General features: G+C 44.2%; 1 protein-coding gene across 1 annotated transcript; it reads left to right on the forward strand.

Annotated features, from left to right (window-relative positions):
* Window positions 1-72,512: 72,512 nt before the first annotated feature.
* Window positions 72,513-205,595, forward strand: CASTOR2 (cytosolic arginine sensor for mTORC1 subunit 2). Its single transcript, XM_054847675.1, has 9 exons — window positions 72,513-72,943; window positions 137,034-137,104; window positions 183,702-183,895; window positions 184,610-184,742; window positions 186,064-186,187; window positions 186,757-186,867; window positions 188,253-188,335; window positions 189,805-189,899; window positions 193,954-205,595. Exons 1-9 carry the CDS (start codon window positions 72,831-72,833, stop codon window positions 194,017-194,019), a joined length of 990 nt encoding a protein of 329 aa, XP_054703650.1. The 5' UTR covers window positions 72,513-72,830; the 3' UTR covers window positions 194,020-205,595.
* The last annotated feature ends 4,064 nt before the right edge of the window (window positions 205,596-209,659 follow it).

Here is a 209,659-nt window from a genome sequence, read left to right on the forward strand (position 1 = left end):
CTTTACATAGTCACCTGAAATGTAGACCTTCCTGGTTACTGCTGGGTATGGGGAAGAACAGAGTTTTCTCAACTCAAGAGCTACATTTTCAAGGCCAGGGATGTTACAAAACTGAACTCTAGACAGCTCTCCTCCAAAACACCCATTTTCCTTTTACCACAAAAGTTTCACGAGCAGGTAGTTTAGATACACGAACAGAACTTCTGAATGAGGAACAACTTAAGCAGATGAGGACTTCTCTGGTATGAAAGGAGATAGCAGGGGAGGGTGGGAGATTTGAAATCACATGAAGCATAAAGGGAATGGTCAGCTCCTGTGAATTCCACAGTGTAAGAACTAGGGAGCATCAAGTGAAACTTCAGGGGAAGCACTAAGCTCAACATAAAAATTATAATTAACTATACACATGTAATTGACCTCTAGAACTTCTTGCTGCAAGGCCCTGTGAGTGCTTGTAGCTTATGTAGGTTCAAAAAACAAGTAGATAAATTCATATGGCTCAGGAAGGCGCTGAGCCACAGCCAGCCAATAAAGATGATTCTGAAGAATGTCACTATGTGCTTGCCCTGTTCCTATACTCACCTCAGGTACCCATCAGTGGCCTGTGCTGGAAACAGAGCACAAGCTCAAGGGACCTTTCATCTCTCCTAATACAGTCCCATGTTGATGGTTCTCCTTCAGGGAAAACCACTGGAAAGTGCAGAGAGCTGAAGATATTCAGGATAAAATATGTATTTCTTTGCTGACTTTTCAGACTAACAGCAACGGACTGAGACAAAAATTTTATTTTTTAATTAGTTTGGTCAAAAGAAAACGGCTTGTCACAGTTAACCTTACTGCTGCACAATGCATGTCTGTGAGAGCAAACACTAACCAGAATATCCAAGTGACTTTAAAAGTCTTTTATGGATATTCCACTCTCAAAGGATGCTGGACGAGATCAATGGACGCCAACAGAGATCATTATGTATGACTTACCTTGCCCATTTCCTTCCCTTTCTGCCTTTGAGGCTCTTTTAGTGCACTGCATGTCTTTCTGGGGAATTTCATTTAATATCTTGGCAGCATACTCAATTCCTCCTGTCAGATCCTTGAGGCAGTCCTATAAATAAAGGGCAGAATGCTTTATTACTAGAGTCAGCAAAAGAATTGTGCACAATGATGTCCTTACTCATACCACAACGTTATTAAAATGTGCACACTGTTTCTGTTGTTCAGAGGCAAAGGGAGTCAAGCAATTGTAACTTAATGGCTTCAGTTGTCTCTTCTCCTAGATATGTGTGTAACACTTTGTATTTTGAATTCTGCTCACATGAGTTGCCATCTCTGCCTCCCCTACTTCTGTTCACCAACACAGGCCCACATCTCACTACTCTTGCATGCACACATACTTCATTTGTGTTTAATACTGATATGTAATTAGTATCAACTGCAAACTGTGCACTTCAAGTTTTAGCAAATGGCAGCCTGCTAGGACAGGCAGTGCTATGTCACAGTTAGAGCTCAGGACTCGTAATCAACCTTTGTATTTCCAGCTGCCCCTAGCAGGCAAAAGACCTGGAAGAAGTCACATAGGGTCCCCATTCCACATCCACTGAAACCTTCTACAGCCTGTTGCTGCAGAACAGTGGCCTCAAAACTTCGACAGAAAGTAAAATAGGAAGCAGGTCATTGCTAGATGTACTAATTTAAAACTGGCCTACTTCAAAAAGACTTCAAAGTACTTGCTATTGTTACAGAACAACCTATTCAGGGATGACTTACAAACACACATTGCAGCCAGACTCGTGATTTTATCATGATACTCATCCTATTTGCGTGCACTATACCTGTGGGCTTACACAATAAGGAAGAATTTTAGCACTTTAAAAAAGAAGATATTTCTTCTTATATTTAGAAGCACTAAAATAGGACCAAACACCACCATTTCGCCATTCAGGAATTGTAGTCCTACAAACACTAACATCAAAACTTAACCAGTTTTGAAGTGGGCAAAGTTGCTCAATGTATTTCCAGCATGATTCTCCCTGAGCATTAAAAATACTTTCATTTTCCTATTTTAAGGGATTAAATAGTGTTTATTAAAAACTTAAAACTTGATGTTGTCTGGTAACCGATCTGCAAAACAAAGTTCAAAAAGTATCAGCAGCATCTTACTCAGGTTCAGCAGTTTTAGGGTAAATGTATCTGCCTTATGACCAGCTATTCACCTTTTTAAGTAGACAGTATATAGTTATCTACCGGGGGGAAAGCTAGAAGCAAGAGTATCCTCACTCTGAGGAGAGGCATTACATTAAGAAATTAATTTCAAAGTAGTTTAAGGCATATAAAAATTTAGCAAAACATTATGTCTTGACAGTAATACAATGGAGCAAATGCTCCACAGCAATCATTAGCAGCGTCTTCTGGGATAGAAAAGGAAAATAGACATGCTCCACCCAAATGAAGTTTTGTGAAGTTAATCCTTACTACAGGGGAATGCACCAATTGTCAAGTTTGGTATTCTATGACAGAGCTGTATACATTTTACCCAAAGTGCTGCCTTCTCATCTGGGCAGAAATTCCACTAGGCCACCCCCTTATGGAAAATACCCACAAAGGAATGAATTATCACTATATACAAAAAGACAGCCTGCACGAACCTCTCCCTTTCTCTCCCATTCCAGTTTTTGTGGCAAGTAAGCTGCACAGGGCAAGAAAGTTCCTCTTCCCCTTACTGCTGTCCTCTTGACCTTGCCTCCTCACCAAAATTGTTACACTGATGCTCTACAGCAGAATTTTATGGGAGAAAAACAAGATTCAACTGGCAGTAAGTCCCACATCACTAACTGGAATATCTATATTTCTGAATGTGGACTTTGGGAAGACCCATTTAATTAACTGCTGGGCTCATTTCTTGGCATGTGAGGGGGACTGGATATCAATGCTTGCAACTGGTGTTCTGCAGTCACTGCCTGATCAGCTTCTGCTCACAGTGACTCTTGACCATGGAGCAGTAGAGAGATGTTATAAATGTTATTGCTATGATTCCTGCTGGCATGGCAGGTGGGTGGTGGGAGGAGATTAAAAAAAATAAAAATAGGAGAAAAAAAAAAAGGTGTTGGAGGAGACAGACCTTCCAAAAGTCCAAAACATTTTAGAGCTACCCTGCATTGCTGTAGCAGCACTTCTGCTTGAAAGGAAAAGGAATGAGCTATTTTCCATTTACACCTGGTATCCTTCCAGATTTTAGTATAGTTGTACCTCTTAGGCTGAGATGACTCAGTTCCACATACCTTGCACACAGTGAGGCCATGAAAGGCAAAATATTAGTATGACTTTCACTTTGGTCCACCTCCAGCAATACAGTTACCTGTCATCTTTTATTGCATGTCTAACAAATAAAACTTATTTCTCAAATCCAATATTAAAGCAGACTTCCTCTCTTATTAAAATGCTCATGTAAGGAAGAACGAAGGTGTCAAGTAGTAAAAATATTGCTGGTCTAGGGTCTTAGCTGATGCAAATCAGTATGACTCCACTAGGCCTTATTCACTGTTTACTCAATAAAACTCATTCTGTTGAGATCAGCCATCTACTTTCTCAGTATACACCACAACATTCAAATCCTGAATTTTTAATAGTAGGTTTCCATGAGAACTTCAATTTTAACAGAATTTCATTAAAGTGCAGTAATTCAGTTCAAGTAGACTTCACTTACACACATGGGCAGTTTTTGTGACATAAAGCCATGGGGAACACTAACAGTAGTAAGCACTGTGACCAGTAACATGATTTCATCCATACTAACGCCAGAATCAAAAGAATTTGTGATTATTTCAGTAATACAAATAGCAGCTGCCATCCATTAACACAAATCAAAATGTGGGAAAATAAAAAGCACCATTACACATGGTTTCTAATTATTACAAGCCACACAGTAAACCTGCATGAAGTGACATCATTATTTGAACTCCATCCAGATTAGTTTCACATCTCTTATGTAGCTCTGCGGCAAAAAAAGCCATGAACTGTACACTTCAGAGCAAAAAGAAAGATCTTTTCACTGGACATCTGGCACATGGAAACTCTGATTTCCATTTATCTTGACAACAGCTACAGAGAGAGTGTCTAAGGTCTCAGGAAAAAGAAAGTTTGTAAAATGACTTCTTTAGATTTGTCTGAAAAGTCAAAAAATAACATAGATGCATCAAAATAAATTAGGCAACAAAAACAATTCAAAGATTCATTCAGCAACTGACAAATGCAAATACTAACCACAAAAAAGTAGGATGTTTGCACAGTTCTAACATATATTTTTTCTTATATACACACAAAATTCATATAAATATATCTGGTTTCATAGACAAGAATTAAACCAGCAGTGTAGGGTGGGCTGCCTTTCAGACATATTAAGTCAAAAAGAAAACCCTTTAAAATCATATGCATGTATTTTTAAACACACGCATGCAATAATACTCCTCGCTGCCTTTGGAACAGGCATCAATGTCAAACTCAGGGCTGGAATGTCACCACTGCTGGCAGGGCACTGCTGTGAGGACACTCATGTATGCAGTGGTCCCACTGACACCATCAGGTGTTGTTTATGCATGATCCAAGTCTAGAAGTCAAGGCAAAACAGAAGGAGCCAGCAGGGAATATACCACAGAAGAAAGTGGTAAGAAGAGAGGATTAGCTACATAGATATCAATGAAAACAAAAAACATTTTTTCCCCTTCTCTTTCAAAGGTGAAGTTAAACACAAAACTAGATTTTACTGATATGAAAGACTTGACATTTAGGCCTTAAACACAATTATGAGAAACTTAAGAGTAGACACACTTTCCCTACAACATTCATATTTAGAATCTTAAAAAAAAAAAAAAAATGTATCTTGACCCCTGTGTTTAAACCAAGTTTTTCTATATTCCTATATTCTACTAAAACATGGGCCCTTTTTGCAAGAAAAAGCCAACAGAACATACATTTAAATACTTCCCATTTTTTAAAATGAGCTTACCTATGCATCACTTACTTTCAAAGTCTGTATCCACTTTTGATTTGAACAACAGAACAGCTGTAAGGAGAAGAGTAACTCATTAAAAGACTAGCTATCTCCGAAACCGTTCTCACAAAGCATTCATGTACATTCCCAGAGGCTTATTCTTTCACTGCACAAAGCAGCTAACCCCACAGTACTGAAACACACTCTGCTTTTTGGACATCAATGTGCAAAGTAGTTCCACTGCTGGGGAATCAGGCCACATTTCAGGAGATCTGGATTCCAACTTCTTATTTCCCCTAGACTTGCTCTCCCAAGGGAGCTACAGTAAGTTAGTTGATATCTCCTGGACTTCGGTTCCCATATGTAGATAACAAATGTATTTCTTTGCTTCCCCTCTGTACCTGCTGATTTGGATTTCAAGGTGTGAAGATTTTAAAACTACATTAGTGCAACAGTCTAGGATCCTGATCCTGTTTGATTCCCATTGGTATATGCTAATAACAAAGTGCATAAAAAACCCTACCAGATAAAATAAAACTGTTAGGCACACATCTGGGTTTACACCTGCAACAGAACCAGCACTGTCTAGATCTGGATGCAAAACCAGAGAGCTTGGGGTGGTGTGAAATAGCATGCTATAGCTACAGCAACAGATCATACTGCAGGCACAGCTTTCCTCTCCTCCGAATTTGTAGGATATAGAACAAGGAAGCAGAGTGCTAGACCTTTGCAAAAAGGTTACAAAATTGTTTAATCATAAAAGTTGTTCCACTAGATTACCCCAAACAATAAATACACATTCACTGATCTAGTGGAGTATACCACATCAAATTTCCAAGAAGATTCAAGTCACAAGATTGCTGTGAACATCTTTCACTCTTAGGTAAAACACTGCAATACATTAACTTGACTAATTTCCCCTTATCAAGACCACATTAACCTTCTATAATTACAAGACATACATTGACAAACATAAGAGACAAAACTAGCCTCAGTGCAGGGTGCATGTTCATAGGAATCAAAGTAGATACAGTACTACCAGCCATTAAATCTGGTTGAATTATTTGTGCAAAACCAGTGCCATCTTGGGACACTTTCAGCTCCCCCTTTGTTAAAATTCACAAGAGTCCTCATTAAAGAGATGAGGGTGCATTAAATGAAGGCAGAAATTAGAGCTAATTTTAAATATGCACTGGTTTAACAGAACCTTGTAATCTGCTCAGGTGCATTACACTTGTGATTTCCTTAATGTTTCTTTAATGATTTTGGAAGGTAATTCTCTCTGCATTGCAAACCAGTTTTGTTCAGACACATTCAAGTTTTCCCACAGTAGAGTAAGCAAGTTATCAAGAGAACTAATTAGCTTGACCTTCTGTTTGCCCAGTAATGAGAAATGCATCAAACAGGTCTCTCTTTTCATGCCTGAGTCTGTCAATTAAAGCTCTGGCTTTCTATTCATTGCATTGTCCTCAGGAATATTTACCACAAGCACAGCCAATATAAGCAATGCCCTATCCACTCACCTCTTCGCACTATCAGGTAATAGCTTTGAATTTTCTTCGGTGGAGGAAAACAGCCGCCATAAATGAAATTTCCTTTGCAGAAGCCAGATAAAATCCTTCTGAATTCAGAGTTCCTTAGGCAAATTAAAAGCTACAGACTCAGACACTAATGGACCATACAAGCAAGAATCACTCTCAAAAGACTAACCATATCCTGATTTGTTGAAATTCAGGAATTGCCACATTTGAATAAACTATAGATCCCAATTTCTCTAGCACTCTAATAGCACATTTTTTGCACACATAAGCCCTTAACTCATACATCCAACCTCCTTTTACAAATAAAGTAAGAAGATAAACCGTCAAAATCAAATTCAAAGACCTGAGGACTAACAGGAGCAGGGACTCTGATGTAAATCATCCCTCATGTTACTCAGACAAGCTCATAACAGTCAAGCTTAAAGAGGAATGACAGGGGATTGATTAAGGAAGTTTATTTTGGAGAGGAAATAAGGTGGTGTTTGCCTTTCTTCTACTTTAAGATAATCCAGAAGTCACATATGTGAAATTCCAGCAATTTTTGCAAGACCCCTATATGATCACAGAAAACATATTTTAAGACCTAATAAAAGGCCTTAGCTTTCCATTCCACAGCCTCAGATCTACATTCATGACATCTTCCAGACATACTTTTACCCAAAAAGCCTTGTAACATAAAAGACCTTGACAGTTCCTCTGCTTAACAAAACTTCTAGGTCTGCTAGATTCAAAACTCTCTTCCCATTTCATACTGGGCATGCAAAACACTCCAGTTTTGCAGCCCTGATTACTGTCTTCATAAGCATGGAATCGAACTGCAGAGAAGACAAGGACCAGCTCTGCAAAGAGACTTGTTTCTTGTCATGAAGAGCACCAGATACCTAACCTGTTTTCACCAGTGCCATCCATCACTGTGAATAAGGCTCTTAAGCTCACCAAGTCCTCCATGGAGAAAGCAAGCACATCCAAGTGGTGGTCACATTCATAGAATCATAGAATCATTTAGGTTGAAAAAGACCTTTTAAGATCATCAAGTCCAACTTTAAGCTAACACTGCCAAGCCCACCGCTAAACCACATCCCTAAGCATCGCATCTATACAGCTTTTAAATACCTCCAGGGATGGTGACTCCACCACTGGAACAGGGCAGCCTGTTCCAGTGCTTGACAACCCTTTCAGTGAAGATGTTTTTCCTAATATCCAATCTAAATCTCCCCTGGTGCAGCTTGAGGCCATTTCCTCCCGTTCTATCACTAGTTACTTGGGAGAGGAGACCAACCCCCACCTGGCTACACCCTCCTTTCAGGTAGTCAGAGAGAGAGATCAGGTCTCCCCTCAGCCTCCTTTTCTCCAGCCTAAACAACCCCAGTTCCCTCAGCTGCTCCTCAGAAGACCTGTGCTCCAGACCCTTCAGAACCAGCTCCATTGCCCTTCTCTGGACACGCTCCAGCAGCTCAATGTCTGTCTTGTAGTGAGGGGCCCACACCTGAACACAGTTCTCAAGGTGCAGCCTCATCAGTGTTGAGTACGGGGGCACAATAACTGCCCTAGTCCTGCTGGCTACACTATTTCTGATACAAGCCAGGATGCTGTTGGCCGCCTTGGCCACCTGGGCATGCTGCTGGCTCATATTCAGCTGCCTGTCGACCAACACCCCCACATCCTTTTCTGCCCAGCAGCTTTCCAGCCACTCTTCCACAAGCCTCTAGTATTGCCTGGGGTTGTTGTGACCCAAGTGCAGGACCCGGCACTTGGCCTTGTTGAACCTCATACAGCTGGCCCCAGCCCATCCATCCAGCCTGTCCAGATCCCTCTGTGGAGCCTTCCTACCCCCAAGCAGATTCAGCACTCTCACCCAGCTTGGTGTCATCTTCAACCTTACTGAGGGTGCACTCGATCCCCTCATCCAGATCACTGGTAAAGATGTTAAACAGAACTGGTCCCAATTCCTAACAGATATAAGAGACTAAAACCCAATGTTCCGAGTCCCAACCTCGATCCTATTCTACCAGACAAAACTAGCCCACTTCTGTAAATCTGCACCTATATTACTTTCTGAAAAAAAAAAAAAAAAAGTTGATCATAAATTGCTTCAGTTTCCAGCAGCTTTTGGCAGCAGTGTTATTTGCTGTGCAGTAAGAATGCACTAAACTTTGGACGGGTATATCAAGTATGAGAATTCAACTGGAGTTCAACCAACTGAATGAGGAGTGATGTTGTGTGGGTAGAGCACTGCCTGCAAACTGAGTCTCTTTCCTAATTCTGCCTTAAGAAGATGCTTTTACACCACAGGGAGGCCATGGAGATAAATATAATCTCTGTTATAGCATGCTTTGAGAACTACATAATAGATTACGTTAGTACTAAAGGGTAATCAGCACCTCATAGTAGATGACACTCCTTCAAAGCATTGGCAAAAAATGACTGCACCTCAGTTTTAAAACAAAACAAACCAAGGTAATTAGCAAAGAGAGTAGCTGCCAGTCAGGCATCTTGTTTTCTCAGTCAGTTTTATATAACCGTCATGAAACCTGTTGGTCCAAGTCCCCTGTTCTCTTAGTTTTCAAAATGAGAGCAGACTCTATCATTTGCTCTCTTGGGCATCATGCCACCCAAGATCTTATGCTGACTGCTCAGGGTCCACTGCAGAACACACTACAAAGTCAGAAGCAAGCTCTTAAACTTTTTATTTTTTGCTTGTGTCAAAATATGAAAACCAAAAGTCCTTTACCTTACAAAAGCAAAAAGTCACTAGATGGGGAAAACACGACATAGAAGAGTGTTCTAGTTTTATAATTAGAAGGTAATATCTTAGAGAAACATGTTACAAGGGCACCTGTCAACATGAAGCAGCCTTCTCCCTCATGGACATTATCCACATCATCTAATGAGAAACGACAACCAGGATGGCTAGGTCAGCTGGCATGTGTTTGATAAGCAACTGCATTCACATGGCATTGTGAAAGTTAACTTGAGAGAGACCAAAGGGAAGCATTCCTTTCACAGTACTCACCCATTTTAAACTAGAAACTACCTTGCAGTATTTATATAATGTAGGAAGGTAACTAAATAGAAACTGGAAACAACTTTAAGATTATAGTACCCATAACGTTAGCTGCATAGTCAAATGGCAAAACTAACTCATATATTACATCAGTATTTCTTTCTTAGTGTCATAAATTAAGCATATATTTTGGCAGTTCTCCCTTGCCAGGAACAATTCTTTTATTCATGAACCTGCTCATTTTAAGGGCTGAGTCTTTAGAGCCCATTAGAAAAACATCATCAACACATTTTAGTTTTTTAATGCAAGGAAAGAAACGTTAAGCAAGCTGCTGTTCCCATTTTTCAAAATAAATCTGTTCTTCTCTCCCACAGTTATATACCAGTACATAAAACATTGATTTCAGCAGAGTTACTACTGATTTACATGGCTGTGGAAGCAGAGTCACAAACCCATAGCATACGTAAAGATATTTCTGTAGCATCTCCTTATGTTGCTGAGTCGGCACGCATCTAACCTAGGACAGCAGAGGAATTTAAAGTGCTATTATGCTGCAAAGGGAAAACGTGCCTTGCTTCCTAGACTAAGGATTATTATTCATATTGCCACAGTGCCCTGAGAGCAAGACCCTGTGTGCTAGTTGCTGTACATATCTCAAGACAGCATTTTCTGAATATTTACCACCTAAAAAGATAACTGCAAAACCAGAGCTAGGAAGCTGAGACAGAAACCTCCACCAGGGCTTCCTCAAGGTCTCCTAGAGCGCTTGTGACAGGCGTAAGTGCAGCTCAGGGCCACAGCACCATATTTCCTCTCCACTTGGGCTCTCTCTGAACAAGACGGTGCTCTCTGCTACAACTTGGTATCATCCCTCTGAACTACAACACAGATACAGCCTTAATTTTTTAGCATGATACATTAAAACATCTCATACTTTAATCATTTCACATATTTGTGGGGAAATGGCCTTAAAAATTCTTTACCTTTGGAAGTGCATACATATGAGTACTTGCTGGTATTTTATCTCTCTCCTTTTAACAACAAATAGGGAAGGGTGGTAGAAATCAAAGACACACAAGCTATCATTCGAAAGCCTGGATTAAAAAGTGGTGGGTGGGTTGTGGGTTTCTCCATGGTGATTTCACAATCTTTGTGTATGTAGGTGGCTTTCCTGTAGGCAGGAAGTATTCCTCTGAAAGTCCTTGGGTCAAATGGATTCAATAAGGCATTGCCATTTGTCAGGTACTTTTAAAAAGCAATTTTCTAGGTATTCACAGAGCTCCTGCCTAAAAAACACACACACTCCAGTTGGTTAGGCACATTATTAAAACATCTAGCTCCAGTGCTTCAGTCAGTTATTGACTTTACACCAACCAAAATTTATTATCACTATTTGTTCATGACTTGACACGTCTTTACCAGAAAAAATACAAGTATAAATAATTCAGTTCTCATTTCATGCTAACAGTAATTTATTCATCAATTAGTCACAGATGAAAAGCAGAAGAAAAATATTCCTTAGCACTCCCAGTGCCAGATTTCAACCTGAAATAAAACAGTTCTCAGCCATCTCAGAGGCTACATATTTTAACAGATGCCATCATTTTTGCCAGCAGCCTTAGCATCAAAGGTGGCACACGCATTCATACTATCCTCCAATGTACCAGCACAATCCAAATTCTGTACTTTTATCTCCAACAATACAGTAAAGAGATATCCTCTCACCTCCTCCTCTTTCCCTCTTTACTGTGCAGGCAGGGTCTGGTTTGTGTTGCATAAATCTAGGAGCAAAATGCGTGTGGAAATGCCAGCTGGCTTAGTACTTGCACCAAGAACACAGGTTGCTTAAAAACAGTCCTTTCCTTCAAGTCTTGTAAATATGTAGCATCAGGACACTGGCAACCTATTTTCTATTGCATTCTTTTTATATGACAGATTCTTCATGGATCAATGGCTGTATTAAACACAAATATTTCAATTAGGAGGTAACACACTCCACTCCGTGGGATGTTGGAGTTGGGGGTCTGTGTCCAGCTGGACATCCAACCACCTACGGGCTCCAGTACTTTGCTTATCTTGGACATTGGACTGCAGTTCTTTAGTGGCAGTGTATCTCTGTGTATATTCTGTGCAGTGCCCAGAGTAATGAATGTTCAAGTTCCACTGGAATCTCAAAGTCCCAGTGTCACACAAATAACAAGCTAGAGTTTAAAATGGGAACAGTCTACTAAACTATGAATTTTATGTAGCAGCTTCTAGCTCAGACTGCCTTTTCTAATAGTTAGCTGATACATAAAACACTTTAGCTTTGTGTTCCACAACTTTTATTCTTAACAAAAAAAAAAGTCAATATGAAGAGTTTGCAGCTGATTTATTGGTATCCCTCCACCCCAAAACAGGTATGTCCTAAGAACTCAGTTAAATCAGACTGAAAAATAGTTCTTAAAGCTGGATGACTATAGCCTCTTCTTCCATGTGAGCAGTACCGACATAGCTAATATCTGCCACTGCATTTTTCCTTCTAATAGGGGAATGGTAACCAAAAAGGATCTGCTAGAACAGATCCTTAAAAGCACTAGCTGAACAGACACATGAGAGAGGAGAGTGTAATTCACACCTCTGTCTACCTCCTGATTCAGTTCATAGGAGGCAGGTTTGATTTTTTCCACATCTGATGCAAGCAGCTCAACAGACAAATGTGCCATAGCTCCCAAGGAGACACCCAGCAAAATTAGTGTAAAAGTTCAGTAAAGTTATTGCCATCTAGTTCTCCTTCCTGTTCTGCTGCCCAACTGGGACAAAGAATATTTTTTCATTATCTCCTGCCTGATTTATGTTTACATATATGTACAACAGAAATCCATGTTACCCTTTTGTAATTAGATACTGTGCAGCCACCTGCCAGACTGTCTGTGCTCCAACAACTCAGCATGTGTTTGTATAACTGAGGTACAGAAATCACTGGAATGCTGCATGGGGTGACAAACTGCAGTAAATATCTTACAGGGAGGCAGTCTGTTTACTTACATCTAGGATATAAAACTCTACATGCAACTCAAAAAACAATACCTAGTGGCATAGAAGAGGAGATGAACAGACGGGCAATGTTGCTCTTGCTTGGTATTTTCTAGACTTGTTTTCTACTTTATTTTACCTAAGATATAACATTTTTAAAAATGTATTTTTCAGTCTGTGGGCATTCTGAATGTATTATTACTTTGTGTAGGTGTTTACATCCATATCTTCTAAATAATAAGTAGTGAAACAAAATACAATTTTCTAAACCGATCCTTGATACAGAAGTGCTCACCTTCAGGAGTACGCAAGGTCTTCTTTTCTGCATACATAGGGGAAAGGGGAAAAAAGATCAGTCTCTCTCATAAGCATGTTCAGAAAGCCCTAGAAATCACTAACTGTCTGTTCGGAAAGCAGGCTTGCACATTATGTCCACCAAAGCATTACTGGAACATCAGTAAGAACACATGAATGCTTAACTAGGCATTTTCTGATCTGGAGCAAGAGCCAGAACTGCTGAAACCAACTCACTCCCACTGAAATCAATGAATCCCTAGGAAATCAAGAGGATTTGAGCACCTGAACAACATTAAGACTTTAGCTCTGTGCAAAATTGTGGACTTGAGGCCAAGGTGGCAGCCTGTGCAAGTGTTTCATAATCAAATAACCTGTATTTTTTTAAAAAGCATATGGGGGGGCACAACCACACAAAAAACCACACACTCCACCAAAACCAAACCCACACCACTCTAAAGCTTTAACATGCATACTCACACCCCAAATCTCTCATCAGACTGGAGACCATTAAAGTTACCACCATGTTCAAGTAACAGTCACACCCCATATGCAAACACATACTCACTACACCCCTCCAACTACGGCACTTCCACATGAGGGATCTTATCAGCTCTGTAGCAAAAAGTGCATTGTCCTTTGTCACACCCATTTTCATCCTGCATCTGTCTATCGATCCATTCAAAGACTGAGTTCCTTCTACAGATGAAAATAGCCTCTTTTTTCTGGCTGAAGAGTAGATAGATTAGTTGAAGTTTTTCTGTTAGTGTCCTAGGTAGGCTATTATATGCAAGTGGTTTGTCTTCATAAAACAGACCTATTGCAATGGATTGCCCCAACATTCATTTTCTCTGTACTGCTTCTAACTAGTCAAGTCAGAGAGCGTGAAACACATATGAATGTAGCAAGTAACAACAAATAAAGCCCAAAGAAGAGAGGAGGCTAAGATAGATTGCATAATCACAAGAAAAATAAAGAACAAAGAGCTATTTACAATACCTTCTGTACAATAATTGCAGCTACAGTGCATTTGACTAAAAAAAAAAAAAAAAGGGAACCTGCAACAACTGCCAGTCACATACATATTCCTATAAGTACTTGCTGTTTCCCAATGCAGCTTCAACAACTTTCAGTACTAGTTCATAGCTCCTAGCATCTCTTTCCATAACTAAGGCAAACCGTAACCCAAATAGCACTTCAGCTCTCCTGTGTGGATCTAATGTTTTCCCCTCATCACCAATATTTCCATATTCTTTAGCACAAAAAATATGGATAAATATTGAATTCAAAAAGAAAGATTTGTTACAGAAGAGAGACAGGCCTGTACCTAACCTCACTGACAAGTGCTTGGATCATGCATGATTGTAATGATGCGCCACTCCAAGACACTCTTTGTAATAAAATACATACATGACAAAAACAAAAGCTCTCTCTTGTGACAAGGTTCATGAAGGCTCTCATCCACTCCTTTGAAAAAAAAAAAAAAAAACCAAACCAAAACAAACCAACAACTAAACAGGCATGGAAGAAAGTGATCAGCACTTCATCCAGCACATGTGAAGACTCAGTTTGCTCATATAAACCCTGAAGGACTGCAAGTACTTGCATTGTCACCACAGGCAATGGAAAGTTTACAGGTTTTAAAAGACAACCATGCAGGCAGGACATCAGTTATGGGATACTGTTAAAACTTGAGTAATAAGCTCCAGGAAGATGACAAGCTCAAAGGCATTAAGATGACAGTTTTAGACATAGTCATTATTCAAATAGCTTTCTGCCACTGAGGGAAATTTATTAGAACTTTCAGTGTGATCGTAGCAATATGTAAATTGGACTGCTCAAATGAGGATATATGGTGTTAATGTGTGGTATGAGTCACCAACTAAGAACTGGAAGTAGGGATGAAAAAATGATGCAAGTACTGTGGTCAGGCGATCTGAAGGCCTCAGTTTAACAGATTGAGCAATATGTACTACATCAAAAAACCCTCTAGAATATAGTTGCTCAATAACAACAACAACAAAGTGTCTGTCTTAAGTACTGAACAATGGAATATAGTATATCAAAGCCAGGTTATTATATACAGGAAAAATAGATGAGTCTTACGGTCAACAAAATACAGGTTCTGAAAGTAGTAAAATTTAGCCAGAAAAATTTATGAAACTAGCAGATTCATGGTCTTAAATGGTCACTGTTTCAACATTATTGCTGCTCAGATGTGAAGAGCCATTTTAAAAGAGCAAGTGATTATACATTGGAGAAAAATAGGCAGATGATGTTAGCCAGCATTACACAGACAGATCATTGGGCTCCATTTACTAATTCTTTTAAAACACTTTTTTAAAATTTTCCATGAGGAAAAAGAGCAAAGTTCTCTTGCAAAGCAAGTCCACTTTCGCATTACTAAAAGTTAAGATCTACAGCATGAGAAAATATGTTTAGTGTCCTTCAAATTTCAATGGGATGAAATGGAGTCATACCCATTCAGGGACTATCAGATCCTCTCCTGTTATTAGTCAGATGCCTTAACAAACCTCTATTTTCATGAAGTGCCAAGTACTCTCGTCTTCAGAACAGCCTCAAAATCACCTCTGATTTCTCATCCCTGTATCAGCATCTGACCTTACACACAAGATGAGTGCTGACCACCACTGTTGTACCTGTATATGAACAGGAATCACACTGAACATGAGCTGCCATGAAGCTACATGCTGAACTGTACAGATACTTAACTGCATAGGTACTTAAAGACACCCAACAGCAGGCAACGAATACCACAAGGAAAATACACTGCAAAAATCCAGTGGGAGTTGCAAAAGAGATACTGTACAGATTACAAAACCCAGTTTATATCTTGCAGAAACATTCACTTTACAGGCAAGAATAAATCTTTTAAAAGTGGAAGAGACATGCTGGAGTACTGTTCAAGTCACCTCAGTCAACAAAAGAATCACCAGATATTAAGTTACAGTGAGAAAATACAGACGCATCTCACCAGTTACTCCACAACTATGGCCATTTCTGCTGGATGCTTCCCTCAACATGTAGGTCACATTTCAGCTGGCCACTTGCAACCCATGTATATGCATCAACAGCACATGAATCAAGCAAAACAAGTCAAGGGGAGTTTTACAGCATCCAAATACACTGCTGCTCAGATCACTTCATAGCCTTGAACAACAGGGATGCCAACACAGGTTTCTATCCCACCACTGGGGAGTTAACCCTCAAGGCAGATGAGCAATCACATAGAAATTTTCAGGTTCTCAAAGCACACACACTTGAGGGCATCTAACCTATCCTTGCCAGGGTCCAACAGACATATCACTTTCCTGTCACTAGCACTGAGATCAAGGCTGCAGGCTGAGAATCAGCATTGACACCTGGTCTGTGTCCACAGCAGACAAGGGGATATGCACCACAAACCTCTCTGGCAAGCTTAGCAATCCACCTGGATCCACTACAGACAGGGAGGAGCTTGAATAATCTACCTGCAGTGGCTCACTAAACAGCTATTCGTGATAACTAGAAGTGACAATGACAGTTGTGCAGTAAATAACAGGGATCTTTCCTTAAGATGAGAGGGACTAGATATCTTTTGGAGTAAAGCTGGCACGTTTTAAACATAGAAAGCTATTGAGACTTTTGAATGATTGTGCCATAAAAAAAATCCTACGTAACAGGGATGCATGCATTTCAGTCTAACATTTTAAGCTGGAAAATCAGGGATATAGTTATAGCATCTGTATATTCTTTGAACTGCAACTAGCAAATTCTTGTATCTAGTTGTACCTTCCAGTAAGAGCAGAGGGTTTATTCTGGATGTGTACCAGATTCAGTCCTCAATGGCTTTACACTCACAGAGGCACGAAAGAGCAGAAATAATATGGAAGGGCTCCCAGAAAAGATCAGGCAGGATCTGATATGGCCCAGAAAGAGAAGCTGCTGTCTTGGGAGAAAAAGTTATCAACCACAGTATCTGTTGGTATACCCGCAAAAAGACAAAGACTTCTAGTTCTAAATAACCACATTTTTGCAAATGGCTTGCAACTCTGGTTTCCTGCCTTAACAAAAAGGGTCCTTTTAAGGTACCTCACACAAAGGTGACTAAAAGAGAGGAAACTTTTCAGTACCTATTACTGAAAACTGAGAGTAAACTATATGCCCTGGTGACTGGCATAAGTCATAATAAATCAATTACAGTAGTGAACTATCTTCCAGCTCTTCTTCAGACAGACATAAGAGAATTTAATTCAGACTAGGATACTGTAATATAAGAAAGCTTTTCTTGGATTTGATATTTTATAGTGACACTTGGCATAACCAACCTCAGCACAGTGCAGATTAAGTAACTTGTTCTATGGACAGGTTCCTCTGGTGGGCACATTCACACAGCCTAAATTACACTCAAGTCCCTGTACTTTGTATCTTCTAAAAGTGGACTGTGGTTTAACAACATATTTCAGTCCTTTGAGTTGTTTTTTTCAGTGGTTGCTCCATCAGTGGCTTTGTCACCACTGACAAATCACAAGGAACTGAAGTGATTTTAATCCATAGCTTAATGAAGTCACATGATGGGACTTCCAGGATCATGTTCTAAACATGAATGACTACTACTGCACTACTGCCTACCTGCCTTTCTACAGTCTTCAACAAATGCCATTTTTTAAAATGATTTCTCTGAATCCCTGTCATAAAAGAGATAGGTGCATAAATGCATATTCCCTTTAGAACACAATTAAGCAGCGTCTGTACCCTCTCAATGCTGAGATATCAGCAGTGAATCTCCAGAAATATCACAGCAGAGTTATCTGTTGCATCCTAGGGCTGAAGCAGGGGGGGAAGGGGGAATATAATAATAATAAGCAGCACCTTCAGCTTCAATCAGCAGCACGTTCCAAGATTGCAATTTGCTACTGTGCTTGAAGAAGGATCTGAAATGCAAATGATCAAGAGGCCATTAGAGACATTAAAGATTTAGCAGATGTATGTTCATCCTGTTTTTATTGGGGGGTGGAGAATGGAGGCATTAATTCCAAAGAAATAGATAATGAAATACAGTTACCATATTCATCCTTTCACAGAATGGTTATGTGTCTCATTAAAAGCATACTTACTGTCCAATCTTTAATGTTTCATGTGGGCAAAAAATATTAAAAATAAATATTCCCCATTCAGCTCTAACTTTAATGACTGTTATTTACATTAATAATTTTGCTCATAGGATAGAAAGCTACCCCAGAGTTGTCTCACTATAGACTAACCTTCAGATGACCTTCCATTCAACTTGGACTGGTCATACACTCCTCAGAGGGAAAGAGTTTCTAAGATTCTTCTGCTGCCTACACTGGCACAGCATCAGAATTGAACAGGGTGATCTTGCAATGCAGACTTTGCAATGTGAATTCTCCAAAGCAAAAAGAGGATCTAAACCTATTCCTCGTCAAAGGGCATTCCTGACATTTACTGCTGCAAAGACGTAAAAATAATCCATATTCATAAAGTCATCCAACAAATACCTATGCATATGTGTGAACAACTGGAAGAACTTGCTTGGATTCCTTTAATGTCCATATCTGGTCATCTTTATGATCAGTGTCATAAAGGTTAAAAACCCTACTTTTCAACTAAAATTGGACATACAAGCTTCTATTTTCAGTTTGCAGGCTTTGGGACTGTATTATTGTCACAGTCACATCATGTTATTTCCACCAAAACAGCTGGAGGTTTCCAGCGTAGGAAACAATTATTATGAAAAGTGTCAATGTGTCATTCTCCCCAAGTCAAATGCTTAACTTCACGTTATAGCATTTGACAAGTATCCAGCTCTTAGTCTCCACCAAGAAAAAGGAAAAAGAAGAGAGCACGTGTGCGAGTCACAAGAGAAAAGAACAGTCTACCCACTGCTATGCAAGCAGATTTTGACATTGCTGGCTGATGCCACAGTTGTGGTGCATTTCTAGAGTTTAATTGCTTTGGCAGAAGGCAGGCTTAGGTCTATATGCATGAATGAACACACTGTTTGCCTTGACCCAACAATGCATATACAAAAGGTGTCAGTCTAAAATAACATGCTAAATTACATGTTCAATAAGCAGTGCAAGAATTTTAGGAGGCAATAGTCACAATTCATGGCAGGGACAAGAGAAAAATGTCCTGCCTGTCAAACGCACAGCAAGGAAACAGAGTTACTCCGTGATACTTTTCAGGCCTAAAAGGCTCAACCACAGTGCGAGGTACAAAGGACCACACATATGCCTGAAGCTTCCTGGCACGGTGCCTTCCCAGGATATGTCCACACAGAGACAAAGGTGTGGTTGTAACCTCAAGCAAGTACATCCATTAGCACGTGGTACATCTACTAGCTTAACCCATGTAGTCTCAGTTGCATTAGTAAACAACAAAGCACAAAACTAGAGAATAACAATCCAGCAACGTGGCTACACGTTCCCAAGAGCAAGAAGAATTGCCCTCCTCTACATCCTCCCCACGTTTGCTAGCTAGTAGGCACACTCAGTTCCCCCCAGCACGCTAGAGCACGCTGCAGTCTGACCCTCCTTCGAAGGCACAAATATAACCATGGTGTCTTTGCCTCCAGAAGAAGTGGGGCCAGCCAGCTTTGTGTGACCAGGGAAGCCTTGGCTCATGCCAAAGTCAGTACATCCCAATGAACAGTTCTCTGGTTCACAGTCTCAAGCTATTGACTCAGGCTGTCTGCACAGGTCCTGGCCCAAAACACAAGTCTCTGTGGATGGCCTTCCTTTCAGGAACCCACACAAGTCAGACTGCATGCCAAAGAATGAAGCCCATAGGTAGCAAAAAATCACTCCAACAGCTTGGAGTGCCAATATCTTTCTCCCATTACACTTTTGCACCATGAGAACCATGCTATTAATTTTGAAGCTAATAATTTATGAAAGTATTTGGAGGGGAGACCGAAAAAAAAGGGGGGGGGGGAGGTAGGGGGAACTTTACCAAAAAAGCACTTCAATACTTTTAAGCTGGAGTCAAGACAAGGAAGTGATACAAAACATATGAGATGTCAAATCCCAATTCTGCTTAGAACAGGAATCTCCTGTTTAATACAGTATATTCTCCAGCAACGTATGGTATATTAAATTAATGGAAACTCTGAGCTTTCGCATATGCTTAATAGCTACAGTCTGCTTTTTTGAGCAATGATACCACTTTCTTACTGTATACAGAAACACACATATGGATGCATTCATGTATGTCAAAAATATCCATGCAGGCTTTGATATTACTCAACAACACACATTGTCCGTGGTCAAACAGTACTTTAGGCTGTATTAAGCAATGCAGAAGTAAGCTAATAAAAGGTGTCCTAGTTCCTCAGAACCTAGCAAAATCTTAAAAAAAAATCTCAATCATCAGTCAAGAGAAAGATGTTCTTCCACAATTAGCCTGAGTCCAATAAGCCTTTACTTCTCCAACAGTAGAGCTAAAACATCATCCTATAACCCAGACCTCTCACACACTCACACAGCTGTAAAGGGCTGTGTGACACAGCAGGACAAGGGGCAATTTTTCAGCTGTGGTACAGTCTACAAACTAAGCGTCACTAACTAGATTAGGCATGTTTGGCTAACCCTTGGTGACAAGGCCCAAGACAAGAAACCCAAGGTCTAATCTTCAATATGTGCCATCCAGAAGGATGAGGGTGACGTGATTTGTACATTTGGAAGGTGGTACATACTGAAATACAGCAAGAATTAAATGTTGTTGCAGTGCACCAAAATAACTGTGGAAATATAATTGCTTACTCAAAGTTAATCAGACATACAGGGAAATCACAGATGCTTTTTAAGTCACAGCATGCTGTTGCACAGACACTGCATGGATGCCTCTAAAACAACTACCTCCATAAACTGTACTAAATTTGTGTTGCCAAAAGCCAGTAAACGTTGGGCAGTTACACACTGCACACTCAACCACAGGAATATCATCCTGTTTTCCTCCTATGATACATACAGTTGAAGCAAAACTGTACCAGAACACAAGACAACCACACCAAGGTAGCGTCACAGCAGCACGCAAAGGGAAAAGCAGTTCTGCAGACAGAATGGGGGGTTTCTCAACACACAGCTTTCTCCTGCGAGCCAAGAGTGACATCTGCCGGGACTCACACTGTTGCACATGGGGCTTTCTTCATCTAAAAGAATTGAGAGGGGCCCACCCCAGAGACCTCTCACTGCACTGACTGCCAACACATCAAAGGCTTTGATCTGGACAGCCCTTTGTGCAAACACTGCAAACACACACAAGTACCAACACTTCAGTGGGATCCACACACACTCAAGAGACATCTAGACAAATTGTTGGCACACTATATCAAAACTGTGCAGCAGAAAAAGCAGCAATTATGCATCAGGAAGAAAGGATAACTGTGTCCAATTCAGGCAGGTGAAGGAGACAAAAAGCAGGGATGTGAAAGGGCAAAAGCACTGTAATCCTTTCCAGCCCTGTCCCACAAGACTTACACGGACAGTGATATCACCTTAGAAGTGGAACACAGAACATGGCCACAAGGAAAAAAACCAAAACACTCTCAAACCATAATACCTTCAAACATTTTTATCTTAGCAATACAAACGAAGAAAGATGCCTCATATCTGAGCTTTCGACCCAGTATTGGATCACAGCTTGGAAGGAAAACAATAGACAATGTTGTTGCAATCAGATGCATGCCATCTACTTGCCCAAATTTACCAAAAGGACATAAAATTGTCCCAAGATAGGGGCTTTTATCACAGAGTCTAATGGCTGACTGTGAACAAATTTCATCGCTTTAGTACCTCTTCTCTGTTTGCACATAATATGCAGATATTTTTAAAGTAATCCCAGATCTGCTCGTAAGAAGACTGCAGATACTATCTTTGAATGAATAAAAGCCTATTTTCTGTGAAATTATAATTTAGAACAGATATTTTACAGTATTAACAAATTCAGGAAGGGAGTCATAATGGAAATAATTAATGAGTCGTTAGCAGAAAAGGCCAATGCAAGGCATCAGGGCAGGACAGCAACTCCACAATGACACAGACCTGGCATTCACACACCAAGTCTAAAATTCTGCACCCATCAGCTGAAAACAATGGTAAGTGTTCATGGCCAACATAGTGCCACTCCTGAGCAAAGGCTAAAGGTCAATATCCAGATCTGTTCTGAAGAAGGTCTCTAGAAAGCTCAGCAAAGAAAAACAACCCTATGGGCAGTAACAGAACTAGATCTACATAATCATGTGACTGATTATTCCTTACACTTAGATCTCAGACCATGCTATCTCTACAGTGTCGCACCTGTGCGGCTCTATGGGCTCTGTAGGTAGCACAGGTTTTGCAGTGACAGTAGAGTTGGTAAGCATGTTTTAATGAGCCCTAGGAACTCACTCCCAGCCATTTTTCTACAGCACCAGCCTCAAATGGATTCAGGTCTCTGTGTCTTCGAGGTAGAAGACTCAGGACAGACTTAGGTCACAAGCATTTCCCACTCTGTCCCACCCCACCCATTCCTGGGCCTCAGAGAAAAGTTGGAAGAACGAGTAGGGGGCCAACGGAGAGATGAAGTAATCTCCAAAGGAAAAAAAAGTCTCAGCTCTGCACTCTGCAGTTCTAACTCCACGTCTGTTCAACTGCAGAAGGGTGAATGCAAAACAGTAGAGCATTACTGCCACCTTGTGCTACATGAAATCTCTACAATCAAAGGTTTTCTTTTTGCCTTCCTATTTTTTAAAATCACAAAACCAGAACCAATACTTGTATTAACCTGTTCAGAAAAGAGAGCGAGCAAAACTGCTCCCGTCTCACCCTGCAAAGGGCCTGCCATTGCCTTTCAGCCGAGCGGCAGCTGGCTCTGCTGTCTTCCAAGGCCTGGGGCACAGCTCCCCACAAGCTCCCAGCCAGGGCAGAGGGGCACAGGGCTCCCAGGGGCTCTTCAGCCAAGCATGGCTGCAGACACAGCAGCTCAAGGTGCCAACTCTCCCCACTCCACTTTAACCAAAGGGCACCAATGATTTGGCACCTTTATCATCACTATTAAGCAGTGTAAGTCGCCCATACCTTCTATTTATGAAGCGCATCACAAATACTTAAACATGGCATGACTTTCATTGTCCTGTCCCATGGGAGGCAAACAGCCTATATAATCACTTTTCATTGACAGTAATCAGAGGTTTTGATTCCAGCTAAAACTAAACACCAGCGCTTACTTTATAAGGACCGCTGGTCTGGCGAGATTTGTGTTTGTTTCCATATGCAAGCACAGTTTGAATAAAGTCATATACTCATAGAGAGATTTTTGCTACATTGATTTCTCAGAAAAGTGTTTAAAAGGGGCTGCATGATACTCTAGATCTCCGGCAGTCACATACAGATCCTTTATGGAGCAGATCCATACAATTTATTACAGACAAAATTGAAGAGTTTCCTCATAAATGACATACAAAAGCCTATAAAATGGTAATAGAAAATGATAGATAATCTACAGCATGTTTGAACAATCCCTGAAAGCTTAATAGAGGAAGATTAGAAAATTCTGAAGGAGAGAACAGTTTTTCACACAATCACAGTCCTGAAGAAATGATATCTGAACACAACATTAATGCTTTTTAACTGAACCATTTGTCTCCTTGATATTTTTGACAGTTCTTTTTTTAAATTGTGTTTGTTATCTACTTTTATCCCTTGCTTCTAGGATCAACTTCAATTAAAAACTGATTTAAAAATACATAGTTGTGATTGTTCTCCCACAGCAGCTTAGCATTAACACAAAAGTTATACTTTTGTCCAAAAATGCCTAAATGTTTTCACATATTTTAAATCTTGGTTTAAACAAATGCCATCCGTGAGCTAGAAAGGCAGGGAACCAGTGAACCAGAAAATAAAAGAGACTTTCTCAGAAAGAGATGGGCCTTCATTTCCAAACCACCCCAGAGGCCTGCCACAGGAGGGTCTCCAGATTGTCTTGACACCAAGCAGGTATTGGAAAGCACCTTCAAAAGCTAGCTTTATGGCTATCCTCTACGGTTCTTGCATCAGAAAATCTTCACTATCAGAAAAGAAACCCTGAATGCTCCTCTCCCTATTGCCACAGGAAGCTTCACAGAGTCTCCTCATATAAAATTCTGTTTGTCTTATCTGACCAAAGAACTGGCTTTAGCCAGATTTGTTCCTTATCCAAACCAGATCCTGGGCTGCTCTGCTGCTTCCTCTTTCATAATACTATGAAAAAACCCTAAATCTAGAAACTGTTACAGAATTAATTGTTTGATGTTTTCCTTTCCTCCATTCTCCTTCCTTGTTCTGTGCTAGACACTGACATTCAGCAAGATTTCATGTACATAACAAAGACGTGTACAGATCAGTAGTTTTACCTCAGTTTTGTTACTTCTAACTTTTTACCTGTTCTGTTATTTCACCATTATTCCTATCCACCACCACCCCACATCAGCACTGTCTTTTCTGTTTTCCTCACCCATATGCTGATTCTATGCTTCAGAAAAAACAGCATTTAGGCATGTGAAGTTGGGCAAAATGAACTGCAGTATACTGACCAGGGAGATTCTCAATCTAGTCCCTGCTCAACCTCATTTGAAATGAGACAGAATGAAAAAAAACTCGACTCTGAATCACTGAGAACAGAAACTAAAACACAGAGCCTCCTACACCTCAGTCAGCTATGCTGTGGCTACAAACTACAACCAAAGGAACACACATATGCATGCCTCTCCCCAGTGCAAATCCATTTTCATAAAATCCTTTCCAAAGCAGCATGAGAAAAAACTTCATTCTGCTCCAGCAAGACTGCCTCAAATGACCACGGTACCCAAAGGTTGTTAAAATGTTTCCAGTCATAGAAAACCTTTAATACTTTGTTAACAAGTATCTTTTTTTATTATTATTATTGCTAATTGGGACTAGCAATAGGATAAGGTTAGAGTTCGGGCAAGTGAGTTGTGCGAGGTAAGTGCATCACTGCTGTGCCTTTCTTTTCTCTGTACAATGCCACAGCCCTGCTGTAGAGACAGGCAGCCATTTTGCATTCACTTCAATTAGAGGCAGTCACCAGCGTGACTCTTCCATAGCATGCTCACTGACAAAGATCCTGCGGTTGTTTCCAATCCAGAAGAAGTAATCCTGACAGAGCCTACAGACAGCCTTTGTGTGTGGAGAAAAACACAGCATTACTGTTCATGTCCATCCTCTAGTGAACACACAAAGCATATGTGTTGTGACAGCCACCCATGACAGGAGCTTGGCTCTTTCACCGAAGCTGTCGGCACTCATTGTTTTAGCTTTGGAGTCCTCCAGTTCAGTCCTGGAGCATGAGCCAAAACTGTGGCGGCAACACAGACATTGTGGAAATACCAGCAGAGTGTCAATGGTCTGAAAAACTAATGCCTAACTCAGACACATCCAGAGAAGACACAGTGGTTGGACCTCTCCAACATATACCACAGTGCAACTTTTAAAGAAAGGAATTACCATTTTATTATCCTTGCCAGCTGCAGAGGAGCAACTCTGACAAAGTGGTGACACCACTGACACAGCTGTCTCCTATCTGACACATAATTTTGCTGTATTACAAGCTCCAGCTAATCTTTCTCATTATGAACTTCAATTTTATAATGTAACTACATAGGTCCTATTCAGAAAGGTCATTCTCAGCTTAAATAAAACATTTGTCTCCTAAAACAGGATAGGAGTAATGAATATTATTTTAGTTATGGATTAAATGCGTTAATAGAATACTTCACCCTAATCCTGTTTTCTGAGTAGCATCACTACTTACAATCTCGAACTGTGTGATGAGAGACATTTCATACAGTGTCAGGCTCCTACAAGTTTTATGCAAACATCACAGATGTTGCGGTTAACATCCACAACTGATGATCTAAGCCTGCACTGAGTAGTACTAGAACATCCTATGAATTAATTACTATCAGAAGGGTGAAGGGTTGAAGGTGACTAGAATTTAAATTTGTCATGTTTATACAAATAAATCAAATACATCTAATGAGTGTTTAAAAACCAATTTGTTTCTGTGGAAAAGAAATCAAATTCTAGATTCAAAGCAGTAAGCTCTAACAGACATGATGCAGATTTTCATTACAAGGACAACTTCCACTTTCCAGTTATTGTCGTAAATTCACGAACGACTACTTGAATACAATCCTTAACTCCTGTTCAGTGGTATCATGGGATACAGGAGCACACACTTTACCAGCTAGTGTTACTGGGTACAACTGGGGAAAGGTGCTCAAGTCTGCAAAGCCTTCCTTTGTATGAATTGCCACCAAATGACATGAGTCATACTGTGATCCTTGTAACTGTAACGTACCACTGCAATCATTTCTGTTACAGAGAAATGGTGAAAAATTGTCCATCCCAAAGCATGAAGAGAGAGATACGAATAAACTGTAACCACTTAAGTGATACCAGTTGACATAGGGATGACAGAAGCAAATGTGACTGCCCTGAGTTTCAGAGCCAGCAACGTGGAGTTAAAGCCACTCTCATGCAGTGAAGGCGCAGAGGCAGTTTAGTGTGAGGATGCATCTTAGCCCTAGGCCCTGGAAGTCCTATCAGAACCAAAAAACCAAGTCCAGATCTTCTAACAGAACTGCATTAAGAGGCCACTGTGCTCTTCCAGCAAATCTACTTCCTCTCATCATCAAACTTGGAACTGAAGAGACCATGAAGAAACTATGATTTTCTGGACCATTTTCTTTCTTGCATCTTGTAGTTCGGGGAGAGGATCCAAAAAGATCCCAGTAACTCATACCTGCCAGGTTGCACTTTCTACACAGAATAAAACATGTGAATGAAGCTGGTCAGGGCACCTGAGGTGGCTACACTTCTAATGTTATTTCACCAGCTGATCCAATGGTTTTCCAGTATGCTCCATCCTCAGCAGAGGAGGGAACTGCTAAACTCTAGGATATTGGACAACTCCAAAAAGGCATATTCAAACATAAACCATTTCTAAAGCTCTGATTCCTGGTAGTCTGGTACTGGCTTAGCTCACCTTTATTGTTTAAACGTGCTGAGGTTAGCCTACATTATGTACTGTAACACTACCTGAAAGCCCTAAAGTTACAACAGGTACTCAGGTCAGGGCAGTCCCACTCAGATACCAGCTCTGCTGAAGCCATTACAGTGTGATCCAACACACGCTGATAAGCTATGCTTCCTGCCCTGGAACCAGTACAGATACCACCAAGGAACAGCTCTGCACTGGCTAGGCACAGCATGGTTGTTGAGAATACTGCAGTTATACAAGAGCTTTTTAGGCAAAGTTTTCTGAAGGCATTGCTTGACCTAGCCTTCCATCATCTGTGCTGTACTCCACTGCAAGTCCCCTGCTATTTAATTCAGAGCAAAGAGAACCAGCTGCAGATAGATAACAATGAGGAATGATTTACTGTTCCCCTTTTATATTTGGCCTAAGTTAACAGAGAATACACAAACACAGCAGGATCACACACTCAGGTGCCATTCTTCCATGGGCAACCTCTTCATTTCATAACTGGATTAATGTCCCACTGACCTCATCTAAACACCCAGAAACAGCCAACAAGAGAGCTACAGTTTCTATACAGTCTTAGCCCTACACTGAGGATATCAAACAACCTGCTAGAAGAGGACAGAACCTGCAGAAAAATAAATTACATTCCAAGAGGAGAAACACAAATACAACACACTCTGGAGCTGCTCCTTGCAGCACCAGCATGTATTTGCTTCAGCCAGAGCTTAAAAGCCTCACCCCAAAAGCTATTTTAATCTTTCAGAAAATACATCAAAAAAAAAATCACACCAATAAAGCCTACATAGCACTGTCCAGCACTTCTTGCATTCCACAACCCCACACATAGGCTTTAAACCCCTGCTCCCCATCCCCCACACTGTCCCACAGCCTGTTTTCCTTTAAAACCCACACAGTACTTGCCAGGCAGCTTTCTGTCAGTACTTCCACTGGGGTGATAATCCTAGCAACAGCCAAGCTTGCTAAAGCCATCCCCAAACATAAGCTACAAACCACTACTGAAGTACCAGGACACAAAGGGAATGTCTGCCTGATACCATATAAGTTCCTCCCAGTTTTGACTCCTGCAACAAACACAGCTGCTTCACATGAAGACCCCCATCCCTGCCCCAACCTGCCTCACCTGTGGTCACACAGGTGGCATCCACAAACAAAAGCTCAAAACCTTCCATTTCTGACCTACCCTAAAGTCTGACATACACAAAAACAGAATTTCACTTAAGCTTTTCCTCCAGCTGCAGCTATCTGAGGAGCAAAGTAGAACATTAATCTAGCAAGTTCAGACTTGATTTCAAACACATTTTCCTTCACACTTCAGTCCTTACAACCTTGGCTAATAACACTCCTACACCAGCATTTTCATCCTGTGGTTCACACTCCTCTGGGGGGCAGGGAGGTTGACCACAAATTATTCAGGAGAAATCCACAAAAGACATCTAAGGAAACCAGGTCTATGCACACCATATAGCAGCCTGCAGATGGACCCATAAAAAATTTCACACAGTCCCTTTGGAGGGGAAGTTCCAAGAGCTGAGACTGAAAACTGTCCACCATGATATTCTGATGTCATTAGAGAAATCATTGATTTAAGACTCAGAAAATCCATGTTATTTTACCAGCTCTGTCCCTCCAGCATAGTGATAGACAGGACTTACCACTGTTCTGTGCCTCAGTTTCTTCACCTGTAAAATAAGGGGGAAATTATTGCATCTGTTTTTTAAGACCCACCCATTTAAATTTTATTTAAATGGTACATGTTACTACTGTTCTGCCTCTTAAGTTCACCTCCATAAACCTCTGCTCAGTACATCAGGTAGTCACCTTGAATTCCTGAGTCTCCTGTAATCAAACCCTGGGATTCAGAGCTGGATGCCACAGATCTATAAACCATTCTGTTCAACTACATATAAATAATGGTTGTTGAGTTGCTTTGGTGTTTACACATTGGAGGGGAACATCACAATATATTGTAAATATTAATGTAGCTGGTGACAATTACACCCTTTGAGTCATATGTTTGCAAACAGTTGACACACAAATCCAAGCAAACGGGATCACATAAAACCAGAGCAGGAACAGAATGCAAAAGGTATTGGTCAAAGAAGCAGGATAAGCCTTGCTACCATTATAACGCCATTAAGACAAAACTTTCCTAGCAGAACTACCCAGTCAACACAGGGACAGAAAGAGAAGATTTCATATAACCTGCACATTAACAGAAATATTTCTCTTGCTCCCAGCTGATAGGCTGAGCTGGGTAATGATCTAAACCCTGCACATCTTCAAAGACACCCTGTTAGTTCAAACCTTGAATAATGTTGTTTCTTCATGTAAATTTGCTAATTTGTTATTAATCATGCATAAGGTCTTGTATAACCAACAAGGACCAACAAGCCTTTGTGCTAGCTACTGTCCAAACACAAATTCTTTAAGGTTACCCCTGTTCCAGCAAGCATACAATCACTGGTTTAATAATTATTATGTGTATTTGAGATCTCATACACAATTCTCCCATGTTACATGGCCTTCACATGGCTTTGTTTTAAAAGCTTCATCTGTATTCCTACTGTTTTCTGGAGGAATCCCAAGGAAGAGCTTTTGTACATGCTTATCACTTTTAAAAATGCATGACTTCATTAGAAACAGTCTCAGTTCTTCTCTGTAGAAGCATAACCCAAAAACAGTTAAAAATCAGTGGGAGATTCCCATTAGTTAGTGTCCTGGTTTCAGCTGGGATAGAGTTAATTTTCTTCCTAGTAGCTGGTATAGTGTAGTGTTTTGGATTTAGGATGAGAATAATGTTGATAACACACTGATATTTTGGTTGTTGCTAGACAATGTTTACACCAAGTCAAGGAGGCTGGGGGTGCACAGGAAGCCAAGAGGGAACATGCCCAGGACAGCTGCCCCAAACTGGGCAAAGGGATATTCCATACCATAAGATGCCATGCTCAGTATATAACTTGGGGAAGCTAGCCAGGGGCTGGGACCACTAGCATGGGAACTGCATCAGCAGCCTGCAGGTGGTGAGCAATTCTGCCATGCATCGCTTGTATATTCTTTCATCATTATTATTCTTTTCCTTTTGTCATATTAAACCGTCTTTATCTTAATCCACAAGTTTTACCTTTTTCTCCACCCCGATTCTTTCCCCCATCCCAATGGGGGGAGTAGCGAGCAAATGGCTATGTAGTTGTTCTAGCTGCCTGCCAGGTTAAACCACAACAGGTAGCCTGGGCCTTGAAAAGCCCTTATACCACCCTGATGAGTCATCTAATCTTCCTTATGTTATACACTAATTTGTACAGCAAATGAATCCTCCTGCTGCTCTCCATCCCTTGTATTATGTTTCTTCAATTTCTACCTTTCCGGAAGCTTCTGTTGCTTTTAAAATATAAATGTAAAAATCTGTTTTGACCTCATTCTCCCTTACTAACATCACAGAAGTCAAGGAAACTGGATAGGCTGTCAGCACTAATCAGGACTACGTCCCTCCTCTACCCACTGCCTCAGCTGCTACTTCCCACACTGCAAGCAGTTCATTCCCAGGCTTGCTTGAACATGCATGGTTTCAACGTAGAAAGCTCTAGCTGAGCCTCTGAGAGGAAACAGGACACAGGTCACAAGTTGCCTCAGCTAGGAAGAGCCCAACTCACAGGTATCACTCATTCTGCAGAGACTGTCTGCCCAAGTCTACTGGGCCTATCTCTACAGAGACAAACCCAGCAGGATTTGTTCAGACAGAAATACACATCCTTAGCAAAATACTGAACAATGGAGGAAAAAGAGGAAGAGCATCAGGAAAAAACTTTCAGTGAGTGAGACTACAACTCTCATCCTAAACATTTAGGTTAACTTTGGCATGCTGAGCAAGATCTACAGTGGTACAGTGTTCCAGCTTTAGAAATAATACAACACAGCTGTGCCACACCTCCCACAGCTGTGAACAGGGCTCCAAAGGTGCTTATGCTGTTCTAACTAGTCTCTTAAGGGAAACAATTAGGAAAAATTTTACTATTTGAAAAACAGCAGGCCTGTTATACTGTTCCCAGGGAATGTTTGCACTTAAGTCTCACATTTGTTTTCATCCTGCAGCAGAATGAGTACTTAAGTTTTCAAACACTTCATTCTGCACAGCAATTATAAGCCAACTTCTTTCAAATGCATAATAGTCTGAAGGCCTTTGCATGGCCCAGCATTGCAAAACCTACCGCATTATGCGAAACCCACTCTAGCTTTAGGCAAAAGGGGTTAACGTCTGGGCAGCGTGCTGTTACCTCTGAACATCATTTCCCCCACAAGTGATGTAGCCAGGTTTTCAGGGTCAGCATATTTGAAACATAAGGCATTAACGTCACCCTAGGAAAACGCTCAGATCATGGTGTCCCCTCTGCCTGAGCCAGAACTTGGAAAGCTATATCGACTAAACTCAGGAGTTGACCTGCAAGCACATCTCTCTTCTCCTCAGACTACCACCTTCCTAGGAATTCTGTGTGTATACTCTACCAACAAATACAAACACCAAGTTAAGCTATTGCTCAGTCAACCAGATAGGTCCCCTTGCCATTAATAAGAATCGTTTTCATAAACAAATGCCTTGAGGATGAAATCCTAATGCTAACTTGTGGGTGAAGTAACTACTATAGACTGCTTAGAACCATATATAAATCTTCAATTTAAAAAACAAATTACTAAAGTGCACAATGTTATCTTTTTGCCTCTGGACAAAGGAAAGAGAAGCAAGAAAGAAAGCGGCAAAATTGCCCCATCCTTGCATTTTACTCATTTTGATCATTGGCACTTCATGGTAAATCAATTTGTGCTGCTCCCGTGAGGGTTTAGGAGTTCACATTTCCTTTCATCTAGCGACCAAATTCTTATCTAATTGTCCTATATTGCCATCTATCTCTGAAGCAGTGTTCCTCAGGGACAGCTTCAGGATTCTCAGGCTTTAACTATCTAGCACAAGAGGTTTGATTTGGGTTTGATTTTTTTTAAATATCTCTTTGAAGGATTAAAGCTGGATGTTTCACACACAACACCAATATGAACTCTATTATAACCCCAATGAGTTAAACTTGGGCGGCCAAACATTCATATTCAGCAAGCTTTCACCACGGGTTGGTAGGAAGCCAGAAACAGGGAATGGATATCTGTGTTAGTAGCAAAATGACAACTGAGTTTGCTAAATCAACATGAGTTCTACACAGCAATTAGCAGGATCAGCAACACCATGCTGCTAGAAACATTTACAGGACTGCCAACAGAAAACTTGAGCAGGATTACAAAAAAAATACAGAAACTAAAAAATGCTTTTAAAGATCACATTGTTCTAACTTAATACCAAAAAGGCAAAAAAATAATACTGCTTTGCTTTTGAATTACAGCACAAAGGTCACAAAACAAATATTATGGTAACCTAAGGCTAATGAGGTACAGCCCATATGCAGCACTCCTGCCATACCGATGATCTTACAAAATATTCCTTGATTTCATGCATTTGCTGATTTTGCCAGAGAAAGAGGTATTTTTTTCTTAGAGGTTTCTCTATTGCTCCCCATTCAGTTGCTATATAGCGTATGCTATTCCATTTATAGATACCAGAACATACTGCTTCATTAATGCAGAAAAATCCTTGATCAGGGAAAAGACTTTTAAAGAAAAAAATCAATTCCAACCAGGAAAGCCTAATAAAGCACTGGAAATCTGTCAGATAAGCACAGAAATAAAGGTGAGCTAGGCCTTAAGGGGAATGTAATATGCTGCAAAATTCAGCATTACTAACTGATGCTACATGGCAAAGAAATAAATGTATTTGGGATTAATTTTCCAAACTTTTTTAAGTCCCACTCTGTTGGGAAAGGTGATTTTTTTTTTTCCATGTGTATTTTAAACATCCATTCTCATTTACCTCAGGTCAAAACCTTTCTTACTTTGACTGGCACAACAGATTTCAGAGAAGTCTCTTAAAACACAGCAAGAAGTCGGTAAAGAGACTCCCACTGAGAGACTCCAGAACCAAATCCTCTGAAGGAGCAGCTGCCAACATCCCTGAGGTAAAATGGGCCCCAAGCCCCAACCCTCCCCACCTACCTTTGCACAGCTTGAGGAGAATACCAGGGTTGACACAGGCTGGAGCCATTAGCACTTTGGACACAGCTGTAATTGCACTGGGCTGCCCAAAAGGTTTTCGGACTCAAGAAACAGCAACAAGTATAACACAACAGAGCTGAGAGCACTCAGACTCCAAACGCACAACACCCTGGAGGCTGCTCTCCCTCATGAGCCATTGCAGCAACCACATCAAGCACAGCCCTCACCATAGGAGTGACCTGTTAACTCATGGTACCTGAGCTTTCGCGAGGTAATTTAACGAGAAGTCACTGCAAACACATCTTCTTCGTATCACGTTAAGCATCTGGGTGGGGCAGGTGGGAGCTACAAGTCATTCCTGCCACTGCCACCCTCCTTAGGGTGCTGTAGAGGTGAGGCGGAACAAAGAGTTGAGGAGGAAAAACAAAATGGTACCCGGTGCCGCGGGGTGAAGCCGTCTGCCTCGTTCCCTGAGGGGAAATGGAGGAAGAGAGGAACGGCCTCAGCTGAGGAACCTACCTCATAATCTCCCAACTACTTAGAGCACTAAATCCTTAAAATGAGTGTTTCTGGCACTTTTAGAAAGTCTTTTAAGGAAGTAGGTTGTATTGTCTCCTTGTTTGCTGTCAGCAGAAGCATAGCAGTAGATGCTGGGATGGCAGGACTGGTGTGCTTCAGCAGGTGAGTCAGCTTTTAATACCAACAAGGAAACATGAATCTCTAGCTAGAAAATCATTGTTAGCTCAGGATGATGCTGGCTATATAGATAGTGTGTTGTTTTGTTTTTTTTTTATTTTAATGCTGTGAGTGGCTTTGTGTTAATAAACTCTTAAGTAAGCCTGCCTCAATAACCCAAATAAACCAAAATGGCTGTCAGGGGAGGGAAAAGGTATAAAGCTGCTGTTGTTGGGCAGGAGTTTGCAAACAGTCAGAGATTAAAGCCTCACTCCATTCAGAAGCCTGAGGCAAACTAATTCCCTCCCCTGCCAGTGCATAGGCCTGGCTTGCAGGGCTGGGGCGCTGGGAGTTGTAGATTGAGGATGCTGAGCTTGCAGCTTATGATCAGAAATGTTCTGTCCCTGAATCAAAGGGTTCCTGGATAAGCCTAACTTGTGATAGTTTCAGCCCAAATTCATCTAGCTCAAGGGAGTTTTAATTTTCTCTTAGTAATCTTATTCAATAAAATAGCACAGGCACTTTCTAAAATAAACAGCTTGGTTGCTTGATAGTGCTTAGATGCAAATAAGGAAGAAATGAACTGAGGCTGATACTATTACTATTTTTCCTCTCTAATTTTGTTACTTGAAATCCAATTATGTATAAAATTCTTACATTGGGTGTTTTTTTAAAAAATACTCAGTATTACAGGCAGTGTATGAAACCAATCAACGCTGTTGTTTCTAGTGCAACAATTTTTTTTCACGTGTGCCTGCTGCTAGCCCTGATACAACTCATAAGCTGTACAGAGAGCTCTAGTCTGAGGCCTAGAGCTTGCAGAGAAATCTTCAGCACCAATTAGACTGGTTTTCCTGAGGCTAGAAGCTGAAGGTCAGCTATTCCTTTCACCATGGCCAGTGGTGCTTCTATTGTACACAGAGGAAGTACTCTAAATAGTGATGGTATTTTCCTGGTGTTTTTCCATAGTAAGTATTAGGGAGAAGCAACACTGAGCACAGCTCCCAAAATTACTCCAGATCTCTGGTGTTATTTCTTTATGTGGTGGTTTTTGGGGTTTTTTTGATCTTCCTGTGCTGCCGTCTCCTGTGCCAATCACCTGATCTAATTCTACAGGGAAAACATACCTATCTATGTCTATAATCCTTATGGTTATTTGCACAGCCCTGGAAGGGATTTTTTCATTGCCCCTTAGTTATTGTCAAAGCACCAGGCATTAAAGTTATTTTTCTGTGTTAAAATGCAAAATTAAAGTTAAAATAAATTGTTGGTTTACACTAGTAGGCACCACCAAGAAAATTGTTTGTCTAGTATTTCAGTTATTTTAGGAACACTTACGTAATAGGGAAGGAGGTGCTGTGAAAATTACCTATTTTTCCAGTTGAGACTTCTGCTCCTACGTAATCTCGCTAATGTGCTGATTTTTTCCATGCCTCCCATGACTCCTACAGTCTCTAGGCAGAAAATGCTGAACTGTGAATGACTTTCCGCCCCTTTAGGAATTCTGGCAAGTCTGAGTAATGATCACTTCCATTCTGAAAACAGCTGCAGCAAGGAATGTATTGGATTGCTAAAGATTTTCCTGACTAATAATCCCTCTGCATTTCTTCTATGTATGGCGGAGTGATGCTGTCATTTGTATAGTATATAATGTTCGAGATCTCAATAGCCCAGCGAAGATATAAAGCAGGGTAGATTTTTATTGTCTGCATATGAAACACCTGTATTTAACTTACAGAATTTAAAAGATAGTCGTGGGATTTCATACCAGCTATTAAAATAACTTTCAGTGGGGAAGCAACGTAAATCAGTGCTGCTCACATTGGTTGGCAACTTGCTTATTTGTTCTAAACCAAGCACTAATATTTCACTGTACTTGTGAAGCTCTGTGAAAATGTCTTTTTAAAGCTGGGAGAAGACAGTGTATCAGTAGGTGGCCAATCCCCAGTGTGCTTGTCTCTGTAATTAGCTGTCTGTACACCAGTTAAACTGTGCAGCTGTTTCATAAGGGTATTGGGAAAGGCTCATGTATTATTTGCTTAACCTAGGAGCAAGGTGTTTAACTCCATTTTCAGGCATGCTTTTGAAAGAAGTTTCATAGCGCTTATTAATGTGATGCAGGCTACAACACACAGCATGAGAACAGTTGTCCCGTTAAGAAAAACAGTAAAAATTCTTTAGATTAGAATTAAACCTAGAAAAATGTATTGCATAAGGCACTTTCAGAAGTATACAGCTTTTAACAGTAAAGCTTGTTCCTCTGTTGCTGTTCTATATCAGTTGAGAAAATTGTTCATCTTTTTCAATAAATTCTGCCAAATAAAACTGTCAGCATAATTCACCTACTTGAGAATAATTCAACTTTCTCCCATGGATGTAGTATGAACTACTGAGGTGACCTTTTATGAGCTAAGACGTTACATACCTCTGATGCTCTGATGCTACCTAGGTAATCTTCGTGTGTCTAAGAGCAGCTATCATGTTTTAAATTGTTAGACTGAAACTCTCGTCTCTAAAGCCAGACAACTGAATACAGTAAAGTTTTTTTGCTGGCCCAATACAAAATGTTGGTCACTTCAGCATTATACACCTTTAAAAATATTTCTAAATGCCTCCTTGATGTCATTTCCAGGGAACATTAATTCATTTCACTGATTTGATGCTTGCTTTTTTTCTTCATCAATTAGCAAGGCATTCTAGGTCCTTGCTTCCATAGACATAGGAGTGCCAGTCAAGAAGCTTTAACCTTGCTTTCCTTTGTTAAAAGGATTTTACATTCTATTATCTTGTTTTCAGAGTGCAAGTGATACTTGTGTAAAGTTGCCATGAGTCATGTTTTGTCATCCTTAGGCAGGCTAGGGTGATACTCTTCTCCAGGAATAGTCCTGGTGGCATCGATAACGTAACTGAAATGCTGATTACCTTCCTTATCAGTAGAGGAATCTGAACTTTTGTTTGAGTTCACTGTTCTACTCTTCATCCATGTTGAGCAGTAAAACTTTAGCCCTCCTTTCCATGCATTATGTAGCCACTGAAAACTAAAAGTAGCATATATCAAACCATATACAGGCTAGGAAAGAGCTTGCAGGGTCATCTGATGTGTCATCACTTCCAGAGAAGAATCATTGCTATTCTAATTGCAGAACATGGAACATGATCCAGGCTCTGCAAATATCTTTGGGGTATCTATCAGAGGCAATTCTCTGAGATGGTTGCAGTATTTCTAGTTATCAATTCTCTGTTTGTTTTGCCCCAGTTTACTGTCGCATATACTATGGCAATCGGTTCACGTTTCTTAAGATGAAAATATCTCTGGTATTCTGAGATGAAGCTGTGAATCCTCTGGCAAGCAGTTACCCATTGACTCAGTGAACTGGAAGTAAGGAGACTGCTTACCAGTACGAGTAGAGGGTTTGCAGTCTGGACATTTTACAAGTTGCACTGTTTGACCTTCAGCTTGGGTGGTCTGACCAGTCTGCCTGACTCCTCTTTAGTGTGTGGGAGTCATGCAGAGCAGGATTATGCATATGTTTATCCCTGAAACGGAGGGTGTACATTATTGAAACTGCATGCACAGCATTGGCTAATAATGCCACTTCTGCTGGTGATGGAGTCAATGACTCGAAAGGGATTATGTTTGTTGACAGAGAGCACATCTGGCTGCCATACAGCCGTGCACTCTAGAGGTCTAATTCTGTCCTGATTTACTTCCCATCCGGTTCATGGCTGTAACTCTTCCAGATGTGCCACATGTTGATAAATATAATTCTTTATCAGTGACTAAATCAGGAGAGGACTTGGTCTTCTGTTTGTGCCTGTAGATTTTAATTCAGCTTTAGTGATGCATTTGGATTTAAGAGGCTGAATATAAGCACTTGCTGCATGCTTAGATCTGTAATGTCAGTGCTTCTTGACCAGAATGCATAACTATTGGAATAAGGCTGTCCAAGTCCCTTGCTTTATTTAAAGGAGTGTTTTTCTCTTTAAACATTGAATTTCTAGGATAGAACAGTTGCACTGTAAAAACAACAACAAAAAAAAAAAGTGTATGTCTCTATAAAGAATTATAATAGCGATAACCTTTTGGCCACCCAAAAACTTCATGCTTTTCACCAGTGTCAAATGTCAGAATTGCTCAGTGTTGCAGCAAGAACAGAACCAGAGTCTGGAAATTTCTCTCTTTTGTAAAGAGGGCTTTTTGGAGGATTTGCCAGTATCTGTACTTGTTCTTAGGCATGATGCTACCCATTTGAGACTTATCATAAAGGGCAGCAGTATAAACTGTACTTTAAAAAAAAAAAAAAAAAAGTCACAGGGTGATGTCTTATAAATGTGCATAAAATCCCTTTTTCCACCCTCAGATGGCTCAGCTAAGTATGGGCAGTTCTAGTACTAAATTTCTATTTAAATATATAGTTAATCTATGTCATCATTCATTCTAGTTTTATCTTTTATGACTACTTAAATTGTTTCTTCTTTGTATAGGTACTTGTCCAAGATAAAGAAGGAAATGTATCTAGCACATATTAAAGGAGCTACGATTAAAGTTGCATATCTACTTTTTACCTTACTATGACTAATTTCTCTGTGCTTACTTATTTCCTTTAGTATATTTATTCTCAAGGAAGCTTTTGTTAAATCTTGTTTTGCATATATGAATTCACAGCTTTTATCCCACTACTTTTAGCCCAGGAAGTCAGGTGAAAATCTGATGGACTTCTTCCAGGACAGCGAGAGTGCTTTCAGCTAGATGCAGAAAATCTAGTGGCTGCTGAATTTAGGAAAAATATTTTGGTAAATGTGTTATATGTTTTCTGTGGCAATGCTACTTTGGTACCCTTTTTGGCCCTCTGGTGAAGTAGAGCAGTGTAGCTATCCTTCTTACAGATGGGGAAGGTATTTTTGACAAACTGGTGAACTTAGTTAATTGAGTTTCAGGCTTCCCTGCTCATTGATGCACTTTTAATCCTTCATATTGTATTTTGATAGAATTCCTATTTACTTCACTTTAGTAACCACAGGGTGATTTGTGTACCAACTGTACAGAGTTAGGTAGCTTGCATACTCACTGCCCTTCTGTGTGTGTCACAAATGTAGAATAAATGTAATGGAACTGATTTAGTTAGTAATCATGATTCAAAGAAATGAGAATGAAACTTGGAGTCACATACTTCTGAGTTTATATTTAGGTGGTGATGATGATGAACTTTCCTACTCCTTTCCTGATAGCCATCTAGGGATGGCTATGTTTATACTTTGTAACAAAAGCTTTGAGTTGCTTAATTACTACATTGAATATGACAGCTGCTAGTATGGGTGTCGCATCATTAATTCTCTAATCACAGTTTTCTTTAGAATTTCATAGGGATCCCAAGTTTGATAAATCACCTTTTTATTTCTCCTGGGGAATATTCCAGTAAGTCTGCAATGTTTGCTTTCTGTTTCTTTTGTTTTGTTTTGTAAAATATCAGCAATTTACAAGTATGTTGTAACTAATTTCTCCACTGTAATTTCCCTATACTGAACAGACTCATTCTTCAAATACCAGGCTTAGCAAACTCATGAAGTAGTTTAAAATACATAGTTTGAATGAAACATAGTTTCCTGGTATCTTAAGAAAAGCAATAAGGACACATTGGAAGACTCAGAGCTTGTTGTTTTACTTAATTTGTTCCAGTGGCACTTTCCTGCCCTTTGTTGGTTTTCTCCCTTTAACCATCTTGTTGTAGAATCACAGAATATCTCAAGTTGGAAGGGACTCATCTTGTCATGCACACTTCTTACTTTCTGAAATTGTGTAGGGAGGAAAATGACTCACACTGTATCACCTTTGAGCCACCAAGGAGCCTTCAAACCAAGTTGTGTTGCAGAAGATGCAAGGACATTCATTTGGTGGTATTCTAGATGATCCACTTTTTGCTCAGCCACACAGAGGCAAACTCTCCGTTTAAAGAAAGCATAGCATAAAGATCTTGATTCAAATGAGAACCTAATGCCTTCAAATATCTTTCTTATCTGTTCAGTAAGTTGTAAAGGTATGAGCTATGGATGAGTGGTCAGATGGCTGTTCAAAATTATGAAGACAGTGGGTCTAAATTCCCTTTCCACCACTCGAAGTTCAGTTGTTTTAACTCCCCTGACCTCGCTGGAGCTAACTGTATGTGAAGTACTGTAATACAGTAGAGAATCCTGCCTACACCGATTCTGCAGAAGTCTAAATGATGCTTAATTAAATGATAGCTGTGGGCTTCCCCAGTAAGTATGTTGGATATAGGGTAGCACTACTCATTTTAACTCGGATAATTAGAAATCTAACCAACCTTATTTATTTGCAGAGTCATAATTCTGGTCGTAATGACCAGAAACTCTTTCCATGCATTCTGTACTGAGCTTCTTTCAGCTGCCACCATTTCAAGCTCTCCCTTTGCTTCTCCACGTATTTAACCAATACTTTGTTCCCTGCCTGATTCTTAGACATACATTGTTAAAATAATTTTAAGTGCCCTTTGCCATAAGCCGTGATGCATTTTACAAGAGCTGATATACTCAGGGTTACCAGAAAGGATGGATCCTCTTTTAGCTTCGAGATTAATATCTCCTTAAGAAATAGGACTGTTTCCTACAGCTACCTGTTGTGGTAGACCACAGCTGTGTCTCAGCAAGGACAGAAGAGACTAGAGGTTCCTTTCCTGTTTTGCTCTGACCTGCTTGTTTCCTGCTAGTGGTTAATAGTTTCTTAGATCTGAGAACTCCTTCAGAGAATCAAAGTGAATCAGGCAAATAGCTTAAATACTTGATTTCTGATGTCTCGGTTCATCTTAATCAAAAGTGCAGCCCAACCCAATATTTACTTGGTAATAAAAATTGTATGCTTTTTTGCAAAAATGGCAGTTAAATATGCTTATGATTATCTCTATTTGTACTACTTATTGTACCCTCCTGAAATAATACAGACAAATATACCTAATAAAAATTGGTTTGTAAGGAATTTGGTTAATGGCACTTGTACTGTTCAAACAAATGATCATTTGGGCTGCTCTGTGTTTACAATGAGGATAAGCTAGCTTCCATGGATGCTGTTTTGATCTGATCATTTTAGTCTTTGTAGGCAGCAGTGAACTGTGCTACTTCAGTTTGTGCAGGTCAAACTCGCAGTCAAATTCTGGTTGCTGGATACTTTCTATCATTTTTAATAGACAAAAAGACCATTCTACTTAAAGTAAGTGTATGCTCCCTGTAATGCATCTTTTGCCTGGGAATAATATGTTTTCAAGTGTCTTGTGTAATGAAAATGACAGGTTGCTTTCAAGTAAGGCAGTTGGTAGGGGCTCATCAGCTCAGGGCAGTGCAGAAGGTGGTGTATTTTCTGTACAGATAACTGGAAAGGAAAATCAGCTGGGTGCACTGCAGTATGGATCTTTGCTTCCCTGCATAGAGCAAAGATAAGTCTCCTGGCCTCTGCTGTGCCCAAATAAGTTGACAAACCTGATGAATGGAAAAGCCTGGTATCTCAGAGTCACGAAAAGCACAGAGGTGAACTCGGCAAATGTTCTGTTCTGAATGCACTTGAATTATCAGCTGTAGCCTAACAGCAGCTGAGCAAATGGCCCACCCTTCAGAATACAGCCTTGTGAATCAAAGCCAGTGATGTAGCTGTGGATCTGTCAATCAGATGGGTTATCTTGCCTTCGAAAAGGCATGTCAGTGGCAGGATGTATTTGTGATACCTTGGGTTTGCATCTTTTCTTTTTTTTAAGGAGGAAAGCACCAAATGTCTGGCTGTAGCCCTGTTCTCATATAAAGAATTAAACAACAGTGATTCTCCTTAAAGTAACTATACACTCCAGAAAAGTAACCTTGCTGAGTGTCAGTGTTCCTGCCAGCATTTGTGTTCTCAGGAGCACCTCTAGCTACTGCTCATGCAGAAGCAGTAGTTTGGTGAGCAGATACTAATGGGAGAAGAACTTGGAGCTGCAAATGCATCCCCCCACTTGCTCCACAGGATATTCCAACTAGGAGCAGAAGGAGACAGAAGCTTGTGATGAGGATTCAGAGTTAGAGCTGATCAGCAGCAGTACACATTAGGCCTCTGTGTGTGCAGTGTTACAGGTGATATCTGTGACTCTTCCAGAAAGAACAGGGGAAGAAAGTGTAACAGTAATTCATGGGCTTTGCTGTATGTTTGGGGTTGTAACCTGGTGTAACTCTGGAATTTTTTCAACCTGAAAACTAAAGAGGATGGAGGAGGTTGGCTGAGTTAATGCTACCATTAAGAATAAGAAATTAATAGCTGTGCTAAAGACCTCCATAACTTTTATTTCAGGGTCTGTGTATGGTAAAGTAGTCCAAGGCCTTTAAAGAAGACCTGAAAGAAGGAACATTACATTAGTTTTGCAAAGGCTGCAGAAGAGAGGAAAGATGACAGACTGTGCACATTCAGCTCTGAAGCTCACAGCTCTCTTACTTCAGGAGAATTGTATGCATGAAAACAGGATATTGCATTTCTTATCCAGGTGATCAGTATGTTGCATAGAACCTCTTGTCTTCCTCTTTCTGTCCATAAGTCTTATCTTCTGAACACATGTTGAGTTATCCTTAAAAATATTTAGTCACGTTAGTCTTCCCTTTATGGCCTTCTCATCCCTTTTCCTGTCTTGAGTTTGGTGTGTTCCACTGAAACACTTCCCTGTTCACGTCTCCCTGAAGTGTATGCTGCACTGCCCCATGTTTCACTTACTTTCCACAATCTTCTGCCTGTCACCCCCGCATTAATCCTTGTTACTCCTTGCAGTGATGACAGTGTGAGGTATTACTCCAAGTGTGGAAGTGGGAGAATAAAACTGGGAGCTAGAGTTCTGCTTTGTGTTTCTGGATATGCTGCTAGCTGACAGGCAGACTTCAATGTAATCATTTAACTCTTAAGAATAGTGAGGCAAAGAGGGCTAAGCTCTTCAGTGGCTTCACCTCTCTCTGCTTCATTGTTGCTGTCTTTTTAAGGGAGGTGATTATTTTGTAGTTGTTCAGCCTTGTTCAAACAATCTGGAGAACTGACCTCCAGTCTTCATTTGGACTGATTAAAACTTACAGGTGGGAGAGGTTAAGCTGTTCCTGAGAAGGAAAGATGCTTTTTTGACCTTCATTTCAGCTGCATTTGGCAAGAGAAGCTGGCTGATAACACAGGTGCCCAAGAGCATGCCTCTCTCAAAACGAGGATTTTCTTGCTCAGTAAGATTGTCTTCATTTAGTAAATTAAAACCTACCGTCCACAACCCAGAACATGGGAGGAGATGGCCTCTTCTGTTAATGATGTTGTTGATTACAAGAACTTGTATTTAATTGCAATGTGCATGACTGGTATGTTCCAGGCAAACACTGTGTCATCAGAGAAATTGGGGAAAGTGAGTTGTTTGCTCTGCCAACAGGTCAAGCATTTTTTCATCATTCCTCCCTGTGATCTGTTTTGTGTGTTCTATATGCATGCATATTAATCAATGTAGGCAGCCTTTAATTATAGGCAAATGGTACTTACTGCTTCACAAATCAATGTGCCTTGTAAAGCAGGTGCCTGCATACAAGAAAAATTATATGAGCAAAAATGAAAAGCTCTGGCTTTGTACTAGAAGTCATGTTCGCTACCTGGCAAAGTCTCACCTGATCTTTCAAGCAAGAAGCCTTCAAAGGAAAGCAAAAATATTTTCCTAGCTCTGTAAAACAAAGAACTGATTTACAACCAAATGCTTTTTTTTAGTTTGTGGTTTTTTTGTTTGGAGGAGACAAGGACCAAATATATCAGCAAAGTGTCTTTCAGAGGAGTTTTCAATACATGTGTTCAGTGAATGCAATTAACTATATTGCACTTTGGCCAAGTTCCTTTTACACTGAATGTGTGTATGTACAGAGGATCTGTAAATGGAGGCTTGCAAAATGGGTGTTCATGACTCTTAGTTCCACTGCTGTGCTTTGGGCTGCCCTGCAGCAGCTGGCTGTCATCATCCAAAATAGCGTTAGTCTGGTGCAGTTCTCCCAGCTCTACACAAAGCTTGGTGTGTTGGGGGGGTATAGAATGTTGAAGTTGTATGTGCATGCATCCTGTACATTTTAAATGGAAAATTACACCCTAATCACCCTGAAGGAATTAACTTGTTTAGGCTGTAACAATGTCTGCAAGGAATGTGTAGATAATGTGTGTTAATTAATATACAGCTTGCTATTTACAAATATGAAGGGATATGGGGGGGGTTTTGGGAGGTGTTAGTTATGATGTTGTGAACACTCTTTCTAAGTTCTTATTCCTTGGAAATCCTTTCCCATGAGCTGATAGCTATTTTAAAATTCAGAGATGGCTTTCAATGGTTGAGCTGTTTACTTTAGGTGAATGCTTCCTCTGTAAATTGAAGGAGTGTGAGCCTTAACAAATGAAATGCTCATTCTGAAGGACAACTGCTTTCCAGTCTAGGTTTCCCACAGTGCTGTGTATAGGATGCTCTACAACATGAAGATAAACACAATGATAGTTTTGCATATACATACAAATGTGTCTGAACTTGCCTAATAGTTTTCACTTAAAAACTGGCATAGTCCAATATGGAATATTTTTGCAAAAAAGTGGAAAGAAAAATGTCTTATCAGCATGTCTAGTCTAAAAATTCTAAAATATGGAAAAGACATGAAAACCAGCTTATTTAAAACTCTGTATGCCTTATTTGAAATGTTAGGTGATTTTTGAAACACGACTTCTGAATCAAAAGCAGCTAGGTTAAAAAAAGGGGCGAGGGGGGAAGAAGGTTGCCAGCAAATAAAGTTACTATCTGTTTTAGCTTTTAATTTGTTGTTCTGCTTTCAATGATACTGAAAAATCACTGAATTGAAGCCTGGTCCCATGTTTAAGCTCCGTGCAGTACGGTTTGTACTTAAAATCTGTAGTCCAGCTTTCTGTTCCTTTGCACTTTGGGCACTAATGTATACCTAAAGAAACCATAGGTAAGATCTTGCCTTACCAGGTTAATATTTTTCTGATCCCTTTGTTGTGTTTCCCCTTGCAATGGGGAACTGAATATAGACAAAGGTAAAGGATTTTGTTTGTCTTCTGGTGATACCAATAGTATGGCTGTATTCTTTTCATTGTGCATGATTCTACAGTGTTTTCTTGTCCTATGCCAGCTTCTCCAAAATAATTCTAGTTTCAAAGTATAATGTGACATTGCCTAGATTAACAAGGAGCACAGTGTGGGGACATAAATGCATAACCTCTTTCCAAAAATTAATCTATCTCTCTGCATTTTTCCTGACCACCACTTGTTAGAGCATAGAGTGGTATTTGCATGTGAAGCTTTCCTCTAAGGTACTCAGGGCAGTTGCAAATGGTTAAATTACATGATAAAATACATATTTAATTGTGTGTGTGTATGTGCGCATATATATGTATGTATGCATGAAGGCACAGAAAAAAAGGGAAAAGGCGCTGAGGTTTTGACCAAGACACATTAACTGTTCTCCATTGTCCTTGCTGGCTCTAAGATCCTCTCACTCTACGCTGCGCATATACTACATGTGGTCAAGGGGTATCGGATATAGCTCTATACCTTCTTCCCTATTCATCATGTCTGAATCTAGCCCTGAGGCTTCGCTCACCAGTTCTCTTCTTTCTGAGTTAAAGCTACTAAAATGGTTTACCTGGCAAAACATATGGCTATAGTGCTGCCATCAAAATGATGGTCAGCGAGCAGTTAAGGTAACTCACTGTGATGTTTTGCTACACTGACAGCTGATATGGCAATATGATGCATTATAAATGCACACTTTAGAAGTGTACTTAATCCGAGCGTAAAAGTATGTACAAACAGCTCGGCTCAAACATTACAAACAAGTACGTGTTGTGGATTGTAGCAGTGAAGTGTTTTAAGGCTAGTGGTATGATTTTAAGGTGAGTAGTGAGAGGCCTTATAGACTTAATGTATGCAAGGAATTTGGCAAGGGGGCAAAAGGTAGAGAGGTGATTAAGTTGTCCTCCCTGTAAGAAATACTAGCTGACCCCACTAACTGGATCCCAGATACAGATTGATGCAGCTAGCTGTAAACATTAGAGATTTCAGGAAAATCTTTGTCGGGTATAAATGATAGTTGAGCATTTCTCCAAGTCAGTTGTTAAATCATTTGATGCACAACCCAGGGGAGTTTGAGTTGTACCTTTGAAAATGTGCAACCCTATTCTGGACTAACCTACCAGACAACATTTCAGGCAGCAAAGCTGCAAGACTTGCCACTGAATAGACCTTTGTCTATGTGCCAAACTTCCTCTTGCTGCTTTAGAGTGCTGTAGAGGGATTGGGATCTCTGGTCAAGCAGTTGTTTACAACCTTTTGTTCCTGCTACACTGTGTTTTAGCTCACTAGCAGGAGTTCATGATTCATGTTAATGTGAAATACATGCCTGCTAATGTAAGTCATCTAACTTGTACCAAACCCAGGGTCAATACCATGACCATTATCACTAATGCTATGAGGGGAAATGCTGCTAATGTGAATAATCTTATAATGAATAGTCTTTTTAATAGCCTCTGCTTCTGTATCTCATCCAAAAGGCAAGCACATGTTCTGGTAAATTAAAGGACCACTTAGGTCTTGTGAAGGACATATCACAGAAGCTTGTAAATTGCATATCCAACATTAAGCAGGCTTCCTTAAAAATTGTAGCTTAGTAGCCTTTGCTTTTGCAACTTCTGGCTCTTATCTGACTGCACAGGACATTCTTTTCTACTGTACCACTCATCTGTGATGATCTGGTCATGATCTTTGTCACTGAAAGATCTGTAGAATTAAGAGCAAGAACCTATATAGCTTAAAATGAAATAACATGTTCCCTGGCTGGAAGCTAACATGTATTCACATCATCTGTAAATCAAGCACAGAGGGAAGAAGCAGTGCATATTGAACAGTGGGTTATATCACTGCCCTCTCTTTAATGCATTGACAAAGAGGAAATTTAGGCTAAAGAAAGCATCATGTGCCTTATTGCAAATTTTACAGATAATGCTGTGTTTCTATTTGATGAATTTGTTTATTAGCTTGCTTACAAATCTACTATACGTTGATTATTCTGAGAAAGTCCCTCCAGGTAAACCGAGACTTAATCTGCTACAGATAATGCTTAGGCCATTGCTGTCTTATGGTAATTTGCATCTACAAGATACTAAAAATGTTTTCGATGATTCCCACAATAAAAATAATAGTAATAATAGTGCATTACAGCCACTTTCTGAATTTTGCTCCTGGCTGGGGAACAGAAGTGAATTGGAGGTTTGAGGCTGGAATTTAGCTATTCTTTGGCATTTCCTGGGATTGGCATGACCTCCTCATATGAAGACTGTAGGGAAGAGAAAAAAAGATGATCAGTGGCAGGAAGGAACTCATGAGTGAGACTGGCAATTTAAATAGAATAGCTTCGGGTCTATTTGTCTACGTTTATGAACAGACATTTTTGTTCCTTAGTATCACTGGACTTCGTCTTCCCCCCTTCTACAGAGAGAGTCTGTCAGGTTTGAATCTGGAATTCATGATAACTATCAGTGCATCATCCTCAGGCAGAGAGAAGATCTTCTCTAGGTTCCAGGAAGAAGTGAACAAAAACTTTACAAAACAAATCATTTACAGGAATTGTTCCTCAACAGGAAATGGGACAAGTCCTGCTCTAGATTTAAGTAACTTAATAAACCATGAAGCAAACAGCTGGAATGTTATGGACAGAAAAACACTTAAATGGCTTCAAAAAACAGTGGAACAAATTTATTGAGAAAAACTAAGTAAGAGTTATTCAATATGAGGAACCATTGTTAGTTTAGGAAGTTCCCTCAGCTGCAGGTCTGTGAAGGCTGGAAAGGTACTGGGGACGAACAGTTATGTTTTCACTATTCCTATGTTTCCCAGGCTATTGTCTATGTACCAGGCTAGTCATGTAGGTTTTCAGAAGAGGCATGATAGGTAATGTAAAACCTCTAGTCAAAATATTGTCTGACTTACATTGCCTAGCTTTACCTCACCCTATGCAAGCTTGTGTCTTTCCCTTATTGTTAGAATGTGCCAGTATGTTTTGATTTGTGTAACTTCTTGTCTGGGTGGGATTTTTTTTTCAGTTCTCTCAAGATCTGTAAAAGATAGCCAAAGGAAACTTCAGATCTTGCTGTCTGCCCCAGTAGGTCTATTGTTATGTTAGTTAGAAATTAGACTAATTGAAATCTATGTCAATTTAATTCTTAACGAGATGCCCTGTGTGACTGATTATTTTTAATAGTTGCTTTATGATCCTCTGGGAAAATTCAATTTCTTAACTACATTTATAGGAAAAAGTTTCCTTGTGAGCACCAGGAATTTGTAGGATTTAAGTCTTAGATCTGAATTTTTTTTTTAAGTTGAAGTAATTTTATTATGATGGTGATCTCATAGTTAATCTTAGTGGTTGTTTCCTGAACCCACGACAGTGCTTTTCTAAGATTCGGAGGTGGGTCTTACTGAACACTAGTCGTTACACAGCCTCTTTCCTTTTTGTTAGTGCCAAACAAAACCTAGCTCTAAGCTGTAGAGACTCACAGAATCATCAGTCCCTGGGTAGAGAGGCAATACGTCTTTATCTTCTGCTCTGTATATTTCTTAATGTCTGTGCAAGCTTTGGCAAGCTAATTTGCCATGGGAGTTTTCATCTGAATTTTACCTGAGGATCTAACTGAAGTAAACCAAAGTATTGGGAACCAGGTGTATATCCAGGGGAGAGGTACTAACAAATGCACGGCACCTCAATTCAGCAAACTGCCGGAGTCAACCAACACTACTAGAAAACAATTTTCCTCTCCCCCCATGAGACTATGCATGTACCCCATGTCAAAATGGTATCAGAGGCTACCATGGCAATCAATATAAAATCAGATCAGATATAGAACAATATCCAACTTTTTTCCACTCAGTTAAGAAGGATTATGGACTAGGTGTGGATATTTTCCAGATCCCTTGAACTCTACCTTACTTTGTCAAGAGTCTCATTGATTTGAAGGCGAAGAGATTACTCCACTTAATCCCTATGAAATGTGTTCTTTCACCCAAACAGCACATTCCTAGAGAAAGTTCAAGGGGGTCCTTTCCAGGCTAGTTTGCATGACATGCAGGAAATGCATAAAATCTGCATTGATGTGTTTAATGAATCATGATTTTTTTGCATCTCAGCAGTAAAATAGTGGATAATGTACACGATCTTTGCACGTCATCAGAATCTCAGTGTCATGATGGTTGTCAGGACTCTGGGATGCCAATCCAGGATTTCTTTCTGCTGACCATGGTAGTATGGCATTTACACACTCTTGCATAATTGATTTAGAAGCACAGGAAAACTACCTTCTCTACCCATCTCTTTCACCCAGCCTTGCAGCTTGGAACAGCAAACCCTGCCTGACAGGTGGATGTGGTGTGTGTGCCCTGTTTGTTACGCCAGAGGCAGTGGCTGTATGCTTTGTAGGGCTCCTCTGTACACACTGCTTTGTAAGATCTATCCTCAGTTCCAAGACTTAAGACAGACTTTAGTTCTTAGAAAAGACATACAAGAAAATACTTGATCGGCAAATGTGCAAGGATTGGGATCAGCTTCCAATGGAAGCTTTGTTATATGGAGAAAACCTTTGCCTACTGCTTTTTTTATGCAAGTTAGCCAAAAATATTTGCATCTACAGCAAATGTCTATGCACTCCAGACACACAGCTAAGATCATTTTTTTCTGTTATCATGCATGTGGGTAGATCTTGATCTAGATTCCACTTTACCTCATCAACAGAAAATTCATTTTTTCAAAGAAGCATATCTATATGAAAATATTTTTGCATACTCCTATCTTTCTGCAGATACAGCTTTTTATTGTTATTTTGCCTAGTTAGTCATCTTTGAGGTTTTAAAATTTTAAAAAAAATCTAAATTTGATGCAAAACTTGAGTGGTCAGCTGTTCAGTAACTGGTCTCTATTTGTAAGTTGTGCTGACAAAACATTTATTGATGCATTGTGCTTGGACACATGATATTTATATTCCTGATTAAATTAAGAATGTGAATGACTGAAGGATGTCTTCAGCTCTTCTATGAGGAAAAAGCCTGATTCTAAGTTTATATTTATTAGTGCACTGGCATCCCATAAAATATATACTTTGTGTGACAGATTTCGGGGGGGGGGGGAAGGGAGGGGGGGCGGAGAAAATAGGGTGTGGGGGGTTTTTTTTCCTGCCATCTGTTGCTATTCAGGACCATGACATCCATGTGAAGTTTAGTACATCAAGTGTCTTGGAAGCTTATTTCCCTTTCAGAGTTAGAGCTTAAATGCAATTAACTTTCTGTGCATGTTGTTTTCTGAGATTTTTAAGTGGTCACAGGTTGAATGTTACCAATGTTTCATGTGCAGATTGTGGGTTTTTTGGTAGTGACCACTGTGGCAACCTTTATATCTTTTTAAGTGATATATGAGTTCTTTTTTGACAAGCATGTTATACAAATTGGACAAAGGGAAGCACCATCTCAGGGTTGAATATTGTTCAAAGTAGTTTTGTAGCCTGTCCTTTTCATTAAGTGAAAAGGTATTGAAGGACTGTATTGCCCTTTTTGGAGTGGGAGTTAATCAAATTTCCTGTATGTGTGTATTCTGGCAGGAGAACAATTTAAATGTGAAGGTTTAAGTAAGTGTATTCTCAACTGGTTCTTGATTTGTTGGCCTCATACAAGCAGGTGGGGAACTGGAGCTTGGCTTGGTTGTTGCATGTTTGTACACATCTGTGCTGCTTTTTGCTTTCTGATGCAGCATAAGCAGCAGCTTCCCTATCATCTTTTTGCTGTCTGTAAGAACCTGATAAGGAGGAGGAAGAACTAGCAGATAAGAAGATGGAAGCTGCCACATTTTTCAGCCTTGAGCATTTGAAGGGGCAGCTGAGCCTTACACTGAAAATTGAGTGCTATTTTCTTGTAATACCCTTTTGGAGAGGGAGAGCCTTAGGAACATGATGCTTCACTCTTTAGTACAAAATACTAAAGTTAAAATCTTGAGGCTTATTATATGTTATGCTTAGGCCTCTTATGACCCAGTTTATGGACTGAAAACAACATAGTTTCATATAATTTACGAAGAGATGAGGTTGAGTATTTAGCTTATAAAAATTATATTTTAGAATAAGAGAGTACTTGGCCAAGTGGAGAGCGAATGGGTGGTTTCCCATTAGAGTTTTGCTGTGTACAGTCAGGAATAGCAGGTTTGGGCTAAGAAGCCCCAGTGCCTGCTTTGCTGTTAGCATTCCCTGACCACCAGAAGGAGGGGGTTGGGGTGCTCCCTGGTTAAACAAGGTACAGTGCAATGGGACACACACGCACACTGTGCTCCTGCAGTTTGAAAGACAAAGAGCAAAGGAAAGTCAATAAGCAATCTGTCCTCTCACAGTTTGGCATGTTATGGGAGAAATTAATTTGTTTGTTTTCCTTTTTAATTTAGTCTATTGAGGGTTATCCAGTTAAACTTGGTGGAGGCTTCAAGGCCCAAGTTCAGCGTAACAAAATATTAAAATATCAGTGAGGCCTATGAACCTTTTCAGAAATGTTTGCTGGTGTTCTTATTTGTAAACTTCAAAAAAAAATTGTCAGCAGATGTTGGTTATACAGCCTGTTCTTTTTACTGCCGGAGATTACTATCAGTCTATCGATATGAATATGATCTACTCAGAGGTGTAAGAACCTGTACCAGCTCGGGGTAACTGTTTTCCACATGGCTGAGACAGACCACCAAACAGCTTGTTAAACTGCATAGCACAAATAGAAGGATACCGAATATTCTTAGTTCTTCCTTCTGTTTCCTCTGTATTGTCTCCAAACCTCCAGTGGAGGAAGTAGAGGTGTAGGCCTTTCTCAGCCTGAGCTGAGCACTGCCAGTGTAAGACAAGCATTGTAGATGGCAAAAATAGTCTCAGGCTTCCGGAACTATGCCTGACAGGGGTGGATGGGCGGTGATGTGTCTGGCTGAAACTTCTGGGGTACTCCCTGAGCTGAATAAACTTCTGTCGATACACTGATTTCTTTACTCATGTCATGAAGAGAACATGTATCTGAGGTTCTGCTGCAGTTTGCTTAAACCAGAGCAAATGCCCATTTCCTGCTTTTAAATTAAACAAATTGAAAACAAATTGGGGACATGCCCATCAGAGCATATGGTGATGCTATTTTTGTCTAGTAATGTTCCGTCGCTTTAATACATTTAGGTGTGAGCACAGGACTTCTTTCCCTGATTTTGGAGAGGAAACACAGTTTCTGCCTCTTTAAAAATATGTTAATCAGCTTATTGGAGAATATGGTGATGAAGACTGCCGCTAAAGTAGTTAACTGTCATGAACAAGAATTCGTCACCTATTTTGAAACTTTGATATGCATTTCTATTGCACATATTGGGGAAAAAATCAAAGACAAAAAGTATACATAAGTACCTATTAAGAGGTGCCATGAATCATCTTTGCAATGCAATGAGAATGTTGCAATCGCATTATTTTCAAAAGTCAATCTGCCATTTTGCTTCAGGGCCCTGCTCTGTAAGTGCCTAATTCTCTGAGTTTGCTTGTGGAACAAAGTGCAACACTAATGTCACAGATAAATAGTTACATCTATTAAATGGTACAGAAAGCAATAAAAGAAAGAAGTCATTGGTGTTTTGTCCCCAAAGACAAGAGTAGTTTGGCAAAATCAAGGTCAGGCATGAGTGCTGGCTGGAAGATGCGTGACTCGGTCAGTTGAGAAGAGGATGTTTGCTGCAGTGCCCAAGTTCAGACCATGTATTTGGAGTCATCTGTCTTTTGGAGGCCTCCTGAACAACCATAGTGAGGCCAAGGTCACTGAAAGCTGCTTGGATAATAGATGTTTTCTCCATAGTAAAGGGCAGGGAATTCCTGAATAGGACAATTAATGGGTGTTATTTGGAAGCAGGAAGGTGAGAGGGAAGGGTCAGGTGAGCTTTTCTTGACAGAAAGTTTAGCAATGTCCTTTCACAGCAAAGGTACTCTCAATGCTGAATGGCACAAGGCACAAAAATGGAAAAAAGTCTTTCAAACTAAACCAGCTGCACCAGACTAGGTGCAAATTTTCTGCTACGTTGGCCATGTGTGCCCTATTAACATGCTATGTTTTCTCACCTAGCCAGACTTGGAAACCACAAGTTCCATTGAAGCTGATACACACTAGATATATCTGATAAATTTTGAAAATCAAGCCAACACCTCCAAAAATAATACAACTACTAACTTAGCTTCTGTACAATGGAAAACAAAGAGGGTAGTTTCTGTGCATACTTGTAATTACTGCTCTCTTTCACTTCCAATTTATTACATTTTAAAAATGTGTTATCTTAAAGTACTGCTATAAAGAAATTTGGGTATGGGGGAGTGTCCAAATGACAGAAACCAATGAGATCACAGGATGAAAAACTCATTTAAAAAGAATGTTCACTACTGCACCATCATACAAAGTCTAATTTCTAAGAATTACTAATACACTCAAATGAATCCCGAATTTTCTGGGCATTGTGGAAAATATTATGGTTACTGTTTTGCTGAAGCCTGATTCTTCAGTCCCAATATACATCTGAAGGTTCATGCAATGAAATCTGTGGAAAGAGGAAGAGTGTAAAATACACTCTTGCTCTTCCCTAACATTGATTTTTGTGGCCATTTCACAACTGTTCCCTTAAAAAGGGAAGTTACGGAAATGGGCATGCTTTTATGCCAAGGAAAATTCTTTGTGGCTTAGCTGCTGCAGAATTAACTGTTCTAGCATACCTATCCTATTTTCACTCCCTAATCTAAAACTAAAGTGACTTTTATTTTGCAGGAGTATGTTTGGAGCTGCTCTGAATAACTAAGTAACTCTGAAAGGAGTGTTGTGAAATAGTTATTCTGTAGTAACTATGTAGCTCAGTTTCCCCTAGGTATAGGAGGGTCTTAGTGCCTTCAACCATCCAAGCAGCTCTTTAAATAAATCAATATATTTCATTCTTGAAATTCTGCAAAACTGAATTTGAAAATCCACCTGGATTATGTATATAAGAAGTATTTTCCATCTTCAAGGAACTTAAATTAGGAAAAAAACATGTTAAAAAACATTAAAGTAGGGGTAATTATTTAGAAGCGAACTTTAAACAAAAATAAAAAGCAAAAACTTTGGTGAAGCATACAATCTAGAAATAGTTTGTATTAGGTACCAGCAAATATTCTTTAAGTTCTACAAACCCCTTTGCTATCTTTCTTTCCCAGTGTATACACACTGATTTCTAATGAAATATGATCCCAGTAACTCCTGGGTTTATGGTATGTTGGCAGTGACCCCAAGCATCCCATTTTTGAGGGGTTTATGTTAAGCCTTCTGGAAGATATTTGTTGTCTTTCATTACTGCCTTCACAAATAACTCTTCAATCTATTGAGACTGCAGTTCATCTGACTGCTTTTAAGCATGTGCATCAGTTCATGTGTTCAACAGAGCCCTCAAGCGTGTGCTAGGTCCCTTTAAGATCAGGAAGACTTTAAGAAGGGGTTAATGGTAAGCATATGCTTAAGCACTCTGGTAGATGAGTGCAGACGACTATTACTGCCACAATTTTGGACATCACCTCTCATAGTTGTACGTACCACTACTTGGCCAGAAGCCTGTGGTGGGTTGACCCTGGCTGCAGGCCAGGTGCCCACCAGAGCCGCTCTCTCACTCCCCTCATTCACTAAACAGGGGAGAAAAGGCATAACGAAACGCTTGTGGGTTGAGATAAGGACAGGGAGAGATCACTCACTAATTGTTGTCACGAGCAAAACAGACCGAACTTAGAGAGGGAATTCATCTAATTTATTACTAGGCAAACCAGAGTAGAGGAATGAGAAAATAAAATCAACTCTTAAAACACTTCCCCCCACCCCTCCCATCTTCCCAGGCTCGACTTCACTCCCGGCTTCAACCTTCCCCCCCTCAGCGGCACAGGGGGACGGGGAGTGGGGGTTACGGTCAGTTCATCTCACAGTGTTTCTGCCGCTTCTTCCTCCGCAGGGGGAGGACTCCTCTCATCATTCCCCTGCTCCAGCATGGAGTCCCTCTCACGGGGTGCAGACCTTCAGGAGCAAACTGCTCCAGCGTGGGGTCCCCCACGGGGTCACAAGTCCTGCCAGCAAACCTGCCCTGGCGTGGGCTCCCCTCTCCACAGGTCCACCGGTCCGGCCTGGAACTTGCTGCAGCGTGGGCTTCCCACGGGCCACAGCCTCCTTCGGGTGCCTCCACCTGCTCCGGCGTGGGGTCCCCCACGGGCTGCAGGTGGAATCGCTACACCCCCTCATCCTTCCTCCATGGGCTGCAGGGGGACAGCCTGCTTCACCATGGCCTTCACCACGGGCTGCAGGGGGATCTCTGCTGCGGCGCCTGGAGCACCTCCTGCCCCTCCTTCTGCACTGGCCTTGGTGTCTGCAGAGTTTCTTACATCTTCTCACTCCTCTCTCCGGCTGCAAAAGCTCTCTAACTGTTTTTCTTCTTCTTAAATATGTTATCACAGAGGCGCTGATTGGCTTGGCCTTGGCCAGCGGCGGGTCCGTCTTGGAGCCGGCTGGCATTGGCTCTATCAGACACAGGGGAAGCTTCTAGCAGCTTCTCACAGAAGAACCTTGCCACACAAACCCAACACAAAGCCTCTGCTTAGAATGGCAGGAGAACCACTTGTGTGCCGAGTCCTGAGCCATAGCTGGGAGCTAAGCACTTTGTAACAGTAGTTCAAGCTAAGATGTGGTGACGTGCAGCTGCTCTGGAGCCAGCACAGGGGTAATACCCCTGGCAAAGCTGCAGGGAGGACAGCAGGGACAGCCACATCTTCCCTGGCCTTGGGCTGAGGGGCAGTGTTCACCTTCCAAAGCCCTTTGCACTTCTTGGCTTGTGCCTCTGGTGCCTCCTTTCTGGTGCCTCCTTTCTGTTGCCTGCAAGACAGCATGTGATTAACTTTGCCTGCATTGTTGGTTTTGCTAGGTTTGGGGAAGCTCATCCTACATGGAAAAAGCCTATTTGTATAAAAGGGTCTATAATGAACGATGACTGCAATAATTGCTGTTAAATTTGCACATTTGAAGGTTAATTCATGTACCACACTCAGACACAGCCAAATATCCAGGACAGATGATTCTGTTTTTAAAAATAGACTGGTTATTACAAAACAAACAAGTGAATAGAGATGAAACAGCAAAAGTCCACCTGATTCCAGTACTGTAAAAATGTCAATGGCATAGAGTGGGGAACCTCATGCCAATTTAACTACTGCTGCTCTTGTAGAAAGTGACAGAAACAAGTCTGTGCAGCATAAGGCTTAGGCACTAACAGCATGCCGGACATTAAAACAGTGGTCCAAATTAGTTCCCTGTTTGTGAGGGTCCTTTTATCTTCTGGATGTGAAACTTATGTGTCAAAGCCTGATAAAGTAGAATACGGACAAGTCAATTATATCTGTGTCCAGGATGGTTTCCAATAGTACTTCCTCAGGGCTTGCAATCAGAAATCAGAGGGCTGCATGTACAAAACAACATGTAGCACACCAGGGGGAGGGAACAAGTTTCTTGCAAATGTGTATACACACGTGTCTATATGCAGAACATATCTGAGAAATGCTGACCTTTTCATTCCCCCTACAAAGTACTGGCAGTACTAGCTTCTTCATTTTCTGTTTTGCTGTTGGCTGTGTGAGCTGCAGCAGTGTGGCCTGGCTGCTACTTTGTAGTTTATGCTCTGAGAGCCAAATATTGGTCCCAGTGAATTAAGTGAGTTCTGCCCTGCAAGGGAGGGGTAAACTCTCTGAGGAAGATTACAACTTGGCATTGATAGTACCCAGTAGATTTAGCCAGCAACATAAATATAATGCGAGAGCTCTGTATTTCCTTCTAAACATGGCTCTCCTGGGGGTTAGTTGGGGGACATGTATTTATTAGATTATATGATCTTGATAGAGGTTTTTTTAAAACCAGGTACTGCGTTTACACAGATCTTGTGTACATCATTTATAAAGATAATATCACCCTTTGCAGCCAGCTGAATTTGAATACAGAGATAAGGGTATGACCTATGGCTGTTTGCTGAGCAGAGTATTTCCCTGTGAACATTGGCTGTGGCCAACATTGCGTTTCTGTTGATAGAAGTATGTATGCAGGTATATGCTTTCTGCAGCAAGGGAAAGGAAGGATATTTGGGTTTCAGCTTTCCAATTAACCATGTTTCTTTGTGTATGATTTTTTTGTGTGCGTTACCCCCATGGTCTTTTCAACAGTAGAATTCACTCCCTTTGTCTTATCTGGATTATTGCGCTTCAGTGTTTGATGAAAGGAGCCTCAGGCCCAAGGCAAATGAGAGGAGAGGCAAGATTGAAAGCAATGGGATGAGTGATTAGTAAATGGTCTTGGATTTACTGGGCTCCAATCCTGCCTTATCTTTCTGTGGACTGCTTGCAAGTATTCAGCAGCTCCTGCTGGGCTTGGAGAAAACTGCAGTGACCCTCTGCAGGCAAATGCTGTCATCTGTCTTGGAAGAGAGATGTTTATGTATCACTTTTAATATCAAAAAGACACCACACCTGTGGTTCTTTGTCTTACCAAAGTCCTCCAATGCTGCTAACCTCCATTAGAACAAGGCTGAGTGTGTGCCTTGCACGGCTGACCCTTCTATGTCTCTACTCACATCTTTCCAAAATGGATCCACTTCATGGAGTGGTTGGTATGTTTGGATCCACACATAGTGATTTGCATTAGTGTTAGTAGAAAAAAAAAAACACCTGTATAGTTATGCAGGAAAACACTTGTTTTTAATTTTTAACAGTATCTTGTACTGTTAGTTTGTGGCAGAAATTGCCACAAAGTTGGTTTTGGGGTTTTTTTTGTTGGTTTTTGCCCAATAATTTGGGGGGGGGAATTAAACCTGCTCAATTTAAGAGAAACAGACATTTCTTTTACTGTGGTTGAAGAAATGAAATAACTGATTTTCTGTTGCTACTTTATAGAAATTATATTGTCTTCAAGGCCTGACCCTAAGAAATGCTAAACTTCTACATTAAATATGAGTAGGCATGTGACATTTTCTTAATAGTGTATTCCTAACGTGTTTTCTAGGACAAAACATAAGCAGGTCATGGAAGCAAATGTGTTCCTGCTGTTGTCTGTGGCCTTAGGTGTCTAATCTGTCCATTTCATGCACTTGTGCATGCCTTTTCTTCCCTTATTTTTTTAATGAACAGTAAAACAGCAGAATATAACATGTAGCCCCTTGTCTGTTCTGAGGTATAAAGCTGAAAAGAATCTTGTTTGCAAGGTACGCTAGCTATGGAAGAGAGGAGAAAGATGTCTCTTCAGAGATGAATGAAGGTCATCAACACAAGGTTTGAAAGGTATCCTTGATGATACTTTTTGACTTAAATATATAGGTGAATCTTTAAAATATGTTCAGTTCATTGTCATCTCACTGTACAAACTTCTGTTCGACAAAGAACTGCAGAAGTGACCCTTTGGAACCTATATTAGTGTTCATCTGGCAACGTTTTAGAATTTCACAATCATATAGTTGTTACAAACGTGTTTTTCTTTCTCTTCTCTACTCATCTATTAATGGCATCTGTACTCTGTGAAGATTTTTTTCAATATTTGCTGCTGCATAATGAGAAATTATAAAAGTCAGCAAGCCTGTACTGAGAGAGTTTAAGCCATGTAGAAAGACTTCTATCCACCTGCTTGGAGAAGGAACGTATAAGTGCACGAGTAAGTAGTAAGTCCTACATTTGGTGCTGGTTGCAGCATTGTTTCTTGTGGATTTGAAATTTGCAGGGTGGGGAGGGAAGAAACTGCAGTGGTGACACTTGGAGATTGCAGTTAGGTCTGGCTTATTCTCTTGTACAAAATGTCACAATTTTACAATTTTCCAAGTCATTGGCATAAGCATGGAAAATAGGCAGTGTAATGTATTGTTAAATCAGCTTTAGTGGAAACTTCTCATCATGAAAATGTAATTGAAGCTATTGTTTTCATGGCAGCTTAGTGTTATAACGGCAGCATACTCCACTGATGAGTGGAATCTCAAGATTCAGAACATGGTCCCTGCTCACATCCTTGGGAAGAGAACATAACTTCAGATACAGCCACGCTCTAAAGAGTGAATTTAACTCCGCATATATCATCAATACAGATGCAGAACAGGATAATGTGGAATGGGTAAAGCCACTTAATGCACTCTTCTTTTCTTCCTTGTTGAAGAGCATGCAGAAGGATATTGGAGTGACAAGTGAAAATAAAGCAACCTACTTTGTTCTGGCCTGATTCGTCAAGGGCGTGGGGATTGCATTGTTCTGTTGTCATTTTGAGAGGAACACTTTCTCTGTGCTTCCTTTGAGGTTACCAGAGTGAGTCATGAAGGAGAAGTACCCAGGTGGCTTTGAGCACATACCTGTCTCTAGCACTCTTCAGCACACTTGCACAGTAATTCCAGGCTCATAGATAGTAAAAAGATGTTCCTTCTTGAGAGGTTATTGGAAGGAATTAATCAAGAATTTCTTATTGAAATGTCAGTGTAGTAAAATGATAATTCATTAAAATCAAACATTTTTTTTCAGGAGAGGGCTTGTTCTGAGACTATCCTATCATATTTTGTCTTTTAAAATCATTTTTACAGGAAAGGTTTTGACATTGTTTAAACATCTGCTTTGAATGATTTCTTTTATAAACTGTACTGTTTGAAACACATAAATGGAAGTTTAAATTGAAAAAGATAAGACAAAATGAATAGTTTCAATGAAAAAAATGAAGCTGAATTTTTCATTCTAATTTAAATGAGGAAAATATTTTTTTAATTATCACATTCATGTTGGCTTGAAGAGTGTTTCTCATTCTATTCTAAAAAATTAAGGGATGAGAAAATATCTAGTTGTAAATAAATGAACAGAGCAAAATAACAGTTAATTTCTGCTCTTTGTAGAAGGACTTTAACTTCTGGTATCCTACTGGTAGTGTATGATGTTATAGTTTGCCATTCCTGGAGTACTCCGAGGGGTAGGGGGGAGAAGGGGGAAGAACAACCAATTGTAATAATTTCTTATAACTTACAGCAAAGGCAATTGAACAGAAGTTCCTTTTTTCTTTTTTGAGTGACAAGTAAAAAGGAAAAAAACAAGACAAACCAAAACACTGTAGCTTTGCAGTGCTGGTCTAAACATGGTATTTCTCCTCATTATCAAGCCGTTTGTGTTCAGAGAATTTGAATCTCTGGCAAGCTCGCATTACTAGCAAGGTACCTTTCTCATAAAGAATCTTTGCCTCTGTGTTGGACAGTGGTGTAATAGTAATATTCTTCTTGCCTATTAGATGAAGCTTTCTGTGATCAGCTGTTTGATGCATATCTTCTAATTTGTCATGGATATTTCTGTGTTTTCAAGGAAATGTTTAGACTGAAAGTTGGGAAGAAACAGACTTAAAAGGCTGTAAATATGTGTCAATGATTCTAAATACAGAGATGACAAGTGTGCCAAAATCTGATTTTGAAGCGTGACTGAATCAAGCCTTACAGGGTTAACTTATGGATCTTTTTCCTACCGTTAGTCAAAAAGCTACAGCCAAGCCATAACTTCCTACAAAGCTTGTAAGTATTTAGACTGGATTATCTAAGCAAGTGGGACACATATCTTCAGGAAAAAAAAAAATCTTGTGAAGTAAAAGGAAGAAAATATAATTTGTCAGTGATTGGCGTCAATCAGACACTCAGCATCTGCATTTTAGGAACATAATATTTTCACGGTATTTGTTATTCCTTTTCTAGATGTACCTCTTCATGTCTACAATGGTACCGAGGGTGGGTCTGTACAGATTGTTAATTGAATCATGGCCGCCTTGTCAGCCAGATGCAATCATGTGGATGCTGGAAGTCAAAGATACTAATAGAAGCTGTGATGTGGGGGCAATCTTTGTATTACTTACTGTTTTGTTCACAGTAGATTTCCATTGACCCATGCTTTGGCAAATAGCCCCTCTCACCAAGTAGCTCTTGAATTTTCTTGGCCTCTTTTAGCCCTTCAGTTTTACAGCTCAAAAACCTGATGAACCAAAGTGTCTCTGCTAACCATTTTTTTAATAATTGCTTGGGAAGGTTTGATGGCACAGCAACATGCTTTAACTCTTCTTAACCCTCTGTAGATGGCTAATGCATGGGACATTGTTGCTTTCTCCCTGGGCAGTTCCCTCTGGAGTAGTTTATACATCAGCAAAACCTGAAGTGTGAGGCATTATCGCTTGTTGCCACAAGAGTGACTGCATACAGAAAATGAGGGACATAAAAATGTCAATCACAGAATACTGATCCACAAATAAAGCTTATTTTTGACCAGCAAAAGGACTCATCTTGAGATAATGCCATGTATTTTGAAATGGCCGTGGTTCAGCTTTTAATCCTAACTGCAGATTTGTGTCAAGGTGGCTGTGGGCTCACAGCTTGTTTGTGGACTGGTCTTCATTGTTGCTTGGAACCTTAATTAATTTACACTCAACTGTATTCCAGCAACCAGCGTCTGCAAGACTTTGTCTTCATCCTGTTTTCATGGCTTGTGGCTTCCAGAAAAAAACCAAACAAAAACATTTTTTAAATGGCATATTTTATTGTTAGGCATATAAATATATCCGGAAGGTAACTTTTTCATTTGTTTTTGTCCAAGTTTGATAGTGACTGGAAGCTAGTTGATGACGCTGCCTTGGAAACAGAATCAGGAGGAGGCATAGTTCTCTTTGGACTCAGGACAACTACAGTGAAATGTACATCACCTGCCTTTAGCAGAGACACCACAGAGCAGCACACCAAGCTCCTCAACCCTGAGCACATGCAGCAGCAGCCCTCGTGCAGCCATCAGCATGGACAAATGCAGACCCAGGTTGAGCTAACTAAAAATTTGTCAAGTAGCTGAGCTGTTTTAAAAGTCCTTGGCATATATTGAGCCTGATGTGTTTGGGTATGGAGTTAAACAATGCAGTTGCTTGTGATAGCATAGAATGAGATTTGAGAACCAGAAAGCCTTTCTGTTTTCTATCTATCTGGGCTAAAAAAACCCAACTTCCTGCGGTTTGATTCTTTCAAACAAAATCTCACTGCAGCCACATAACTTAAACAGAGGATCTGGCATTTTTAGACAGATTTTTAGGGCTTTTAAACATCATCAGAAGATGCTGTTCCCCTAGTCAGGGGGCCCAGCTTGCACCTTATTCCACTGATTTAGTGAAATGGTGCTGGCAACAAGTATGGAAGTGTGCACGCAAGGAGAGTCAGCCTCAGGCTGAAGGGTAGAGAGCGAGGCATGATTTCTTTCAAGTCTCATGCTTAATCTTTCTAAATGTAGCACTATCACACAGAGTTACAAGGTTTTGTTCTTGTTTGTTTAGTTTTCTTTAGCCAAAATAATTATCAAGTCCCTAGTGTGAGTACGATGATATCATTTGTGTTAAAACTAGAGAGTGGGAACAGAGTGCTGTTTTCATGAAAAGTTTAATGCTTTTGTCTTTTTGTTTGTTCTCTTCATGAAAAAGAAAACCAAAGCGCCTAAGTCTATCTTTTGAAGAAAGATACTGAGACAGGAACCAGCCCCCTTCCCATATGGTAGTAGCCCAGTGGGAAAGGCCATGTTCAAACACCTCTTCTAAATCTGGCCTTCCACACTAAAGAGGTTGCCCTTTGTGGTTTGTGTTTATGTCTGTCTGACCCTGCAGTATGTGGACAGTGCAGAAGAACCCCAGAAGGAATGCTGTGTCTGCCTGCTCTTGCCAAGCAATTGCACTCTGAGTGCAAGAACCTCTTCCCAGCTAATATTTCATTGAAGCTGACATTTTTCCACAGAAAGTTTTGGTTTCAGCAAATCAGCACTTTCCAACAGAGAAGTCTTTCGCCAAAGAAATTCCCCAAATATTTAGTTGTGGTTGTGGTAGCTCCTCAGTAGGGGGAGTTCTGGTATGCTTAGTTATAGGTTCATGTCCAAGAATTTGGAGAACAACAAAAAGTGCTTCCATGAGTGTGGTTGGTATACGAGGAAAGAATAAAAGCCTCTAGGACTTCTGCTCTTCCTTAGGCTTCATTATCTCCTGTTCTTTCTTTTTGCATGTTCCTAAGTTAAACAGATACTGTGTACTAGTTTATTCCATTATCATTTCCCCTTGGGACAAATCATTCCAGTGCAGACACCTTTCTGTCATTCAGCCTATTGGAGCAAAAACAGTGAAATATTCTGGTGAGTATGTTGCCTTACCTTCAACTCATCTATTTGTTCTACAAACACGTAGACCCATTTAGTGCTATCTCTGTCTCAGAAGTTTATCACGTTTCTAGTTCTGCTGAAGAAGCAGATCACAAAAGTACTGCATACTCACTCCACTTAAAGAGTAAGGAATGAATTTGAGTTACATGGGAAGAGAGGTAAGGAAGACTGTAGTTAACACCAAGAACTGAGAAGGCTTAGTCTTCAGGTAACAAGCACATTAGGAAGCAGGCAACTGCCTGGAGTCTCTCTTCGTGGTGTGAATCTTTTTTTTTTTTTTTTCCTTTTCTGCTTTCTGCTAGTCATGAACAGCAGTGCAAAATAACTAAGAGCAATTTATTGTGGGGTTCTTTCTCCAGTACTACATTTTCCCCCTTGTGAAAACAGACCACTACAAAAAAATCAGCTGCCAGTTCATCAAACGGCTTTCACTCTCCATCCACCTGATTGCCAGATCTTGTTCTCTCCTCTCAGCTAGAGCTGTTCTCCTGTTTGTTTGTCAGGCATCGTGTATAGTAAGAAGCATTGGTTTTCTGTGCATGGTATTTATTGCATCTCCACTGCTCCCCACCCATCCCCCTCTGCACTCTCTACCATCCCTCCTTGTTAGACATGATTACATGTTGTTTGGCCTCATTCCATTTAGGTTACTTTGCTGTATCATCCTGAATTTGTGTGTAGCATAACAGCTCCAAAGATCTCCTAGTTTGAACCAAATGATAGAGTAGGCAGAGTTCATTAAAATAAATAACAGCATAGCATGAAACACAGCCCTGAAGTAATCAAAACTGAAATTTGAAAAAGTGACTCTGTGTGTAAAGAAGTCTGTTACATGCTGTCTGATCCAGGCAGAAATGGGGTCTTGGAAACAAGCAGTTTTATATGCTCTATTTAAACCTGTCAGCTCTCCAGACAGGGACATGGGTCGTTACAGCAGGGGGAGAGAAAGCAGTTGGGAGAGGGATATGTATGACCATATTATAGAACCTCGTGCCTGAATTTCTCACTTGATCCCAAAGCTGGAACATTCTTCATGTTGTTGTTGCTGGTTTTTGATTGAGGCTGGTGGCAGAGGAAAGCCATGATTTAAGCCTTGGAGCGGAAATGTTTTATATGAAACAAACTTTCTATGCAGTTAAATGCAGTTGACTCTGCCTCCTTCCACTCATTCCCCTGTGTGTCTTGCTGTCCCATTTCTTTAGTCTGCTTGTTTTCAGTGTTTGTTATGTTCCATTTTAAAATATCTCAGTGATTTTTACCCTGCTGTCTTAAAGACTCTTTATTCCTCAATTCAGTTTTAGATCCTCAGGGCACTCAGATTATTACTACTAAAATTTTACACTTAAAGTAAAGGCTCAAGGTCTACAGAGTGGTTTAGAAGAATGTGAGGTTTTGTACCTGTTAGACACTGGACAGTGTGCAGCAGAAGAGGCTGCAAAAATGTCTTATTCTTACATTCTGCCATCAGCATTTGCTACTGTCAGAAACAGGATTCAAGGCAAGATGGTCCAGTTCTGCAGCTCATTATATTCATCACTGAACTTGTTTCAGCATCTCCTCCCTTGTAGCATCTATGAATCTACAAATATGGTGGATAGACCAAGTAAAACGTGTTCCCTGGTCACCATGGTGGAACACACAATCTGAAGATGTGAAAACATATTTCTAGTTCTCTGCAGAGGTATCCTGTGGATAGAGGTGACATTTCCAGGAATTTTGCACTTGCAAATTGGATGCTGAAACAATTATACATGGCTCCCAAATGTTATAGAAGCAGGCCTTGCGTAGGCAAATGTGCGTACGTTTCTTAATTGTGCAGGGGTTTTTATGTCTCTTTAGTACATACTTCATTTTAGTTTTGGTCTGTCTCTAGTATTAAACTCCATGGAGTGCATGAGAGTAGTTGTGCACGCTGTTGTATCCTGTTTTCAAGGGATAACAATGGGTTAAAAATCTTATCCTAGTATGAGAGGCAAGAGGAGGACAGTATTTTCAAGTATTTGCTGGAATGTGCTGTCTGGAATCAAAAGGGTTGAAATATTTGAAGGAAGACCCCATGTTAGAGACCATGGGCTTTATCTTCTAAATCATTCCAAGAGGGCTCACTTGTATCAAAGTAATCATGTAAAAAAAAAAGACCCTTCTGAAGATGACAAACAGGACGTAATGGATGCTGATAATGTGCTAGAGGAAAGGGAGGTTGTAAGAGAGACCGGGCTGCTTACCTGTAGGAGCTCCTGCCAAGAGAGACCTGGACGTGTCAGCTCAGGCCCTCCACTGCTTACAGACAAATGACCAACAGGCCCAGCTTTGTCTCAGCAAAGCTGCCTTGCCTAACTGGGATTCCTGCCAGCTTGCCTTAGCTTCTCTTAAAGAGGGCAGGCGTTAGAGTGGATTTAAAATATTCAGTTTCATCCTCTTTGCTGAATTTCTGTCACAGGAGCTCCCTGTCGGTCCTGTAGCCAGACAAAAACTTTGACTAGCGCTGCAAATGTGTAGAAATTAGGCCCTTAGGGCAGGCTGCAAATTCTAAAGCCAACTTCAACAACAGTAAATGCATTGCTACAGCCAAAAACTCCCTAGAGAGGAAAGAGCATGGTGTTCACAGGCCCACAAAGTCAAAAAAGCCCCAGGACTTATCTGGAGGTTATACTGACCAAGAAATTCAGGGAGTCCTCAAGTGGAAATGGCAAAACCTTGTGAGTCCAACTTAGCTACACCAGTTGTAAGAGAAGCGTAGCGTGGTCAGAAGTGTGCTGCTTTCTGTACACATAAGGTTACTCTATAAATACATGGGCAAATAAGGACTTCTCACTGTCTAGATATGGGATGTAATTTATTGAGAGGCAATGTGCAGGGAATCTTTCCATCTGGCATTTCATCAGGCATTACATCTTGTGAATACCTTAATCCTGTGGTCCAGCAGAGCATACAGGATTTTGTCCTGTATAATCGGAACTTTTCAGTGTGTAGAAAACTGTTCTGGAAAATGTTAATAGCTTGTACATTGACCTGGTCTTTAGGAGTCCCCAGATTGCTGTAGAGTCCTACCTAGTCTACCATGTGTCTAGGTAAGACTATGTGAGAGATGTGTATGTTCTTCAGTTGGAGGTACAACAAAGGACATTCCACAAGATACTGATCTATGCTTTCTCATGAAATCTTGCCCACACCAGCAGGTACCTTCTTGCAGGAAATGCACCATCCACTGCCTCCTGCACTGGCAGGAATTGGCCTCTTCTATTGCACTAGGTTGTCTATACAGCAGTGACAGCTTTTGTTTGATTCAGTGCAAAACAGTGAGGTTAAGGGGGAGCTGTGGATAAATTTCACACAAGTTTCTAATACTTAATTTGCGGATCATTAACTTTGCACTGTAACCCTTGGGAGACAAGGTCACCTGCTTCATGGACTGGGAAGGTGCTTTTGCAAATAAGGGTGTTTGTTCAACATTGCTGATCCCTGCTGATCCTTTATGAAAGCCACATTAGTTATTGTATCCACTCGTTATGTACAGTCATGTGATGCTTGAGGCCTGAAATACATTTAGCAAGTCAGAAGAGATAAGGCAGGTTACAATCTGGCTTTCTTCCCTTAGGTTTGCAGAATGTGTTTGCAGATGTGTTGATCTTTAGGAGGCTGAGGGGGGAGGAGCGAGTATTTTCTATTTGCCTATTTCAGTATCAGAAGTAAATGAGAAAATGAGGTCATCTTTAACACCTCCTAGTAGCTGCAAAGACATTCTTCCCACATCCTGAGCCCTGCTATCTCAGTTTTGCATCACAATGAGTTTCGCCTTCGTGAAGTGGACATGACTTTAGTCATTTCACCCGGTTTTGCGTAGAGCTAAGGGGCTGAACTGGGTCTGTTTCAATAATGCTTACTGCTGCAAACAGGCTTAAGTAGCTCACCTGATCTGTAAACCAGTGTGATCAGCATCTTGGCTAGGAAACATTCAGCATTCTATCTCATGTGATGTTTTGGTTCAGCAACACATGCACTATTTTTCCTCTTTTTGTTAATAATCACTTTACCTCCCAGACTTTGAATGTTTCCAGTAAAGTCATAGGTGCAACTTATTAATGCATTTAGGTGTTACTGAGAATGAGGGATTCATAGGAGGGACTGTAGCCATTGAATTTCCAAGGATGTAGACAAGATTTGCCAGCCACTAGCTAAGAGAACAAGGAATTGGAGCAGAATACCAAGACCAAACTTTTGTGCTTGGCTCCTCATAGGTCAAGGTTGAGCAAATTTTGCTTGCCTTAGATGGGGACAGTATTAGCCTGCCACTTTGTGGTGTACTGAGTTTTGGTGAGTTATGTGCAGTTGGTTGGTACTGCAGCTGGTAGCTGCTATGTCCAGCTATACATGACAGGTACATGCTGTTTCATCTCTTCTACCCAGAGGCTCTGTAACATTGATTACAACCAAGAGGTGAGGTTGTGTCCTTCCTGACCAAGATATTTAGCTGTACAATCTTCATTTGCAAGCTGGCTTTGTGGATGTTTAATTGGAGCTCTTTGCTGCTATTCAGCTTAGGGGTAACGTGGCTTGTACCCAGAGTGGGAGCTGCCTCTGTGTATCCTTTTACTGGTCCCCCAGTAAAGAGCTCCCCCAGCTCTCCTGCAGGACATCTGGGCCTCTGAGGAGCTGATGCAACAGCAGAGTCTCATCCACACCTCTGCTGCCCTGGGAGCATGAAATGTCTGACCTGCTCAGCCCACTTTGTACTTCAACAGTAAATTAAAGGTCTTCATTAGCTTGTTTGATAGTTGAATAAAATGCTTTGAAACACTGGCACATTAACTGCAATCAAGTTTTGAAAGGTCTCTGGTTGCTAGAAGGAAATTAGCCTGATAAATCGCTCTTTTCAATTAAACAAATGGGTAATTTTTCACAAGCAAGCCCAGAAGCTATCATTTGGGAAGCTTATTTTTTTGTCCTTTTATATTTTGTTGTATTTTACACATGTTTATTCTTAAAGAACTGGGCTTATTTTAGAAAATTGTCACTGAAGGGTAATATAGCATCTTGTAAACCCATCCCGTCTGTCTCAAACAACCTCGTAGAGGTCTCATGATCAAGTAGTGGCCTATGGATTGTACTTCCAAAATGATAATAACTAATGGTGTGACCTTGGTTCATTGCCTGCCTTTCTGTATCTTTGTTTACCTGTTTGTCTAAAGAAGCATTACCCTCCCTGGGTCAAAAAGGCCTATTTAACTTCAGCAAGGAGTTCCAGGATAATTATAGTTACTTAGTAACTTTCATCTCAGAATAAACTGGTTAAGGCTGTTAAGAAATGTGACAGCTTCCCTTTTGGTCAAAACCAGTGACTGACCTGAAGATACCTCCAGTCCTCAAAGCATTAAACACAGTCTGCATTCAAAAATTACTATCTGAGCTTAGAAGCTGGGACAGATTGCTGTGTCCCTTAAGTACTGAGTCTGAAAGGGACCCCAGAAATGCACACTGACCCTGGTTTCACACCAGAGCTATAGACGTGCTAGGAACTTCATATGCTCAGTCTACTGCAGAAAACCAAATGCTAGTATAAACAACTGCGACATGGGATTCATCTTGCCTTGGGCATATTTATCCAGGGTATTGCCATTACATCATTCACATTAGGACTTGTATTATCTGCTATTTTAGATGTTAGAAGCTGTTACAAGCCCTAGTCAGAGGTCAAGATGCTGTTGAACTTCAGATGTTTCTGAAAGAAGAGTGTGATTCTGCCAACAGCAGAGCAATGTTAGATTTGCAGCAGTGCAATGTCATACAAATCACATGAGAGAATTTAATCTAAATTATATTTATTTTTTTGAAAATGAGGTTTTATTGCCAAGAATTTAGATACTGCATGTTAAAATCCATCTGTAAAAGGCTACCATAGCTTCATCTTTGAGAACTAAATAGGGTAATTTGGGACTTTTTTATGGTATCAGAAGAGACCACAAATGATTTAAGAACTTCCTTCCACTGTCTAAATAAAATAATACTGAAATATCCTGCTGCAGTTTGGAGTAACTGCATAAAACATGATGACTCACGTGATTAGAAATTCTCCTTTATTTTTCCTCTGTGTACAGTGCTGATCTTCATGAACTGTTTGTCACAGTGTGTAATTACATTCCTTTCACCTAAACTATTTCTACTTTTTTTTTTTTTAATTTCTTTTTCCTGAAACACTGATTGTTGTGGAGTGTTTCAGTTGGGTCTGGAAGCAATCTGCATGCAGAGACTTGAGTGTTGGACTGCAGTGTGCTTTATGAGAAATTTTGCATTCAGACAAAATTTAGACTCACAAGAGCTAGAGTCTCCCAAAGGAGTGTTGGTGACCTGTACCTGGCTGTACCTTGGTTGCTGCTGAGATAAATGTTCAAAGCAAACATGCAGACCATCTTCTTGAACTCGGGATTTTCATAAAACACTGCTGTTCCTTCTGAGGACCTCATTTCTAGACAAACAATTCCCCGAGGCAAACAGGAGATGGTTCTTGCCCTGCTCACCAGTAAGAAGGTCCTTGTGAACATGAGCAGAAGCTGATATATCTAAAAACTGCCCATCAGTCCAAGTACAGTCTGCATTCTTCTACCAGGGAAACCCCACCAGCCTCAAGGCTTCAAAATCCAAGTTTTGCTTAGCGTTATGGATGGCATCTGACCTAGAGCACATAGAAATCTCATCTACTTATGATGGCTCATAAGTGCTCTGCTCTCCATCCAGGCAGGAGATGACTCATGGTGCCTGGTCCTCGTACTGAAATTTCTTTTGCTGCTATCTCATCTTCCTGTTTTCTTGTCCGTTCTCCCCATTTCTTTGTTCTGTCTGCCTGGCATGTGCTGCGGTAACTGACATTGGAAGCTGTGTGGGCAGGGAATGGCTTTTGGTTTTAATAAAAAAGTGTGGTTACACCATCTTGCACAACAGGTCCCTGCTCTGGGGCTTGGCCAAGTGAGTCCTTTCGAGCTGCAAAAATATGGAAAACTTGGAATTGCAATAATCAAAAGATATTATAGCATGTTATATATAACAACAACGCATTCTAGGCTGCTCCCTGCATGGAATCTCGCAGGTATACCTGGCAACAAGGGAGAGAGAGAGATCTGAATACTAATGACAGCTGGAGGAGGGGGCCCGTAATAGTGTTTTGGCTAATTGCCAGGTTGCCTGCTCTTGAAAAATTTGCCTGTGCTGAGCTAGGCATATTTTTCATGTGTAGAAAATTAGGTTGGGTGTTGGTAGGGCTTTATATTTTCCTAATGCTTCCTACAGTCAACTATGTGAAGGTTCACATAGCCATGAGGTCTGAGTTTCCAGCTCAAAGAAGCCTTCAGGCCTTCTATGAAAGACTTGGAAAACCATAGCAGCTGAACAGACCCAGGAAAGAAATTGCAATTTTGGAGAGCACCAGATGTAAACTTACAAAATGAAGAAGTAGTTTTGTGTTTTGTGGGTTTGGGGGGATTTTTTTTTTTTTTTGCTTGTTTGCTTGATTCTTCTTTTTTTAGTAAATCCAGATGACTAACTCAGGGCCTCTTTTCTCCTTCCCTGCAGGCAGAACAAAGTCTCTGATGATTTGCTTGCTTCAAAAGGTCCCCACTGATTTTACCTTTGGGTCTGTTCTACCATCTCTCATTGTTTCATGTAAGCATTTTCTGTGGTAATTAGACTGGTAATAGCATAATCCCTGGTGGCCTTCCTAGAGTGTCTGGCCTCTCTGGGTTGAGAAAGCTCTGCTTGGGGGCAGCATATTTTTTCTCTAAGTGGGAAGGGGACGAGTTGATGTTGTGAATGTTGTCCTGATTATGATGGAAAAATCTTTTAAGAGAGGAAAGTTTTGCAGCATTTCCTAGAAGTGATTCAGGCTACATTTGTCTGATTTCCTCTGGCAGCTCACAGCAACCTTGACGGTGCATGTTTTGTCCCTGGCTGTTTCCTTCTGGACTCTGTGGTCTGCATTGTCCCAGAGGAACATAGATATCTGTGATTTGTAGATGCAGGTGCAGGCACTTTTTGTAGCTGGGCACAGATACATTCAGAGCTTTGAAGACCAAGACCTTGAACTGGCAGTGGAAGCAGATTAAAAATCCTCTTCAGCTTCCTAAAGTGCAATGCCTACAGTCATCTGAACCTCTGTGTGAGGCAATGAAGGAAAACAACCCCTTGGTTTTTAAAGGCTTTTAAAAAATGAAGTAGAGATTTGATATTTTATCTTTGTTGCCTTTCCTCTGAATGATTTCAAGTTTTTCCTTTTGGGATATAACAAAATTAAGACACAGCTTTTCAGAAGTGTGGCCACAGGCAGAGGAAGAACAGACATGTCCAGGGGAGAAATACAGCCATCCAGTGGGAACTAACAGAATAGAAAGGGTTTGGAAATCCTAGTTTCAGAAGCTTGTCTCCAGAGCTGGATTCAAGGGATTTCTGCCACAAGAACACAGGCCCTAAAAGCTTAGTTTGCAACTGCAGGAGCTCTTCCTTCCGTAGAGGGAAGAGGAATGGCCTGGAGTGGAGCTTGGCTAACTGATCTCTGACTGACGCCTTTGGACACATCCTGTACCTCAGTTTCCCCCTGTGTAGAACAGAAGGATTTGCTAGTGATGGTCTTTATAAAGCCTATTTGAGATCTACTAATGAAAAGTGCCATAGTGATATAGGTGCTGTTGTTACTGTTGTTGTGTTCATGGCAGAATCAGTGTGATCCGAAGTGAGAGGGAGTCCTGCACAGAAGCTAAAATCAGGTTTATGGCCCAAGTCCTGTTTTAAGAACACCCCAAGTCTGAATTTAATTCCAGTTTTAGCCTGTGTGGTGTCAGTGGGGCTCTGTGCAGAGGAGCTGGTGCTCCCAACGGCCGTGGCAAGGGACGGTGTCTTGGTGCCAGCCCTGTGGCATTCCCAGTGGCAGAGCAGCCCTCATTTCAGGGGCGCTGGTTTGAGGGTCCTGGGATGAACAGGCCATTTGCCCTCCCAGCATTACCAACTGTCATATACACAAGGCTAGTTTTATATTGTGATTTTACCATTCTAATACTTTCATGGAAATTGAGGTTTTTTCCACTTTATTTCTGCTGCACAGGGAAATAGATGAGGACTCCCTATCTACCACATAGAAGAATAAACAGGGTAAGATTTGAGTATTTCCCTATTGTAAGTGAAAACTTCTGAAGCTCTTCTTCCTGCTGGCTTTTGGATTGTGATTTTCCAAATGCCCCGTGTGCCGCCTCCTGCCCGAGTCGAACAGTAGCTGCAATGAAAATTAAACAAAACAAAAGGCTGGTGGCTTACAAGTATTTGTTAATAAATTTCCTTTTTTTTTTTTTTTTTTTTTTGAGTGGTCAAAAGCGCACCTGACGACAGAGAGGCGGTGCTGGGGGGTGCTGCCCGGGCCCCCTCCCCAGGGCGGACCGTCCCGTCCCGTCCCGTCCCGTCCCGTCCCGTCCCGTCCCGTCCCGTGGCGGCGGCGCGGACTCCAAGGCCCGGCATGCGGCGGGGCGGCGCGCAGGCGCGCTGGGCCGGGGTTGAGTGGCAAGTTGTTTGTTCCAGCGAGCACCAGCTGCTCGGCACTCCGGGCTCCGCTGCCTCCCTGCCCGGCTCAGCTCCGCGCCCCGCCGGCCTCCCCCCGCCGGTCCAACTTTTGCACCCTCTGCTCCCTCATCCCCCCGCTGCCTGCCCCTCCCCGCCCCCGGAGCCGGGAAGGGGGAGAAGGAGCCAGGGAGGAGGAAAAAAAAAAAAAAAAAAAAGGCACCGACAATAACAGCCCCCCTCCCCCTCCCCATTCAAAAACACAAAATAAACCCCAGGGATAGATGAACTACAAATGAGAAAGAGGAAAAGATGGAACTGCACATCCTAGAGCACAGGCTCAGAGTGGCCAGCATAGCCAAGGAGAGCATCCAGTTGTTTACCTATGGATTAATCAAACTTGCTTTCCTGTCCTCCAAGACGAGGTAGGTGCTGGGGCTGGGGCAGCGCGGGAGCTGGGGGCGCTTCCTTGCGAGGGTGCCGGGCGCCCTCCTTGCAAGGGGACGGGGTGTTGGGGGGGGCGCCTTCCTTGCAAGGGGACAGGGTTTGGGGGGGGGGGGGGCAGTATCCTCCTTGCTACATGGGGGCCGGGTGCTGGGAGGGCACCCTCCTTCCTGCAGAGGGGCAGGCTGCTGGAGTGGGGGGCACCCTGTGTCCCTGCGAAGGGTCTGGGGTGGGGGGTACCTTCCTTGTAAAGGGGGCAGGGCAGCCTCCTCCTTGCAAGGGGTGGGTTGGTGGGGTGGGGGCCTTCTTGAAAAAAAGCAGGGTCCTGGGATGGAGGGCACGCTTCCTGGCAAGGGGGCAGAGTCCTGGGGTGAGGGGCACCCTTCTTGCAAGGGGGCAGGGTGTAGGGGTGAGGGGCACCCTCTTTGCAAGGGGGGTAGGGTGCCCTCCTTCCTACAAAGGGATAGAGTGCTGGAGCGTGGGGACACCCTCGTAAAGGGGCAGGGTGTCGTGGTGGGTGAGGGCACCCTCCTTGCAAGGACTCAGGGTGCTGGGATGAAGGGGTACAGCCTCCTGGCCAGGGGGCAGGGGTTTTTTTTGGGGGGGGGGGGAGAGGATACACCTGGGTCTTCTCTACACACACCCCACCCCATCCCAAGCCTGGGAGATGGTGATGGGAGTCAGCGCTGGAGTTTGGGGTCCCCACGTAAGGTTTAGGGCAGTCCCCAGTGAGGCTCCCGCCTCCTGCTGCCCTCCCCGGGCCGCCTGGCCGGGAGCTGCGCTCCGCGATGAGCGGATGAATGAAAACAGGTGGGGGCCGGGGGGGCCCGGCCGGGGCAGGCTGCAGGCACGGGGCGATCGCCGGACAACAAAGGCAACAACAGCAACCAGAGGAGGAGGAGGAGGAGGAGGAGGAGTGGTTTTTTTTCCTCTCGCTCTTTTTCTTCCCCCCCCCCCCCCCCCCCCCCCTCCTGGTTGTTGTTCCTTGCAGCACTTACTGAAAGAGCGAATCGTCCACACGCGTGTTTGTTTTAAAAGGTGCTTTTTCAGTGCTGCCAAACTGGAGGAGGACGAGGGGAAATGCATGCCTTGCACTTGGTTCTCTTTAAAAATTGTGGTATTGAGTAATATGGATTGTGATAGCTTGGAGGGGGGGAGAAAAACGTAGTGGAAGGCACTGTGAGAAATTTTTTTTTTTTTTTTAACGGGAGGAAAAAAAAATACTCTGGCCGGTTTACTGAATGTGTATAAGCTGCCTAGGCCTTTCACAGCAAAACAACTTGAATTGCAAATGCATATTCTTGTGTCTTCACTTAGCTTGTTGACTTTGTTGCTCTATTCAGAAAGAGGAATGGGAATGTAAATAACACAACTCAAACTCTTCTTGTTTTTCCAGCCTGATAATTAGTATTTCAGTTTTCTTCCCAGATTCATCTTGGATAGTATTCTTGTATGAAGGTGGGAAATTTTCTTTGGCAGTAGGAAAATAATACATAGATAATAAATTTGCTTTTTATTTCTTAAATTGTTTTATTCCAAGCTGTAATTCAATCCTCTCTCTGTGATAATGCCTACAGATGAATGGACCTATTTGTGGTGTAATTTGATTACAGTCCCTTATCTTACAGTTAAACTTCATGCATTGAAATTTCACTCTGATTTGGGGCTCATCCCATTTGGCTCACCACTGCCGTTGTTTGCACTGTAAAGTATATCAGCACCTTGTTTACTGCTGTCCATGAATAGTCAACAGGGCATTAAAGGCTCTTCAATCTTAAACATCTATTTCTAAGGTGTTGTTTCATTATAATTGAAAGTGGTTGCTGATTTTTTTGGAGGGATTGTTGCTCCCTGTCCCATGCTTAAAATGTCACTGTTAACATGAACAGTGAAATCTTTAATCTGTCACTCCTAATGCATAGACTGGGTTCTGGTGGGGGTTTTCTTTCTTTTTTTTATTTTTATTTTTTTAAGTTCAGGGATGGTCCTGTTGTCTTTTTGTTTCACAATACATTTCACATCCTCAACATTCGAGAGCTGTGAAAGGGTTAGGACAGGAAGATAAGCTCTTTGGGGTGCAATACCTTGTCCTGCATTTGGGTGTAGCACTTGACAGTTTGGTATTGCCTCTGGTCGCTGCAGTGTCTGGCCCTTGCCGCGCACAGTGAGTATCGATAATCTTTCCCTAGCTTTCATGGAACCTCACTGGTCAGGAACAAAAACTCTGGAAAGGTTTGTTGGCATGGGAAACTTCTGTTTATTTCCCTTTTGTTTGTTTTGTTGTTTTTGCAGACAGTAGAGATGCAGCAGAGAGAGGAGGGGAAGCTTGTTTGTGTCATTCCTAAGACAACTGATAGCACTGAATCATTGTTTTCTCTTGTGTGCTTTTTACATGCACTGAGGCAAATAAGGTCCCTGCCCCACGGACCTTCTGCTCTGATGAACACCATGTGTATGAAGAAGGTGAGGGTCTCTGGGAGATGTAACTCCATAGATTTATGATCCTGCTGTTTCTTTTTCCTCCTCCTTTAAGAAGTGAATGTGCCCAGGAGACAACAACTTTTTATATGGGTGCAAGACAAATCTCCCCTCCCAACCACCCCATCTGAAAAGGACTGCTTGGGGGATGAGAGGGGAAGGTGGCCTTACATCCCTGCTAATCTTTTCTGATGAGATAACAAAGATGCAGTTACTTACACCGCTTATATTTTTCCCAGTGAGACCTTAAACAGAGTTTTTACCTGTGCTGCAAGGCTGCCAGTAAGAAATAATGATTTGTGGGACAGATGTGATCCAAAGAGGATGGCAATGACATCATCGGTATCCTTATGTTAGTCATGAAGAAACTCTACAGGTTTTACATAGGCTTTTCTGAGAAGTGATCCGGAGGGAGTATTGGAGTCTCTTTCATGTTCTCACACACCAGGGAAAAGGGCTGGAGCAATTTTTTAAATCTTGTACATTTTTCTTAATCCTCTTGGGAAGGAAAAGTAACAAATCTCCCCCTTTTTATTTGGCCTTTTGCCACTTACAGTCTGCCCTTGTTCATGACATGAGTCTTTTAATTTAGCTTCTGTTACAATAGCAGTATTTTTTTGAACAAAGAACAGCAATTTTGGAACTATTCCGATGGCCAGAAGCAAGAAAGCAGTTAACGAGGTGAAGAGGTGAGACCAGTAGTGAATAAAACAGTGGGCTGAGCTGAAAGAAAAACACTATTAATCATAACTTTAAGTTAGGCATGAGGTATTTTATGCAAAGTTGCATTAAGACAAGTAGTCCAGAAATAAATAATAGCGAAACTCCTAAGCAGTTACACTGAGCAATGTGCTCTTGATGCTCTGCTTGTGTAAATAAGTGCAGACCTATTGATTTCAAATGAGCTCTGCCAGGCACCCTAGTGGAGGATAGGATCAGAGCTGTTTAATTTTTAGTTGCATGCTGAAGATTTGCACGTGTCTAATCTTTTTGCTATTGCTGTCATCATTGTGCTAGTGTTGTACTGATTGTGCTGTGTCCGTGTTTGGCTTGAGAGTTCCTAGGTGCTATGAATCTTCACTTATTCAGAAGGCATGCCAGGTGTTTATATATGTAAATATAATGACGGTGCCTGGTTTTAATATTGCATCCTTTTTCTTTTGTATGTGCCTCTGTAAATGTTAGTTCTCTGGGGCAGAGAACTGTGCTCATCTGTAAACTCCCACCTTCAGCTCCCTGTGTGCTGCAAAAAAAAGAGCTTCCCTCCCACCAAGATTAAGTGTCTCGTTTCCGCTTCCTTGGTCAGAGCTAAACTATCTCATGCTATTGAGTCATGTGCCACAAGTAACTTGCTTGAGGACTTGATAGACATACTAATGTGCTGCTACACTCCTGTCTTGTTTTTTTTTGTTTGTTTTTTTTTTTATTCCTAATTGCAAAATATTATTCACTATATCTCTTTTTACTGCATAGGAATTAAATTTGAATGGAGGGGGAGGAAGGACAGTCTCGGATAATGCTTGCATTGAGCCACCAGTGCATGCAATAGGGAGAAGGAAGGTGAGCCTGACCTTGTCTTTCGAGCGTATATAAAAATATATGGAGAGTTTAAGTCCTGGAGAATGAAGTGGGGTCAGGGTTCTTCCAAGCACTGTATCTGTATAATGTAATTAGCCTGATTTCTGGGTAATATGTTAGTAAACCCTTGAACATCTGGAGTGAGCGAGTTAACAAGTAGCCTTGCCTCTCTCTGTTCCGGTACTTAATATGAAGATTTGACAGTAAACAGTGAAATAAAGTAGTTGAGGGAGAAAGGTATTGTTTAAATTCTAATGCTATTAAGTTATAACCAGGATGAAGTTGAGAGGTTAGTTTGTTCACAGGGCTGGTTAAAATAATTGCAGGTCATGTGTCTAGTATCACAAATTTTAAAATCTTAACTGAGAGTTTTCTGATACTGTTTGGTATCAGATGGTCATTAGTACTGATGGTCATTATTTCAGCATGCTGAGAGAAGGAACCAGTTCTGCATGTGTGAAGGATGAGACCTTGGTTGCAGAAGTGTTTAAGGCAGCCATTTCAAAAGCAACCGTCAGTCTGGCTTCTTTTCCAAGATGCTCAGGTCCTCTTCTAGAGGTGCAGTTTGTGTATATTGGTGACTTGAAGCAGAATTACAGGCACTTTGCAAGCCTGCAGGTTTGGCACTAAATACAGAAGGCTGGCTGTGCAAGCGAGATGCTTCCCAGAGAAGCTGGATAGGGTGGAAAAGCCAGGCTAGGCTCTACTATGGGAGGTATTCTTAGAGTGGAGAGGTGCTTAAAAATATTCATTCTAATAAAAATGTAGCAAGAAGTAAACAGTGAAAAAATGTACAGAATAAGCTGGATTTTTGTTGGTCTTTGAATAAAAAATGAAACTAGGTTTGTTATCTTTGCTAAGTTTGTGGCAGTATTGTTGGTAATCTGTCCATTTTGCTTAGTAATAATTGACACCTCTACTTAAGAACAGTGTTGTTGCTATTAATATCAGTGTTTCTCATTCCCTGATCACTTGTTTACTGTCTAGGTGTCCTGAAATTGGAGATACTGTAATAAAAGGTCTGTTTTGGATTTCAGAGCATAATAGGGCAAACAAGTGCTTAAAATGTGTCTATGCATCATTTGATGACATTCAAGAGATCAGTAGTCCGTTTCCTTTGGTATGAACAGACAAACAAATGTCATAGGTACCCTTCTATGAAAATACAGATTGGTCTGCAACACTGGGTGGTCAGCTGGCAAAGGCAAGTTACTCTTGTTATTAAAACCTTTTTCCTTTTTTCCCCCCCTGGCTTCTGCCATCCTGCATGTCCTAGGAAGACCACTGAGTAAAGGCTTTTGCAAGTTCTGAGACAGTGTTTACTCATCTAGAACAGGTTGCTCGTGTTTTCTTTTGGTGTGGCAAAGACTCCCAAATGTCTTGATTTTTTTTTTTTTTCTGAGGGTGTATGTGTTTGTGATATTTGAGGTTTGGGGACTTCTTTTTTAGTCTGACTTGGTGACCATCTGTTACAGAAGGACCGAGCACTGATGTCCAGACACCACAGGAGGCTGGAGCGATGGGAAGGCTCGTGGCTCAAGCCGCCTGCCTGCCCTTCCCCAAAGCACTTTGCCTTCTTGTTTGCATCACCATGTGCATGTATGGTGCTGAACTTGCTGGTGGATATTCAGGATGAGTAAGAGCTAGTGAGAATCAGATAAATGAGAAGTAGAGAGAATAGAAGTTACTCGTTTGGGCTAACGAAGGACATAAGCTCTTTAATTGTGAATGTCATCAACTTGTGTTCAGGGCTGCTGGGTGTTTCAGGTGCTGCTGGGTTGTGGGAACATTCTGCACTGTTTTAATACATTAAACCTTGGAAAGAACAGGTTTCCTTCCTGACGGTCTCTTATTGTTTATCTACAAATGTTGTTATTATTTCCCTTTTCTGCTTCTGGCACATGGCTGGGCAGTGGGGCACTGCCTTACTTTATGCCTTTCTTTGCCCAGCAGTCCTGCCATGCAGTCCTCAGCCTACCATGTGGTCCCATCAGGCTAAGGCTGATGCCAAGTCAGAAGCTGACAGGAGTGCTTAGAAACTAAATGAGATTCAAAAGGTGGAACAGAAGTACTGGATCAAACCTGCAGTACGATGCTGGGGAGCACCATGTGCTAGAAAAGTGTTGGTTTAGATATTGGACGTTTTAACAGGGCTGGGTTTTTTTTAAGATTTTTTTTTTCTTCCTCTTGTCTGAACTTGGACATTTGCCTTTTAAATAAATAAATACCTGGCTGCAGTTTGTGGCGGGTTGGTTGCTTTTCCTTATTTCCCATGCTAAACTGTTTCCATCCATTGGCAGAGCTGTTATGTAGATGGAGTGCATCATCTGGGGATAAGTACATCATCAGTGATGTAAAGGAAACAACACTGGTGCCGACTGATGTTGAGCTGAGAAATAAAAAAGATGAAAAAATATTTATCTTTTGCCATCATTAATGATTCCTTCAGCAGAATATTTGTGTATTACTTTCAGATGAAAGTTAATATTTAAATGAAAAATGTGGCTTTTATTGGTTCCTAGATGGCTCCCCTGCAAGCTGGGTGCTCTTATGCTTCAGCAGTAGAGCAAATGTATTGCAGGTCTGTTAAGGAAAAGTATGACTATTGTGCATTCGTCATCAAGAAGTAACAGCTGAGTTGTTTATTAACACAATAGTTTGAATCCACAGGCTACTCCTTCCATTGAGTTATAACTTAAATTAGGCTCCATTTGATAGCTGGAACTATTTGACAATGCCTTGTTTGTGCTCTATAAATATGTAAATCTTTCCACTTAATTCTTCTCTTTTTTAATCTGTTGAGCACACTACCTCATTTATCTAATACACAACTCCTTAATCATCTTGCATGTTTCAGTGTTTTAATATATTTGGACAAGAGCTACAATTTCTTGTTTCAGAGGAAACAGTGCAGATTTGTTCTTTTGTTTACTGCCAACTCCAGAGTAAACTCCAGCTCTGATCTGATAGCTGAAGGCTGGTAAAGGAAGAATTATACAACAGGAATGTGAGGAAATAACTCCATTCATTGCTGTTCAGAATCAACAGAGCAAAGCCTGTGAGTTGCAGTTATCATTTCAAAGTAAAAAGATCTCTTCTCCCCCCAAGCTCAGCTTGGTTTTGTGTAGCTAACTATAAGATATAGTTGTTATGAGAGAAAACAACAGACAAAAATGTTTTATTATGGCACAAAAGAAATAAAGATTGATTAAGCCTGTTTTGTGACTATACCATCCCCTGTTAGTTTCAGATGTACGGCACAAAGTTTTACTGTGCTGACCATGGAAACAGAGAATCTGATCTCATTTTTGTGGTCTGATGTATAATAAACATTTTGTAGGGGTTGATAAAGTTTTATTTTCACATCCAAAAAAAAGCAGTGAATGCCTAAACTTCTTCACCAACCAGAACTGACTTCCTTACTTTGGTCTGTTGAATGTGCTTTACTAGAGATTAAAATAAAAAGTCTACTTCTGAACTGCAGCCTGCTTTAGAAGGCTCACAGCAGTAATGCTGAGGTATCAGAGCTGCTATTTAGCGCAGAGTTGGCAAGTGGAAAAGTAGTGAGTTTGCTTGGTGGCAGCAAACCATTTGTTAATCTTTTGGGGACTTCTGAGGTAGGCTTTTGTGGGGATGTCTCAGTAGGCAAAGTGATTTTTTCAGACCTTTGCAGTCCAATTAAGTTTCATTAACGTGATGGAATAGAAGTTTTTAAGATACTTGTGCTACTTATTGGCCAGTAATTGGAGGGAGGTGTAGGCTGTTGGTGGTGGTAAGCTGTCCTTGACCCAAATTCTTTCAATACAAATTGTTTATAAAGTAGGATCCCAACCCTTTTCTAAGTGTGAATGTGTGTTTGATCAAGATGTAACTGTAAAGGAAAAGTGCATTGTCTTTGCCTGCAAAGTTTGTTTTCTTACAGAGGATACCAGAGATGTCATAAGGTTTTGCAAGCTACACCACTTAAGTTTAGAGCAAAATGCAACCTTAAAGTATTCAAATAGATTAATTTAAAAAAAAAATATACTGGGGGAATTTCTAAAGCTGGGAGGGGAAAATTTACAAGTTTTGACATGGATAGAACAGTTAAAATGTAGGTGTGACTCTCCCTGTCTTTTTCTGTTCAGGCTTTTTAGAAATGTTATGTGTCAGAGAGTCTGGGTAATGATACGCGCTGGTTTTAGTGATACCTGAATATTTATCCTAGTTCTGTGGTTAAAAGATCAGTATTCAACCCTTTATTATGCCACACACATATCCTGTTTTACAGGGTGAGTTGGTTGAAGTTGACAAGTCAGAGACCCTGATTGAAAGGGCCCATGTTAATCTTGTTTAACATTTGTAGCTTTTATTTATTTTCCTAAAGAAAGATTGACTCTTCACTTTTGATAACCTCTAAGGCACTCACTTGCAAATAAATGTAGTCTTGGCAAAAAGAGAAAAAGGTTGTTCTTAATAAGGAGAAGGATATACTCTGCATGCATCTAAGCAACTGTATACATTTACATAGATTTACTTAGTCTTTATTTTTATGCTTTTTTGAAAATGACGGGTGACTTATTACATGATTAATCTTTCAATTGTTATCTTTTTCAAGCTGCTTTTGGGTAGAAATTGGGGTTTGATTATAACATGGAAACCAAACATTTTCATTTACTGTTTTTAAACTAATAAGCAATATTAAATGTGCTGAGTATTTAGGAAAAAAACCATCTCAGCCTGTGTTATGTTTATAACTGAGCAGTGTAATGTGACCTGTACTAAGCAAACAACTGAACGTGACCTGAGACTCTGCTCGCCAAGGCATTGGAGCTAGTAGATCTCAGCCTCCCACACCTACTTCTTGTTTGCAGACTGGAAGAAAAAAACTGCCAAGTTTACTTGCTTTTTCAGTTCCTAATTTGTTTCTCAACCTGGAATGAACTAGTGATCATTCTGAACTAAACTGAGTAATCTGAAATGAGGAAAATATTCTCTCTTCTTGGAGAAGATGCTGTTGCTGTCAAAATCTGGCTTATTGCATAAATGGACTGGTTCCAGTTGCTTTGTCACCGATTTCTCCTCAATTGACTTGTTTAATTTGCTTTGACGTTTCAGCAGCAAACATACTTCTTTTGATAATTGTTGTTTAAATTACCTTATTTACACCTAAGTTGCCATCACTCAAAAAATGATTTCAGATATCTTTAAATCAGATTAGCTAATGTTAAAATAAAATTGTGCTTTTCATTGTTTCCACGTTCAAACTACTTGGTTGCAAAAGGGAAAATGTTAGAATTAACCTGTCTCTCACCACTGTGGGGATGAATTTAGGACATTTGAGTTGTGTGTTATTACCCATTTTGCATTTTCATAGGCCAAGTGGAGTTTTAATGTGTGTGGCTTGTTTGCATCTGCTGAGCTAGCAAGGTGTGAAACCATATACTTGTGGCTCGTTCTCTCCTGAGCTTACCACAGGTTTTAGACTAGTTTTCTGTGGTGAGTGGTGGGACTGTGTGTTTTGCAATACTTCCCTTTTACAGACTAAGGGGACACAAATTGAGATAGATTATTGATTTTGTTAAGAAGCCTTTTTTCAGACAAAACTCGGCAGTGTAGACAGTCTATAGCAATTTCTGTGCAAATGAAATTAATACATTATTCTGGAAAATGAAATGCATTTGAGTTACCTGCATTGCAGGCAAGGTAATGGTAGTTACAAATGCACAAAATGACTGGATTCCTAAAGAACAGAATTTTTTTTAAAATAGTTGCTTTTTTCAGTATTTCTGGCTTACAGGTGTAACAGTATTTTGATGGCTGCCAGGAACCACTTTGCTAGACCAGTGTAATTTTGACTAAGCACAGAAGAGGTTAGCAAGAATTCAGCTTGACCAAAGCAGGCTTTATGGTTTTCTGGGGGGAGAGGAAGAGGAATAGAAGATGACGAAGCACAGGGTTGGCCTGATGAATGAGCATGGATAATTCCATGAATGATCATCCCATAACTACATGGGAGCCTCACGCAGGACTTTGACGGTTAATGCCATAGCAGAGCCTTGACCTTTCTGTGTCGTTTTCAGCCTAAGCCAGGTACCATGCTGTTGTCACAAAATTAGAAAATGGCAAATCTTCACAGAATGGTTGAGGTCGAGAAGGATCTCTGATGATCACCTAGTGCAACCCCCAGCTCAAGACAGAGTCACCTAGAGCAGGGTGCTCGTAGTTTCGTCCTGTTGGATCTCGTACTTAAAGCCGTGCATGGAGCTTTGCTCTCTTCTGTGTTAATGTGTCGTTGACCTTGTTGACATTGTAATGCTTTGCTCCATTTGGCATTACTTTCCACGTAGTATTATAATGTGTGATTTAATGTCTCCTTTAAATAGGACAAAGTATTTTTGAACTTGAGTGAGATTGTACAACCTCTCAGTTTTGGAGAGAATTGTTGGTATGGAGGAAGAACTGTCTCCTGCAGTAATTCATTGGTTCTTTATGTTTCTTTGTGAGCATTTCATGTGAAGCTGCTTATTGGCTGTAAACTGCGAAAAACTAGCTGAAGTTAGAGCAGCCTCAAGGCTGCTTTAACTTAAACAAACTGGAAGCCAAAAAATTCCACAGTGGGCTAAGAGCAAAGCTTGCCTTGGGAAAGGGCATGTATTCGCTTCTGTACCAAAGCAGACAGCTGAATTACAATTAGTAAGGGTGTTAGATGGATGTACAAGACTAATTAAGCGACTTCTACCCGAGCCCTCTATGCAGGAGTTTTATTTATGTCCTTGATGTAAGGGAAAGTATCAGAATGGCATGAAGTCCAAGTGTTACTTGGTTTGACTTAAATGTACAGTATTGTGTGTTGGATGCCCTACAGTAAAAGTCGTGCTTTGGTTATTGTACAGTTTCTGAAATCCTACTGTAATAGTGGTCATGGGATGAAACCACACTATATGAAAGAGTTTTCTCTGCAGTCTTCATATTGGTATCAAGTTACTCCAAGGCTCTGCATTTCCGAGTGGTTCCATGAGTTCTGTACATACAGTCATTTTCTTGGCTTTATGCCTTGTCACATTTCCCATCGCAGTGCTGTAATCCGGGGGCTGCTGAGGCTTGACCCCAGGACAAGCGCTCTGTGTTTGTGTGTAGGGAAAGCCCTGTGTCTGAGGGAGGATGAAAGTCTCTGAAGGAAGGGTTTGCGCTTATGCTCTGACAGGCCAGAAATACTTTTCGTTTGCACAGGAGTGTGAAATCAGCCTGGAATGACTAAAGTAAAAGGACTTTGTGACTCCTGTATCCATTTGAATGGTTTTGTTCATTCAGATGGTGGTTGAATTGTAATCTTAGGCAATGATTTATATAGTCCCCAAAACAATGTGGTTATATATTAGCTTTTAGTGATTTTGTGAAGCAGTGTATTTTGAATGGATCGCCCATTGTAAAGGTGACAATGACCTCATTAGTGGGAAAAAACCCCAGGAAAAAAGTCAGAAGTGATAAATAGTATGTGCGCGTATGCTTCGTGTAAGATTTGTGTCCTTTTGAGATGTACGTGAGCATATGCTTTAACTTCATTTTCTTCTATGTTTATAGTGTATCACTGAGGCTTTGGCCTGATACATCCTTGGCTGTTAATCCATGTTTGATAGCCTCCCGTGGCATGCTATTGCTAGTTATCTCCTTTTGAGTTCCCACTGACTGGAACATAACCATGCTTTTTTTTTCTTACGGATTTGTAGATGGCCGCTGTACTTGGAACAGTTAATGGCTTTATTTTTCAGTGCAGTCTCCATGTGCTGAGTAACTAGGGTGTAGTCGGAGGATCATAGCAAAGCAGTTGATGAAATTCCTGGCCCTGAGTCAACAGTTCCCACCTTCAGTGTTAGGGAAGTTGTTGTTAACTTGCTGAGTGTGATCCAAGTTCAGGGAAAAGACAAAAAACCAAAAAACCCAAACCAACCCACACCTTTGAAGCCAAATCATTTTGGTTATATTTATGGCACGGGCTCACAGACAGTTGCAGTAGTACAGCTACAGGATGGTTAATTTTGGAGTTGGAGTAGAAATGATTGATGACTTAACCTTTCTTTACTGCCCAGGAGAATGGTCAGATGATTAGATCTTCTTGTAAGGATAGAAATAATTTATTTGTAAAGGTATAAGGTGTACAAATAGCAGTGGTGTTAACCTTTTTTCAAAATTATAGGGCAGGCTTATCCTATATGTATCACTAGTTTCATGTTTTGAATATTACATTTGCTCATTTTGTGTTTTTAATTCTAACAGTTACAGCTTATCCCTTTTACTTGGGTTTGAAAAAACTCAGTGACAGGAATAGAACAGTTCCTGGATTCAAAACAGTGTGGTACTTTTTCTGTGGCTTGTTTAAACATATTACTGATTATATATTCTTTGCAGGATCAGCACAGAGAAAAGGACAATGAAACAATTTCATGGTGCTCCTTAAATGAGTCTTATATAAAACAAAGTTTAAAATGAATTAGGACCTACCTTTAAAGCACTTGTCAAATGTTCTCAGTGTCAGGTTTTCTTCCCACTTAATGTGCATTTTATATCAAATCTAATGTAAGATACATGATAATATTTTCAGAATCACCTAAGTCCCATTTAAAAAAAACGACTTAAGCACTTGGTACCCCAAGGCTCATTGGAAGCCAATGGGGCTTACACTCTGAAATGTCTGTAGCTATTGGAGGGAAGACACTTAGGGGCTTTAAAAATTTTGCCTTTTGGACAGACTAGCTGACAACATTCAGGGCAAGAGCATGGTGAAAATGCACCAAAGGGAGGGGAGGCTTAGTGTGACCGATCACGCAGATGAGAGTGAAGATATATTTCTGAGAATTAGTTTAGGGAATCGAAATGGGTGTCTCTGTTCTTCTCTCTCCACATAACTGTGTGGGTTAGGGACTTTACTCCGTTCCTCCAGCAGTGCAGCAGCAGGCCCTGCACTGCCCGCTCTGCAGCAGTAACCCCTGCAGTCGCCAGGCCCTGTGTGCTCCGGGGATCACCCACTACAGTGTGTAACCTCTGAGAGGTGGGGAGATGCTCCGGGCTTTCTTTGCAGAGGAAGAAAGCGAGGCACGTAGGAGGGCAAGTGGCTTATCCATCTCACAAGGCAGGTCTGCAGTAGGACCTGACTGTATTTTTTTTCCAGTCCCTACATTGTCTCTACCACTAGAACTGCCTCTCTTTGGTAGGACAGGTGAAAGCCATGTTTCCAATCTATGTTTGTATTAGCCTACTCATCCAGCTGCTGTCACCTTTTTCTTTTGCCTCTTCTGTTCGTAGTTTTTCTAGGTTCATTAGTGGAGGTGTGCTCTGTTGTCTTTGCTTATACCTTGAGAGAGAAATATGAGTTGAAAGATATCCATTTGAGCTTCCAGTAATAACAGCAGTCTTCCTGAGAGTCATAAAGAAAACAGCCAGAAATGTACTTGTATATATGTGTGTTTTTAATACACATAAACACACAACGCATATATATATGTGTCATTCCAAAGTCAGAGCAGTCTTGAAATGGAAATTGCCTCAGCCAGAAATGAGAGGTAGTTTGTGCTGACAAACCAACCCACATGTTTTTAGGGGCTCTAATAGCTGTGCTTCAGGATAGAGAATGTCTCTCTTCCCAGTATCCTTCAGATGGCAGCTGCCACAATGAAGGCTGAGGGTGAAGAATACATTTTCACGCGGCTGTATCCTGGGCACTGGGAAGACTCTAGAGCTCAGAACAATAGCAGAATACGGAGCTGCCAGCAGGGAGTCTGAGTGGACAAGTATAATCATGCACCGCTCAGCTTTCAAGGAAATTACAGTTAGTGCACTGACTTGCTCATAATAGTGATGCATTGTTTAGCTTAATAACTTATCAGCTCTCCAGGAACCAGCTAGTGATCACTGTCATCATACACTGCTAATCATTCTGTTCTCAAATTGTCCCAAGATGAACTAAGGACCTGTCACATCACCTATTAAACTGGCAAACTGAGTGCACTGTAATTTTTTTTTTTAAGCTAGAAGGAACAATATTGCCCACCTTTTTTGTTCTCTTGTTTTGTCATTATCTTTATCGTATGTAATTGTGCATGTAGTTTTTTTTAAATGTTAGGTTGAAAGGACAGTGTCAAATTGTGTTGGGTTTTTGGTTTTTTTTTTTTACATTTGCAGAGTCTTTGTTAAATTGCTATTCTTTGTGATAACTACTAGGGAACTGAATCTGAAACCTGCTTTTTAAGGAACATTTGTTTTTCATAAAGCATTTGGGGCAGAGGGGCGATTCTTTGTGGTGCTTGTCTGTAGTACCTAGGCTCCTGTCAATCACTAGTAAATGTAGCCTGACAATGGCCCTCTGTAGTAGGGAAGAGTGATTATCCCTCTTATACAAATGTGGAATTTAGGCACGGGAAGATTGAGTGATTTACCCACAGGCATGCAGGGAGCTGTGGAAGAACAAGGAGAAGCAGCAAGCTGGTTTGAGTCCCGATCCTGGTAGGCCATATATCCTTGCTGAATGCATGCTGGCTTCTTGTCAAAGGGTTATTTGTGAGCTCTGAGCTGCTAGCACTGAAGGAGCCTTGGAGCATTTCTTCTGAAGGGAAAGTGGCCACTGATACACAAATAGATTTTACTAGATAATATATCTGAATCTGTTCTTTAAGAGGTAATGTTTTAAACTCTTCTGACTCTTTTACTGCTGCCACTGCTTAATTTTTCCTTACTAGCTGGAGAACCTGGGGACAAGGCACTGGGATCTTACTTTGTAAGTGCCTGATTTTGTGGCTGTGGCTGGAAAACTAAAACTTCCTACCTCAATCCACACAGCAGTAACATATCTATAACTGAAAACTAGCTTGGATAAATCTGGTGCTGTAACCAGTAAAACACAGAACTTGGCATACACTAAGTGACCAAGTCTTTACGCTGGGTGTAGATGGATTTTTTTTTTTTTGTACTCCATGCTGGTCTGTGCTGCTACATACATGATGAGAGCCCTTTCTTTGTGCCCTTACAATAACAATGGTCAGATGCAAAATAAACCCCATTCTTGTAGGGTACTGCAGAACAGCTTTGCTAACATTTAGATGAAAGATCCTAGAATACTGCAAAATGCCTAGGCTGTGGGCACCTTGTTGTGGTCAGTAGTGCTCAGATATGCAAGTCACGGTGGGGGAGATCTCCAACCTGTGTTCCATACCTGGGGCTGAAATGATGCATTAACTAAAAGGGGAGGGGGAAACATGGATGATCCCCACTGAAACAAGCCTCCTTGCTGTTCTGAATAGTGCTGGCAGCTGTGGGATAGTATCTACTGATCTCAGGAATTGTGCAAACAGTGGGGTGAGCTATTTTTATTAAACCAGAACAAGTACACCAGGATTTAAATGTGAAACCCTGAGCATTTCAGTGTTTTTTCAGTTGTTTGAGGTGTTTGCTTTGGTTTCACCTCTCCTGTGTCTGTCTTGAGAAAGACAATTGTATCTCTTGATCGGTGACGACCAGAATTAAAATAGGAAGGAGGCTTCTGCTGCAAGATTTATTGCCTGGCACATTTATGTTGTCTGATGAAGTGTCATCTTTCGTTATGTTTTGAGAAGATGTTGCCTGTGATATCTCTGAACCGAATGAGGAAACATTTGGCCACGCCTATTCTTGTCAATTATGGCAGTATTCTTCTAGCTCAAATTATATAGAACTTTGTGTGTAGTATTGAAAAATTTAGGTCCAGCCTCTGCTAATAAACAGAAAAGATCAGGTCGTTGCAAAATGATGGTCTCTACGGAGACTTAGCTTTGTGCTTCAAATGCATCACCTATTTCTGGCAGCAAGAAGTGAGAAAAATGCTGAGTAAGTGTGTCTTGCCCCCAAGATCAGGTTTTATAATAAGGAAATACCTGAAGCTTACAGGTGTGGCTTTCTTTTCTGTGGGAATGTTTGCCATTTTTCCAGGAGTTTGCCGTCTTCCTTTGAAAACAGTCGTTCAGGCAGTATCCTGCTGCAGATACAACCTGTTTTATTTGCTCTAGTTGCTGTAAGGCCAACAAATGGCATTTGACCCAAACTTCAAGGTTGTACCAGTTAACTATATTTTACATTGTACTAAGCTGAAAAGCATTGGCAGGTAAAAAAAAAGAATAGGAAAGCCTAAACCCGGGTGAAATAATGCCAATGTGTACTTTAATACAGCAAAACCGCTGCGTAATGATTTACCTTACTGTTTGTATTGAAACATAGCTGACTTGGTAGTTATGCTTGACCAGAGCTTTTTCTTGCAAGAGGTATTTCTTTATCATGCCTACAGATACAAGAGTGGAAATGTCAATATTCAAGCCAATGATTTTATTACAAATCTGCTTGGGATTCCCTGATAACCCACTTCTATGCCTGACAAAGTCAACAAGTTTCTCTTTATTGATGTCAGCGAGTTAGAGCCCAGGCTGAAAAATTCATGTGAGATGGAATGTTTCTGCAACCTCCTGTTCATACTAATTGGACGTCAATATGCTTGAGGTTTCTGGGAAAATAACCCTTTTTTCTGGATGTAGCATGCATTAGGATCCTCGGATTAATTCACGTTATGTTAAAGCCAGGTCGTGATTATCTCTGGGTTAATTTTGTAAATGGTGAAGTTCCTGTACTTGGGGGACAAAACGTCCAGTCTGGATCTAGATGAGCAGGCTGAAAGCAGAACGCTGCCTTCTCCTGGCATTTCGTTACTGATTTCCCAGCTCAGGAAACTCGGCAAGTGACAGGAGTGCTGACGGTTCTTTCCCCAACATCCCATTCCAGATTCATTTGGATGATTTCTGCAACTTAAAGTTTTATTTTGCCAAGGCTCTCCCATCCCTTTGTTCTCCTCGATAACTGATGTTTACAGCACTTCCATCCTGTTGTTCAGCAGCTCCACCATGGTTTGAAGCCATTGTGCGTTGTGGTGAGTGTGAAGACAGTGATAGTGTGTGTGATGGTTGCCTGAGTCTTGCTCTTTGACCTCTTCCCCTTTTATTTTTGCCTTTGTGGCTGTGAGATTCTGTTCAATGCTAATTTGTTGCAGAAAAAAAATCCAAAGCTGTTTCAAAGAACAGCTATTTACCAAGCTCTTGATGGAGAGTTTTAGAAATAAATTATTTTGCTCCTTGGGCAAATGCTGGTTAAGAGTGTAACTTGCATGGCACTACTTTTGCCTGGGAGTCTGGCCAATTAGAATGATTTTATTTCTGTTTAAGACGTGGGTCTGCACCCTCAGGAGTCTTTGTCATATGTGTTTTGTTTACAGCTGTCATTGCTGCTCAGGAGGAAGATGTGGTGCTTTGCACTGAGAATAGCCGGTGACACCTCATAACATCTCTCAAACTGTTAGGCAGTAGTGGGCTGCCCTGCAGGGGGAAGGAGGAAGCAGGGAAGAAGGGATGTTAGTCTTAATCAAGTGTCTAGGAAAACTTGCATATCATTTCTTTTGTGTGTGTTGAGGTTTGGGGTTTTTTAATTTGAGAACATCTCTACACAGCTATTGTGTAAGCTTAGGCAAAGAGATTCATCCGTTGGGTGCAGGTCACGGTAGTGCTGACTTCTCTACACCACCTTTGTTTAGAGCAGGAGAGAGTGAAGCTTGCTAGCACTCAGCTATTTGCAATAAAAATATCCAATAATTTTATCTTTGCCAGGTCTTTGCCTCTAATTTTGGAGGCTCATTTTGTCCTTTCTTCAGGTACCATGTATGGTTGTGTTGCAGCTGGCAGTAATACAGGCTCATTCCAATCAGGGCAGTACTCTTATTCAAGGAAGAAGTTAACAGGAGCATGTCTCAACATTGAATGGTTTTTGGTAGACAATGAGCAAGCTAAGCCTGTGTAACAGGAGAAATCTTTATTTGATCTAAAGCAGTGGCTGTATTGACATTAATGTAGTTGGAAGGGGACAGACTTTGTCCCTATCTCTTGATAGATTTGAGTGTTACTTTCTTTTTCCAGCATACTTATGTTCAGTTCTTCGTGATTCTTTAAGTAGGAGATGCTGCCTGCTGCTCACACAGCTCTAGAATGAAGCCTTATGCACCGATGACAACTCCACAGCAGTTGTAGCTTTGCTTATTGCAGCCTCAGATGAAACTGAAGCTTATTTTACAGAAATCCATTAAATTATGCTTCAGCTTTTCTTTGGACAGGTTGGCAGTGACTGGCTTGGAAACCTTGGTATGCTGTTGGATTTCTGTTGTCTGCTTGTCCGCAATTTAATCTAAAAGATTCCCCTCCATTTATTCATCTGAGCACAAAATTATTACTTTGACATTGTGTGAGCTGATTCCCATGAAGATAACTCCCTTCCCTGCAGAGAGTGTGACCTGGCACTGTAGCTTCCCAGGAAATCTATCAAAACTGCTTCGCCTTGGCCTGCATACCTTTGCTATGTGCAACATTGCTATTAAACTAGTAGTAGACTTCAGTACAGGCTCACACACTGACAGATTTGAAGCAACAAGCTCTGAAAAGCCTTTTTTTTTTGGTTTTTTTACCCGTGCATTTGCGTGGCCACGTGGAGCCTCCTCCTGAAATGTTTGCATCTGTGGAGCAGCCTTCCCATTCTGCAGATGACAGGCTGGGAGCATGTTTCCTTCTCGATGCCATGTAGAAAATCACTGTCATATAGTTACACATCACCAAACTAGTGAATGTCACGGCTACGTCCACCCACAATTGGGAAGTATCATTGTGAGAGTCTGGCTTCAGTGGAATTATCTGCTGTTCTGGTTAGCCGAGTCATCGCTGGCTTTCTCAAAACCCTAATGTCCCCTGGTTGTTTTCTTCCATAATTAACCTGTTTTTCTTGGTCTGGATTGTTAGTCCTTAAATAATGACATCCTTCACGTAAACAATTTCTTCTGCTTAGAAAAGATGCACAGACTGTTCTTCTCTGTGGGCTCATATCAGGATTTGTTCTCTTGGGTTGTGCCTGTGTCTTCGTAAGAGTCTGGAGTGCTTGGGGATTCAGGGACTGTGTTTATTCATTTTCAGAAAAAGATTTTGGTCCCTTCACTGACAGTTTGTCTTCAGCTTGCTGCCTTTTGAAATCGTCTGCAAGTTCTGCACTGACAATCCGTCAATCTGTCGTACAAGACAAGGAATGAGTGACATTACTTGTTTCAACACATCATAACTGTAATGCTTGCTCCCTCAAGCCCTGTAAAGTCTTGTTAGGTCAGGCTGTGTGGCAGAGGGTTGTATGTATTTTCGTTGTTGGGAGATCTCCTTTTGAGTCCTTCATCTTTTACATCTCAGGCCTTCGAGATATTTGGTTCTTCCCAAAATGTGCTCTTTCAAAGAAATGCCACTTGTGCTCAGCTGGCTAAAGCCTTTGCTGCTGAAGCTGTGGGATTTGTCTGACGCAGCTAAGCAAGCTTCTTGGGGCAGAGACTATACGTGCAAGAGGCCTGAATGCAGGCTGGAAGCTGTTGCAATACAGGTGGTAGAATAGTGGGCAGGATAAATGCCATACAGAAGACTTAGACAGAAGTTATGGGCTTGATACAGGAATTACTAAATCAGTTTTTCCAGCCTATGTTTTGCAGAAGGTTAAACTATAATTACAAAGCCTTTCATCTTCTCTCTCACATGCACACACATACACACACAAAATCATCTCTTCCCTTTATCTTTTTCATTCTTCTTTCTCTTTAGTCTGCAGAAAGCAAATTCCTGCAGAATTCCTGGCATAAAGATGGAGGCTGATAACACTGGTGGGGTAATACTGAAGTAGGAGCTGACACTACAGCTGTTTTCATAGTTTCCAGCACAGGGCTCTTGCAGCGTAGCTGATGGAAGATTCCTGAATGAAGCCCCGCAAGGGCAGTGTGTCCTCTTGCTACATCAAAGTCCAGTTGTGTGCCTGAGTGCCCAGTTTGGGAGAAGGCAGCAGTTACAGAGGCTGAGCAGGCAGCACTTGTGCTGCGAGTACAGAACTAGGCACCAGGATTCCCAGCTTCTATTCTTAGCTCAGTAACCAATTCATTGCAAAGCCTTTTGCAAATCATTCAGGCCTAATCCTGCACATATAGCAACCCCCAGTAAAGTCCTTTCAGTTTTTCACTGGGGACATAGGATCAGCTTTGTAACCACTGTTTTTCTCTCACTCGGTAGGACTGGGGGAATGAAAATCAACATCTTTATGCAGAAAGTGTGGTAACTTGTTAATGTTTGTGAAGTGGTAATGTGGGCATCGCTGTGTGATGTGTGTGACCCAGCATCCATAAAGGGGATTGATTGCTGTTATCGGCTGGATCTTCGGAGCATGGGATTTTTGGCCTTTCTCATCAGAACAGTTTTACATGATCATAGAGGATAATGCTGGAAATGCCTCTGCACCGTTCTTGCCACATGTCCAGATGGCAAGGTCGATGTAGCATGGACCTTGCTCAATTGCTTTGTATGCCAGATAAGTGCTGCTGCTTCTGTCTCTCTTTATGCTACTGGCTTAGCCAGAAATTGAGGAGTTCTATGGCTGTCAATAAATTCAGAGAGTTGGAAATTAATACCTACAGTGAACTCTGCTTTTATTGGCCTTTACTTAATTTCCCACTCTTTTGCAAATGTGAATGGGAATGCTTGGTTTTGTATGGTATTTTTGCTTTAAAATAATCTGAACTGCAAGATAAAAAGGAACCTATAATGTGCGAACCCCCTTACCTTTATGTTTGGCTGTGCTGTATTTTACAGCATGTGCAGTTCTGGTATCTGCCGAGTGCAGTATCTTGCTCTGCTGGTTTGTTTGAGGCTTTATTTTCTTGGTGCAGGGACAGAGGAGGATTATTCTACAGAACTGTTAGTAAAAATCTGTTAGCAGGCTTTTCAGTGGGGGATCAGCTTGAAAAAAAACATAACTTGATTTTTGTGTCAGTTCAGTTTTTGGTAAGTGTTGGAGAAAGTATGGTCTCATTGTAAACTTAGTTCTGAAAATACAGAGCCTGGTAGTGGATTTTTTTTTTTTTTTTTTTTTCTTTTAGGAAATGCTTGTTAGTGTAGTGGTACTTCATGCTCTTGCCTGTGTAGGGGCAGGTCTGTCCCGGTGCTTACATGTATTTGACTAGCAGGGCTTTAAAGTGGGCAGGTCTTGCTGAATAAATTATTTAGGTAAAGTAAGAGGCAGACGAGCAGAATTATTACCTTCCATGCCCCTCAAGCTAGGACAGCATCGTCTCTTCCTCTCTCCCCAGCCAATGAAAATATTGTCCGGACTTGTACAGCAAGCCGTTCCTGGGAGCCTGGGGGGCAATGGTGCAAAGAGCATTGGCAGCCCATAGTCACAAGCCTGAAGATGACTTTAGTTTGTTGGGAGCTACATGCCTGTACCTTTAAATACCTGTATAAATCTATTGGTGTCTCTCCAGCTTTACAGTTTATCTAACTGTCTCTGGCTGCATATGAGGCAATGGACTGAAGCTGCCACCAGTGCTGGTGACTCCTGGTCCTCATGGTGCGTCCCAGGGTGGAGTTCCTGCTAGTGTCCGTGTCCCACCCCAGTTCTGGGGAAGCAGTCTGTATCAGAGAGCCTCTGAGATTGATGCACTAGGGCTGGGTCTGTCCCTCTCCAAATAATAATAATAATGATGATGATATCGTACTGCTCCTGGCAGTCACCTTGTGGTTGTGCTTTGGAGCCCTTGTGTGTGCAGCAGGCTCCTGCTCTTTAATGAGGCTCCCCTCATTTTGTTCTAATGCTTATCCAAATGTATTTTCTCATCCTCAAGGTACAGGAGTCTCTTGGTTTCCTGTCTGCTCTCTCTCCCTGTATCAATTGTTAGATCCCTCCTGCCTTGAAGGGGACGCCTGTTTGCTGCTGTTCTGCCTGAGGGCACCAGTAGCCCCTGCGGGTAAAGCGAGGGACGTTTTGGGGTAAGTTGGCTGGTTTGCTTGTCTCAAGATGACTGGGAAGTAGATGCAAGCTTCCAGTTTTCTTCCCCCTTCCTTTGTAGAGAGGTTGGCAGCCCTGAGTGCTTCTCACCCCAGAAAAGCAGGAGGGCTCATCCCCAACAAAATGGGCATCAGAAAAAGGGCCAGGGAAAAAGCCTTTGCTCTGCTTCTCCAAGTACTCCACTAGACAAGCACCTTAAGATGCACTCAAATGTAACCCAGTGTTGACTAAGTTGTGCACTTGATGCTTTTAGTATTTTGACTAAAGCATGTCCAAAAACTAATGGCGACACTTGGGTTCCTTTGCACACTGATGATTTTTTTTCCCACAATTTTTACTGTGTGTTCAGCCATAAAACAATTATTTTTTTTTTCCATTTTATGCTTATTTCCTTTTGCTGACACTAGAGCATCATATGATTTAAAGCTTTGTTTTCAAGCTTGATATGAAGGCTAATTACTTCCTTGCATCCTCTCAGTAAGAAAACATAGGACTTAATCTTTCACAAAAGAGAAAAGCGGGGAAAAATTTTTAAGTGCATGAAATTCTTTGGTAAGTCCCTAGATTTTAATTTATTCTTCATAGTGCAATGACAACAAAACATGAGGAGCTAAGCTCCAAGCTCCATAGCTCTGTCTGGACAGAGTTTTCTGTTCGGTTGTTTGTCTTCACTGGGTCTAATTATGCAGTTACAATTCAGCCTGTGGCAGAGTACTTTTAGTAATTAGGGGTACACTGTGGATATTTATTGTTTATATAAAGTCAGTATGCATTTGTCCTGTTTCAGCCCTGTGAGTTGCTTTGATTATCCATAGTCTTCTAGGTAATTAAGCTGTATATTTTCTCCCTGTCTCTTTGTTCGTATTCTCTCTTGCCTTAATTTGATAAGAGAGGGGAAAACTACAGCAGGAAACTTGGGAGCATTAGTAAATTGTTTCAGTGAGACAGTGTTTTACAGAGATGCCAACATAAGGGCAACCTGCTGTCTGGGCAGTGTGGGAAGAAAAAGGTTATTGCTTCCTCATGGAGTGTTACTTCAGTAAGACCGCGGGAACATCAACTCTTGGGGTCACTTGTGTAACACAAGACTGACAAAGCTGGCAGGAACTGTATTTCTCTTCTGATCAAAGTAGTTGTTGTTAAACTTGTATTGAAAATTTCTGTTAATGGACTAGTCAGTGTGACTGAAGGCATGCATTGGAAAATGCAGTACACTGCAATACAGTGTAAATACCAGATAGTTTGGGGATGGCTTTCTGAAAGAGATGCCCTTAATAGGAAGGTGTGCTTTTATAAAAACTTGGTTTATATTAGATGGGTTGTTTTTTCTGCAGGGTCAGCATGCCTGGTTCCCAATATCCCTGCTTCATCAGGCTGCCTCAGGGCACGCCAAACTTCAAGCGCATGAGTCACTCCATTTAAAATTTATTAGCTGGGTACGTGATTAAGTAACTTGATAAACTGGGAATGCAAGCTGTAAGTAGGGATTGGGGGGCTGTTCCCCAACTTTCTGGCCGTAACCCCTTCTGTGGTGGTGTAATTGCAAGATTTGTTTGCTTCCAAGATTTACTAACGAACTTTTTCAAAGTTTGGCAGAAGAAAAGTCAAGTGATTCTTTTGAAGACAGGCTCCTGGGATTTAAAGATGATAAAACCAGAAAACTTGTTTTAAAAGCAACTAAGTTCTGTGGAGTATCATTAAGAATAACTTTTTGTCCGTGGCTGCCTGAACCATTTTAAGTATTTGATATAAAGGGATTACAATTCCTTAAATGCTTTACAGAGATACTAACTTTCTGTAAGTGCTTATGATATTCCTCAATACTTTTTCAACGAGATACATAAAGGATATGTTAAAAGATAATAAAATCAGTAATGCTGTCTGCCTGCAAGTTTTGTAGCGAGGGAGTTTTTACAACCTGCTCATGCCTGTGGCTATTTTCATTGTTGGATTCTAGAGTTTAAAAAAAAATGCAAGATAGATGATTTTAAACATTTTCACTCAGATCAACTATACATATGTCATCAAAATAATGGAACTTTTTTTTTTTTAAATAAAAATAGAGCTATTCTTATTTATGTGCCAGTCTGAGCCTCTTTACGCATGCATCATGTTTACCTCTTTCTCAGTTCAGGTGCCTAAGATACATATCCTTGAGCTTCATATGATTTATTTTTATAAGCTGGAGTTTTAAGAAAAGCTCATATCACAGGATCAGTGACAGTAAAACCAATCAGCAATGCTGAATTTTATTCCAAGTGAAATCCCAAATAGTGTCATATATGCTTGACAGTTGAAAGTTGGAAAGTAAAGACATGGAAATTACTTTTTTTTTTTTTTTTTTAAAACTTGATGAGTGTCTAACTGTATCTTCAGCTGAAGAATAGGCTCAGGTCTAACTTCAAGTGATTGAGCCTGTTTTGAGCCTGTATAGGGCTTCTCAGATGACTCTCAGCCAAGGTTTTGGGTTTGAGTTGTACTTCTGAAGAGCAAGACTGTTCACACATTCCCAGTAAAGGGCAGCTTTGTTCGACATCCCTTCTTAGCACCACTCTAACAGCTGATACTGGCTTCACAAATGTAATTGTATAGTGTCAGTTGTGTTGGAGACAACATTTAAATGTAGACTTGTGCTTAGGGATCTGGATGGGAAACTGTTCTGGTTTAATGTTTAGCCATCTTTTGCCATCAGGTGAACGTTCAGGTTGTAAAAGCTGGTTTATTCTTTTAAGTAAAAGAAGGGTGGAATAAGAGAAAAAACCAGCACAGCACAATGTGGACAAGTGCTGATGGCATCTGCTCAAACAGGCAGAGACTTGCCAGAGGCCAAATGGAAAGAATGTGATGTAGTGGGCTTGTTGGAGTTGCTTCTCCAGGTTGCTACGGTAAAGGATCTTTTTTTGATTATTGCTGTGTGGAATATGAGCATAAAAGATGTGCAGAAAGCTGACTCTGCTGGCTGGGCTCTTCTGGCTTCTGCTTGGTCGCTTCTGGCCTGGGTGTGAAAGGTGAGTAGCCAGGCAGAATCAGAGAAAACACTGCTCAGAGACCTCTCATAGCTGGCCAGCTATTTTAGGAGTGGTGTGACCACAAACTCTGAATAGAAGTAGCTGTCAAAGAACCAACAGTATTTCATTAAGGGTGGTTAAGCCACAGAACACCTGTGTGAGGTAGGTGTGGGCTGGACATTCCATTTTCAGCATCGACATACCCAGATATCCAAAAAAACCCAGGAGGTTGGGCCCCAAGAAGTAGGAAGGCTGGCTTTAAAAGGTGAGTTTTATTTAAAAGTATTCAATGGGGCTTTCTCTGATTATTATCCAGGCTTTCAGTTTAGATTTGTCTGCAGCAAGCCTGAATCTATTTTTTTGTTTGTTTTTTTAATGTTTGGTCTTGCATAATGATGTTATTCTAGGTAGAAATTTGGAGAAAATATACCTGCTTTCTTAACCATGTCACAATGAACAATGGCTCAGTACTACGCAGGAGGCTAAAGAAGGGGAGTGATGTGCTCCAAAGCTGCAGTACCTCAGCAGTTCCTGACCTCTCTAGGTTTATGGAGATCATTTGTTTGAATGTGATCCCATGCCTTTGCAGAATAAAGTTCTCCCTTATCTCAAGCTGCATCCCACTCCCTTCCCCAGTGCCGAGAAGACCTTGATGTAAACTCTGGGTGTGCATATGTTTCTAAAGAAAACTGATACAGAGGCTTTGGATACCAGAGAAGTGTTGATTAATTGACTTTGAGATAGGAATAATGAGCACGTGGCTCTTGTGATAGAGGTTAAAACTAAATACTCATGGCTGTATAAATGATAGTGCTCAGAAGACTTACGAGATATCTGAACATGAAGAGCTTTTATTTCTTGTCTCAAGCCAGGTTTTGACAAAGCCTAGAATTTCCTGTACAGGAGACTGCACAGAGGTGGCTTCTTGGTATGTGATCGACGTGTTAAGCAATATTCGATGCAGTAATGAAGGGCATCTGTTGGAATCTCTTCCTGGAAGAACAGTGCCAGACCCTGGTTGATGAGCAGAAGGAACTAAAACAAGGAAGTAAATGAAGGAGAAAGAAGGTTCTTTTTTCCTCTTTTACCTTTGAAATAGCCATCCTTGCAAGTTTTGAGGCTCTGCAGTTGAAGGATAGTAACTGCTCTTGTTGTGTTGGCTGGTGCTCGAATGGATAAATGGCTGCACACCTTTGGATTATGAAAGATAACAGTGCTCTCAGCAAGTAACTTCCATGAAATCCCTGTCTGAAGAGCTCCCAAGCTGAGCCTTGCAGATAAACTTTCAGCGCAGTGGATAGGGCTGCCCAGTGCTCAGCTTCTGGAAGTGCTGTCTGCTGGGCTGGCTCTGCTCTTTTGACCAGCACCAGCATCTTGGCCAGCCAGTGGGCACATGCATGCAGGATACATGCACAGTTTTTTTCAGGGGGCCTTTGGAGCTGCTGGGGGAACCTTCACCCTTCTGTAACACTTTCTTCTTCCTGACCTTGATCTACACATTTCCTTCTTCCAGGAGGTTTCGTACTGCTGTCGCAGGAGGCTTGTCCTGCCTCAGCATAGGGAGAGCCATAATTTGCATCTCTTTGTAGCAGAGTGAGTGATCTTTTCACCATGCTTTCCTCCTCCGAGCTGCGGTGCCGCTGTGTTACAGCACTACGAAGCTTGTGTTGGCTCAGTGTTTGCCAGGAGGTGTGTGAGGAAATAGTGAGCAGGGGAAAAAATAGAACCAAAGAGCTTCAGGAGTCAGGGTGGTACTGAGATAAAATAAGCCATGTTATCTAACTTAACACTTGTGGGGGGGAATGTGGGCCATCATCATGTGCCAGTAGTGTTTGATCATTCACGAGGCTTTACTTTGTGGCCAAGTATTACTTGAATGGACTCCCTGTGGGCAGCTGAAGCACAGAGTGTATCTCAGCGTGAAGGCACTGATGATGCCTGCGCAGCCAGGGCAGGCAGGATGGCTGGTTGGTGAAGGCATTTTGTTTTGCAGTTGTTTTCCTTGTGACAGGCATTTATTTTAAAGTCACATTCAGTCCATCTGGCAGCTTCTGCATCACACCCCAGACTTGTTGCCTGGGCCAACACATAGGACCTGAGTTCTCTCCCTTGTATCTCAGGCTTACCTGGTTCCTGTTACAGGTGGGAAGCTCAATACCCTGACTGAGAGGTCTAGCTGAGGCATAGTTCCGGTATCAGAATGGCTCCCTGCCACAATTTCATGCCCTGTAGGAGAAATCTGAAATGCATTTGAATTTTTATTATGTTGTTTGTGAGCATATAAGCCAAATATTTCTTCTTTCCCACATCCTGCACTGTACAAACTCCTTGTTGACCTGTCTGAGGCAGCTTTATGGTGATGCCAGGGACTGAAAGTCCTTGTTTTCTGACATCAAATATTTAAAAAATTCTGCATAGATACAGAGAGCAGCTCTCTCCTCAAAAATGGAGTGTTGTGTGCATGCCCTCTTAGCAGTCAAACCCTACGCAATGAAGCGGTGGCCTTGTAGCACAGAACTGGGCTGTTTACTGAATTGTTACAGTATTTAATCAGCTTTCTATTTTGACGAGTATCTCATTGGCTCATAAGGTATCTTCTTTGCAGACACTTGCACTTGTGCGGTTTTTGTTGTGCCACCCTCAAGTGTGATAAGGAACTTCACAGACCTGCATTGGGAGAGATGGTCCCAGCCGTAAGGTGCCTACACAGATCACCGAGACCTGTTGTAGCATGCACTTTTGATAAGGAGATAAATGTTATTTGGAAAGGCAGTTTCCAAGAAAGTTTGATTTCCCAAAAAAGTGTATTTGGAATATTTTAATGATATGGGCAGATTTTGAGGAAAAATTGTTATTCCTCAAGCTTTTTCTAAGTTTTTACGTATGGAAACAGGCCAGTTCAGAGAGAGGAATAAAATCACTATTGCCCTTTACCTTACTCAGCTGAGCTACAAAAGCAGCTTAAAGAGCATTTTCATGTGCAATAATTTTCTTGTTGTTAATGTCTCAAGGTAAGCTCTCGGTTCCTGACACAGGCACTTCTGACTTCCTGGGCTTGTTTTGAAAGGCTTCTTTTGGGGCCTGGGCACCATTGTGGGTGCAGGCAGGGACATGCACCCAGTGAGTCAGGGCAGCGGAGCCGTGCTTAGCTCTTCGGTGGCTTCCCAGGGGCTGTGTCTGCTCCTCCAGCAGCACAAGTTTGCAATTGGAAAAATCTGCAGACAAACAGCTAGCAGTGGTTAAATCCAGCAAAACTGCAGGAAATACACTGGCAAGCGAGCTTAAACAGAGCCTAACTTCTGTTTTGTTCTTGCTGCTGAAGCTACACAGTTTTATACCAAAGCACTCGCCAGGACATATTGCACACGTCGATGCATCAAGCAAATCCCCTAAATTTTAGGTGTTTTCAGAGTCATGGAAGTCTGTTTTCAGCTTTCAGCAAGCTTTCTTATAGCTCAGTGTGGTGGCTCAGATGAGGAGCGTGGTTAACGCAGGAATGGCCTTCCCCATCCTGCAGTGATCACTCCGCACTTGCAGCGTGATCCTCTGCTGCCTGGATCCATCCCAAGTTGGGGGTGTTACTCTCATGAGCTTATATTTGGGGACAAGAGTGGACTTTACAAGCAGAAAGCCCTGAGATGTTCCCCTAAGCATCGCTGCAGCAGAAGAGGGCTGGGGGAATGGTGGCTGGTCCCCGTCCCTGCCTCGAGTGGGTCAGGTCTCTGCCGCCATTTGATCTGGCCTGAGGCTCCACCGCTCGGTTTGGGAATCCGTGGGTTCAGCCTTTACTGCGATGCCTATGCTGGGTTTTGGGGATAGGGTGGGAAATTTGTCAGTTCCTTTTCTCCACATTGTCAAATCAGAAGAGTTTTGACACCTGCAAACCTTTCACGAAAGGACAGTTTTTAATCAATAAACTTAACCATCTCTCCTTTCCAAAATACTTTTTGGCCAAGGAATTTCCTGCCTACTGTTTTTTCATTGAAAGGGCTTTAAAAGGCCTGATGTCAGTGTGAGCCCTTACTCGTCACGTCTGCGGTCAGGCAGCCCATCCTCTGAAACTGGAGAACCAGGCGGGAAACTCTCTTGTTACCCAGTAGAGCTAATCGATTAATTAGCAGGGGACAAAGTGCACCAAACAATCTGTTATGCCAGATGGATGCTTCAGTGTTAATTTATGTTCTCAAAATAACTGGACATAGATATGCTCGGCACCGCGGCCTAGATCCTGCTTTTGTTGCATTCAACGGTGAAAATGTAGTTGGCTTTAGTGATCCAAGTGCATAATTCTTCAGGAAAAATGTATTTTGGCATCAAATGGTAACAGTAAAAATGAAGTGAATAAAAGCTGTCCAGAGTAATGGACTTTACCTTCTTAAACAGGCATACATGAGTGCAAAACCTGAAGTTTTGCTTTTCTCTCCCTAGAGCATTCCTATTATCTGAATGCCAAGAAATGAGTAATTTGGGGTTTTTTGCTTTTGCATTCTTTTAAATAACTTTTGTTGTATTTTCCTAAGGAAGTCTGAACTAAAGCATAGTGCTGGAAAAATTAAGATGTACGTTGCTTTCTCTTTGAAGGTACCGTGAAGGAGACTGAAAGAAAAAAAACAACAATTAAGCCATGGTGATGGCTTATTCTGCCACACTTAATTTTAAATGAAGGAGGCTTCCTTCTTCCATATTTTTTCTTCCATTTTCCTTTTGTATTTTTTTTTTTCCCCTCCAGCTTTTCATAGCCAAGAATTGGTGTGCCAGACAGATCCATTTCTTAGGAACTGCCTGTTGGAGAACCTCAGAAATCCCTGACAATCTGTGGTCAGGCTTCTGTGGGCAGCGGAGGGCTCTTGCTGCTTGCTGGAGGGGGAACGCGGCCACCATCTCTGTGACACAGGTGGACGTTGCAAGGTAGAGTTTAGAGGAGCTCTGTGTCATATCGATAGTTCATCCATGTTTTGTAAAAGGCGGTGGATTTGTTCTGTCCACCTAATTAGGGTTTTATTTTTAAAGCTTGGTAAAAGACAGGCCCTGGAGGGGGGAAGAAATTTGAATTTTTCTAGTTTTGTGGTTTTTTATTGAAAGTCAAAATATTATTGATACATCTTAGCCCTTTTTAATGCTGAAAAAAAATATCTCTTTCTGTCATGACCTTTACCTGCATCCAGATGATTTTTGATAGTTATTTACAGGATAAGTTGTATGATTAAAAAAACAATTCAAACCCCTTTTCTTTTTGCTCCATTAGTATGCTTAAAAAATAAAGCACTATTTAGTATGCACAGTGTGATCTCACAGACTTCGGTTCTGTTTTCAGTGTTTAACCAAAACATTGAATTACTTTTACCTTTGTGATACTGTTAGGATTATTTTTAATTAAGTGAAGTGTTTTAACATGCTCTAATTTGTTTTTCAGCAAATGTGTCTAACACTTGATAGAGAGGGGCTGGTTCTGGGAACAAGACGTGCTCTGTCTTGCCTCATTTACCTGAGAGTTGGGTAAATACTCCTTGAGGACCTAGGAAGGAGAGGTTATTGATGAATTACCTCCTATTATAGCCATGTACAGATCCCAGAATACTTGTGTGTGGACTGCAGGGAGGAGATGACATGTACAGGTTAAATGCTCTGATACTGAGTTGTGCTGTAGGAGCAGCTTATTCCCTCAGTAAACAGTGCAGAAAGCAGAGGCTGAATCTGAGCAAGTCATTAGCTCAACTTGTTCTTACTCCCTGATGTACTCTCAGCCTACTTTTAAGGTTATACTCAAGCCTGAATATATATTTCCCTGAAAAAACATGCCATAAATAATAAAACTCTTTCTTCACCGAAACGACGTTGCACAAGCAGTTCCGTACTTTTTAAACCAAGGCAATGGATGAACTTGTGAGAGGTCAAACCCACAACATAACCTGTACCTGCCAGGTGTTTGAAGCCTAGGCTGGCAGAGAAGACTGGTGTGGGCCATACAGTGACCGAGTACCCTAAATGGGGTGATGTTCCAGCATAAGAATGTCAGACCAGAGAAAAAGGACTTGACCCTTTCATTAGCAGTCATTTTATGAAAAGTGCACGTGACCCCATAGCGCAGGGAGGAATCCTAAGTTTTGTTAGCAAAATGCAGCTTTAGGGGAATTTAAGGGGGATCTATGACTCTCTGTGGTCTTGGCCAGAGCGTAGAAGATGGGGTAAAACTGTCTGTGGAGAGGCTTAATCCAAGGAGGCTTGGAGGTGCTGGAAGAAAGAGGTGATGCAGCAGTGGACAGGAGTGTGGCAAAATCCAGGAAACTGAGACTGGAGGTGTTAGCCTAACCTGTGCCATTGCGATGGGATTTCCTTCCCCTTCAGAGTGAGAGTTAAGATTTGCAGAGAGCATCACGGTCTGGGGCAGAGCTGAGCCACAGCAAGGCGCTTAGTACTGAGACCTTATTCTTTCTTCATTACTCCCAAAAACCAGAGCTGGCTTTAGCTTAATCCTTCCCCCCTTCCCCCTTATCCTGCTTGCTGCAGGGTTCTCCTTTTCTTCTGTCCTTGTTCCTATTGGCTTTTGTCTGTCCCTCGGTCTGACAGCAGTAAGGGCTGAGATGTGCCTACCATTCCTGCAAACCTTGCATCTCTACAGACTAAGTGAGAATTGCTGAAACGCAGGCAGTTTGTGATGATGGGGTTTCTAAAATGGATGCCCTCCATTGTCTAGTTTACAAGCAACATTTCAGGGGAGGAGGAAGAGGGATAGGACTCTGTGAACAAGAATATGCCATATTGGCCTGCTCCCACTTTGGTTGCAAGTAGGAATTTTACCCTTATTTACTTAAGCTGCATTCAGGTACCCCTGAATATAACTCCTCTCCCTCCGTGTCAGCCAAAGGTATTTAAGCAGCATACACAACTAGGTGGTATCTTAATTTTATGCTTGGTAGCTTCCAAAAACTCAAAAGGGGCTAAAGAAAGTTTGTGTTTGTTGTTTGTTTTGGAGGGCAGGGTGAAGGGTAGATGAGAGATGTTGACCTTGTAAGTAATATTTAGAGAGGTAGGGTTAGAATTCATGTTTATAGCTACCCAATGCCAACTTGCTCAATAAAAACCCTGTTAGGTTTCCAAGAGTATCAGGAAACCCAAGGTAGCGTTGGGAGAGGGAAGGGAAGCCAGCTGCTTTTTATAAATCAGGTTGCAAGAAAACTTGGGTAACTGTGCAGTTGTATTTATTGCCAGGGGACAGTGGGGTGGTGTTAAGTGTAAGCAGACAGATGCATCGCAATTGATAGCTAGAAGTCTCTTTTAGTATGCGGACTGAATGAATGAGTGGCAGCTAGATCACTGTAAGAAATGATCCCTTCCCTTTGCTATGGTGTTATGTTCTCTGTCTTCCAGCCCAGTCTATGGCAGCAAGCGTGCACTTCTAGTAACGCTTAGTGTGCAAAGCTTCAAAACAGCGTGTAGCCATCTGATCTGCCGCAACGCAAGACCTGCGGGCTGTTCAGGGGGGAGAGCTGTCTGTGTCCATAGGCTCATCGAGTAGTTTATGGTGTCCCTATCAGGGTATATTAGAGTGCAACTTTTGGAAGTGCACCAATAAATACAAATACTGTCTTTAAGCCATAATTACTGCACTGTAGCAACACTGCTTAAACGTGTAACAACACATCTGGGGGGGGAGTGTAAAATTACATAGTTCATTCACTACCCAGGTAGGAAAAATTGCTCGCCTTGTGTGTCTCCTCTATGGCTCAGCTGGGATTTATTGTCATAACTAAATAATTTTGCACCAACAGGTAGCCATTTTCTCCCATTGTAACTTTACTGATTTGGAGGTGGAAAGGCAGCCCCGAGATCCCTGCGGTTGTGTCTTGCCCGTGTTTCCTTCCAGCACAGCAGGCAGAGTCCCTGGCGTAGTCTGGAGCACTGCATCCCCTCTGCTCCCAGCAGCAGCCGGGAGGGGTGGCAGCCTCTGTGGCTGCTCTCCAAGACCTGCCCACCAGCAGAAAGGGAGAAACTTCTAGTTTTCCCTAGGACGGGAACTTTGTCTCCTGCTATCTCCCTGTTTTCTTCATTTTTCCTTCCACAATAGTAGATGTCCTCAGTGGAAACAAATCTGTGAGGGGTTGGAGGTGTATCTGCAGCTTTCCTGGAGAGAGCAGCCGCCTTGGCACAAGGAGCATGTCAGGACTGAATGGGGATGGTGCTGGCAGGAGCTGCGCTTTGTCTTTGGGCTACTAATGGGGACTTGGAAGTGCTTCTGTAGGCTGTAAAGGGAGGGCTTGGGTTAGTCTTTGAGCTGGGACTTTGGCTCTGCTGTTCAGTTCTGGTACTGCCACTGCAGCTGCTTCACAGGTCTCAAGAGCAACAGCCCATCTTTGGGCAGCAAAAACCTTCTTGAAGCCAAGTATTGGCATTTCTGGCCTTAATTTCTCTGTGTCCTTTCCCTATCTGCAAAGCAGGATAAATGTCCTTTAATCTTTCCCCCTTTCCCGCTGTGTCTTGTCTGGATGAGATCGCTAGTGGTACAGTCATAGCTTTGTACAGGGGATGTGTGGGACCCATCTCCCATTTTGCCAGGCTGTCATCCTCCAGCGCAGCCTTAGGGCATCGACCACAAGCCAAGAATGCAGCTGACTTCAGGATGGGGTTCTCGCAGTGCTGCTGTTGTTGCCTGGTCGGTTAGATTTGTTTGTGTGTTTTCCCCTTCTTTCTAATTATGCTGATATTTACTACTCAACAGCTGTAGTCTGGGAAGGAAAGTGGTGAGCGACGGCTCTGCAGCTGACAACCGCCTTGTGCCTTGGCTGCTTGTCAGCAAAGGGCTGTTGCCGGCTGGGGTAGAGCTGTGCAGCCGTTGCCTTTGGTTGACCAAAAGGTTGTTTGGAATGACCCACTAGATAGCCCCCTAAAAAAAAAAAAAAGTGTTTTCCTGGTTTGTGCAGCAGGAACTCCCTGGCACGTGACTGAGAATTTGTGAGAAGGGCTTATCTGAGGAATGGGATCTGCTGTAGTGAAAAGCTCCCCCCAAATGAACAGGGTTTGGGTAGATGATACCATCCTGACTCCTGGTCCTGGATCGCCTGTTGTGTGTCAGTCTGTGTCTTGTTGTTTTCCCACATCTGTTTCAGAGGATTGCTGCATGTGCTGGTCTCACAGCACCCTTCCTGCTGTGTGCCCAGTCTGGGGGAGCATCAGGAAATGGTCTTGGAAACGTTTCTTGTCCAGAGTCCTTCATCCTCCATCCACTGATGCCCATCTCCAGTGTGATACTGGCACTGAAAGGGGCCTAGATTGAATGATGAAATGGTCTTTTGGGCCTTAAACTATAAATTTCAGAGTTCGCTTAATGGTTTGCTGCTTTTCTGATTCTGCAGTAAAGCCTGTTTTATCTTTTAAAGCAGATCCATGCTCTCATGACTCTGTTTTCAGGGGTCACTGTCCTAATTCAGGAGCTCTTAAATTTGCTTGATAGCTGCTTCCAATTTCCATTTCCAGTAGTGGGAGTGCAGAGGCATGGCAGGAGCATTACACTCTCTGTGGAGCAGATACGGGAGTGAAGGTGTGGGATGTCTGAGCTCAGCACGGACATGGCATCTAGATTAATGTTAAACTTGGCTCTGATCTGGGCTCTGGAAGTTGGTTTTACCCCTGCTTCCATGTGTGAAGATGAAAGCGATGAAGTTAATGACAATTTACACCTGTTTGCTTCAGGGAGATGTGAAGATCTATTTTGTAAAATACATTTGCAGACGATGCATGTCCTGAATTGCTAAGTATCAGGCAGTAATGTGAAATAGGCTGTTGAAAAGCCCAGCGAGTGATGCCGGATGCTGCATCGTTCCTGTGTGGGTGTTTGAGGTGTTGGTCTTCAGAGCCCCATTTTTCCCTGGCAGCATTAGACACAAATTATCCCGTTCTGGTGATTGCAGGCTATTTGCCAGCGTAGTGCTTTGTACCGAAATCTTTGGGCCGGCATACAGTGATTGGTTGTTTTTTAATTTCTTCCCTTTCTTTAAACAGGACTTCAAATGCTACAGCTTTGCCACAGGGGTATAATTATATAAGCCATAGAAACGTACTTCAGTGACCAGTCAAATGACTTTGTTTTTGCCAGTAGTTTAAGCTTGCCATTTATTAAGCTGTTGAAGGAATATAATTGAAATTCATCGGGGAGTTTAATTTTATCAAGCCCTGTAACTGCATGCTTTTGCTGTGTGTCTGTGTGCGTTTGGGTTGCCTATAAATGGCTTGTTTGCTTTCATGAAGGAATTAGCACAAAAGTGCAGCTGCGTAAGGAACCAACTCCTGGTCCCTGCTCCATGCTGGTTAGGGTGCAAAAGTATTGACATAAACGTGTGCAGGAGTGGCCTCTAAGTATTTCAGTTGGTAGAAAATTTTTATATTTTTATTAATTTTGCTGCAGTCCTTTGCCTTATTCTATTTTTGAACATAAAAAGACCCCAGAGGTTTTATACAGGCAGGAAGGTTTCAATGGCTGCTTTGAGGGTGCTCCTGCACTGGCTGGTGCTGGGAGATGTCAGCTGCCCTGCAGCACTGCACTACAGCCCTGCCAGGCCTTACAGTCCGCAACAAACTCTCTTGCTTTCTCTCCCTTTAGAGCTTTTCAGCTCTGCATTGCACAGTTCCCAAAGGGGGAGCTTGCCTGCTGGCCATGCAAGTGTCAGCTTGGTCTGGGGTCTGCCCACAGTTTGGTGCATGGGGCTCAGCAGAAGAACAGTGCTTTGCACAGCAGGGCATCTGCTGCAAGTAGTGCTTGGTCCCCTGCTACATCCCCCTTTCCTGCACCGTCCAGTGTGTTTGTCTCTGCCTCAAGACCCTACACTATGTGTCCCCAGTCTCAGCCCCTGCGTTTTGCCTGCTCTTCCCACATGTAAGTTGTGAGGTTCTGGCACTCCGGAATTGGGAGGGAGGAGTTGCGGAGCTTGCACTTCTTTAGATGTGGCAGGGCTCCTCCGCTGGGATTTCTATAACAAGCAAATCCGGGGAGGAGTTAAGGCATCGCTTGTCTGATCTCAAGATGTGAAATAGCAGGAACCTTCTCCACCAGCTCCTGCTCTGTGGAAAATACTGCCTCGACATTAAAGCCTGAATGGAAATCTGCCGTCTGTCATTTTGTGGCTGTCCCGGCTTTTAGGTGTCGTGGCTGTTCTGCTGTCCAGGAAATTGGTGTGCTGATCATGCATGCTGCCTTATCTTACCGCTGCTAAATATGTAATCACTGCTATCCCCATGGAAACGCGTGAACTTTTTTTTTCTGTGCATGATAGTGCCTAGTCTGGATTTTGCTGCTTTAGCAGTGTTATTCCTTAAACCAGTGACTTTAGCTGTGAAAGGTGAGCATGTGGGCAAGTGCCTGGTTACGGACATCTAGGCAGTAGCTCTTGCTTTGGGTTCTTTCGCTAATGGGGTTCAGGTACTCAGTTTTCACTCCGTTCCCTTGCAAGCGGAGAGGGCAGAAGGATGAACGCTGTGGATGGGTTCAGTTCTGCTCCACAGTCTGAGTCGCAGGCTTGGGGAAGGGTTGCTATATTACCATGCTGTGTTTTTGCTTAAGTTGGACTTTGAGCGATTATAAAGATTTTTCTCTGGTCTGACTGAATTGGTTCTTGCTGTTCTCCTTGTTTGTCTGGCATCCCTGCAATTCTTCACTTTAAAAATACAGGCTGATAGGGACTGTTAACATGGGCTGAGCCTAGCAGTACATATGTGCTTCTCTGCAGTGTGGTGTCTCTGTCTTTTCTTTTAATCAAACTTCAGTGTCTTCTAATTGCTTTCTAGTGATTGTGCTCCACTCCATTGACTCCATCCCTGAAAGGGCTCAGCCTACTCAGTTTGCATCAGAGCTTCTGGGATTTTTGGCAAAGTCTGGTAATGCCAGTCCTTCTTAAACTTTTTTTTTCTGCAGTTGATGTGAAAGGGAGCTCCCAGAGCAAAGACACTGGCCTAAGATCACATGAGAAACCTAGAATGATAGTGCAGGCAGCTTTGAATTCTCAAATTGGATCTGTAAAACGTGGGGAAAATATTCCCTTCCATCAGTCTTGTAAATGCAAGTGTATCAAGGACAGTTCAGAAAATAAGATATTACAGTTCTGATGACCACATAAATACACTGTATTTCAGGCTTGGGGTTGCTACTGTAATACAAACAGACTCTGCAGATTCTTGTCACCTCAAGAGATCCAAATGTTGTATGTCAACTGTAGCGGCAGTTACAGACAGTAACGTTGGATTTTGTGAATGCGTTTTGTTTGAGGATACTGCCGTAACCACGCTAGCAAAACTGTCTTGTGAGTCTGTGCACAGCAGAGAGGAATTTGGGGGGATTATGCTGTATGTGGAAGTTTTCTGCTTACTTAGTAAGTATAGCTTGATTTCCACATCTGAGATGTTGAAAAAGACTGAATGAAAGACTGAGGTAATTGGGGGTGGAGGGGAGGGCTTGTTAAGCAGCCTTTTTTTCTGTAAAGTAAGAGCATCAGTATCAGGGGGGTCTATTGCACTGTTTGGAACAGTGCTACAACTAAATTGTGCTTATAATGAGCCTTGGGAGGCCGGGAGCGTGAACATGGTGAAACTGTTAATCTGTTTTATGTACAGGGTTATTTGGGAACTTTGGTAACCAAGGGGATCCCTGGCCACCCATGGCTGGTTTTGCAATGACCTTGTGCTGTTCGCCTTTACTTACTGCAATGTTTAAAATCAGGAACAAAATTTTCGCATGGAAGTGTTCAAATCGCCACGTCTGCACTGAAACACTGAGTAGGTTGTTCCCTACAGAGGTGCTGAGCTGCTGCAGCTCCAGCTGATGGCAACAGGAATTACCAGTAGCTCAGCACTTCAGAAGCTGCTGAAGGACTTGCAAGCAGATGGAGGTGCCTGCCTCTAGGCTCTGAAGTTGAAAATGCTGGCCTGGTTTTGTGTGGCAGAGGAACATGAATAAATAGCAAGAAATTAAGCAGGGCAGAGAGAGGAAGAAGTTCCTGATAACTTCCTGATAGACATAAATTTTATGGGAAAATAACTCTTTCTTCGTAGCTGTTCTTGAGGTAGCAATTCAGCAGGTGTGCACTCCAGTGGTGTTAAACCAGTAATGGTGATCTCACGCTCAGGAGAAAGAGAGTGGCTGGCTCGTAGCTGGGTATTGCATTGATCTTATTTGATAGGATTGTTCCAGCCCAGTGAATCACAAGCTTTTGCCTCTGATTTACCGTCACCTCCACAATGGCCTAATCCTCCTCGCCTTAAAGTTGGTGACAAAATTCTTTTTTTCCTTGTGCACAATAAAGTTACTAAAGATGTATCCTTTCCTACCACTGTGTTAGCCTGCCAGAACTGTTCTGAATGAATTTGCAATAGAGGACAGGGAGAGACCCCAACTTTTTGTACCCTGTGTCAGACAGGACTGTCCCTGTTGAATTCACCTGGAGCACAAAACCGCAGAAAAGCTGTTGTTAACCAGGAACGGGGCAGTCACGGTCTTGCAGGAGAGGGAGCCTGTACCACTGTTGCATCAAATGACATGCATGCATAAAAAGGAGCAAAGCTCCTAACACCGAGACTGTCGTGTGTACCAGCACAGTGTCAGATACCAGCAAGAGGGAGCTACCAGGAAACCTTGAATTTTAGAGAGCACTGCCTGCAACTAGCAAGTCTGTCTTATCTGATAGCAGGAGGGAGCTCTGAGAGAGACAGTGTATAGGTGAGCCCTTGATAATACAATAGGCTTTGTTCTGAAGCAGCAGTATCCTCAGAAATGCCCTAGTATATGCCTTAATTATGTTCTTTCTCCTTTGTAAGCTAAGAGGTGAACAGTAGGATGTATTGGGAGACAAGATGTTGATGCTTAGCGTGGAGGCTAAGTCTGGCACTACACTGAAGTACAATAGAGCGTTGTTATTTCTATGCAAAAACACGCAATAGTTAAATTTTAAAGCCATAACTGAATGTGCTTGGAAACCCTTATTCCGTCTGTTGCCTCCTTCTCTTCTCCTCGTCTTGTTTTTTTTTTTTTTTTCCAGTTGCCCTCCTTTATGTGCACAAGTGCTTAATTCTCTCTGCAGGCTTTTTTTCAGCACATGCAGCTGTGTGCTGGTCTGGACATCAAACTTCTCTTACCTAGGGAAATACTTTGGCTCATGTACATCTGTTGCTTCCATCAGTATAGTCTCTGTCTTCAAAGATCTTCAGGTTGTTTAAAAGGAAGAGAGATCTTCAAGCACTTGTCCAAATCTCCACTGCTGATTGAATACTCACTTAAGGAATGATTTTGTAAATGGTAAAAGCAGTGCTATGGACATGGCAGTGTTCAGGGGTCAGGCACAGGGAATGGGTTAGTTGTTCTGTGGGGACACGTTAGTGTTTGCTCTCTCCCCTCCTTGCTCTTAGATGTGAGATGAGAATTAGGGCTGTTCAACTACAGACTTGATTCTTGTTGAATATAAACAAGAAGCTATTTCTGATGGAAGATGAGCATTTCAGGGATACTAAGGATACTGTTGTTCTGCAGTTGACCTCTGACTCCGGTTTGTAGTTTTGGATGTTCCCTGGATATTGGTCCAGTTATATGCCTCTTTTAAAAACTAAAAAAAAAAAAAAAAAAATTTAAAAAAAATTGGGTTTTTTATTGGGGGTTTTTTGGTGGCTGATATCCGAAATTCTACCTGGGAATCTGTGAATTTATGCTAATGTCAACCTACAGCATTCAAGGTACATCAAATCTCCACATATGCACATAATTTGGCATTCTGGTTTTTGAGTTCTGGGTTAATGCTTCAGGACCTTTCTCCACACCTGTGAAGTCTAGCTTAGCTGCTTCATTTTAAAAGGGCTTTTTTTCTTTTTTTCCCAAATGGCATGTGGTTACATGAAAACTTCATCTGTTTCTAGATACACCAGCAACAAGGCAGTCATAAGATTTCACAATCTGAAAACCATGCAAATTTGGTAGCATGGCACAACAACAAATTGCTGCAGTTTGGTAAAAGTTGTGGGAAGCATTGCTTTCTCTGATATTCCCTCCCTTTTATGCCAGCATGTTAGCAATTTCTGAGTTCTTGGTACAAGATGGAGACTGTCCGGACACACAGGGACAATAAGGTGCCAGCAGTCTCTGTGATTAACTGCATTTCTTTGTACTTGGTTCTCGTTTAATAATACGCCAAGGCTTTGCTTCTCATGCGTCTATGCTTGTTGAAATTGTCTGATGCCTAAAATACGATCCTTTATGTGTAATCTTGCCTTTGGTTTCGTAACAAAAGGAGTTAACTTGGTGACAGTACTTGGTCAAAACTCTGGACTTCTGACCTATGTCTCACCTTTCATTTCTTTTTTCCAGCAGCAAAGGCAGCTGATGTTATTTAAGTTGGTAATAATATCTGAAGCATGCCTGGAAATATCTGATAAGTTGCTTCATTCTTTTGATAAGGGAGCAAAGCAGAGAAAAACAGAGCTTAGTGTAAAGTTTATTAAATGGCAGAGCACGTTTAATCTTCCCACCCCACACATTCAAGCCAGAATTGAGCATTTGTCATCAAGAGTGTCCCCGGCAGCATTACTAAAAAACGATTTGTCTTCACCACAGCAGGTTGGTTTTTTTCTTTCTCAGATGGACACAATGGGTTGTTTGTTCTTTCTCCTTGGGCGGCTGAATAATATGCGCACAAACCCACCTACTTCTGCGCTTCAAAATCATGAAAATCAGCAAGTTGCACCGCTACCCATTTTGACAGTATGGCAGCATGCTGTCAGCGCTAATATTCATTAATATGCATTGGCAACTGCTTCTGTTTTGAAATGAAGTATTCTACAATTCCCAATAAAATGACAGATGAACGTAAAGAAGTTGCATCTTGAGGGACAGGTATATGACCACTTAGAATGTGTACATAAGCTCTTGTGTGCCCACTGTTGAATACTTCTCTCCTTATCTCTTCCCCATGCCTTGGCACTTCAGTTCACTTTATTTTAATGAATTTTAAGGATGATTTCAAATTTCATGAGAGCTGAATTAAGGTCCTGAATAGATAGCTTGTCATAAACCCCTACCCAAGTTGTAGTAGTAGCAGCAGAAGCCATAATGTGTTACCCCCAATTGCATGCATGTTATATTTTCTGGGTTTTCTCCATGATTTCAGTGTTTTACCATATCTACTGAACTATTATATGAAAAATAAAATAAATTAGCTCCTTTACTGATGCTGGGTGAAAGACTTTCCTATGAAATATAGTGCTTCACCACAGCTGGTAAGCTCAGAGGATACCTGAGAGGTTGATGTGCTTTTTTTCTACTCTGATTTTCACTGGAAAAAATATGTGGAAGAGGATTCGTGTTGAAGCCATGAGCTGTACCTAAGAGCCCTGAGTCCCTGTGCTGCCACTTCCATTAGATTTCTTCCCTGTTACTTGCAGGTAAAGATCCAGGCTCGTTCTGGCAGTTGGAACAACCATGTGCACTCACATACACGTTTGTACTCATGTGGCTGTTTCAGTTTTCACTCTGGCTTTCTTGGACATGTTCTTTTTATCTAGGCAGAAATTGAAGGTAGTAATTTGCCCGCTCCTGTGCTTGAGAGAAAAAAGCCTTTTCAATCATACACATAAAGCCGAGGAGGAATGCAGGAGCGAGTGCTGCATTCTTATTTTGCAGGGACATTTTCTTAGAGTAGAGGAGCTGGCCTTTTCCCAAGGGAACAAGGCTGCCCTTCGCATTTGCCACTTGAGAACAAGAGCTCTCACACACACTAAAGCATCTTAAAATGAAAAAGTATCTTTTTTGGCTTTCTTTTCTTCACTAAAACCACAGGACTTTGTTCCAGAGAACTCAGCACCTGTATGTGCAGTTGTTTTCCCACACTTGAGGTTCTGCTTTATATGCAAGTTTTGGACTTGATGTCAAAATCTGTGGTGTGTGCTAGCATGAAGATCTGTCAGGGCAACGTCTCCTTTTGGCTCTTAAACCCCATCTTTGGAAGGCTGGCATTCATGAAACTGTGCCGTGAGACTGGTTTTGTCTTTGAGGTACATCACTTGAAACATAAAGCCACCTTTAGAGAAACCCAAAATAAATCTGCTTTGTTGCATCAGGTAGCAGAAGTAGATGCCAGTCTGTGTTAAACAAAACAGATTAGTCTTGGAGCACCTGTGTGATGCATGGGGTGAAGCATGACCTTTACTAAGCGAAAGCATTTTCTGTTGGTCCTTTGAGTTTCCTTGTCTCTGGTGAGCACTCCTTTTATTATGGTGTTTTTCTATACAAATGGCTTAGAAAGGCATCTTTGTATGCCAGAAGCTGTGTTAAGTTCTGTCTTCCCCAAATCCAGCAGAGTAACGAGATAAACTAGTAAGACTGATTTGGCTGATTCCTCACATCAGTTGCACAAGTAATTCCTACAGGCTCGAATCTGCAATACAGTGATGCAGATGTGAATTTATATAGGAGGATGTAAACGGCATTTATCTAAGATAGAAGTAACATCTGAGGAAGATGAGTGAAATTCCACTCCATAGCAGGTAAGCGACGTAAGAGGAATTTCTCATGATGAACACGGGTGCTGAGAGAAAAGTGGCAATACTAGATTCAGTCATGTCTTTAAAAGACAAAAATAAAACTGTCAGTCAGCTCCATAGCTTATATTTAGCATGTCCATTTAAAGATCTGCAGCTTGAGTATATCTGAAACCGATGCAGAGGAATGAATAAGAAACCATAGCACAAATTAGTGCAGGATGACATTCTGTTCCATGTGTAGCATGAAAGCGTTTGGCACTGCGAGCTCATTTTGATCTCACTTGTTGTGTCTTCTGCCTCCTACCAGCCTGGAAGAGAGCTGGAGCTTTGCCTTAGCCAGATTAACTCAACGTGAATGATCTCTGCTTTACTGAGAGTTTATCTAACTTCTTTAACTTTTGTGACAGTAAGGATTGCTTCGATGGGGTTTCCCTCAACCTGCTGCCAGCGCTCAGTGATTCACTGGGTCTAGAAATGATAACAGCTCCTAGTGAAGTCCCTTCTCATCCTACTGGGAAAGACCCTATGGTACAGCAGCACCATGGGTGGGAAGCAAAAGTTGCCCACGCTTACAGGGTGAGACTAGGCACTACGTCTGCAAAGGGATTTAGTTCATTTTGAGATGTGGTTACTCACATGGGTTTTCAGAGGTATAGAAGTGCCTGACTTCTTTTGTGTTTCTCTTGAAGGGCCGGATGCTTTTCAAACCCCATAGTCTGTACTGTTAGCAGCCCAGCCTACCTTTGAAAGTCTGGCCGCTGGGTTTTAGTTTGGAAGTTGGCTGACTGGCAGGTAACTGTGGAAAAGTGCTGGTGTCAGTGAGGCAGAAGCAGCTCTAAGTTGATTTTCCCCTTATATCAATGACTAAAACATACCTTCCCCCAGTTTCATTTCTGGGAGGTTCTCCTCAAGCCTTGTTTGCTCGGTGGCTTATAGCTAATATGCAATGCTGAAACCTGAAATTAACTCAACCGTGTCAGGGTAAACAGATGGCCATTTCCAAGGAGAAGAGACTAAGCACTCTGTACAGGTTTTGCAGCGTGGTGAAAATCCAGGTAACGGAAACAGCCAAAAGTGAAGGCTGAATTATATTGGATTCCTGAGTCATCAGCTATTGATGCAGAAGATCCTGCTACCTACGCTTTTGTGGTGATGCTGCTAAGTAGCATTTCCAGCCCTCTGGGCAATGACATCAAAGGATAGTGAAGATAAAAACAGACCACTGTTGACTTTGAGAGAAATGTTATATTTATACAGGCAGATGTTGAGGTAACTGAAAACTTTTAGTGTGCTTTAATGAAAGTTTGCCAGTCCTCAACCTTCAAAAACTCATACTCAGGCTTTCCTTCTCTCCTCCAAAAATCACAGAGCTGATGTTGGATGCCCCTGCTTCTTAGCAGAGGAGAGCTCCTTCCAAAATGAACGAGGAGGTCCAGGAGGGAAGCGAAGCCTGCTGTGACCTGGCAGGGCAGGAGGGTTGGCTGAGCCCTGTCCTTTGCCAGAGATGCCCCTCAGTCATGACAATCTCCCCAGAGTGAGCACGGGGACAGACCCTACTTCTTATGTGGACGTGCGGGTGCCTGTGTATAGGCTACTGGGTTTGGGTCAGGTCTGGTTCCTATCTGGGATGGTGGTTTTAATGTATTTGTGTCCCCAGGCACTGGAACAGCTCTCTCCCACCAGCACAGCAGTCCATATGCTCTTCCCTCAGCTGGAGACACTCACTACTGGGTTTTCCAGCCCTTTCAGGCAATTGATGTAAAGAAACCCCACAGCTTTATGTGGGATTTCTAAACCAGCTAGGACTCTGCCTTGCAAAGCATGCCCAGGCTGCACATCTCTGATGAAAATGAGCAGCCAAACTTGCAAATCTGGTTTCCTCTTGCTTTCTCTTGCAGCAAGACTCTCTGGAGTTTAGTATGGTGTGAGCCCTGAGGTTTCCCGTGGTCAGCACATGCCTTTCATGGATTCTTTGCTGTCTGTTAAGGTTTGTGCTTTCATTACAGCCTTTCCCTCAGCGCTGCTGCAGACAGGTTTTCCTGTTCTATCCAGCACTCATTGTAATGAAACATATATCAATTTAGTACCTTTGAAACCTCCAACTCCGACATTTAACATTGAGCCAATAGGTCAAAAACTTAGATGGAAGAGACAAGTGGCACAGTGTGTTTGCATTAAAACTGCCTTTCTCTTTAAAACTATACCCAAAATAGGGGATCTATCAGTACTTCTTTCCCTAATGTTTCCTGCCCTGTCTTTGGGAAGAGAGTGATCATCTCTTCCATGCTCCACTTGCTGCTGAGCAGTTGAACAGCAAGAAAAAAAGCAGAACTTCTCATCTTAATAATATCTTAGTTCCTTCAGTAGGTCATTGCTCCTTTTCCACACTGGGCAGCTTCAGTGACTCATGACTTGGCCCCATCTACCTGCAAGGCAGCTCCCCAGCTCACAGCCAGTTCACCGCTCTCAGCAGCTGCCGCCTACCTGGAGGAACGTCTAGGTGGGTGACCCTGGATCACGCTGCTTCTGCTAGAGTGCAGGCACAATTTCTCCAAACGCCTCCTGGACATGTCAACCCTCTATTGAGGTAAAACAGTGAAATGTGGTAATAGGGAAGACAGCAATTAAAAATTCACATTCCCAAAACATTCATGTTGCTGTGCCAGATCTGCAGGAGACAGCAATGCATAGACATGCCTACCAGCCTCCTTGCAGCTTCCATCATGGACCAGACTTTTGATCCCACGCTCACAGCAAATAGCACCTAAATCCGTGGGTGAAATTGTTGTTTATGGTGCAAAATGCTGTTTGGACTCTTTGGTGTGATAGGAATTGACTGCTTTGTATGTCAGAGGATCATTCTGCAACTCATAGAAGTACTCATTTTAGCAGAGGAGCAAAAGGCAACATGGCAAAGAACTTGCTGGCAAATAAATGAATGGTAGCTTCCCTCTGCTGGATTTATTCAGTTCTTTGAGATATAAATGTATTCTTGATGGCCAGAGAAATCAGTCATTCTGCGTTAGGAAAGCTTGATTGATGTCTTCAGCAGGCCTTTATGAAGGGCTGTGTAAGCGGATCTGGAAATAACCTACAGGGAAAAATACGATGTTGTCTAGTTCGTTTAATACACAAGTACTCAATTATGTTTTTTAGTTTTGCTTTTGTTGCTACTTAAGGAAATTTTAATTGTACAGATATTTGAAAATAAGTTACTTCATCCAGAACGCCCCATGTGTGACATTCGTCACCCCCGAACTACTATGACTTGCACCACATCTAATTTTAATCATTGCATTGTTATGTTTCAAGTAGATATCTCTCTGTGACAAGATCAGATGTGTTTAACTGTGGAACAGGATCCTGCTGAGGTTTACAGATAGTGCTTGCCCCAAGGACATTGCATCTGAAGTGTGTGGCTGCTCATCTTTAGCAGCCACCATAGTCTGTGCAACTTCCCATCCGCACAGCGAAGGTGGTGGGGAAGGAAGGGCTGCTCGGCAGAGTTTAGGCAGTGGGAGAAGAGTGGGGCAGAATAGACCAGAATTGTGTATTGAGATATTCTGGCTTGAGAATAATAGCAAATGCTCTAGATTTGGACCAAGATGGACATGGTGGAGGCTGAGGACTTGTCTATGGTAATGTAGGTACATTAATGCAGTATCTTGAACTGGAATAACAAAGGCGACTCTTGGCTTGGCAACTGGGCACACTGTCATAGCTGTGGAGAAGGCTGTTTTGTTCCTAACCTTCCAGTGGGATTTGAATCTTGGCACTGAGTGAAGAAAAGCTTGTGCAATAACCAGTGGGTTTCTTAGCACCTTCTCTGTTGCTCCCCCTCTTGATTTATAACAGCCACTAAGATCAGAGGTTCATTTATGATTGTTTTCTGTTCTTTGAGCAGCTTCCACCCCCTCACTCTTTGTCTGATCAGAAAACTCCTGTTGTTTACTTACTGACATAGGTCAACGACAGGAGGAAAAAAAATGGTGACTAAGCCAATTAATTGCTGCCAGAACAAAGCCTGCAGACTGTATCTCAAAGTGTGAGCTTGACAGTAAAGCCTTGGGCTCAGCAAAACAGAAGTCGTCCATGTTGAGAGAGAGTTCTACCTTCCCCAGACTGTCCTGCACTCTCTGTTCCCCCCAGCAGTGAAGTCTTGGTTCCAGACAGTTTTCTTCTAAATCGTCCAAATGCTCTCTGGGACCGGAGCACAGGCAACATGTGTTTGCAGAAACCTCCTGAAGCTGCTGCTTGGAGACATCTGGTTACTGGAGGCCAGATCCTGCTGGAGACCTGTGTACCACGTCAGACCAAATCAAGTGTAGATCCCTAGTCATGCTTAAAAAATCTTATTCATATTCATCCTCTGTACAGGACTGAATTTTATTTTTCAGGTCATTACTTCCTTTTCTGGCTTTTATGCCATTGCTTGGACTGACCTGTGGATGCGGATGTCAGGGTGCTGGTGGTTTGGGTCAGACCCTGCTGTCCTGTGGGACCGTACTGTTTTCTCATCTCCTCACTGCTTTCTCACTGTGTGGAGCATGCAGACAGCAATACCTGGTGGGTTTGTTCCTGTTTTTCTGCTGTGAAAAAAGCAGTGTCTTGGCTCGAAAGCAAAGTCTTGTGTATTGCCAAAGGCTGTGCTCTCTCTATCCTCAGCATAGGTTAAAAATGTTCTTTAACTGTTATGAACTGTTTATTCTACTAGAGGACTTGCTGGAAGAGCACTAAATGTTCAGACCTGTCTGGGCTGTGTGAGGCCGGAGAGAATTACGACACTTGTGCTTTGTCCTGTGAAGCTGAGATGCAATAAAACCTGATATTGATACTGACTTTCTTTAGAAAGTGCTTTGAGGTCTACTTGTGAAAAGCAGCAAATAGGAGCCAGGTGGAACTGTGCCTTTCTAAGAGTCTTTTCTTCTTTTGTTCCTCAACAATAGTAATTTAGCAGTTCCCTATCAGGGCCGCTCACAGCCTGGCAAGAACTTGTGTGTTCTGTAGTTCTTATTCCACCTCTGATTGTCTTAGTTCAACGCTGTACTTAGTTTTGTATCTTCTTTGAGGATATTCAAGTGTTTTCTGTGACCTAAGAATATTTTTGAGAGCGCGCTTTCTGATGGTGCTAATCGCAACTATTCGCTGGCTGTGGAGGAGGGAGAATTGTATTATGTGAGTTGGGCTATACGTTTTCATTGGTACCTTTGCGTCTTGCATTATATTGCCCAAAGTCCAGGGCTGCATCTCACCTCAAGTTTTTGTCATTTATCCTAATTTTGGTTCCTCAGAAGAACAAACTTTTGATCGGACTCTTCAGGAAGCATTAAGCAAAATTTAGGTTTTTCACCCACATGAACCAATAAACTTCTGTCTTATGATCACGCTTGGAAGCGTTTTGAAATACCATTGGCAGAAAGGACTCATGCAGGCAACAAATGAGAATCCTCATCTGTATCTGTAAAGTGTGTTTTAAATCCTGATTTGAGTGGAAACAGATTGTTAACATACGTCAAACATATCCCTCAGTTCACAGGACTGTGGTTTCCCTTAGATCTATAGATACTTACATTCCTGGAATCTCATATTGCTGAAGTGCTTAAGTTAAAAAGTAAGTACAGAACTCAGGTGACAGAAGAGCCTTTTCTATTAAAAGCTCAGCTTACTGGCGTTTTGACTTGTTTCCTTTCCGAGTTGGACACTACCAGTGTTGGAGACTCGAGCTCTTGGGTGCCTGAGCTGGTTGCGTTTTTCTATAGCAGAGGAACTTTCCCTTTGGGGCTTTTCAGCCCAGCCAGCGTGGTGTGAGCACACAGGGGTCACGGGTACTTGAGGTGTCTCAAGACCTCTCTGGAGGTGTCTCATCTTCCCTTTTTGAGTCATCTGATGGTTTAAACTTCTTTATTGATGAAAACTATATAAAAGCAACGTCCATCGGTGTATTTTTTGTTGTGTCCACTTGATCACTTACTGGTTGGAAGGAAGACTGAAGTCAGGAGTACTCCCAGGCAGCTGCCTGGGATGGAGGCAGTACTGATACTGCCCAGCCTTACCCTTGTTTGGTTTTGGTGGGTCTCATCACAACCACACACAGCGGAAGATCCAAGACTATTACTCATTAAATTCTCATACTTTGGAGATGTCTTGATCAGCCTTGTATCATTCTGAGAGTACTTGTTCTTCCCCAAACCCTTACAGGAGGAGGATTGTGTAGTTTTGTTATGGTTTTTTTTAATCCCAGCTAGTGCTTTCACAATTTTAATTTTCTGTAAATCTTTGACAGCTGTTATTTTGTTGCTTTAATTTTTTCAATCTATTTTCATACTTACCCTGCACAGCACTTGGTGAGGACAGGACATAAATAGATGGTTACAGCCTGTTGGGTCTTCGTAAGGCCTGGCCATTTTGCAATCTTTGGCTGCTTCCAGAGAACATGTTTACGTTGGTTACTGAAACATCTCCTCTTTCCTTTTCTCTTCCTCCCCTTCTCTGTGGGGAAGCATGGAATGAACAATGCAGTAAAACATAAACTGAAATGGCAATTATTTCATGTGAAGTACTATTTTAAATGGTTCTGTGCTTGATTCATCTACATTTTAAAGCAAAGAGGGTAGGGCAGGGAAAAATCTGTTAGTTAAAGTATTAAAACCTGCCCCGGGCGCAGCATTTCCTTTCACTTCCAAATTGTCCGAGACAATTGGAAATGGAAAGATGTTGTCTGCGCCCTCAGGCTCTCACTTAGAACTACCTTAATTTCTTGCTAGTCTGCTTGTGGAAAGGTTTTCCCAGCGTGTTAAATGCATTGTATTTCTTCCCATAGACTTTAAATGCCTCTCTAAAACATAGACCACTGCCATTTAGATGCTTTTTAATTTGACTAAGGTGACAGTTAACACTGATCTCTGGTAGCTGAAACCTCTAAACCATTACTAAAATGCTGACTTTTTTTCTGATACCGTTCTGTCCTATCCCCCTTCCCCAGCACAGTTCATCTTGTCTGAAAAAAACTTTACAAATTTAGTAACCGTGAGAGCTATGCCAGAAGAGGGTATGTCTTTAAACAGGCTTTTCCTGGCTTTTGGCTCACACTCCCCTTTTACCCATCCTGGCATACAGGCTCAGAAGTATGACTTTGAGAATCAGGATTTGAAACATGGAGTTCTCTGTGGTTGAATCTGATGTACCTTAGCCAGACAACCAACTCGGTGCTGGTAATTCTCTCTTCCCCACCCTGGGAAAGGGCTGACAAGTTTCTCCCCAGGGTGGCAACTCAGCATGAGTTGTCCCTCCAGGATACGTGCCTAGAAAGACCAAGAGGGTGCAATGACATGGAGAGGGCTTTGCTCTGTGACTGCATGTTTGGGGTTTTCACCCTCCAGCCAGTTAGCTGAAGCATGGCAGGTGTCAGAGATTGCCAGAATTGCACAAGTACTTCCTAAAGAAAAAAAAAAAAATCAAGACTTGCAGGTATTTATTTCAGGCTGTATCTTCCTGTCTACTCTTGCTTTGAGCTGTGCATCCTTTTGGAATACGAGGTTGGTCAAAGCAAAAAGCCATCTCGCCCAGCACTGTCTCCCCGTAGCACTGATTGTGCTGCTCAGGGAAGTGAAACAGGGCTTGTCTATGTACCCTGGAGCATCCTCCCAGAGCCAGAAGTGTAAGAGATGTCCTAAAGGGAAGATTTCATCAGGGGCACTGTGTTCACCAGTGAACTCTTCTTCCTTGAACCCATCTCTTCCCTGCGCATATTGGCTTTTGTGTTATTGTCTGGCCATCCCTCTCTCATATACGTGCAGGACACAATCGTGCAGGTTTTTAAATGGGAAACTTTGTGCTCTCAGATCACTTCATGGCATGCCCCACTTTCACACATTGTGCAACAGTGAATAATTCTTCTTTAATCACCTTGGCCGTAATAACTTCTCCCGTAATCCCACACTGAGGCCTTGTTTCTTGCAGTTGGACAGTTCTCATCTGTGCAGTGTTCCAGACCTTGGATCACCCTTGGCTCCTTCTCTGTGCTTCTTCCTATTGAATTCCAACCCGTTGGGTCGCCTTGGGATGGTTTGGTCATGAAGTACTTGGCAGCTGGGTATGTGCTGGATTTCTGCTGGGGGGTAATGAGATGTTCTTGCCTCCCTGCCTGGTTACTCCTGTTCTCTCAGCTTCCTTGAAAGCCTTGACCCTTTCGGAGAACAGCCTGTGGTGACTCCAGAATCTCTTTCCTTAGTCGTAATAGCTCATTTAGAGCCTGTCATTCTTCATTCAGAATTTAAATTATTTTCCCCCAGTATGCATTAATTTCCATTTATTGACTTTGTATTTCACCTGCCATCTTATTACTCAGTCACCAGGCATTTTAAGATCTTTAGGTGGAAACTGAGTTTATGAATCCTTGGCTCTAAGTAGCTGCTTTCTCATCACTCAGCAAACTTAACAGCCTTACAAAACAGTATTCCTAATGCACGCTTTGTGTCACATGCTGCCTAGAAATGTCTGAGCCTCATTGTGCTAGAGCAGAGAGCATGAGAGTCTTGTGCTGAAACTTTGAAAGGGTCAAAAGCTAAATATGAAGGCACTGCGGGTACAGTGCAGCCAGTTAAAGTAGCCAACAAACCTATCCAAAGCCCCAGAACACAGTGAGGGAACAAGTAACTCCATTAATTTCTGGAGACTTTTGGAGCATTGATTGAGGCCCTGATTTGAGCTGCTTTTGAGCTTGTTTGACACTTTTCACGCTGGTGGCCCTGCAGGGATCTGAGACAGACCCAGCGAGGCTAAGCCCTATGGAGCGTCTGTAATGTTCCTTCAGAGTGCCCGAGCAGCAAGAAATGTCTGTGGGCTTGTGGAAAACTGGCCATGGTCCTGTTTCTGACCCAAACAGTGACCCACTCTGCATTATCAGTGGACTTCACTTCTCCAGGAACTCTGGCTTTTGTTTTGGATGTTGATCTAGTTGGATGTTGATCTAGCAGCTGGATTATCAGAGACAATATTCAGAAACTGCAGAATTTAATCTGAGCCATGTAATGCTCACTTGCTGAATAATTTATCATGTTTTTCTTGGTAGGCCTGGGAAGAAGTTTGATGCTTCTACCTTTACCGTGGGCTCTTCCTTTGCAGCCTGAAAAGACCAATTTAGAAAGAGCGTTTTGGAAGAGCATTGTTAAAAATAATACTGGCTGGCATTTTCAAGGCTGAAACTTTGTGGGTTGTCAGTATTGACTTACTTTAAAAAAATAGAATTCTTGAAATGCATTTTCCCCTTTGCTTACGTGTACAGGGGACTTTATCCAAAAAAACACAGAACTGGCACGAGAGCAGCTTCCTTTTGCTTAATTAGCAAAGGAAGCAAATGAAGCTTCCTTTCAGTCCCTCTAAGTGTGGTAGATTTGGTAAACACCTTAACTACAGGTTCGTGTAAAGCTGCCCACAGGCACACCTACAAAGCTATTTTGCACATAATGTCAGTTAGAATATACAGAAATACTGCTTGAAATACAGAAATCTTCTTCACTGCTGGACTAGTTAATACCCATGTTGGGTAGGACCCAAAAGCAGAGCCCAAGAGAATGAGAGGAGTCAAGGTAGCTTTTCCTGCAAATGTCTTCTTAATTCACACAAGAAACTAAACCCATTCTCTGTGCTTAAGGGAAAGTTGATGAAAGTTGTTGGTTTTGTTTTGTTTTGTTTTAAATTCAGGCTCATCAATGGATTTTAATAGTTAATGTACATTAAATTTGGGGTTGATGTGCTGACTCAACAGCATTCCCCCTTGAATGGAGTTATAACACAGGGGTTTGGACCCTCTTGCAAATGGAAGCTCTTTGAAAACGATGAGGACTGAAATGTGCTTCTCCTGCTGCTCCATTTCAATGGAGTATGGCTTGCTCGCTCTCCTCCTCCCCATTCAATCCCCCTGCCACACATGTTCTCAATTACTGCCTGCATTGAAGCTGCAAACATTTCTTGTGCATCTAGCTTTCTATATTGAGCGCTGGAAATATATTTTAGTAATTTGTGGGAGAACTATTATGTCCCATGCTGGGAAAATTGTGTTTATGGTTCCTGCAGGGAAACAAGTTCATCAATTCCAGTCCACAACAGTTTTGCTGTTTCTTCCTCCTTTCTTTGTATCTTGGAGCAATATCGTAAGAACCTCTTGCCCCCGTTGGGTTGAGCCTGGGTTTCTCCCATCTTTGAAATAAAAAGCATATGTTCTGCAGTCTGTGTTTTTCAGTGTTGTCCACAAAATAATCATTGGTTTTTAGCTGAACACAATAATAGCTACTATGTACCCCAAATATTTGGGTTTGGATGTGCGGTAGCACTGCACTTATGAAAACTCAGTTGTATTTTATTGTTGGTAGGATTTCAAAGTCAATATTCTGCAGCAGAGGGCATTGAAGGAGTAATGTAAGAGAGAATAAAACTTGCCAGTACTGATGTATAGTGCCTGATTTGGAAGAGGAAAGGAAACAGGGCTTACTCTTTTTCTCAGCATTTGCATTGTCTTCATAGGATAATCCTTCTGGGTTCAGTTGGTAAAATGTGCTCATGAGCCTTTGTTGTACATTAAATCATGCTTTGTTTTCAACTGTAAACCTTAGGTCCCACACCCACATCTGCAATGTGTTTCTCAGTTCAGTTTCTGATTTGTAGAAGATAATTTGGGGGTTAAGGAAAATCCTGTGTTGTACTCCAGCTCTCTTTCTTGTGCCGAAAGTAAGTTCAGCTCTGACAGTGACCAGGGGATACTGTTACTACTGTAAAGAAAAAGTTTTTATAGCATGGTTACCTTCTGCTTAAATAAATGATGGGCTACTTCAAATGGAAAGAATTGCTTTTGCATCCCTTGTGTGGGTAAGTTGGCTCCCAACAGATGGGCTTTTAAGAGTGCTGGCAGGCTGGGATAGCAAAGAGAGAAGAGGAAAAGGTGTGTCTGGATCAATTAGTTAATTGTTAGATAATAAATGAATCCTTTTCCAATGCACACAAATTAAGCTTCCTTTTAATTCACTGCTCTAACTTCCCCTTCAAAGATTTGATTACAGCGTTCTCTCCCGAAGCAAAGAGCTGTCATTTTGATTCATTGACCCTCTATGGAGATTTGAGAAATCACAGAGTCACAGAACAGTTTGGGTTGGAAGGGACCCCAAAGCCCATCTAGTTCCAAGCCCCATGCCATGGGCAGGGACACCCTCCACTAGACCCGGATGCCCAAAGCCCCATCCAACCAAAATCACTTTCCTGTCATTAACAATGATAAAACTGTAAACAATACTGTTAAAGATGCTTTGGGGGGGCATCAAACCAAAAGGAACAAATTAAAGGACTTGAATAAGAAGCGATGTACACTTTTACCATTGTCCTTGGAGAAGGAAATTAGTACAGGCAGCACTGCACTACGCATCAGATAGTAGTTTCATCTTTGCAAATAATTTTATGATTTTTGCAAGTTTGGGGATTCAGACATTTTTACTATTGCTCTAACATTGCTTTGTTTCTGATATATTGGTTCAAAAAAAAAAGCTGGAGGTAGAAGAGCAATAAAACATGAGCAAAGTGATGCCTGAGATGCTCATTTAGTTCCCATTAGCACAATAAATGAGAATATGATGTGGTTTGGTTAGGTTTTATATCCTCATACTTGTCAACAGGGATGGTTTTAGACCTGTATCACAAATGGAAACTGAGTCATAGGCTGGCCCATAGGACCAGTATGGAACAAGGTGTTTGGTTGGAGTTTCTGGAGCTAGTAACATAACCCTGGCAGTTTGGTGTGGGTTGTTTTTTTTGTTGGTCTTTTGGTTTGTTGGTGGTGTTTGTTTTTTCGTTTTTTTTAAGTGGATGAGAGTCTTGTCTCATTTTCCTGTTTGTAAATCCAAAGACATTGCAATCTAAATTGGTAGACTAAAATAACTCCTGATGTAGCTTATGGGTTTGCCTAAAGGAGAGAGCTTTCCTTGCTGCCGTGTAGGCTTAGGTCAGTAGCAATGGCCCCAGCCTCCCCTGCTTACCTCCTCGCACATGGAAATACGCCTGCAGCCTTTGGGGCTGGATCCTGTAACCCAGGAGGTGTGTTACCGCCTGCCTTCGCGCTGGGAAAGAGCTGCTCCCATCCCACCAGGCATGGAGGCTGGGAACGTAACCAGGCTTGGGGTGCTTTCACTTCTAAAGCAGGATCTGCCTTAGTGATTACAGCCTGTTTTGTGACTGTCCTCACGTAGTTGGCTGCAATAACTGGAGGAACGTGTTATCTAAGGCTACTTTATCTTTTGAATATTTCTATTATCGGCTGCTCTCACATCTCTTGGGTCTGAGGGCTGTGACACCATTCATGGTGCTAGGGTCTTAGTCCCTTCTCACACTTGATCCTAATAAAATTCTTTGGGAGGGGCAGAAGGGGAGAAAATCCGTTTACATACAGGTTTTAGGTTAACAGAGGAGAATGCGCACAGAGGCCCTGCGGGCAGTATTCTGTTATCCCTAAAGCGCTCTGGGCTGAGAGCAGGCGTCCTTGCTCCTCCTGCATGTTAATGGTCATTATGGTTCCCACTAATGGTTATGGCAGGTCAGCATCGCACAGACAGCACCTCAGCAGTGCTTAGTACGGCCCTGGCTGGTCCATGTTCAAGGCTCTTGATACCACTGATGCCGGCAGTGCTGTTGCTGCTTTGGCTCTTGGAGAGACCCGCTTCCTGCTGTGGGCAGAGACGTGGCTCTGGCATTTTCTCTTGTGCCTCACCTTCTGCCTTAGCTTGACTTTTGCTCATTTTACCTAGTGCTCAGCCTCCAAGTATTTCACTTTGACAAGTAATTTTTTTCTATCAGTCCTCCCGGCTTTGTGGGACTGCAGAACTGCCTGGTAGTCCTCTGCGGCTCTGCACCGCCCTGGCAGGAGCTACAGAAACATGCCCAGAGCCCACAGTGAAAAGCTGAGTACAGACAGAGCAAAGCAATCCTAATTGGAGTCTTGTGTGATACAGAGACACCCTACTGCTGTTCTTTCAGATAATAGTGTTAAAGGCAGATTTCTGTAAAGAAAAATATCCTCTGCTTTTCTCCTTTGCCCATTTTGTATTGAGTGAAGCTAGTGTTAGGTTCGATGAAAGTAGGAAGAGTTGGGAAGAAAGCCGGTGCAAACCACTAACTGGGTTATGTTCAGTGAATTGCATGGACAAAAAACACGTTTCTATGGCTTCTTTTTAACTCAGTAAGCCACTGAGTTCTTGGGCTCTTTTTAGTTATATTTTCGTGAACATTGCAAGTTTTGGTTTGGTTTTTTGTTTTGTTTTCCTCCTGAATTCAAATTTGCATTACATGGCTTTCCCTGAAAGTTCACTTTTTCAAGTTGAGTTTCTATGATATACAGGTCAATCAGCAGTGATGGCTAGAGGAAGAAGATTTACTCATCCATATTTTCGGTGTTCAGAACAAAAATTTGCTTTCTTTACACACTTTGCCTTTTGGGAATGTAGAGTCTTTAGTGACTCAAAACCAACTCTGTGCAAGACCCATTCCTACAGCTGGGTTTTGCTTATGTATCCCAATAACTGGGAAGCCATGAACTCATGAAGACAGGATTCACTAAACTCCTTGGCTTCAATTCACTTAATTCTCTTATATTGCAAGTAGAACTCCTTAAGTTGCAAGCAGGGCTGTAGTCAAGCCAAGGGAGGCTCCTTCTAGTGAAAACTCAACATCAGCTCTGACTTGCATTAACAGTTGGGAGGAAAAAAAGCAGATCCTGGGAGCACTCGTGAGCTGGCAGGATGGCATGTTAGATCAGGGATAGCACTGACGTGTTTTACCAGCCTCTGTTGCAAACATGCTTCAGTGCTTCTCCTGCAATGCAAACAGATTGTCACCCTACCAGTGTTTACTTAGAGCTGTGTAAGACCATCTAAATCAGTAGAAATTTATGCACCATTTGGTAGAAAGGGGCAGCACAGGACAAATACTGACTTGGGAAGAGTATCTGAGCTTTGTCTCACATCTTGTGACTCTGGCAACGTGTGCTCGCTGTGCACGGCATTGCATCACGCCTGGCCCGTGTCGCAGGACTCCCGAGCCAGGGGGGCTCTCTGGGCACGTCAGCTCCAATGACTGTGGAAGGCTTGTTTCTTAAATACTCCTCAGAGGCTTGACAGCAAGCCTTTTAAAGCTGGTTTTAACATCAAGAAATAGACTTGTGCTCAGTTTACCTTGAGTTCTGTGAAACCAGAGCTGCAAAAAGGTTTTCACCATAATAATGCGTACTGACCCCAGGCAGGTGCCCAGTGCTCATCGCCCAGATGCCCAACAGCTCTGAATGCCCACCAGGATGTTCCTGGGGTGAATAGCAGGCGTCCCATCAAAGACCCTGCAAAGTTACTGCCTGTAGCCGTAGCCATGCACCCAGTTGTCACCTCCTTGTTCCATGCACCGAGAAATCCCAAGGTGTGAGGGAAGCTGTGGCTTTAACTTTGCCTGCTCCCTGCCCTTATCGGAGCAGCCTCGTGATTTTGAGTTCTGGACAGGTGGGCAAAATCAGCTAATAATTATTGTTCTCACAGAACATAAAGTTGCCAAATTTTTGTTATGAGAAAAATGGGAAATGGTTTTGAGTGAGAAGGAGCACCCGTTATTGACTTTATGGCTGTGTTTCCCTACAAGCAAGCATGCTGATGTTTTCCATACAGTCAGGGGGTAAAGATCTGTACTTCACTCTGTTCGTGTTCACTCGTAGGCTGATGACACCCTCCACTAGACCAGGTTGCCCAAAGCCCCATCCAACCTGGCCTTGAACGCTTCCAGGGATGGGCCATCCACAACTCCTCTGGACAACCTGGTCCAGTGCCTCACCACCCTCATCATAAAAAATTTCTTCCTTGTATCTAATCTAAATCTACCCTCTTTTACTTTAAAGCTATTCCCCCTTGTCCTGTCACTCCGTGCCCTTGTAAATAACCAGTAAATGCTAAAACCTAAAGAATGACACCCTGTGGTTGCCTGAAGTGAGGTGCAACATGGGTGCAGATCTGCTGCAGGCTCCTGTCCTTGTGCTTTGCACCCTTGAGCACCCTTATCTTTGAGGATGCTTACATGGTGCCTTGCAGACTGGAGTCCCAAAGTGCAAGTGAGCCATTTGGAGGTAACTGGGTGACTTTTCTCAGCATGTGGAAGGAAGGACTCGTGCCAAGCACCTGGCACTTGCGTCATCTGGGCACCGGCCAGAGCAGTAAATTTCAGATCCAGGTTTTTGATTCAGCCCCATTCACTAATATAGGTGGTGAGTGGTGACGTACCAAGTAAAAATTGCACAGCAGAGCTCACTTGAAATAATTTATGACCCAGGAAGAAAAATCTGTGCTAAGAATAACTTTTAATTACATCAGGTCAGTAAATTATTCTGCAGATTCATGCCCAGGACAAGTCTTAGGTATAGAAGATGTGTTACCTTCAGCATGTCCACACCTAAAATAATTTGTTTGTGTATTGTTCTCATTGAGCTCATGAAAAAAAATCTCTATATTTAGCTCCTGCAATGGACAAATAACAGATGAGCACAATAACACTTGCACGGTCTTAAACTGCATTTATACGTCCTGGAGTACATCTCTGCTAAGCAGCGCAGCCTCTTTGCCTGTTGGCAGTTGTGCTGGGATGGGAAACCAGCATCGTTCACATTCATCAGATGGAGCCGCACTTGGGTGGACTCAGACCTTTTCATCTCTCTTACATAGTTTCCTTCAGTAAGCTGGGCTTTCCACTCCATTCCAGCATGTAACATGCCTTAGTTTCTTCACATGGTGTATTTTCTTACTACTACTTCAGTGTAGTTTTTGCTTCTCTCTTCACATTTGGCAAGAATTTTTTTCTACACATAACTCGAGATAAAACAGATTTTCTTACAGAATCTTCCTAAATATGAGAGTGGAAGTCTGCTGAAGGAGGGAAAATAAACCAGCCAAGTTGCATGTTGCTTTGTAATTGTTTTTTTAGGAAGTACTAAAGAAAATGCTGTCATGACAAATGAAGGAAAGATATGTTTTAGCATCCCAAGCAACATTTTTAGAAATCAATACTGCAAACGCTGTGCTTTGACTAGTGAAAGCATCATGAATTGGTCTTTGCTAGTCATACGAAATAAACTCCAAGTGTGTGTTTGTAGAACAAAAAAAATAATCTCCTGTGGTTGTGTTGCAGGATAACTCTTGAATGTCGTAGCTTTGTTTATTTTGCAGCTTGGGAAGTCTGGACCAACCAAGCCTGACTCCATAAAAATAGATATCGTATCAGAATTGCTAGCTGGTATTGTTTCAAGCTACTGCTAATATTTCATGTGCAGCAGTAACTTGATTTGCGTGCGCTCTTGTGATCCAGACCACATGGAACTGTTCTGATGAAGACTTGAACCACAGTTTGATACTGGTTTTAGAAGGCCAAAATGGGAGACACCCAGTTGACTTTTTCTTTGAATAATCTTTGTTTATTTTTGCCATGTGTCCTGGCTTTATCAGTAAGCTGTACTTAAGATTAGTATCTTCTTCAGCACTTCCGCATCCATTTGTTTATTTATTTTATTGTCGGTATTGCAGGTCATTCTTTTTGTGTTTTGTCTTGATTTGTTCCTTCAGGGTGCTGATCATTTTTCTATTATTCTGCTCCCAGTTGTCTCAAAGTCTAAAGGCTTAGATAACTTCCCTGGCTACACAAAAGTAGCAAGGAGAGGAGTTGACTGAAGGTCCCCCTTTCTAACTTCACACAATGTAAGCTGTAGCTTAAACTGTCATTATTATTGTTATGGATTAGACAAGACCATCATGGTTATCATGTTGGAAGTTTTGGCATAGCACAGTCTGTAGGATTTCCCTGAATTTATGTCTCTTCACAAATACTTGCTTTCCTTGGCCACAAATCTGTTAGTTTTGTTCTGTGTTGGTTTTGAAAATGATTAACTTTCTGTAATGAACCAAACTCTGCTATCACAGTGACTCTTTAGGCGGTCCCTGATTGTATTTGCTAATGTCTCTGTCCCAGATCTGAGCACAACTAATGACTGGAACGAATGTTGCCGCTGTCCTTTGACCGTTTCTAACAGTGCTGTGACATCTTTAGTGTTTCCCGTGGTAGGGACGGTAGTGCAGAGTTTGTTTAAACAGCTCATGCGAACAATAATGTTCCTTTTAACAGGGTAGCAGCCTTCTAGTATCGGGCTGCAGAATTAAGTTACTGTAAGAAAGGTGAACCCACCACTTTCTGATCTGAGCGGTGAGTGGAAAGTCAGCTGACACCTATTGCAAGGGGCTTTTTTTTGTCTTTGGAGTTCAGCTAAGCTGTGTTTTATCAGTCCCACCAAAAAGGTGCCAAAGTGTTTTGGCTAACAAACAAATATGCTGTTTAGAAAACACCAACCATTTCACTGTTTGCAATTTTCAGTGCCATTTGACTGTATAGTCTTGTAATTAGATGGTGTAAAGTACTTAACATGTTACACAAATATGTCAAAACGCATTAACAGCACAAGTGTTCTTTACTGCTTTCCTAAATACATTTCACAATATGTCGTACTAGAATCCACCTCTTGTCATTATTTATAAAACTGCAAAGAAGTTAAGATCACCAAGAATTAGATGATTAGCATGAGACTGTCTTTCTGTACTAAGAATATATATTATCATGATAATGTACAGAGTGAAGCATACAAATCTCTTCTCATCTAAAATGAGAAGACAGCCTGGAATAAAACCCAACAAATTATGTTTTTCATATTCAGTCAGATCAACTTTCCACTGCTGCTTCTTAATTCACATTCAGTTCAACTGCTTCTTTGCAAACTTTTGGGTTACCTCCAAACTTTGCATTTGAATGCCTTTTAGGCATTATGTTGTTTTCGAATGGCATTTGGCCGTGGTTTCTGACATGTGGGGAGGCCAGCCACCCACCTGCTTCTGGGAAGGATCTTTTCCATAGAACAAACAGCTTTGCAACATTTTACCCTGCCAAGGCAACAATTAACTAACCAGTTTCCTTATCAATGAGAAGAGAGGACTTGGGGCTTCCTTAGAAGAGCATCATCTGCGCCGAACTTTCAGATGACCCATAGCAGTATTCCCACAAAGAATGCTTTGTGTGTGACCCAGAACCGATGGAAGTCGCGTCCATTCCGGTATTATGGCCCTTGTGATCTAGGCAGTCCTGGGGACCAAATGTCTTGAGGAGACACTTGTGGTGCAGACCTGCAAGTGAGGCCAACCAGTACGCTTTCCTGCCTGCTTTCTTCTCCCGTGGAGACTTGAGTGCTGTTTGCAAACTGAAATGATGCTGTTGCTGCATCCTACACATGCTTTCCTGCTCTGTGCAAGCTTGGGTATTACTTCCATACACAGTGTAAGCTTTGCAGTTTCAAAGATCTAATCTAATAATAGATTGGTCTACATTTGCTGCGTTGCCAGAAAAAGACATATGTTGTCAGGCAGTCGAAGTCAGCAACAGTGCTGAAGTGGAAATGTGCTGAAACACGAAGAAGGCAGAAATCCAGAAGAATCTACCCGAGGTTTGGCTATTAGGAAACTAAAAATATTGTCTTCCTACATATATGCTTTCCACACGTACTTAGAGAAATACTGTTTGCCTGATGTCTCAAAATGATTAAAGGGCAATTCTTTTCCTTTCTTGGCTTTGGTGTGATAACAGAAGATGCTGTTGGCATTCCGCTTATCGAGAACTGGTGTAAGAGCAAAGAGAAATGATTGGAATAACGTGAATGGAAGAGGCACGTGTAGTATAGTGCACGAGAGAAATATGACATTGAGTTCCTTCTGTCACTGATGATTCAAGACACAATTTTTGAATTGCACTCGCAGTGGAAGTAGATTTTTACAAATCTGTGCTGAGGCGCAGCTTTGAGGGCGAGGACTTGAGTTTTAACAGCATGTGATGGTAAGGAAATTTTCCATGCTGTAATTTATCACATAATGTTTGCAATTCCAATTTTTCATTTTTAGCTTTTCCCTGGGAAAAAGAGTGCATCATTGACTTGAACAAAGTGAATGTATACTACAAGAACCACTGGTCTTCTCTGCGCTGGTGCAAAGACTTTGCTTTTAAATTCAGATGGCTCTATGCTTCTGACCTTTTACAGAATTGCAGTGAGGTGGGGATTGGGCTTTGAGCCGGTGTATGAAGATGTGAGGCTTTGACATGTGTTCTGAGCCAGCAATTAGGGGATTTCATCTGTACGTATCCCTTAAATATCATCACTTTTAGATGTGTGCTAAGAAAATGGCATCTGTCACAATCATGCTTTTTCTGCTGGGGTCAATGTGTGCACGCAGACGTGTATTACTGTTCTGGAACAGAATTTCTCCATAAATGCCATCACAGATCAGGAAAAATTTTTTTTTTTTTAATTTTTTTTTTTTAATATTAATGTTTCCTCCTTTAAGACCACTGTTTTTTCTGTAGTCAGCATGCATGTGGCTCGGTGGGGTAGTAGTGGCAGAGAATTTTATTTCAGTGCCTTCTCCAGGGAATTAATCTGCTAAATAATAAATACTTATACCTCCTGGGAGCCACCTGCAGCAGCATCCCAGAAGTCCTTTTTCCCTAGCTTGGATCACCCATCACAGACATCCTTGTGCAGTTAAGAAGTGAGTTAAAAAATTTGGGCTGCTACTGTTTCCTGGTTCTCTTGGCGCTATTCCTGGAGAGAGTCGAGTTAGTAAATGTGGCTGTCACAGTAGCTATTACCAATGACACAAAATAATTAAGTTGTGGTTTCTGTTGTGGTGGGGCCACTTCTGTATTTTAAAAGTGATATGTCTGTGCTAGGAGGGAGAGTGTCATGCTTGATTGTCATGACGGATGCTTCTAGGAGAACAGGACAGCTCTCTAGAGGCAGGTTGTCTGATACTTTCCTTTTACACGAAGTCCTGTTGGTGCCATGGCACATCGCTACCGGAGCTGCATGTTGTTTCTTCCAGTTTTCCTGATGAGGTGAGGGGGAGGGTAGCAGTCATCTCATTTTTCTCCCTGTTGTTTTTGGAGGGGATAGCTGCAGTCTTTGTTCTTCTCAGCCAGTCAAAAGAACACTTAAGATAGTTTTTAGTCTGATTCTCTAATCAAGTGAATGCTTCCATTTTTTTGATGTCTTGAGCCACCAGTTGGGGGTTCCTGGCTTTCAGAAGTCCTGAAGACTTTGGGACACAGATGCTCAGCAGTGCTGAGGAGCCCTGGTAGTCCCTGGTTACTGAGTCCTGCTGAACTGTGCTCCATGCAGCAACTATACTGCGAACACACCGTGAAATTTGGGGGCCTTAAGAACATTCTTTCTTTTTCCAGTGTTTAAAGTATTTTCTGTGGGTTGCCTCAGATAAATCTCATAGCACTGCAGCGTAACTGCGAAATCCTGCTCTTTGGTCCTTATAGACACAGGCTCTTCCTGTTGCACCCAATGTAGGTTCCTAGAGGGAAAAATTTCTCCTGTATTTTGGGTGGCAAACACAGTCCACGTGCTGTGGCACGCTCCTGGGGGGGCAGGAGCACTGCATGGGTCAGGGGAGCCAGCCAGCACTGTGCTGATGCTCGACAAGTGGGTGCTCCGCTGAAGGTGAACGTGAGCTTGCAGAAGGTTGTGCAAACCTTCCTGCCGTTGCTGGGGACCAATTGGATAGAAGCTGGAGAAAGCTTTGGGTTTTTTAAGTAGATGTTGCTGTGCATATGTTGGTGTGTCAGGGAAAAAACCTTTTCAGCTGTATGTGGTGTTAAACCTTAAGGCTGAGGCTTTTTTTGTTTGTGTGTCTCCAGTGGAAGAATCCCATGTCACATTTATTTTGTATCTCATGTTAGAGGTGACATTGTGCTCAGTGCTGAATGAGATGGAGAGGCTGTGCCGCACATGGCCTGCGGTGTCAAAAGATGAGCACAAAGCAGAACGGAGACAATAGGAGATTGGCGGGGGGTGGGGGGGGAAGCTCGACCTTGTGTTCATGTGCTCGATGGCCCCTACCGCTTGTCTCTTCACCTGGAGCTCCCTAGGGAAGGGAGGCATCTACTGAGGGAAGGGGCAAGGACCAGCGAAGGAAATTGGGATGCTGTCTGCTGGTGGGGAAAAGCCTCTCAAGCAGTAAGAAGAGATACTGGGGCTTGGTTGAGAGATAAGATGTCAAACCTTGACAAGGCGAGAAACTTCAGTGGGTAAATAGGGAAGACGGGTGCACGTGGGAAGCATGGGAAGGCTTCTGGAGAGCGTTGGAGTGACCAGTGAGCAAAGCCTTTTGCTCTGTGTGAGTGCAATACAGCAGGTCCTGGGCTGTGACAGGAAGCCTTAAGGGATATGGTAATTAAGAAAAGTAACTAAGAACTAAGTCATAAAAATAATAAGTGTTTTACCAGCTCCGTGGTGCACAGGAAGGCAGCAGGGAATGTGGGTCACGCAGTGTGAGTGGCTAAGCCAGGAATAAAATCCAGGTCTGTTAATGCCTCAGGCCTCTCCATACACACCAGACCGTGACTCTTTCCTCCGGCACAGCTTGGGTGGGAAAGGACCTCTGGTTTTGGTGGAAGACCAGGCTCCACTCAGTTCTGCAGCTAATCATGTCCTCCTGCTGTTTACCTTTGCCAGATGCAAGTTCTTCAGCCTCACAGAAACCCCGGAGGACTACACCATCATTGTGGATGAAGAGGGCTTCCTAGGTGAGTGTCGGCGTGTGCCACTTTGCTATCCAGCCTGGGAGTGGAGGAGGAAAACATGTCATCTCTCGCTGAGATTATAAACCAAAGCATTTGTAAAACAGGTCTGTTTGTCAGTGCTAGTAGTAGAGCTATGAAAGGTGCTTTGATCACTTAAGCATACTGTCTCTGCTGCTGTGCTGTACGAGGCATTTCACACGTGGAATATGAATATATTTTAATGCCGGGAGGAGAGCACGCACAAGTCTCAAAGAGCAGCTTAAGTATATTTGAAAAAGCAAAGCCATCTGCATATCATTGTATTAAAATGAGCTGGCCTTTGTCCCCAAATCTCGGCAAGCACACCACATCTTGCCTCTCCAGCTTGTTCATCCAACCTCTCTCTTTAAAAGGAGCACTTGAAGATGAGTAGTTCCTATCATCCTCACAACCATCGCAATGCTGTGGAGTTGCGAATCGGCTCCTTTGGCTCATCACTGAGAGCTGTGGTTTATCCCCTTTTCTTACACCCGTCTCTCTCCATGCTAAATGTGCCATCTTTGCCCGCGGTGGCTGAAGGTCTCTCTGCCCATGTCAAAGGTGGAGTCGGCTGTGTGTCAGAGAAGGTGGTTGGCATGTGCTTGGGAGCTGCCGATGCTTGGCGAGTGCTGATGGAGGGAATGGTTTGGCTTTGTGGATGGAAATAGTTTGTAATAACATTTATCATGTGGGGAGGTTTTGTTTGTAGCACTGTTACTGAGGTGGTGGAATGAGGAAGTATTGTGCAGCTATTATTATTTTTGTTCAATCGCTGCTTTCTGTGGTCAGAATTAAAAGTCTACACATTTTACCGGTTTGGAGAAAATTCATTAAAATATGAAAAAAAAAGGATTTAATTCCTGAATAGGAATTAACTGTTGAATAGCTACTTGTGGCACTGTAATATTCAATGGGTTTGTAATATCCAAATTCTAAGGAGAAACCTAGAAATTATACCATCTTTATTTAGTACAGGGTCAAAGTTTTATAATCAGTGGCATTGCTGAATTATTGCCCTTTCTGTTTCAGGAGTACTCATAAACATAGAATAAATTATTACATTTTAGAACACTACAGTACTGGCTAAACATTTTCATAAAATAACCACTAGGTTGAGAATAGGTGAATGGACCTTTACAGCTATTGCTGTTTGTAATTTGGGAGTTGTGGGGTTTGATTGAAAGTGTATGTCACGTGTTCTGCTTTTGCTCCCAAAAGAGGAGGTGACATATGATTCTGCTGCCAGAATGTCCCTTGTTGCATTTTTTCAGGGAGCATATGTGCAAAAATTTTGTTACTACTACTGGTATTATCACCTTTTTTATTATTGGTGGTAGCTGGGGGAAATCGATTCAAATTTGATTTCACCATAATAGTAGGGTGCAAAGCCACCCTCTGAGAGCTTCGTTGTAAGAGAGAAGTCACCAAAGGAGGAGGAAAGTTCAGGGTTTTTTTTTTCCAAGGGCCACAGCACGTGGCAGAGCAAGAAACCCGGAGATTCCCATTCTCAGGAGGGAGTCTGTGTCACTGAACTGTGCTGTCCCTGCAGATGTGCCATGCTAGGGGCATGCTCATCTCCAGCATCACATCTGTGTCTGTGATATCCGTGGCACTCGTTTCTCTGCCCAGCTGGCACAAGGCAGATTCTTCAATTCAATCACTGGTGTCAAGTTTGGATTGCAACCACCCCCATACAGCCTCTAGCAGCCTCGCTGCTATTTTTCTCTGAAAATTATTCCAGCTTGAAACAAAGGCAGTGGTTTTGCTCATCAGTAGTGGGGGATTGTGATGCACCATGCGCGCCACTGGTCGTACTTGGAGCAAGGTCTAGCCAGATCAGTGTCCTCGAGGAGCTGCGTGTCCCACTGGTGCCCCAGGTTATCTCTGTGAACCAGACAATGCTGCTGCGCTTCAAAGCAGCAGTCCTCTCTGCTTGGACCCTTCTGACTTTGTTACCTTGGCTCTCATAGGCACGTGAATTTACTGCTGATAGTTACAGTACTCACATTGCTTCCCTTGGCCTATGGTTTTGGCAGCATATAATGTCCCTTTTTTTTTTTTTTCAAATACACCATATGCAGTTGGGGTGTTAAAGCAGGGCTTTGTAGGAGAAAACATCGCCTCCCAGGCAATGCAGGGGAAGGCAGGAGCATGCTAAGGCCATCCTCTACTATGGCATGGCGTGTAGGCCAGGTACAAAACCCAGCATGGGTAGTAGTGTCATGGAGCTGGCAGCTTCATCACCTTTTCTTTCCTCTTTGCTAGTTAGTGATAATCTGCTGGCAAGACTTATATGCTCTGCGTCCTGCAAACTCTCCTAGCACAACCCCCATGCCTTTTGGGTTTGTGTCCAGCCCATGTTCTTCTTTCTGAATTGTCACTACCACATCCAAAGCTTCCTCTCAGGGTTAGCCCTGACCGCAGTCTCCACTGTTGCTCCATCCCTGTTCCTCATTTCCATATGCCATAAGTTTTTCACGGTCTGGAGGAATTCAGGATCTCCCATCTAGGATGTCTTGTAACAGTGACTCATAGAATCATAGAACAGTTTGGGTTGGAAGGGACCCCAAAGCCCATCTAGTTCCAACCCCCCTGCCATGGGCAGGGACACCCTCCACTAGACCAGGATGCCCAAAGCCCCATCCAGCCTGGCCTTGAACACTGCCAGGGAGCCAGGGGCAGCCACAGCTTCTCTGGGCAACCTGTGCCAGGGCCTCACCACTCTCACAGGGAAGAATTTCTGCCTCAGATCTCATCTCCATCTCCCCTCCTTCAGCTTCAGGCCATTCCCCCTTGTCCTGTCACTCCCTGCCCTTGTCACCAGTCCCTCTCCAGCTTTCCTGGAGCCCCTTCAGGGACTGGAATGTGCTCTAAGGTCTCCTTGGAGCCTTCTCTTCTCCAGGCTGAACAACCCCAACTCTCTCAGCCTGTCTCCACAGCAGAGGTGCTCCAGCCCTCAGATCATCTCCGTGGCCTCCTCTGGACTCACTCCAACAGCTCCATGTCCTTCTTGTGCTGGGGACCCCCGAGCTGGATGCAGTACTGCAGGGGGGGTCTCACCAGAGCGGAGTAGAGGGGCAGGATCACCTCCCTTGACCTGCTGGTCACACCTCTTTTGATGCAGCCCAGGACACAGCTGGCTTTCTGGGCTGCGAGTGCACATTGCTGGGTCACATTGAGCTTCTTGTCCGCCCAAGTTCTTTCTCCTCAGGGCTGCTCTCAATCCATTCTCTGCCCAGCCTGTAGTTGTGCTGGGATTGCCCCGATCCGTGTGCAGGACCTTGCACTTGGCCTTGTTGAACTTCATGCGGTTCATGAGGTGAAAGGGCTCTGCCTCACTCCCTGCTTTCCCTCAGTCTGGCTACACGTATCAGGAGGAAGAATCTCACTTGGCCTTTGTATAGCGTGTAATCAGCCCGTGGACTCGAACAGGATCAAAATCTCTAAGAATTGCAGCATCCCACCCTTGCAAAACAGCACCAATCGTGTCCACCTCAAGTGCATCAGCTGCTCCTTGACCTGACTAGCCAAGTGCCAGGTTTGGCTAAAGAATTTTTACCTTTGGTGAGCAGTTTAGGTAGCAAGTCCAGCAGCAAGAAGTGACTGGTTTTTCCTCTCCAGGTAACTTTTGTTCTTCCAGTGCTGGAGAAACTTGATGTAAGTTTCTGAAGAGCACACTTTTCTGTGTGGAAAATTAGGACCTTTTTTCCTGAGGCACCTATATGAATTTTTGCTGCAGCAGCAATGAGAAGATTGTCCTGTTAGCTGGCATCTCTCAGGTTGGCCAGGCCCCTTCTCCTGCATATCACAGACAGCAAGGAAGGGAAAGGAATAGGCTGGAGAAATATTGGTACTTTCAGCAGTCCTTGAGGTTAACACTTCAAACATACTGACATGCAGTAATCATTCTTAACTGTTTTGTCAAAAAATAATCCTCAGGCTTGTTTCCCTGAGAGTAGCAAGTGAGTTGGGCTGGTAAAGAAGTCATTATTTCTTCTCCCCAGAAAACATCTGCAGTGCAAAGCCATAACCTGCTTAAGCATTCATCGTGCTGGAAGGGAATGGCTACAGTCTAATTCTTTGCTTTAATTCCCCGGCAGTGAGGTGGGGATTATGTCTGCACAGAACCTTGTTTGTTCCAGTGACCGTTTCTTGGGCTTTGGGCTGTTAATGAGGAAGAATTTTATTCAGCAAATAACACAGGGGGACAGTGCACAGAAAGCTCTTTTCCTGGCTGATACTGAGATGAATTAGCAGAAGGAGTTTGGCCATGGGCCCTCCTGCATGAAGACAAGTGTCTCAGCTACTGGGGTGCTTGGACAGCCATGTAAAATCCTTGCATTTATCACCCGCTGTGCAGCCAGCATGTGGCAGAAAAGTGGAGTGGCTGCTGCTCCCTGAAATACAGGAATATTTGTTTGAGTTTGGTTTGCTTTTTCCTCAAGGTTTGGCTGAAAGCAGGAGCTGCCTGTGCGTGGTGCCAATATACCATAGCTCCTACGCTCTCTGGGTAGTCTGTCCCTTTTTCAAAGGGCAGCAAAGACAGATTCCCTCCATCCCTGGGCAGCTTTTAGCCTGTGGTCTTGCTGGTCCCAGTAGTCTCCGTTCATCAAAGGTTTTAGCTTTCACACACTGAAAGGAAAGTGCATGCCAGCACATCTGGAGATGGCCGTGCCCTCACAAACCCTGTGTATGTGCACTGGGAAGCAGTTGTTGGCATTGCAGTCCTGTCTTGGAGATGCCATCTGAATAAACCAATGGAATTTGGGGGTAGCAACCTTCCTCCAGTGGCACTCCCAGCAGCTGTCACATCATAGCTTCTGTACCATATATCCAGAGAGCCTTTTATTGGAGGTAAAGGGGAATTTTGGGTATTTGGTTTGTTTTGATCGTCCATTTTCTGTTTCCAGTTTCTCCAGCTGGTTTGTCTGCAGTCCTGTTCATCCTTTTTTCTCTTGGAAGACCACTACTAGGTTTAGCAATAGCTCTGCTTGGGTAGCTTTCAATGAAATGCCATCCATCTAGCCTCCCATTTTACGGCACTTCTCTAATTGCATGGCACAGCGTGAAATGAAGAACTAAAATTCTCCCTCAACCACCTTTATTCTCTACAAGCCTAATGAAGGAAGAACCCATCCAGTGTCATCCATGTAAGTTGGTCCAATTGCATGGAGGTGAGAAATGGCTACGGTTTACCCTCAGGCATTTCTTTGTTTCAGTATCTCTTGCATCCACTTGAAACAAAGCCCTGCTGTTTGATAAGGACCTTCCCAGAATCACCACGACTGGGACCTGGCTGTGTGTTAAGGGAAAAGGAACTCCTCTGTACTACCAGTCCTATGGGAAGACAGTCTCTTTGCACCTAGAAGGCAACAAGTTCTACTTTTAGAGTTTCTGCCCTATTTATAATGGAAAGAGGAGTCTCACTGCTTGAGACCTCTTACAGGGCAGTGGATGGAGTTTGAAGGCTTCTTTCTCTGTTGAGGGGACAGCCCCTAGCCTGTTGCTGCCCATCTTAGCCTCTTCTGTGACCTTGGTGGCTCTATGAACATCTGCATAAATGGGGTCTGTGACAGTTTGTCACCCAGGTGAATCTGTCCTGAAGATGGAAGATCGTAAAGCAACAAGTTGCTGCCATTTTCAAGGCGAGATCACCGCCTTCCCACCCCTGGCACTTGGTTGGTGTCCCTTGCATGCGCTCTTTCTCTGTAGGCAGTGAACTTAAAAGGTATCGGAGAAGGGGAAGAGAAATCAAATGCTGGGGTCAAAAGAGGAGTGCATCCTTGTGATTTCCAAGCTGGTAAAAATGCTTATTCCAGTTTGAGGAAAATTGGGGATGAGGGAGGGGAACACATCACCAGTACTCTGGACTTCGGTCTCCTGGAACAGCCAGCCCATTTCACATAGGTCGCTGCAGTCAGCAGACCTTAGGTTTGGAACCAGAGAGGAAGGGCAATTTGATTTCGGTACTGAAGCAGCAGTGGCAAGGTCCTCTGTGTGAACATAGAGCAATCCTCTCCGTCTCCCCACACTGAGGTTTATCTGCAAGATGGAGGTGACAGTCCTTCCTTTAACCTTCTTGGCTGCCTGATATGGCTGGTAACTTCTCTAAGGCCAGAAATCCATGCATTTACGGAGCTTCCAGAATGAGGAGGCTCCTAATCTCAGTTCATACCTCGCAATAAATTGCCCAGTACGTTAAGAATAATAGAACTATTTGAAAAATCCCAACTAGCTAGAGTGGCAGAGAGATTTTGTCAGAATTCATAAAACGTTGACCTCATTCTAATAAAAAGAAAGGATAAGAAGAAAATAAGCCTTCCTGCTGGCAGTGCTTTGTTTCGATAACCATCATCCTCAGACAACCTGTTCCCTATCTGACCTTGGATTCAGGACCATCATATGCTTTAGTACCACATTGAGTCCCTTTTTCAATAGCATCAAAATGGTAAATTGCTTTTAGTGTCCTCTCTCTCATCCTGTATATAAAATGGGCAAGAAATCAGCTTATAAATAAGTGCAAGCACAGAACCCATCTAGCTGGGAGCAAGCTGTAACTTTATTTAAAGATACAGAGGGAAGCAAGCTAATAGATGCATCTGGTTTTTTGAATATTTCTTCTATAACTATTTCTCCTTTAATTTTTTATTGCCCAGTGACTGGGTCTTTGTATCTCAGGCACGGTGGCTTAATTTGCTTGCTGACATTTATAGTGCTGAATTCCTTCCCCTGGACCGCCAGGAGAGCCTGCTGGTTGCTAGGCAGAAGATGTTTTTCTCTATTAAACACGTGCACAATTGCTTTCTTTTGGATCTCGGTATTGGCCAGACTACACTGTGTCTGTGGTTTTCAGGTTTTTTTAAGTAATGTGGTATTAATGACTTAAATTCAAATTAAAAACATGGAGATTTGACTACTGGCTAATTAGAAGTATGTGCTTGGTTGGGAAGGTTTTTCCTGCAATGTATATATGCTGATATAGATCAATAAGCATAATGGGGCTGTAATTACATGGGATTTTTGCCCTCTCCCAAGAGGTGGGAGGGTTTGGTAGTTAAAGCTTTTGGGGGGAGGGAAGGATGAGAAATGTGTAATATTCCAAGATCTGGTTTGTGTCACCGGGGAAAGGGAGCACTTTAGCTTCTCCGTAATGCTCATATGTGAGTGGGTTTGCAAATCTTGATAGCACATATTATTCCTTGTGGTTGTAACCTGCCACATAAAGTCTTTTGGGCCAGTTTCTCCGCTTGCTCCTATTTAAAGAAATACTGCATAATTAATACGTATTTTTCAATGTTTCCTCCATCAGATGGGTGTGTATGGATATCTATTTTTGTTTCACAGCCCATGGTGAGAAAGCCCAGACATCTCTTCCTGAACCACTTGACTGGCCATGATTTCCTCCTTTAAATTTATTATGTCTTGGCTGCTTCCTAGTACTTTCCAAAGTCTGAGATAGATGAGCAGATAGATACCATGGTTCACTCTTATCAACTCGCTCTCATAAATACAGGACCTAAAAAAGTTTTTTCTGGCTGAAATGATGGAATGATTCACCGAAATTTTAGCTTGGTCTCTGAAAGCAAGATGCAGCTCAACAGAGAACTAGCAGCCCTGCATATTTGTTTCATTAGACAGAATTTGACCATCTGCATGCTGTTCCACTGGTGGATTTGGATTTGGTTTGGGGTTTTTTTTTTTTTAGGCAGGACTTAGAGGGATTTGGTGGCTTCTGTTGTTTACTCGTACCTGGAGCTATCCACAGTCTGCCAGGGTGGCAAACGGTGCGCCCCATGGTGAGGAAGGGACAAGGCTGAATATACTCTGTAAGACACTTTGAAGCATTTGTATATTGTAAGTGCTGCTAGGAGTGTAATTTGTGATCTTACTCTGCTTTTTAAGTGAATTTTGTATGGAGCACCATGTGAGAGATGAGGAAGTGGTGTTACACTGGGGGGGTCACAAGTTGAGAGCTGAGGGATCAGTGATGGAGCAGAGAAACGAACCCCTTTTCCCAAGGCTGAAAGCGTTCAGCTCTCAGTTCCCAAACATTGCTAGTGCACCTGCTTCAAGTTTCATGCCATACTTTTCTCAAGTTTGTGACCTAACAAGGAAGTGGATTTTCTCCACCTTGGCATCTCATAATTGCTGTGACCTTAGTCTAGATGTGGTGAGGCTACAGTAACCCTCCAAAAAACCAGTCTGTCATCACCTGCAAACAGAGAAAACATTGCTTTTGTGGTAATCCTTTGCAGAATGCCAGCACACAGCACTCCCCAGGGTTGGTCTCTGAGCAGATTTGCCCAATGTTCTCTTTGGTGCAGGAAATGGAGGTGCCCACGCCTCAGGTTTCCCAAGGATCAGCAGTCATTTGTTGAAATGAGAAAATGTCTGTCCCTAGCAAGCTTGGAGAATCCTCCGGGTCAAGTGACGTGGGAGGGAAAGCCAAACAAACTTCCATCTTGTCAGTACCTGCACAGTGGCTCTTGGGCAGAGGTGGCAAGTTTTTGTGCCCTAAAACTTCACCAACTTTATAGTTTTCTCCTGGTGCAGTGATCAGTCTTTTCCAGCTTTCTGCCAGCCTCAGTACAGTTTCCAGAGCTACTGATGGATCCAGGGTAACTCTCATAATCCTGGTGCAATGCATCCAGTTGTTTGGGTTTTACTAGAGTCAGTTGAACTCCTTGTGTCTAACTCTGGAAATGCAGCGATACATGTGCTTAACTCCAAACTAACAGTTCTCTTTTGAGGTGAATGAGAGGAGGCTTGATGTTTTGAGCCAATTCTTGTGCAACTAAAACAAAGAGGGGATGTTCTTTCCTTAGTGTGCAGTATTAAGCTCATGGTGACACACTGGCCAACCATCATCTTCAGGCTTTTGGCCTGATGGTCACAGGAAGTCTCTTTTGGGTTTTGTGGAAGGGCTGCCTGTCGGGCAAATGAGCCTTTCTCGAGCGAGCAGGTTTGCTGCTGCAATCGCAAGGTGAAGGGACAGGGCGTGGGAGCAGCGTGATGAAGTTCCCAGGTCTGCTGCAGGCTTTTCTGTTTGACCTTGGACAAGTCTCTCATGGTGTCTTAGTTTCCTCATCTGAAAAATAGGGATAATCCTATTAAATCACCTCGTAACAGGCCTTATAAAGATTAATTAGTAAACATGTGGAAATGCTTTGATAATATAATGGGCAATGGCCATGATAAATAATAATTGAGGTAGCTTCTGTCCCACAGGATTCACTTTTACAATGGGTACGCTTGCAGACCTACTGAATAAATCATCTCTACAGCGGAACAGATTGGAGATTATGGTGGAAAAAATACCCTTTTATGAAAAAAGTTGCATAATCTTTTTAAAATCTCATATCTTAGTATTTAATCTTGCACAGGATTAAGTCTCACAACCTCAAGGTTACAGTCATACAACAGTTAGGAATTTAGTGGCTCCATATTCAAGTCTTGTTTGAAATGTAATTATTTGCTCTGCTCTGTCAGTCCAGTGAAATATTGTCTGAAATGTGATTTTCGAAATAAGAAGTGGTAAAAAAAGGATTCCTTGTGCTATTTTGTTTCAAAATGTAGAAGGAGTTGGAAATGTGAGTCCAACTGCATCATCTTTTTTTGATCTTTTATTTCTGTGTTTCTCGTTTTTCAGTGAAACGCGTTGCGTCCCCTTGCCGGCAGTAACCTGAGCCATCACTGTTGCCTTCAACTGCTCCGCTGGGCTAGGTCCTCCCCACCCCCCGGCTTGCAGATTCTGTGAGCAAAGTCTTTGCCAAGAGTTTTTGAAACACAGGGAAAGTTTTGTCAGGAAGTGGGAAATCTGCTGATTTCTGCAGTTCCTGTTCCCTGATTACCAGAGACAAAATCGTCAATTCTTTCAGACTGTGGAGCCCATTTCCTCGTGAAGCAGCGAGTGGGTGAGGAGAGGCTGGCCGTCAGCGATGCTCTCCTGGCTGGGAGCAAAGAGCCATGGTCAGCAGGTTGGGAAGGGCTCAGGTCTTGATCACGGCACAGGGAGGGCATCAAAGTCAGCGCGCTCAGGAGGCAACCCATATTTGTGCCCTGAACACATCTCGAGTCAAACGTTTCATCTTCCTTTGCTTATCGCTAAATAAAAAAGCCAATTTCTGCTCCCTTCTTCCCTCTCACAAGCAAACACCAGCTTGTGGAGCCTGGATCTGGGTTTGATTTTCCAGGTTTGCTCATTATTAGTAGTGCGTTGTCCTGTGAAGAGGAAGGAAGAGAGCAGCCTGATTTCCTGAGAGCAGACTGGAGCCTAACCTGGATTTGTCTTCCTAACCCGGCTCTCCAGTGAGAGTGGACATAATGATTATTTTTGGAATCTACCTTACCATGTTCCACATTTTTAGCCAAACATAATAATGATGCTTTGTTTGTGGACTGTATTCATACTTCCTGTCTTATGATATCCCTGTGAGGTAAGAATTAATTTTTTTTTCTCCCACGTATGAGGAAACTGATAAAAAAGAGATTGAGCGACTTATTTCAAGTCACACACACTTTGTGGGACGGATCAGATCAGTTTTTGCCTTAACTACGAGCCCAAATTGCCATCTACTTGTCTGCCCTTCAAAATCAGACTTTATTTACCTCCGTATTCCAAAGACTTGAGTATCTATTCTAAGACCCTACTGTAAAACCACAGTTTTCTAGTGATCCTCCCAGTAATCTGTAGTGAGACACTTATCCCTCTGAGCTCCCAGCCAGGTGGGAAGTGTGCGATCGCATTATAACAACGTCTACATTACAACTTGACTTTCTTGTGCAATGCCATTTATTGCTAAATCGGTGCCTGGCTTGCCAAGAACTCGCCTCCTGCTCTTAGGCTATTGCTGTTAGTCTGAGTTTTTTGTTTCTCACAGCAGAAATCACGAGTAGGAAGCTAAGAAAGGAGACCACCAGAAACATTTTCTAAATGGACGTTTTTGTGCATTTCACATGACTGCGCCAATCTCGTTGGAAATGCACTCCTTTTTGTTTAATTTTTAAAAAGTCACTGTAAAAGTATAACCAGCTTAGTTTTTAGATTGCTGTCAGAGTTTAAAGTTACAAGGATTGCAAGAGGAGAAATAATTGATTGAGAATGAGACAAAAGCAGGGGGTTTGTATAAGCATTTCCTTTTATCAGTCCTTGATTGCTCTCTTAGTGGACACTCGTACTGAAGGTGCTGATTATTTAAGTGGAGAGAAGGCAGTACCTGTGCATATGTATGCATTTGCACGTTGCCAGTCTCTGAAGGACCACCGCGGCAGCCACTCGAGAAGGACCAGTATCGTGTTATCCTATGGCTCGATAGAAAAGGATAGTTGTGTGCCTAGTTAGATGTTTAGTCCCTTGGAAAGCAGAGGAGCTACTTGTCAGAGTCAGGATTTCAGAGCTGGGCTATGTGTTTGTACAGCTTCATTTAATTCCAAGATACCCTTGGGTTATTTAATTTCCTGACAGCTGCAAAAACAGTGTTCTCAGATAACAATGGCCTCTAATTAGGCAGTGTGCCTAAAATGGTAGAATGTTTTATTTGACTATGGCACTAATATTTTGTATGCAGCTTACACATGAGAAAGTCGAGCGAGTTGCATTTCCAGCTTCCCTTGGCAGAGCTGTGTCTATCTTGTGATACTCAGTGCATAATGCTAAAGGCATGCCCGCTCTTCTGCCCCTGTGGTTAAAACACTTCTCATCTTTTTGGACTGTGTCATCAGTAAATCTGTCTTTCAGCTGTAACCACCTTCCAGAAATATGTTTTATCAGCACAGCAAGACCAACAGGACTTGCACAGCTGAGGCTGCAGAGCATTTGAGACACGCAGGCAACAAGAAAGCATGAGAGACGTACCTATAGTTGAGGGTTGTAGCTTCTTGGGGGTTTTATTACACTGTGGAGTTGCCCATATGTTGCTTTTATAGCTCATGCGCTTAGTACATAATCAGGCAGCGACAGAAATAAACATACAAGTCAACTGTTCTTCCAAATCATTTATTCAATTTGGAAAGGGTGTTAGCATCAGGTTATGTTAATTAGATCCTGACTCATGATTTGTGCTTATGGAAGCTTTATGCATTGGGCTGTACAAATTGATGATTTCTGAATTTCCTCCTGTGACAGCAGGAAGCGGTTGTTCAGGAGTCCTTCCCCTCCTTTAATTCTTAGACTTCCCTTGAAGTCTTGAATCTAAAAGAAAATAGGTTATTTTTTTCTTTTTCACTGTTTTACTCCCTAATTTCTTTCCAGATCTCACAATTCCGACAGTTCCCGTACCAAGTCCTCATCATTGCAGAGCTTAAGCTCTGTCTTTAAGGTCCTGTTTATATAACCATGATGCAAAATTGCAGTTCTGATATATCAGATACCAACTCAAACGTCTTGCAACATCAGTTAGGTGTTTGCTAATCTGCAGTCAGAGTTTACAGCTGCCTTCCAATGGAGCAGTCTTTACAGTACCTCTGACCAGAGGGCTCTTTTGAAGGTTTCTGGTGTGGATTCTGTATATCCATATCCTTTTAGGTGACTGATATCCTGATGATGAGAGACATGACTGCATCAATTGCAATGCCCATGGGTTGTCCTCTGTGTAAGATCTGCAAGGATAGAAGATGAGCAGGAAAGTGTGTATTCTTCCTTCTGCACTACAGTTCCCCACCAGTCGATAACTGAGGGCTTCCTAAATTACAAGTGGGATCCACATTACCATATTTAATAGCTATCAGTATACCAATCCACTGCAAAGTTGTCTGAACCCCTTTTGAAGCCTCTTCATTCTTTCAGTCTCCGTGCCATCCTCTGTCAGCACATGCAGCAGTGTGTGCTCTGTACAAATTCGTACTGCAGATCCTCTAAACCTGCTCTCGGATAATTTCATTGGGGTTCAGGTGTTGTTTGTTTGCACCATAGCATAATGGTGCCTATTGTCTTATTCACAGTCCTCCTCCCAACAGTTCTTAAAGATCTTTGAACATCGATGTGATGTTTCCCAAAGAACTATCCATAGTGTCTCCAAGACCCTTAGGAAAGAGGATGAACAGAGCCTTAATAAAAATGTAAAATAACATAGGTCCTGCCAGGGGCCCCTGTTGGTTTATCCTGCAAAAGTCCCTCCATTGAGAACTGACCGTTTATTGCTGTTTTTCTTAAAAGTCCCTTAGAGGATCTTTGCTTTCATTCCATTCTATTAGGGAAGTAGTGAGAAAGTGTGTAAAGACAAATTCTGCCTTTTGATAGGCTGTTTCACAATATGTCTTCCCTTAAAATCCCATCTCTGAGAACTATATTATAGGTGCAGTACTTTTTTTTTTTTTTTAAACAGGAAAAAATCCAGCTGATCTTCTCATGATAGAGAAGAATAAAATTCTAAAATATGAACATTTCATCCCCAGAAAACAAATGGAGAGAATCACAATGTATTTGGGTTCATCCCCATTCCCCCCTGCCCCCTTCCCCAAATACACATACTGGTTTGAATCACATGATTTTTTTAGTCCTAAATCCTGAGTCTAGGAACCTAGTTTAGGTGTAAGGTACAATATACAGTGGTTAACGTCCTTCAGAGTAGCATAAAAACTCGAGTTTATTTTCTTCCATAATCCCTCTCCAAGCTTTCTAATTACCATCCAGGCAAAAAATGGTGACCATGTCTCCAGTTTGGCTTTGCATGAGTTTTTTGCATTTTCTTTTGAGTTTGCTCGTTCTGGGATTTCCATCTCCATGTTCGACCGAAACATTCTCATGTTTATTTTACAAGACTTACTGATCTCTCTTCGGTTCCAACTTCCCTACTTCCACATTTATTGAATTTTTGAAGTTGGAATGAACCGTATCTCCGCGGTCACAGTCTGCATTTATTGTTTGAGATGGTTTTGGAGTATGTGAAATTGAAAAGTTTTATAAGATGTGAGAGGCAACTTCTCAAGGGCCGGAGGTGTCAGCAGCTGGGCTTGTGGCTGGTGTGTCCTTGGAGGGTCCCCAACACCCTGAGTCCTTTATCTTTATATCTTGCACATTGCTGAGCAGATTGTCAGATTACCATTAAATAAATGGTGATCTCTGGAGTCCTGCTGAAGTAACTGTGTCTGGGAGGTATTTGTTTCACACTTGTTTTTCTACTTTGCTTCCCTGAGCTTAGGTAAGATGTTTATTTACTGAAACACTTTGAGCTGAACTTGTGTAATGATATGAATTTATATATAGATACAAATTGACAACTCTTAATTATATATATATAATGTCTGTGTGTACATATGTGTATATACCTATGTTTGTATATGTATATATTTATTCAGGGATGTAGAAGGAGATTAAGTGAAAGCATTTTTAGCTGTTCTCTTTCAGAAACTTGTCCTTAAACTCTAGCTTAAAACTGAAAGTTATATTGGATTTTCAAGCTTTAATATATCTAATGAGAGTATCTGCCAGGACTCAGCAGTCCAGGACCAAACCAGGGTTTTCTTTAGTTGGTGAATTAAATAGGCAGCTCGCACACAGACACGAACGTTCTTAACTGCGGGCAGTCCAACAGAGCAGGGTATCCTCAGGAGCTCGATGGCAGGTTCTGTCCTGATCTCCGAGTACTGCTGTCATACAGCTGAAATCCTCAGTGATTCCAGGTTCTAGGTTTGGTGAATTAGTTGGTTTGGGTTTGTTTTCTGTGGGGGTTTTTTTTTTTAGAAAAGTTAAAATTGAGCCTTTGGAGATGTGGGATGAGGATTTATGTGGGTCATCGTCGATGAGCCTCTGGTGGATGTCTGTTTTGGCATTTCAACCAGTGAACAAAAAATAAAATAGCCTCTTGAACAAGCTCTCTGCTGTTTGCAGCAGACAGCAGTGCCTGCTCTGATGGATGTTTACCGTGTCTCTTCATGCTCTAAACAGAGAAGAGATCATTTTCCCCCCAGACAAATTCATTTTTAGAATTTGTATAAACAAATTCTTGACCTAGATGAATACTCCAACATGCCACACTGTGCCTGGTTTTAGTGGCTTGTGTGTACCTTTACAAGGAAATGTATTTGTGTGTCCAAGAATCAAGGACAATCCATGCCAGCTTCTCAGATTGCCTCCCAGTTGGATGAAAGGAAACCACAAACTGAAACCAGTTTGCTTTCAAAAGTACAACCTGTGTCTCATAAACATGAAGTTCAAAGGAACTGCAGATTACACTTCACCAGCCCCAAAGAAAAACACTCTCGAGAACGGGAGGTTTAATAGCAATGCTCTTTGTGGAGCAATGGCTGCACCTTTAAGGCATATACACCTGCTTAATTTTAAGCATATTAAGTGGTACATATTCTTCCACTGGGGCTTAGAGAACCACTCGCGTGCTGAACGTGGCTGAAATATCCAAAAGATCTGGAGCCCTTGATGTACCGCCTGGTAAAGTGCATGGCTTTGGGGTAAGGGCAGTTGGAGGGAGCCCGGCTCTTTAAGGTGGGAAGGAGGAGGGCATCGGCAGAGGTTTTACTCGCATAAAAGCTTCCTTGTTGGATATATCTGACTTGGGTTATGTGACGAGGGGAGTTGATGGTCTATTGGCAGTGCAAACCACTGGATTTGCAGCAGGACTCTTTAGTACAGCAGACAAGGCGCGTGCTGGAGTGCTTGCTGCAGGGCAGCTCTCATGGGCACCGCAGGATTTCAGATTGTGTTTGTCACCGATTCTCGGTCCTTCCCCAGCTGCTTTAAAAATGCTCTCCAGTTGAAAAGCTACTGGAAGGAAATTTAGTATGAATAAAAGAGCCTATTCTGTAGAGATTCCTGTGGTTGAGTTTGGCATGTTTTTGATGGGTTGTTCTAGGTGGGGACGCTTTTGTTGTCGGTTTTGATTAGTTGGGCTACTGACGTAGGGTGCAGCCTGCTTCCTTGTTTGAAGATGGAAAGATGATGCTTAAAAAGCACTCGGTGGAAAATTGGGAAAAAGAAAAGAATTAGACACTGCTTTTCATCCACTGCTTTTTGTGCTTTTGAATTTTTCTGAATTTTTTTTTTTCCCCTCCAGTGAGCTCAAGGCAGCTGGGCTCTGGTCCATGACCAGGTCTCCTAGCCTCTGCTACCACATAAATAATAACAGTAATGTGGTCCACGAAACAAAAAAACTGAAAGACTCTTGTGTGTTGGGCAAGTCCTTTTTTCCAAGCAGCCGTTGCAGCTAGAAGGTTCTAGGTGGCAAGAGAGGTTTTAAATAAAGCATAGAAGGTACTTATTTCCAAGGTGAGCAGAAGGCAAAGAGGCTTAATGTGAATAATTTCTGGTATAGAAAAGTGCTGGCTTAATGAGCTGTATGTTAGTAAGCGGGCAGAGTCTCTGTTGCTGCATAGTGACAATACATATAATTTCTGCAGCGCGTAGATGTGCAATAATCTTGTTGTTTTTCTCCCAGCTTCTTTCTTCAATTCTTTAACAATTTGGCTACCAAGAGGGACTCGTAGATTAAAGAGTAAGATTGATTTGGCCTTTTTCCATTGAGGCCAAATCCATTTCCATTTCGATTCCAACAAGGCAGCTCCTTGTCAATATAAGTCTAATTTGACCTGATCTTCTCCGGTTTGGTGAAGTAGCGGAATAAGAGCTGGAGTCGCTGATGCACGTTGGGTGGGTGGCTGGCGTGACTGCCGAAAACACGTATTGCTTAGCGGGGTGGGGAGCACTTGATAAAGAGAAGGCCCTTGTACTCAGAAATGCCAGAGAGAAATTGTGTGGAAAATTCTTTCAACTAATGGTCTGAAAAATATTCTGCAAAGGCTATTTTCTGCCCTTACTTCTAATTACATCTTAAACATTAATAGCCTGAGCAACTGGAGAATCACACACACTAATGTCACAGTTCACTTGGAGCAATTTGTTTTGTAAGATAATGAACTGTGTCAGCAAAAGTTTAAAACTTGTTATAGGTGGGACTGATAGTACAGCCTTCTGCTAACTCTGCCCAGGGTTTGCCATTAGAATGCCCTAAGCTTTGCCTGATTCTCTGCTAGGTTTGGTAACCCGGGGTGAGGTTCTCTATGCAAGGGCACCTGACTTTTTAAATATTTTTTTATGTAAGCTTTTCTTGGGAGCAGCTTGGAAGGAAATACTGCAAAATGTTGACAGCTCTTTCTTTGAAGAGCTCTAGTGCTCTCATGCTTTGGCAAGGGAGGTGTCCTTCCATGAGAACGTACCTTTGCCTTCCTGACTAAAACCGTTCAGCCCAGGTGTAGTTTTGTTGCACCCCGGACTTTTTCAGCCCAAGTGTCAGAAGTGATGTCCACTCTGTCATCGTTTTTCGCAGTCCGTAGCGTGGCTCATGCTGGCAGAGCATGCTGTACCCCCAGGTTGTGGGTAAGGCATGAGAAGAACCAGCCTTGTAACTGCTGCCTCGGTGCTGGAGTGGGGAGCAGGGACCCTCCGGGGGTGTGCAGGAGCAAGGGAGGTGTCTGTCCTGCTGTCACCACCATAGTGCCGAGGAAGAAACAGAATAAAGGTATAAATAATGAGTCTGGGATTGGAGGGGGGAAATCTATGAGTGAGAGCAGCCATGATGGAGGTGAGGACAGGCTGCGGGGGTGGAGGCGTGGACCTAGTGTCAGGGGAAGGTGTGGGGCACAGGGCCAGTGGGGCGGACAGGAGGGGACAAAAAAAGAGTACAGCTGGATGTGTGAACAAGGACAGTGGTAGGAGATGAGGAGCAAGTGCTGTTGGTGAGGGCGACTGGGTGGGGAGGTGGAAGGAGGAAAGAGAAGAAAGAGGGACAGGCTGGTGGATGTCGGATTTGCGGGTGAGCAAAAATCGTCCACCCAGAGCACTCTGTCCTTCCGCTGCCCACGAGGACACCCATGGCACCAGGTACCTGTCCCACTCACCAGCAAAGGCTGTCTCATTGCACACCAGCTCCGGGCGGTGGAAAAGGCCAGCCACAATTACAGGGCATGCGCAGCAGGTCTAAATGGGCTGGCTCTAAACCAGGAGCATGTGCAGAACAGGATGAAGCTCTGATGCAATTGCAGTTTTTCAGCATTTTCGGTGCCTAAGCTGGTAGTTGCACTGGTTTTGTTTCTGAGCCTTTTGTTTTACCTATTACTAAAAGAGCCTGGGGTTCTTAGAAAGGCTGATGCCAAAACTCAGTGTGCCTGTGGTATTTTACCTCCTCTCGTGTCTGCTTCGTGACGCAAGCATTCAGCTGCATCGTTAGAGGCCACTGCTTTGAGATCCATTACCTGAGTGCCCAAAGCTCCTGAACTGGGGTGGCATCTGGCTCGGGTGGTAAATGCAGCCAGGGGCTGCAGGCAGCTGCGTCCTTCCTGCTGCTGGGAGCTGGAGACTAAATAAAGCAAATGGCAGGAAAAGAAAGATTGGTTTCATGGTAAACAGGATTGTGTCCCTGTCTGTGACAACCTCAGTTTGGCAGCCTCCTACCTTCAGAGCACTCACTATTGCATCACTTTAAACAACATTTTTATGTGTGAGGTAAATCCTCAGTATCTGTGCTGAGTGGTTGGTGTAAAGCAGGCTCTGGAATGGTGGTTTGTGAGAAGTTGTCTGCAAGGAACCACTGTTTCCAGCTCCGGGTGCTAAATGGGTGTTTAACCTCCATGGAGATCAGTGGGACTTGGGCACATGCATTAGTGCTTTACTTGATTTGCAGCATCATTGCAGGATGAACCATCTCCCTGGGGACTGACGAGTGCTGTGGGGCATGATCCCTGACCATTGGCGAGTGTATTGCTTTCCAAGCATAGGTAATAGCCCCCAAATTCCAGGCTGTCATGAGATCTGGAGTAAATTGTGCCTATGGAGAAACTCTGCAGATAATGTCTAGCTATACTGAGAAGAAGGATCACCCTTTTCATTAAAGGCACATGTTTAGGGAACTTATAAAAGGTTAATAAATGATAAATAAGTAGTTAATTGATGATTAACTTGAGTCCAGCAGGTCAAGAGATTGCTTTTACCTGTTTGAAGGGCCATCCATGCTACACATGGGAGAGGTGGTGCTGCAGCAGCCCAGTGTTTAGGGTTTTCTTGCTCTCTTTCATCTTCAGGATCAGTTGGGAGTCCTGGGAGTGGAGAGTCATCTCCGACTGTGTCTGGTTCAGAAGAAGTCCAGATTTGTTTACCCTAAGGAAGAGGTCATGCAAGTCCAACACAGACACAATGGCTTTGTTCTGCAGGACGCTTCGCTTCTATGCTTTCTTTCATACCATGCTGTCCCATGGTGTTTCACAACAACAACAGGGCACAGTAGAGTTGAAAAAGTTAGCTGTCCTTTTATTTATATTTTTAGAACCTAAGATTACTGGGTCCAATTCTAATTCTTAGAAATTAGAGTTTAGCTGTGTCAGGGTAGCACTTTGGAAGTTGAGTTGGGGAGGATAGCCCGAAGGCCAGACTCTAAGCCGAAGAGCGTGCTGAGCAGGGAGGTTGCTGGTGAGGCTGTGTGCCCGTGTCCCCACAGATTGACCAGCTCAAGGGGAGAGGGCGAAGCTGTGGAGCAGTGTTTTAGTCTGCGTCACTTTGTAAGCCTCCTGCTCTGGGACATCCATCATCTCTCAATCAGTTCTTTCAGAACTTGTGTTTATATGAAGACGCCTGTTTTATTTCTTTGCTCAAGAGCTTGTGCTGAGCTTCTGCTAAGCCCTGTCATGGGACTTTCTTTTGCGTTTGATTCCCTGCAATGCACAGAGAAGTTCCACTTCGCACTTCTCGGATTATGTCTGCAGAAATGAATTTAAACTATTCTTGTCTGTACTTATCTTCTTTATTCTCTTAACATTTCTCATGCTGTGAAAGCAGCCAGAATGCATTTTTGCTTACGTCTGTTGTCTCTTTGTATTAGGTTGAAATGTAAACTCATGGGGGCAAAAAACATCTTTTTGAAACAAGTGCAGAGCCCTTCAGAGTACCGCTGTCTCTGATCTGTTTGTTGCAAGTAAAGTGATCAGTAAAAACTTATATTAAAAACTTACGTGGTACAAGCATTTAAAACAAAACTGTGTGTTAAATCAAATCACTCCCAGCTGGTGAGGCACGCTGGAGATACTGATGGCTGCTTTTCTGCTTGCTCCATTCTTTTCTTTTAATTAGCACCTCACCTTCCCACGCAGGGTTTCCCTTGCCCCAGCTGTTGTGTCCTGCAGGGTTAGCAGGTAGGAGCTGGGCGCAGTGGTGCTGCCTGCTTGGGAATCTGCCCGCGCAGCCCCCCTTTGGGTCTGTACCTTATTCTGCTTGAGCATCTCCAGCAGATACAGAAGAACTGCGACTCGGAACTCCCACCATCGCTGTCAGAGAGGGAAGCGGTGGCTCTGAAGGGAACAGGAGTGTGAATTTGCTGCCTGCTTCCAGCCGAGCAGCGGTGCCTGGGTTCAGACACTGCAGTGGGACGCACACTGGGCAGCCCGCTCTGCTCACCACCCCGCTGCAGGTCATTTGCTGTGGCAGAGTTTAGATGAGCACTGTTTAGCCATTTTCTTTCATGCAGACCAATCTGAAAACCTTTGAACTGGCATAATTTTCCAAACTCTTATATTTTTATGTCTCTTTAAACATTTGCTTTTCTGTTGATGAGGATTTGCAGCAATGCAAATATCTGTTGCTGCATCTCAGGAGGGAGTAAACACTCCATGGGGGAAGTTCTTTTTTTATAAGTAATCTTTTTTTTTTTTTTTCCTAATTTGAATGGAAAGCAACACTTTACTAATCTTTTAAAACTGTCAGCTTAATTTTGTGTTTGTTACCAGTGTAACCTCTTGTCTCTGTAGCGTTCTGGGCGATTTGCAAACTGAGAGAAGTTAATACATATTTTGCTCAGCACAGATCTGCAAGGGTCACTAGATTGACGAAACGTCAGCTCTCCTGACCCAGCCCCGGCAGGTTTCAGCATACCTGGAGTTGCAGGGGATGTTAATGCAGTCTGAGAGATGCTTCCAGTAGTTTGTGTCACTGGCTGTGGCATTGCATTTAATCAATAGGCTATTAAAGAGGCAGCAGGCTCTCTATCGCAGGGTGGTTTCAAATAATGCATTAAACAGAACTGGGAATGATCTAGGGCTAACTGGCCCTGCCGTAGACTGTCTGTGTTATGCCTGAAGATCTTTCAACCCTTTTTTATTTATTGCCTCCATGGTGTATATTACAGATGTACACAGCTCTCATCACCAAAGAGGGACAGAGTTGCATTGCATACGACATAAATGTAGGAAGAGGTGGTCCATGCCCTGCAGGTTTAGACATAAAAGCTAGGCAGGAATTAGGAGCAGGGCATATTATCCCAGTCTTAGAGGTAGAGAACTGAGATACAGAGAGATCCTCTGCAAGATAATCTGTGGTGGGGACTGGTCCCAGCCCCCAAAGCTGGTATTCTGTGCCCCAAATGGCCTCCTCTGTGCTGGAGCTAGTTTAAAAATACATGTCAGTGAAACAGAGCTTGCGGGCCTCTTTGGCTGAGTGCCCGAAGCTAATCACTAGAGATTTCACAGTGAAGTCTTTCAGAGTGTCTGTTTGATTAATGGTTCATATTTTGCAGATCTGAGGCTTTTTATTTTATTCTTAAATTTATTACATATCACTTATATGAGTTAAATATGTTTTAATTCCATCTTAAATACAGTGGAACAATCTTTACAGTGAAGTTGGCTCTTTTTTACCCAGCAGCAGCAGCAGCATGTTTGCAGAGGCTCGCGTTTGGATGTGCAGCTGGTTAGTTGGGATTCTTTGCAGTCCTGTCGCATGCACTTCCCCACAAGTCTCATAAAAGTAAGAAACAAGGAGCTCTGAAACACCATCAAACTGAACCTCAGTGCATTATGCCTCAAGGTTCTGAGGGATAACTGCTGCTTTCACAGGAGAGGGGATTGGGACGTCGGGCTGATGCGAAGGCACGTGCAGAGAGGCTGGTGGGAATGGGAATGCACGTTTGGGTCCACGGAGGTGTGGAGATCAAGTGGGGCGAGGGACGGAGTGAGGTACGTGCTTATGTCACCTCCTGGACACCGGTCTGGTAGGTTAAGTGGTTTGGGCTCAGATGTGAGCTCACACCTGTGGCAGAGCAGGAGTAAAATCCAGGAGTGCCTTCTGCAGCGTCTGCTGCTCTCCCTCCCGCCAGGCTGTTTGCAGCGTCCCAGGCACATCGCAGCAGTGCTGCGTTGGGCTTTGCCCCAGTCTGGTCCTTGAGCACAGGAGGTACATATGGAGCCCTTTTTTAGCACCGCTTCCCCCTCCCCGCTGGCTGGGATTAATGGGGAGCTGGACAAAGGAGGCTCCTGATGGAGAAGAGCTGTGCTGTTCCATCCTCACAGAGCTCAGCTGGTTTTCTTTGGCCAAACTTTGAGTGTGTCAGAGTGAAACCTGATTTTTACAAGTTCACACAGTCTGTGTGCTGCTCCCTTCCTTTTAAATTAAACATCCTTTTCTAACCCCTCCGGCGAGCCCCGCCGGCAGGAAGACCCCCAAGCGCGCTCCCATTGTGGCTGCGCTGTTTGCGGACGGGCTGTTTGCTGCCGACTCCGACAGAAGAGCTGCACTGGCAACTGCAATCGCCTGTTTGATAAACAGTGCCCGACAGTATGTTCAGCTGTTGATTCCTCAGGACGTCTTTTCCCCCCCCCTTCCATTTGCATACATGCATGAACAAGCTACCAACGTATATGTACTGCCATACATATGTACAACTAAATCCCTTGTTAGTGAACAAGGGATTTAGCAGTTGTGCCGCGTTTGCCCACAGAGCTTTGATCTTGAGAAGGGCACTCAATGGCAGAAACAGCACTGCGGCCGAACCTGTATCAGATGCCTTTATCCCCAGCACCTGGGGCTGGAGGCTCAGCAGGGCAGGGGAGCTTTGAAATGAATTAGGAGTGTTTTTCCTGAGAACCGGGAATGCTTGTCTCATTTAAGCTTGTTTTTGCTATTTGCCAGTGCTGCAAGAGATCGGTTCTTGTAAAATCCTTTAATGGCTTGTATAGAGGAGACGACCATGACAAATGCAAGTAAACTTACTGCTTTTGCTTGTTTTGATGCTTCTTTCTCTAATGTTTTCAGTCCTGAATGGCAAATGGCTGTATTCTTTGTGGTTAGCGTGGACCACTTGCAGAGCACTGCAGAGCAGGAGTCTCATGCGTTTGTATCTTCACAGCTCAAACAACTTCTCAAGCCAGCTTTTCCAGCATATTACTTTTTTCTCAACTTAATTATTGAAGATCATAACAGCTAGGTGTCAGAAGCCCACAAAACAGAGCAAGGCAGTATTCCTCATGTAATAATATACCTTAGTACATTCGGTAAGTTTTGTAAGCTGTTCCTTCTCCCCCATCTGCACTACTGCCCAAACCTAGCACTGTCATGCCAGCTAATTCATTTTTGTCCCTTCTGCTCCTTCTTTGTCCTGTTTTCTTGGGTTTTTGGCTCAAGCCAGCCCTGCCAGTCTGTCCTTCTGTACTGGGCTGCAATCGCTGCCCTCAGAGCCACTATCAGGAGTGGGGTCTGCTCTGTGCTGCGACAGCTTTTAAAGCCAAAAAGCCTCTCTCTGAATTGACTTAGTGCTCTCCAAGCAGTGGCATTTGTATTTTTTTCCTTCTCTGCTCTCTCAGGGTTGTTTTTGTTCCCGTGTGTGACACCCAGCGATGCGCTCAGCACGATGCCTTCCCATCTAGGTAGCCCAGGGTTTGGTTTATTTATAAACCTAGCGCGAGTCAGGAGAGCATCGGTGGCACTACTGCGTTTGGGGAGGTGGGAGAGTGAAACGGCCGAAGGGAGCAGCTTGCTAGCAAAAAAGTGATTATTTGTCAGGTGATGTCTTTTGCTCTTTCTGGAATCAGCTCATTTGTTTCAAAGAGGACCAGCCCAATAAAGGCAGAATTACCGAGTGCTGTGTTTGTCAGAGAGGCTCTGTGCTGGGATAACAAAAGCAAAGTGAGCCCTTGCCTAAGCCCGTAGGGCGGCATGATGTGGGAGCTTGTGGTATGCCACTGAACTGATTTTTATTTTTGCATTCAGAGGCAGAGCGCCTGCTTCGGCTCTCTTTAGGTTCAGAGATACGAAATCAAGGAAAGGAAATATTTCTAGCTTTTGGAAACTTTCTTCTTTTTTTCATGTAGCACCTAGTTTGGAAGCAGAAGTCTCTGTTGCTCTGCCAGTATGGCTGTTAGGAAGAAAAGAAAAAAAATATGCCGGGGGGATATTTTAAAGGAGTGCCAACAGGCAATGATCTTGCTGGCAGATAAAGAAAATCTCCTTCAGTTTTTCCTCAGCATCTCTAACATAGTGCTCACCCCCCCTTTATTTTTGTCTTCTGAGCTATCATCACTATGAGATAAAAAACCCTCCAGTATTGAGAAATTTAGTGTCTGCACAGAATCACAGCCTGTCCCTTTAAACTACAGATAAGCCTTAGTGGAATTTCTATTCTGGGAATAGTTAATTCTGTTTGAGGTTGGGCAAGACAGAAGCGCTCACAGGCTTAGTAACAATATTTTTACTCCATTTGATTTTTCTCCTAAGGATTTGCCTCCCTCATTTGATGGAAAGTGCAATTATTGATCAATCCCCCACTAAGGAGAAGATTTGGAGGGGGGGGGGAGAAGAGAGATAGAGGGAAAGAAAAAATAAACAAAAAGCCCAAAAGAGAGTGTTTGTAGCTGTAGTGCTGTTATATAATAGCCATTATGTAATGCCTGTTGGTGCCAACTAAAAATACACTGGAAGATAACTTCCAATTCATTGAAGCATTTAACTAGCATCGTCCCAGGGTTTCTGGTTCTGGATTCAAACCCTTCTGCAGATGTTAAGAGCTTACAAGTCCCCTAGACCGCACAGCAACCTGTTTGGTATCTTAGCCGTCTTTTTCTGCAGTCTTGTTTTTTCTCTTCTACCTGGAATTTTAGAAATGGTAAATGCCTCTTCAGGTCTCCTCTTTGCACACCCCACTGACCACGCCACCGGTCCACACAGTCCCTTTTCTAATGCTTTGTTCAGCTGAGCTTTATATGTCTGTGGTAGACACTGGGTTTGCAGGAGGAGGTGAGCGTAAAGCGTAGCAGGGAATAAATTTTGCAATTGCTCATGCAGCAGCCATCGCAAACTCGACAGCTTCATAGGCAGTGTTTTATAGGGAGCTCTTCTCCTCTAGCTGAGCTGCAGCTAAAAGTATGTTGCCTTTTCCATCCTTAAGCCCCCCCTTCAGCTGCCAGCAGGACCTGACATCCATGCCCAAATGCTCAGCCCAGTTGCAACTGCAGAAATGGAGTAAAACCCCAAGGTGCTCTTACTCAGCACTGGAGAGATGTGATGCCGACCGTGTTTTGCCCTTATTTTCTGTGGCAAAACATGGATGTGGCTGTGCAGGGCCTGGAGCATCGTTCCCAGAGGCAGGGCGGGCAGCCCAGGCTGTGCAGCGCTGCGAGATGGAGGTCCCTTGGCCGGGGCTCGGGGGCAGTGGCAGCCTCTCTGGGGCAGGGGAGGAAGCACCAGCTGTGATCCCCTGCACAGGGTCAGGGGACAAGGGGACGTGACAGGCCACTGGAGGTGACACAGGCAGCAGCAGCAAGCTGCATCACTGATGGGGACCCTGCAAGGTTTGTTATTTTGACAAGAGAAGCTCAAATAGTCCTGCCTGAAAAAGCCATGAGCAAAAACCTCTTTATATCCACATATCTAGGATTTCAGGCTGCAGAGAGACTTAGAACACTGTAAATAACACTATGTATCGCAAAATTATACGAGTGCTTTAATTAAAGCCTCACAGTAATACCAGGAGAGGGTACCTAGACCTGTTCCCACCAGTGGTGAAACTGAGCTGTGGTTGAAGCAGCTTCAGTTGGATCACATGTTCATACATAGGGATTCAGAAAGCAGGGTTGGACTCCTGTCTTGCTGTAATTGGTGCATGGCATTGCCACGTCTGGTCCTCATCGTTGAAAACAGTCATTGTGCTGTTCTGTACCCAAGCACTAAGACCAGAATGTCAGTATCAATGGCATAAACCTATATTCAGGTTTCGTACTGTAGAGGATGCATCCTCTTCACGAGCTATGGCATCGCCGTGGCCAAGGAGACTAATGCTTCCATTGCAGGAGTCATGGGTGCTATTTTAGGTGACCAGAGATTGTGTCTAACTGTCTAAGCCCTCCAGGATCACTGGGTCAGTCCCCAGTGAGATCAGCAAGGGGTTTTGTTTTTCAGAAGACCAATCTACAAGACTTATGGAGCATTTATTTTGCATGAATTTACCCAAGAAGCATCTTAATTGCATCCATGCAAACATTACATACATGGTGTGGTGTATTTTCCTCTTGAAGGTGCAGTAGAAGTCATTAATACCCATAGTAATTATTGTTGTTGCTATTGCTTTATTACAGGAATATAATGAAGTATGAGTGCAGATAACTCACTGGTTAAATTCATTGGTTAAACTTAATTTTCTCTGCAGGAACAGAAACGTTGACAAACTAATGAAGGGAACCAACGATGCTTTGTGCTCAAGTTGGCTCTGTCAGCCACAATGCAAGTGCAGTCATGTTGCATCCAGTTTATGGAGTGGGAAATCCTGATAAGTAGAACTAGGATTTTACCAAACAAGTATTTTTTGGCTGCTTGCTTTTAACTAGAGCTGCCTACTTTCTGCCTCATGAATGTGCTTCATGTCCCAGCTCCTGGTCAGATGAAAGAAGTCCTTCTCCTGGAAGATGCCTGTGTAGGAAGGGCAGTGGGTTAAGGCAGTGGGTCAGGACATGGAAATCGTATCACTGTGTGATCAAACGGCTTAACCTGGTTGTGGTGATGCTTGTCTCTGGTAGTTGCTGAGTGATGTGAACGCTTACTCAAACCCACAACAGATTAGGTGGGCGATAGTTGTTTAGCACTATGGGATAAAGATTTAGGACTCTGCAGCCTCAGGCCAGCGTGATTTGCTTTCTGTGGGGTAAGCTATTGTCTGCAGCGCTTATTGCTTATTTGGGTAAGGAGGGAGAGAGCGCCTGTGCAAAGGGGGTTTTGCTGATGCGTGTGTTAGCAGAAGCCACTCTCCATTTGCTTGTGCCGATGTGTGTTAAATGCCAGGTGGCAGACAGTTGGAGAGGAGAAACGCAAAAGCTGTGGAAGAAAGAGCCAATGGCTTTAACGCTGCCTTGTCGGTCCAGCCGAGCACAGTCGTAGCAATATACTTACTTTGGCGCCCTTCCCTTGGTGACATCACCAGCATATGAACTGAAGATGCGGCCATGAATTTTTTAGTGCCAGCAAAGAGCTGAAAGTCTGAAACATTGAATAGGTAAGGAGAGCCGCTGGGACATTCGCAGGGGAAGGCGGCACAGTGCAGATGCTCAGCACGTCGGCCGTCCCAGTGAAGCTGGAAACCATCGCACTGGTAGGTCCTCAGTCTGCATCCTCTGTGTGCCTTCAATGGGGCCAATTTGGGGAACTGGCTGTGCTGCGCCGTGGTTCTGCACGCTCACGGACAAGATGTGTTGAGAAGAGCATTCATTACGTTCTGAATAGGCACAAATAAACCAGGCAATACTGTATCAGCGATATTGTTGTGTGGGATTGTTATTTAAAACAGTGTTTCATCTGGAAGCTTTGACCAGCTCTTTGACTGGAAATCAGCTGGGTTTGTTATTGTGCCTGTGTTTAAACTGCGCTTTCCTTTTAATCTCTTTAGTCTACATCTTGCATTAAAAATCCACTTAATTTTATGACCAGAAGATGCCCTGGCTGCTCCTCCTGTAACAACTGCTTTACCACTAGATATGCCATAGCCATTAAATCGACCCCTGCGGTGACCTGCATATCTTTAAGCATTTAAATGAGTTCTACAAATTAGGCTTTTAGGATTAGTCATCATAGATTTGCAGCATCATTGGTGTGTTGCCAAGGACCCCAGTTTTGTCACCATGACTACTACAGCAGGGTTACCGAGAAACACAAACTGCAGGAAAGTTTATTAAACAGAAAATGCACGTGCCAGAACGTGAGCGGGTGAACGGTGACGACGCACCCGCTGCGGCCAGGGGAGTGCCCGGTTGCTGATACGCAGCGCAGCCTGGAGGTGGGCCTCCAGAGGAGAGAAGATGCTGTTATACACCCAGGGAAAATCACCATCGTATGTATTTCTTGTATCTTCACTTGGGCCTGTTTAATAAATAGTGTGTTTTGAGAAGGTGGAGAGGCAGTGGGAGCGTGTGCTTCGTCCGCAAAATGCTCTAACCCTGCGGGTGGGGATTGTCCCTTCCCAGGAAGGGCTGTCCCCACCGTGGAATGTGAAGCTGCAAGAGGGGTGATCCTGTGATGAAGCATTTGTAATGATACAGTCCCCTGGTACTGTCTTGTGAGATCAATACGCATGAATTGTCAAGTTTGGGGGATTTTTTTTTAAACTTGAGCACTGAAAAACAGGATGCCGTGGTTTGGGTCCAGTAGGGAATGTACAACTCAACTCTTCTCTGCTGTTGCTTCTTTAAATGTAAGCCCGCCTTGTGCAAAGGGCCTGGCCCCCACATTCACCTGCTTTTCTAGACCTTCTTCAGACATGCGGGAATTAGGGCTTTAGAAATAGGACTGCTGGAAACTCCTGAGTGCCATCCCTTCAAGATTTGTGCTCTTCTATCATTTGAAAACCCAGCCCTGTAGCTCTCCCCCTCGATGTGTTCTCCTAGGACATGTAACATATATACACAAGTTTGCCTGGGATCTCACGAAGAGCACATGTGCATTTGGTAGCCTCACCCTGGCGTGTTTTTCCCCATACTGTTGGTAGACGTGGCTCCTTCTCATGTAGTCATCTCCTGTTCCTCAGCCTCACCTGTTTCACAGGGGCTCAGGATCAAAGTCATCCTCCTGGCTGAACCTCCTGTCCTCTCTGGCACATGTCCTGGACTCTTATCGACTCCTTCACCAAGACAGTGCCAGAAATCATAAGGGATGTTCACTGGCACCTAATGGACTTTCTCCTGCCCTAGGCAATGCTGATAAACCAGCTGCCCAGCAGCATGCTTAGTGCTGGGCAGGAGCAGAGCCTGTTCTCAGAGGCTGTTTCTTCTCCTGCATGAATCTCCCTTTTCCATCTCACCCCATCCCTTCCCTCTCTCCAGGACCTTCTTCAGGTCTTGTGGCCGAGCATCTCTGTAAGGTCGGCTGCCCTGTCTGAATGTGGGATGCTCCCTGTGCTATTCCACCAGCTCTGGGCCGCCAGCTTGCCATCTTGGCATGGAGGTCTGAGTGGGTTTTTGTTTTTGAAAAAGATTCTTTGAATTCAAAAACCAGCAAATTCCTGGCGGAGGCAGCTGACAGATCATGCTCTGCAAGGGCTCTGTGCCTGGGACTTGCTCTTCTGTGGTCCCTCCCTGACCTTCCAGCAGCAGTGCCAAAAACCTCTGTCCTGGGTTACAGATCAAAAATATGTAAATAGAACGAACCAACGCGCTGGGGTCAAAAAGGGGACAAATGCTCCTGATGCCAGCTCACGTGTGTGGCCTGAAGACAAATTGCCTGTCCTCCAAGCCTGGTACTCACTGAAAATGGAGCTGGTCAGGAGGAGAGCGCCTTGCTGCGTGTGCAGAAGCTGGCATACTTACGTGTTATATACAGGAGCATGTATACAGATGCACACAAGCACGTTACATGTTTACGTGCTAGCAGGCCACCACAGCCCAACTGCTTCCTCAGTTTGGAGGTTTCCCACTGAAACCATTCTGGTTTCCCTCGTATGTTTTGGTTTTACCTCTAATTTCCCACAAATGAGCGGTCGGGGAGTTCTCCTACCACTCTCCTAAAGGTTTCCTTCCCCTGAACTAAACTGCTTTTGCAGGGGATTTTCACTTATGCAGTAAAGTGCTTGTTAGAGGTCTGTGTGGGTGACTAAATGCTATTTGCTTTCCAGTGTCAGTCCTGTTCCATATTTGTATTTGTCTTGAATGTTCTGGAGAAATAGAGGAAAAATACATTTTCACTTCAGACCCATCTCAGCGTAAGTGAATTTTGTGCCTATTTCTTCTGAGGCTGGCTGCATTGATCTCGTGGTTAAGGGAGTGGAAATAAAGAAGTAAAATCCTGAGCTATCGTAATCCTGTTTGGGTGAACTGGCTGCCTCTAAAGTATACAGCTTGGTGTGGAAAGCATCTCATTTTTAATTACTACTAATGCTGCTGTTTCGGTGGCACTTAGCGCTGGATTACCCGAAAGCCTGGCTGTCTCGGGAACACCAAGGTTCTCCATAGGAAAGTGAGATTTGTACGAATGAGTCTCTCTGCTTGGCTGGTTTCAACCACGTTTGCTGGAGGCAGAGGAAAAGCTATCAGGGATCTCAGATTCCTGCAATTAATTGTGCAAATGGGCGGGTGGGAAATGGGAGAGGTATTGTGTCCCAGGTCACCCTTTCCTGCCCCAGGGAAAGGTCCCACATTACACATCATGGGGACCAGGCTTCCTCGCGTGCATTGCTCCAGACAGCAGATGCCAAGGGAGGGAGAGCCAGCGGTGGGAGAGCGGCTATTCCTGCCTCATCCCATCACTGTGAGCCCCTCCTGGAGCCTGTCTTCCCCCTCTCCTCACCCCAGTAATCTCTTTTTCCCCCCAAAAAAACCCCTAATAACAAAAGAATCAAATGTTGAAGAAGAGGTGAAAATGCCATAGCATCTCTCACAACGTATAGCGTTGGACCTGGTCCCTCGAGCAAGACTTTCTGGGAGATTTTGGGTGCTCCCTCGTAGTACGATGTTGTAATCTATCACTGTGTAGTCTTGAACTGTCTTGTTCTTTGTTGCTCAGGGTAATAATTACCCAGACCATTTTACCTTCCAAACCTTTTGCAGCTATTAATCACTCAGCAGCATTCCTGAAACGACAGGGTTCGTATCGCCATTATATAAATAAGGAAAGCGAGATGAAGAAGGTAGCAACAAAACTTCATAGGAAGTATCTGCTGCTTGGGGGGGGGATGTCTGTCTTGGGGGTTTGATTTGCAGGCTGTTATTTCCAAGGTGCCGAGTCCCAGAGCAGCGCCAGCACCGCTGGGCTGAGAGCAGCGCTTGCGCAAAGCCAGGCTCTGCGCGTCCCAGGGTGGGGAGAGGCTTTTGAAAAATTGCCCCTAAATTAGAAAGTTGATTTAGGAGTTAGGACGGAGATCAACTTTCCTCCAACTGTGAGGCTTGTTTTTCTGGAGGACTCTGCAAGGAGACAGGAGGCGAGTTTGCAGCGAAACCAGCACGGCAGGAGGACAGGCAGCAGTTTGCAGCCTTCCTGCATCATTTTCACAAAGCATGAAGCTAAAGTCTTACTAGCAACCTGGAATGCAGAGAGGACTCGGGTTTTGCCAAACACCAACCAACCATGTAGAGGCAAGAAAAAACCCCCTGCTGCCTCCCATTTGCTTCGTTTGCGGCTAACCCTTATATCCTGGCCATTTTTATTCGTGGTTTCTAGCCTGTCTTCCTCCTGCATCTCTCTGTATCCTGGCGAAGGAAGTGCTGTGATCAAATGTTAATGCTCAGGAAAATCTAGCTGTGAGCAGCAGCGCTCGCGTCCTGCTGTTTAATTTTCCTTGTCGTGGGCTACAGCGATCGGTGGTTGGGACGGACTGACTTTCCTCCCCGTGCTGGCCGTGATGCAGGTCCTGCCGCAGCTTCTCCTGCGCGGGACTGCGGGAACTGTGCTAACCATTGCTGCCTCCCTCCCTCCTTCCGAGCGTTAAATATGTGGTGTGCCCTATCTCTAATACTCCTTATCAGGGCCCGGCTTTGTTTACTAGTATAATTCCCTCAGTGCCTTATCAGATTAGCATGATTTCAAAGTGTTAAGAGCATCAGTGCCTGAAAGAGTTTTGCACTCGGCTTGCCTTGGCCTCCCCACGTTCAGATTAGATGCGAACACATTCATGATAATAGAAAACGGTTTGGACAGAGGTGGTTTTCTTTTCATCCTGGATTAATAATGGAAGCATGTAGACCTGTTAGAAAGGAGGAAGGCTTTCTCATGTAGTTGCTTTAATCCTCGTTATGTCTTTGGTATCTGGCTTTTTTGTGGGTTGGTGTTGCGAATGGTGGAGAAAGCCCCCAGGTCCCACCGCAAAGGCCACGTGTGCTTCCCCGGGTCACAGGGAGAGGGAGTGATTCCCGTTGATCCCCGCGGGTTGGGGAACAGCGCCCATCTGAGCAAATGTCTCATTTCTCCTGGGTGAGTTTGGAGATTTGATTTGTTTAAAGAAGGGGTTAATGAAGGAGGTTACACTGGAGCTAGCCACAGTCATCCCTTCTTCCCTCCCTCCTCCTCCTCTGATGGCAACAGTGAAGCATGTTACACTTATGTGAGCGTTATGTCAGGACATATGCAATAATGAGATTTTCCTGTTCCTAACAGTGGCAGGAATAATCAGACTAACGTCTTCATAGCATCCAGAACGATGAAGGTTTTTGGGGTGTGTGCTGCCGAGGAGTGCGGCTGGAGAGGACCACCCAGCCCCTGCGAGGATGCTCGCTCCTCTGAGAGGGGCTGGTCCTGAGCCTCGTCGCGGATGTGGGCAGAGCCCGCACTGAGCTGATACCTGCCTGCTTCAAGTGTTTGCCTTGCGGCCAGCTTCCACCTCGTGCCTGTCTACATATCTGGCACAGCTAGGATCTTTTTACAGAGTAGTTTTGCCTTGCTTGGAGTGCCGGGTACAGCAGGAAAAAGGCTTGTGGTGTAACTGGGCAGATATCTTTAGTCCCAGACAGAAAAAAATTGCTCTGCTTTCCACGTTCGTGCCATATACCCGTTCCCAGGATGCGGTGTCAGCAGCCCCTCCAGCTCCCTCCTGTCCCCCTTTTCCCTGGTTGCAGAAGCATCCAACAGCCACGTTCATATCGTAGCTTGGGCTCAGCCAGAGCCAAGCGGTGACTTTTGTATCCAGAAAGATCTATTGTTATTCCTGCTTGCTTTCACCCTTCCCTTGCCACCCTCTCCTAAAATTCCCACCCCCTCGGCTTGCTGAATAATTTCAAGGTGCTAATTGCCCTGCGCCACAGCTGATCCATTGATCTGGAACACAAACAGGGAGGTAATTTTCTGTCTGAGCCAGTCTGGGGCTTACGCAAGTGCTGGTGTTTGTTTCCTTGTTTTTAATTTCCTGCAAAGAAAAGCTTTTGTGTTGCTCTCGACAAGATGCCTGTGCCTCCGTCTCAGTCGGCGGCTGCTCCGTCAGGCCACGTGGGTCTCGAGGAGAATTGACACTAACAATACCCGTTTCTTGTGTAATTGAAGTCTGTGGGTGGGAATTGAAAGTCCTGCTCGGTCGTGTCCCTCTATCAAAACCGTTAGTCTGTTCCTGGAGATAGCAGGTGGCTTCTCTCGCCCATCTCTAGTCCTACATTTTGGACAGACCGGGAGCAACTCGGACTCTTTGTCCTGTTAAAAAACTGCTTGTTTTGTTAGATAAATACTTGGAGGCAGAGGTTGCTGGGGTCACTCGTCTCTGAGGATTCAGACATCCCTTTCTGTAACAACTAACCACAAAAAAACCAGTGCTGGGTAACTACTGGCCACTGGAGAGTGCAGCATGCATCCTGCACAGCAGAGAGTTAATTTTCCTGTGGCTATTGCTTCCAGCAACTGTCAGCAGAAGCGTTGTGCCTTTGCAGGGTTTGATCCTTCGAGGGGGCGGGGGTGTGCGGATGATGTAATGTTAGCAACTCCCGGTGCTCTGGTAGTAGGAGGCTATGCAAAAATAAACTCATCTGCATTCATTTCTCTCCCCAGCTTGTATGCGCAGGTTTGGTTTACCTGAAGGACTTGCTCTCGTACCTTTTAAATAAAATCAGCGGTTGTTTTGCTAACCAGGGAAGAGGGCAAGGTTTGTGCGGCAGGTCTGGGCAGGGAGCGGGCAGGGGGGCGAAGGGGAGCACGCAGCCTGGCGCTAGTGGGGCTGCACGCAGGGAGCTGCACCCCTCCGGGACAGCAGCGCTGGTGAATACAGCACAGAATGAGCTTTGCATCCCGTTTGTGGGAGCAGCCTTGTCTCCAGGTGGTGTGTGTGCATAAAGAGGAATGAGTAGCAGTTGTCTACCCCTGAATCATAAGCAGATTTTGAAAAGTGAAATATAACATAAGACCTATCTCCCTCCTCCAGCAAAGCAGCCCCTTCTTTGCAGGGTCAGAGAAAGTGCCCGTGGCTCAGATCCCTTTTGATGAAATGCCGCAGCCCGGCTGGGTCAGTGTGGAGGACAGCCCTGAGGCGTGCGTGTAACCAGGTAGGATGGGGGGAGATGCTTGCACCATTTGCAGTCCCGGCCTCTTCCCAGGCTGGCTGGTAAATCCCGTCCCTCTGGCAGACCTCTTGCTTTGGCAGGAGGGAAGGATCGCTCTCCACTGGTGCCTCGCACCGTGCCTTTGGAGGGATGCTGGCTCACGTGCACTAAGCCACAGCTTTAAGGACTTAATCTTAGAAAAGGTAGCATTTCTTCTGTTGCTGTTTCAAAAGGATCTGCCTGAGTGAGCGTGCGCAGCCTTCACACCTGCGTACTTGGCTTTCCAGAAATGACAAAGATTGATGACACCTCTGGAATAATTCAGCACCTTCCAGCCAAGAAAAGATTTTCCCAGTTCAAACAAAGCACTGAAATATCCCCTCTGTCTATCCACAAGTTCACAGGTAGAGTGGGAGGGAAAGGAAAGAAAAGAAACATCTCACAAACTGGAAATAGAGCTGCTGTGAATCCTTCTCCCAGCACCAGCCTGTGCCACCTGTGTGCCCGGCACTGGCAGGAGACGGGGACGGAGCAAAGCTCAGCTGGTCTGCGTGGCCGGCAGCTGGGAAGGGGCTGTGGGTTTTATGCTCAGATGACAAGCAGCAAACAGGTATCGTCCTCGCAATGATGGGCGGGCTAGCCGGCACTCCCAGGTTTCTCTATTTTGCCTGCAGACGTGCAGATATGTCTGCACTGCCCCAGAATTCCCTTTTAAACTGATGTAATTGTTTGGGCGGTGCTTTGGATCCATTCCGTAGTCTCAGAGTGACATGGGAACACCCAGAAAATGGACTTGTGTGATCATCTGTCATTGGACACTTGAAACTGCCTCTGGTCTGACTCAGCATGGTCATTCGTGTGTATCCAGAACATCTCCAAGAGAGACTGTCTTCTCCTCCACACCTTTTAACTGGAACAAGGGGAGGGGTGCATTTACAAAAATGCCTCTGGTGAAGCAGCTTGGGCTGCAGCAGGTCTGGTGGACGTGCAGCAGAACATGTCACCGCTTGGGTATATCCGTGGTCAGTGTGGGACAAGCAGAGACTCCAGGTAGCATCTCTGGCCTCTGCCTGCAGCGCCTGGAAGGCTGCAGTGCAGCACTCAGCAGTTGTTGAGTTCAGCTCTCCATCAGGTTGACCCAGGGATGCTAATTCTTTGCTTGAAGATGGGGAAGCTGAGACTGAGAGGAGCATTTGCTGGTTTGAGAGCAAATACGTCGTGCTTCACATGGCTGAAGATGTCTCTCCTGCAACGGGAACTTGCATTGCAAACACATTCTTCCCCCCCTGGGAAATCCCGACCTTTCATTAATGCAAGGGGATCCAGCAGCTCTCCAGATGCAGACCAAAGGAGTCACTTGGTTTGGTTGTAGGTTGGAGCCTAATGGAGGGAGAAAAAAGCAACTGCTTGGATTTCTGCAGCTGTTGCTGCTTTTCCTACTTCAGCGTAAGGAGGAGGCCTGGAGACCCCTCACCTTAGTGGCACAGGCACTGCTGGGGATGGCTGCGAGTGCCGCGGTGCTGCGGACGCAGGTGGCTTTGGGAAAACGGCATGAAATGAAAATACCAGGAGACAAATAAAGGGGAGCTGCTTCCTTTAAGTGCACCAGGACGGGTGGCCAAGTCACATCTCCTGAGCTTATTTTTGGTGCTATTACTGTAACAGCCAGGAACCACAATGCTCTGTGCTGCCAGTATTTCACATACATATTGCAGGAGAGGAGGACTTTAGCAACCGAATACTTAATGTGGAAGGGAAACACAGGTAAGGGAGAGGACGTGAGGTGCTCAAGGTCACCTCACAAGCTAGTGGCAGAGTAAGGCAGGTAAGCCATGTCTGCTGGGGCCAGACCACTGTGATGGGCTACAGCATCCATCTGCAACGCTGCAGCCCTTGCCACTGCCCCGGCATCCCTGCACGCGGTCTGTCTCTGGCAGGGACGGGGCACCTGTGGAACAGCCTGCAGCTTCATTTACCCCTAAGCCAGCAGCCAGCTGGGCAAGGAGGATGAAAAAGTCTGGAAGAAGGGGAGATGCTGTTGCTGCAGCCAGAAGAGTATTCGTCTTGAGAACTAGCTGCTCCAGGCAACGCCAGTGCTAAAATGCTGTGGGAAATCAGCAGTTTCATTTTTTTCCAATGTGTAGTTGATATGTACTCTAATTCCCCCATATTTAAAAGAGAAATAAGCAGTGGGAATAGGAAGGAACATATTTCACTTATTTTTCTGAATATTGATGAATGTTAGCATTATGTGGGCTCCTCAGCACATATTTTCAATTACAAAAATCTTCCTACCTGCAGCATACTGTGTTCGTCTTTTAAATATCATTGCTCCTTTCTTCCATAAAGAGCTTCCGTGAACTTGTGCAAATATTTGCTTACTGTTCAGTGGCAATTTGGATGGTCACCAAACCCAGGAGCGCAGTCGTACCAACGGGCTGTGTCCTGCTGGAGGAGTCCCTGCCACAGGCAGCTCCGGCCATAACCCAGTGTAAACACCTCGTCCACTGGCCCGGGGTGCTGCAGGGAGGAATGGACCCACATCTCCAACTTGGAAGGGCGTCTCTCAACATCTAGGTCTTTTAGGTCAAAACTGGCAAGGCAGAGTGCAGCGGGAGAGCTTCATCCCCTGCACCGCTTCTTCACCACCTCAGCCATCAGCTGCTCTTTAGTTCTGGCTCTGCTTTCTTGATCTGTATGCCGAGCACGTGGCAGAAACGTGGCCCATGCCAACAGAGGCCTGGGGTGTGGAGACACGGCCCCATCCCTGCAAGAACAGAGCAAAGTGTTAAAATCACTCTTGCAGCCGCTGGTGTTTCGGTGACCGGGGCCAGCTGGGGAGCCAGCAAAAGCCCCGAGGTGCTGCTATCCTCAGCAAAGGCACGTCTTCTAGAAGCTTCCTTTTGCCCATCTGCAGTGCCATGATTGTCTTTGAATCAGATCGTTCACGAGCTCTCAGCCAAGCCTTCTCTTCTCTACAGGTGGAGGAGACATCTTTGCAAATATAATGGTACCTTCGTTAAGGTGGGGGGACGTGGGCTCACAGCTGGCTGGGGCTGCGCGGAGCCGGTGAGCGTTACCGGGCTGTGGAGGAGTGCGGCTCTGGCCAAGCCTGAACTGAGCAGCGGTGCTGGGCCGGAGCTGCTGCGTGCTGAGGTGCCTGTGCATCCTGGGCTGCCCGCCCTGCTGCTTCCAGGACCACGTAACGTGCCCGGGCCAGCAACCCGGAGGCTGCACAGTAAGCAATGCATTTCTGAACACAGCACCCTTCTTGCCTCTGCTTCTTAAAGTCCGAAGAAGCAGCAGACAGTTTTAACCTGGCTTTTGCTGGCTTTTTGCATTGACAACAGGCTCCACCAACAATATTCACTTTATTTTAGCTCTTCCCCAGGAATGGGCTTTTCAGGTTCCTCGCCTTGCCTGTTTTCATGCAGCAGAGAGATCCTGAACAGCTTATGTTTGGTAAAAGTCACTGGTTTGTCTCTTCAGCCCCAGTGGTGTGCCAGGCGTATTCGATTGCTGGAACTAGCCCAAATTTCTGTCTGCACCCTTAATTGGGAAACAGGGATGGGGATGAGCAGGGGACTCCAGAGGTGTAAATAGATCCGTCAGCCACATGGCATCGTCTCTGCTCTGTACAAATGCAGTTGAGGACGTGCTGAGCAGAAAGAATAATTTTAATTAGCACGTACTCCTTCCCAAGCTCTGGAACTAGTATAAATACATTGCCACTTCTGCCGATTGTAACAGACCAGCTAGGGAACTTTCCAGGAAGGTGCCGCCCCTCAGCATTTACCTCATCTCATTCCTCAAAATCCACGTAGGCTGTGTCCGTGTCAGCAGAGGTGAGGATCCCTTCGGCATCTGCTGAGAAAGGGATGCACGTGTTCCCGGATAGGCGAAGAGAAGCAGTAACAAACTGTCCTCCTCCATCACCCCGGGGCACGGACGTTGTGCCGGGAGTGTCTTCTTGTAACTGTACCGTAAATGGTAAAAACACGCTGGCTTCTCCATCTCTGAGTATGACATCTCCAGCGCTGTCAGAAAGACTTCTCTACTTCGTGCGGATACGTGGGCAGATACATAACAGCGGAGAAGCTGCACGGCGGTGTACCCTCCCTTCCCTACGAACTTTTTACAAAAGCCTTGCCAGAGAGCCGCTTGATTGTAGCGCCTGCAGAAATGGTTGTGTTGTGTGGGATAGCGGATGGGGCTGGTTAGAAAAAATAGGTACGTGAAAAGGTAGCAGCTGTTTTGAAAATTCAAAATACCCACGTGCCCCTGCAAATTGTGCACGGGGCCAGTGAAGCTATGGTGGATCTGGCCGAGCTGACACAGTCTCTCCAGTAGCTCCCGTGGTGGCTGGAAATATTCAGTATTAAATCACTTGATGTCTCTGGTTAGGAGCTAATTCTCACTCTTTGAGAATGGGGCCTGAAAAAATGCCCCAAGTGACCTCAGTGCTCTTGGAAGTGGGTTTGAGTCTCCTAATTTTTATAAAATAAAGGTGAGATGAATGTGGTTTTAATTTCCCTCCAGTAAAGGGCTTGGAGATCTCCCTTGCTTGTGAGTAGTAACAGTAGTTTCTGTCAGATGGACGCGGGACCTGGGCTCACCGTGCGTAATTCCTTGGGTATGTAATTTGTCCTATTCACAGGAATAGTGTGAAATTCAAACTGGCCATTTCACTGGGTAGGGAATGAGTTGAATTGTCAGGAAAACAAGAGAAAATTGCACTGGGTATGTTCGCCCATTCCTATGTAAACCCATAAATAGCCTTTTAGATGTATTTAATCCGTAATTGAAGGAAAATCCGTAACAGCAGACAAGGACCAGTATGAGATAAATTTCATGTGAGAAATGAGGGAAGACGGCTGCATTGCTCGACGTGCTTTGGGAGCACTCCCAGGAGGTGCAGATTTGGGCAGAGCGGGGCCGGACTGGGTGCTGTACGAGTGCTGGCTGCCCAGCTCAGGCAGCGGGACTTCGACAGGCTCTGGGTGCTTGTTTTTCCTTAGACAGCTTTCCTGCTTCCTTCCCTCTTGTTTTCTTCTTCTTTCTTTCCCTCTGTCTCTCTGTCTGTCTGTCTTTTATGGTCTGGATAGTGGAAAGTGAGAGACCTTTGCCTTTCAAACCTACCTTAATATCCCCAGAACAGCACTAGCACCAACAGCTTCCTCCCCCGGTGAGGATGGAAAGATGCTCAAAGAGGCCAGAGCAAAACTTCCCAGTCCCTTCCATTCTCACCCTGTTTTCAGACACTTAAATCTTTGCCAAACTCCCTCTTTGGGCAGAAATTTTCCATGCTGCTTGTCTGCCTAGCGCTGATTTTCGCATTAACTGTGAAATGCTTCAATTGTGAGATGTGTATAAACCTCCGCTAAACAGGTCAGCTGTTTCTTGAGAGCAAAATTTAGAAGAAATGGGGTTATTTGTACCCACTTTATAGATAGGAAACTGAGGCACAGAAATATTGAGGTTAAATATATAAAATGTCAAGCTGTCATTTCCTCACTGCAGAGTGTTTGAGTTTATGAACCTAACAATGTTCTTTTGACAGTTTTGTGAGTGGGATAATACCTAAATAGGAAAATGAGATGACAGGTTTCACAGCTTCCCTGTTGAGGGAGTTTGGAATAAAAAACCTCAGTTTTGCATGCTGTGTTAGGAGAAAATGTCAAAAACACAGAAGCACGCAGTTAGAGGTGGCGAGGTTCCCCAGCTGTGGATCCAGCCCCGCAGAGGTGCCCGGGCATCCCATCAGGAGCAAATTCGGGAGGCACAAAGAGCAATAAAAGAGACAAAAATTGGAAGTTTAATGGTCCACCGTGATCCTGCAGAAACCTGCCATCCCGTTTGGTGGTAGCGCTTGGTATCTAATGAACACTTGGAGCTACCAGCGCTTTAAAAATTCCTGATGTGCTGCTGGATGAGATGTCTCGTTGCTGGCTCGTGCCTCTGCAGCCGAGCCCGCACGCATGCTGCGGGGCAGAGATGCGATGCCGGAGGCGTTGTGCTCCTCGTGTCGCCACTCCTGCTTCGGGGCTGTCTTCTGTGCCTGCCTCTGGCACCCACCACCTCCGGTATTGCCCTCTGAAGAAGGTGGCAGCTGACCAAACTGTTAGCATAAATGGAAAAAAATTCCAAAAGCTGCTTGGTTGTGAGCATGCTGACCTCTTCCCAGGATGAGCTTGAGCTCGTTGACATGTGTGATGATTTCAGCTGAATCAGAGCTGTGGGATTTTCTTCCATCTCTCGTGCACAAAAGCATTAACTTTTTGGACCTAATCATCACGTTTCCCAACGTGAAGCCAAGCGGCGTGCTTTCATCTCACCCGGCTATTGTGCTTAGATAAGTCCCTTGGTGTGGGAGCGCGCTGTGGCACTCGAATCAAACCGACACCAAGGACTTTCTGCCTGGCAGCCATCTCGCACCGCGCTGCAAACTGCCGGTGGGGCTTCTTTAGAGTTCGTGCGGCAGCAAAAGTCTTTGCTCCCAGTTATTAAGTGCGAAGCTGGCAGCGAATGTGTTTTGAGGCGAAAAGAAAGGATATTTGCATCCTCTGAAAGGTTATGATTTGCATTGTAACATCCCCAAGATGTTTTTGCTGCCCTGGCGGGGTCTCCGTGGGGGAAGCGCAGCGGTGGATTGCTTTGGCTTGTCCTTGTGGCAGAGCAAAGGGAAGAACAAGGCGTCCTGCAAGAATAACCCTTGTGCTTCCAGAGTGGTGAGGACTGGGACGCACAAAGCTGGGCATCGGACCAGCTTCAGAGCCCTTTCTGGCTTTTAGCACGCTATAGAAACTGATAAATGACATCTTTACCCTGCTTTATCCCCTTTCACACGGCTTTCTGAAAGTGAAACAGAATATTCCATTTCCTAACATTAAAAGAATATTTACTTAGCCTAATTTCTCAAAAAAAAATGAGGCTCAGGTGGTTATCCTCTTCCCATTCTCCCCCTCCCCAAGATTTTCAGCTCATGCGGCCAGTTTCCACGGCGCCCTCAAGGTTAAAAAATTCCTAAAAAGTTTTCTGAGCAGAAACATCCAGTTCAAACACGTGCGCTTTATTGGAAGTCAGGGAAGCCACACAGTGGGTGCTGGAAACCTGCCTGGGGCATCCCGGCTCCCCGTGGGCCCGGTGATGCTTTGGCCATCGCACGCTCTTCTCGGCAGCACCCGCTGCAGCAGCCGGTGCCGCTCCAGCCCCTTCTCAGTGCCCGCGTGGTAAAGCCGGCAGAGGAGTCGGAAAGATGCTCGGGCTTCGGACGAGGCTTTATGACCTGAAATAATCCCTCACTTTGTGATAAGATGGGATTTTAAAACTGCAGAGCAATGAAAAGCTTCCACTGGGCAGTGGGAAGAGAACCCTTTAATAAACATAAAAATCCTATTAAAAGTATATATACATAAACTGTGCTGCCACATAGAGGCATTGGTGACAGCTCTCCCAATTTATCATAAATTTTGCAGTTGGCAGTGCTTTTATTTTTAATGCCTGACCATTGGAGTCCTGCTATTGCAGGAGCCTTGGTCTCTATCTTTTTAATACAAGCAAGAGTCTAGCTGTCATTTTTGCAGAGGGAGGCTATAAAAGGTGAAATAAGCGCAGTATAAGGGATCTAAAGCCAGAAGGCTCATCAAAAAACTCACAGTATTTTTTAATTTCGTTATTTTTTAACATTTGGAGTTAGCCGTGGCTGCAAACCTAAGTCCTATGATGATGAATTGAACGAACAATTGGTTCATCCAGAGTACCAGAACAAGTCAAGGAGTAGCACATCACCCAGAGTGCTCTGCTACAATGCAAAAATTTGTGTACTGAGTGAAGATAAGTGCTTAGGAGATGATCCAACGTACCACACCAAAGGAACAAACCAGCTGAGCACCTTCATTTCTCTCCAGACACTACAATAAATCCATCCTATATCTACAGTTTCCCTTGAAAGCTAATAGGTGTCCTCAAGTGGGCATCCGATCGCTGTGAAGTTGGAATGAGGTCCATGGAAACAGCTCACGGGGTATCCTTCTGGAGGAGGGGAATGGGTCCCTGGTTGGCAGTGCTTTGCAAGCATCGGTCCAGATACCCATGTGGGTAGGCGAGGTGCGTTTCTGTGGTGCAACTGTGCATTTTTCCAGTTGCGTCCCCTTAATTGTAACCCTTTTACGAGAAATCTGAACCCATTTAAATTAGGTACAGAAAGGGGAAAAAAAAAATTCTGGTGGTATTGCACTTTCTCAAAGCATTTTGCACATGTTCCAGTGCTCCTCTGGAGCAGGAGGACTCTCCCAGTGTTTTGCCTCCTGCTGTGCAGGGTGCGTGAGGCTGAGGGATCCCCAGGATGGTAAATGGACGCAGAAAAGTGTTGCTGTTTTCCCACCGCTGTGCAGATCCGCACCGTCGGGCTGAGTCTGGTCAGGACTGTAAAGCAGGAGATTTTCCTTCCCTGCTTTCTGTGACCACCTTGGCTGCTTGCAAAGACCCGTGAGCTGGAAGCTCATCATCTGGCCAGCATTCTCCCAAAGGTATTTTAAGAGTGCTGCGTGGAGCACCAGCTTGCGGTGCTTACAGCATTTCGTAGCACTCCGGCGGCAGCAATTCAATCTTTATTTGGGTTTCGTCCAACCTTTGTTGTCCTCACTGGAAATGGTATCGATTATTTGAGCTGAGGAGCCAATTATGGCTGATACGATACGCACCACCTCGCGTCCCAGGATGACGTGTGCCGTGGAGGCTGCTTTGCTTCAACCATACCTGCCAAATGGTCCAGTGAGGCTCTGGATAGACCTCTGGCCTTTTCAATCACCTGTGGTGTGAACAAGCAGTTTAACTTGTGTCCTAAAGCTTATTTGACACATTTGTTGGGTTTGGTTTGAGCAGGGATTGGCATTTGTTTAGTATCTCCCTTGGAGGATCTGTGTCCCGCACAGCATCTGTTTATCTGCTCGGTGGCACTGCAGATTTCATGCAGCGCGGAGAACTTTGGCTGGGAGGAACTGTGGTGCCAACGGAGAGTGGTACCGCGGGCTACTGGAGCCCACCAGCAACTGGTACCTAGTGTCGCACTGCCAGGCAAAATAAGACACGAGATGAGTGCTGTGCTTGGGCTGTCAGGATGATCACATCTTGTGTAGGTTGGTGGGGTTCCATGCCAGCTACTCTGGATGAAATGGCAGCCGGAGTCTGTCTGTCTCCGCTGCTTGCCGGTGATGGTGGTGATGACGGGCAGCAAATGAAGGCTACAGAGCCTGCGGGCAGCAGAACCGCTCCGGGGTGCCTGCTCCTGGCAGCAGGTCTGCAAAGTGTTACACAGTGAAACCACAAAAATCGAAAGGCTTCACCCAAGTGCAAATTCAAAACAAAACCCCTGATTATATTAAACAAAGCCCAAGTCTCTGACCTCTTAGAGGTCCTTCTCAGCCAGAGGTGAGGTGTCCCCTGTGATCAGGAGCAGGAGCGACCTGCACTCTGATGAACCAGTTGCAAGAGGATCGTGAGAGCCCAACAGCGAGATGTCTGTGCTGATCTCGCAGTGTGAGGACAGGGGATGCTGCGGTGCTGAAGCTGTGGTGCGTCAGGAGCCCTGCGCTCCTGCGGGGAAGTGGTGGAGATGGTGGGTTTCCTGGGTTGGCTGAAACATGGGCAGTTCCTCATTTTGCTCTTTATTTATTACCTTATTCTGCCTCGCTGAGTCTGCATTGACGTTAACGTCTGGTGTTTTCAGCTCTCCTTGGGTTTACTGCATTTAACAGCTTCCTGGGCAAAGCACCTTCCCACGTGGCTTATTTGATGCTATTTAGCTGAATTTGTTGAGCCTCTAGCCTGGATTTGTTTCATTAAAATTTGGGCTGTACTTTTCCATCTGACTGCCTAGTGGAAACAGTGTCCAAAATTGGTATTTCAGTCATTTTCTATATATTTTTTGCAAAGTTAATTAAATTATGAGAGGCGGGTTACTTAAGCAAATGCAATGGCTCCTGTCACACTTCACAGGGCCTGTTAAACACATAAACCCAAACATGATCAACGCTTTCCAGTAGTTACAAATCCAACGGGCAAATCAGCCTTCCTGCCCCTTGAGGAAGAGGTTGACGAGGTCTTCTTGGGGCATCTCCTCCAGCACCGCTGCTGCTGGAGTGAAATGTGATGATGCCTCCGTCCACCGTGAGATACGGCATCTTCCTTCACATCCTGACCCAAAATCGTATTTAAACCGGTATTTAATGAACTGCAGCCAGGCCCACGTCACCCGTATGAAGCAGGAATATCATCTGCTCTGTTTACAGAGAAGGAAATGAGTTGCGATCTCCTCTCGCTGCTGGTAACGAGTCACTGGTGGACTCGGGCACATCTGGGACAGATGCCCGGTGTGGGCAGGACGGGTCAGTGAGCACAGGACCCCGGAGCACGCGGAGCTGCCCGTGCATCCTGCGCAGCCGCGCTGCCAGAGGCTTCTGGGGATGAGTTTGCAGAGAGGAAAGGTGTCACTTGACCTTTCTGTGATTTAAGTTGCCTGGCTGCTTTAATGGCTTTGGGATGCGGGAAATGGAAGTGTAAATACCGATGACGTGCAGGTGGCCTCGCCTGCGCCTGCCCGCTCCGTGCTGCCAGGGAGCAAATACATGTCCAAAGAAGGAACACATCTTCTTTTTTTTTTTTTTTTTTTTGCCTCCTCCTTATTTATTTCACAGGCAAGGAGCAGAGGTGGAAATAAAGGAAAAAAAGACGTCAGCTGCTTATTAGATCAGCAGCGGTTGTTTTGAGCCCTCGCTTCTCCGTGCCGGTTGATGTAGTAAGCTTTGTTTTGGGGGTGCTTTGCTGATGCAAAGGGCTGTCTGATCAGTAAATGGTATTTTGCTGCAATAATTTTCTGCAAGCAACTTGCACTGGTCTCTCTGAGGTAACATGCTGTTGATTAATGCACAAACTTACCCGCTCTCCCTAGTGCCTAGTTTTCATTCCATGTAAGCTCTGATTATTCAGTAAAAAAGAAACATTGGCCTATGAAGCTAAACATCAAAATGCAGCAGCAGAACCCTCAGTGTCCCCACTGTTTGCAGTGTGTTTGCTCAGGGTTATTTTCATGCCACACACAATTGAGGTTATTGAGGAGAGCAAAACGAGCAGTATTTGTTATTCAGTTCATTTTGGGTTTTCAGCGCTGTCGTCGTCTCACAGCAGCGGTGCCTGGGGATTCGGGGGGTGTGAGGTTATGAATTTATTACATGGTGTCTGGAGCTGTACGGAAACAGCTCCCAAAGGTTTTGCTGAAGGAGAAGGGAAGGATACTGTACGGAGGAGCCAGGAGTGGGTGGACGGAGTAGGAAACGTGGGTACGGAGACATGAAGTGGCTGGCCGGTGGTGCCAGGGCGCTGGCTGCAAGAGCAGCAGTATGGGGATTTATGCTTTCGGGCTGCCGGGCTGCATCTAACCAAAGCAAAGAGCGCAGGTTTCTGCCGGGACCTCCGCTGTGTCTTTGCTGGCTGGATCTGCATCTTTCCTTACGCCAAGTAGATTTAACTGGGATTATGCATTTGTAAGTCTGGATCTGGATCTGAACTGTTTGTTTCTATAATTCGCCAAACCAAAATCCAAAGTCCAGAGAATCTTAGAGAAGTTTATGCCTTCATTCCAGAGTCCGCGTCTGGTTTTACGGGCTGTTAATACATTAAGGTTTCTTTAAAATAGTTAATAATTTGTATTAAATGGTTTGGCTGCAGATTTTTAACTACGTAATGACAATAGACTAGAAGCAAACGGAATGGAACTGGGGTGATTTTTAAAAAGATTTCTATTATCTTAGTATGTGATCACCCTGTAATGTCTAACGTATATGTTACACCATCCGTCCCTTACTGCTTTAGAATTGGGGGCAGCAGCCCACAGATGCATGGAGTACCTGCTCTGCATCTCCCAAGTCTTGGGATAGTGCCCAGGCTGCACTGTCAACCTCCATCTCAAGTCCAGGAGAACAAAATTTGGGTTTGGAGCAAGAAAAGGGAAACAAAAGAGACCAGAAAAACTCGAGTGAAGTATTTGCAGAAATTGTTTGATAGAGGAGATTCAAGTTAAGTCGAGGATCTCGGGCTGTTCCCACATGGGAAAGTCAGCAGCGCTGGTCACCGGCATCCGAGTGAGTGCCTGAGGCTCATGTAATTCCCTGTGTTGTCCTTGAAAATCTGTATGAATCCTGCAGTGGAAGTTGGTGCAATCAGTACATCTGAAAAGCGGCACAGTACCAACCTGGGAAGCAGCGTGGGAAGCCCAGGAGTCTGGCTGGATAAGTGGGCTCACTTCATTCCTTGCACTGAGGTCTGTGCTAACCACATACGGACCAGGCGTTGGACCTGGCTTTCTCTGCCTCTAAACCAAACCTTTGTCTCATTGCAGAGCTCCCTTCCTCGGAGCACTTGAGCGTGGCTGATGCGACATGGCTTGCCCTCAACGTGGTGTCTGGCGGAGGTGGCTTCTCTGGCTCCCAGCCCATCGGAGTGACCAAAATTGCCAAGTCAGTAATAGCACCTCTAGCTGACCAAAACATCTCAGTGTTCATGCTCTCCACCTATCAGACGGACTTCATCCTGGTAAGAGGACATGAGAGGAGCAGGCAGAGTCATCTGCTGCCAGACGAAAGCTCGGTTGGGCGGTTTTAATGGCATTTCTGGGAACAAGATGTTTGAGGAGCAGCAGAAGTACCGAAGTCTGCTTTCCCCAGAGCTCTGTGCCTTGTAGTTAGGCTCTCTGACATCTCAGGAGCTTTTCCCATGGGATGAGGCATTCGTTGGTATAGGTTATGTGGTGTCTAATGAGAGTTCTGAGCCCACACTGCAGTTGCTCTCTTAATGGAGGCACTGGCAACATTTCCCACCATCACTCAGACATTGGTTTTCTGAGAGTTAGAGGAACGCAGTGTCTGCTGTCAGGTTGACTGATGGCCAGGAGGCTCCAAAGTTGTTTTGGGGATAGACAATTTCCTTAGGAAACAAGGCTGAAGAACAGGCAGTGCTGAGTTCTTGAAGGGATGCTGGAAAAGAGGTGAAACATCTCCCTCTTAGAAGTCTCCACACTCTTTCCAGTCTTAAAAGCACTGTGGTGCTTAACCCTACTGATATTTGCAGTGCTATCACCAAGTATGCTTCTCTGGACACATCCAGATGGTAATTATCCTTACACATCTGCTGGCTCAAGCAGAAGTGATGTGTCCACTTTTCAGTGCCCTCAGAGTACGTAACCTCCACCGCAGTGTATTTGCATTTCTGGTGCGTACCATCACGAGCTAATCCTGTTGTCGCCTTCAGGTACGTGAGCGAGACCTGCCCTTCGTGATGCACACACTGGCTGCCGAGTTCACCATCCTCAGAGTGGTGAATGGGGAGACAGTGGCTGCCGACGACCTTGGGATAACAAATGGATTTGTCAAACCAAAACTGGGTAAGGACCAGCACGGGCTCGGCTTGCGGGGGACTTGGTCTCTGTGACACATGAGAAGTGTGCCTGCTCCCTGCCCTCAGTGTTTTGGTGAATGTTTATCCTCTTGTAAGGTAATAAACCATCTTAACACCTACCTGAGTATGTCCCAGTTCTGCTTAATTTTCTGAGCAATGCTGATGAGCTTTGCTGAATTTGAGCCTTTTCCTGCTAGTTCCACATCTCTAGGGCAGACATGCCTTTTGTAGGACAGAAGGTTAAAGTACAGTTCGTTTCAGTTGCAAAAATAACATTGTCTGTAGCCCATACTTCCATGTTTCAACATTTTGAAGGAAAATGGCTTGTAGAAAAGCTTGTTTAAGTATTGCAGCGATCGATGCACCGAGAACATTGTTGTTCAACTTTCACACTTCAGTACCAGTCAGGATCAAGGCCACTGTCAGCCCAGGGCTGTACAGAACCTTTGGATGTTTCCAGGCTAGAGGAACAAGCATCAAGCAAAGGGCACAATCAGGAAAAGGAACTACTTACATACGTACATATGTTTACCTACACACCTGTGTGTAATTTTGTGCCCTTAACCAAACAAAGCAGAGATCAGTTATTATGAAGTGCCACTCAGCCTCGTCACTCGATAGCTATAAATCATCTTGTTTAAGAAAATGAGCCTTACACAAAAAAGCGTGAAGGAAGGGCACGGCGAAACACGTGTTGATTATGCACAGGTATGCAATTTGCCGTGTTGCTGTGTTTAATAGTTGCATGCCTAAATACCGGCTGTTTCTCAGCTCCTGGCTGCAAACGTGTTTGCCAAGCTGCTGCATGTCAGCTGGGTTTTAATTTTTATAGATACTATGGCAAAATAGACCCCCAGAAAGGAGGGAAAGAATTTTGTACTGCTCGCAACCACAGCCAGAGAAATGCCCTCCGTAGCCCTGCCTTTTAAATGGTGGAAGCCTGAATTTATTTCTGCTTTTCGGCTTGTGTTGCCACCTCCTTTAGCTTGCCCCTTGTCTGATGTGGATGCACCCGGTGTCCTGAAAGCCCCTGCGAGCAGCGAGCTGGCCTGTGCCCCGTGCAGGGCAGGGTACTCGGGATGATCTCAGCCTATACCCCAGGGAGGACATCGCAAGAGCAGGTTGTCTGCAGGCTCCTCGGTCCCTGCCTGAGGACCAGCAGGGCTTCAGCAACGAGGAACTGTCTTACAAACACAGTCAGCGTTCTCTGCGGCCGCCGGCGGTGCGTGGATAACCTGTCTGGTGGGACGCCAACCCGCTGCAGACGTGGCTTCATAGTTGTGTGTGTCTGTGTGTGTCTCTTTCAGTTCAGAGGCCTGTCATTCATCCCCTTTCCAGTCCGAGTAACATGTTCTGCGTCACCAGCCTGGATCCAGATACCCTTCCCACTGTTGCTACACTCCTAATGGATGTGATGTTTTACTCCAATGGGTAGGTCCCAGCGGGGAGACAGGCTCCCCGGTGAGGTGTGGCCGGCGTTCGGAGGCACAAAGTCACATTGCTCCTCCAGGATGGCCAAGGATCTGCCGCGGCCTTACGCTGCTGCGGTGCCCTGCACCCGGGGAGGGAGGGAGGCTTCACAGGCTCAAGGGGGTTGTCCTGACAGGGGGAAGCCGACCAGGAGATCGAGGGTGCTTGGAGACAGCCGTTGGCTTTGGAAAGCTGAGCCTTTTCAAATTTAAGCTACCAGTAGCCGTATGATCAGCATGCTGCGTAGCCACACGTGACCAGAGGATGTACGGCCGGCTGCGCTGCTGCCCATGGTGTCTGCGGCTCCTGGCCCTCAGCCTCCTGCGAGAGGACCTTGGGGCAGGGATGGGAGAGTTTTGTGGGCACTGGCATTTTGTCCCCTGCAAAATCAAAAATAGGAAAAACAGTATAATGTGTCACTTCCCTAAGTCAGTGTATGAACATTTCTGGTTTCAGTGGCTAAATCTGCTTTAAAAGCCTTCCTTTGCTCTTCTAGCCACAGTTAATGCTGTTCTCTTCTGTTTCTTCAGAGTAAAAGACTCGGTGGTGGGCAATGAAGACTCGGGACATATTCGCTTTTTCTCCTTTTCTCTCATTGAGGGTTACATCTCCTTGGTCATGGATGTCCAGACACAGCAGAGGTGAGCTTTGGTCTTAGGGTCTCTTGGACCTCAAAAAAGCACTTGGGATGTTCTAAAGGAGCAAGAAGCAGCTTAAGCTCCTACACGTTAATTCTTGGGAGCCTCATTGTGTGGGCGCCATGTGCCTGTACACCCTGTCGCTTTTCTGAGTGAAGTCTGGCATGTTAATCCCAGCTCCCGAAGGCTGGGCTTCTCTGTCCAAGCCCTCAGTGAAATCACAAGCCAATGCAATGCAGGGTTATCTCACTTTTGAAAGAGGGACACTGGAACAAAGTGATTTTGACATTTTTATTCCATTGTTCATTAGATGTGCTTCTAAGAGCAAAACCCCCAAAAAATCTGGTGTACATGGTTGAAGTTTTACTGCTAAAGGCCAAAAGTAGGGTGGGGACGTCAATGACGCTGTCCTCCTGCTTTGCTTTTACACGTGGCTGGGCTTGGTGCGGAGTCTTGTTGTGATGATAATGTACTGAGTCATCCCTGTGCAGCGGGGAGCCCATGACTCGTTTTTCTGGCAGGGAGAAAGTCAGCGAGGGAGCAAATATCAGCCTGTTCGTGTGTGTGTGTGTGTACTTCTGCAGCTTCACATCGCAGAAGTCTCTGAGGTCCAGAGGCTGGACAGGATGCTGCACTGAGATGCAACGCATAGATTTGCTTTTGACACACAGCACAGTGTTTGGTTTTGAATCTTGCCTGCCCTAGGGACTTGTTTCACAAACTATTAATTGCCCGCTTGAAAATTTCTTCGACCTTAATTGAAGTAAACCTCTGCCTGCCTTCAAGAGAGGCTAGAGGGTTGGAGGAGCAGCCTGGGGCTTGGGGATCCCTGGTGGCCAATTCCTTCTGTCACAGGCTGCCTGATGACCCTGGGCACTCTTAGCCACTCGTCTTTCCCCTGCTAAGAAATGGGGATCTCTGCAGGGATCCCGGGGACCTCCCAGGGATGGTATGGGAAAAAGCGCTGATGAAGCTCAGACACAAAAACAGTGGTCACCGTTCACGTGCCCAAGAGAGTAGGTATGAAAACATCTTCTGTCCCTAGGCGTTTCTAAATGCAGCTCAGATCACACCTTCAGATTAACGATCTTGAGGTTAGTAAAGCTGGGGCATGGCCTTTTTTTTTTTTAGAAATCTTTTTCCGTGTCTCTGTGGGTGCCTATGCACACTTCCAGCATCAGCTGCTGGTTGACCGCAGGACATCTGGAGGGACAGGCAGGTGCATCTGTCCCGCCTGCCTGGAGTTTTCTCAGTTTCACCGAGCTGCTGCCGCCGCTATTGTTGGCTTCAAGCAACGCAGGGATACAGAACAGCAGCATCCCTGCAGGCAGAATCCGACGTGCTGCTGTGTTTTAATTGCCACGTTTGGTGTTCCTTTTCTTTTACAGATTTCCTAATAATTTGTTGTTTACAAGTGCATCTGGCGAACTCTGGAAGATGGTGCGGATTGGTGGGCAGCCTCTTGGCTTCGGTAGGTAAACATTTGGGGGATCAGTTGGTGCACAGGTAGGCAGTCGCCTCAGGGCCTTCAAGGATGATGGAAAAATCCATCTGAGGCTGAGGCTTTTTAAGAGCCAGCAGCTTAACATGACTTTGCAAGCTGAGATTTTCCAAGAGGAGGAGTCTGACTCCTACCTAATAAGTCAGACTTCTAAATATACTTTTGAAAGTGCTACATGCCTGACAGCTCCATCTCAAAGGCATTCATCTGCTGGACTTTGGAAGTAGCTACAGCTGGATCTCTGTTTAAAAAGAAAAAGTGGACAAAAATGTGTGAGAATGCATTGTAGATTGCTGAAATCAGTGGTCAGAAAGCACTGCTGTACTCCAGAGCACTCCTTGGGCAACTCTGTGGCTTTAGTAGATTTAGGACAGATTTGTAGCAGTCCAAGTGGGAGTCCTGTTCGTAGACCTCTTTCACATCCAGTGCTGCAAACGTTTTCTCTACTCAAAAGAATATTGGACCTAAGTAGCACAGAGCAAACACTTCACGTCTGCAGAAGTGTTCTTGTTATTTTTATGTCCCCTGTAATTTTAAGGAGTCCGATCTGAATACTGCAACAAAGGCCTGATCTTCAGCAATCATGGGGGCTCCTTCCCATGGTCTCTGAAACAGTTACAAAATACAGGCTTTGAGAACATGTCTGAAAAACGTTTGGCCAATTTTTATATTTAATCGCAATTTCTACTCCAGACAGCAAAAGTGGCAAGAAGGATATTTTCATGCGCCTTCTCTTTATGCATCTTAGAGGCAAAATATGTAGAAATGGCATGGTATGTGTCAGTGATGCGACAGCAGCACACCTGCCAGTCCCCTAAATATGTGACATTTAAATATGTTAGCTTACAATCAAGTTGGAATGTTCAATTTGGATTAGTGAAACTCAGATTTCATTTGGAAACAACGTACCAGTGAGCTGTGATGAACAGGACAGATGAGCCGTTTAAACTGGTGTGAAATCCCGTCTCAGGGGCTGTGCTGGTCTGTGGTCTAGGAACCGCGTGTCCAGGCTGACCAGCAGGTCAGCACCTCCTCTCTCTCGGAGATGCAGGGCAAAGTCCTTAACAGCAACAACTAAAGATAAAAATGGAGATTAAGGGTATATGAGACTGGTTTTGGTGTTTCCTTCCTGAACATCATTAATTGCCTTTCTTTGGACCTCTGAAAATGCTTCCAGTTCTAATGTTTTGTGCCTTTGGGGATTTACATTTCTTTGTAGCAAAAAGAAGGCAATAAAATCAAATGTGCAATGTATCGTGGTGGCCCAAAGAGCCTGATTCTGTGAGAAAGAACACATTTTACTACCAAGATCCCTTCTGGTTGGAGTTTGTGAAGACAAACTCCTCCCTCTATAGGCATGGAGCTGGTGAGACCCAGGAGTTCTGCAAGACTCACAGGTGCCGTTCAGACAATGACTGATTTTTTTATCTCCCCCACAGATGAATGTGGAATTGTCGCTCAGATTTCTGAGCCTTTGGCCGCAGCTGACATCCCAGCCTACTACATCAGTACTTTTAAGTTTGATCACGCATTGGTGAGTATCAAGACAACTTCTTTGGAATAGAGGAGATCTTTTCCCTGGGAGAAATCTCATGATGAGAAGATCATTTCTCATCTGGAGAGCTTGTTGGAGTGCCTTTGCTCTGACGTAGCCGAGCAGATACCTCTCTCCAGCCTCCTGGCTGTCACTGCCCTGGGTCAGAGGCTCCTGAACCAAGCCCAGCCCTGCCTCAAGGCAAAGCCGTGTTAGGGGGTGTCATTCCTGCAAAGGGCTGCTCTCAGTCCTTAAAGACCTGCAGCGGTGGAGACTTCATGACCTCCCCAAGCAGTCTCTTCCACTGCGTCACTATCTTGTATTAGAAACAGCCACAAACCGTCTCCATTTTCCTGCAAATGCAGTCGGAGGCTGCAGACTCTTGGCGGGGGGGAACTTTTTGGAGAGTCTCCCAATAGCAGAGCCCTGCATTCACCTCTTGGTACCTGCATGGCCCTAACCTTTGCGTTTTGAGTCCCATCTGTGGGGCCTGATTAGCTCTACTGTCCCTGCACCGTCCTCCCCACGGTGCAGGCCGGTGATAAGGTCGCCAGAATTGCCGGCACGGCGAGGGAAGGTGATTCTGAAGCAGAGAAGGGCCTTGCCACGTTGGTTCTCGTGAGCACCCATCGGCAGCTGCAGCACAGTCACCAGCGTGAGGGTCTTGCCAGTCGTGCAGGGTTCTCTTCTCTTTTGTACCGGCAGATATTTTACATTCTCGGCATTGAGCCTACCTCTGCTCTTCCTTTGGCTCTATAGGACACCCTCAAAAATGAGGAATTTCCCTGAAAAAGGAAAATTGCTATGCCTCTAGCCACAAACAGGATGGCATTTGAGTTGGAGCCCACTCCCCAAGTCCTGAGGGAGGGACTCAGTAGCCCATGTGCTAACGAAGCTAACAAAACTCAGCTGCTTTCTGCTTTTGGGTTTTTTTTATTAAAAGTGCCCTTTATTTCATTATACTTCTCCTTTCATCGCTGTAAATTCACTGCTCAAGCCCTACTTTTGACCTGTAAAAGCTCCACTGAGTTCAAGGCGGGTTTTTTTCAGCTAATTACTTTGGTTTTTCACAGTTGGTGGGAACCATTTGCAGCCTATAGGTCACGTGTGTAAAGAGTAAAAGTAAATATTATTCCAGATAGCAAAGGTCAAAGTGTTATATATGTTTGCCTTATTTTCTTGAATATTAACTGTGCTGATAAGATAAGCTAATAAAACACCATTTAAAAATCAATACTGTTAGCTTTGCCTCCCATCCCTACCTGTTGTTGTGGCCCCAGGTGCATGCTTTCTGCGCAGAGCGCAAGGCGCAGAGTGCTTCTAGTTGTCAAGCGATATCTGGAGAGCTAAGCCCTGTCAGTTAAAACAGATATTTCACTTAAAACTTGTGCCATGCAATTGTGATGACTTTGCAGGCAGCTCCGCCTTTTAAAAGTGTCTCATCCTGCTGATTCTGAGCCCAGCAGATCCCTGCCTCCGCGCAGCTGGCAGGGTGTTCTTTGGGCTACGCACTAAGGTCTGCAGATCTTCCTCACTCAAATCAGTATTTTAACATTTTCCTTGCTACTTGCTGTTTTCTTTTCGTACGGTTTTAAAAGCCTTTTCATCTGGACAGCGCTATTCGAGCTGCCAAATCCTTCCACCATGTGGAAGGTGCATTTCAAGCCCTCCTCTGGCTTGACTTTGCCCCGGGAGTGGTGGCTGGGCCGTGTACTTAACTGGCTCTGGGTTGGTTTTGTTGGCCAAGACCCTCACCTAGATGTTGTCATGTTTTTCCTAACTTTTCAACCAGACACCTTTACTTCTAGTGACATTTCTCAAGGTCTAAGTGCATCTTGAATCCTTTCTCTACATCCTCTCTTTCTTTATTTAAGGTTGTTCAGTACTTGTCAACAATGTAGACTGCTTTATAAAAGCTTGGTGTTCCCCTTGACCTGATTTTTTTTCTCCTGTGCATCTTAAGGTGTTTTTTGTTGCTTAATTTTCAGTTTGCTTTGGGTGTTAATACTCAGGTCTACCTGCAGGACTGTAGCTGTAGAATTTTGCCCTGGAAATCAGGAGCTGTGCTTGAGAAGAAATCCCTTTGGGAGATAATGCTGAGATGGGAACCTCCAGGTCTCTGCTGTGTCCCCTGGGTGACATGAGGTCGGGCTGGAGAGAGCTATGGTTTCCAGCTCCCTCTAGAGAGAGCAAGTGAGAAGAGTCCCTTTTCCCTTTTCCAGGTGCTCTGCTCTAGCTGCCTCCTGCTAGGAGGTTCTTGCTCTTCCTCACCAACATTTTACACCTAATGAGGCTGAAACTATGTCTGAGATGTAGTTTGGAGCTTTGCTTTTCCCTTCATGGTAGCTGCTTTGATCTGCCCTCTGGCAGACAAGTGAACAGGTTGCACCAGCTGCCCTGGGACAGGGATCTTTTCTAAGGGGCAGGGAGGGGAAGGACTTCTCCACTGGGGACAAACTAGGATGTGTCCTACAAATCATAACTGTTTGCACAACCGTCCTGGAGAAAATCCAGCCCAAACATCTGTGATATGATTGATCCCATTCCCTTGATGTTAAGGGAGTCAAGCATTTTGCAGTAATGAAGGTTCAGCCCATTGCGTTGGAGCGAGGAGGTGGGTCCAGTTGGCCAGAACGGACCGGTTCTGCTTCCTCCTGCCTCTGTCCTGCACTACAGGAGCATATGGAGAGACCTGCTGATCATCCGCCGGGGCTGGCTAAGAGAATGGGTTTTGCAAAATTGATTCCTGTGTCTTTTCTCATTATCTTTTGGAGAAGCAGAGAGTCATACAGCTTCTTCCACTGCAGTGTTCAACGTACTGGGAAAAATGATGGAGCAGAGGCAGTGGAGAAGTCCTGTTTCCTATGATGGAGGCTTGTTGGGTTTTCTCCATAACCCAGAAGAATTCAGCGTATGGTTGTTTTAAGATTATTTTCTGCCTTTCCTAGCTGACTTTTGTTCATACATCATCAGTTAGCCGCTCCTATTCCATCTTCCGTTGGAAAATAGAATGTTTTTCTTGTTATTTCTCATGGATTTTTTCCTCAGTGTTGTTAAAAGCCTTGCAGAAAATCACAGTCCAGTTGTATTTCCACTGTCTGAGCTCTGGAGGATGTCCAGTGAATCCAGGTACTGTCTCCTGGCCAAGGACTCAAATACCTCGCAGAGGAGACGGTCCCTTCTTCAACTTACTTAACGAGAATTATTTTGGCTTCTTGCAGCAGCTCACAGATAATTTATTTTTCCCTCAGTCCCCTTTCCACTTTCTAAGAGCTGTTAGCTGCCTGTCCCCTGAGTGTCGTCTTCGAGTTTATGTAACGGTCTGACCCCTCTTTTCTGTCTGATGTAACTTTACTTGTGATATTCTTTTCTACCCATGACAGTCACTCTGAGATCTTTTGCATCTGTTACAAGGGGGTTTTCTTGCAGTAGGTGTGAAAAGACACCCACTAGTAATTTTGTATATGGACTTCTACGGTTAAGTCTCATCACAAGGCTGGATCAGAAAGCTCAGGTGCTATGTCGCACCATCTGGGACCTCCCCGCCCCAAGCAGACTGGCGGTTCTTTTGATGGACGTGTTCCCCTGTCACCCAGCGTGGTGTCCCCACCCACACTTACGGGTCTCAAACCTGCAGGATGCCCTGGAGAGCCTCAGGGGACCCTTGGGCAGCCGCAGAAATCCATCAGCGCAGGCCCTTGCATGAGCGAGCTCCCGGCGTACAAATGCGTTACCAGCAAAAGGCAGGGAGAGGAGGGGAGGGGAGGAGGAGAAGGAAAGGGAAACCCCCAAACAGTTGCTTCCCCACCAGCACCCACCATACAGACAGCAGAACAGCCAGACCTCGCTGCAGTGTTTGCAGCACCATGGGTTACCGCTTCCGAACCGGAGGGTGTCTCTTGTAGACGGAGTCCTTTCTCAGCAGAGGTCAGGTGTCCAACAGCAAAGTTCCTGGCTCCTTGGGGCCGTTCTGCCTTTGGCTCCTGCCTCTCCTGTCTGGTCGTCCCTGCCTGGCTTTTGCTGGAGTGTGACCTTTCTTTTTGTTTTCTTGCAGGTACCTGAAGAAAATATAAATGGTGTGGTCAATGCACTCCAAGTCAGTCAAGCTGAAAAGCATTAGAAATCTTCTGAGCTGGTTCCAGATGCTTTTTATTATTATAATTATTATTATTATTATAATTATTATTATTATTATTATTATTCTTTTTTTCTCACAGTATTTCTTGAAAAATCTGATTCCAGAGAGTGACATGAAAAGAGACTGTGGAAAGTTGAGCAGAAACAGCTCCAATAAGCCTTTGTTTTAATTATTATTATTATTATTATTATTGTTATTATTATTATTGTTATTTTATTAAATTTATGAATGGGGGGCAGGAGGAAAGGGAGTTCAGACGGTTTCCTGACGTTCAGCTCCAAGGCGAAGTGTAACCTGCCCACGTTCTCGGTGCGGAAGGAGCTGCCCGGGGACACCCGTCTCTCCCCGAAGCGCGGCGGCGCGGATGGCCGCATGCGCGGGCGCTCTGCCGAGAGCTTTGCGGCATGGCTGGGACGGATGGGCCGCTTGCTCAGAGAGAGCGCTGAAAACCGCAAACAAAATGAAATGTGGAATTAAACAGAAAAGACGTCGCATAGTGCTGGCTTGTCTCCTCGCATCAGACTTTTTGAGGACTGTCCGTCATTGCGTATGTTGAGATAGGATGGGAACTGGGTTCTGTTTCCCCTGGCAAAACTGTTTGGTGTTGGAAAAGGGGGAAGTATACAGCTGTTTGAATTTTCCCCTTTTTCGCTTTCTCCCTGCGGTCAAAGCCTGGGCAGGGGGAGCGTTGCTCCGGCCTACCTCCTGGCAGGTGGTGCCACCAAGACTTCTGTCTGCATTGAGACCTGGCTGGTTTAGCTCAGTTTGCCCCAGTCCCCCTCCCACCGCCCCCAGTGTCCTCCCGCCACGTCCCCTGCTCCAGCTGCTGTCCCCTGGCCCCACATCAGAACCATCCCCAAGCCCTTGTCCCCCAGGGCCAGCAAGAGGAGGGACCCGTCTCTTCTCCTGTCCCCACGGGCTTTTTCCCGTCCACGTGGTACTCATTCACGGGGACACGAAGCATTGCCTGGGGGCCCTGGGTAGCTGCTCCTGCACATCCCAGGCCACCTCGGCCAAGAGCCACAGTGGGTTGTCCCTGCCATGGCCAGGAGGGTGCCCAAGCCCTGCTGGGACCCTCCTGCTGCTTTTCGTGGGCTCCTTCATCACCGGGGTGGAAGTCACTGCCAGCTGGTGACTTGACTCCTGAGGTTTTTCCCTTGGGTTCAGCGGGTAGCCCTTCAAAAGCAGAACGATGCTGAAAACACATAAAACCTGAGGCATCTCCTCCTGGTCCTGTCGCGGGAAGGTGATGTGGGCTTTGCCCGTGCGGCACCAGGAAGGTGTTTGCTCCTGGCGTGAGCCAGAGCTGCGGGCCAGCGGGAGCCAGGCGTCCGGGCCCGTGGTGGCACCCGCCTCCAAAGCGTGCCTGCGGCCGCTCCCAGCGCCATGGAAGGCAGCGGTGACCGGTGCCGGGAGAGCAAACGGCACCCAAGATGTAGGTACCAGCCGTCTGCGCCGTGCTGTGACCGTGCAGCGACCGTGCAGCAAGGGCTGGTGGGGAGCAGAAGCCGTCTGCAGAGGACTCTGCTTTTACGGTTAGGAACCCAAGGATTTCTTGCATTTCTAGACTTCTTCCAGTTTCATTTTTGATATGAAGAAATTGCAGGTCTTACAGCTTTAATGAGGGCCTTCCAGCCTTGCTGAAGAGACGGCTTCTGGCACGGTTTTGCTGAGGCTGTGTCTTGGAGGTTTGAGCCAGGGTTTTGTGTTCATCTGGAGGCAGTAAGCAAGGACCTGAGATCATGCCACGGGCATGGCTTATACTGGTGTGTAGGACGTGCAAACACACACGCCGGCTTCCAGCTCGCTGTTTAGTTCTTCGTTTACGGTGCCGGAGGGCTGAGCTTAACATTTGTGGTTTCTGGTGCTGCTGGACCCAGACACTGAGCTTCAAATCCGTCTGGTTTGTAATCGGCGGGGTGTTGTGTGGCAGCTGGACAGGGAGTCGGAGCATCCGCAGGAAAACGTGGGTAACTTTCCCTTGTAGGCCCCGAGTTAAAGCATCCCTACTGAGAAACACTTAGGCACGTGTTTAATACTTTACCGCGGTTTTGCTGTTCCTTTATGTGGGTTTTCAGAACTGCCCCATGATACGTCATGTTCACTCCAGATTTCTGGAGTAAAGGTTTATTCCGGGTGCAGCACCACGCGTCTCTGGATACTTGCTCGGAAAGATGCTTTGGTCTCCTGCCACGTGCCGTAAGGATGCGAGCACAGGCTCTCTGGTGCAATAGTTAAGAAAAAAGCACTCGGAGATGTTTTATGTGGACCTGCACAGCATCGCTGGCAGCGAGCTGAGCCGAAGGATGCGGCAGGGCGGTCGGTGGCTTTTCATCACGTAAATTGTTGAAGGGTTTTCCCTCGGGACGGCAGATTGGAGTGTTTGTAGGACTGCGCAGGATTTTTTTGGAGAGGGATACCAGCACATTTAGTTGGTGCACAGCTACTGAGTTGCCAGCCAGGCTTTCTGGTCGTCTTTGTGTTGAGTTGAGCCTGAGCTCTCCCTGCGTGCGTGGGCAATGTCACCAGGACAGGGTCGTCTTTGTGCTCCTGGGTTTTGTCAACCATTGGAAAATGATTATTTAGCCACTTTCCATATCAGAGAGCAACGTGCGTTGCCCTCGGCGTGTGCTAGTGCTGCTCTCTAAGGACCGCGACATGTACGGTAAGGAATTACTTGAAACAAGCAACAACTTTACTGAGCCTTAAGAGAAAGCGAAAAAAAAAAAGTTTTAATTTTTTTTTTTTCCCCCAGACTTTGCACTCAGGCTTATTTTTTACTTTAAATTTTCCACTTTTTTTTCCTGTAGGAATCGGCCTTAAATTTGTGAACTCTGCAGAAGTCTTTAGGTTGTTTCAGAATTTCACGAAGCAGGTTGATGTCCTGACACGAGAAAGTTAGCCTGAAGAATGCCCAAGGTGTCAGGTGCCGTTGAGGGACTCTGTTTCTGCCATCGTCCTCGGCTTTGCCTTTTTATTTCCTCTCTTGTTTAGTCCTGAGAACCAAGAGGATTGTTTCGGACACCTTGGGGTGATTTGATGCTTTCCCTTTAGCGTTCCCCACATCCCTTTGCTGGTGGGAACTGAGATTCTCCAAATTTAGCCAGACTTGGTTGAACCTCGAACCGGAGCCCTGGGGAAGGGCGGGCCGGCGTGCGGTCAGGATCGGTGCAAACTTGCGCCGTGGCGTTGCCTGTGAGACCTTCACTGGATGAGGCAGGAAGGGGTCTGGAGGGGCTTGGTTAAAAAATATATTAATATAATAACAGTAATGTAACGCCACAGTGCTTAATGAGCCCAAAGCTCTTAAAGCTGCCCCACAGCTCCTGCTCTCCCGGCACCCAGCCTTTGGGGTGGGGAAAAATGGAAGGGTCGGTTGGTTTTTTTTTTTTTTAATGCCTTATGATGATAATGTCTCTGAGCATCCCTGGCATTGTGCTGGCTAACGCTGTGTGGATAGAAGGAGGAACATGGCTTAGCGGGATGCTCTTCAGCTGGGCGTCCGCGTCGCTGCAAGCCCGGCTCACCTGCCAGCCACCGCTCGGCTGGCTGGGGCGCTTCGCCTGCCCGCGGGTGCTGCTGATCGGGGATCACCTTAACGCTGCGGGACCCTCCCCGTGCCCCCTCAGTTCCTCTCGTTGCACAAAAATTCACCAAACAGTGAATGCAAAAAGCGTTTCCAGCCCTGCAAGGAGGGGTGGGGGGGAAGGAGAACATAACGACCCTCCCGCACCCTCCTTGTTTCTCCGAGGCCTTTGCTTCCCGAGAGCTGTCAGCCTTTCTCCTGTTCGGCGTGCTCCTCTGTAGTTTTTTGTCTTTTTTCCCCCACCCAGATTAGATTTTGGCTGCAAATTCCTTTCTCCTGTGCAAGTGTGTGCGTATGGTCATATAATTGTGTAGTGTTTACATAGGAGTACTTAGTATGTCTCTGTTGTACACATATATAAATACCCGTGTTCTGTGTTCGTATGGCTATATACTGTACATAGCATATATACACGAGCAATATAGGTTAATATATACCGTGTGAGTATATGTGTGTATACTCTAGTCACACGCTCTGTGTGCGCGTGTACATATAGATGTGTAATAAGTGCTGTATACACACATTTATTCACCATATATTTTTAATTCAAGTGTATAGGCAATATGAATACTCAGTTACGCTCTCAGGATTTCTCTACACGGTTTTAGCGAAGAGCAGCAGCGAAGCTGACCTGGAGCAAAGCTGTGGCTGCTCCGCTCGCTGCGAGCAGGCAGAGATCCACGCCGATTCGCAGCATCGGGTTTTCCTGCCTGCTTCCGAAACACCCTGTTCCTCTTCAGTTTGGTGCCTCAAGCACAGAGAAAATTGCTCCTTTGTGTGTATAAATACATATATATATATATATTTTAGTTGCTGCCCTGAATTGCTTCAGCCCGTAAGGAGTGATGGTTGGTTTGCAAAGTGCCTGCCCAGCCCCAGGCTGGGGGGTTTGCAAAGGGGCTTCCAGTTCCCGCAAGCGCTGAGCCGGTGCCCGTGCCGCTCGCCTTCCCCGCAGAGGTGGGGGCCGCGGGGAGACCTCCTGAGCCTCCTGCCCGCGAGCGCTGCGGGCTGCCCCGGGCTTCTCCCCGCGTTTCTTCCGGAGCCGGTCCGTAGCGACCTTCCCCAGCGTGTCGGCGCGAGGCTGCACGGCTGTTTTCTGCCGGGACGGGGTTTGGCTGGTGCGGCTGGCGGGGGCTCGGTGGCCAGAAGGCAACCCGTGGCTAAGGCAGGGCGCCGGTGTTTATTGGGAAACCCGCGTTCGTTGGCCTGTGAGGAGCTTAAATCGGTGGGTTATTTTTCAACAGACAGGAGCGTTGGAGGGCCTTTTCCCGTTGATAGTGGGAGAGGCTGTTTGAATCCATCCCTGGAAGCGCGTGGGCTTTGCATCTCGTCGCCAGAGTTTCCTGCTGACCAGGAGAGCCGTTTGTTAGCATCCGGGTGGGAAAAGGTTTTTACCCCCAGCATCCCCTAGTTTGATATTTCAGTCACGCTTCACCGAGCGCAGAGGGGGTGCTGCCTTGCAGCTGACCTTTCGGCTCTTTCAGGTTGCTGGCTTTCAGACTTGCCCATCAGCGCGAGCTCGCGCAGGTTTGTGCAGCTTTCTGTTCCTTGTCAGACACTGGAGTCAGGCTGGTTTGCAGTTGACAGAGTTTCTGAAATACCGCGCTTTAAGTGGCACGCGATAACCCGTCTTGCATAGGGAGGCCTTAATGGAAGTATTTGGATTTGACTGGAGCACGGAGATCGTGGCACCTGCAGCGGGTGACATTAGCATTAAGGCTTACTTAATGGCCATACCATTTATAAAGAGCATTCATCATCTAAACATCATGCTGCTGCTTCCCAGTGTAGGTTTAACTCCAAGCTCAGTGTTACCGTTCCCAGGGGCACAGGTGGGGAATGCTGCTGGTCAGAGATGAATCAGCGCTCGTCTCTAACAAAAAGCTTGTTGGTGTCAGACCCTGCTCGCGGGGTTGCAGATGGTGATTTATTCTTCTGAGACGTGCCGTGCAGAGCGGGCGTGGGGGTTTTCAGGCCTGACACTCGAAGGAAAATGTCGCTGGAAGGTCATGATCGCTTCAGCTAAGAAAGGCATCCAACAGAAGCTTATCAGGTTTAATTTTTCTGAAGCGCGAAGTTTTGTCCCGCAGGTGCTGGGAGGGAAACAAGGGACTGCAGTGTGGGGTGCGTGGAGCAGAGGAGGTCGCTCAGGCTCCAGCATAGCTCCACGAGCTCCCAGCTGTTTTGCTGATGCTCTTGACGCTCTCAACAGCATGCGGACACCTGGGAGGCACGGCAGACAGCAGCTCTGCTCAGAGACTACGCTGGCGTGTGCGGCGCATCTGCACGGGCTGGATTTTGGTTTTGCCATCCCCAGCCATGAGCTCCTGACGCCTTCTCCCACCAGCTGCCCCGCGTGGGGACCTGTAGTCTCACACTGTGGCCCTGGGACGGGGGTTTAATTGCGTGACTCTGCCATACCATGAAGGTAGGGAAGCTGTTTGGGACATTAGAGGCTAAATTGCACGTGTTTGATCAGAGTGTGGCTCTGAAAGAAGCCGTTTCCCGTCTTTTCTTAGCTTTGCTGTACAACACTTGAATTTTCTTCCGTTACAGAGGGGCCACCCCGCTGGTGTCAGCTAGTGCAGCCGTTACCGCCCCGGCTGCAGAAGGGCCACGGGTTCAGTCCGTGCTGACTCGCTGTGCACATCCCTGTCCCGCACAGCCCCGTGGTGTGGCGGGGGGGGGGTCTGCCCAGGTCCCTGCTGGTGGCCAGGCGGGGAGAGGCCAGGGGAGAGGCAGGGACAGCTGGAGTACCCAGCGATGCAAGGGAATTGGTCTTCTCTGTACATGGTTTTGCTCGTTGTTGTGAACACAAAAGCATTTTCGTTGTTCTTTTTCCTTTTTGAATCGAACAGACCTCCTCTCCCTGCCCAGCCCGGTGACCCCCTGGGGCTGCATTTGTCCTGGTCGCACCACCCCAGCAAGGCTGGCACGAGCCCTCCCAAACCCCCGGTATTCAGAAAATCTTCCGATGCTCAACCTCCCTCCAAGTATCACGGTGTGTTTTGAGGCAACGATGGTGTCGGGCACTGGGACCGGAGGGTTTAGTCGCATCTTGGTCATTTTTCCCATCCGCTTGCCCACACGTGCTGTTGGAGAGCACCGGGGCGTTCAGACTTTAGAGGTCAACGACTTGAGTAGGTGCTGGGTCCCGTGATGGCACAGGCGGTGCTGAATGAGAGCAAATGTTCCTGTCCTGGCACTGGGTAATTGGTATTTCCTGATAACGACAAGGGAGAAATGCTTCGTTCAGCCCAAGCCTGAGCATCGGCTGCTAGCTCCCGAGTGGAGGTGTCTCCCTGCAGCATTCAGTGATGGACAAGAAATCACTTTCTGATGAGGATTTCTTTTCTCTCTGTTACTATGACTGTTGTGGACATCTCCAGTAAGCAGCTTAAGGCATCTCACTTACCTGTTCCAGTCCTGCCTGCAAGCGTTGGATTGGATTAAACTTACATTACCTGCTGGAGAGTAAAACCCAGCAATCCTTTGCCAAATAGTATTTACATTTTATAGCATGTGCTGGGGGGTGTTTACATTGGCCAAGATGGGCAGATCTGCCTCCAGATTTAGATACCTTCTCCCCACGAGCACGTCTGCCTGTCCGTCTGTCCCTGCCCTGCGTGGGCCATTGGCGTCAGGGACCGGCAGTATCCCGCGGGCACCCTGGCAGCACCAAGCCAGTACAGAAACGCTGTGTGCGTCCCCCAGCCAGGCTGCGGCACCTTCCCAGGGCGCCCGGGAGGGAAACGCTCCACTGTGAATCTTGAGTTACTCTGCTGTCTTCAGCCCCCCCCCATTTTCCATCCCTTGGCCTCCTTCTTCATTTAGTCTTGACGAAGCACAGCTGGGTTGAAGTACCAGCTGTAGTTAGCGCAGGTGAAGAACAGGACTGCGTTGTGCAGCACGGCACGGGCGCTGGAGGCCGATCAGCAAACCCTCGCTGTAGCAGCAGTAGCGCCTGCAGAAGCTCGGGTGAGCGTGGAGCAATGCACAGACCCTGTTTAAGCAGGGGCAATAAATGAAGTATGTATCTAACAAAGTCTCTTATAATTTTAGGGTGTGGATGTGCAGAGAAACATACCTCTTTGGAACACAGATAGCCAAGATGTCCCTTCTTGGTCTCTCTAGACAGCGGCAGCCATTTCTCCTTCGGGTTGGGAAGATTATTTGTAGACCGAAGCCGAGGACTGAATGTTTCCCTGTAAGTGCGGATCACGTGCAGGAGCTTTTCCCCGCTCTGTAATTCCCGCTCGGAGGTTGCCTGTGCCGCTGCCTGCCCCGGGTTTGGCGAGGGCCTGACCGAGAAGGAGCACGAACCCCAGGCAGCTCAGCCCGGCTGAACGCCCGTAAGTTTTGCAGCCGAGGCGCAGGGAGCGGCGCGGGGACGGCAGCCGCCCACCTCTTGCCCCGGCTCAGCACCGCCGCGGGCTGCGTGAGCAGTGGTGCGGTGGCAAAGCAGCCGCTTAATTCCCTGGGCTCCCTTGGGGTTTTGTGTTCATCCTTTTTTAGCTTTCTGCAGAATTTTGTAAATGAAATGTGGGTGGGTTTTGGATCGGAGATGGACGGAGTTGCCCAGCGAGGATCTGGCAGGATTGAAATGTTGAATTGTCTCCGACAGTGGAGCGGGAACACTTCGCTCCCCTCTGTCTCCTCTCTGTCCACTGCCTGTACCGCAGGAGAGCTGATCAGCTGCCGAGTGTCCCTCTCCAGGCAGACCCGGCGATTTTAGCGGTGTCTTCCCAACCCTAAAAGATGATGCCAAGAAAAGGGTTCCTTTTGTCCTTCATCTGGGGGGGCTGGGTGCTTTTTCCCCTCCGTGTGGCTGTGGCAGAGGCAGCGTCTGCCTTGCACGGCGCATTTGGAAGGATGCCGTCAGAGGCTGGCTGTAGTTTGGGGTCGCGCTGTGCCCCCCCCCCCGCGGCTTTCTGCTGCTATCTCAGCGTCTTGAGGGTTTGAAACCAGCTTTCTGCAAGTACAGTAATAAACTTTTTCCCAGAGGATTCCTACCAGCTCTTTTGTAACTTGAAAAACAGTTTCCCAGGTACCAGATTCCCCGGCCCTTGTGGGAGTGCGGCTGGAAGCACCCCGCTCGCCGGGACGGCTGCCATGAGCATTGATGCTCCTTCGGGACCCAAAAGAGGAGTTCAGCCCCGTTTGCCACTGAAGCACGCTCAGGCGGCGTCCTGCTCCGTTTCATGGTCGGTGGGAAGAGTGAAAGAGCAGTTGCCGTGCGGGAAGCCGAAGGAAGGGGCGAGGGGGTTGTACGCAGAGGGCGAAGGAGACAAAAACCCACAGCCTCTTCTTGTAGTTGTTTCTTGTAATTATTTTTAAGGCCAGCCTTGTGAATTTTTTGGATTTTTGAGGTCGCCGAAATTACCTAAAGAGCTGGCTCTGCTGTTACAACTGCGGGAACTGCAAACCTCCCTACGGCAGCTGTGCCTCTGGGCAAGACCGGCCTGTGCAGGGTGCAGGCCCCTTCCCACCGCGGCTCAGTGCTGCGGCACGGGGCGTTCAGGGCTCTCCCTCCGGCCACACCGTTCAGCTGCAGCCGTACGCGGAGGCAGCCTATTTAACTAGGCTCCTTCTTGAAGAAATGGCTGAAGTTTGAATGTCTCCTTCCTGGGAGCAAACCTCCGCGGTTTCCCTGGCGGTGTCTGCGTGGTGCGGGTGAGCCGGGGCTGAGGCCAGCCCTGCTCGGGCACCGGGGCGACCGTGCCGGGGTGGGAGGTTAGCTGCGAGAGGGACGGCTCTGCAGTCGGAGCAGCCAGGTTTTCCTTTGAACGCTAGGAAGGGATGCAGTCTGCTTTGGCTCGATGACCTCGTCCTCATTTTAGTTTCATTATAGAATTAAAAAATGAATCGTGCCCTCGCTCTCCTCCCAGACCCTGCCTGCCGTCTCCGTTCTTCCTTCCTCCAGGTTTTTACTTGCCCCGCATTTGTGAACGGCTCCGATAGCGTGGGGGAACGGGGAGCACATCGGCTGGTGCGCTGGTAGAGCTCCCCGCAGGGACTGGAAGGGTTCCGTCCGGGCGTTTCTGGGTGTGCTGGAGCCAGCGCTGCCCTCGCCTCTCACCCGAAAACCTCACTGCTACGGCTGCTACCGACAGTCATGCTAATGCGATGGCCACTGATAGCAGGGGTCTGAGGGTGACATCCGAGCGCCGCCGGTGCCCGGGTCAGGGCCCTGGCGATGCAGGGGGTGGTGGCACTCGCCTGTCCAGGGCTGCGCTCAGCGTCACAGCTGGCACGGTCCTGTCCCCTGTCCCCGCTCTGTGGCTGGGTCACCCCTCCCGGCGTCCCTCCCCTGTGCGTGGGCTCCAGGCTCAGATCGGGGGTTCCTGAGACACCGAGTTGAGGAGTGAGCTAGTGTTTTTAGCAGCGCAGGGAGCAGCGCATCCTCCTCCTCCTCTGTGCCGCCTCTGCAGCAGGGGAGAAAGGCCGCCGGGCAGTGACTCCCAGCAGGATCCGGCTTTGGATGCTCCGATTCAGCCTGTGAAAGAGTCTCTCCCCCTGCCTCCCTCCCTCCCTTAGCTCCCCAGGTAGCCTGCTCTCCCTGTTTTCACTAAAATTCGGGAGTGTGATGACCTCAGTTTGGTGAATGCACTCACCCATTCCCACCACCAGCCGTGCCAGCAGGTCCTGGTGCTGCTGGGGTTTGGGGTCTCCTCGGTGCCGCAGCACCCAGGGAACCCGCTCCGGATCCTCAGCATCCCCCCTGCAAACGTGTCCGGCTGCAGCCCCGCAGCATGGCGCTGCCTTGCATCGGATGTCTCCTGCTCTTTGGGCACCGTAAGGCGCCCAGGAGGGTTAATTTGGAGGGAGCGTTGCATGGAGGGAGCCTCATCATCCTCATCAGCACTTGGGGACGGATTTTTAGTTTGGCTCCTCTGGGGTAAAACGCAGCGAGCTGTTGCCCTGCGGGGTCACGGTGCAGGTTGCCGCCGCGGCCATAGCGCATCGCCACTTTACTAGCGTCCCAACTGGCTTGAACGAGACTAAGCGTTTCTCTCGTTCTCCCCTTCTCTTGGACTGAAGAAGGAGCCCAGCTTTTCCCCGGCACCCAGCATGGCTGTAGCATTGACCCGAATTTCTAGAACTGCCAAGGGAGCAGGGAGGCTCCTGGTGCAGCATCTGCCCGGCTCGGACCAGGGTCTGCCCCGCTGCTCCCGTCTGCCTCGAACAGCCATGCTGGGCAGCCCAGGGAGGAACCACATTGTCAGGACCTTCTTAAAAAAAAAAAAAAAGTTAGTTGTGTATCGGTTTCTGTGTAAGTGAAAGACCACCTCCGGCCTCAGACACCCACCAAACTGGCTGAAGTCGGGCTGGGGGCGCGAGCAGCCCTGGGCACCCCGACCTCCGTGCTCACCTCTGAGAAACCCACGGGAACCTTTCCTTTGGGGGGGAGAGAAAAAAAAAAAACAAACCCACTTTTTTTTTTTTTTTTTTTTTTTCCCCTTTAATTACCAGACTAAAGCAAACCGACTTGGGGGTCCACCCTGCTCCAGGCTGCGGCCGTCGTGCCGGCCGTGCGGGCAGCAGCTCGTGAGAGCTCAGGGCACGAGGCGCAGGGGAGCCCGACGGCGTCAGTGGCCTCGTGCCGGCCCCTGAACGAGGGGAGCGTTACGCCATGGGGCGGGGGGAGTGGGGGCAGCAGCTGAGGATCGTGCGCCGGGCACAAAGTGTGGAGCTGAGAAGTGGATGCTTTGCTTTCCCAGCGAGTGCACACGCTTCTTTTCTTTGCTGGTCTTATGCTGAAAAGCTGAGATTTATGTACTGTATGGAAAAAAAAAAAACAAACCCACACAGAAAAAAAAGAAAAAAAATCCTAATGTTCCAAAATAAATGACAGTATATTTTGTACTTTGTAAAGTGTTAATTAAAATGAAAAAGAATAAAAAGTGAAACATACGCTGTCTGCTTTTGTACTGATCAAACTGATGAAAATAAAGCAGAGCTTGGCATTGTCTATAAGATGTAGCTGTCGTCTTATTTTTCCAAGCTATGGCCGCGCTGGGCCTTACTCCCAGCAGTGCCCTTTGCCTGCGTACAGCCCTGGGTGTTCCCTGAGTCTCTCCGGGGTCCCACGTCCTGCTTACAGGAGGTGGTACCCACCACCATCTTCTCCATCCTGCCGCTGGTCTCTGGGAGCCACCAAACCTGCCCCATCCTGCTCCCTTAAAATGCAAATTCAGTGGAATACCATGAGTGCGTTTGCAAGACTTTTAATTTTTTTTTTTCTTCCCCCCTGCTCCCAGAAGGGTGCGAGAGGCCTGGGAGCCTGGAGAGCCCCAGCAGAGACCCCGGCGGGGCATCGCCCGAGCCCTGCAGCCCAGGAGGGGCAGGGAGCAGTGTCATCCCCTCGAGCACTGCGTCAGGGCCGTCGCTGCTGGGTGCTGGCCGAGCCTCAGGAAGCGCCGCGGCTGCGCAGTGCCATTGCCGCACGCTTCTCGGCGAGGAGGAGCTGAAGAGCCTGGCTGAAGTGTGCAAGAAAAACCAGTGGCATTAGATGTATCATCACCCCATCACAGTTATAACCACTTATAAGGGATGGTTAAAGGGGAGCAGCTCGTCCACATAAACTGTGGTCAAGAAAGGTATCTTCTTTTTAGCACAGCCTAACCCAGTTTTGACTCTTCTGGTCAAGTGTAAGAGCAGTCACGTAAGAATTTAGTGTGGGATTGCTAACCTGGAATGCAGCCTTAATGCAGAGCGTTGCCTCGAGGGTTTAATCCCTTTTAAAAAAAAAAAAAACAAAAACCAAAACAAACCAACAAAATCAGCATAGACACTGCCGTACACTCTCAGCACTGCCTGCGCCTACCTGCAAACCCAAGTGGCATCTTGGGGTAAGCACACAGGATTTAGGCTGTTAAACTGGCACCCAGACACCCCCCGAGCCAGTGCGCACACCGTTCCTACATCAGTGGGTTTGTTCCGTCACCTGCCCGGGCTCGTGCCCCTGTGCAGGAGGTGTTGGGGGGGGGGGGGGGGGGGCTCCACCCCTTTGCAAAAAAAAAAATGCTACAAAAAAATAGATTGTGATGAATCATGACGAAGTAATACTATTTCAGGAGTATTTTGAATGCTCCAGGCTAATTATTAGTTCTCTGAGTCATTTGTTTTTGAAGGAGCCTGTAGAGAAAAGAGTTTGCTGTAATGCAGCAGGTGCCTAAAATAATCATTGTTTTATGGGCTGTTGTGTTTTATTCCCAGCGGGGCGGTTTGCCCACAGCCAAGCTCTCCCTCGCTGTGCGGGGCGCTCGCGGGGCGGCTGAGGGTCTGCGGGAGCCATGGCGGGGCCAGCTCTCCGGCAGGGAATTGCCAGGAGCCCCCAGCACAGCGGGGTGCGGGCAGGGCATTTGGGCATGGAGCTCTCACCCCTTCGCTCCTGCAGCTCCCCCCCCCCAGCCGCTAATGCAGCCACCGGCGTGCTGGGGCTGTACGTATGTAGGGGTGCTGGGGCTGCACGTATGTAGGGGTGCTGGGGCTGTACGTGTCCAGGGGTGCTGGGGCTGTACGTGTATGGGGTGCTGGGGCTGTACGTGTATGTAGGGGTACTGGGGCTGTACGTATACAGGGTGCTGGGGCTGCACGTATGTAGGGGTGCTGGGGCTGTACGTGTCCAGGGGTGCTGGGGCTGTACGTGCACAGGGCTCTACACGAGTGTCTTGTCCTGAAGCACCATCAGGCTATTTTTAAGCCAAACCCAACAGCACGGTGGTGTTTGGAGGGTGAATTACTCTTGCTAATCAATGCGAAATCAAGTAGGTTATTTTAGTTCTAATTTGAGCTGCTCCCCGTGCGTGTCCCTGGCCTGTCCCGTTCTGATTCCCCCCCCCGCACCTTGCTGCAGGTATATTTAGGGACACAGGTATATTTTGGGCTGGCTAATTTGCTGCTTTGAAGGACAAAATAGTGCAAAGTTGCCTTCCAGTGCATACCCGTAAAGACGTGGGGTCATTACGCCACGGCAGAGCTCCTGCATGGCCCCGGCCCACCGGTCACGGGGCGGCAGTGTCGCCCTCCCCGGCTGTGGCTGGCTTTGACAGGTAACGGGGTGGGGGAAGAGTGTATATTTATTTTTCTATTTTCTGAGCCTTTTCTTCTTAAATAAAACAGTTGTCTTTCTTTTAGTTATTTCCTGGATATAAAGCAGTACAGGGAAGAGCACAGCTACAGGGATGCTGTGAATTAGGGCCAGGCGTGGACTTCTTCATCTGCATGCTCTGATGTTCTTGTATGCAACCCTGTCACACCAATCTCCAAATATACTTGGACCCAGCTCAAACTCTGTCGCGCGCTCTCTCTCTCTCTCTCTTCCCCAATTTGCAACTTGCTGTTGGAGACCACCTGGACATGGGCTGGACCGAGTGGGGAGGGAAGGGTCTGCCGTGGTGTCTGTGGTGACACCCTTCATCTCATGGGGATAAAATACACTGAGCTGCTCTCAGCACACGAACTGGAGTAGCGGAACCACCAGGGAGAGCTGGCAAGGCCAAGGGATCTAGGATGAGAAAGGGTTATTAAAAATAATTTTTTTTTTTTTTCCCCAAATGTGTGGGGTTTTGGGTTTGTTTTTTTTTTTTTCTGGTGGTCTTGCATAGTCATGTAGACCAGAGCCTTTGAGTGAAGGTACATCTGGTTCCTCTTCAACTTTGAGGATGGTGAACCTATTTTGTAGTGGTAAGACTTTAGGTGGGGCAGGAGCCTTCCTCCTGGTGCCAGGAATCACCAGTGTCTATCCTTCACCTTCCTCAGAGGTGGCACTCGCCTGGAGGACACTGCCGGCTTCTCTACTGAGCTGGGGCTCCTCAAGGTGCTGTATCTCAGAGAAGAGCCTGGCGCTCTCTTGCTGTGCAGCCTTCACACGTCATCTTGGTCACAGCAATTGGAAGTGTCCCAAGACTGACCAAATTTAGCCACGAAGGTCCCCTTCCTTAGCAAGAGACAGTTTTACAAATGACAAGCGTCTTGTTTGCAGAGCTGGCACCAGAGCTGCTCCCCAGGGCCCTGGGACCAACTGCTCTGTCCTGCGGCCGCTCAGGCTCCTGCGCAGAGGGCTCATGCTCCTCACCAGCCCGCAAGAAAAGGGCTCCGTGGAAGAGCCGTTCCCCGAGCAGCGCGGTGCTGGTGAGCAGCAGAGCCAGCGGCTCCACCAGCCCCACAGCCCGAGGGGTCCGGCAGGTCGGCAGCAGCCGTCTGCCAGCGCTGGCTTTGAGACCGGACCCACAGCCGAGCCGGGTGGACCGAGCTCAGCAGAGCAGGACCTTTGTCAGCCAGGCTTGAAAGTAAGTTGCAGAAAAATTGGGAAGGGAAAGTCTCGTGTCCCTCTCATTTGGCTGCTCGTAGTGAGACGCGACACGCCACTGAAAGGGCTCCTTTTGGGGGGGGGGGGCGCGGGGGGGGGAACCGACATTCCTGCTGCCCCCACAAAGGGAAACCTGCTTGTAAGATCTCATTTTGTGGATGCCCCTTCATCTGTCCTGGCAGCCGGAGTCGAAGAAGGTGCGGGCTCTCCCCAGCCTCAGCGTCCCCCTCCGCAGCATGAGCTGTCGTTCCCAGGCTTCCCGCGACGACGAGCTGCGCACGTGGTGCCCGGCAGGTCCTGACACCAGCTGAGCCAAAACCGTGGCCAGGCCAGCCCGGCGCTGGGCTGAGGGGTGGCACAGTGGGGGTGCTCTGCTCCAGAGGGGAGGGCAATGCCAAAGTTTTTTTATTTAACAAAAAAACCCCAACCCAAACACAAACAACAACAACAAAAAAAAAAAAAATCCAAACTAGTGAACAGGTTGCATCTAGTAAAAGTTCTGTTAATAAATTTAAGACTATACTGTCAAAAAAAACCCCCAAACATCCCAGGAGACAAGAGTGAATGCAGCTCCCCCATGCTGACATGCAGGGCACTGATGCCGGCGTTGCAGCTCCTGGCAATGCTGTCCCTGGCAAAGGCGCATTTTTTTTGGCCAACGTGCCCATTTAGCAAACCTGCAGCCACTGGGGGAGGCCCCAAGGACGCCATCGCCGACCGGC

This window comes from Grus americana, chromosome 19, assembly GCF_028858705.1.
Source record: "Grus americana isolate bGruAme1 chromosome 19, bGruAme1.mat, whole genome shotgun sequence".
NCBI lineage: Eukaryota > Metazoa > Chordata > Aves > Gruiformes > Gruidae > Grus > Grus americana.

Coding starts and splice junctions, on each gene's coding strand:
- CASTOR2 (XM_054847675.1), top strand. CDS start 72,831: ATGGAACTGCACATCCTAGAGCACAGGCTCAGAGTGGCCAGCATAGCC. Junction 183,896..184,609: donor ATCAGACGGACTTCATCCTG/GTAAGAGGACAT, acceptor TGTCGCCTTCAG/GTACGTGAGCGAGACCTGCC. Junction 188,336..189,804: donor TGGGCAGCCTCTTGGCTTCG/GTAGGTAAACAT, acceptor TCTCCCCCACAG/ATGAATGTGGAATTGTCGCT.